The sequence below is a fragment of the Ochotona curzoniae genome, unplaced genomic scaffold (genome assembly GCF_017591425.1).
Source record: "Ochotona curzoniae isolate NIBS_2020 unplaced genomic scaffold, NIBS_Ocur_1.0 scaffold_1037, whole genome shotgun sequence".
NCBI classification, from domain to species: domain Eukaryota; kingdom Metazoa; phylum Chordata; class Mammalia; order Lagomorpha; family Ochotonidae; genus Ochotona; species Ochotona curzoniae.
In genome coordinates, this window is record NW_024467083.1 from 16,863,849 (window position 1) to 17,152,206 (window position 288,358).

General features: G+C 43.7%; 6 protein-coding genes, 1 long non-coding RNA gene and 1 pseudogene across 10 annotated transcripts; 6 read left to right on the top strand and 2 right to left on the bottom strand.

The window, feature by feature from the left end:
* The first annotated feature begins 888 nt into the window (after positions 1-888).
* FAM102B (family with sequence similarity 102 member B) lies at positions 889-66,291 on the top strand. Its single transcript, XM_040999348.1, has 11 exons — positions 889-1,121; positions 25,381-25,501; positions 32,503-32,532; positions 43,390-43,506; positions 45,850-45,896; positions 50,899-51,002; positions 57,846-57,941; positions 58,074-58,263; positions 58,360-58,487; positions 59,294-59,363; positions 62,106-66,291. Exons 1-11 carry the CDS (start codon positions 982-984, stop codon positions 62,146-62,148), a joined length of 1,086 nt encoding a protein of 361 aa, XP_040855282.1. The 5' UTR covers positions 889-981; the 3' UTR covers positions 62,149-66,291.
* A 3,395-nt stretch (positions 66,292-69,686) lies between these two features.
* On the bottom strand, positions 69,687-93,246 carry HENMT1 (HEN methyltransferase 1). The gene is made up of 8 exons (XM_040999024.1): positions 93,208-93,246; positions 92,988-92,999; positions 83,026-83,154; positions 80,958-81,070; positions 78,341-78,475; positions 73,151-73,330; positions 72,059-72,236; positions 69,687-70,464 (listed from the first exon to the last, which is right to left on the bottom strand). Exons 1-8 carry the CDS (start codon positions 93,244-93,246, stop codon positions 70,045-70,047), a joined length of 1,206 nt encoding a protein of 401 aa, XP_040854958.1. The 3' UTR covers positions 69,687-70,044.
* Positions 93,247-114,232: 20,986 nt separating this feature from the next.
* Positions 114,233-122,969, top strand: PRPF38B (pre-mRNA processing factor 38B). The gene is made up of 6 exons (XM_040998274.1): positions 114,233-114,779; positions 117,564-117,632; positions 117,881-118,032; positions 118,113-118,173; positions 120,422-120,645; positions 120,929-122,969. The coding sequence occupies exons 1-6, from the start codon at positions 114,504-114,506 to the stop codon at positions 121,785-121,787; spliced, it is 1,641 nt and encodes a 546-aa protein (XP_040854208.1). The 5' UTR covers positions 114,233-114,503; the 3' UTR covers positions 121,788-122,969.
* Positions 122,970-135,292: 12,323 nt separating this feature from the next.
* On the top strand, positions 135,293-136,454 carry LOC121168372 (annotated as a pseudogene).
* Positions 136,455-138,554: 2,100 nt separating this feature from the next.
* On the top strand, positions 138,555-168,075 carry FNDC7 (fibronectin type III domain containing 7). Its single transcript, XM_040998783.1, has 13 exons — positions 138,555-138,614; positions 139,121-139,139; positions 142,911-143,165; positions 144,174-144,434; positions 147,192-147,449; positions 152,902-153,156; positions 154,830-155,087; positions 155,467-155,721; positions 156,815-157,069; positions 160,887-161,147; positions 164,113-164,142; positions 167,094-167,166; positions 167,247-168,075. The coding sequence occupies exons 1-12, from the start codon at positions 138,555-138,557 to the stop codon at positions 167,123-167,125; spliced, it is 2,199 nt and encodes a 732-aa protein (XP_040854717.1). The 3' UTR covers positions 167,126-167,166; positions 167,247-168,075.
* A 5,579-nt stretch (positions 168,076-173,654) lies between these two features.
* Positions 173,655-236,608, top strand: STXBP3 (syntaxin binding protein 3). 4 transcript variants are annotated; one of them, XM_040999102.1, is made up of 19 exons: positions 173,655-173,764; positions 192,267-192,316; positions 193,442-193,523; positions 196,555-196,631; positions 198,726-198,804; positions 200,322-200,422; positions 202,490-202,644; positions 204,218-204,308; positions 208,314-208,438; positions 212,098-212,193; positions 212,328-212,385; positions 220,344-220,409; positions 221,779-221,859; positions 223,280-223,418; positions 223,685-223,791; positions 228,741-228,833; positions 230,488-230,573; positions 234,990-235,138; positions 235,889-236,608. In XM_040999102.1, exons 1-19 carry the CDS (start codon positions 173,716-173,718, stop codon positions 235,981-235,983), a joined length of 1,779 nt encoding a protein of 592 aa, XP_040855036.1. In that variant the 5' UTR covers positions 173,655-173,715; the 3' UTR covers positions 235,984-236,608. The 4 variants fall into 4 exon arrangements, 3 of the variants coding, with proteins under 3 accessions (XP_040855036.1, XP_040855038.1, XP_040855037.1); XR_005885749.1 differs by lacking the exon at positions 235,889-236,608 and having other exon boundaries at positions 173,663-173,764; positions 223,685-223,828; positions 234,990-235,019; XM_040999103.1 differs by lacking the exons at positions 173,655-173,764; positions 192,267-192,316 and adding an exon at positions 195,352-195,408 and having other exon boundaries at positions 193,439-193,523.
* Positions 236,609-242,774: 6,166 nt separating this feature from the next.
* Positions 242,775-278,107, bottom strand: AKNAD1 (AKNA domain containing 1). Its single transcript, XM_040999026.1, has 11 exons — positions 277,115-278,107; positions 273,914-273,952; positions 272,941-272,980; positions 272,618-272,766; positions 272,459-272,521; positions 254,397-254,491; positions 251,994-252,094; positions 248,513-248,630; positions 245,626-245,742; positions 243,857-243,986; positions 242,775-243,146 (listed from the first exon to the last, which is right to left on the bottom strand). The coding sequence occupies exons 1-11, from the start codon at positions 278,105-278,107 to the stop codon at positions 243,015-243,017; spliced, it is 1,977 nt and encodes a 658-aa protein (XP_040854960.1). The 3' UTR covers positions 242,775-243,014.
* On the top strand, positions 247,556-248,448 carry LOC121168786. Its single transcript, XR_005885750.1, has 2 exons — positions 247,556-247,594; positions 248,031-248,448. It is a non-coding gene; the product is annotated as an uncharacterized LOC121168786 (long non-coding RNA).
* Positions 278,108-288,358: the final 10,251 nt, after the last annotated feature.

Below are 288,358 nucleotides of genomic sequence, written 5' to 3' on the forward strand. Positions count from 1 at the left end.
GGCTGGAACGGAGCTGATTGAAATCCAGGAGCCAGGAGCTCCTCTGGCCCTCCCATGCGGGTGCAGGGTCCCAAGAACTCTCAATTGCCACCCTCAATTGCTTTCCCAGGCCATAATCAGGATAGGATGGCAAGGGGAGCAGCTGGGACACATAAGAGACGCCAGCTCTTGCAAGGGGGAATGATCAGCCACTTGAGCCATAGTGCAAGCCCCCAATTTTAATATTTGAAGGCTACTTAATTTCAAGCAAATCTAAGTTTTAGAATTTCTACCAAAACAGTGTCCTGAAGTTTGATTGCTCCTCCCCACCTACGATTCTCAAGGGAAACGAATCACTGGAGGGGAGAGAAAGAAAAGAGGCGGTGCAAAAACTGAAAGGAAAGGCTGAGAGGAAGCAGTAGAAGAAAGCTTTTTTTGGTTGAGTTTGTCTTTTTTTAACGTCCCCACAGGCGTGACGCGCTAACTGCCTTCGCGGGGGTAGTTTCCCCGGCCAAGCGGCTGCCCGCCCCCTATCTCCCCGCCCTCGCTGCCGCTTCCGCCCCGCGCCGCAATGCAGGCCGCGGCCGCTGGGGGCGCCCGGGGCTCCGCGGCGCTGAGGCGCTGAGGCGGCGGCCGTTCTCTGAGCTTCTCTCCGGCTCTCAGACGAACGGCAGCGGCGGCGGCGAGCGGAGCGCTGACAAGGAGCTCACCTCCCCGGGCGAGCTGCAGCACGACCGGCCCCCACGGGCGGCCGGCGTCCGCGCCGCAGCCGCCGCCTCCCTCGGGTCCGGACTGCCGCGAGAGGCAGCGGCGGCGGCGGCCTCCGGCCCGGGCTCGGGCCCGGCCGGTCCGCGGCGCCCCCCGGCCGCGCCTCCGCGCGCAGCTCGCGGCCCCGGCCATGGGGCTGGGCGGATCCGGGGCTCGGCCGAGCTGAGGCGGAGGCGCCTGCCTGCGCGCCCCTTGGGGCCACCGCCGCACCCCGCTCGCCGGCGCCTGGCTCTCATGATGATGAAGAAGAAGAAGTTTAAGTTTAAGGTGGACTTCGAGCTCGAGGAACTCTCCTCGGTGCCTTTCGTCAATGGGGTCCTCTTCTGCAAGATGCGGCTGCTGGACGGCGGCAGCTTCACGGCCGAGTCCTCCAGGTAAGGCGCCCCCCGCGCCGCGCGTCCGAGGGGGCAGCGTGTCGCGCGGTGGCCGCGCGTGCTCCGGCAGGGCTGCCCCTGTCTCCAGGGACGCGCCTGGACTCGGCCAGGAGTTATTGATCGGTGCTGTGCAGAGATTCCTCCTTCGGCCTGGGCGCCTCGCTGCGGATGGCTGCTAGCGGCCGCCGTGCCCTCCCAGGTTCTCTAGGAATGGGAGCGATGGCCAAAGGGAAGAGGAGGCTTCTGTGTTCTCTAAAGACGTTGGAGAAATGCAACGACCGGGCTGAGCTGCTATTACAAACAACAACGAAAAATAACTCCCGCTGCCAGAGCCTGGGCTGAGCCTAACTGCCTGCTTCTCCGTTGTCCATTAGGCGGGAACGTGGGCACCCCTTCCGAGGCCGGGCTTGACTTGAGTCAAGTGTTCCTGGCAGGCGAGGCAAGTCTTTGCTTCATCCCAGAACTGTGCATCCTCCTGGAGTTAGCCGTCTTAGCAGTTGGCCACTAGTGTGGTTCCCAAAGGGCATTCCAGAGCCCTGGCCACTCCAGGTGGGCACCATGAACAGGGGACAGAAAGAGCCGGTGTGGCCGCGTCCATTGAGTAACTTGAGGGCTAGACGCGGGTTGACGGATTTTCTGCAAGTTTTTCTTTGCAAGAAAATTTTGACTTTTTTTTTTTAAACGTGACCTTTAGAGTTCCCGAGGCCAAGGATAATTAATAGTCAGTGGTTGTCCAGCCTTCAAATATACTGGTCTGTTTTTTGCCCTAAAAGACTTCTGACTTTATTTGTCATCTTATTAATAATGTATAGGAAATAATGTCAATGAGCTGTGGAATTGGGGCCAGAAAAATGTCGACTGTAGCAATATCGAAGCCTGCAGATGCCAGAAAATAGCTGGTTGGCCAAACCAAAGGAGAGATGAAACACTATTGATCCTCAGAATTAAGCAGTAGTCCTCTGAGGATAGCTTTTGTCATTGAACTATGATGACAAATTTATGCCTCTTCGGTTAATTAATTATACTACAGGCATTTGTTAATGTAAGCTAGAAAGATGCCAGTGCTTAACGCTGTTGCAAGGCCCGAGGCAATCGACCAGTGTCTTGCAGGGGCAGGTGACAGCCTCCTCCTGGGTCCTTGAGGTGATTTCCCTGCAACCCCTTGGACAGTTAGCGCCAGTCTTCCCCGGCCAGTGCTGACACCTGGTGGTTGGGACACTCCTCCAATACCTCCTTTTACCTCCTGCCCAAAACTGATTTGGCATTATTTCTCACAAGTCAGTTTGTCCTAGATGCAATCATTTTTTCACCAAATACATGTGTCTTGGCTGTTAAAGAATACTATGTGATTTCATCCTCACTGCAAGTTGGTAGAGAGAGGATTCCCATTTAGTGAACAAATAAACCGAAGCTCAGGTGGCATACCTAACTTTCAGAGGTTCTCGTAGCTGCTAAGTGCAATGCCAAGATTCTGGAACAGGTTTGTCCAAACTCAGAAGGGGGGATGTCAGGAAAAGGGGGAGGATATGTGTGTTTTGAAAAAGAATTTCTGAGCAGAAAGCTTTCTGATAGTTTTAATGAGCAAGGAGTGTGATATGTACTTTGCAAGAGTTGAAAATGAAAAAGAAAATCAACTATGCTGGGTTAAACCCTGCCCCTTTGTCTTCCAACCAAAATCTGATTTTAGTCCATATAATTAGGGTTAAGAATAATTCTCTTCTAACCAAACAGTTGAAGAAGCCATACTGTTAGAGGGAAATGCTTTTTAGCAAGGGGCCTCTCATGTTGGTGGAGATTGTTAGTGTAAAGCTGAGAGTGAGGGTTTGGAACAAAGCGGTTGAAGCCTAAATCCCAGGCCCATGGGAGTGAGCTTCTGCAAACCCCCTCTGTAAAATGAAAACTGCCACTGACGTGGAGTCGCTGTGACGATTTGGTCACATGCTGGGCCTTAAACACCTGTCAGCACTCTGGCACCCAACGTTCAGACAAGCAACTCATCCCAGAAGGTCTGTTTCCTTTAGATGTTATGTTAATTCCTTTAGCCTGACGACTGCAGAAAGGCTGGTTGGAGAAAGATAACCTTATTTTACAAGGAAAACCAGAAAACCCAAAACATCTAAAATAAGTAAATCATTTCAGAATTGCATAACTTTTGGTTAGTAGTTGCCATTCCAGGCAGAGTGTGCCTAATTAAATGCAAGATTTTCTTTTTAAAAAATTATGTATGAACCTTATAGTTCACCTATAGTTCACTCTGCCGTTTCGCCCATAAAAATCATCAGTGAATTGCATAGAAAAGAATTCATATAGCGAACCCATGACTGATGTCCTTAGAAAGGCCTGCTAACAGGGGTATGCTTGGCTGATCTGGAAACTTGAAATAGTTCCCTATGTGTCCTAAAACTACCTAAATGGTAAGAGTGGCTCACTGTGCCTGTTCTATATAATGTTTCTTATGCTAAACACGTAAGAGGCTAGAGTTTTAGTCCATGGTAGACAAGGGATACCTCAGTGATCAACTCTAATAAGGAACCCTGAACAGCAAGTCTCTAATGAGTTCCCCTGTAATCAGCACAAATTTTTGTAATTTAGTTATTAGGGAAATTGTGTGTGCTGGATCTGTTTTGTGTCCTTTTGCCCTAATAAATCTAAGCCATGATTAAACCATGGATATGTTGAGTCTTCAGCATCCTCCTAATGAATTACCAAACACAAAGGTGTGGTCTTAGGGAACACATGCTTGAGTCTATGTATAACAGTATTAATTTTGCTAGGAGTCTTTGAGGTACATAGAAACTTACAAATGTATGAGTATATATATAATTGTTATTTTATATATGTTCACATATAAAAACAAATATGTTTTGTAAACACATGTATGTATGTATTTGAGAAAATTTTAAAGAAGTCTGTGGGAAGTGTAATGAAGAGATAATGTCCATTTTTCATGAATATTTAAAGAGGTTCACACACACATTTATGTTGGGTTGTATAAAACCTAAACATGCAGTCATTCCATGTTCACCAGATATTAGTTGAACATTTACCAGACTGCCTGTTGAACTGTGAGAAGGATCACCAATACAAGTGTCCACAAGGAAATTAACCCTACATGATGAACTTAGATTTGAGATATACTCATCTAACTTCTGGACAGTATGACTTAATGTTTATTCAGTGGGTCAGACTATGAGTGTTGGTGATATTCTTGAAAGAAGAGTTTATTTGCATCTGTATTGGTTGTTAAAACCATAACAGCATTTCAGTTGAGTGTGCTGGAGGAAGGCCTTGCCTTGGCAAGGAGACTTGGGGGGACAGACTTGAGTAAGTCCTTGTTAACAAAATGGGGCTAGGCCAGCCCATTGCAGAGACTGAGATTAGAACCAGATTTTGAATGCCGTTAGGAAGAGTTTGCTTTCTGCTGCATGTAGAAAAAAATTCCATCCAAGTTCATGAGCGGAGTTGTAATGTGATTGAAGTGGTATTTAAGCTATCTGGAAGGCTAATGCTGTTGGGACTCAAGTGGGGGAAAAATTAGAGCTAGGGAAGCAAAATAGAAGGTTATTAAGATAACCAAGACAGGAGCTGAAGAGAACCTGTAATGCAAGTGGTTAAAAAATGGTAATGCCAAGACAGATGGCTTTGATTCCATAACAGAAGTAGAAGAGTAAAAAAAAAAATCCCTTTTGTTTTATTTGAGGGGGGATATTATATCTATTAATGGAGGGGATATATAACACATATAACATGTTACACATAACACACTACAGTTAAGGTGACAGTGAGCCTAATGAAAAAATTATTCAGTGAATTTTGGGGATTTCTTACGTTCCAACGTATTGAAACCTTGCAAGGTTGCATACTCAAGTGCACTTTTAGAATTGCTTTATACTATTTTGTGCTTTAAAGATGATTGGTGAAAATTAATGTTGAAAGTATCCAGTTCTCCCTTGGAAGATTTGTTCAGGAAAGATTTAGAAAAATATTAAAACTAAGTTTTTATCTGTAATAAATGTTATTAAAGTAGTCAGGATAAGTAGTCAGATTTTTTACATATGTAGTTAAAATATTTGGAAAATATATTGTACAATAATAGTGGTCTAATCAACTGAAGACAATTTGCTGGCTAATCAAATATTTTGGAGATCTTTAAAAAAGACAGGATATTGCATTGTTTCTTTTTAGGGTTCTTCCTTTGTCGATAGTATTTAAATTACTTTTAAAATTTATTAAGAATGTCAGAACAAGTTCAGTTCTGGTTTACTTAAAGAATTCATAAGATTTTTTCTATGTTTTTAGAATTCCAGTTTGCCTTATTTGGTTCATCTTTCTCTCTCTCTTTTTTTTGTACTGATAGCTAAATATTTCTGCAAGTTTCACATGGGTTTGTAGCAAAAACACATGTGAATTCAGGGAGTGTCCGGGAAGCTTCAGCACATCTGTGTATCAGATCTCTTTGTAAACTAGCTGGGAGGATTTTTTTTCTCATTTTTGGCTATAGTTCATCTTTTTGTTTTCAAGATTTTGATTCATGTTTTCATTGTGTAATCTTTTTAGTCATTTTTTTTCCTTACTGCAAAGGTAGCATAGTTCCATGGGGGAAAACCTAGAAAAGCAAAAAAAAAAAAAAAAAAAAGTAAAAATTGAACATTTACGAGAGTTATTAGCTCTCACTAACATGTTGATATATTTTAGTGCAGGAACCGTTACAGATCCACTCACTCCCATTCTCCTTCACACCGTTATCACATCTCTTTTTAACCAAAGTGAGATCATATTGTATACGATGCTTTGTAAACTTAGCATATTTTACCATATTATTAAATATTCAATTATAAGATTATTTAGTATAATTCTATTATCCGATTATGAAATTCCATGATTTATTGAACCAAATCTCTTTTTAACTAGTGTTGCCTTTTTGTAAATATTTTTGTAAGCTATAGTAAGCATCTTTATAGCCAAATTTGGGGCGCATCCAGTATTTAGAGTTGACATTTAGAAATGGATTTATTGAGTCACAGTGCTTTTGCTGTGTTTTAACAACTTGTCCTTCTCCGTATTAAGCTGATTTTATAAGATCAATTAATGGTAACAGCAAATATCAGAAGTAGCCAGAATTTATAAAATGCTGTCTGAACGTGTGGCGCCAAACTCATTATTGGCTGAAGCTAGCAATCCATGTCCATGTCTGGGTGTATGTCTAAAGGGCTGATACCAGTATGTTGAAGAGGCACCTGAACTCTCGTGTTTTATTGCAGGATTATTCACAAGAGCCAAAATGTGTGTTTAAAAGACAAATGGATAAAGAAAATGTGGTCTATCCAATGTAATACTGCCCAGCCTTTAAAAATAATGTCCTAGTACTGTTTGACTTTTGCTACAACTTGGATGAGCCCATAAGGGACATTGTGCTAAATGAAGTAAGCCAGGCACAGAACAAAGTACTGCATAATGCTGCATGTATATGTGGCTTCATATATGTAGAAAGCAGAATGATGGCTTCCAGGGGTACAGACAGAGCGGGGAGATGGGCTACTGTTGCTCAAAGACAAAGTGTTGGTTAACAGGATGAATAAGTTCCAGAGACCTGTTGTGGAGTATAGTGCCATAGTTAATATAGCATTTACCTGGACTTTGCTAAGCGAGTAGGTTGTAAATGCTCTGAGAAAAAATGATAAGCATTTTGAGTTGATGAATATAGCATTTCACAGCATGCATATATATCAAAACATCACATTTGTATACTGTAAATGCCAACTACACTGTAAGTAATGTATATAAAAATAATTCTTTATGCCCTAACTAGAAATGGTGTCATCAGTTCACATTATTCTGATAGTGGTAATAATAATAGCTGACATTGGCTAAGCACTTTCCCAATGCACCAGGAGCTTTCCTCAGCCTCTACAATTAATCTTCAACAGAATCCTCTGAGGGAAATACTATTACTATATTGTGATCATTACCTTTACAATGATTACTAATACTGTTTATTGTATACCTGAGGAAACAAGCTCAAAGCAATACTGAGGATTACTTGGCTACTAAGTGGCAGTGCTGGAGGCATGCTGGCTTTAAGGACCTTTTTAAATTTTTAAAAGAGTGTTTCTTTTCTCAAGACGCAGGGAGATAGTGAGAACTCTCATCTGCTATTCTCTTCCCAAATGCCTACAACAACTGGGGTTAGGTCAGGGCCCCAACCAGGAACTGGGAGCTAGTTCGAGGCTACCCTGTCACTGCTAGGAACCCAGCCCCTTGAGCCTTCACAGTGCTTCCCAGGGTCTGCATCGGCGGGAAGCTGGGGTTGGGGACCTGAGCCAGGAATCAAACCCAGGCACTTGGATGTGGGATGTGGGCATCTTTTACTTTATTTTATAAGATTTACTTTATTTATTTGAAGGGTAGAATTAAAGAGAGGAAGAGACAGAGATCTTCCATTCACTGGCTCAGGCCCCAAAAGGCTGCAGTGACTAGGGCTGGGCCTGGTGGAAGCCAAGAGGCAGGAGCGCTGCCTAGTCTCCCTCACAGGTGTAAGGGCACAAGCACTTGTGTGGTCCCTGCTGCTTTTCCAGTGGGTTATTAGGAAGTTAGATCTTCAGAAGTGGAGCCCTGGGATTTGATTGGGTATCCACATGGAATGCTGGGATCACAGATGGAAGTTTAACTTGCCATGCCATAGCACCAGACCCTGGTATGTGGACATCTTAACCATTAAGTTAAATGCCTGCCTCCAAAGACCATTATTAATCATTAAACTCAGATTTTATATAGTATGATTTCTCATTTTTATGCATTACAAAATTATGTTAAATAATTATATATGCATATAAGTATTACTTTTTTTGAGTATCAGTCTTGGAAAAACCAGTTGTAGTTTTTGACACTGCTAGATATATTAAAACTAACCCCTTTAGCTTTGCCTCAAGGTAGTTTTACCTGAAAGATAAGAGAGTGGTCTTTGTGTAAATACTACCACTCCTCTCCAAAAATATACCTTTACATTATTCAGCCCAAAACTTCAGTCTCATTACTGGTTTTTGAGGGATAGTATCCAAAGAAGATTTGGAGGTTCTGAGGAAGTTTTGAGTTACGTTGGTAATGAGAGTCTAGGGTAAATCTAAGAGAAGAGATTTGTATCAGTGTTTGGCACAGTGATTAAGTTGTGTTTGGTACTCCTGCATCATGTCCCATATCATCTGCTGCTTCCCAGGGTGCACGTTAACTGGAAGCTGGATTACAAGTGGCATCAAACAGCATGGTGATTGAGGACGCTGTGGGTGTCGTGGAGCATTACTGCTGCTGTGTTTTGTAGAGTTGCTTCCACTCTTTAGTCTGGGAATGGGGAAGTAACATGCTGACTTAGGGCTGGAAGTGCAGTCTCCTCTGACACAGACCTTAGCATTCTCAATAGCAACCATGAAAGGTGAAGAAAGGGCAGGAAGTTAAAAAGGGCCAAAAAGCTTCCATAGGGAAATGGAGGGGAAGCTGACCAAGGACAAGTCTAAAAGACCCCACTGAAATTTACTTATTCATTGGTGAAATAGAGAAGAAAATAATTCCCTTCCACTGGTTCAAGTGACCTGCAGCCATCCAGGTAGGGACAAATGCCAAAGCCAGGAAATCGATTACCTGAGCCATCACCTCTGTTTCTCAGAGTCCGTGGTAGCATGAAGCTGTGTCAGGAACGGAGCTGGGGACTCCCACAGGGACATGGGCATCCCAGCTAGGTCTGAGGCACTAGCAAAATTGCTGCTCCTCCAGCTGAACTTTTAAATCTTGAGAGTCAGTGATTTTAATATGCATATTCATATATCTTTCTCCCAGAGTACTTGTAAGTCAGATATATGAGAAAATGGGTGATAGTAATTGCTTCAGGTTTAAAAGTTTATAGGTAGGTAGAAAGGCTATGGAGGCAAAGAAACCAAGAGAGTTGATAAGAAAGGAATTTAAGGAATCCTGCTTTTGTAAAGAAATGTAAGGAAGGAAACCAGGCCAGAAAGATCACTCAGGAAAATATGGAATAGCTGGAGGATGCAGGCCACAGAGATGGCAGAGGAAGATATGTATAGAAGAAATGGAGCTGTGAAGAACTTGGATAGGGGTGGGAGTTGTGCTCACAGATTGTGACATGAAGGCTTAAGATTACTACAGCAATCTAGAGTTGACAAGAGCCAGAGAATGAGGGCTGCTGCAGTGGTATAAAGACAGAGATAGGACAAAGAGTGCTAAGTTATTTGCACAGTATTAAAATAGCCAGTATACTCTGGTTTCTCTTCAGATCGTATAAATCTTTTGCCTTAAAATAGCCAGTATGACTGCAGGTGTTGGCGTGAAGCGAGAAAAATTACAAAACAGGTACTGCACTGTGACATCAACTAGGAGACAGGCAGATATCACATGATTCAAGCCTTGAAGCTGTAAGCTTTGAAGTGGAGGAGTTATAGCATTTAAGTAGCGCTGATGGTGTTAGGAAAGTGCTGAAGCTGTGAAAGGAGGGGTGCAGAATAAACATCACCCACTGTCAAGTGATGCAATCCAAGCAGCGTCCTCACAAGAGAGCTGGTTTTCAGTTAGTGCACTGTTCCACCATGAGGTGGAGAACGCATGAGAGTTTGTGTAACCCTGGAACAGAGGTTTTAGGTCATTTTATGGTTTGGGTTGGAAAAGAGAACACCCACAGGAGAATGAATCAGAGTCAGGAAGAATAGAAGCACAGGACAGAGTAGACGGGCTTAGAGAGAATAGGTGACCAGGACTTGCATTTTACTCTTTTCCTGTCCGTTATAGGAATGAAAGGTGGTGCTAGGGCTGGCAAACCTTAAGAGGACCCTCAGGGATGTCGTATCCAAGGCCTGGGTGATACAGGCCTGTCCAGTTACTACTTAAAGGAGTGTAACAATGAAGTCATGTCAGGTCTTACCATTCACTTTGTGGAAGGTCTTGCTGCCTTCTGTGACCTGTGTCTCTTGTCTTACACTCTACCTACAATCTTTTTTTTTTCTTAAAGATTTGTTTATTTTTCATTACAAAGTCAGATATACAGAGAGGAAGATCTTCCATCCAATGATTCACTCCCCAAGTGAGCACAACGGCCGGTTCTGTGCCGATCTGGAGCCAGGAGCCAGGAACTTCCTCCAGGTCTCCCACGTGGGTGCACGGTCCCAAGGTTTTGGGCCAACCTTGACTGGTTTCCCTGGCCACAAGCAGGGAACAGGGTGGGAAGTGGAGGTGATGGGATTAGAACCGGCGCCTATATGGGATCCTGGCACGTTCAAGGCAAGGACTTTAGCTGCTAGGCCACCACTCCGGGCTGTCTACCTACAATCTTAAAGTTCATGCTCTGTTTAACTTGCATTTGAGAGCATGAAACAGCCCTTCTCCTGTTCTTTCCGTTTCCCTGAATATTTGATTTCATCCCCTCTGATATCCAGGGGGTGGGCATCGGACACAGCAGTTGCCGCTTGGAACACCTGCACCACGTGGTGGAGTGCTGGTCCTGCTTTGCTTTTGACCCAGCTTCCTGCAGATGTGCCTTCTGAAAGGCAGCAGAGTATGGCTGTACTCACCCAGGGAGCCTGGATGGAGGTGTGGCTCCTGCTTCAGTCTCGCCCAGCCTTCTCATTCATTTTCCATCTTTCTCCCCCTTTCCTTTCCACCCTCCCCAGATAAAGTAAAAATACTGCAAGTTAACATTAAAAAACAATATTTAACTATAAAGATTTTCTGTTGTATATTTTGCCACCATTTAAAAATATGAATATTCTGCCTCCTACAAAGTTTTTATTAGGTTAAATTAATTATGTTAAATATTTGAATATGGTAATGTATTTAAGTAAATTAGTCATAGTAAAAGAAAGATTTCTCCGTGTTAAATTTCCTGATTTGGAAACATACCATGAATCTTTAAAAAAAATATTTTTAAAAAACACTTGTTTTTGTAAGTGTTACAAAGAGAAGGAAAGAGGAAGGAAACAATGTTGCACCTGCTGGTTTGCTCCCCGGGTAGCCATCTTCTGCGCTCTCTCAAACCATTGCCAGAGAGCTGGATTAGAAGTGGCGCAGTCAGTTCACAAAATAACACACCTATGATGTGCTGGCATCACAGATGTTGGCTTAGCCCACTACAGTGCAACGCCAGCCTCGTGAGTTTTCTGTAACAGCAGTGCTGAGTCTATTAAGTTTTTCTATTGCTAATATGACTTAATAAAATATAGACTTACAAATTCATACAGTAATTATTCTGTGTAAGTTTAGTTAAAGCCCCTTTGTCATAGGACAACTCTTTAGTAACTCATTCATTGGAAGGAATGACCAAACTATTTGTTTCAAAGAGGCTGCACTGGAAAATGGATGCCTGGTTGAAGATTCACTGTTGCTGCAACACTCTTTAAAATTGTTTTTAACATTAAACACAAAGCAAATGTTGTTAGAATTAAAATATATAACATTCTGTAACTTACTGGGTAAGTCCTGCTCACATGACACAACTTGTTTTTTTAATTGGAAAAGCCAATTAATGGAGAAAAGGACAGACAGAGAAGAAAAGATCTTTCAACAGTGGTTCACTCCCCCCAAATGGCAACACTGGCTAGGAACTTGAGTTGATCTGAAGTCAGTAGCCTCTTCCGAGTCTCCCATGCAGGTACAGGGTCCCAAGGACTTGGACAATCCACCGCTGCTTTCCCAGGCCACAAGTAAGGAGCTGGATGGGAAGTGGAGCAGCCAGGACACAAACTGACACCCATTGGAAGGCTGGCACTTGCTAGTGGAGGATTAGCCTATTGAGTTGTGGCACCAGCTCCACATGCCACAGCTCCTAAGGAATGTTCCCTAGTTTCTCAGCCAGAGTTAGTAGTTCTCTTCTGCCTTTGAACTTGAAGAGATTAATAAGATTGAGTCATAAAGGGGATTCAGTTACCACATTACTTAGCAGTTCCCTTCCTAGGTATGTATCCAAGATAAAAAATACGGTGTTCACGCAAAAACCTGCACACAAATTTTAATAGCAACATTCATCATTTATGGTAGCCAAAAAATTGAAACATATCCAATTTTCATGAACTGATGAGTGGATAAGTAATGTGATTCATCTCTAGAATGGAGTATTATTTGGCAATGAAGTTTGGCCCGGTGCGATAGCCTAGTGGCTAAAGTCCTCGTCTTGCACACCCGGGATCCCATATGGGTGCCGGTTCTAATCCTGGCAGTTCCACTTCCCATCCAGCTCCCTGCTTGTGGCCTGGGAAACCAGTGGAGGATGGCTCAAAGCTTTGGGAACCTGCACCCACGGGGGAGACCAGGAAGAAGCTCCTGGCTCCTGGCTTCAGATTGGCTCAGCTCCAGCTGAATCATCAGACGGAAGATCTTCCTTTCTGTCTCTCTTCCTCTCTGTATATCTGTCTTACACATAAAAATAAATAAATCTTAAAAAAAAAAGATGAAGTTCTTGTGCATTGATGGAATCTGGAAACATCATGCTACAAAGCAAGACACAAAAGATCATGAGTTGTATAGAACAATTTATATAAAATGTTTGTGATAAGCAAAATCTAGAGAGAAAGTAGGTTGGTTTTTACTAGAATGTCTGCTAATGGTTATGGAGTTTCTTTCAGAGGTGATGGAAATGTTTTAAAATTGATTTTAGTAGATGTTTCACACCCTGAATATGATGTGGGAAACAAATGGATTGAATTAGAGACTTTAATTGGGTGAATTGTATGATATGCAAATTACATCTCAATAAATTTTATTCAAGTATTTTCTGTAAAAAAAGAATATTAAGCCAATCTAATTTTTTAGACGTTTTTATTTTAAAATACCTGTTGGGAGTCATACTGTATTGTAGATACTATTTTAGGCATTAATTATTTCTGTTATTTTGTTAAATTCAGTTTTTCACATTAGGAGATTATTTTTATTAATATTCATTTCTATGGCCATATAGTGGGTGCAAATTTTAGTTGTGTGACCTAAATTTTATTCACCTACTATAATCTGTGTGGTGGCTATTTATATTAAGTCCAATTTTCAGGACCAGATTTTACATACCTAAATTCTGTTAAAAATTCTTAATTCACAAGGCAATTTATAGCTAAGATCAAACATTGTCCAGTGTCATTTTAGCCAGTTATTGTCAATAATGTTCATTATGGTTCTAAGAAAAACCTGCACAGTTCCTGTCTTTCTTAGCTAATCCAAGAGAGGATTTTGAGCTTTGCCCTCTAAGGCTTAGGGAGCAAAGATCTGCAGGAGCGAGTTGTTCTGCAGATAGACAGTGTTGGCCAGGGAGGGAGCACACATGTTGAACGGCTGTGTTGAAGCCGCGCCGGAAGTGTGCACTGAGGACCAAACTTCGGCAGACCTTGGATGCTGCAGCGTGAACATTGCATTTCATTCTATAGACCAGGTTGTTGTGGCCATTTGGGGAGTGCACTTGCAGATGTACTGTTCTTGGTGTCTCTGTTGCTCTGCCTATCAAATTAAATAGTTAGTTAGCTCAATTAATACCAAATCACCTCAGAAAATTTGAAAAATAATAAAAAATTAAAAAGAAAATGTTACCCATGAAAGATAACTACTGTTAGTGTTTTGGGATATAGTTTTCCATTTTGTTTTTGTGTACAATTGAAACCATATAACATACACATTTTTTTCTCTTGCTTTCTACCATGAACATTGTGATAATAGCAATTTCCATGTCATTAAAAAGCTGTGTACTCATATTAAGTTCCATATAGGGAATGTTCTTCCATCAACTAAGTAACAATTGTGTTTGGATTATTTCTGTTGTTTTCTATGTATTCCTTTTATTTCTGATAGTGAGTTCCTTAGCGTGAACATTTGAATGTAGAGGTGACAAGCAAGGGATGCAATGATGTGTCGCAGGTGGCTGAGAGATTGTGTCTGAAGCAGAGTAGAAAGTCAGGATTGAAGACCATGATTTTTAAAGCAATCCACATGTCCTGGGAAATGAAGTCCAGCATAGTGTGTAGAATAAAGCACAAAGATCAGAAAACAAAACCTTGACAGAAACAGACCTACTTAAGAGTAATTAGACTGAAATTTTGGAGAGAAATGCATGTCACAGAAGATAACCAAGGAAAGATCTGGGGGAGAGGTTGTTCAGCTCTGCCATAGTGTAGACAGATGGGGGGCTGCGAGGAATTCTATCAGAATTGTAGGAGTGGAAACTAGATTTGAGGAAATGAGAGTATGAGCAGGTGACGAGGCATCAACCATAATTGTTCCTTGGGAGATAGGTTAAAAAAGGAAAGTGTAACTAAAAGGAAGAAAACAGCGCACAGTTTATCTCCTGTATTGTTGGGATACAAATGTGAACGTGATTATAAGTTAGGGCAAAGGAATAGCATAAAATAGGGGTGCAAACATTTAAAACAAATTGATGAATGAAAATCATACCTGCTGTCTTTTTAAACAGTAGTTAATCAATTTGAGAAATAGACCAAAAGTGTCCCCATCTGCTGTTTCACTCCCAGATGTCTGCAATAGACAGACGTGGGCCAGGACCCCAAATGCAAGCCAAGAACTCGATACCGCCCTTGCATGCGGAGAGCAGGAATCCAAGTACTGGAGTCACCACTGCTGCCTCCCAGGCAGGTCTGCATTGGCAGGCAGTTGGAGTCAGGAGCTGGAGCTGGGAATCCAACCTCTGCCCTCCAATATGGGATGTGGGGGGAATTAGCCACTAAAGTAGATGCCCACTCCCCTATCTACTCTCTGAAAATTTTATTTCTACCTTAAAAACCTGATTGCAGCAAGGTGGAGGAATCCACCATGGATGGTGGGTTGTGGGAGGGCTGGGGGAAATCCCAACACCTATAAAACTGTTTCACATAATACAATGTTACTAACAATTAAAAAAGAAAAAACCTGATTGCGGGGTAGATGTACAGCATAGAGATTAAACACTTCTAGAGACAGTCAAGTCCCATGTAAGAATGACTGGGTTAGAATCCCATCCCCACTCTCCTTGAAGCTTTCTGCCAGTGCGCACCCTGGAGGCAGTAGGTGATGGCTCAAATATTTGGATTCCTGCCGCCCTTAGTTAGTTCCAGGCTTCTGGCTTCAGCCTGGCCCAGGCCCTGTTGCAGACATTCAGAAAGTTAAGCCACCTGTGGCTCACTTTCTGCCTATCAGAGGGGAAAAAAAACCCAACAAACTTGTTTACTGGTTTCAATAGAGATTCTCAAACTTTCTGCTAATCAAATGCTGTTTTTGAGCATTGTGGATTAGAAACTGGCTTACACTCAAGATTTATTTTATCGTAACGAAATGAGGAACTACCCATAATATTGATTTTGGTTTTTGTGTGTTTGCTTTGACTCATGTGAGTGAGTCATCACTAGCATACCATTAGAATGAACTCACTTAGTGACGTTTTCTTTCTAGTTAAACTTTTATGTTTCCTTCTTCATAGACCGCAACCACGTTTCAAACGCAGTTCCTGGGATATCTATAGTGTTGATGTCTAAACATACAGTTACTAAGACTTTACCCCTTTGAGGTTTTAGGGTCCTGTGACAAGTTTTGTTTTTTAAAATATTACCTTTGGGGCCTGGTGCAGTAGCCTAGTGGCTAAAAGCCTTGGCTTCCACACTGGAATCCCATATGGGCAGTGGTTCTAATCCCAGTGGCCCTGCTTCTCATCTAGCTCCCTGCTTGTGGCAGTTGAGGACAGCCCAAAGCCATGGGATCCTGTACCTGCATGAGAGGCCCAGAAGAGGTTCTGGGCTCCTGGCTTCAGATTGGTGCAGCTTTGGTTGTTGCAGCCACTTGGGGAGTAAATCAATGGACAGAAGATCTTTTTCTCTGTCTCTCCTTCTCTCTGTATATCTAACTTTCCAATAAAAATAAAATAAATCTTTAAAAACATATATCACCTCTGGTATCCCTTCCAGAAAATGGTCATTTCTTATGATCAGGGTATGACTTGCAGAAAACTTTCAAGGGTCTTACTTGGATTCCTGTGGATTTCATTGCTTTTATGAACAAAGCAGAAACAGTTTTAGAAGTAACAGCCCCAGGAAAGCAGTTGAGAAAGATCATTTAGTTCTTACAAAAGAAGGTAATTGTTCCAAAATTTTGCTTTAGGCTAAATAAATTACCTTTTTATTAGCAACTATAAATTACCTATTAATAAAAAGATAAATTAATCATCAATTTTATAAACAAATAATGTGTTTCTTAATTATATACAGTTGAAAACTATAAACTTTCTTATACCAATAAAGTGCCAGCCTTTCCAAAGCAAGCAGGGACTCAGCAACAGTTGTAATATTAACGTTTGACTTTTCCTCATCTGATAAACAGCTGTGACTTAAAACTGAAAAGCAGGTGTTTGGCCCATCAGTTAAGATGCTCCCATTCCGTATCAGACTGCCTAAATTCAATCCGTGACTCCAGCCCCTGACTCCAACTTTCTGCCGGTATAGACCCTGAGATGCAAGCAGTGATGACTCCCATTTCCGGGTTTCCAGTTCCCAGTCTCATCCTTGGCCATTGTGGGCATCTTGGTGAACTATCTTAGCCTCTCACTTAAATATATTTTGAAAATTAAATTAATTTGGAGTGCCTTCGGAGGCTAAGTACTCTGAGGTCACCCACTCCCACTTGAATCTCCCACATGGGATAGAAGAAGTCCAAATCCCTCCTCACAGAGCACAATGTCACTGGAACAACAGCCAGGAGCCCTGCGTGGTCTACAGAAACAGAAGAACAATAAACTCCCTCCAAAACCAGGGAGAGGAGCTTTCTCTGGACCTTACTTAGTTCCAATACTGGATCCCCACCCTCTCTTGCAATGACCATCAGGGTTGCCCTGGAGCCTCCCCAAAACAAAACAAAACAACAAAAAATTAGAATAGACAGAGAACAACAAGGAAAGCTTAGAACTAGACAGGAAACAATCAGCGGGTACTCACACATACCTTACTGGATAGGACATGAAAATAAACTACTCCTAACTAGGGTATGGAGGATCTCTCTGCACACCCCTCCCCACAGTGTTCTATGCCTCAACGGGTGTCACATGCCTTGCTAAAGGTATAAGCTAGTTTAGACTATCCTAAAATCTGCCAAGTTAAGTAAAAATTATGCTTCAACACAACAAACTGCCTAATACTACAATGAAAATAGACATGAGACAGCTGAATAGTATCCTATAGCCAATATAAGGTAGATAGAAGCCAGTTGTATACAAACTATAATTGAAATGTTAATGAAGTAGTCACAGGATGTGGTTAAGAACTCACATTGTCTAACATGTCAGTCACTCAATACAATGCTAATTAACCCCATAATGTTGGAAACTGTTATTGATGTTATGTTATGGCTTTTAGTTGGTTGGAATGATATTCTGCCAGCTGTGTCTTCAGACCAGAGTTGGTCTCCCCAAGAAACTGTTGAATTCAGCTGGGCAATAAGATACTGGACTCTATGCATGGCACATGCTTGCAATGAAAGAAACAAGATTGGATTTGAACTGTAATACTGCAATAAGGTGGAGCAATCCACCATGGGGGGAGGGAGAGGAGAGGGGATGGGGGAACATCAGAGCCTATGAAACGTTGTTATAAAATGAAATGCAATTTAAAAAAAGAAAATTAATTCAAGAGCTGTTTTTGCTAAGGTAACTACTTGCTAGAGCTGCCACATGTCTACTGGCACTACATTGCCTTAAAAGAAATGCCACTGCAGCATTCAGAATAATTAAGAAGCCATTTTAAGTGTGTATTGTGGGGTGAATGTTTGGTGCAGCAGTTAAGATAGCCCCTGGGATGCCCACACCCTGTATGTGAGTTCAAGTCTTGGTTCCACCCCCAATTCTAACTTCCTGTTGTTCCCAAGCCCTGGGAAGTAGCAGGTGATGGCTCAAGAACTTAGATCACTGCCACGTGAGTGGAAGGCCCTGCTGGAGTTCCAGGCTCCTGGCTTCAACCTGGCTCAAGCCTGGCTCTATTGTCTCTTTGCCTTTCAAGCAAAATTAAAACAAGTAATAAATGTAAAACAATTTAAACTATATTGATTGCAAGATTTCCAACTCAGCTACCCTACTCCCTCTGGGAGGACTGATGTCATACAGGCAAAATAAACAATGTGATGCATAAACACAAAGTTTATTTATGCTGATTGTGGTCCATATCAGCAGGAAATACCATAGCAGTCCTGTGCTGCTGAAGAAATATCCCAGCAAGAAGGCTCAATGTAATCTTTGTATATACAGTCTTCTGTGCAAACTCATCCTTTTGCTGCTGCGTGGACACCTTCCAGTCTCATCCTCAGATAGTCCTTCCAAGTGGAACTAGCTAGTCTTGGTGTGCCTTTGAGTAGAATTCACTCAATCTGGATGAATTTGTGTGGCATTGTTATATCATTATTGGAAGAATGACCAAGATAGCTAGAGCCAAAATTTCACAGTAGCTTGTAATACTTAGGTACTCTTTTGTCTTAAATAACAGGGTCATTGGCTCATTTTACTTCTGATCTCAAGAATGTAAATATCCCATGATATTTCCCTTTATCTTATTGGGATTTGCATGTACTTTTGATTGTACGAAGTATTATCATTGTAGCAGAAAAACAGTTTTTCCGTTTGGTTAATCGTGCTTGGAGGGGCTACCATTTTGGCTGCCACCTGTCATGCTGGCATCCCATGCTGGCATCCTGTCCCAGCTACTGCACTTCAAATCCAGCTCTGTGCTGATGGCTCAGGTGTCTGGACTCCAGTTTCCCATGTGGAAACCTGGGTGAAGCTCACATCAGTAGCAGTGTTCTTGGGATCAAGTCCTATGTCCACATCCTGTCTAGCTTTCCACTGATTTGCCTGGAGGCAGCAGATGATAATAAAAGTATCTGAGCTTCTGCTGCACCCTCACCCGGGCCTGGGTAGGTTCCTGGCTCCTGCTGTCAGCATGGTCCAGCCCTGGCTGTTGTAGCCAAAGGGGAAGTAAACCAGGGATACATGAGTTCTTTCTCTGACTGTTTCCCTCTCTCTGTCAGTGCGACTTTTAAACAAATAAATAGGTCTTTAAAAAAAAAATAGAGGAGTACTTTTATAATATGCAGCAAAATTTCATTAAACTTCTATTTCCCTTGCTCTCAGTATCTTCTGTTTTCAGGCAGTTATACTAGATGTGAGTGTGCAAGATCTCAGGAATTTATAGGAACAAGACAACCATTTCACCCGGGGATTTAGAAACCACTTTGGAGTGAAGTCTTGAATTATGTAATTTTGTAGTTCACGCAGTACTTTGTGTATGTATACTATTATATATATATATATATATACACACATTCTGTTTAATTTTTTTTAGGTTCTAATTTCAAAAATTATTTTTGTTTTATTGGAAAGGCAGATTTACACAGAGAAGGAAAGGCAGAGAGAAAGAGCTTCCATCCACTGGTTCACTTCCCAAATGGCCACAGTGGCCAAAGCTGAGCCGATCTTAAAGCCAGGAGCTGGGAGCTTCTTCTTGGTCTTCTATATGGGTAGAGGGGTTCATGATCTCAAGCGATCCTCTGCTATTTTCCCAGACCACAAGCAGGAAATTAGATGGAAAGTAGAACAGCCAGGATATGAGATCCTGATGTTTACAAGGGAAGGATTGGCCAATTGACCCATTGCTTCAGGCCTAACAGTTTTTGTTTTTGTTTTTAATTTAGGAGAGCTACAGAGAGGGAGAGAAAAGTGACGGGTCCTCCATCTACTGGTTTACCCCCTGAATGCCTGCAACAGCCAAGGCTAGGTCACTCTAGAGCCAGAAACCAGATGGGTGGCAGAAACCCAAGTAATTTAACCATTACCTACTGCTCCCCAGAGTTTTCATTATACGAAATTGGATTGTGAGCAGAGCAGAGACTCAAACCAAGGTGTTCCAGGATAGGATGCAAATGTCCTAAGCGACATCTTAATCTTTGTATCGTAGTACCTGCCTCAGTTTTATTTCTAATTGCCAAATAATTGCACGTATCTATAGAATTTGTTCCAAAAGATGTATGCATAGTACAATTATAAAATCAGAATAACCAGCATACACATCCTCTCAAATGTTTATTTCTTTGTGTTGAAAACACAGTTCTTTTTGGAGACGAGCATACAACATCTCTTGGGATCCTGTATCCTGTATCAGGATGTCTGGGTTTGTGTTCTAGCTCTGCAAGGCCCAGATTGAGTTCTGGGTTCCTGGCTTGAGCCTGGCCTAATTCCACTTGGTGCTGGCTTTTGGGGAGTGATTCAGTTGTTAACAGCTGTCTCTCTTTCTCTCTGTATCTTTAAAATAATATTACAAAATATCTTAGCTGTTTCAAAGAATTCATTAATTATATATTGGTTCTGTGCTGTGCCGTAGAGCACCACAAGTTATTCCTATCTGTAGCTGTGTAATTTTGAACCTATTGCCAATGTCTCCCCTGTTCCTAGATAGGTCTTCCCACTGAAGCACCCTGTTTTTATTCTCTATTCCCATGTGTAAGTAAGGCTACAGGTATTTGTGTCTCTGTGCCTGGCTTATTTCACTTGCTGTATTGCCGTCTAGATCATCTGTGTTGTTGCAAATGGCAGCTTCTGTTTTTGTGGGTATACACCATGTTTCGTTAGGCCCATCATCTGTTGTTGGAACTTGGGCTGTGCTGTGAGAACAGTTCTCAACAGTGGACATTTGCAGACACATCTTCCTGCATTATAGCTCATTTTTGTCATTTTCTGTCATGATGAAAGAAGCACCTGTTTTTGTGGCCAGACCAGTCCTTGCCCCCCTTTCCCTCCTACTCACACCTTAGTCTGGACCCTTTCCTGTCTGGCATTTTCTGGGACAGATTTCCTCTGGCACCTCTCAGATCTTCAGTTTCCCGCCCTCCACCCCACTTTTCATTTTTTTTTTTTCCTGTCAGCACTAAAGCATGCTTGAGTCTTGGGTGTTAAAATGAAACCCTCCATTTACCCAACATGCCCCTCTAACTGCCACCCAGTATTCTCTAGTTAATTACTAAAACCCTGAACGGGTAGTCTGGGTTCTATATTTCCATTTCCCATTGTAATTCAGCTTCCATCCCACCTTTCCACCAACACTACACTTGCTGGTATTATCCCTGATTTCTTTGTTGCTAAATCCAATAGATTCTTGGCAGTCTTTATCTTATCTGGCCTCTGCCATGTTTGATATTGTTGAACAATTCTTAAGTCTGTCCCCTTGGTTTCCATAACATCGCTTTTCCCTCTGTTGACATTTTAGTCTCTTGCCAACCCCCTTTCTTCTCTGATACTCTTGAGTGTTAGTGTGTCCTGGAGTTCCAAACCCCACTCTCTTCCCTTCCTCCTCCACTAACTTCCCAGGAATGACTTTATCCACTCCTAAGCCTTCCCTGATTACATGCATGTCCTTATGCTTCCTTCACAGTCTAGGTCTGTGTCTGCTTACTGCACATTTCTAAATTAACGATTCTTAGGATCCTCAGCCTCAAAATTGGGCTTTCATTTTCCTCACATCTTAACACCTTAGCAAAATGAATGAATGAATAAGTAAAATAGTCTCCTTGTGCTCAGCTTTTCTCAGTGAATTAGTATCCATCCATTTATTCCAGCAAGAAATATCTCCAGAGAGATTCATTATCCTTAGTGTTATAACTAGAAAGCCACAACTTTGTAGATCTAATTAATTTATTCTCAGAGTCTTGAGAAAACGTTATATGAAAGGCAGAGTTACAGAGAGCCATCATCCATCCACTTGTTCGCTTCACAAATGACGATAACAGCCAGAGCTGGGCCAATCCGAAGCTAGGAGCCAGGAGCTTCTCCCAGGTCTCCCAGCAAGGTACAGGGGCCCAAGGAATTGAATAATCTTCTGCTTTCCCAGGCGTTAATCAGGAAGCTGGATGGGAAGTGGGGGCAGCTGGGACACAAACCGGCACCCAGGTGGGGTTCCAACACATGCAAAGTGAGAACTTTTAGCTACTGAAATAACAACTTTGAGATAATTGGAAATCAGGCGCTGTTCTGAACACTGAGAGTAATACTTTATTTTTCCCCAAAATCGCATAAGAGGTAGGTGCTGTGACCATGTTCCTCCATTCTCACCACAGAGGAGGAAATGAAAATACAGAGAGGTTGAGGAGAGAAAGATGACCATTAGTAGGTGCTAAGCAGGCTTTGAACCCAAAAGGACAGTACTGCAGTACTGTCTGACAAATAGCTTATGTACCTCATAATAGGTTTCTTTCACTATTTTTAAAAAGTTAAAAATGCTTTGAATTACCAACACATGATGTAGTTTTAAATATGTGCCTTGAGTATACAAATGTGTTTTCTTCTGAGAATAAATCACAAAAAATGGAGTCATAATTTCTATTTCTATTTTAAAAAGCGATCTAGATTTTCTTTGACTCTTTCGAAGCATAAACAGTGGCCATAGCAACATCATCGCCTTGTGAGCTCTCTGCTTATTTTATGTCACATTCCGCAGCTTTATCCTTTTGTCTTAAAAATACTTGGCTTTCTACAATATCAACACAAATCATATTCTGTTGCTGTTTCTTAAAAGTGCTTGAGCAACTGGATAAAATTCATAGGAAATTAATGACTCATATATCGGAAAGCATTTACTAATGTGACTTTTGTCCCAGTTGCCAAGTAGTCTGAGTTTGTTTCCATGGTAACTCATAAGTATAGCAAAACTGTCATAAATTAACTCACTTTTTTCATGTTTAGTTTGCACAGTTTTCTCACAGGTGTATGTGTGTGTGTGTGTGTATGCACCTTAGAGTAACACAAAAAATTCTGAATTAATTGCTTTAAGCACATAAACACAGAAAGGAGCTAGAGAGTAGATGCATCGGCTTCACTGTCCTGTCCTCTCTCCTCCTAGTGTTTGAACTTGTAGCCCTTTGGGGGTAGAGAACAAGAGATGGATGGTGCTGTCCATAAAGCCTGGCTTCCTGGGCCAGGAAGGAGGGTGGAGTTGGTATAGAATGATATTCTGACTTCTGAGAGTGCTTTTTGGTTCCACGTATGTTCTTGTATGGTAGATGTCATTTCCATGTAGTTATTTTATCTCTCTCGGAATTATTTTCACCCTCCAGCACAGACTATTTCGTTGAAGTCTATTGCTGTATTCATCCTAGCCTCTGCCTTTGCTGTGAGGTCTCCTGAGGCATTAGCAGTTGAGGAGGAGCTTTGTATCTGCAGAGGGTGGTTGTCACCTCAGGTTTCTGTGGTAGGTTGAACTGGTAGAAATTTTTCATTGGGAATTACCAACATCCATCTCATCAGATCTTTTCTTTGAAACTGTCTGGATTCCCCCAGAGAACATTGTACTCACATGTTCATAAACATAATGCTGATTGTAGGAGAGGAAAAGGAGGCTGAAGACACAGCCTTCATCTTGCACTCCTCCCGTTGTTATGCCTTCGAGCTGTTGTTTTTAACCTGTGCCCTCAAATTGCACAGTCAGAAGTCCCTGTTTTCCTTGTCAGGATATTTCCTCAGTCCTCTGAACGAGTCGAGTCGTAGGGAAGAGCTGATTGCTATCAAGTTAATGGAGCAGTTTCCAGTCAGTCCCCCTGCATTTGTCCCCACTTTATTCTATTTCAAGAGCAATTTAGGATTGCTCCTCCCAGCTTTCAGCATTGCCAGTCTAAGATGTGGATTTCTTCAATAGGCTAAATCACTTTCCATTTTTCTGGTTCTGACCTCTTTTCTGTCTACTCTCTGGTTCTGTCTAATGAGATAATGACTTTTGTTTTCTTAATGTAATGAATTTTGGTCGGAGGCGGGGGACAGAGAACATTACATGTGATCAAACCTTGTCACCTTTAACTAGAATTTCTCATGTGATTTTATAAGAAACATAAAATAGCAATTTTTGAAGTGTTATTTTGGCTTTCTGATGGTATGTCAGGCGCTCTGGTGACAGAAACAGTCAGTGCCTTGAGGCTCAGAATATATCTCAAGTACATCTGCATTACATGGGTTTTCAGAGAGTTCCCGAAGCTGTGACTTACGTCTTCAGCAAATCTCCAGACCAGAAGATGTTGGCAGGGAAGCATCTATAAAAATAATCCTGATTTTTTTGCTTGCTTATTGTCGCATTAGCTTTTGTAATTTAAAAAAAAAAAACTTACTTTTGAGTATATGTAAGCACATACTTGACTTTTAAATAATGTATGTTAAGATTTATTTAACTTCCCTCCTTGGACTTCCTTTTGCTTCTCTATAAAGGGAGGAAGATGCCGGCTACATCCTTGGGCGGGGCTGAGATTAAGAAGCACATGGAAAACTCTCAATAAATGGTAGTTTCTGATACCATTATCACTGACGTAAAATTACAGTAGCTCACCTAACAGTAAATATTTGTTTATACTTAAATAAGTATTTGTATTTCTGTTCCTTGTGCTAACAATGACCATGCGTGTGCAAGGTTAGGAATTGTGTCCCTTTCTTCCTATTTTAAAATATATGTAAGATAGATGTACATTATGTACATCTATGTGCATTATGTATTGTGTGCGTTATGTACATTGTATATTGAGCAAGGCCTCAACTACATAAATAGTGGAATATCAGTTTTATTGGTTGAATTCATAAATTTAATTGGTTTTTCAAATTTGTATCCACCTAGTGCATGATTAATGTGAGGAGTGACTCAAACATCAGTCCCAAAGATTGATAAGACCCAGCACCGTTTTAAATACACCTGCTTCCGTTAGGTTTCAGTTTCCTTAAGGTTTGCTTTTGTAAGTTTAGCTTTCTTTAGACAAAAATTTTCTTCTCTGCCAATCTGCTGTAACCTTCTAACCTGTTCTCCATCAATCCGCTGTAACCTCATGGACTCTACCTGACGGCCCTATCCACCAGTCCCTCACAGCCCATATCCCTGGTATCAACCCTCCAGTCCCTCCCAGCCCCATATTGTCAGTACCCACCCCCTTGCCAGAAAAGCATACTCCAGCATACATGCTCTCTGTGCCCTCTCTTCCCACTGCCACCTTCCTCTGTACCGAATAAAGACCTCCCATGTGACTCGTGGCATCTAGCATTTTGGGTTTGTGGTGAAAATTCCTAACAGTTAAAACCTTCCAGAGATTTTTCAGATCACAGATGTTAGGAATTTGTTTGTTTCCTTTTCTTAATTACATATGCCAGCTTTTAATGCCATTTTTACATTTTAAGTTACTGGAAATGTATGTTTGCTTTTAACCTATGATTTGTTATATGTAATTAATTGACTCTTTTTCTCCTCTTTAGGGAAGTGGTACAAGCAAACTGTGTTCGCTGGCGAAAGAAATTCTCATTTATGTGCAAAATGAGTGCAAGTGCCACCACAGGCATCCTAGATCCTTGTGTCTACAGAGTGTCTGTGAGGAAGGTAGGAAAATAGCTTATGACTTCTCTTCCAGAAATCACCACTTTATTTAGTTCTGTTTTATCTTTATTTTTAGAACTGTTATATAAAATTTAACTTCACACTTACAACAAAAATTAAAATAATAATGGCAGATATGCTAAAAAATAGAAATTAAAATATTATTCAAGGGGCCTAGCGCAATGGCTCAGTGGCTAAATCCTCACCTTGCATGTGCCAGGATCCTGTGAGATACCAGTTTATGTCCTGGATGCTCTACTTCCCATCCAGCCTCCTGCTTGTGGCCTGGGAAAACAGTAGAAGATGGTCCTAAGCCTTGGGACCAGCAGCTGCATGGGAGACCTGGAAGAAGCTCCTGGCTCCTGGCTTTGGACCAGCTCAGCTCTGGCCGTTATGGCACCTTAGGCAGTGAACCAGCATATGGAATATCTTTCTGTATATATACATCTCCTTTTCCCTGTGAATATGCCTTTCCAAGAAAAATAAATAAATCTTTAAATATATATTAATGCAAATATGTATATATATGTTTTTATATATGTATGTGTTACTCAAGGAACTTCCTCTCACTATCACTGAACTTAAACATATTAACATCATTTGTATCTGTTTGGGGACTCTATGACTGTATCCTTTCATGAATTAAATTTCTACTTTTGGTTAGACACAGTTCTGAATCCATGTATATTATGTCTAATAACAACCCTAACATTAGGTGCTACTTAAAAAACAACAACAACAACAAAAACACAAATAAATAGTCACGTTGGGACTCAAATACAAATCTTTAGATTGCAAGTCCTTGCTTTTTTTTTTTAAAGATTTATTTTATTTTTATTGGAAAGTCAGATATATAGAGAGGAAGAGAGACAGAGAGGAAGATCTTCCATCCACTGATTCACTCCCGAAGTGGCTGCAACAGTCCAAGCTGCACTTATCCAAAGCCAGGAGCCAGAAGCCTCTTCTAGGTCTCCCATGCAGGTGCACGGTCCCAAGGTTTTGGGCCATCCTTGACTGCTTTCTCAGACCACAAGCAGGGAGCTGGATGGGAAGTGGAGCTGCCAGGATTAGAACCGGTGCCCGTATGGGATCCCAGCACATTCAAGGTGAGGACTTTAGCCACTAGGCTACCTTGCTGTGCCCAAAGTATGCTGTTTTCCTTCCTCTCTACCTTGGCTGTTGCTGCTTCCCTTGAAACCATTGCTAAATGGAATTTTAATCATCATTTTGAAAGTCATTCTTTATATTTCAAAAATAATAATAATAAAATGTATTACTGGTTCAGAGGAAAGCATAACTGCAAAATAAAGTAAAAAATCTCCTTTTGATCATAACAAACAAGAACTAGTAGTTCTATTCAAGATGAAATGTATTCATTTGAAATAAACCAATTTCTCAAATTAAATGGCTTTGTATATTATTGGTTAGGGCATATATGATAACTGCTAAAACAGAGACCCAAATGGACAATGACTGAAGCAATATACATGTTAATGTCTCTCTAGAGTAACAGCAAAATGATCCAGGACTGTTGAATAGTCCTTCTTCTGCGATGGATATGGTAGCCATTATTCAAGAGACCTGCTCCAGTCTTACTATCTCCCAACCATTCAGACTGGAGAAATAGCCACATAAGAGCAAATGCATTCTTTTTTATGAGTCAAAAACGGTATATGACAGTTTTGCACGTATGTCATTAGTTAGAACTTAGCCACATGGCCACACCACGCTGGAAAGAACATAGTGAATGCCATCTTTGCTGGACGACTAATAGGTTCTAACATTAAAGAAAGAAAAAATGAGTATTGGTGAACCAATAGTGGTTTCTACTGTGCTTGACTAAAGAAGAATGTGCACTGATCTTACCCTGTCTCATCCTTTCTAAAGCACATTAAACATGAGAAGCCATTTTTTAATATAAATTAGCAAGCTCAACTATATATTTTCAGCCTCAACATATATATATCTATTTTTTTTTCTAAGCAAAATCATGTGCTTAGGGAAAATACCCACAAGTAATACCAAAATAACACCGAAAGACTAATTTCCGCAGTATAAAAAGAACGTCTTCAAAGAAATCAATACAAACATGAAAACCCTTTTAAAAAATAGGCAAGGTCTGTTTTCTGTGCTCTGTTCTCTGCCACTCTCTTTTGGACACACTGGCACACAGCAGGACTTCCAATTCCTGTGCTAGGAGAACCTTGCCATGCCTGGCATGGAGGCGTTGGACCAGGCCAAGGGAAAAAAGCAAGGAGCCTAGACGGTGATAAATCCTGTTTGAGAAAAGGCCTAAAAACTTTGGAATTGGACAGGACGTCCAGACCAAGAGGGACCTCATCCATTTTGTCAGATGATCCTGTTGCTTCTCACTGCAGAGGGCCTGCTTGCACAAGTGGATGAAGGTGACCCAGTTTATCCTGGTCCTGGATCGCCAGACAGCTACTGAGCTGCTGAAACTGACTTACAGATACAGGCCAGAGATGAAACAAGAGCAGATGCAGAGGCTTGTTGCCCCTGACCAAGAAGAAGGCTGCTAGCCAAAGGGACTGCCCCTCAGGAGACTGCCTTTCCTCTTAGCAGTCATCAGCACTGTCACTGCTTTGGTGGAGAATAGAAAGGCTCAGCTAATGATTGTAGTTGATGGGGATTCTGCCAGTTCGGTTTTCTTTTTGCTCACCCTGTATCAAAAGATGGGGGTCCCTTAATCGCAGCATCAGGTGAGACGCCAGGTCTACAGGAAAACCTTCAGCACACTCACCTTGATGTAAGTAAACTTGGAAGACAGAGGACCCTAGCTGGCTGGTGGAAGCGATCAGGACCAACTACAACAACAACATATGGATTCACCACCACTGGGGAGGCAAAAGTCTGGATCCCAATTCTATGGTCCTTATTGCCAAGCTAGAAAAAGCCAAGGCTAAAGAACTTGCCACAAAGCTGGAGTAAATGTGATTGAGTCCTTGTACATAATAAATTTTTTACTCTGAAAAAAAATAAAAGAAAGAAGAAAATAGACAAGGAACACAGAATATTACACAAAAAAGAAAGTATAAGTAGGGTCTGGCATAGTGGCCTAGCAGCTAATCATCGGTCTGTAGCACTGGCATTCCATATGGGCACTGGTTCAAGTCCCAGCTGCTCCACTTCCAATTCCTTGTTCCTTGATAATGGCCTGGGAAAGTAGTGGAGGATAGACCAAGTCCCTGGGGCCTTGCACCCACATGGGAGACCCCAAGGAAGCTGCTGGCACTTAGCTTCAGACCAGTCCAGCTCTGGCTTTTGAACCATGTGGGGAGTAAATCAGCATATGGACAATTTCGCTCTGTCTGTCCCCTTCCTCCCTGCCCCCCATAACTCTTACTTTCAAAGAAAATATGTAAGTCATTTTTTAACAAAAGCAGAAATAGCTTTTAAGCATATAAAAATAATCTCATGAATATGCATTAAAATTACAGAAGATAGCAATTTCTTTTACCTGTAAGTTTGACAAAGATCAAATGGTTTGATGTAATATTCTGTTACCAAGGACACAGGGAAATAGTCAACCAGTCAGTAAATATGTGAGTGCCTATGGTGTAAAATGCCAGACACCGGTCAGGCGTTGGGAGGACAGAAGGTAGCTGGAATGAGTTTCTGCGCTTAAGGACTTAAGGGTCTGGTTGAAGGTACTCGAGAGAAATATGCACTTCTCCTAGCTTCCAGTAGCCTCAGGCATCCTTTGACTTGCAGTTATACCACTCCAGTTACACAGCTGTCTTCTCTTTTTGAACTGTCGCATCATCTTCCCTCTGTTCACCTTTGTCTCTGTCCAGATTTCGCCTTTTCATAAGGACACCAATTGTGTTTGATTAGAATCTTATTTAACCTCTAAAGACCTATACACTGGAGGTTAGGACTTCAGCGTATAATTTGAGGGGAAGGAAGATACAATTCAATCCATAAGAAGCCTGAAGAGCGTAATAAAATCTGGATTTTTATTCTTCTGTGATTGAAGGACTAACTTATTGTGTACCACCCTCCTCTCTAAGAATAGTTTAAAAAGATAGACAAACTATCAGGAAAGCTACTTGAATGCAGAAGCCACCAAGGTCTTAAGGACCTGAGGGACCTAGAATCCATAAAGGTGCGCATAAAGAGATGAGCCTGGTATTTGGAATTGCTTTTTTCCTCAAAACAATCGTTGGCTTGTGAGGAATGGCTGAGTGGCAGTGAAGCTAAATTGAAATTACTGAATTAAAGATACAAATGTGGACCACCAAGGAAACGGGGTGTTGGCAGCAAATAGCACACACTTTTACTAGACACTCCATAGGAGTGTCTAGGAGGAATGTGGTTCATGTACAGCAACATATACCTAAACTGAACTCTAGCTTCCTGTCAGCTCAGTCACTTCTTGAGTGAGACTTACCTGCCTCAACCTCACTACCTGCCAGATACAAATAAATATATATCTTCTCTGTCAGAAACATCACTGTGAACCTCAAGTTTTGGCTCCAGTTTTCACACACAATTCCTACGAGACATGACTGCATGATCAAAAATCAAAAAGGAAAATAGATGATAAATCCAGACTCATGGAACAGATTTTAGAAAGATCAAAGATAAATTTTCACAATAACCCAGTTAGATTAATGAGCTGGAGGAAAATTTCATCAAAGAACTGGAATCTGAAGGAAAAAAAAATAAATTCTAGAACTGAAAAAAATACATTTCCTGAAATTTAAAATGGCAAGTGGGTGAAAAACCTTAACACATGAATTTACTAACAGGCTTACCACAACTGAAAGAACTTTGATAATTTGAAAAAAACAGATGGGAGAAAATACTAAGATTAAATCATGGAGAAAAAGAATGGAATGTACAGAAAAGAAGCGTAAGATATGTGGAAACACAGTATGAAGATCTAACTATGTAATTGGGGACCACAGAAGGAGAAAAGAGATTGTGGCTGAGATTCTTTCAAGGATGAAGTTCAAAAGTACTGTGATGTTTAAATGACCAATGACCAGCCCGACTACAGCATGGGAAACACAAAAAGTAGAAGCTGTTGGTGATGAGAGTGGACATCCCAGATCCAGTCAGGTTTTGAAAGCCTTGGTAAAGAGTTCATGTGTTATTCTAAGTATAAATGAGAGTCCATTGTACAAAGAACTGTGGAGGCCAACCACTTGCATGGTTAAAGTTTGGGAGGAGAAATTCTTAAGTTTTGGCATGGAATTCTAACACACAAAAGGGCATTGTTTTGGACATCCAATGCCCTGAGGAGTCTGTTTCTGTAGAGAGAGCAAAATGAGTAATTAGAGTTCAACTAGCATTCGTGTCTCCAGATGTTGAATAAAGGAGTAGACCCAGCAAAGGAGGGAAATGAGCAAGATGAGCAGCTTGCTAGGTAGGAATAAAACCAGGCAGTTGTGGCCCCAAAAGGTTAGAGAATGAAGTAATATCTTCCTTTTCTTAAAGCCAAAGGCTGTCTCCTTCCTACTGACTTCTCTGCAGCATTTGACAGAAAGAAGTGGAACAGCCAAAAGACCGTACTCTGTCCATGTGTTATGGTGCCACACAGGCTTAGGATTAGCCAGCTATGTTACCGTACTGGCTAAATTCACTATTCCTTTTTTAAGATTTACTTTTTTTATTGGAAAGTCAGATTTACAGAGAAAAGGAGAGACATCCAATGGTTCACTCCCCAGGTGGCTGCAACAGCGGAGCTGAGCCAATCTGAAGCCAGGAGCTAGGAGCTTCTTCCAGGTCTCCCACGTGGTTGCAAGGTCCCAAGTCTTTGGGCCGTCCTCCACTGGTTTCCTAGGCCACACGCAGGGAATTGGATGGGAATGAAGTTACCAGGACACAAACCAGCACCCATATGGGATCCTGGCATGTGCAAGGCAAGGACTTTAGCCACTAGGCTACCTCGCTGGGCCCATAAATTCACTATTCTAAAGATGGAAGTTGTAAGTAAAACACCTATCTGATTATGGGAAAAAGACAACTCCAGGCGTATTTTTAAAAGTGAGAAGAGTGAGTAGGGGGTTGGGATGCAGGACATTAAGCCATGGTTTGGGATGCCCACATCCCGTATCTGAGTACTTGGGATCAAGTCATGCCTCCATTTCCCATCATGTTCCTGCTAATTTGCCTGGAAGCAGCAAGTATGACGCAAGCACCTGACCGTCACTCCAGTGGAGAACTGAGTGGACTCCTGGCTTCCAGTGTCAGCAAGATCCAATCCTGGCTGTTGCAGCCATTTGGAGGAAAACCAGTAGATGGAAGATCTGTCTCTGTGTCTGCCTCTCTTGCCCTGCCTTTCAAATGAACAAAATAAATAAATAGACGTTTTTGCAAAGTTGGTGCAGGGAAGGAAATTTGACTCTAATAATAACACCAAACACACACTGAATGCCTGTGCTGAGCATTCTGAATGTTTTGTGCTTTGTTGTCTGTGAAGTTCTAAATCCAGAACTGGCCAACTAGTGCAAAGTTGTGCAAAATTTAAATTCAACATTAAAGTCATCTGTTACTATTTTTTCACTGTTGCCAGTCTTGTGCGCAATGAATAAGAGAGTTTATACTATACTCCTTGAGTGCTTGTATATGCGTAAAATATCTTGGGTATGATTGGTAAGAACTGATAAATGGGAGATGTTTCAGCTGTTGCCAAAACCCTTCTGTAGTGTGTTAGTGCACTTTACCAAGCAAGGAAGAAATCTGGTGACTCAGGTCATTGTAATAATCCCAAGATACTTTTTAGTGATTTCTTCTTCAGCAAATAAATAAGGTATTAGCTTGTCTTCTCATTGCTTCTGTTAGATTTAAATTACACATCACAAGAATTTCTGGTTATTTGGAGGCTATTGGGAAGTCCAAAGAGAGGGATTTAGGATCATCAGAATTTTACTGGCTTTGAAACTTGCCACTGTGTTCATGTCAGCTTTAGAATTAGTTGATACATTTAATTTTAAACCTTTAAATGATGTCCTTACACCGTTTTCTTTCTTTGGCAGGAATTAAAAGGTGGAAAAGCATATGCAAAGGTAAGTGGCCTGATTCTTTTGGAACTTGTTGTATCACTGACTGTTACTTATAGACTTAAAAATAGAATAATTTACACTTCTAGTTGTTGTTAAATCTTTTAAATACAACAGCGTGAAATCTGAACAGTTTGAATTCAGTAAATGATAGGTATAGTCACAGTAACCCTAAAGAACCTGAGCTCTGGTTTACATCACTTGGCAGGCACTGATCGTTTAAACAGTCCCTCTTGGGGAGAATCCCAGTCTGCCTCTCCCTGATCTAGAAGGACCCTTCTGTGCTCTTAGTACTGTGTTATCTTTTGCTACTTTTACTGGCTATGTGAACTTACTAATAAATATCCTCACCTTTGCAGAGAAGGATTTCATAAGAGTACAGAAAGAGCATTCTTGACCTGAAAAGCAAAAATCCAAAATGTCCAAAATCTATGTATGTTAAAAAGCATATAGCCCATTGTGTCCAGGCAGTGTCTCATGCAGTTAGCAGCCAAGCCCAACCCTGCTTTGCATTTTCTTTTTTAAGCCTTGACTTGTTTGTTTTACTTTTTAATATAAACAGAACAGATTTCATGTATGATACAGTTCTAAAAAGATAACTGTTTTTACCTCTGTCAGTCCCTCTCCTTCCTTTCTTTTTTTAAAAAAAAATTAATTCTTACAAGGACAAATTTTTAATCCACTCCATAAACATAGGCTTAATTCACCACTAACCATAATATTCAACAAGTGGAAAGTAGGAAGACCACAGTTCCACAGGAATATGAACAAGGGCTAAAATTGATAATCTTATCACAAGATGTCCAAGTCATTCCTATACAATTTATGCTATTCTACATTAACTGCCACATACCAGAGAAGATATATGGCATTTGTCTGAGACTAGACTATTTCACTAAGCATAATGGTTTGCAGTTGGAAGCATAATGGTTTTATTGGAAAATACAGAATTTCATCCTTATCACTGATTAGTATTCCATGGTGTACAAAATTTTTTTTATTCAGTTTTTTGTTGGTGGGCATCTGAGTTGATCCCATATCTTAGATATTGGGATTTGAACCACCGTAAATGTGGGAGTACAGATAATTATCTCATATGCTGATTTTAATTCATTTGGATATTCCCAGGAGTGGGATGGTTGGGTCATATGGTAGATCTATTTTCAGATCTCTGAGAAATCTCCATGCTGTCTTCCATAGCGATTACACTAATTTTCATTCTCACCAACAAAGGATGAGGCTATCTATTATTTTCTTTTTTTTTATATCTATTATTTTCTGATTCTTGTATGTTAGTTATTCTAACTGTGGTGAAGTAAAACCTCACTGTGGTTTTCATTTGCATTTCCCTGTTGGTTAGTGAACCTGATTATTTCTTTATGGCTGTTGGCCATTTGTATTCCCTCTTTTGAAAATTGCCTATCCATGTCCTTTGCCTATTGCCTATCTGAGCTGTTTTGTTGTTGAGTTTCTTGAGTTCATTAGATCCTGATTGTTATCCTTTATCGCTTGCACGGTTTGCAAATGTTTTCTCCACTCTGTTGGTTGCCTCATCAATTTGTTGAATATTTCTTTGGCAGTGCAGAAGCTTCTTTGCTTAATGTAATCCCACTTATTCATTTTTGCTTTTATTAGCTGTGCTTCTTTTCCAATAACTCTTTTCTGACGCCAGTGTCTTGCAGAGTATCCCTAGTGTTTTCCTCTAGTAACTGGATGGTATCAGGTCGTAAATTTAAATCATTGCTCCACTATGAGCTGATTGTTGAATACGGTGTAAGGTAGAGGTCTTGTTTCATACTTCTGCATGCATAGATCCAATTTTCCCAACAACATTTGTTGAAGAAACCTTTTTCTAAGGACTGATTTTTGCCTTGTCAAAGATTAGTTATAGAGGCAGGTTATTTCTGGGCTTTCTATTCTTTTTCTATAATGTATACATGTCTATTTTTATGCCAGTATCAGGCTATTTTGATTATAACTGTCCTGTAGTATGTCTTGAAATGTGATACTGTGATGCCTCCAGCATTGCTTTTGTTATGTAACATTGCCGTAACAGAGTCTGACGCAGTGGCCTAGCAGGTGGATCCTCGACTTGCATCTGCCAGGATCCTGTGTGGGCACCAGTTCATGTCCTGGTGGCTATACTTACCGTCGCTCCCTGCTTGTGGCCTGGGGTTGGGGGCAAGGCAGTGGAGGATGACCCAGGGACTTGGGAGACCGTGGGAGAGGCTGCTGGCTCCGGAGAGACTCATCTCCAGCCCTTGGGCCACTTGGATCTTTCTGTATCTTCTTCTGTCTGTGTGTCTGCCTTTCTAATTTAAAAAATATATATGTATGTCTTTTTTTTTAATTGTTGGACCTGGCACAGTAGCCTAGAGGCTAACATCCTCGCCTTACATGCTCCAGGGTCCCAAATGGGTTCCTGTCCCAACGGCCCTACTTCCCATCCAGTTTCCTGCTTGTGGCCTGGGAAAGCAGTCAAGCCCAGCCCAAAGCCTTGGGATCCTGCACCTGCATGGGAGACCCAGAAGAAGTTCCTGACTCCCAATCGGTTCAGCTCTGGCCATTGCGGCCACTTGGGGAGTGAATCATTGGATGGAAGATCTTTGTCTCTCCTCCTCTGTGTATATCTGACTTTCCGATAAAAAAACAAACATGACCCATGCTATAGCCTAGTGGCTGGGGTCCTCACCTTGAGTTCGTCAGGATCCAATGTGGGTGCCAATTCTAATACCAGCAGCCCTACTTCCCATTCAGCTCCCTTCTTGTGGCTTGGGAAAGGAGTTGAGGATGGTCCAAAGCCTTGGGACCCTGCACCTGCTTGGGAGACCTAGAAGAAGCTCCGGGCTCCTGGCTTCAGATCAGCTCAGCTCCAGCCATTGCAACCACTTGAGGAGTCAATCAATGGACAATTTTTCTGTCTCTCCTCCTCTCTGTATATCTGACTTTCCAATAAACATAAAATAAGTCTTGAAAAAAATTTTTAAATTGTTTTAGCAAACCAAGACTCATCATTTTTTCTAGATCTGAAAATGTCCTTGAAATGTTGATTGGGATTGCATTAAGTTTGTAAATTGCTCCAGGTAGTAAGAATATTTGATTTTATAAATTCTACTAATCCACAGACATGGTCAATTTTTCTACTTTCTTGTGTTCTCTTTCTGTATTTTGTAATTTTCATTGTAAAGATCTTTTATATCCTTGGTTAAATTGAATGTGGAAAATTTCAATAATTTCTTGCCTTCTGAGAACAGATGAGATCAGGCACATTCAGGCTGTTATGGCTGTGGACCAGTATCCAAAACTTTTTGAGTGCTGAGAGTATACCATAAACAGAAAATTCTCATTATGGGTTTCATTCAAATTACAGGCGTAAAAAGGGGGCACTTGGCCTTCCAGTTAATATGCTGGTTGGAATGCCCACAGTCCCTATTGGCATGCCTGCATTTAGTTCATAGACTCAGCCCCTGATGCCATCTTCCTCCTGGTGTGGACCCCAGGGAGAAAAGTTGGGGCAAGCAGCAGGCGTGGCTTGTATAGTTGACTGTTTGGGAGAGCTGGGTGGAGTTCCTTGCTCACAGCTTCAGACCAGCCCAGTCCCAGTCATTGCTTGCATTCGCAGGAGAATCTGGCAGGCGGAACATGCAATGTACATGCACATGCTCACTTGCTCTCTTCCTCTTAACCTTACCCTTCCCTCCCTCCATTTTGTCTTTCCTGTCATTTTCATTCTCTCTCAACCTCTCAAATATGTTTCTTTCTTTCTTTCTTCTCTTTTCTTTCTTAATTAATTAGTTAATTAATTAATTAAAATAGGGAGCCAGCATTGTGGCCCTGAGGGTTAACTCTGAAATTCGTTATGAGCATCAGTTGTAGTCCTAGCAGCTCCATTTCTCATCCAGCTCCCTGTTCATGTGCCAGGGAAAAGAGCAAAAAAATGGCCTCAGTGCTTGGACCCCTCTCACCAGTGTAGAAGACCAGGATGGGGTTCCAGACTCCTAGTTCCAGCTTGGCTGAAACCCGGCTGTTGTAGACATTTGAGAGGTCATCTTATGAACAGAAGAACTCTTTCTCTCTTTGTCTCATTGCTTTTCAAGTACAATAAAAAATAAGTAAATAAAAAAAGTTTGTTTAAAACCACAATTACACAACGCTGTGTACTCAGCACCCTTTTAGCCTTCTTCAGCTATAGTATAACTTTTCACTGCTGCCCAGATGCCTCCATGCAGGTATTCAGAGAAAAGAGTAACAAAATGGCACATGTACAGGCTGGCAGTGGCAGATGCCCCCTTGTGCCTTGCCTGAGACCCAGGCCTACATGCTTTATTCACTGTGTTTTGTTTTTTGCTTATTCTCTGTTCTGTGATCCAAACATATTGCTGAAAATATCAAAAGGACCTGTTGATATCCCTACGTGTAAAAAAAACACTGGTTAAAAAAGAGAGAAAGAGTTTATCTGTAGCACAAATCAAGCTGTTGGGGAAACTGTACAGTGACGTAACAGTGACGCATCTTGTGGCAGAAAGCCATTCCTCTACTTGCAGCGTCAGAAAGGTTCAAATCCTAACTGCTCCATTCCAGTCTAAGTCCCTACTAAAGGCCTGAGAAAGCAGCCGGGGAGGGTGGGGGGGCCTGCACCCATGTGGGAGATGAGGAAGCAGCTCCTGGCTCCTGCCTTCAAATCAGCTCAGCTCTTGTTACTGCAGCCATTTGGAGAGTGAACCAGGGAATGAAAGATTTTTTTCTTCCTCTCCCTCCCCTCTGCTTTCCCTCTCCTTTCCCTCTCCTTCCCCTCCTCTTCTCCTTCTATGTAACTCTGCCTTTCCAATAAAAATAGATAAATCTTTTTTAAAAAGAAGAATGAAACATCTTATAGAAGAGTATCGTGTGGAAATCACTACCATGTATGATCAAAAGAAACAGGAAAAACTGCTGATGAAGTTTTATGCTGAAGTTGATGAGTAGGAGTAGATTTAAAAAAAAACTATAAAGCTAAAAATTAAGATCTTGATCATTATTAAAAAATGGATTTGTCAGCGTTATAATGAATACCTACTTGACAATATGCTGATCATGAAACAGACACAGATCTGTCACTGTAGTGAAGGGAGTGTGTATGTTCAACAGGCAGGTTACAGAATGTTATAAAGGACAAGGCATGACGTTTCAAAGGCTATTGGTGCTAAGTGTGTCCTGGTAGTGGAGCAGCAGAAAGGTTCATTGAGCAATTTGCTGAGATCATCACTGATGAAAATCTGACACCAGGACAAGTCCGTAATGTTGATGAAGCACTTTTTTGTCTTATTGCCCCCAGAAAAACACTGACTAACAGCTGATGTCACAACCTCTACAGGAATTCAGAATACAAAGAACTAAGTAACCATGCTGGGGTGTGCAAATGCAGCAGGCTTAAGTGTAAACTTGCTGCCATAGGCAAAAGTTTGCTTCCTCTCTTTAAAAGAATGAATTTCTTACTAATGCATGATTGTGGTTTTTAAAGAGAATGGATCCTTAGGAATGCCCTTTCTGCTAGGTTTCACGAGCGTTTTGTATCAGTGTCTTGTGTTCATTGCAGGGAAGCTAAACTGGATGATCCTGTAAGATTTAGTTATACCTTCACAACTGTTCTGCTCATCTTCCAACTGAAATTGTCATCAAAAATAATATTAAGGGCAAATATTGACACAATATTAAGATTGCTCTTGGGATACCAACAGCTTATTGAGGACTGTCTGATCTGGAGTCCTGGCTCTGCTTCCAACTCCAGCTTCCCACTGATGCATAACCTGTAGCTGGGTCCCTGATACCCATGTGGGAAACATGGATTGGGCTCCAGGCTGTCACTTCAGTCCTAGCCCATCCCTAGCTGTTGTAGTTATCTGGAGAGTAAACTGGTAGATGGGAGATTCATTTTCTCTCTCCACTTTTCAAATTAAATAAATTTTAAAATAGGGATGACTCCTATTTCCAACACTTAAATATATATAGACACTTTCTAGGATAGCATACTAGAAATATTAAACAGAAATGTAGATGTGGAAGGCTTTTAAAGGGAGCTTAGCGTTAAGGATGCCATATATTCTGGTGTCAGTCCTTGTAACTAATGACACAGTTGCGCGTGCCTAGTACAACCTCTGGCCTGCAGTTATGTACAGTGATGGTGATGAACAGGGTAATGGTTTTGAAGGATTCTCTGTGACAAGTGAGAATAAAATGATGCCTGACCTCCTTACATACAGAAAATATGCATCTTCATAGTCTGTTAGTAAGCTAAAACAAGTGGCTATCATAGGTTTTAGCACTGATACACTGGTAATTAGTCTGTACTGTTCATTATTAGCCAATGATGAAGTAGCCTAAATGGTTCTGAATCAAGGTATTGTTGAAGCTGATGATAATAGCAGAACAAATGCCTATAGGCAATATAGTGAAAGTGGTGGCAGGCTTTTTGAAGAACTGGAGCTACATGCATTTGCGGAGCCAGAAATTATGTCGGTTGATAAATTCAGACTCCCTCCAGCAGGGTGAGTCATCCCTAGGGAACGCACTTTCCAGTCCCTCAGCTGTTCCGATGTTTCTTCTCACATACAGAAAAGTAAATATTCATACAATGCATAATAACTGGTTAATCAAAACACAGCATCGTAGGTGGGTACTGAAAGCCTACTTGTTGCTGGGGATGCTGCTGTGCTACTCAATTACCCTGAATAAATTATTATTTTCTCTATATTAATGGGATATCGTATTTTCACTCTTAAATATTTATTCATAAAGAAAGATAAGGGAATGATTTCTGGGGCCCAGTGTTAAACTACCATCTATGAAAGCAGCATCCCATTATCCCATTTGTGCCATTGTAAGTCCTGGTTATTCCACTTCTGATCCAGCTGCATTCTGAAGTGCCCAGGAAAGAGCAGAATGTAGCCCAAGTACTCTCTTGTCATTCACGTGGGAGTTAGCAGATGCAAGATCCCATCTCTCCCCCGCTGTCTCTCTCCCTGTCTGTTTGTCTCTATCAGTCTCTGTCTATTGCTCTCTGTCTTGCTCTTTCTCTGTAACTCTACCTTTCAAATAAATCAATATTTTAAAAAGTGATTGTTTATCAGTAGAAGTAAGCTCAAGGTCAGGAATGATAGTGATTTGAAACAACCACTGATGGTCCATATGATTGCCTGAGATACAGACTCCTTCACTTTCTGGTGGCTCAATGCGCATAAATCTTGCTTCATATGCAAAATTATTTCAAATTTATTAAATAACCCTCAGGTCATGAATATAAGGTATACAAGAAACTAATTTCTTTTTTAGATTTGGATCCAGCCCCTAATATAACTATGTGTGTGCAAATATTCCAAAATACCAAAACATCTCTAGTCTTAAGCATTTTGATAAGGGATATTCAGCCTGTGCTACCGGAAACCCGTATACTCCTATTTCCAGTTTCTGTGAATTGTGTCTCCATCAGTCAGGTCACCTGAGCTGAGAGCCTGGACGTTAGACAGTAATTTTAACCCCTAGATCTGCCTATCTCCCTTAAATCTAGTTGATTGCTGTGTCAGGATGTTCTTGGTCGCAAGTTACAAAAAGTTTTCCTCAAACAGGTTTTTCTTTAGTCTCACAAAATAAGTGAATGTAAGATAGAACTGCTACGAGATTAGTAACTCACTGAATAGTTAATCCTTTCGGGGGCAACATGGCTAAAAGAACCTTCCATACTGCCTCTCCCTGCATAATGGTGGGAAAAAAAAAACTGAAAGTCAGCCAGTATGCCAACTGATCTTGCTTCTCCTGCAGCTAAACCTAGACAAAGAGACAAGCTGTGGCCTCTGTCGCTGGAATTCCTGCATGAAAGCAGTGGTTCAAGGTACCTGAGCCTGTAACACCTCACCGCTTTTACAGTGAAGTCAGCCTTTGGAATTGAAAGACCTGTAGAAGCTTTACCATTTGAGATATTTGCCCATAATTAATGAACTAATGTATAGAACAAAACAACCACCACAGAAGAATCTATATACTTCTCTTTTACTATTCTTCCATTCTTTGTGATAACTTTGTCCTTGACTTGCTCCCCTTGTTAACAACAAGGTTCTCACTTTTAAGTTTTCCTCAATATGTTCACATATGACAAACCCTAGCTGCCTCTCCATGCTCCATATATTACTTTTTCAAAACATTTAGTGAGAAAAAAAACCTTTGCCTACTCCTACCCTAGTTGTGGACAATCAGAATGGCTTGCCGTGATTAGCACAGACAGAACACAATTTTTAAAGTATGAGTTGGAGATTGGGCTGCCTTCCTTGAACACCTTGAAAGGACAAAGGAGACTAGACAGCTGGATTAAGTCAGGGCTTTGCTAACAAGGAACAGCAGAAGATTGAATGTTCAGCAGATGAGGGTCTGCTTTGGGTGACAAATTCTCATAAAAATTTCTTAAAACTATGCCTCTCTCCCTTCCCCAGGGCCTCTAGTTCATGCCTTCATTATTTCTTATGGACAGCTGTAGTCTTCTATTTAGAATCTTTTCTCATCTTCTCCTGTCCTCTGTATTACTACCAAAGTAACCTTTCAGAAATTAAGATATGACCATATTATCTTCCTGCTTTTCATTCTCCAGAAGCAATTCATTGCCTTTAAAGGAAAATGAAAATCTCATAGCCTAGCATTCAAGACCCACTTTGGTTTGTAGGTCAGCTCTGCTATGTCATCTGCTGTGTCCCTTGCTCGCTCTCTGGCTCTCATCCTTACACTACAGGCCCACTGCCTGCATCAACTTCCTGAAGTAACTCGTGCTATTTTGGCCTCTTTGCCTTGTGACTTGTTTTCCCTGCCATGCATATATTTCTGCCTCCTCTTGTCCCATCAGCTCATGTATCATTAATCTCAGGTTAGTTATTTCTGAGAGCTGAGCTTTTCTCTTAGATCGATGACTTTTCTGTTATAGCAATTATCACACTGTATCATAGGGATTTTTTTTCTGTCTTTCTTTATTAAACCTTGAGAGTAAGAATGGATCTTCATTTTCAGTGCCTAAGATCACCTGGAATCTAGGTGCTGAAGATTATTTTTTGAATTAATAAGTGCCACAGATACAGCCAGTATGTATGTATACATGACATTTTTCTGAGTCAGTTATGTCAGTAAATGCCAATGACAGATTCATAAGGAACATAAGGTACCTCACTGGGAATCTAAACAAAACCTTGAAGGAAAACCAATGTCTTGTTCTCACCTTTCTCCTTGTTTAGAACAGTGCCTGGTGCATTCAGGACCCACCTTGACCCTTGAAAGAGGTGATAAGCCAGAGTATCTGTGTGGAAATCGAGATGTTAATTGTAGCTTGAGGTTGTGTGTGTCTGCCTTACCTGAATTTGAGGCTTCAACTACTCCTAAGTTCTTATTCTTCGTACCTTTTTGCACCAGTTAAGAGCTATTAGAATCTTGCTTCGGTCTGTAGTTAAAATCCTCATCTTTGATGCCATTATTTGTTTTTTTTTTTTCTCCCCAACAACTGATTTTATGTAAATGAAAAGCAGCTAGTCAGAGAGAGACAAACCTTCATCTGCTGGTTCACTCTCAAGAGCCAGGGACTCTGGCAGGCCAAACCAGGAGCCTGGAACTCCATCCTGGTCTCCCATGTGGACAGCAGGAATCTGGACACTTGAGCCCTCTTGTATTGAGCCCAGGTGTATTAGCAAGGAGCTAGATGGGAAGTGGAGCAGCTAGGACTCAAAGCAGCACCTTTAAAGGATGCTGACATCTCAAGTGGCAGCTTGATTCACTGTTCTACACACCCAGCCCCTTTAATGTCATTTATTTATGTCTACTATGTGTTTTAAACTTTAAATCAAGCAACCTAAAAATCACAGAAGTGTTAAAATGTGTAATATTTTTATTATATATTCACAGAGATGTACTTAATTAATCTCACACTCTTCATTTGTTATTGTCATCAATAAAAAACTATGTATTCTTACTTATGTGGAGTAGACTTAGTTCATCCCCAAAATATGTTGTAATGAGGTTGATTTGTTGTGCCACTTGGAAATGGGAAACAATTGAGAACATTAAAGTAAACATTGAAACATCAAAGGAAAATGGTAGGGTAACTTTTGGTAGCTACAGAAAATGAGAACCAAATAGTAATGTGGATAGTAATGTGGAGGAATAGGTTTGAGCTGAACTGCTGGGTAACTGCAGAAGGGGTTGGTATGGGAAAGGGCTGTGAGAAAGGGAGAAAGTGGGTTGTATAAAGGGAGATTCAGCTCAAGGATGATCAGCAAGGCAAACGTGTGGAAGGCAGTGCTGGCAAAGAGGCTTGTAGTAAATAAAGTATGTGAGTCACTTAGATCATTCTGGTTCTTACACGAAGAGTGGGAACTCAAGAACCTGAAACTCCCTGAAGTTCTCTGCAGTTCCAGATGGTTAGTTCAACATAGAACATGAACTGGAATAGACAGAATCTGACATTTTTCCTTTTATTTGTGCAAATGATAGTGATGGATTTGCTAATGTTTCCATATTGTGGGGTAAGTACTACTGGTACTCATAATGATTTTGAATTGAATCATATTATTTTTATTCTAGCAGTAATATATTTTAATGTATATAGAAAGAATGTGTTCGGCACATCAAATCTGTGACATAAAAATCTGCTTGCTTTAAGAATAGAATTTGTATTATATTTATGTGAAAATTGAACCAATCTAAAAATCATATAAAGCAGATGAAGTAGACTAGTATTAAAATGGCAAAAACTCCATACACTTGAACTTGTCTAAGGCATATGCTGAATGTTTATTTTAAGGAGAATCTGATAGACACCTGCTAGATATTCTATTAATATAATTCTCTTTCTTTTCATAGCTGGGCTTTGCAGATCTAAACCTGGCAGAGTTTGCTGGATCAGGAAATACCACCCGTCGCTGTTTATTGGAAGGCTATGATACCAAAAATACAAGACAGGATAACTCCATTCTTAAAGTAAGCACATTTCAAGATCTGCTTTGCAACAAATGAGAGTTGCTGCCTTCAAATAAGCATGGGTGGGGTAGACATTTAGCCTTACAGGTAAGACACCTGTATACTATATTGGAGTGTGAGTGCCTGGAGTTGATTCCTGGCTACAACTGCTGACTCCAGCTTTCTACTAATGCATACACAGAGAAGGCAGCCGTGATGGGTCAAACGGTTGGGTTTCTGCTACCAAACTGGGAGGCCTGGACTGAGCTCCTGGCTCCTGGCTTCAGCCTGGTCCAGCCCCAGCTATTTCAACCATTTGAGGAGTGAACCAGCAGATGGAAGAACTCTCTTTCTCTCTCTCTCTCTCTCTCTCTCTATATATATATATATATATATATATATATATTCCACTCCTTCTCTGTCACTCTCTTTAAAATAAATAAATATCCTTTTTAAAAAAATAAGAAATAGGGGCTGATACATTGTTCTGGCATATTGGGTTAAGCTGCCTGTGACTCTGACATTCCATAGCATAGCACTGGTTCTGGTCCTGACTGCTCCACTTCTGATCCATCTCCCTGTTAAAGTGCCTAGGAAAGCAGCAGAAGATGGCCCAAATACTGGGGCCCCTGCCATCAATGCAAAAGACCTAAGGTTCCTGGTTCCTGGATTTGGCTTGGCCTAGTGCTGGCCATTGCAGCCATTTCAGGGATAAACCAGTAGATAAAGAGTGATTCATTCTCTCCTTCTCTTTCTCTGTCTTTATCTACCTGTTTCACTTTCTCCCTCCTACACTCTCTCCCTCTTTCTGCATATCTCTCTAAGTCTTTTACAAGTAAATAAAGGTTAAAAATTAGGTTAAAAACTAATGAGATCTAAAACTATGAATTTTAATTTTTGAGACAGGCAGCACTCCAGTACTCTGGTTCACACCCCAAATGCCTACACCGGCCAGAACTGGGCTAAGCCAACAGCAGGAGCCAGGCACTCAATCTAGGTTTCAAGTGACAGGACCCAGCTGCTTGTTTCCTCCCAGGCACTATGTTGGTAGGAAGCTGGAATTGAGAGCCAGAGGTGGGTATTAAACCTGGGTCATCTGCTCTGGGGCATGTTTGCTAATTGCAAATCCCCCCTAAACCATGATTCTTAGTAATCCAAAAAAAGTTCATAAATAAATATCCCATTTCTTTATTCTGCTTCCTTACACAGTTTCTGAAAAGCTTTGAGTTCTCTCTCCATCTGCTTTCTAACATATTGGAAGCCAAATGTAGGGGGTCTATGAAAGAAGAGATAAGGAAGCTAGCAGGGTATGTTGGCATTCAAAGGGGAAAGAAGATCTTACAGTGGTTTATTAAAAAGTGGTCAACAAGTAAGGAATGCATTTCAAAAAGCGTTTGGGAGGCTTTAAACAGAGGCTAGAAGCTTTCTCTTCTTAGAAACCACCAGTAGGCGCCCCTTGAAACATGCATGTGGCAGGTTATAGGCAGGCGATCAGACACTCATGCTTGGGAGTAAAGGCAAATGAACTGAATTAGCACAGCTACCTACCCACAGGCAGCTGAGGTGAATCATTTGCTCTTTGATTCCATCTTTTCCAATCTGGCTTTTACAACTGTAAGGTTTTTACTTTCAAAAAATATTTTTACCATATACTTATGCATAATTTAACAATAAGGATGCATTCTTTTTAATATATAAATATATTATATATTATATGTTTATAATATATATATATATAAAATTATCTATTTGCTTATTTCAAAGAGTTACAGGAAGAAAGGGAGAAATCTTCCATTTGCTGGTCTACTGCTTGATGACCCAATGGCCAGGACAGTACCAGGCTGGAGCCAGGGGCAACATCCAAGACTCCCACTTGAGCAACAGGGTCCCAAACATGGATCATTAACCACTGCTTTCCCAGGCCATTTGTGGGGAGCTAGATTGGAGGTGAAGCAGCTGGGACTCAAACCAGCACACATGTAGGATATAGGGATTGCAGGTGGCAGCTTTGCCCACCATGCTATGATGCTTCCTTGAGGAAACATTCCTGAAAACACGCTGTTAGGTGCTTTTGTCATTGTGACACAAATTGAGATGGCTATAGAGTCACCAGACAGTTGTCTTATAGGAGCACCATCCTGTATGCAGTCTGTCACTAACAGAGACAGTATTATGCAACACAAGACTGTGTAACTAAAGGAAGGAATTCTTTAACATTGGGCATAATCCAATTCAGCAATCATTTTATTTAATGCTTTCTAAATAGAAATATCACAATATGTATTATGTAAGCATAGATCAGCAGAACATGGCTTCTGCTTTTAAGAAATTTCATATAATCATATTTCTTATTTTTGTGTTTAGGTTTTAATAAGTATGCAGCTGATGTCTGGTGATCCATGTTTTAAAACGTAAGTTGATGCCCAAGAATTGGATTATTTATCTGAAACTATAATGTAGATTTGTTTTTTAAATGTTTTGCAGTACTATTTCATGATGTTTGTGGGTGAATACCAGTGAAGGGTTAGTTTCTTTACTGGAAGACCGACCTGTCCTACATTTAAGTTACTTTTACCTTTTACTAAATGAGTCCTCCACACTATAAATTATTTAAGCCATCTTCAGGTTTGGGTGAAATCATACAAACTGAAAATTTGTATTTGACTTCTGTGAATGTATTCCTTTCTTCAACAAATACCTATTAGGGTTCTATTTTAGTTACTAGAGAAATAGCAATGGACAAAACGTATCCTTGCCATCTGGGAGCTTGTATCTTAAGAAAATGTAAGAGGAAAATAAGCAAGTGAATATATAATAATATTTATGTGGTACTGATGGTGCCAGCCTTGTGGCACAGTGACTTAAACTGCTGCTTGTGAAGTTAGCATCTCATATGAGCACTAATTTGAGTTCTGACTGCTGTTCTTCTGATCCAGCTCCCTGCTGAAATGCCTGGAAAAGGAACGGAAGGTGGCTGAAGTGTTTGGGCCCCTGCTACTCACACGAGAGACTCTGATGGAGTCCCAGGCTCTTGGCTTCAGCCTAACCCAGCCCTAGCTGTTGTGGCCATTTGCAGAGTGAACCAGTGGATGAATTTTTTTCCCCTTTTATGTCTCTCCCTCTCTCAGTCTCCAACTCTCCCTTTCAAGTAAATAAATCTAAATATAGTGATAAATGCTGTAGAAAAAAATAAGAGATGGTAGCAGGGCCATGATGGAGAGAAATATTGCAGCTTTGTGTCCAGTAGTCAGGGATGACCATGACAAGATGATATTTGGGTAGAGACCCAAGGAGGTGGGAAGCAGGCCGTACAGTTATATGGGGAAAGAGCATTCAAAGTAAAGGGGAAAGGACGAGAGGGGAGTGTTCGTGGTATGTTCAAGTTAACTGCCAGGAGATCGACATGTTTAGCAGCAGAATGAGTGAAAAAGAGGATAATACAAGATGAGGCCAGATAGTCTTGTAAACCATTAGCATAATAACTTCCACTTAAAGTCCCAGTGAGACAAAAGTTAATGTAGGTCTTCAACAGAGGAGTAAAATTACCCCGTTTAGGGTTGCAAAATAGGAAGTAGACGATCTGAGAGATCAACAAAGGGAACGAGGACAGAAATAGGTAGGTGAGACTTTCAGAAACCCAAGATTTGGGCCTGGGAAACTGGAAGAATGGTGTTTGTCTTACATGAGACAGATTGCAAGAGGAACAAGCTGAGAGCTTGGGTCGCAAACATGTGGCATTTGAGACCCCAGTTATCACCCAGCTGGGTGTTACCAAGTGGGCTAAGGGAATTTTGGAAAATATTAGCAACTTTGAGTATAAACAAGTCATATAAAGAACTTTGCTAAATATGTATTAAAAGGAATAGAAGGGCCCACCTTATAGCCCAGTTGCTAACTCCTCACCCTACATCTGCCAGTTCATTTTTCAGCTGCTCTACTTCCCATCCAGCTCCCTACTTGTGGCCTGGGAAAGCAGTAAAGGGTGGCCCAAAGCCTTGGAACCCTGCACCCACATGGGAGACCTGGAAGAAGCTCTTAGTTCCCAGCTTTGAATCAGCTCAATTTGGGGAGAAGTAAACAAGTGGATGGAAAATATCTCTCTCTGTTATCTCCTATGTATATCTGTCTTTCCAATAAAAATAATCAAATAAAATGAGTGTAAATATGAGGTCCTCAATAAAGAAAGGATATTGAGTAGAGCAGGTTTAGTTTATTGTTAAGATGGGACAGAGACTCTCATACTTGCTTACTGAGGGGCAGAAGGAAAGCAGGGATAATTGCTCTCCTTTATTTAGCCAGTAGTGGCTCTGGTGAGGGCCCTTGTTAGGATGCCAGCGTGCTCTGTCAGAGTGCCTGAGTCTGGTTCCCAATTCCAGCTACTTGCCAGTATAGACCCTGGGAAGTAGCAAGTGCAATGACTTGTAGAGTGTTTTCTGCTACCTACGTGTAGTACAGATACTGGATTCGAACTCGCAGTTTCAGAGCAGCCTGGTCCTAGCCCTCTGGGCATTTCAGGGATAGCAGTGCTGTCTTGCTTGCTCTTCCATTTGCTCTCAGTCTCTCCCCCTCTTGGATGTTCTCTCTCTCTCTCTTCTGTTTCTGCTTTTTGAATTATAAAGGAGGGCGAGTTTTTTAAGTTATTGATTTGAAAGAGCTACAGAGAGAGGCGAGACAGAGATTGACTGTCTTCTAGCTCACTCCCCAGCTGGCTGAAGCAGTCAGGACTAGACCAGGCCAAAACCAGGAGCTTCTTCCAGGTCTCCTCTGTGCGCAGCAAGGGCCCCAGTATTTGGTCATCATCGACTACTTTTCCCAGACCGTTAGCCAGGAGCTGGATCAAAGGCTGAATATGAACTGGTGTCACTGTAGAATGTTACCTCTCAGGAAGTGGCTTTACCCTCTCTGCCCTACAACGCTGGCCCCAGAGAGAATATTTAGTCACAAAATCCTAGGCTGAAATGTATTAAGAATTCCAGTCTGTAAGATTTTTTTCCTGTTGAGTACTAAACCATACCTAAGGAATCTTGATGAAGCCAATTTTAAAACTTTTGGTGTAGGGACAAATGTTTGGCACAGTCATTAAGATGCCACCTGGGGAAGCTAATGTTGAAGCACAACAGGGTAAGCTGCTCCCATCCCATGTTGGAGCAGTACTGGCATTCTATATTGAAGTGCTGCAGAAAACAGACACATTCACAGGGAACTAAATCAGAAGTAGAGCAGCTGTAGTCCATTTTAATGGAGATCCAGATGGAGTTCCAGGTTTCTGCCTGAGCCAGCCTTGGCTATTGCAACCATCTGAGGAGTGGGCCAGCAGATGGAAGATCTCTGTGTGTCTTTCTCTTACAATCTGATTTTCAAATACACAGGTACATAGGTAGGTAGATCACTAACCCCCTTTCCCCCCCAAAAAGTGCCACTTTGGACTCCTGTATCCCATACTGGAGTCCCAGCTTACTGCTAATGCGCACCAGGAAGAGGCAACAGATGTGACTTGAACACTTGAGTCCCTGCCACCCATATTGAGTTCCTGGCCCTTACTTTAGCTTGGACAAGCTCTGGCCATTACCACTTTCCACTTGATAGTGAACAAGGCTGTCAAATGGAAGGCGGTAATGCCTAGTGAAGAGCAACAGGGAGAAGAGGAGGACCTAGGGAGTTCTGGAAGACTGGAAAGTGGACCTGAGAGGTAGAAGGATGGAGGCACTGTGACCAGGCAAACGACCTGGCATTAAAAAGGTAAGGATTGGAGTCAGTGTTGTGGCACAGCCTGTTAAACCACCGCTTACTTTGCCCACTTAAGTGTGTGTGTTTTTACATTCAAGGAATGACAGAAGGGTTTTACATAAAGTAATAGGCACTGAGGCATACTTCAGAGAGACAGTGATGGGACCATGCTAAGGCACAGCTTATACTGCTCTCATGCCATGTTGAAGTACCAGTTCAAGCCTGACCACCCCACTTCTCATCCAGCTCCCTGCTAATGCACTGGAAAAGCAGCAGAAGATGGTCTAGGTGCTTGGGCCCCTGCCACACCTGTGGGAGACCCACATTCTCCTGGCTGCTGCCTGACCCATCCCTGACTATAGTTGCTACTTAAGGAGAGTGAACTAGTAAATGGACAAAAATCTCTCGTGCTCTCTTTCTCTCTAATTCTTGCTCTTTCTGTCTCTGCCTTTCAAATAAATAAAATATTTTAAAAGAGAGATGTCATTACATCAAAGTTTAAAAGCCTCTGTAGGGCCCGGCGCAGTGGCGCAAGTGGTTAAAGGTCCTCGCCTTACACGCCCGGGATCCCATATGGGCGCCGGTTCTAATCCCGGCAGCCCCACTTCCCTTCCAGCTCCCTGCTTGTGGCCCGGGAAAGCAGTCGAGGATGGCCCAAAGCTTTGGGAACCTGCACCCGCGTGGGAGACCCAGAAGAGGCTCCTGGCTTCGGGTCAGGGCATAGTATCGGCCCGTTGTGCTCACTTGGGGAGTGAATCATCGGACGGAAGATCTTCCTCTCTGTCTCTCCTCTCTGTATATCCGCCTTTCCAATAAAAAAATAATAAAAATAAATCTTTAATTAAAAAAAAAAGCCTCTGTAGCATGCTATGACTTGGGCAGGTCAGAGGAGAAATGTAGAGGACAGCTTAAGGAGTTAGTGAGTGTGGAGAGCAAATGATAAATAGGAAAAAATTTTAAAAGAAAACCAATGAGATTTGAAATTTGTCAGTAGGAGGATGCAAACAGAAAGCTGACAGATTTGCCCCTCCTGGCTTCCCAGCTTCCACATGGAATAGGAGCTTTGGTTTGACCAGTGAAAAACAGATCTATCACCTACTCCCACAGAATCCAGCCGAAAAAGCAAAGCTGAACAAATGAAACTGGAGATTTTCCCAAGGGGAGGTGAGCTCCTTACAGAGAAGGTATAAGATAAAACCATATGTTTAGTGGAGCCAACAAGCGAGCTTAGTCTCGAGCATGAGGCGTGCTGTTGTCCCAGTCTCAGAGACAAAGAGTGTGAAGCCTGCTGCCCCACTCCAGGGAGGCCTCATGCCTGTTCTGCACTGTTACAAGTTCTGAAAAGATTCTTATGTATCTTTTGTTAATTTTATTACTTTTATTTGAGAGGGAGATGGAAACATTTGGGAGAGATCTTCCGCGTGCTATTTCACTCCTTAATGCCTGCATTAGCAATAGCTGAGCCAGCCTAAAGCCAGGAGCCCAGACCTCAATCTGGGGCTCCCGTGTCGGTGGCAGGGATGCAAGTATTTGATTTTTATAACTTCCACTTCAAAAGGATAACATTCTCAGGCAGCATTGTGGTGAGATTATGTCCTGGCTGTATAACTGATCTGCACCAGTATTTTAAACTTTTCAAACTCACCGATTACTGAAATTTTGATCTTCAGTAATGTGTATTTACAGACCTCCATCTACATCAACATCTATACCAATTGCTGGTGAGCCTGAGTTTCTGCAAGAAGATAGGAAAGGTGGAGAGACCCTGAAAGTCCATCTTGGAATTGCAGGTATGGCTGTACAACTCACTGTGTTTTGTTTTGTTTTTTGTTTGTTTATTTGTTGGTTTATCTTATCAGAAACAGTACTACTTGCTGTCCTGGAAGATTCCCAAAACTCTTCCAGTCATATGACTTAACATGGGCCAATGAAAACCAGTGGAGTTTTAATCATGCAATTCTTGGTTAAGGCAATGATTTATTTTGTCTAAGACGTTGTGCTTAGGAACTGGTATTATGGCATAGTAAGTAAAGCCACCATCTCTGACACTAGTACTCCATGCGGGTGCTGATTCATATCCTGGCTGCTTCACTTCTGATCCAGCTCCCTGCTGGAGAAATGGAAAAGCAATATAAGATGGCCCCTTGAGCCCCTCCCTGCACACACATGGAAAACTTGCGTAAAGCTCCTGGCTCCTGGTTTCAGCCTGGCTCAGCCCTGGCTGTTGCAGCCATTTCGGAAGTAAACCAACACATGCAAGATACCTCTGTTGCTCACCCCACACTGCCTCTCCTCCTCTTCATTTCTCCCTCTTTCTCTACAACTCTGACTTTCAAATAAATCTTAAAAAAAATGTTGTGCTCTGACACATTGAAAGCTAAATGTTGCAATGATACCCTGCCTAATTACATACATTTAGTCCCCAGAAATACAACAAAATACTGCAGGATTTTCCCCATTCCACAGGTCCAACAGCTTGCAGCAGTCACCTCTCAGGTGTTACTTCTCTTCCAGGAATCACATTTCCCTTTCGGTGGTCCTCAGGCCTGTGTCTATCAGATTGTTATTTAAAACACAGACTGCTGATGACAACAGCCAAGAGGTTTGATTCGGTGGGTCTGAGTTGGGGCCTGACATTTTGCATCACCAATGGTTCCCAGGTGATACTGGTACTGTTGGTCACTAGATCACACCTTGAGATCCACTTCTGCAGACATGCTTCCAGCAACAGTCAAAATCTGCTCCAGGAGTCAAAATTAGGACACAAGGGGCGGGCACTGGCACAGAGATTAGGATCCCACCTAGGTAACCTGCATCTTGTACCAGATTTTCCAGGTTTGAATCCCAGCTCTACTTTCAATCAGCTGATACACACGTGGGAGGCAGCAGGTGATGGCTCAAGTACTTGGGCGCCTGCCACCCACCTGGGAGACCCTGGTTGAGTTCTGGGCTCCTGACTTCAGCTCAGCTGTTGCAAAAGTAAAAGATGAGTAAAGCAAAAGATGAAATCGCTCTCTGTCTCTTTAGCTCTTTGTCTTTACAATAAAAATAATATTGAATGTTTTTAAAAGCAGAATAGAGAAAAAGTCAAGTTGGCTGAGGCAAAACACTTAGAGACTCACGTTACATGAACAGGATATATTTGACAGAATGGAAAGAAAGGTGACGTAACATGGTGAAAGTTTCATCACCTTAGCAGTGACTGTGAAGTTTCCTGCTTTAGGATCTGTGAATCGTTTATACTTTCAACCTTTCCGTTCTCTCCATTCTTTCAACATTAAATTATTCTGAATTTTTTTCCAGTATTAAAAAAATAAATAAAAGCAAAAGCTTATTAGCGTCTCTATCTTTCTGTTCTTCCCTAGGCTCCAGTAGGCTCGTATGCTCTCTCTCTCTCCCACCTCTCCCTCTGCATATGTATCTGGTGGAGCGAGAGAGAGAGGTCACAAATGGTACATGTATCACACACTTTTTATGGCCAAACTTCTGAGAAGAATATACAGTCCAGTTGCACTTAAACGCCTTTGCCATCTGATTTCTGTCCTCTCCTCCCCGCTCCCCACCATGGTGATATCTCATGATCATCCAGTCCTGGGGACATTTTCCTGTCCTCATCTGACTTGGATACTTTTTCTTTCCTGAAGCTTTTTCTTCCCTAGGCTCCCCCCTGTCTAACCTTTCCTTTTCTAGCTCCATCTCTTCCTCCTCTCGACTTCCTCTTTGGAACACAGGATTTGGTCCCATCTACTCACTTTCCTGGGCAGTGTCATCTGTACCCTTGGATTTAACTACCAGTGAGTGTAAATTCACAAGTTTGTGTTGCCTCAGTTCCTCCCCACTGAATTGCAGGTACATGTCTGTGAAGGCTTTTTGCAGAATCCATGCCACATGTTACATGGAAATTTGCTTTTCTTTCTTCCCCTCCACATTAAGTTCTTTATTATCAAATCTGTTTGTCTTTGTACCCCCAACATAATGAGATTCAGTAAATTCTGACTCCTTTTTACTTTTTTTTTTTTTTAGTTTAAGTATGAGTTTCTTAAAAGGGATAACCAAGTTTGTCCAAAGGAGTATGAGCACTGAGGTAGAGGGGGAAAGTTTATCACAAAAATGCCACTAAACATGTAGTTGGTACCATTTCTATTTGTTTGTTTGAAATAGAAGGAATTTCTGTTCTCTGGCTTAATCCACAAATACCTGTGTTTGGCCAAAGCAACAATACTCATGCTGGCCAAAGCCCTGAGTCAAGAGCTCAGTCTACCCACTTGCACCATCAACAGGAAGCTGGCATCAGGAGCTGGGCACCAAGTCAGGCCCTCTGATACGGGACGGACACAGGCATCCCAGCCAGTGTCCTGGTTGGCATTTACCCATAAATTAAGAGGTCTGGTGGACTTCCGGAGCACCTGTCCAGGCTGTGTGTCTCCGTAAGTGAAGAACTCTCCCTGTTGAGGGTAGAAGATTCCCCCTCCTTTCAGAATCTTTTTTTTTTTTCCCAAATGTCTTTCAAAAGTAGATTCTGTCAGAGCCTCTTGCTGATCTCAAGGTGTTAGCTGGTCACTCTTGGTAGTTGAGTGGGAACAAACCCTTAGAATACTTATAGGAACATGGGAGTACTTAAACCTTGTTAGAGGCCTGAGACTTCCTTTGTCCCTTGGAGCTAGGATTGGTAGGAATGTTACCAAGGAGGAGAATGTCCCAAGCCCAAATCCTCTCTGTGTGAGAGTTTACCAGTTAAGAAGAAATGCCGGTTTAATTCCCTCTGAGGAAACCATTCAGATTCCCCCTTCACCCTGTTAAGTTTCTCCTGTTCTGTTTAAGTCTAGGCAGATTGCAGCTTGCTCAAGGGCCCCATAATCCTACCAGTTTCTCATGTCAGGATGTATTCTGGTCTGGATTTTCAATAAATTTTATAAGAATTGGCTCAAGCAAACCGTGGGAGCTAGCAGCCTGGAACATTTTGTAGGCCTGGTAACAGGATGAAAACTGGGTGAAAGTTGGTGAAGCAGAGCCTCAAATCTGCAGAGGCATAACGGGTGGTGGATTTCCCTAACTTTGTCATCCAAATTCAAACAGGATGCCCAGACACCTTCCTCCAACTGAAATCCAATGAGTGGTAGATGGACATCTCATATGTCAAATTCCACATCTTTAGCCCAAGACCTCCTAACTCTTCCTCCCATTTTTCCATCAATATTTTTGGTTGATCACATATTGAAATATATTTGTAATAGAAATTATATGATTACAGTTCCACCTCTTTATTTTCTGTAATGTGATTACTAGAAAATTTATTGAAGTTACACAGTGTGACTGGTTGGGCGTTGTTGATGCCTACCACAATTTCTATCTTAGTTTTCCTGCCACAAACTTGTCAGTAGCTGAGTGCTGTCACTGTGCCTGTGACACCTCTCTCACACTGCTGGATTTTTACAGAAACCTTCCTTCACCCCTTGGGTAGCCTGTTGCTAAAGTGATCTTTCCGAAATAAATTTGGTATGTCACACCCTTACATAAACCCATTGAACATTTCCTTCCTTAGATTTACAGAAGTTTCTTTGTCAGCAGTCATCTGCCCATCTCAGGGTTTTTATTTAATTATTTGAAAGGCAGAGCAACACAGAGAGAAAGAAACAAGACAGAAAAAAAAATCTTCACTTTCTTGTTCACGCTGCAAATGCCTGCAGCAGCAGAGACTGGACCAGGCCAACACCAGAGCCTGAAACTTAATCTGAGTGGATGGTTCAGGTGATATCTGCCTCTCAGGTGCACTGGCAGGAAGCTGGATCAGAGGAAGAGGCTGCCCTCAATCCCAGACACTGCAGTCCGGAATGTGAGCATACCAAGCTATGTTTACCCAAATGTGCCACAATGCCCCTGCCGCCCAATGCTTATATTTTAGTACTTGCTATATTGTATTCTGTCTATTTACTTCTACCCATGAACTCTAAGCATATGTGTTTTCTTATTTATTTTGTACCCCCTATACTTGTGCTGTGTTAGGCAATTGGAGTGAAAGCTTAATAAATATTTATTGAATAAATGAACTTTGAAAATGAAAGATAAAGGAATGAGTTAAGATCTGAACCAAACCCAGGAGTAAAGAGTTAAGTCTGCGTATTTCTTGATATGAACCAATTCTTTGACTTTTGGGAGGTGCTAACCTTTGGATTTAAGACCAGATGCTTGGGATACTTAGGATCTTTCCAAAAATGAGGAACCTTGCAGAAGGACCAAGTTGCCCCAATACCTTACTTGTTTGGCATGATTTGTTGTTCAGCTGCAATCATTATTATTTCTAGAACTGCTGCTATAATAGTGCATTACTCAGTTGCTTTCTGTTTGCTTCTGTGTTTAAAGGGGTTTTAGTTTCAAGATATTTCACTGGTCACAGCTCTGTATTTACATGTGACTACAACTAAAACATGCAGTAGATCAGGGGACTACTAGAAATACCTTTGACACTAATTTTTGGTTCATATACTTTGAGATGGAATAGTAGAAATTTTCTTAAAAACTTTTATTCTCCGAGCTGTATTCCAGGCTGGGTTGATTTTAGACGCAGATATTGCCCTAATTGTAGAGTGCTATTCGCAATACCAACATTAAATAAAAAGGGCTGGCACTGTGACACGGTGCTTTAAGCTGCTGCCTGCAACAACAGCATCCCATATGAGCTCCAGTTCCAGTCCTGATTGCTCCACTTCAGATCCAGCACCCTGCTCATACTCCTGGGCAAACAGTGGGAGATGGCCCAAGTGCTTGGACCCCTGCCATTTTATGCAGGAGAAACAATGGGGTTCCATGCTCCCAACTCAGTCTGGCCTACCCCATTATTGAGGCCATTTGGGGAGTCAAACAGGAAGTGGAAGACACCTGAACTGCCTTCCAAATAAATAAACATTTTTTAAAAATTAAAGTTAAAAAATACTCTTTGGTTTATTGCTTGTGATACATTTTTGAGAAGGCAAGAATTCCTCAAGAGCCATACTAAAATCTGGCAATTTTTTATTTCATAAAAATGGAATTTTTAAAGATTTATTTATTTTTATTGGGAAGTCAGATATACAGAGAGGAAGAGAGACAGAAAGATCTTCCATCCGATGATTCACTCCCTAAGTGGCCACAATGGTCGGAGCTCTGCCAACCCAAAGCCAGGATCCCAGTCTCTTTCAGGTCTCCTATGCAGGTCCTAAGTCTTTGGGCCGTCCTTAACTGCTTTCTCTGGCCACAAACTGGGAGTTGAATGGGAAGCAGGGCCACCAAGAATAGAACCTGCACCCACATGGGACCCCAGCGCGTGCAAGGCAAGGACTTTGGCCACTAGGCTACTGTGCCAGGCCCAAAAATCATCATTTTTAAGAATGTGTTTCGGGCCCGGCGCGGTGGTCGCAAGTGGTTAAAGGTCCTCGCCTTGCACGCCCGGGATCCCATATGGGCGCCGGTTCTAATCCCGGCAGCCCCGCTTCCCTTCCAGCTCCCTGCCTGTAGCCTGGGAAAGCAGTCGAGGACGGCCCAAAGCTTTGGTAACCTGCACCCACATGGGAGACCCGGAAGAGGCTCCTGGCTTCGGATCGGCATAGTATCGGCCTGTTGTGCTCACTTGGGGAGTGAATCATCGGAAGGAAGATCTTTCTCTCTGTCTCTCCTCTCTGTATATCCGCCTTTCCAATGAAAAAATAATAAAAATAAATCTTTAAAAAAATAAAAAAAAAAAGAATGTGTTTCATGGGCCCGGCGCAGTGGCACAAGTGGTTAAGGTCCTGGCCTTGCACGCCCGGGATCCCATATGGGCGCCGGTTCTAATCCCGGCAGCCCCGCTTCCCTTCCAGCTCCCTGCCTGTGGGCTGGGAAAGCAGTTGAGGACGGCCCAAAGCTTTGGGACCCTGCACCCGCGTGGGAGACCCAGAAGAGGCTCCTGGCTTCGGATCGGCATAGCATCGGCCCGTTGTGCTCACTTGGGGAGTGAATCATCAGACGGAAGATCTTCCTCTCTGTCTCTCCTCTCTGTATATCCGCCTTTCCAATAAAAACAAATAAATAAAAAAATAAATCTTTAAAAAAAGAATGTGTTTCATTAATTTGAAAGACGGAGTTACAGAGAGAGGGAGAGACAGAGATCCAAACCCATTGGTTCACTCCCCAAATGTCTGTGAAAGCCAGGCCTGGGCCAGGCCAAAACCAGGAGCTTCATCCACAAGGACTGTTTCCGTCTTCCACTCCTCCTCTCAGGAAGCTGTCCGGGAGGTGGATCAGAAATGTAGCAGTTGGGACTTAAACCAGTGTTCCTAAGGGATGCCAACTGCTATAATGAATTTATTACTAAATTTAAAAATAATCTATACAAGACTGATTCATCTGTATTTAAAAAAAGACAACACAAAAACTAGTGATTGTAAGGGAAAAGCAGTGTTAATGTTAAGGAAAGTGCAGTTCCTCAGTGAGCAAAAGTGTTTAGAAGCACTATGCATTTTTTTCAGTATGGTTGTTTCCCTTGTACTAAAGAGCTGTTACTTTTTATCTCATTCTTCTTGAAAATGAATGTCTCAGTTCACAAAGTCTGCAGATTAGAATACAGAAAGACCATTAACTTGTTGGCAATCATTGTAACGTCATGGTCTGGCATATTACAGATCTTTCAGCAAAGAGTACCTCTGTTCCAGATGAACTCGGTGCCTGTGGACATTCTAGAACATCAAGCTATGCAAGCCAGCAGTCAAAAGTATCAGGTAGAGACTAACAGGGAAATTTAATTGTTGATTGTTTCAAAGGGACTAGAAATTGCTATGATATAGGAGAAAGATGTTAAATTGCCAGAAATTTGATTTTATTTTTATACCCAAAGTGGTTTTCTCTTACAGGTTATAGTTCATGTCACTCCCGGTCATCCAGTTTCTCTGAGCTGTGCCACAGAAGAAATACCTCAGTAGGAAGTACATCAACAGGAATTGAAAGTATTCTAGAACCATGTGATGAGATTGAGCAAAAAGTAACTGAACCCCATCTTGAGACAGCTGATAAAGAAGATGTGGCTGCAGAAAAATTTTCGAGGTACTCTTTTAGTTTAAAGGATAAATTTAAATTACACACATCCTTTGTTTACATAACGTAATAAAAAAGGAGGAAAAATTTAATTCTCCCCCAAAGATGCCCAATGAAACAAGATTCTGTGGAATCTCAACTGAAGCGAGTTGATGACACCAGAGTGGATGCTGATGATATTGTAGAGAAAATACTCCAAAGCCAAGACTTCACGCTGGACTCCAGTGCAGAAGGTGTGTAGCTCACCGTTCAGTGAACAGTTCTACAATACAGGTGTGAATTATCCAGGTGGGAAGGTGTATAGCTATCTCACCATTCAGTAAACAGTACTGTAATGCAAGTGTGACCAGTCCAGGTGGTCAGCAGTAAAAAGAGGCAGTGCACCATAATACTCACTGCTGCTTATTTATAAAATCCTTGCAAGTCTCCTCCATGCCCCCCCACCAAAAAAAAGATTGAAAAATCTCCAGAGAACTTACAGCTTGTTTATTTCTGGGAATAAATATTCCACTTGGAAAAACAGCAAGCTTTAGTTAAAAAAAGATGCGTTGTAAAGAGGCTTTGAGTGGTCTTTAATAGTGGCTCACTGTCTGCTTTATCTGCATCTGTTGTGAACACTGTAAGCCATCGGGATAATTTGGAAGGCAAGGGTAGTAGTTTTGAAACAATGGTAACAAACAGAACCCCTCACATGCCCTCTTTAGCTTCTTCCCCAAAACTAAACATTTATATGCCACCCATTTGAAAGGTGTAATTACTCTTTCTAAAGTAAACATAGTATAGTTAACAATGGACTTTGTCTCATTATGTAACTTGTTATAAGGAGAAATAATTAAAGGAAGAGCTATCTTTATTCCTGCATTTAAAATGAACTTTCAGGGAGTTGAAATAACTGCTCTAAAACATGTATAGAATTTTAATCTTTTAAGTATTTCTTTAACAAGTTGGAATGTAAAAAAAATGAATTATTACAATGAATGTTATTTCACCAAATTCTGATAATGGTACTTAGAACAGGCATTTTGATTGTGTGTTGCAGAAGAAGGACTGAGGTTGTTTGTGGGTCCCGGGGGAAGAACAACCTTTGGCAGTCATCATCTTCCAAATAGGTATGTAATCCAGTCATCATCTTAAGGAGTATGTACTGACTCTCAAAAAATGCCCCTGTGAATGACAATTGCGATGTTTTCAGTAGACAGGTGCTAGAGAGTATAAACACTAGAAATTACTAGAGAAGAACTGTAGCTCAGTTTCCCTTATTCTGGCTATATATCTTTTTCAATTTTTATTTAAAGATTTATTTATTTTTATTTGGAAGGCACATATTACAGAAAGAGAAGATAGAAGTAGAGCTAGAGATAGAGGTCTTTCCATTCACTGGTTCACTCCCCAAATGGCTGCAACAGCCAGAGCCAGGCCAGTCCAAAACTAGGAGCCAAGAGCTTCTTCTGGATCTCCCACATTAGGCCAGGGGATCCAAGGACTTGAGCCGTCCTCTGTTGCTTTCCCAGGCCATTATCAGAGAGTTGGATCAGAATTGGAGCAGCCAGATCACAAACTGGCATCCAAATGGGATTCTGGTACTGCAGACAGAGGATTAGCCTGTTTTGCCGCTTTGCCTGCCCCTGAAAGTATTGTAATCAACTTCTTTGATAAGCAACGAATAAAAAGTGAGGCAGAAAGCCATAGAGAGACAGAAAGAGCAAGTTCCCATCTCCCAGTTCATGACTCAGATTCCTGTGATGGCCAAACCTGAGCGAGGGCCAAAGCCTGACACCAGGAAACCCAATCCAGGTCTCCTCCGTGAGTGACAGTCACCCAGTCACTGCAGGCATCACACTGCCTCCCAGGATCTGCCCTGACAGACAGGAGCCACAGGTGAACACTGAACCCAGACATTTTGAGGTGCGGTGCAAACACCTGCCCAGGCTTTCTATCTTTGCATTATATTTTTGCAAGTTAATTTGTTAATTTCCTTATATGTATTCTTCGAATATATCAGTAAAGAGACAGTTGGAGCATTAATTTGCAAAATAAAAATTTAATTTAGGGCCCGGCGCGGTGGCGCAAGTGGTTAAAGGTCCTCGCCTTGCACGCCCGGGATCCCATATGGGCGCCAGTTCTAATCCCGGCAGCCCCGCTTCCCTTCCAGCTCCCTGCCTGTGGCCTGGGAAAGCAGTCGAGGACGGCCCAAAGCTTTGGGAACCTGCACCCACGTGGGAGACCCAGAAGAGGCTCCTGGCTTCGGATCGGCATAGTATCGGCCCGTTGCGCTCACTTGGGGAGTGAATCATCGGACGGAAGATCTTCCTCTCTGTCTCTCCTCTCTGTATATCCGCCTTTCCAATGAAAAAATAATAAAAATAAATCTTTAAAAAAAAATTTAATTTAGAACAAAGTTCTTAGTCTTTAGAAGAGCAAAACAGTGTTACGTTTTGAGTCACGTACCTGTTGTTAGCAGTTAGGCGACCTCTCAGCAAGATAAGCTGATGCCAAACTGTCTTGCACGCTCCTTCCCCCACTGCATACAGCTTAACATACACACCGAGGAAAGTTCTGAAAACCCAGCATCATTTGGGCACTCACTGAGAATTTGCTCACAATGCTTGCAAATCTTAATTCTCTTAGTAGACTCCAGAATTCATTAATAGAAGTCAGTTGGTTCAGGCATATTAGGGTAAAGGCTAAACTGCTTTAGCAGAAATAGAAGGGCCGGGCTGAAGAGAAAGCTGTGCCCCCAAAGCCTAGTCCCTGGCTCAGGGACTCTCCACTTGGTTACTTTATGTCCTGATAGCCCGTGCCCTCAAAGCTGGTTTGCTCCCAGTCCACACCAAGCAGCTTCCCTTTAAGCAAGCGGGGTAGAAGTTGGCACATCTCTTCTGTTCATGTGACATAGGAGAAAGAGTACAGGTTTGGTCACATCTACAGAGGCTGTTTAAAAAGTTTGTCAAAAACACATAACTTGAATACACTATGTATATATTTCAAAAAAAATTTTTTTGCATCAAAACTAACTTACCTTTTAATTCCATTTTCCATTATCTTCAAAGTATGGGAGGTTAGGAAATACAGCTCTAGCCTAACAGCCTGTACCCATATACAACCATGAAGGAGAGAACAGATTTAAAGGGACAACTGACGGTCAGCCTCACCAAACTGGTGAAGAATTCAAGGTCCTTCAAAGGCCACGTTCTCTCTGAACCTGCATTACACAGGAATAATTTACAGTGCTGACCACATATGGACACTTGAAGGCAATGTGAAGGCATCACAGGCACCACTTGGGACGCCCTTGGCCCATTTCAGAGTGCTTGAGTTAAAATCCTGGGTCCTCTCCTGCTCCCAGCTTCCTGCTAATGACATCCAGTAAGGCACAGGTGGTGCTTCAAGTACTTGGGTTCCTCCAGACCCTGATCAAGTTCCTGCTTCCTGGTACAGCCCTGGCTACTGTTTGGGGAGTGTATCAGAATAGGACATCCTCTCTCTTCTCTCTCTTTTCTCTGCCTTTTAAATAAATAAATAATCTTTTAAAAGATAACAACAGAACTGAAGAATATTATCATATACTTGGTGCAAGGCCTCATGCACTCCCAGTACCTATACAAGGGAACTTCAGGACAAAGAAGAAAAAAAAATGTTCCTAGAAAATAAAATAAAGCAGTACATTTATTTTGGTGAACAATTTTTTTGAAATTTGTGCATAAGAGTAATCTTCAGATAGTTCATGGAAAAAAACGCATGTTATGAAAAAAAAAAAAACATGTACTATGAAAAAAACAGTGTGTTGCTGCTTAGAACCATTCCAACGCTGCAGCTCAAAGTGGTGACGTCTTTCCCTCCTGCTGTTTCAGGGTAGGATCTGGTGCGTATGAACAAGTCGTGATCAAACGCTAGAAGCCACCCTGATCAACAGAAGCTTCCCACTTGTCCACTGCATGTGGACAGTTGCTGTGTCCAGGCATTTTCTTCAAGCACTTCAGAGAAAATGAAGCTGTGTCCATGAAGCCAAGGCCGATTTCTCCTTCCACGGCACCCACCAGCCATGCTCCCCCTCCCACGGGAAGGGAGCATGGGATGTGAGGCTCCAGGCAAGGTGCGCAGGCGCACCAGGTTCCTGTGGTCCCACATGTGCTGCCTGGAAGCCTTTTTCTTCGAGCTCTACCCAGTGAGGAATTCAGCACTTGTCTATGACAGAGGTGCTCAACACATGTGGGCTCCATGTTTTTATTTCAGTTTGACATTTGAGGGGCAATAGAAATTGTAATTTGAACCCAATGAATTTTTGTCGAGATAGTTGTATTCTCCTGTTAAGGAAATCCTCTGTATTATACTACCTACAGTAATGTACTAAGTTTATTTTAACTCATTTTGATGCAAAAATTGATAAATATGTCAGTGTTCATATTTTGGGGAAGTGTTATACTAAAGTCTAAACATGCAAAATGCTTAATAATCATTCTAAATATAGCTGTCATAAATCAAAATGACAGTTTAAGTTGGAGACAAGCTAATGAGTGTAAAGCAATTACTATGCAGTGTATGCTGTTGCTTCTTGTTAACGTTAGGCGAGCTGCAGATCCCCCCAACAGCACGGCTTTTGTAAGAGAGTCGAAACAAGTTTACTAGTCAATGTTAAGCTACCATAAGGCATTCAAACAGAAGAGCTATTTTAAATAACTGAACATTAAGATCTGCAGGCTTCAAACATCAGAATTCTGAATAAGAGGGAAATTGTGATATGATCTAAAACTGAGCAGCTTTCTTTAAATTCAGCCCTTTCTGAAAAATGAAAATTATTTTGACACAGGAGGGGGACAAGACAGGCCACAGCTGCTTGGCACTGCTGGCACAGGGCAGAAGTGACCACTTAAGTTCCATGTGATTAGATATCACTTGCATGTTTCTTACTGCATAGTATAACTGATACTGCTTTTTGAGGAAAGAACAAAATACAACAGAGCTTCTAAAATCAACATGTGGTTCAGATTCAGTTTAATTGGACAGCAGATAGGCCTTAGGAGATTTTCTGATCTTATAACAGTTTCCATGTGGAAAGACCTAACATTTCCTTAGAAATCAGTCATCAGAGAAACGTAGAGGCTGTAAAACTAATAATTCACAGTCTTCACTTCCAAAATCAAGCCCAGGAACAATATTAATTCAGAGTGGGATTCCTTTGGTCAAGGTATTTTCATGTTGGCAAGATAAGAAAAAATTATATTATTTTTAATATTCAAATATATAGAGGTTTAGAATTTTTTGAATAGTTCATGTTAGGACTTTTTTTTTTAACTATTTCAAGGATTGAATATTCCACATTGACCAAATACTATTTTTACAAGTAGATTCTGAAGTTTCTGAAAAGATGATACACCCTGTTTTGAAATATTTTGAATGTTAAAAGAAAGTCTGGGTTGTTATACTAATTATTTTTAAAACTTATTTTGAAGAAAAACATTGACCTGAACATTTTAGTCTAACCAAGGAAAAATGGCAAAGACTTGCTGTTTTCAAATTAATTTCATTATATATTATGCATTTATTATATATTATGGAAAGTCAAAGAAAGTTTTAATAGAGAAATGCAGATAGTGTTTAAAGGAAATATTTATTATTGACTTTTTAAAGGCATATATTTTTCTATTTTCAAAATTTTAGTTTCTAGGCTCTATTTTTATTGGCACTTCTACAAATGCCCTTATTGTTTTAAAAATGATAAAACTCAATTATAAATGGGGCTCACTGGGGGCGTTTGTCTGAAATAGAAAAGGTGCTGTGGTCAGACAGGACATTTGTCTGCTCGTCTACTCATCCTTGGCTAACCTTGGCCTGGTGGGAGACAGACTGTCATTGTTCAGAATGGTACAGAATTCTGCAAATGTGTAGAGACTCTGAAAAGCATAAACATCACGACTCTACCAATTTAGCAGCTACTAGCTAAACTGACTTATGTTGTGGTAAATATGAAAATATAGATTAGGGGGAAAATAATTAGTGGCAGCTGGGATTCACCCTGTCCCATCTCCATCAACCTATTTGGCCCTCAGATTTCAGCACAACCACTTCAGTGTGTGTGCTGACAGCTGCCCACAGGTCTGCCTTATTCTCTGCTTTTTCTCTTCATAGAGCCTACACTGTTAGTATTTTAACCACATAGCTATTGAAGAAACTATCAGATACCAAGCCCACTTCGTTTCTGTTTTGAGTTTATAAAATTGGATTGAAAAAGGAGATTCTTAATCATTTGCCTTTCAAACTCAGGTTTACAATCACCTAGCCTAGGAGAATTTGCAGATGTGCAGATCTTTTGCTAGTTCTGTCTTAGAGAAAAAGGCTCATTGTATTGCAGAGCTTTATATCTGATGAGAAAAACTGAGTCTTAAATATCTTGCTGGGGAGGAGGCACAGGCCAGCAGAGAGACCTGCTCCCTGGGACTTCAGCTGGCAGCTGAGACCAGGTGGGATGTGAAGGGGACATGCATGGCACAGAAGGTCCCAGACCAAGAGTTTACATCTTAATGACTGATTCCTCTTGGTGAGATTTTTTTTTTAAGTTTTCTGTATACCAATGAATATTTATGCTTATGATTAGGAAAGTCTTGACCAAGAATCCCAAACTCACCATTCTGTTCCTGGACTAAAACTGTCAGAACAGGGGCAGGCGTAACAGTGCAGTGGACCAGGCCACTGTTTAGGGTGTTTCATCCAGTATTGGAATGCCAGTTCGGGTCCTTTCACTGTGCTTCCCATCCTGCTTCCTGCTGAAGGGGCCTGGGAGGGCAGCAGGTACTTGGTATCCTGCTGCCCACGTGGGAGACACAGGTAGATCTCTGGGCTCCTGGTTTCAGCCCTGCCCAGCCTTGGCTATTGTAGGCTTTTGTGGAGTGAACCAGCAGATGGAAGAGCTCATTTCCTTTCATATAAAAAAATATTTTAAAAAATCAGAATAATATCCAAACCAGAACCTTCTGTATTTGCCTTGTTATACAAAGCTGTGGGCCACAGAGGTGAACCACTTGTGGCCCATTCGTTCCTGGAAAGAAAAGATCTCTGACCACCAAACATTCAGATTCTAGAGCAGTAAGTTTTAATAAAGCATGCAGAAGTAATTTTAGGTTTTCTAATTTCCTGCTGACTAAACCACACTGCGGAAGCTCAAGCTGACAGCATTATTAATTATCTTATTGAAACACTCCAAAGTGTCAAGCTTCCTACTTTGTGTCACACTGCTCCAAGTGACAGACAGGGCTCTTAGGTATGGCAAGTTGTATTTTGTTTTCTTATCATTCTTAACCTTGAGCAGCTCAGGAATTGTGCCTGCTCAGTTCTCTTGTTCTGATGGTACAGCCTGTGAATATAACCAAGTAGTAAAGACGGAATCGTGTTATGCCACTACTCATGTGTTGGCTTAGGTACTATGCATCATGTTCATAGCTGAGATGCTCAAGAACATGAAGTCTACAATATACAGGATCGAATATACCTATTAACTCAGTCTAAGACTGCTCTGGAAAGCAACAGCCTTATTCCCTTGTGTATGTGATTCTCATAATGATGTGTAAACACTATATTCTAGTTGGTTCCAGGGATGGTCTGTGTAGTTACTCCCCCTTACACCAAGCTGACAAACTTTAGTTTACATCACATATTCCCATTTTCAGATGTTCATGTTTACCTTATGTACATATAACAAAGCTTTCTCCTGACCAAAAGCCACCTGGAAAAGATATTTAGGGTATTTACAATTGATTTTTTTAAACACCTCTTATTGTAAGGATCACCTTCCTCTTGTATGTCTATTTGATCCTTTGGAAGTTGATTCAATGTGTAGTTAATTATGCAGATGTTTATGTAAGATTTTATTGAAGTGATTCCATGAGTATTGTTAATACTTGGAGAATGACCTTCATATTTATGTATTTCTGTTTCAAATGTACAATAATAAATCCTGGAATTTTTTTTACAAAAAAATTTTAATTTGTAAAGTGTTTGTAATAAAGATAAATTTACATATGTTCAATAAAAAACATGTTAAAAGATTATTCCTAATATGTTCTTAAACTATCGATTACAGGTAGGCTTTTGGTGTTGCAGGTAAGTCAGCACTTGGGACCCCTGAGCCCCACATCAGAGGACGTGGTTGGAGCCCCGGCTCCTTTGTTTCCAATCCAGCTCCCTGCTAAAGATACCCTGGAAGGAAGCAGGCAGGCAGTGACTTAAGTACTTGGGTTCCTGTCACACACGAGACTCAAAACTGGATTCTGAGCTCTTGGCTTCTCTTGCAGGCATTTGTGGGGATGAACCAGGGATGTCTTTCCATTCTCTCTCTCCCTCCCTCCCTTCCACACACACACCTCTTGTCTCAAGCTTCAAATAAGAAATTTTAAAAGCAATCTGTGTCAGAAAATTGTGTTAAGATAGGGAAGCAGAAGTGAAGAGTCCAACAGAACTTTCCCTGAAGATTTCATTTCATTAAGTTCCAGGTCACGAAGTACAGTCACACACGTCCCTGGCCGACTTTGTGAACCCCTGGGCAGAGCCTTGTGGACACAGGCTCTGAAATGAGACCAGTTCAAATCTGCATACAAACTCCCCTCTGAACCTGTTTGCTAATCTGGGATGGAGATTATACCACCACCACCATTGGGTTGTGACAGAAAACAAACACTAATGTTAGAGTGTTCCTGAGCAGGCACTCAGTATTTCATCAAGCCAAAATATGCCTTTGTGTAACATCTACACATATAGGAGAGCTTCAGAAAGGAAATAAAAGATAACTATTTTGATGAAAAAGATTTGAAGTCCATACATACAATGGGGTCTTCAAAAAGATCATAGAAAGGTGTGCTCTCAAGAAAAAACTATGGGGTGACTGGCAGAGTGGTTAAGATGCCACTCAAGGTGCCCACATCTCTTATCAAATGCCGTCACTCCACTGTCAATCCCAGCTTCCTGCTAGTGCATACCCCAGGTGGCAGGTGCTGATCCACGTACTTGTGTCCTTCCACAACGGGAGACACTGAGCTCCTGTCTCCTGACTTAATAGCTGGACCAGCCCTAGCTGCTGTGGACATCGTGGGAGTGAGCCAGCAGACAGATGATATCTGTGTCTACGTACCGTGTCACTGCCTTCCAAATGTTTTTAATTAAAAAAAAAAATTCTTTGGCCCAGCAGCATCAGTACAGTGGATCAGACACCATTTGGGACACCCACATTCCATACCAGGGTGCCAATTCAAATCCAGATTGCTATACAACTTCGTACCAATGTGCCTGGGACTCAAGCACATGGGTCCATGCCACCCAAGTGAGAGGCTAGGATGGATTCCTCACTTCAGCCTTGCCCAGACCTGGCTGTTAAGACAGTTGAGGGGTAAAGATCCTCTCTGCCTATCATCTGTCTTCATTATCTGTCATCTATCTGTACCTTCCAAATAAAAATTATAAAATACTTAAAATTAACACAGAATGGGCTAGGACTGTGCTGTAGTGAGTTGAACTACTGCCTGCAATGCCTGCATCCCATATGAGCACCAGTTCAAGTCCCAGCTGCTCCACTTAAAATCCACTTTCCTGTAATGTGCCTGGGAAAGCAGCAAAGAACAGTCCAACTGTTCAGGCCCTTGCACCCTCATGGGAACCCCACAAGCTCCTGACTTTGGACCAGCCCAGCTCCAGCTTTTGCTACTATCTGGGGAGTAAACTAATGAATGGAAGATCCCTACCTTTCCTTCTCTAACTCTACCTTTCAATAAATCTTTAAAAAATAATAATAACTGTAGGAACAAGTATGTAGCGCAGTAGGCACTAGTTGGAGCCCTGGCTTACCCTGATGCACGCCAGTGCCAAACCATGCAAGGGATGTACTAAGGAGCTGCCAGAGGCCTTCTTGTACGGATTTAGACTCAGTTTCTGTACAATTACAGCTCACCTACATATAGAGGGCTCCTCAGCCATTTAAGAAGCTGACTTCACTACTAGATCTTTAGACCAAGTGAGTCCAATTGTTTCAAGTGTGGCCACCTTATGGCATTGCACTTGAGTGATTCAGGTCCAATCTACTCCTAAGCAATCCTGTGTCTACACCTCTTCCACATCTATCCCATGGAAATAAGACCAAAGAAAACATTTTTTAAAATAAATGCTTAAATAAAATATTTTAAAACATTACTTATTTTGCCTAAATATGGTGAAACAGTTTCCTTGTGTGTGGTCTCATATGTTCCCATAAGACTCTTCAGAGGAAAGCACAGGATGGGCAACTTGACAGAACAGGCTGGATGAAGATGTGACTGGGAGAAACCAGGACCATGGAATGAAAGTCATGAGTCAGTGGGGTGCGGGTGAGGAGCAGACCCAGCGAAGTGTTTCCAAGAAAGAAAATTATGACAGCTGGATTTGCCAACGCCAGCCTGAGTCACGGCATGCAGGCTGAACTGTCATCATAAATAAATCATCACAGCAATGTGGGTGAGATATGTGTGCAGGCCACCTGCCAGGAACAGGAAGAACCCGACAGATCAATAGGCCAGAGAAAGGGAGTGTTCATTTCCAAGATAGAATGTTTATAACTGGGATGTTAATTACTTTAAAAACCTGTACAAGGAAATCAGCAGTGTCACAGCAAGTCAAGCCACCACTTAAGACAGTAGCACTCCACACTGGAGTACAGATTCAAGGCCCGGCTGCCCCACATCAGATCCAGCTACCTGCTAATGTGCCTGGGAAGTCAGCAGAAGAGGCCCAAGAACTTGACTCTACAACCAGAGTGGAAGTTCCAGATGGAGATTCTGGCTCTTGCTTTAGCCAGGCCCAGATAATGCTGCTGTGGCCATTTGAGTGTTCCATTTGGAACACTCGCTGTTTCTCTCTCTCTCTCTCTCTCTCTCTCTCTCTCTCTCTCTCTCTCTCTCTCTCCATCCCTCCCTCCTTCCCTCCCTAATAAATAAGTCTAAAAGAAAAAGCCTATATTTAACATCTATACATTTTTTAGGACTTCAGCTCCTCCTGATGTATTTGCTGGAGCTCAACAAGAGCCCTCTTTGCCACCTTTTCCAGTATCGCCACAGACGTGTCTCCAGCAAGCAACCATGCCAGCATCCCATAAGAGCACTGGTTAAAGGATGAAAGGTCTCTCTCCCTACCTCTTCCTTTCAAATAAATAAACCATTGTTTCCTCCACCATTTGCCAAATACCTTCCTCCCAGCATCACTATGACCCCAATGCCATCCAGAAAGCTCCTAGAAAACAGAGCGTCCAGGGTGATTACAGGGGAGAAACTGTTTGTGTTTCAAACACCTTCATTCCTTTCCTGTATGATGTCTTATGCTAAGTATTTTTAGATGGCAATGTGGTCCAAAGGACAGAGGGACTTATGAAGACTTGGGGGAACTCTTAACTCCTGGGGAAAGAATTTTGAAGAGAATATATCTTTCTTTTAAAAAGTTTAATGTCACATATAACATATTCCAACATAAAAATATATGGGTAAGTTAAAAAAAAAAAAACAACATACTGCAACTTCCAATTTCTTCATTCCTGAGAAAACAAAATTTCTGAATTCAAAGGAAAACCTACCACCATCTTTAGCTAAACCCTAATATCCTCCTTATGTAAGGGGAGCCTGGCTCTGTGTCAGAGTTACCATCCACTGGCTTAGGACATGACTTTGGGGGTATAACTTTTAGGGAAAAAAAAAAGGTCACTTGAATTATGACTACACAGCAAGTTATAAATTTAAACAAGCCTAACTATTACCAAAACCCTGAATTTCAGGAAATAAGGGTGGCTCAAAAATCAAACAGATAATCATAATAATCGTGCAGGTCAACCACCACAGCAGATGCATCGCTGCTCAGACACACGCAGTCATCAATGAGTGACCGCATCATGTCCTCACTGGGGCATATGCGGCACAATTTGGGATAAGCCATGAGTCTCTGCAGGGGCACCAAAAACTTTGTTCCCAAAACAAAGGGCTTGGGGGAATTCTCTATCCTGGCTTTTTCAGCTTCTGTGAAGACTGGCCCAAAGGCTGGGAAGTCACTGTCCACCTCAGGGGGCTTGACGCCCAACATCCTCTCCTCCTCCTCCTTCAGCTTCCGCAGATGCTTCAGCCGCAAGCTCTCCACCTGCCGGGACACCTCATTCACGAGCACAAGTCTGAGGAACCGTTCCTGCTGCAGGCTTGGATAGGAAGCTGTGAAAACCTGAGGGGAGGAAGGCTCTGAGAATGGAGGGGAAATCATAAGAACCCCCTGTAACTCTGCTACATAACAACTAACCGTATGGGGCAGACACCTGGCATAGCACTTAGGACTGCATTCAGTACTCATGCCTTCCACATCCCAGTTCGCAAGAACCAGCTCAGCTCCTGTTTCCAGCTACTTGCTCATACAATACTGGGAGGGTGGGGGGTCGGGGGAAGCCGCAGGTGACAGCACAAGAAGTTGGGTCCCCATCACTCACACAGGAAAAACCAGATGAAATTCCCTGCCTCCAACTTCAGCCTGAGCTGTGGGTGGGTATTTGGAGAGTGAACCAGCAAATGGAAGTGCTCTCTCACTCACTTGCTCACTCACTCTCTCTCTGTTGTTCTGTTTTTCAAGTAGTTAAACATACAACAAGCATGTTTTAGAATTATAACATGGATAGGTCAAATGATACTAGCTAAAAATGCCTCAACTATCACGAGTATCAGGGCCCGGCACTGTGGTACGGCAAGCTCAGCTGCAATAAGTGCGAGTTTTAGTTCCAGCTGCTCCACTTTAATCCGTCTCCCTGCTAAATGTGCTTGGGAAAGTAGCATCAGATGTACAAGTGCTTGGTTCCCTGGCATCCATGCAGGAGACCCAGGAGGAGTTCCAACCTGGCTCAGACCCAGCTGTTGTGGCCCTATGGGGATTGAACCAGCAAATGGAAGATCTCTCTCTCTAACTCTGCCTTTCAAATAAATTCAGCTTTTAAAAAAATGAGTATTGGGCCCGGCACGGTGGCGCAGTGGTTAAGGTCCTCGCCTTGCACGCCCGGGATCCCATATGGGCACCGGTTCTATCCCGGCAGCCCCGCTTCCCTTCCAGCTCCCTGCCTGTGGCCCGGGAGAGCAGTTGAGGACAGCCCAAAGCTTTGGGACCCTGTACCCGCGTGGGAGACCCGAAAGAGGCTCCTGGCTTCGAATCAGGGCATAGCATCGGCCGTTGTGCTCATTTGGGGAGTGAATCATGGGACGGAAGATCTTCCTCTCTGTCTCTCCTCTTTGTATATCCGCCTTTCCAATAATAAAAATAAATCTTTAAAAAAAAATGAGTATCCATCTGCAGACAAAAGCAATTATCTGATCTGTTTTCTAATACTAATGGTCAAGATCTTCCAACCAGGTTCCCAACAAGTCAGACTAACTCAGATTTCCTAGTTGGTATTACAGGAAAAGGATGGGTGGAGGATGGCTTACTTAACGGGGAAATTGTGCTTCTTCATCCCATGTCATTAAGGCATTAGGGCCCCTGAACTCAGTTCTAACAGTTGTTTCCAGAGCCAAGCTGGAGCGGAATTGCTGCCTGTGGCCTCTGCTGTGCATAATCCTAACCCATTACACAGGCTACACGTGACGGCCCTCCCGCCCTCTGGTTCACCTGCTGGCTGTGAGAGTGGCTCCAGGTCAGACAGTCACAAGCCCACCTGAAGTGGGTGTAGGGTGGGTGGGATCCCAAAGGATTCCCCTGGGGCAAGCCTCGGGTAAAGGTGTTTCTCCCTGGTGGGGGAGGGGGTGAGGGGAGGGCCACTTGCCCAGAGGAGAATACTCACAGCTTTGTAAGCCCGCTCCTGGCACTGCTCCGAAACACTCGCCTCAGTCACCTTGCCTTCATTTTTCCGGAAGATGCCTATCTGGGTACAGTACCCCACACTCTCGGCTCCAGCAGGCGGTTCCCCAACACCGGTGAACTCCACGGAGTAACCATAGTGACTCGCCGCATACAAAGCCCTGCAAACCCAGAGCAGTTGGAGAGAGCAGCCTGTCAGCACTGCAGGAAAAGGTGAAAAGCGAACCCAATTGTGGCAATCTTACAAATTCCTACACCACCACCGGATGTCACAACACGAGGGTTCGCACGTTCTTCATGTGACACAGCAGCAGCTGCCGCATGTCAGTCTCTAGGAACCACTATGTGGAGGACACAAGGAGAATTAGGGGCTCAGAGTGCAGGGGTACACAAGGAGATCAGCAATTACAATGAGTTTGCAACTGTGTCAAAAAATGCACAGACCCCCAGGAGCTCCCTCTGAGCAGGAGCATGAATGCCAGGCACCCTCCAGTCAATTCATCATTTCCAAATCAACCCAGGCTGCCACCATCCTGCCCGGGAAGGGCCGTGGGCCCACACACCCCTTGCACATGTGCCATGCAGCAGGCTAGAGCAAAGGCTGGAATCAATGGGCAAGGGAGGGCGGGGGAGGATGCTGATGTTGCTGGGCCACAGGCACCCCTGGAACTCTGGGACTTCCCATTTGGTTGCCAACTCCTGTCCCAGCTGCTCTAGCTCCCATTCACCTCCCTGAAAGTGCTTTGGGAAAAGCAGTGGAAGATGGCTCAAATGCCTGGGCCTGTGCCACCTGCAAGGGAGACCCAGATAATAGTTACTGGTTCCTGGCTTTGACCTGACCCAGCCTGTACATTGTGGCCATCTGGGGAGTGAACCAGCACATGGAAGACCTCTCTTTGTCTCTCTTTCTCTCCCTGTTTACCTTTCATGTACATGAACAAACTGTTTAAAAACAACTTGGGTACATTCACGAGTCCTATCAACATTTACTTCTATGAAGTTTAAGTTTCAGAAGGATCCATTCCACCATCTGGGAAAAAAAAAAAAACAACAACAAAAACATGTCTGAACTTACCAGGTCTGAAACTGCATTCTGTTCCACTCAAACTTATGGTCTGAATCTCTTAGGGTCTCTGTTGGAAACAAGGGGTTGAACTCCGAGTTCGGGGTGCTGATGACAACCATGGCCGGAGACATGTAGCCAAACACCACTTCAGGAAATCTGGCCAAATCACCAGAATCCAAATGTTCTATCCTGCCGGGGGTAGTGAAGAAGACATCATTACATTTAACCCCAATTATAGTTATTTTCCTAACTGACTTAGCAAAACAATGTCCCTCCACCCTCTTAATGGTAATTTCTTCCTTCTTTGGAAAAGTTACTAGAGCTCAGAGGCCCTAAAAACAAGCATGCAAACATTCCAGTCCTCTCCTACCCGCCCTCATGTCACCTCACCTCAGCCCCCTAGTTCTGTCCAGGGTGCTCACTTAACCAACTAGGGTGCTTGCCGTGCTCTGCAGGCTCTTTAGGTTTGAATTTGCCCCATCCCAATGCAGCATACCCATAAGCACAGAACATCACTTCTCCAGTATTCTTGTTAGAAATGCAGGCCCCAAGCCTAACCACAAGGAGAAACAAGCCCAGCCTGGAGGGCTCTCTATGAAGTAACTGGCACATATTCCTCAGAAACATCAAGGGCAAATACGAACTCAGAGGCTGAGCAGACCAATTCCCGAGAGCACGGGAGCAGACCGACCTGACTCCGGTACTGTCCAGTGGGCGCTGGGTGACCCTGGCCTAGCTGAGATTGCAGCCAAATGTAACAGGAGCTATAAAAAGAGATTACTAGAACAATTGATGCATTTTCAGTACGGTCCACAGAACTGTATCAATTAACATTTCCTCAGGCAGATGTCTGGCCTAGCGGTGAAGGCTTGGAGTGGAGCGGGGACACATATCACACATGCCAGTCTGGGATTCAAGGCCTGACTCCATTCCCAGCTTCCTGCTGGTAACACCCTGAAAAGCAGATGATGGCTCAAGCAGTTGGGTCCCTGTGGTCCATGTGAGAGACCTGGGTTAAGTTCCAGACTCCTGGTTTCCTCCTGGCCCAGCCTTTACTTGTGTGGACATTTGGCGAGCAAACCAGTAGTTACAAGACCTCTCTTTGCCTCTCCCCCCACCCAGTTTATTTCTTTTTTTTATTTCATGATGTAGTTATTATGGCTGTGTAAGAGTCTTTTTTCTTTAATATATGTATATATTAAATATATAATATTATGTATAATATTATATATTATATATTACATATATTAAATATGTATATTAAAGAAAAAATACATATATATACCCATGGGGTTGACACGGTGGTACAGCAAGCTAATTTTCCACCTGCAGGATGCTGATCCCAGATGGATGCCAGTTCATGCACCTGAAGTTTCACTTCTTATCAAACTCCCTGCTTGTGGCCTGGGAAAGCAACGAAGGATGGCCCAAAGCCTTGGGACCCTGCACTCACATGGGAGACCCAGAGGAAGCTGGGGCCTTTTGGAGGATGAAGCAGCAGATGCAAGTGCTCTTGCTCTCACTCTGTTCCATTCCTGCAACTTCTGTACAACAATCCAACATTACTCAAAAGTTCCAAGTTTCACTGACATTCTACCTGTGTCAGTGCACCCTAAGGAAACCGCACATGGGCACAGCTTCACAAGCAAACCAACGGTCTTGAAAACATGAGGGAATTAATGCCCCCATCCCGGCTGCAATGACACACCTCACCACCACACAAGAGGGCCTCTAGGTCAACAGGATGGTGACAGGGAGACCACCACAGATAGCCTGATGACTGTCACACTATCTTCTGGGTCCCCACGCTACCAGCTCTGGCTGTCTTGAGTCACCTTGTTCCATCTGGCTTCTGTGCCAACACTACCTATCAAAGTAAGTTATCAGAGTCTGACATGTGGCTATGTGGGAAACTACTGCCTTACCCCATGCCAGGAAACAAGAAAAACTGAAAATCGCCAACACTGATCTCAAGATACTATGAAAAAATTGAAGTAAAATTCAAGTGCCAATATGAGAAAAACATGGAATATTTAAAAAGCAAAACATACACTGAAACCCTTAAACCCATGACCCTGGCCAGTATGGTAGCACAGCACCTTAAGCCTCCACTGGCAATGCTTGCATCCAATGAGCCCCAGTTCAAATTCCAGCTGCTCCACTTTCTAATCCAGTTCCTTGCTAATGTGCCTGGGAAAAGCATAAGTTGGCCCAAGGCCTTGGGACCCTGTACCTATGTGAAAAACCCAGAAGAAGCTCCAGGCTCCTGGCTTCAGCCTGGCCTAGTCTCAACCATAACAGCCACTTGGGGGGGAGTGAACCATCAGCTGGAAGATCTCTTAATCTCCCTCACTCGCTCTCTTTCTCCAACCCTAGAGCTGTCACAGACTAGAACACTAAAACAGAATGACCACACAATTCAGTGATTGTATTTTTGGGCTCATTCATAACATTGATCACAACAGCCCAAGGATGGAAGCAACCTAGTGTCCCATCAACAGGTGTAAACCTACACAAGCTGGCAGGATCACACACAGCTTTATCAGGAAATTCTAACATGTGCCAGCACAGGAGGAAGCCTGAAGGTGTTATACAAAGTTGAATAAGCCAGTCAGAAAAGGGAAAAGAATGCCTGACCACTCAAAGAGGGAGTGTAGGCTATGAAGGGGCAGGACCTGGGAGTTACTAATGGTTTCAAGAGTGCAAGATATGACCTATAGGCAAACTTTATTATTTTTAAGATTTATTTATTTTATTGGAAAGGCAGAATCAGACTTACAGAAAGAAGGTGAGATAGAAAGATCTTCCATCCACTGGTTCACTCCCCAAATGGCTGCAGTGGCCAGAGCTAAGCTGATATAAAGCCAGGAGCCAGAAGCTTCCTCTGAGTCTCCCATGTGAGTGCAAGGTCCCATGACTTTGGGCCATCCTCCCCTGCTTTCCCAGGACACAAGCAGGGAGCTGAATGGAAAGTAGAGCAGTGGGTACATGAACTGGCACCCACATGGGATCTTGGCACTTGCAAGGTAAGGATTTACCCACTGAGCCATTGCGCCAGGCCCACAGACAGTTTTGATGACAGCACAACAATACCACTGAATTGCACAACTTAAAATGGTTGACAGTAAATTTCATCACATGCATTTTAGCACAATAAAAAGTACACATAAAGTGGTGGGCGTCTGGCTCAGCAGTTAAAACATCCCTGGGAGTGCCCGTGTCCCACCAGCTCAGGCTCAGCTCCCAACCTCAGCTTCTTACTAACATGTACCTCAAGAGGCAGTGGCTGGGCTCCTGGCACCCACAATGGGGACCTGAATTAAGTTCCCAGCTTCACCATGGCCCCAACCTAGCCATTATAGACATTTGAGGAGCAAACCAGTGGGAGAACTCTCTGCCTCAAATTCTTACTACCAACTGCTATTCTGGCTTTATCATAATACTGCTCGTTGGTTCTGCAATTGTGTTTCCTATACAGAATGCCCAGTATAGATACCCACGATGCACCAAGCAACAGATGATGCAGAGAAACACAATGCAAACTCCCTCCTTTAGAAAAACAGCACACACAATTAAAATATGCAAATCAGCCTGAACATACATGGCAAACAAATCCCGAGCAAGCTGCTCCCTGCTCCCCACCCAGCTACCCAAAGGTCATTGAGAAAATCACATCCTGGGTTTGCCAGCACCCTCTTTCACAGGAAGCACTTTCTCTAAGAAATGATTGATCCCAGTAGAAGAGGAACCCTAGAACTTCTAGTTGCCAGAAAAGAAGAGCTCAGAAAATTGACAGATAAGACTGACCCAAAAGTCAGCCTGATGGCACCCCCTGCTGGTCTACCCGGGGACATCCAAGTAAGAAAATATATGCAGAAAAAAAAAAAGACAAAAATATAGGGATTCCTAAATTCATGGTAATGTCAATTAAAAAGGGGTGGGGGATTGAAGAAGCAGGGTTCTTGCTTATGGTAAAATGCTGAGAGCTAACTGGTAAATTCACTGCAATCTGAAAAAAATGTCACTAATGTAATGATGGCTGGTTGGGACAAGAACCACTTAGGAAGCTAAACCTGGGAGCAGGTACAGATGGATGGCAGGAGCTGGCTGGGTGAGCTCTGCATGACTTCCCAGGACACTCACCAGCTGGGAGGAAAACTAAGAGTAACTCTACAGTGGAACAATACCCTGACAGGGAGAGTAAGACAAACCAAGTGAGAACAGGCACATGCGAGCCTCAGTCAGGCACCTCCAGACCTCAGCCTACCCTAACCCGATCTGGTGAGGGGGAAAAACTGGAGGGAGACCCTGGAAGCAGAGGCTGCATGTACACAAATGATCAAGTCAGAGGAACATCAACAAAAAGGTGAAGCGGAATGAATGGAAAACAGGCATCCTTGACAGCACAGTTAAAGTTCCTAAAAAAAAAGTATTCCCAATGGATGACAGATGTTCTTGAAGTACCAACCAAGACCTGACTATCTAGAATTCCAAGATTACTAAGTGTAGTTCTTTCAGGTCTTTCAAATAAACAGCCTCAGACATTGATGAGACCCCCACCGCCACTTCAGTTACTTGTTTCCCATGGGCTTCTGCTCCCTCCAGTTTCCCTTTTGGCTCTCCTTAGGCTTTCAGTCTCCTTAAGTTTCAGTTTTGGCTTCAGGCTCTTTAGTTCCATACCCAATTTTGTTCCAACAGCCCCATCCATTAATCACATGCTGCCGTGTATCCCTGCCCCCCCCCCAGTGCTGTAACTACCAATCCCCATGGACCCTGTACTCCTAATACCCACCCCTTGCTATGAAAGTACATTCCCTCCCTTCCTCTCCCAGCTCTCCGCTCTCCCAGCTCTTGGATTTCAGCTCTTCCAGCTCCGGGTACTAGGCTCTCAGTCCTTGGCTCTCCCCTCTTGGTCTTCAGTTCTCCCCATTCCTGGTTCTTGGTTGTCCCACTGGCCTCACTCGGAGCCCCTCCTGTCACTGTGGCAGGAGACCTCCCTGCCTTCTCTATCTTCCCAAAGCCATCTTCCTCTACCCTGCTATCTCTCGCTTCCCCACAGTCAACTCTTCCACTGGAATAAGCCCTTCCCTGTGGTCGCCTCTCACGCTGAAATAAAGACCTCCTGTGTGACTCGCCATGTCTGGTGCCTAGTGTCTTTTTCCCACCAGGTAACATAGTATGAGCCCGTTTAAAACTTACAGCTCAATGCATGTTATCAAATCGAAGCCAAGCAAACGAGAGTCTCTCTCCACTGCGGAGCCATGGTACAGCGTGATGGTCAAATCCAGATCCCGTGGCTTTAGGAAGTCGCCCAGAAAGGGAGACAGCTGATCCCTGCAAGAGAGACCAGGTGAACCTGATGCCTGCTGTAGATCCAGCTCTTCTGATGACTCCCTCCTCCCTACATGCCTGCAAGCTGGACATGGCCTGTTTTCTTTGTTCTGAATTACCTGAAGTCAGCACTGTAGCACAGTGGGCTAAGCTGCCACCCATGACACTGGCATCCCATACAAGCACTGTGTCCAGTCCAAGCTGCTCCACTTTCCATTCAGCTTGCTGCTCAGACAGGGAAGGCAAGGAAAGACAGCCAAGTACTTGTGCCCCTGACACCCACGAAAGAGACCCAGGTTGACTTCCAGGCTGCTGGTTTCAACCTGGCTCAGTTCCAGCCATTGCTGCTGTTTGAAAAGTGACCCGGTAGATTGAAAAATAAAACACTGTCTTTCAAATAAATAAGTAAACCTTTAATGAAACAAACAGCCTTTCATGGGGCAGTGTCCTCTCACAATGGGACATTAGTTGCCAAGCAGTGCTTGATACTGTTCTTTGTTTCAAAGATACTTAAAACAACAAGGCCAATATCAGGGTGCCAGTTAAGCTGCCACCTGAACAGCGGTATTCCATGAGTATCACTTCCAGTCCAGGCTGCTCCACTTACTTTTGTTGTTGTTGTTCGTTTTATTTTTTGCTTTCTATTGGAAAGGCAGATTTACAGAGAAGAGAGACAGAAAGTCTTCCATCTGCTGGTCTACTCCCCAAATAACAGAGATGGCCGGAGCTGAGCCAGTCTAAAGCCGGGAGCCAAGAAGCCCCAGCCAGGTTTCCCTTGTGGGTATAGGGTCCCAAGGGTTTGGGCCATCCTCTCCTGCTTTCTCAGTCCACCAGCAGAGAGCTGGATATGAAGTGGAGCAGCTGGGACAAGAACCCTTGGCCACATGGGAATCTGCTGCTTGGAAGGAAGGATTACCAAACTGAGCCATCACACTGGGCTCCTGGATTGCTCTATTTATAATCCAGCCCCATGTTAAGAAGCCTGAGAAATTAGCAGAAGATGGCCCAAGTTCTTTGGTCCAGAATTGAGTTTCTGGCACCAGGCTCTTGGCTCTGGCCTGGCCCAACTCGGGCTGTTGTAGTGATTTGGTGGGAGTTAACCAGCAAGCAGAAGATCTCTCTCTCTGTGTATCTACCTTTCTAATAAAAAAAAAAATTTTTAAGAGTCAAAAAGCATTTACAAAAGTCAAAGGTGGACCAGGCCAAAACCAGGAATGCAGATGCCTCTGGATCCTCATTACTGGCCAGGGCAAGTACCAAGGTCATCTTCCATGCCTTCCCAATACATTAACAGGAGGCTGAACAGGGAGCATAGCATCCCCAACCCAAACCTGGCACTGTAACACTAGATGTCAATATTGCTTGCTTAACCCACAGCACCGCAACACCAGTCCCAACATACTTTTGGCTTTTCCTGCTTGTTTTTTTAGCTTTTCATCCATCTCCGTAACAGGCACATACACGTAAGTGCATATGTACATTTGGATGACAGGAGAAACACCTGGTTTGAGATGCCAGAGGCCAACAGCATTTGTCCAGTGTTCTGAACCTTTGAAATCCTCTGCTCTAAATCATTTTCCCTAGCATTCATAAGACTTGACCTCCCAAAACTGAACTCTCAATGCCTTGGAATGATTTCTCTGAAACTTCACATGTATAAGTAGAGAGGCATAAAATATAGGCCTTGCATAAGATATACACCCAATTATGGTCATGGCCAAGACTCATTCAGTGAGCTGGAGCCTCCCCAGGAGTCCTCCTGTCTTTCTTTCTTTCTTTAAATTGGTAAAGCAGATTCACAGAGAGAAGGAAAGACAAAGAAAAATATCCTCCATCCACTGGTTAATTCCTCAGATCATCACAACAGCCATAGCTGAGCCAATCTGAAGCCAGGAGCCTCTTCCAGATCTCCCACATGGGTGCAGGGTCCCAAGGCTTGGGGCCATCCTCCACGGCTTTCCCAGGCCAAAAGCAGGGATACAACAGCCGAGACACAAACTGGTGCATCATATGGGATGCTGGCCCTTTGAGGTAAAGGATTAACATGTGAGCCAATAGCCCCGTCCTTTTATCTTCTAACAAGCTCTACCAAACTGGCACTTTGTCCGAGTAGAAATGGTGCCAATAGATTCAAATGAAGGCATCATTCTCCCTGAAATGAAGTCCCCAATCCCCGGCTATATCACAATGTGATGAGGAGCAACAATGGAAACTGGCCATGTGCACAAAGGGCACCCTCCATGGGTTGCCATGGACCTACCCTCACTCCCATGGGCACAAAGCCCAGGAGACTTCCACCAGGAGAGACAAAGAGTGTTGATCTGCTCAAAATGATGTAGCCCCATAACCTAACTACCGTCCCCTTGGCACACAAGAAGGGCCTGGACGTTTCTTGCATGTCAACATTACCACACAGGAGCCTGTGCTTCCACCATATGTACACCTCTGGAGACAGGCCTCTCAAGACCCCCGCCCTGCGCCTTACCCTCTCCACCGCAATTTATCCTCGTCAATGTCTACGCCGACGAGCTCCTCGATGCATGGGTAGACTTTCAGCAGCCTTATGAGCGAAGTATCACCACAGCCTAGGTCTGCAACCTGCAGGATGAGACATAGTGCTTTTTTTAAAAGGCACTGGGAACCACAGAGGTGGGATCAAAAGCTTTGTCTTGGGGGCAGGGGGATCACCTAGCAATAACAGAGCCACCAGAAGGAATTAGCTTTCTGGTGGAATCATCTAAACAGACAGCAAATTTCCACTTTCACAGGCCTATGGGCAGAGAAGTATTTCTAAGTAATATAGGCCAACAGTAAGAGCTGCTCCCTGTTCCAGAGTCATTGCTGCCATGCGCATTTCAGAGAAACAGCCAGCTATACAGCCCAGGTTTCTCATTCAGAATTACAAGCTGGACCCTTCAAGATGGTCAGCTTCAGACTTCAGCAAAAAAAAGCTTTCTAACACTTTGTTTCCATTTTGTTTATTTCCCACACAGAGAAGACCAGCACTGCTTAAGGGATGCAACCATTCCACCAAACTGTATGAAATTCCATATTGAACTTCAAGCTGCCCAAAAGGCAATACTAGATGCTTCCCCTGAATGCACATATCTGGATGGCTAAAGACTTTTTTAAAAAAAATAAATAAGTAAATAATTGTACATCTTAGGTGCAAGTACAAAACCCTCACACAGAATGAAAACTCTCAGAGGAAATTCAGTCCTCAGCATCAAGCAAAAATTCAAAATCCAGATAGTCACCTTACCAGAACCTAGGACACACTAGAACATCACATCCACCAGTATGGTGACCAGCAAGGTACATTTCTTGTGTGAAATGACTTCCTACTGAAGTTAGCTGAAAAGGCCCATTATCTAACATCCAAAGACCCACACTGCCCATCTGCCCAATGTTCTGACTGTTCTAGAAATGTGAAGCCTACATCTAACTATGAATTTGCACCCGGTGCCACAGAATGTTCCCTGAGCACTTCACTCCTGGCAAACGGCCACAGGAAGTCAGTTACCTGTGCTTTCAGTGCCAGGAACAGAATCACTGGAAGAAAAACCCTCCCCCATAAGAGTTACAGTAGGGACCAGCGCTGTGGCAAAACATGTTAAACAGCTGCCTACAAAATCTTTAAAAAAAAAAAAAAAAAAAACAGCTGCCTGCAGCCCTGGCATCCCATATGGACACAAGTTCAAGTCCTGGCTGTTCCACGTCCATATAGCTCCCTGCTTATGGCCTGGGAAAGCAGTAGAAGATGGTTAAAATGCTTGGGCATGTGCACCCACCCATGTGAGAGATCCTAGGTTCAGATTAGCCCAATTCTGGTTCACCAGGAACTCGTAGCAGACATTAGTAGAGTGAACCAGTGCATGGAAAATCGAGCTCTCGTTCTATTTCTGTAACTCCGCCTTTAAAACAACTATCCAGGGCCTGGCGGCATGGCCTAGTGGCTAAAGTCCTCTCCTTGAATGTGCCGGGCTCCCATATGGTTCCCGGTTCTAATCCCAGCACCTCCACTTCCCATCCAGCTCCCTGCTCGTGGCCTGGGAAAGCAGTTGAGGACGGCCCAAAGCTCTGGGACCCTGTACCCGTGTGGGATACCCGGAAGAGGTTCCTGGATCCTGGCTTTGGATAGGCATAGCATCAGCCATTGCGCTCACTTGGGGAGTGAATCATCGAACGGAAGATCTTCCTCTCTGTCTCTCCTCCTCTCTGTATATCTGACTTTCTAATAGATAAATAAATTTTTTTAAAAATTTAAAAAAACAACTCTCCATTGTCACTGATCCATGAGACCAAGATGTCCTTGAGCATATTTCTGAGGCTGGCCTTCAGGATAAATTCTCCCAACCTTTACTCTCCTACTTCTTAGTATGCTTTCTAGAAATTAAAAAAGCACATTTTTTCTCAACTCTTGAAGACACCTGTGGATTTTGCTGTCACATCAACATCCCTGTACTACAACAAGTGTCTTCTTACACGAGTACCAAACTGACAAAATATTCAGAAAAGGCGACCTTAAAACCTCAGTGCTTGGAAACACCTACCTTCTTGGGTTCATGCTGATCCACTATATCTTTAACAAACTGGTACCTCTGTCTGTACAATGGTGGTTTAAACTTTATGAACTTCTCCTTGGGTGCCTCTCCAGAATTACCATCAATCACATCAGTGCACTGAAAAACATAACCCCCCACAACAAGTTAGGAATCTACATCATGATGACTTCAGATACTCCATGGGGTAGAGGGGGTGGATTTTTATTTCCTCAGGTAATGAAGTCCAGATTCAGGTTCTTCCCCAGTTGCACTCGCTACATTTCAAGGGCCCACCTGCTTAGAAGTGGCCTCCTAGCCTTAGATGCTGTGTGTGCGGCTCCAAACCATCCACAGCCTCACCTGGAAATGTCACAGAAACCAAAATGGTACTGCCGTCTGTAAAACGGAGGCTTAAACTATACAACCTTCTCCTTGGGTAAGTCATCCCAGACTGGCTCAGTCAGAATTGTGACATTTCATCATCAAACTCCCAGAGGATGCATACTCATACCTACATGAACACTGGGAAAATCCTTAACAATTGCTACATTGGGGTACTCAAGATGGTAGAATAGGGTGAGGACACATTTAAATAGACAGAGAAACATTAGCCGAGGTGAAATAGAGACAGAGCACATTACAGGAAATAGGAGAGGACAGACAAATGGGATAGGGGCACCTAGAGACTGATGGACATGGGAAAGCAGCGGAGACAACAGTGTGATGTTGCAGTGTCCAGATACCCCTTTCAGTGATCCGAAAAGTACCAGTGGCCGGAACTCCACAGCAACCAGCAACCAGACAGGAAGCAGAGTTTACCAGGAACTCAGGAGGAGAACACAAAGAACTGCCTGTCCTGCTGGTTTGTTTGATTTGACCTGGAGCAGAGACACAGCAGCAGATCCCAAACACACAGTACAGGAACAGGGTGGATGTTACAGTCCAGGCCCCCCAGCAGAACTGAATTCGGTGCCATCTTGTGTAGAAAGGCAAAAGTGATGGGACAGGACAGCACATGCACTAAGCTGGGAGTGAACTCATTTCTGGCTCAGTGCATCGCACTCACCTGGCATCATACAGGTTCTACCCAAAATAGGCCTGGGGCTACCAGGCCAGCAGATCAAAAATTCCATGAGTGGCATGACTGGCAACATTTTGTGCAGTGTGGCAAAGGATTTGAGACTGCAGTGAGCTGCACATGTGCCAAGTTGAGGGCAGACTCACTGAGCTCAATGCACTGCACTAGTCCCACATCGAAAATAACACTGACTTTGGCATCTTACAACTCACAATAGGTCCATGTGGCCCTCAGACTTAATGGCCAACAGGTTCTGGCAAGATCAGTACCACCAACAACCTAGCTATTTAGGACACCTGCTGTCTCCCTAATCCTGGGAACTGCTCAAACAGGAAGGGGGAGAAACATTGCACAGACCCCGGTGCAAGAACAGCACCACGGGATCACAGGAGGTAGAGTGCTGAGCCAGGAGTTGGGGTTACAGAGACCATAATAAAAGTCTAACATTAGAATCCAGACCTGAAACTCACTGGAGGGAGTGGCACAAGTGACTGCAAACAAAGAGCTGTGTACTAACTGTAATAAGTAAAATCAAACTGTAGATCTGTGGGTGACTCAGCTTAGAAACCTGCCCTGAAGAGAAGAATCCACTAACCAGAAGCACAACAAACAAGAGTAAAAGAAGAGACAGAGGCAAAATGAATATTACTGTGGACATAGACAAAGGAACAAAAGCCTTTGCCAACCAGAGTTAACTTAAGGAAGACATTGAGAAAATGGGGGAATACAGAATTCAGAACTCAGTTATAAAGCTTCTTATAAATGAGCAGCACATTCAAAAGTTCAAGCAATTTAACAAATATGCCACACATGGAATATCAACACTGAAACAAAATCAAGCAAATGAAGGACGCAATAGAGCAAATTAGAAATTCAGTGGCAAGTCTCTATAACAGAATGAATGAGTCAGAAGAAAGAATCTCAGAATTGGAAGATGTTTTTTGTCACCATGGGGAAGCAATCAAAAAGTTGGAAGCAGAGCTACGTCAAGATAAATGAAGTATTCAAAAATTTAAAAACACTATTAAAAGGGCAAATATTAAGAGTTACGTGAGTTCCAGAAGGTCCAGAAAGAGAAATTGAGTTTAAAAGTTTATTTAATGCTTTGGACCATGCTCACTGCTTTCCCAAGCCACAAGCAAGGAGCTGGATGGAAAGCTGGGACATGAACCGGCACCCACGTGGGATCCCAGCACAAGCAAGGTGAGAAGTTCAGCCACTAGGCAGGTCCTGGATTTGGAAAATCTTAGCTTCCACCATTGTGGGCACTGGGGAGTGAATCAGTGCACAAAAATCTCTCCCCTCCTCTCTGTATGTTTGACTTTCCAATAAAAAATAGATCTTTTAAAAAATGTATTTGATGAAATAATAAACAAAAATTTCCCTAATCTGGAGAAATATTGGGAAACAACATCCAGAAGGGCTACAGAACACCCAACAGTCTTGATAAAGAGTGATCTTCATCACAACACATGATAATCAAGCTCTCTTCAATGAAACCTAAGATCCTTAAATGTGCACGTGAAAAAAATCAATTGACATATGGAGGAATGGCAATTAAATTCACAGCTGACCTCTCCCAGGAAACTACAGGCAAGAAGAGAATGGAGGGACATATTCCAGATTCTAAAAGAAAAAAGTTGTCAACCCAGAATAACGTACCCAGCAAAAATTTCCTTTGTCTTTGAAAATGAAATAAAATTCTTCCACAGTAAAAAAAAAAAAAAGCTCAAGGGATACACCTCTTCCAGACCTGCCCTACAATGATACTTAAAGATGTTCTCTAGACAGAGAAAAGAAATAGCACCCACCAAAATAAGGCAAATGTGAAGAACATCCCAATAAAATAACAACAGAAGACTAAATCAATGAATAACCTATTGCTAAAAATGACAGGACCAAATTACCACCTGTTTATATTCACCCTGAATGTTAATGGCTTAAACTCAATCAAATGTCACAGATTAGTACACTGGATTAAAAACACAAACTCCACCTATTTGTTGCCCACAGGAGATATATTTCACCAACAAAGAATAGCAGAAACTATATTTCATGGATTTTTATGTTTTTGTTTTTAATTTCATTTCTTCAGTACTTTTCTCATTAAATTCTTCACTGACTTATAGATCATACAGGAGTAGCATGATTTTCTTCAAGAAGGTTCTTGATTTTCTTTTTCATTCTTCAATTTCATTCAGTAGTATGTTATTTAACTTCATGGCATTGTAAATTTCTGTTTTTCTTGCTGTTGTTGATTTTGTTTTGTGGCTTTTCATTTAAGGAGACGTATAGTAACTGTGTAAAGGAGACTATCATATCCAGATGTGAGGGTACAATGAAGTATGCATCTCTACTTCCAGATCAAAGGGGACTCCCAACTATATCTTAACAATAGGATGCTGGACTGTCTGCCATTTTCCATGCCTGCAATGATGGACGTATGACTGTTTATGAAGAACCATACTATTATTGTAATAATACAGGGGAAATCAGTGGGTATGGGGAGAGGACTTAAGGAGGGGGTCAGGGAAATCCCAGGGACTATGGAACTGTATCATAACAATGATGATAAAGAATGGGGGGAAAAAAAGATTGCTACTCTAACTATTGATTAAAGACTTTTTACTTTACCACGTGCAGGTATTTCATCCTCATTTTGGCTGACAGCCCGGGCAACATTAGGGGCTGAGACGTGAAGCATCGGTCTGTGCCCCCCACCCGATTCCCAGGGCAGGTGGCCTTAACTCCTGAAAAGCAGCCGGCAGTTAACAAGAACCGCATTACCTGTACACTTGCCTGTTCCATCTTCTTTCCAAGATTTCTTGAGGCCAAAACGCAAGTGGACCCTTTGCGCAGACTGGGCAGGCAAAGATTCCACTGTAAATACAAGAGGGCCATTTCTAAAGAGAGCCAGGAGAAGCAGCCGCCAGGGGTGGGGCGCAGGGAGGGGCACTCTCTCCCTTCCTTTCCCATCCTGCCACTCAGGAAGAAGACAACAGCACACGGGCTGTGGAGGCCCACCTCACCACGTCACGCTCGGCTCCGCATCGCGAAGCCCACCCTTCCCTTCTACCCATTCCATTTCACACAAACAGCCTTAGGAATTCTGCCGATTTCCTTCGTTAGTCTCAATCTCCGCTAGACTGTTTCTCATCGTTACCTATCGTTAAAATGGAACTTGGAGGTGGGAGAGAGGGGACGTTCCCTTCCGATTTGGTAATGTCACGACGCTGCAACAACGCTCCTATCCAACTTTAGCCCTCGAGTGCACATGGTCTCCATCAACTACAACTTCACCTGACATTTGGCCGACAGGTCCATCCCACTATTTTCAAGGAACTCTCCTACTACGTAAACCCTGCTCCCGCGAGCCCACCCGCCCACCTCCTCGAGCAACAGGGTGGCTTCTCACCGCCGACGCCGGGGCCGACGCCGCCCGAGCTGCGAAGCCGCGCACCGCGGACACGGCGGAGGCGCCCGAGGGACCGCCGGGTTCAACTCCAGGCCCCGCCCCAGGCGCCCCGGCCGCGCGCAGACTCACAAGCTGGCGTTACGCGCCCGCCGCCCTTCCGGGGCCCGCCACGCGTGCGCCTCGTGGGCCGGCTGTGGCGACCGGGCCGGCCACGCGTGCGCCTCGTGGGCCGGCTGTGGCGACCGGGCCGGCCACGCGTGCGCCTCGTGGGCCGGCTGGCGACCGGGCCGGCCACGCGTGCGCCTCGTGGGCCGGCTGTGGCAACCGGGCCCTTGCAGCCCCGCCGTGCGCCCGCGGCGGCTCCCCGGCGCCCCGGCTCCAGGCCGTCGGTTTTGCGCCTCCTAACGGCCAGCGGGGCGCATGCTCCCGAAGCCATTGTCTAGGTCTTCCCGGGATCCACGACAGATGCGGCGGCGCCACTCGGCGGGCTCGCGCTGCCGCCACCCGCCCGGCCCGGCTACTGTTGAGCCGGGGCGGCGCCGCGCTGAGGTGGGCTGAGGCTTGGGAACGGTCAGGGCTGGGTGGACAGCGGCCCGAGGAGACCGCGGCGCGAGCGCACCCAGCCACCTCTGCCGGAGCAGGCCTGGAAGGGCCGCAGGCTGCAAGTTGGCGCAGTAACACCTGAAGGCATAAGAAGACACACGATTTCTCAGCTCCAGCCCACCTCCCCAAGTACTTCTTTTTTTTTTGTTTTGTTTTTACAAACTAGAAGCTCCATGAACTTGCTGGTCATCTTTGAGCACAGAGCCATGGTAATCATCTCTGTACGGTAACCATTTTAGTATATATCCAGCTGAAGAGGGTGCCAAAATTAGCATGACTTTAAAAGTCATCAGCTGGTATTGATGACTGAGTTAACAGGCTAGTAGTAATAGAAGAGATGTGGTGGAAAACTGGATTTGACAAGCACAGAACACCTGGGGAGAGCATTTGGTAACAGTTTTAAGGATGCACAGGCTGTTATAGCTTGTTTTTAACACTATAGGAATCTCATGGGGAAGGTGTATAACTCAATAAACTTGATAGATGCGATTTTAATGTCACGTCGCAGTCTTAAGAGGTTTCTTTTCGCCTGGGGAAGTTGCAGTTTTAACTGCTTAAAGACCGATTTGAACTAGAGCCTTGTCGAGGCAGCGATGGACTTGGTGCACGGAGCCGATAATAACATGCGTGGACCCTGACTGATGGTCAAAGCCAAAGTTCATTAGTGGCCTCAGACTTTATACACTGAGGGTTATGTGGGATAAGGGAGGAAGTATTGAGCTCATCAACAAAGCTCAGTAACAGTTTCTATGCTTTTGTTTGGAACTCATTTTGTCTTGTGTATTCCACCAAGTGTTCTCACACACATACTGTCCATTCAACTGTTCTTATACAAATGATATCCAATCAGGTATACAAAAGGTGGCCATTCGGTTGTTCTCGTGCAAGTATTATCCAAGCAACTGTAATCCTGTGCTCGCTGACCCTCTAGGGTCACAATGTCCTCCTACAGAGCCTTAATAATCAATTCACTACTGGTCATCACTCAGAATGGACAGTAGGAACCCAAACAAATCTGTACATCCGAGTTCACAGCTGCATTGTTCACAATAGCCAAACTTGGGTCAGCCCTTTAAATGCCCAGCAATAGATGGATTTTTCTATGGATTTTTTAAAGTAACTTCTCCATTATGCAGCCTGTATCCAAGTGCGTGGCTCAAATGTTGGCTGCTCTGCTTCTCATCCAGCTTTCTGCCCACCTGGGAGGCAGCACATGAGGTCCCAGATGCTCAGCTTCCTGCCACCCAGCTAGGAGTTCCAGATGGAGTTCCTGACTCTTGGATGCAGCCAACCCCACCCAGGCATTCACATGCAGCAGAAGGAAGATCACTCCCTCTTTCAGTCTCTAAAAGGAGTAAAATTCTAATACTTGTACAACATAGATGGATCTATATGACATTATGTTAAGCGACATAACCAGCAGCAATATTACATGATTCTGCTTATAGAAGTATCTTATAGAAGTATCTAAAACAGTCAAATTCATAGACAAGATGGTGGCTTTTAAAAACTGGGAGAAGGAGGAAATAGGGAGTTATTGTTTCTGGGGGCAGTATTTTAGCATGGGGTGTTGACAAAGATCCCCTTCAATGACCATGTGGTGGGTGTCCTTAATGCCACTGACCAGGACATTAAAAAATTGCTTCAATGGTAAGGGTTGTGTATATCAACCGTAATTTCAAATTATTCAAGGGACTGTCCAACATTCACAAAAGATCTATTCTGAATTCTCAGATCAGGAGTTTTTGCCTTACCTGCCAGTTGAGTCCTTTATTGACCCAAAGTCCTCCTTTCCAGATGTGTCCATTTCAACCTTCTCCTGGCCTCTGCTCAGAGCCTGCAAGTCCTCCCTTCCTCTGTCTGCTCCCCCTATTTGGACACTTAGCCGCCCTCCAACCCATCAGGCCACTAGCTGCATCTGCTCCTCCCCCACAGGCTTGGCCTCAGCTTTTATCTTCTCATAACATCACAACAAAACTTCCCCAACTAGCTTAAGGTCCCAGTGTCACACAGGATGGGTTTGACGTCAAATAGACCTTAACTGATCTTCCTATCATTCCTTAACTTTGGGTAATTGACCTAACATCTCTGTTGGGTTTTATTTTGTTTTTGTTCATTTGAGTAATGAAAATTAAGTGGTTCCTGGCTTCCTCATGACCCAGCCCTGGCCACTGGAGCCATTTGCAGAATGAATCTGGGAATGATAGATATGTCTCTGTGTGTGTGTGTGTGTGTGAGTGCATATTCAAATAATTCAAAAATTTTTTACAAAAAGATAGTGCTGGGATCAGTGCAGAGGTGCAGCATTCTAATCCTGTACCATGTGGTACTGGCATCCCATTATGGACAGTGGTTTGTGTCCCAGCTGCACTTCTGGTCCAGAAGTAACCTGGGAGGGCAGATTGGTCCAAGTCTTTGGGACCCTGCACCCACATGGGAGGCCTGGAAGAGGCTTCTGGCTCCCAGCTTGGGATCACCTCAGCTGTGCCTGTTGGAAGCATTTGGGGCGTGAACTAGTGAATGGAGGATCACCATCTGTCTGTCCCTCTCTATAAGATCTGCCTTTCAAATAAAAATAAATTTTCAAGAAAAAGATTGAAAAGATAATTCGGACTTTCCAAAAACTTGTTGAAATGCCCTCGTATTTAGTAACTCTTGCATCCCACTATATGAAGATACAGTTGCAGAGGACCTGAGAAAATGGGTTTTGTGAAGGAAAGTGATGTCATTGCTAGTCCTTGTAATCATGGTTTTTCTGTGCTGTGGTAGCTGATCTAGGTAGTGAGGATTCTGTGCAGTTTAGCCAAAGTTTTATATGTTTTCTGTTGAGTCTTGACTGGAATGATCATTCAATTGACCAATCAAAACATCCCTTTCCCCCGATCACAAGAACCACCCATTTTTACATTCTAAAAAACTCCAATCAGCCTACAAAATTGCTACAAAATTCTTCGTGGACCTCTCTTGTGATGCTAAGAGAGTCATTTGTTTTTGTTTTGACTTCTCTGCACTCTTTTGAATGACCCACCTTACCCACTCTTGGTGCTCCTATTTTCGTGGACATAAGACATAAACTCAGCAGAGAAAAATAATCATGACAACCACCGACTCCTGGAACAGTGAGATAAAGGGACATTCTCTAGTGTTTGTTTACTTAAAAATGTATTCAGTCAAGTTGTTAGTGACAAGCAACAAATTTTACCTTGTTGGTTTAGGCAGAAAGGATATTGAACTCTAGCCTGCTCTCCCAGAGGAGAAAAGGAATTCTATTCTTGCAGGAAGCCACAAAACAGATTCAGTCACTCAAGGGATTCTTGGCCCAGTTGAAGCTCAGAACTGATGGCGGAAGCTCAGCCATAGCTGTGCCTGCCAAAAGGTTAATTCCTGATTGTGGGGCCACTTTCACACATAGTTTCCTTGTAAATCAAACTCTTTGACCCTGGTTATTTCCACTATGTTATTTCCACCCTCCAGAGTTTTTAGGTGTAAAATATTTTAGGGTATGGAGTAGGAGGGCTATTGTAGAGGAGCAAATATCCTCATACAGGAAATCACCAGCATATAGGCAGTAAAAGGCCCAGCCTGGGTGGATGAGGGACATCCTGAAGAAAGAAGGCATCTGGAAGGGGGAAATGGCTGATGCAATCAGGTCAGTAGACTACAATGCCCAGAAGCCCCTGCATAACCCAGAAGTGATGTATGGCCCTGACCAGGGCAGAGGGAACCTATCAGTACTCATATTACCATGTTAGGAAAAGTTCTTTCCCCTGCTAGGCCCCACCCCACTTCCTGTTTTGACCTAGGTATAAAAGTAGAAACTCACAACCTTCCACCCCAGGTGCAACTTTTCTGGCCTGCTGTCATTGGGCTTGTGAATCTTGCCTGGGAGTGCTCCCAATAAAGCTTGCTTTGAGCCGAACTTCCATTTACTGCGGGTTCTCTAAATTTGGATTCAACTTAGACATTTCAGGGAGGGCATTCAAAACTACAAATGATAAGATTTTTTACCTCAGAAAAGTATACCATTATGCCCCAGGCCACAAAAACCCCTAGAAGAGTCAAAAAGAATTAGATTATAGTCAAAAATTCCACAACTAAGGCTGACATTGGGCAGAGTTGGTTAGATCACCGCTTGCAACTACAGTATCACATATTACAGTGATGATGTCAGTCCCAGCTGCCCTGCTTCCACCTTCCAGCTAATGAGCTGTGTCCTTGGGCCCTCATCATCGACATAGGAGACCTGGATGGAGTTCCTGGTTCCTGGCTTCTGCTTGATCCAGTCCCAGCCTTTTGAGGAGTGCCCAATGGATAGAAGATCTCTCCCTTTTTCTCTCTGTTGCTCTGCCTTTCAAATAAGTAACTAAATCCTTTTTTTTTTAATTCCATAGTCAAGACCGGCACCAGAGCATAATAGGATAAACTCTGTCTGTGGTGCCAGCATCCTATATGGGCACTGGTTCAAGTCCCACTTGTTCCACTTCAGACCCAGCTCCCTGCTAATAGGACACAGTGGGAGAAGAGCCCAAGCCTTGGCTTCATATCAGCCCAGCTCCAGTTGATGAGGCCATGTGGGGAGTGAATCAGTGAATTGAAAATAGCTCGCTCTCTCTCTCTCTCTTTCTCTCTCTCTCTCTCTTGGTACTCCCATGGATCCCAGTCTTCCAGGCCTATGCAAGAGGTCATGAGGGCATAGCACACTGCACCTCCAGGAAACCAGCAAGGAGCTTGGCAAACTGAGACCCCATTTGACCTGATGGCAGACAGATGGCCCAGGAACCAACATACAGATCCAGTTTTTCTCTGCTTAGAAGCCCCCACTTTGCAGTAGTCTCATGAAGGAACCAATTAGGGGCCCCTGTGGTCAGGTCAGGCTTGCAGATTGCTCTCCTCAGCAAGGATTGTATCTAAAACTAAGCTTTAGGTTGATTAGTGGATGGGGGGAATTAAAGTTACTGTTACTAATGCTCTGGGTTCCTGTTAATCGCCCATATATAAGCTTCACTATTACACTCAATGGGCAGACCAGTTGGGGACGACCATCCTGGTCATCTCCTTTCTCTAGTGGTCTTCTGCTGGGCCTCCATTGCCTTACCTCGAGACCTTTCAGGAGGATTGCAGAAAGCAGCTTCATCTCTCCCTTTCTCTGGCCCTCCTTCTCTTTCTGTACCTCTGTCTTTCAAATAAAAATAAGTCTCAAAAGCAAATCCCATAATTATAGAATAATTGATATTATTGTCAAACAACTACTAAACAACAACACCATAGTGTCAAATATTTTATAGATAATAGTTATTTCATCTTCCAAAGAACCTGCCAGCTGAGCATCACTGATTCCATTTTGCACATGGAATTGGATATTTACAGATACTCCAAGTCATGGGTTCTGAATACAGCAGAGGTAGATGGAGTGCCCTGGTGAGTTTGCTTCCCCCTGCCCTGGAGAGTGCTCCCTTGCTGAGAAAATGTTTTGCTAAGGCTGAGTCTTCAGACTACCAACTACAACTGTTAGGGCTATGCCAGGTTTCAGCCAGGAGCCTGGAACTCAGTTCAGGTCTCCCATGCAGGGCACAGGGGACAAAGCACTTTGGCCACCATCTGCCTCCAAATGGGCTCTCAAGCAGGAATCTGGATCTGAAGCAGGCTTAGCCAGGACTCATACCGGGTACTCCGATGTGGGAGGTGGGTATCCCAAATGGCAAATTGCTACGTCACGACACCTGTCCCACTTCTGCTCATTTTACCTTTGTTCTCCCTGCTTATAAATCTCTTTAAACCAAGAGTGAGTGGAAAATAAACCAAGGAGTATTTCTGGCCCCTCAGAAAGCTGAACTTATCCCATTGTATACTTACAGGGGGCTTTGGCTGTAATGCTACCTGACAGTATCAGGGCACTGGGCCATAGTGACTGTGGGCCACACGATTTCTGACCTCAGAGAAGGAAGCTGCCCTTCCCCCTAAAACAGGTCCTGAAGCCCACTTTAGTCATCCCAGATTTCAAGCACTAAGCAGGGCCTGAATCCACAATAAATGCTAACTCAGACAGAGAGATAAACATATCATCTTTTGGGGCTGGCATTGTGGTACAGTGAGTTAAGATGCCACTTGCGATGCCAGCCTTTCATATGGTACCAGTCCCCATTTTCCAGCCCCAGCTGCTTTACTTCCGATCCAGTTCCCTCCTGTGTGCTTTGGAAAGAGTGGAAATGGCTCAAACACTTGTCCATCTGGAGCAATACTTATGTGTCTGCTTTGTTTCTAATTTTGAAAATTGTTTTCAACACTTCCAATCCATTTTTATCAATAACAAAGTTTTTCTTTTTAAGATTTATTTTACTTGTTTGAAAGGCAGAGTTACAGGCTGGTGTGATAGCCTAACGGCTAACGTTCTTGCCTTGCATGCGCCGGGATCCCATATACAGTTTGTGTCCCAGCAGCCCTGCTTCCTATCCAGATCCCTGCTTGTGGCCTAGGAAAACAGTAGAGGACAGTCAGAAGCCTTGGCACCCTGCGCCTGCATGGGAGACCCAGAGGAGGCTTCTGACTCCTGGCTTCAGATCAGCTCAGCTCAGGCAACTGCAGCCACTTGGAGAGTGGACCAGCAGATGAAAGCTCTTTCTCTCTGTAAATCTTTCAATAAAAATAAATAAATCTGAAAAATCCTTATCAAGAATGTATCTTAAAAAGAAAAAGAAACGCAGAGTTACTGTGAGCAGTGGAGGAGAAAGAGAGACAGTGAGTGAAAGAGCAAGAGTGAAAAGACAGAAATTACCCAATCCCTTGTTGATTTCCCAGATGGCTACAACGACCGGGACTAGACTAGGCTGAAGCCAGGAGTCTGGAACTCAGTCCAGAGACCCAAGTGGCAGAGACCCAAGTACTTAAGTCAACATCACTGCCCCCAAAAGTGTGCATTAACAAGAAGCTAGAATGAAGAGGGGGAAGCCAGGCCTCAATCTGGGAACTTGGTTATGGGACGTAGGCATCCCAGTGGCTTCATTGTTGTGCCAAATGTCCACAACAGCAGCCCAAGTTTATGATGATGAGATCACACCTTTTTTGTCCAATCAAATGTCTGCCTGGATATTCGTTCTTCATCAAAGAACTGGAGCACAAAGGATACTGAAAACAGTGTTTTTGGCAAGCTCAGCACTGAATCTAAAAGAAGCCTCAAAAGCAGGCTAAGGAGGCTGGCACCATGCCATAGTACACTGAGCCTCTGCCTGTGGCACCGCATCCTACATGGGCACTGGTTTCTGTTCGGCTGCTGCATTTCCCATCCAGTTCCCTGCTCGTAGCCTGGAAAAGCAGCAGAGGACGGCTCAAATCCTTGGAACCCGGCACCTATGTGTGAGACCTGGAAGAAGCTCCTGGTTCCTAGTTTTGGACTGGCTCAGCAACACCTGTTACAGCCAACTGAAGAGCTGACAGGTAGAAGATCAATCTCTTTTCTCTCTGTAACTCTGAATAAATAAATCTTTAAAAAAAAAAAAAGGCAGGCTCAGAAATCAAGGTCCCTTTAATCTCTTATTGTTTCTGTCAACCCAAAGACAGGCAGAAAGTTCTTTCTGGAATTTTCTTACTTGCGTTAAGACCCAATTGCAAAAAGCAACATAATCCTTCCCTTTCATCCATATGCTGCAATCTCCTTTTCTACCTCAGAAATGAATCAGAGCCATGTACTTGCATGTGGACTTGCCTTCCTTGTGAGGTGCCTATCTTGGGCTCATTCAAATTTCAACGAGAGCTGGTTTGGAAGTGGAACATCCAAGACTCTAACTGGCACCCATTTAGGATGTTAGTACCACAGGCACAGGTTTAGCATGATATACCATGGTGACAATCCTAGGATTTCAAAGAGAACCACTTTGAAAACTGATTTCTGTCTCCAGAACCATTTATTTTGCACAGTGATCCTTCCCTGAGAAATTGCCAAGGTGGCCCGTTCTCTCATGCTTTATAGAAACTGGGAGATGCATGCTTCTAAGCTGTGCTGGGTGGTTGCATTAGATGATAGTCTCCATGCACATAACAAATGTGTTTTTGCTCAAATGTTTAAGTCTGTGTCACTTTATCCTAGTGAACTTCTACCTCTGCAGGGCCTTTTCCCTTCAGTCTTCCCATCTGAAGGTTCCTATGTCATATAAAACTTCAAGGGAATATGTTAAACTTTTCTCTTGTTAGTATGTCTTGTCATAGGAGTGAGATTTAGAAAATTACTTCCTCTGTGTGTCCCTCTTTTACTCTGTTATTTTACCTTTCAAATAAATAAAACAAATCTAGAAAAAAAAAATGAAGAGCCAGTCCAACGACTCAATGGGCCAATCCTTACCTGCAAGTGCCAGCATGCCATATGGGCACCAGTTTGTGCCCCAGATGCTCCATTTTCTTTCCAGTTCCATGCTATGGCATAAGAAAGCTGGAAAGCAGGGACTGAGAGTGGCCCAATGTTTTGGGACCCTGCACCTGAGGAAGAGACGCCAAGGGGCCTTCTGGCTCCTGGCTTCAGGTCAGCTCAGCTCTAGCTGGGGAGTGAACTGGAGGATGGAAGAGTTTTATGTCTCTCATTCTCTCTGAATCTACATTTGAAATAAAAATAAATAAATCCTTTTTTTAAAAAAAAGTGAAATTTACCAAGATTTAATTTGGAGCTCAATATTCAAAATATCTCATGTATTCTTCCATGAGGAGAATACAGATACAAATTATGCTGCTGCTTTTGACTCTGGCATTCAATATCAGAGCATTGGTGCTTCACTTCTGATCCAGCTCCCTGCTGATGGCCTGGGAAAGCATGGAAGATGGCCCAAGCCTTTAAGTCTCTGCCACCCATACAGGAGTCCAAATGGAGTTCTGGGTTTTGGCTTCAGTCAAATGGAAAATCTCTGTCTCTCCTTCTGTCACTCTACCTTTTAAAAATAAAATAAATCTTTAAAAAATACTGGGCCCGGTGGCATGGCCTAACAGCTAAACCTCACCTTGAACGTGTCGGGATCCCATATGCGCACCGGTTCTAATCCCAGCACCTCCACTTCCCATCCACCTCTCTGCTTGTGGCCTGGGAAAGCAGTCGAGGACAGCCTAATACTTTGGGACCCTGCACCCACATGGGAGACCCGGAAGAGGTTCCTGGTTCCCGGCTTCAGATTGGCGCAGTACCATCCGTTGTGGCTCACTTGGGGAGTGAATCATTGGACGGAAGATCTTCCTCTCTGTCTCTCCTCCTCTCTGTATATCTGACTTTGTAATAAAATAAATAAATCTTTTAAAAAAATATGCATATGGATGCTGTTGTTGGTATCCTGTTCTATATAATCTGTTACATCTGCTAGGATATAGAGTTAAGGCCTGTTTTCTTATTTTGTTCAGTTTCATTGTTTTGTCTGTTATTGATGGGGTACTTTGGTGCCAGTTATCATGGTGGAATTTCCTGTATCTTTACAGGTCAGTTTCCACTTCAGCTGTGAGTACTGTGGTGGGTCTACATCTCCTCCCCGTATAGCACATCTGATCATGACTTATTATAGTGAAAGGATGCCAAGCACAGTCACCAAAGCATTAAAAGCATGAGGTAAAATTTTTGGTGCACCAAACACAGCCATCTAAAAGTTCTTTCCCAGTGGAGTCCCACAGAATGAGCTCAATTCCTCCAGTAATGAGTAGCAAAAACTCCCGTGAAATATTGCCAACCACAGATGCCCATGAAGAGTCATTGCCAAGATTTTTTTTCTACTGGGAATTGATCATATAGGCACCTCCTTACTGGCATTTATCTAAATTCTAGGTTCCCAGAATAAAAGCAGTTGTCCATCATGAGCCATTTTATTTGTACAAGTAGTTTTAGGCATACCATTGTATAATAAGAAATTTAAATTTAATCTCAGTTTCCCAGGAGGTAAACTCCAAATCTTTGGGATCTCTTGAGTGATGGAATTATCTTTGCTATTTACAGTAAGACCCAATAGTTTATGCCACAAAAGTGACTCATGGTTTGTGCAAAGGTAGCCTACCTAGCTAAGGGTGAAACAGACCCCACCTAAAGTCTGTCCTCATGGTTAGAGGGCTGGAATTATAAGCCTGACTTCTTAGAAGAAGGAGGGGCATGAAAGATTGTGTTTTATCCCTTGGACAATGATTCAATCAATTGGGCCTACATAAAACACACTCACACACACCCCTCTAGGAACTCCAAATTCAAGTGAGTGTCCCTTGTTAGTAATCAGACATTGAAGTGCTGGGGAAGGGGTAACCTATCCTCAGGACATGGAAGCCTCAAATTTGAGATATTCTAGGTTTTGCTCTTGATCCATCTGACTGACTCTGATTGTGTCCTTCATAAATAATTATAAGTGGAAATTGTTCTGAGTTTTGATTCATTTTAGCAGACAGCCAAACTTGAGTGCATAGTGAGAACCCCAACGTTCTAACTAATGGGTCAGCAAAGCAAATAGTCATATGGTGCTGCAAAGTTTGGCCAGGAGAATTGTTCAACCTGTTCTGCTTTCCATCCTCTCATGAGGCACTTGACCTCTTCTGCTGGCCTAGATGGTCAGCTGTCATGTTCTGCATGTGTGTCTTGGTATGCTGTCCACTGCACAAGCATCAGCAACTGAGGAGACCCAGCACCGACACATACATTCCAAGGTCAAACCACATATGTTGTGATTCTCCTTGTGGTCAGGTTTTAAGTCCAGCAATCTAGTTTGGGATTCCCCTAAGAAGCTTTGCCTGGGATAACCTCAGACTTGATTGTTGCCGTGTGCCAGCCAACGCAGGGCTAGGTTCAGTCTGTCACCTGCACAGGCAACACACATACTGATGGATGAAGCTGTCTGGCTGGTTCTACCCTGAGCCCTATATCTCACATGTGCCAATGGGTGCTGAGGCCTAATCCAGCCCAGCCTGCCACAGGCCCTCTCACGGACATAGCAGTGGGTGTTGCAGTCTAGTTGGGGCGGCCCCCAATAACCCTCATCAAACCCTCCCCATTAGACCCAGTTTTTGCACATGCTGGCATGTGCTGAAGCATAGCCCAGTCTGTCCTGCATTCCACCCAACTCTCATGCACACCCATGGGTACTGCAGCTTAGCTCTGCTGGACCTGCCCCCAAACCCAGCCCCCATGTATGCCAGTGGGTGCTGCCACCTTGTCCAGCCTCGGTTCTCATGCTCATCAGCAGGAGCTGCAGCCTAGCAGGGGAGTGCTCATAGTTTCCCAGCCAGGCCCACTCTCAACCCTGGATCTTTCAATTGCCAAGGGGTACTGCTGTCCAGATTGACATGACTTATACACAGCCCAATAATTGCCAACTGGTGCCAGGGCCTAGCCTAGTCAGCCTGCATCAATATTGGCTCACATGCATACCAACAGGTATAGCAGTCTAGCCCAGCCTGGCCTGGTCCCAGATGGAACCCACATGCCAGTTGACAGGTGCTGCAACATTGTCTGGACCAACCCACCCCAATCCAAGCTACCCTTACCAGTAAAAACAGCAGCCCAGCAGAGGAATCCCCAAGTTTCCTCTTCCAGGCCTGCTCCTAGCCCCACTCCCAGCCTCCAGTCCTGGGTATGCTAGTGGGTGCTGTGACCCAGATGGGCATGCCACACCCCCAGGTTCAACATTTGCTGGCTAGTATTGCAACTAATTCAGGCCAGCCTGGCCTTCACACAACTCCAGTTCTTATGTGAACTGGCATTTATTGTAACCCAACCTGGCCTGGGCTGCACCCTGTCCTGGTTCTCATGCTAGCATGTGCTGCAGACTGGCTCACCCTGGCCTGTCCCTAGACCCAGCTTACATGTATGCTTATGGGTGCTGCAGCTCTGCCTGGCCTGGCTTTCTCCCAGCCCTGGTTCTTGTGCTCACCAGTAAGAATCATGGCCTAGCAGGGGAGCCCCCCAGGTTCTCCTACCAGGCCTACTCCCAGCCCCAGACCTCCCATGTATTAGTGGGTATACATCCTAGTCCAACTGGCCTGCACCCATTTGGCCCTTGCTAGAAAGTGCTACAGCCTAGCCCAGCCTGTCCTACCCTCAGACCCAGCTTTCATGTGAACCAGCAGGTGCCACAGCCTAGCGCAGCTGTCCCACACCCATTTTGACTCTTGCATGCACCAGCAGATACTCAGGCATAGCCCAGTTTGGACCATTCAAGACCTGGCTCTCATGTAAACCAGCAAGCACTGCATCCTAGCCTAGCCCAGCCCAGCCCATACCTATTCCGGTTCTTGTGAGCAGCAACAAGTACTCTGGTGTAGCCCAGCCTGGCCCACCCCTCACACACAATGATTGATGCTGCATGTTGCTCAGCCTGATTTGCTCCCATCTCTAACTCTTAGGCTCATCAGTGGGAGCTACAGCCTAGCAGGGAAATTCCCCAAGTTCCCCTACCAGGCCCATTCTCAGCCCTGAATCTTATGCATGCTGCGGAGTGACTCTGAATCCTATTTAGGATTTTCCCCTAACTCTATGAAGTCTATGTTAATATGGGATAATCAGCATCACAGCTACAGTGCAGTGGGCCATTCAGTTTCTTTCCTTTTTTTTTTTAAAGGTTTATTTATTTGAAAGGCAAAGTTAGAAAGGGGCGTGGGAGGGAAGACAGAGGGAGAGGTCTTTCATCCGTTGGTTCACTCCTCCAATGCCCACAACTGCAGAAGCTCGGCCCATCCAAGGCTAGGAGTCAAGAGCTTCTTCTGGGACTCCTGTGGGGGTGCATGGGTCAAGGGACTCGAGTCATCCTCTGCTGCTTTTCAAGGCCATAAGCTGTATCAGAAGTGGAGGAAAACCAAGACTAGAATTAATACTCATATGAGATGCTGGTCTGTCAGGCAGAGGCTTAACATACCATGTCACAATCACAACCCTGTGAGGCATTCTTACAGCTTATTCCCCTTTCTGGAATTCACATTCCCAGACACTTGGTCAATTTAGACCTGCCATGTTAACTCTCTTCTGCACAAGTCTGTGTTGTTCCCCCTCCCCTTGCCCTTTTAAGACCTATTTAATAACTTGAAATACAGAGACGCACATACACCCATAGAGGCAGAGACAGATCTGCTAGGTGAGAAGGCAGACATCAGCCTGTGTGTGTGAGAAGGGCCAAAAGGAAGCAAGAGGCTTGTGCAATTGAATGAGGGAAGAAACGTAAGGAATGCTGAAGCATGCCTTTGAAGCAGTTCAGCGTTTACACAACAGAAGTCCTGCGCCGGGGTTGTTGGCCACATGAAATGGCAGAGGGACTAGGTCCAATAACACTGCTCTGGTAATGATTCCAGTCCAAAAACCTGCCCGCCCAGCAACATCCTGGAAAAAGAAGAAAGCAGCGGGAGCAAAAGAGGTGAACCACTACCCATAAAAACACCAGCCTGTAGGCAGGTTGGCCATCCACCACAGAACACTGTGCTCTGTCCATGCCAAACTCCACCTGGCTGAGGCTCTGTGCCCCCTTCCCACCACACAGCTCAGCCTCACTCTCCATCACTCCTGTTCCCGGCAGCCCCACCTGAAAGCTCAAGTCCTGTGACATTTCAATTGGGGTGTACCTCAAGCACTACTTTCTCTTGCTATAAAAAAGGCAACCTCAGCCTGGTGGGGGCAGCTCTCCCCACAAAGCTGCCCACCCTCGTGGCTGAGTGTGTACCATGCCTTCACCTTTCAGTAACACCTGCTTTTCTGCTCGCCTCCATCTACATCTCTTAGCTGTGTTCTTACACATGAGAATACAAGAACCTGAACTAGGTCTCTCTGGGGGTCAGTCTGAGCCCAGCAAAGGCTCTCAACCCCTACAACATAATTTGGGGGCCTCAATCCCCATATGGGTCAGCATCATGGCACAGCAGGTAAGACAACTGCTTGCAAGGCTGGCACTCCCAGATGGAACTCCAGGCTCCTAGCTTCAGCCTGGTCCACCCCTCGGGCCACTGAAATCATTTGGTGAGTGAAGCAGCCAATGAAACATCTCGCCGTTGTGCTCTTTCTCTCTCGTTCTCTCATGCACTCTCACTCTTTCCCTATCACTCTGCCTTTCAATAAATAAGCAAATCTTTGAAAAGAAGTAATACTTCATTGGAACTATGCACTTCATAAGATGACAAACTTTGGCAATCAGCTCATATTTTTTATCAATATTAATAATTTTTAAAATTAAAAGGACACAGGTTTAGCATCTTGTAAATATATATGCATCTGTAAGATTTGTCATAGTAGAACCTGATTCTTTCCACTAAGGACGAGCTGTGTGCTGCTGACTCTAGCTACCCAAGTTACAACCGAAGCAGAAGCTAGCAAACAAAAAGGTATGCTTGGCACAGCTCCTTCAAAGCAGGCCGTCCATGGCCAGTCATGGCAAAGTACCCCAGAGGCAACTGGCTACCAAGCTCTCACCAGAGTGTGCCCTTCTGGTTACAGACTTGTACTGAGGCATCTTGGGAAATCAGATATTATCAAGTCCACTGAACTCATTCTCAATTTTATGGGTTTATTTTCATTTTAATTTAAAAGCAAACAGAAATCTTTTTTTTTTCTGCTGATTCATTTCCCATTTTCCCCAACAGCCAGGGCTGAGCAAGGTCAAAGCCAGAAATACAGGTTGGCCATGCAGATGGTAGGGATGAACAACTCAAGCTGTGACGTGTTTGCCTCCTGAGGTCTACCCAGACAGCAAATCAGAATGGGGAGCAGAGCCATGCCTCAAACCAGGCTTTCCAGCATGCACTGCAGGCATCCTAAGCACTCTTAACCTGTCGCACAAAGGCTTACTTCTGCAAGGGCTTTTCGTCCATTCATACACATATGGATCATATCAAATTAAGCCCCCAGAATGCTTGATGTTTGTGCTTGAGAGCCCACCCACTGGGTGTTGTAGCACAGTGAGTTAAGCTGCCCCTTGCTATGCTGGCAGCCCATCAGCAAAGCAAGGACTCGAGTCCTGCTGCTCAGCTTTCAGTCCAGTTCCCTGCAAATGTGCCCACAAGAGCAGCAGGTAATAGTTCCAGTGCTTGAACCCCTGCAATTCACATGAGAGCCCTGCATAGAGTTCCTAACTCCTGGCTTCAACCTGGCACAGTCCTACTTGTTGTGCCCATTGGAGAGTGAACACAGTAGATGGAACAGATGGAAGATTCTGTCTCTCTTCCTCCTCCCCTCCCTCCCTCCCTGACTTTCAAATAAATATATAAATCAATCTTTAAAGGAAAGAACCATCTTACCTGGAAAGCAGTAGGGGATGATGGCTGGGCCTCGTCCAACCGTGGCAGGTGGGGAAAATGAGGAGTGAATCAGTAGGAAAAAACACCCTCTGCCACACACATGGGATGCCTGGATTGAGTTCTGGGCTCCTGTGGCTCAGCCCTGGCTGCTGTTGGCATAGGGTAGTGAACCAATAATGGAAGAACTGTCTCTCTCCTTTTTTTTTTAAGGCAAAATAAAAAGAAACAAACAAATAAATAAACTTTTTAAAAAGAACCCACTATAATAGGAAACATTTCAGTCTCAAAAAAAATTTTTTTTCTCTTCTTCATGTTAGTGTTCTCAACATTAGATAGTTTTCCCATGGAATCAAAAAATAACTATGTGATTGCCGGCTGAAGTACAGGACAGAGGTCAGGGATTGTTGCTTTTTCCGTTTTCCTTAGTGTGAGAACTTTTCACAGAAACATGAGAATGTAAAGCATTAAGGCAAGTCAAAATGTTTCAGTTAACAAGTTTCAGTTGTTCAATTTTACAGCCATTTCAATTAAGCCTGTTAAGTTTTTCTGGACAATGCCAACACTTAGATTTTTTAAAACAGATTTATTAATTTTTATTGGAAAGTCAGATATACAGAGAGGAGGAGATACAGAGGAAGATCTTCTGTCCGATGATTCACTCCCCAAGCAGCCGCAATGGTCTGAGTCGAGCCAATCCAAAACCATGAGCCCTGAGCCTCTTCTGGGTCTCCCACCCAGGTGCAGGGTCCCAAGGTTTTGGGCCATCTTCTACTGCTTTCCCAGGCCGCAAGCAGGGAGCTGGATGGGAAGTGGGTCCACCGGGATTAGGACCAATGCCCATATAGGATCCTAGCGTGTGCAAAGCGAGGACTTTAGTCACTAAGCTACCATGCTGGGCCCTGAATTTATTAAAAAAAAAAAAAAAATTCTTACTGACAGCAACTAAATGGTGCTTATTGCATTTTTTAAATCAATGTTAAGACACTAGCAGATCTCTTATTTGCTACACTTTTTTGAGTAGTCCCAAATGCAATTACATATTGTTAATGTCATCTGTCTTCTACATTTGATGTTAACCAAAAGGCTGAGTTAGAAAGAGAATCTTTCAGCTAATGGTTCAAGACCCAAATGACCATAGCAGCTGGGGCTAGGCCAGGCTGAAGCTAAGAGCCTGGAACGCATCCATGTGGGAGCCAGGGCCCAGGCATCCAGCCATCACCCACTGCTTTTCCAGGCACATTGGCAGGGAGCTGGATCAGAAGTGGCACAGCTATATTCAAACTACCATTCCTATAGGATGCTGGCAGGCTTTTAACAAAGGCAGCAGCTTAATCTCTAAACCACAGTGCCATCCCCTATAACCGTTTTTAGGATTTTAGCACAGCAGGTTAAATCATTGCCCATCCTGGAATGCTGGTGTCAGTCTCATCTACTCTGCTTCTGCCTGAGCTTCCTGCCAATGCACCTGGCAGATGATGGCTCAAGCACTTGGGCTCCTACTACCCACGGGAGAGACCATAATGGAAATTTCTACTTCTGGCTTCAGCTTGACTCAGCCCTGCTTGCTATATACATTTGGGGAATGAACCAGCAGACAGAAGATTTCTCTCTCTGACTCATTCTCTGCCCGTCAAATACATAAATATTTTAAAACAAATAACGTCTAATGATCTCTCAGTGGACAGTTTGATTAGGGTCTTCTCCTAGTATGTGGAAAACAGTACATGGAAAATCACCTGGTCTGCTAAGGAAATTTTACCTTGTACACAGAGAAATTCACTTTCTGAACACCAATGCCAACCATTATTTTAAAATGGCACTTTGTCTCTTTTAGAGTTGTTTTTCGTTTGTTTGTTTATTTGTTTGCTTGCTTTGCTTTAGGTCAATGTACTGGCTACCTTTCTTTTGCACAATGGGAGAAAAGATCCACTGTAGGAGAGAAGGTGGCAGGGACAGAGAACTAGTATAACCCCATCTATTTTATATGCATTGGAATTTATTTATTTAATTTGTTATTATTGTTCATTTGTTTTAATTTTTGAATTGTGTTGTAATGACTGAATTCCTGAATTCAATTCCTTTGTTTTTGTTGCAACATAACAGAAGAGGTGATTTATAACGCATGTATAACACTTGTCCACAACTGAGGACAGAACTAGTCTGGAATGTGGCAGGTGGAGAGTAAAGAACCTACAGGGCCTGTCGGGTAAGCATGAGGTGAGTCTTGGAAGTGCTCTTGGTGATGAAAGTTCTAGAGCGACAGAGAGGCAGACCCTAGAAGCAGCATGTACCCAACAATGTTCCCCAGCCCATGGGGTCTCTGTCATTCCTTACTCTGCTCCTTTGGCCTCTGTGAGGGCATGAACTAGCAGTTTACTTAAACCTCTGCATTGTCTTTCTCCCTTTGTACTTTGGCCTGAACATTCACTTCTTCTTTCACTCGGCTCTCATACTGACAGGTTTTGAAGAAGATGGTTCTAAGGCTCAAGGAGGCAGTGTGGGTTGGACATAGACATAGAATTGAGAATCAGGAAAATGGAAAGTGACCCCCCACCTAAAATGGTCTGAATTTCCATGTATCCAAGTAATCCTGTCATATTTATGAGCTCTATAAGGGAATTATTTTTTAAAATCATTTCTTTTAATTTTAAAGGCAAAGCCATATGTATAGTGGGGGAAACAAACAGAAAAGAGCCTTCCAGCCACTGGTTCACTCCTCCAAATGACCACAACAGCCAGCTCTGTACCAGGCTACAGTGGAATCAGGAACTCCGTCCTGGTCTCCCACAGGGGTGACAGAGACTTGGACTTCCTCCACTGCCATCCTTGGCATGTTAGCAGGAAGCTCGATCTGAAGTGGAACAATCAGGAGTAGAACCCACACTCGATTTGGAACGTCAGAATTGCAAGTGGCAGCTAAACCAGTCTCTCTTTAAGAGGTTTCTAGATGGCAAAATTGATTACTCTGTCTTTCTATAGTGCATTGACTTGAGAATCTAATCTTTTCACCACCTCGTGGTTCCTGCTCACTTTGGGCATGAAACTGGTGAGCCTCTTGAATGCCTCCTCTAACCTGCTTCATTCTACGTTTCCCCATCCAGATTCCTTTGAGGATTTGAAAGATCTACCCTTCTATTCCGAGGGAGCCATGCCACAGGTCATACCGATGAGCATGTGAATCTGTGCCACCTGTAGTCTCTCTGTGTGTGGCCAAAGATCCAGGATCACTGAGTATACATCGAGCTCACATAGAGTGGCTCTATCAACATCACTGTGAAAGAACAAGGCTGTTTCTCCTTAAAAATAAAAAAGAAATAAAAAATACTTGAAAAGCAAAGTTACAGAGAGAGGAGAGGAGAGACAGAGAGAGATCCTCCTTCTGCTGGATAACTTCAGATGGCCACAATGGCTGGGGCCAGGGCCAAGTGAGGCCATTTCACACAGAAGGGGGATGGGTGAGCAAAGGCCACACTTGTGAGGACTTTGTCTTACAGCAGAAGCGATCAGCAAGTGAAGGAAAGTAACTTGGAATCTATTGCCTAATCTCATCTGGACATTAAATGAGAATCACCCAGGCAGCACAGGACTCTGCCTCTGACCAGACACACCAAGGACTGTTTTATAAAAGACCAGAATAGTTATTCCCCTTATGTGATTTTCCCAAAGGTTTCAGCTACAACCCCTAAATGGTCCTTGTCCCTTGTCAACAGCTTGAAATGAATCTGGTATCAACAAATAGATGACCCATCTGTCGAGCAGATCACTCCCATCTGTAGCCCTGGCCACGCTGCTTGGTTGGCCACCACACAAAAATGCTGCCGGCTAAACATTGTGTCAGAATTTAGACTCCTCGTGGGAATTCAAGCTGTTAGAAAGAAAACAAGGCTTCTATAACATTTTCAAGGTGAATTTAGTCTGTGATAAAATTGCCAACTGCTATTTAGAAAACTGGAATGGCAATCATTTACGCCCCACCTTGTGCAAAGCCTTGTTCTAAGTGCTTACACATGCAGGTCTGTCAAGTAATTGGATCTTCAAGAAAACCCTATGACATAGGTAATGCTACCATCCCCATTATAACAGATGAGAGCACTGCAGCAGAGAAAAGCTGAAGTAATGCGTTCAAAAATTAAAAAGGTGGGAGAGAGTTAAAATTCAGATGATCTCAAAAGTCTGTGCCAGAGGCAGTGGCTGTGGCCCAGCAGGTTAAGCCCCATTCCATCTGCCATTCAGATAAAAATAGACAAACAGCTTAAATTTTTTTTAAAGAGTTGGAGTCCTTAAAAACTGTGTTAGCTTATGGTCCTGAGTTTTGCCTACCAACACAACTCTGTAAAATGAATGGGGGTGGATTTTTTTCAGATAACTAAGAGCTATCCATTTTAAATCTCAGATAACTTCTAGTGATTTTTTTTTTTTTTGGTAAATTTTTCTAAAATAATCCCGTAGCACATTAAAATGACCTGAATTTAAATTCTTCAGGTTTAAATATTTATTTATTTGAAAGGTAGAATAAAAGTGAGAGAGAAAGAAAGGAAGAAAGAGACAGAAATTTTCCACTTGCCATTTTACTCCCCAAATGGTTACAAAGGCCAGTTTGGCACTAAACCAAATCCAGGAATCTGTAACTTCATATGGCTCTCCCACTTGAGTGGCAAGCATTTGAGTCATCTTCCACAGCTCAGACACATTGACAAGAAGCTGGATCTGAGGCAAAGTGGTCAGAACTCATACTGGCATTCTAACAAGGATGCCAACAATGCAAGCAGCAGCTTAACTTGCTATGCCACCATACTACCTGTTATGTTATTTTCTGTGTCATGGCATCAGTGGACTTCTTGGTCTGTTCTCATATTTGTTGAAAATTTTCATTTTTTAAAAAAAAACTGCATTGGCACCAGTGTTCAGGAAAGAACAAGGGAAAGAAAGATCTTCCATCTACTGATTCACTCCCCTAACACCTGCAACAAGAGACAGGAGTGGCTTAAGCCAACGTCAGGAGTTGGGAACTCTACCTGGGTCTTCCAAATGGGCAGCAGGGGTCCAAGTACTGAGTTATCACCTGCTGCCTTCCCAGGCCCATTAGCAGGAAGCTAGATGAGAAGCTGAGGAGCCAAGATTCAAATGACTGCTCCAATATGGGATGCAGAGTCCAAAGCAATAGTGTATCCACTGCATCACAAGGTTGGCCCCTGGAGCCAATATTTTTTAATGTTATTTATCCTCTTTACTTGAGAGGTAAGGAGAGAGAACGCTCTCAACTGATGGTTCACTCTTCATGGCTGGGTTGAGCTGGGAGGCAGCAACTCATGTAGGTGTTCCAAGTGGGTGGCAGAAACTCAATTGCTTGAGTCATCACCCTTTCTGCCCAGTGTCTGCCTTAGTGGGAAGCTGCAGCCAGTGACTGGAGCCAGAAATTGAACACAGGTACTCTAATGTGGGTGGCAGGCAAATTCGCCTCTGGCTAAACACCTGCCCCCTTACTAAAGACTTCAGTCAATCTTATTCTGCAGACAAACAGAACCAGTAACTCATTGATTTGTTAACTCAATAAAGAATATTTACTTATCTCCTATGACATGCTAATTACAGCTTGCCTGTTGCTAGGGATGATGGATGGAAAGGCAACTCCAACTACCCCACTCTGGTGGCTGACAAACAAATGGGACGGTTAGCTGTATTATTCTGCCAACATGCATTTCTAGAACTGTATTGGTTTAGTATTTTTAGATTTATTTATTTATTAGACAGGCAGAGTGAAAGAGAGAAAAAGGAAGGGACAGAAAAAGGGATTTTAAATTGGCTGGTTCACTTTCCAAGCAGCCCACTGCTTTCACAGATGTATTCAAAGGGACCAAATCAGAACGAGTATTCTGCTATGGCATGCTGGTGTCACAATGGTAACCAAACCTACTGTGCCAGAACACTGGTCCCTAATATAATCTCCGAAAAAACCTTACATGCTGTAATAGTGACAACCTGATCCAAACATAGCTGTTCTTTCATGCCTCCAACTAGATAGGTCTAGTCCTTGGAAATTCATTACATTTAATTGCCTGATTAACATACAACAATTCTTTTACATTTAAAAGATGACTGGTTTGAGAGGAAGAAAAGTAATGGCTGAGATTGGGCTGCTAAAGCTGGAGCCAGAAGCTCAATCCAAGCTTCCCACGAGTGTCAGGAACTTATTCAGGAACTGGAGCCATCATTGCTGCTTCTGACGCTACTTTAACAGAAAACTAGAATCTAGCTGGAGCTTGAAAGTGCTTGAAAAGGTGTTCAACATCATTAGTGGTAGAAAAATATAAATTAAAATTACAACAAAGGACAGCTGTTAAGTACAGATTGTAAGCTACTATTTGGGATGCCCTCACCCCTTATCAACATGTCTTGGAATTGATTACAGCTTCCTGTGCATTTGAACCCTAGGAGATTGCAGGTGATGGCTCAAGTGTTTGGGTCTTAAGCGCTAACCAGCCCTGGCTATTGTGGGCGTTTGGGGAGTAAACCAACAGACGAAGATCCATGTATGTCTATCTCTCCCTCTACTTTATATGTAACAAAAAAAATCTTGTATAATTGTGTTTCTTAAAATCACAGCAACATGTCACACCAATTTAGAATGACTTAAAGCTAAACAAAAACTCTTTATACATGCTATGACAAGGAGATGAAGCAACTCGAACTCTCAAACACTACTGATAGAATGTGAAATGGTACAACCATGTGGGAAAATTTGGCCATGTCAAAGGAAGTTATCAATATTCTTTTGATCCCTGGCTATCAGAGGATTAATAGCCATAACAAACATCACAGTGACTATCTCTATGAAGTTCATGACCACTAGCTACTTCAGAGGAAACAACTGATTATCAACGTCTTTTACCCTGGAAGGCAGCAGCACCTAAAACAGAAATTAACCAAAATGTACAAGACCATACCAGATATTGTTGTATTTTGATTCAGAACCAATTTTTGTGGTGGAAAGATAACCAGCTTTTGTGTCATTTATGATTCCTTGGATTATCCAAGAAAAACAAAATCAAGATATGGCCTGTAACACCTCAAGAAAACAGTGAAAAGCCAAGAACAGACTACAGGAAGTTAGCCAACACCAGTGCCGGCTAAAAAACAGAAGTAAAGATTGTTCAATACACATAGACCCAATTTCTCAAGCACCATTTGTTGAAAAAGCTGCTCTTTCTCTTTGGATTGATTTTGGTTAACTTGTCAAAAGACAGTTGGCTATAGCTTTAGGAGTTGATTCCTAGTATTTCCATTCTGTTTCATTAATCCCCATGTTTGTTTTACACCAGTACCAGGCTATTCTAATTACAAATTTCTTTAGCATGTCTTGAAGCCTGGTATTATGATACCTGCAGCTTTGCTGTAGTTGTTTAAGATTGCTTTATCTATCTGGGGTCTCTTATGTTTCCATATGGTTTTTAGCATCATTTTTAAAAAAAGATTTATTTATTTTTATTGCAAAGCCAGATATACAGAGAGGAGAAGAGACAGAGAGGAAGATCTTCCATCTGATGATTCATTCCCCAAGTGACCGCTACAGCCAATCTGAATGCAGGAGCCCAGAACTTCCTCCAGGTCTCCCACATGGATGCAGGGTCCCAGTGCTTTGGGACGTCCTCGACTGCTTTCCCAGGCCACAAGCAGGGAGCTGGATGGGAAGTGGAGCTGCCAGGATTAGGACCAGCACCCATATAGGATCCCGGTACATTCAAGGTGAGGACTTTAGCCACTAGGCCACGCTGCCGGGCCCTAGCATCATGTTTTGAAGACCTGAAACAACTTTTTCTTCAGTGATTGAACAGAGTTTTACAAGAAGATTCATAAACTGTACAAACATCTTTAATTAAAGAAAAGTGAGACATGCACCTCCTATATGACCCATTCACTCTACATACTTAATCAGGAGAGACAAACTTACACAAAGAATAGCACACAAATGTTCTCAACAGCTTTATTTATAAGAGTCAATTTTGTTGTATTGATTGGGGTGATTCCTTAATGACTGCAGTTATGTATGCCACAACTGAGCAAACTGAAGTTTATGGCTTCACATATGTACAAATGTAGTGTTTTCATTATGCTTGAATAAAGTGGTTTTTTGTTGTCTGGTTTTTTGTTTTTGTTTTTTTTTTTTAACCGAGGACAATAGTAGTATCTTGAGGCTGTTCTATAGACCCATTGAATACATTAAACAATACCCAGTTCCCTGAGTTTCATAATCCTAGACCTAGATACCAAATTGCAGTCTCTATTGAGTTCTCCACTTACAGTCAAGTGGTAAAGAATGTTCAAGACTACATAATAAGAGTATGTATATGGGCTGGCCTTGTAGCATAGCAAACTAAGCCACTGCCTGTTATGCCAGCATCCCATATGGGTGCTGGTTGAAGTCTCAGTCACTCCACTTTCAAACCAGATCCCTGCACTAAAACAACTGGAAAAACAACAGAACATATAGCCCAAGTGCTTGGACAGCTGCACCCAAAGGGACACTTGACGATGTTCCTGGCTTCAGCCTAGCTCAACTCCATTCACTGGAGCCATTTGCAGAGTGGTCAACAGATAGAAGCACTGTCCTTATAATATATGTATATATAATAAAGTTCATAGCATGTGGCAAATAAAATATCATTATGTAAACTCAATAAACTATTATATATTATATAGATATCCATGGGCTGATGAAGTAGCACACCTGGTTAGGCTGTCACTTGCTAAACCAGCATCCCCTATCTGAGTGCTAACTAGAATCCCTGCTGGAGAGCAAAGGCAGATGGCCCAAGTATTTGGGTCCCTATGCCCAATTTGGGAGACCCAGAAGGAGTTCCTGCCTCCTGGGCTTTGGCCGGGCCCAGGTGTGGCTGTTGCAGCCATTAAGGAGTGAACCACTGGATAGAAGATCTATCACTCCCCTTTTCTGTCACTTTGCTTTTCAAATAAACTTTTTTTTGTTAAAGAAAAACACAAAAAAGGAGAATCAAGATGGTGGAATAGGGTGAGGACAGAGAAACATTAGCCAGGGTGAAGCAGAGAGGGCACATTACAGGAAATAAGAGAAGACAGATTGATGGCAGAGGGGCACCTGGAGACTAATGGGGCACAGGAAAGGAGTGGAAACAATGGCAAGGTATTGCAGTGACCAGATATCCCAGCAGCATTGAACCAGTGGCGATTTGAACTATACCAGTGGCCAGAACTCCACCACCAACCAGCAACCAGATGGGAAGGGAAGTTTACCAAGAACTCAGGAGAACACAAAGAACTGCCTGTCCTGCTGGTTTGTTTGATTTGACCAGGAGCAGAGACACAGCAGCAGATCTCAAACACGCACTACAGGAACAGGGTGGATGTTACAGTCCAACTCCCCAGACAAGCAGAATGGGGCGCCATCTTGCGTAGGAAGGCAAAGTGAACTCATTTCGACTCAGTGAATTGCAACATGGCATCCTAGGTAAACCCAAAATAGGCCTGGGTAGCCCCTAAACATAACAGCCAGCAGATCAAGAACTCCAGCAGTGGCACATCAGATGCCATTCTGTAGTGAGGCAAAGGATTTGAGACTGCAGGGACAACAGTGAACTGCACATGTGCTAAGCTGAGAGCAACTCAATGAGCTCAATGCACTGCACTAGTCCCATATCAAAAATAATACCGACTTTGACACTCACAACTCAAAATGGTTCTGGCAAGATCAGTACCACCAACAACCTAGCTATTTAGGACACCTGCTGTCTCCCTAATCCTGGGAACTGCTCAAACAGGAAGGGGGAGAAACATTGCACAGACCCCGGTGCAAGAACAGCACCACGGGATCACAGGAGGTAGAGTGCTGAGCCAGGAGTTGGGGTTACAGAGACCATAATAAAAGTCTAACATTAGAATCCAGACCTGAAACTCACTGGAGGGAGTAAACAAATTGTTAACACTTGGATGTACCAGTTGTCTAATTCCTAATGGTTTTTATCTTCCCATGGCAGACATTTCCCACTCCACACTTTCACCTGCAGATCTACAAGCTCTGGTCCAAGGCCACATTTGCCCTCTAATAAAACTAGTGTTTGCTGCTTCTATTCCTGTCCAGGCTGTTTTCTGCCACATAATCGCCCAACCTCACGCCCCTGAGGGAAAACTTTAGCATCCTCTGCAATGCTTTCTCCAGGATTCAACACCATGCAGCTTCACTGCAGCGTTTCTGGCAACTTTTCGAGAGCTGAGGTCGATGCTGACTCATTTTTTAACACCTATTTTCCACCTCTCCCTCTTTCTCTTCACTGCACCTAAGCCAATGTTTACCACTCAGATTGATCGGAAGAACCGGAGGGGGAAAGGGCACCTGACCAGCTGCTGAGACATTGTTAGGTGCTACACCGGCGTAGTTCTTTCAATGCCCACAACAGCTCTTAAGATGTTATCCTAATCTTACAGTTACCTAAATTCGGGATCAAATAACATTTAGATTTCCAGTCAGACACTCCAAGGCGGCCAGGGGCAGCGGGACTCGAACCGAGTCACAGGGAGTGTGGTCCCTGACCGACATCCCTTTCGGGAAATCTAAAAACGAGGAAATGGAGTCCAAAAGTTACGAATGCGCAAAATAGTGTTCTGCTTGTACGAGAAACCAAACACGGACGCGTACAGAACGGGCCCGCGCTGCCCTCCCCGCCCTCCCCGAGTCCCTCACGACCCGAGGTGCAGCCTTGAGAGCCCAAGGCGCGGACGGCCACCGTAGGGACTCCCGCCGGCCGGGAACGTGCGGAACGGAAAGGCGGGCGCTCCGGCCCACTTGGGCACCTCAGATTGGCTGCCGGCCCCGTTGGGCACGCCGGGGCGTGCGACGTCACATCCGCCTTGGCCGCCATCTTGTTCCCAGGGGCAGTTGGCGGAAGAGATCGCGCTCCCCGGGCCGCCGGCTCGGTTTGTGCTGGAGTTTTCGCGGCCAGTTTCGGGGCGTCCGCTGTCGCCCGAGGTCCGTTCTTCGGGGTCCCAGCTGCCCTCCCTCCTCCGGCGGGGGCACAGCGAGGCGCTTCCCCCTTCCCCCGCCCTCCCGGCGGCGCTCCATGGAGTAGGGTCCCGGACCGTTGTCCCGAAGAGAGAGATCGCGCTGGGTCCCCTCCCCCTCCCGCCTCCCTCCCTCCTTCCTGCCGCCGCAACATGGCTAACAACAGCCCCGCGCTGACAGGCAATTCGCAGCCGCAGCACCAGGCGGCGGCGGCCGCGGCCCAGCAGCAGCAACAGCAGCAGGGCGGCGGCGGCACCAAGCCGGCCATCTCGGGCAAGCAGGGCAACGTGCTGCCGCTCTGGGGCAACGAGAAGACCATGAACCTCAACCCCATGATCCTCACCAACATCCTGTCGTCGCCTTACTTCAAAGTACAGCTCTACGAGCTCAAGACCTACCACGAGGTGGTGGACGAGATCTACTTTAAGGTACGAAGCGGTTCTAGGCCTTGGGCTTGGGGGTGGGGGGTGAAAAGAGTTCGCCAGAAGACTGGGGGGGGGGGCGGTCGGGAGGCCACGGGCAGAGGCGGCCCCCCGAGACCCGAGGGTTTGTGGGTGGGTGGACGGGGAGGGGGGTCGGACCGGGGCCGCCCGCTGCGTTTCCTTTGCAGATTTTTTTTCCGTTTTTGGAGGGCACGGAGAGCCCGCTGCTATTTGCTCTTCATCCTTCTCTAAACTCTAGCCCGCCACCTCCCCACCCCCCTCCAGGGAGTTGGGCAGGGAGGGGTGTGGGGGAGAGGAGACGAGGGTAACCGAAGTCTGTGCAGTTTACAGCGGTTTTTTTTTTTTTTCTTTGAGAACGATTCCTTTTGACGTGCATCTGCCGAGCGCCAGCCTTGGTGCTTGCTTTTCGCGCTCCCCCCGGGCCAGGGCGTGCTCATGAGTGTTGGCCTCATGTGCAGACTGGGAAATGGTCAGTGCCGTGTGCGTGTCGGGGTGGGGTGGGGAGGGCCGAGGGCGGAGAGGAGCCAGTGCAAGGAGGTGCAGAGAAGGCCTGGACATGTCCCCAGCAGGAAGTTAGGAGGAAGAGGTCTCAGCCACCAGTGCGTTGGGCTGACTTAGACGTCTCCGGGCCCTGGGCTTCTGCGGCAGGGTCGGTGCTGGGGAGCTCCCCTGGCGCCTCCTCACTGCACTCTTGTCTCAGTTCTTGTTTCGTTAGCAGGATTGACTCAGTCTTGCAGCGAGGCTCGGAGCAGCCCAGGGTCGCAGGTAGAGGTATGCACTATTAATCATGCTCAATCGCCATAAATGCATTTCCCTGGTTACGATGAACGACTAATGAGATTTTTGGGGTTTTTGTTTTTGTTTTTGAGTTTTTTCCCCCCGGTTTTTGGCCATTGGTTTCGGTCTTTTATTCACCAACTAGATAGGTTTTCTACGCTTTCCTGGCAAATTTTGTCGTTTTGAAGATATCTTCCAGGCCTCTGAAGGTTAATTTACGTTTTGAAGATAATTAGTAGTAGTTTTAAGTTAGGGCATCCCAGGATACAATCCGTTTTGTCTATACTGACACGGAAAAACTTGAGATAGACTGCCTCCCGGTATTTTCTGTCATCTCTTTATATGGGTAGAATTATGAACAAAAGCACAGTACTTGGCTGTTCTCTTCACCCCCAGTTAAGTGATGAGATTATCTTTTCTGGAGGCGAGGCTCTTGTAGAAAATATCTTGGAGACAACTTAACTTTGGGACTATATGAAGTGCACAAATACATATGTATGCACATGTATGTGGTATTCTCTTACAGAATCTGTAGGCAGTCTAATTGTAGTCCATGATCCATGGTTTTTATTTTTTAAGCTTTTAAAAGGTAAGACTTCGAGCATGGTTCAGTGTGGTGGATAGTATTTAACCCTTAGCTTTCCGCAGTAAACTTGCAACACCTGAAATTGGGCTTCCAGCTCTTCTCAGCGAGCTGTTTTATGACAATGTTAGATGTTATTGTAGGAGAGGAAAGGTTTGTTTTCAAGTTCCAAATGTTATGTTTATGTTTAGAAACAGTCTGATCCTTCCAGGAATTATATTAAATTCAGATGTAAAACTAAAAACCTAGGTGTTACTACTATTGTGTTTGGATCAGTTAATCATTAAAATCTGTAGGCTTCAGGTTTTGCAGTTTGTTTTGTACCCGCTCCTTCCTTGGGCTAGCCCTAAGGAATTGAGAAGCGAATTTTATGTGGAAAGCTAGAGAATGGAAACATTAGAGTACTACCAGAGTCCTGGAGCCAAATACTGTAGCACTCAAATTTAAGTGCATATTTTTTGGCCTAAAGCCACTGAATGGACTGCGAAGTGTTGCCATGTGTTGGTGGAAATATGGTTTTAGCTGTAGTAGAGTGAAATGAATGGAAGAACAGGTCATTTTCAAGTTGATGAAAGGTGAATACGAAAGACCCTAATGGGGCTCTTTGTTAGTAAAAATACTATTTTTAGTTAAGGAATTGTTTTTATAAGGAGTTCCTCGTAGTAGGATAATTTTTTCACTGATTAGACTTGGCATATATTAATGACTATTTACATTCAGCTTTTGACAGTTGATATTCTGAGTAAAAATTAGGTAAGTTCAAGTAATTAGGTTGAAAATAAATTACAGCAAGAAAGATCTTTGTAGTGTGGCCTTTGTAATTTCACCTTTAATCAGAAATTAGCCTGATCCTTGTGGGAAAAGGATGCTGAAGTGAAAGACACATAATTTTATATCAAATAACTTTTTCTAGCAAACTTCCTTCTGGATCATTTTCCTTTATAATGCAAATTTGGGGATATAAAATTATAAGAAAACTTGGTTGTTTGTAAAACTTTCTAACTAAAATCTTATCTCAGTACTTTTAAGTTTCAGGTGGAGAGTAAATTATTTTAGAATAAAGATTTGTGTTTTTAAAGCAACTTATAAGATGCAGAGTTGAAATATTGTTACATAATGATGTGTGAGTCTAGAAATTGCCTGACTTTGGGTAACTGTGAGCTCTTTGTAAGCTGGTGTGATAGGACTTCTGTTCTACTAATCTGTTAACAGTTGTTAAACCCTAGTGTCTCTTTTGATACTGTTTAGATGTCTAAGCAGTTTTTCCAAAAATGACTTACTTATTTAATGTGAGTAAACATAACATAAATTGGAAGAGCTGCTCTATTGTGGACTTGGGTTTAATTTTATCAGAGCCTTAAAAAATCTGAAGCATGAATGTTTGTTGTGCTCCTCTTTTCTATTTTCAGGTCACACATGTTGAACCATGGGAGAAAGGAAGCAGGAAAACAGCCGGCCAGACTGGGATGTGCGGAGGGGTAAGTAGAAGTACGTGCATTTTTTTCAGTTTTTCTGTGATTCTTAAATAAGTTTATATTTACAAAATGATTGGTCAGACATTTAGATGAAAAGTGAGAAGGATTAGGAAAAAGGGTTACTTTATTATGTTCCATAGTTAGTACTGGATTATGGCTTGATATTGATAGCTAACAGGATTAACCGACTAGTTGGTATTAAATATATATTCATTGTTTTGCTGCTTGTTCTTAATTCTGTTTCCCTGAAGGTTCGAGGTGTTGGAACAGGAGGAATAGTTTCTACAGCATTTTGTCTATTATACAAATTATTTACGTTGAAGTTGACTCGCAAGCAAGTGATGGGTCTAATAACACACACAGATTCACCATATATTAGAGCCCTTGGCTTTATGTATATAAGGTAAGCATACATTTATCTGGTTGTCTAATAAATATTTGATTTTAATTGATATACACTTAACAAATCTTATGTAATTCTAGGTATACACAGCCACCTACAGATCTATGGGACTGGTTTGAATCCTTTCTTGATGATGAAGAGGTATGTCAGCAAGGGTAATGATACATTTCTTGTGATTACTTCTTATTTTTAATACCCTTTATTAGAGATTCAGTGTCTGCCATACTTTTCTGTGGTTGAGTTTGTTTCAGTTAGATACTTTTAGAAATGCTATTGATACTAAGATGTGGTTTTTATAGATGTTAGGTTAAATTTTCTTACACAATTTAACTGCTTCAATGTATTCTAGTAGCTATTGAAAGTTTTCCTAATTATGTTCTGAATGTTGTATTAATCCTGACTTAATACTGCTGATGGTAACATTTTAAAGATTGATTTATTATTTTTTTTGAAAGGAAGAGTTACATAGAGAAACAAGGATCTTCCATCTGCTGGTTCACTCCCCAGGTGGCTACAACTGCCAAAGCTGAGCCAGTCCGGAGCCAGGAGCCCCCTCTGAGTCTCGCACGAGGGTACAGGGTCCTAAGGCTTTGGGCCATCCCTCACTGCTTTCCCAGGCCATAACCAGGGAGCTGAGTGGGAAGTAGACCAACTGAGACACAAACTGGTACCCATAGGGAATGCTGATATTGCAAGGCAGAGGCTTAGCTAGTTGAGCTGCCACACTGGCCCCCACTTATATAAAGTGACTTTTGAGGGTGAGGCATTGTTGAGGTTAATGTGGAGACAAATAGAATACTAGCTGTAGCTTTTTTCCCCCTTCTGCATCTCTTCAGTTCTTCACACTGACCTGTGGATACATGTACTCCTACCTGAACAGAAGTGTGGAACTGAACATTGGTGTGACTTGAGTAGCCAGTCCAGGTGATCTATTTTAAGTGGCAAAATTAAGTACTTTTTTTTTAGTTTTATTTCTATGACCTCCGTACCCTATACGTATTTTTGAAATGTCTTTAAAAATTCTAAGTGTATTTTGCCATCCTGTTCCAGTTAAGTATGTTTGATAAAGAATAATTGCTTCAGGAAACTTGCCTAGGTCAGATTTACATCCTATTTGTTCTAATTTGCTTAGGGAAGACTAGGATTTCAAACTGGGCTTGATAGCAGGCTATATAGTTCATATGTCAAGTCTCACCATTACTTTATATTTTAAGACTAATAAAGCCAACTTTGAATACTGTATTTTGGTAGTCTAACACAGTTAAAAGGATTTGTTGAATTAAAGGACATTTTTAGTATAAACTGGTGTGTTACTGCACACACATCTGGAGAACTCTTAGTGGACAGTTTTGATTTTATTCTGTTGACTGAGTTGTGTTGTAACGTGAGGAACAAGGGGTATTAGAGAAGATAATCACAAACTTTAAAGAGTTTTTTTCTTTTCAGAAGAGACTTGTTTTATTTTTAGTACCGAATCCCTTCTCCCATCTTAGAAAGTGTAGTTCCTCTTCATAATTGGTGTTTTACTAGGTTTGTTTCTGAATGATTTTATTTAATGTTTTTAATTGTTTGCAAACTTGAGATCCTTTATAAGCTAACTTATTGTTTTCTTCCTTAGATATCTGCAGCGATTATATTTGGAAATACTGTTTATCTGAACACTTAAATGTGTGTGAGTGCAAGCAGTTTTACCTTTAGCTGTTGTTTTCCTGTTTAGATAACAAATCTCACTTTCCTTGTGTGCTTGCACTATAGGTTTGGGACTGACAATAGCTGACTAACATGTCCTGAGCTGTGAGAGGGCATAGCAAGAAGGCCTTCATGCGGTAATGACCCTTTTCAGAGACAATGGTCATCATGGATTATGCGTTTCCAATTATTTGTTCATTTATTTATTTTCTACATAACTAAATTAGAAACCTCACTGCTTCATGGCAGTTGGTTTGCTATTGCTTCCAATTTTAATAGGGCTTCATTTTATATTACAGCTGTTAACAGATACCCTTTAGACAGGAGATTATAGTCGTTCATGTGCAGCTAGGTCATAGAGTTAGGTATGATGTGTGCAGATATGTTCACGAACACATGCTTAATGATGTGGATTGTAAATAAAGTCAGTTGTTCCACACAGTTAGTCATGTAAGGGGCTTTTCATGTCTTAAGTGAGTGGGATCAGTTCCCTTACGGCCAAAAGGCTATACCTGCATGCACACACTAAGCCCAGATATTTCTCTGTATCATTCATTACCAGATTAGGATACAGAATTTTGAAATTCTGTTAGAATTCTTTTGTACTTGAGATTCTAAAGATGGTAATGTTTTTATAATATTCATATAGATGCCAAAATACTTTTTTTTTGACGGCTAGGATATCGTTTGTGTTTCGTAGGACCTAGATGTGAAGGCTGGTGGAGGCTGTGTAATGACCATTGGAGAAATGCTGCGGTCTTTTCTTACAAAACTGGAGTGGTTTTCTACCTTGTTTCCAAGAATTCCAGTTCCAGTTCAGAAAAATATTGATCAACAGATTAAAACTCGACCTAGAAAAATCAAGAAAGATGGGAAGGAAGGGACTGAGGAAATAGACAGACATGTTGAACGCAGACGTTCAAGGTAGCTCATGTTATTTTTTAATATGCTTTCTTACAGAGTTTGTGGTTACTGGAAGTTAATGGCAAGTTCTTGGGAAATATTGTTTATACTGTTGATTTTGTTAGTTTGCCAACTTTACCCTCAAAAGATCATTTTCTTTCATGGTGTTTTCGACAAAATTATACGTCTGTAAATGAAAAATCATGTACGTAAGCTGGAGACCTGAGTAATACTGATAAATTTTTACAGTGAGATTTTTACTTTGGACTTTATTCATTGAAGTTCCTTTTCTCTTCTGTTACAGGTCTCCAAGGAGATCACTGACTCCACGGAGGTCTCCAAGAAGATCAAGAAGTAGGAGTCATCATCGAGAGGCCCATGGGTCTTCTAGCTTTGATAGAGAATTAGAAAGAGAAAAAGAACGGCAGCGTCTAGAGCGTGAAGCCAAAGAAAGGGAAAAAGAAAGGCGAAGATCCCGAAGTATTGATCGGGGGTTAGACCGCAGACGGAGCAGGAGTAGAGACAGACATAGAAGCCGTAGTCGAAGTCGTGATAGGAAAGGAGATAGAAGGGACAGGGATCGGGAAAGAGAGAAAGAAAATGAGAGAGGTAGAAGACGAGATCGAGACTATGATAAGGAAAGAGGAGCCGACCGAGAAAAGGAAAGGGAACGGTCGAGAGAACGGTCCAAGGAGCAGAGAAGCAGGGGTGAGGTGGAAGAGAAGAAACATAAAGAAGACAAAGACGAGAGGCGGCACAGAGATGACAAAAAAGATTCGAAGAAAGAGAAAAAGCACAGTAGAAGTAGAAGTAGGGAAAGGAAACACAGAAGCAGGAGTAGAAGTAGAAATGCAGGGAAACGAAGTAGAAGCAGGAGCAAGGAAAAATCAAGTAAACATAAAAATGAAAGTAAAGAAAAATCAAATAAACGAAGTAGAAGCGGCAGTCAAGGAAGAACTGACAGTGTTGAAAAATCAAAGAAACGGGAACATAGCCCCAGCAAAGAAAAATCTAGAAAGCGTAGCAGAAGCAAAGAACGTTCCCACAAACGAGATTACGGTGATAGTAAGGACCAGTCAGACAAACAGGATCGTGGAAGGAGCCAAAGTATAGAACGGGAGAGCCAAGAAAAGCAACAGAAGAACAAAGATGAGACTGTGTGAAAAAAAATTTCGAAGTGGATCACATTGAATCCTTTAAATGTTTGGTTAAATCTTTTTTTTCCTCCCGAATGTTCAGATCGTGCAGTAGTTATGCACTCTTTCAAGCTCCCCGTAGGCTGCATTTTCATTTCCTCTTTTGTGTAGGGAAGTGCCTTTGTAATCCCATTTATTGCATTGATGTCCACCCAGTTGTTCAGTTTGATACATAATGCACAGATCGTTCTTTCATTTTTGTTTGTTTTTAAAAATGTACAGTCTGTACATATGTCCTAAAAATGTTTTAATTCCATTGGCATGGTTGCCACATTGGTTAAATTTGTATAAGGCAATAAACTGCCACTAATTCTATTTTTGTTTTCTAGGTGTGGGATTATGGTTTGTGTACTGAAGTTTAGCATGGCTGTGCTTTTCATAATAGAATGCTAAAGACTTTGAAAATGGAAGTCTTGGATGTTTATTGTAGGAGAATTCAGTGCTTTCAATGTACGTGAAAGCAGCAGCTGTAGGATTAACATTCTTGTCCAATGTATATTATCTTGAAAGGCTCTTGTTAATGTTATACTTAATATTCTCCACAGTTACCCTAGAGAGAATTTATGAGAAGTTAGTTTCTGATGCAGCGGTTTAAATTAGGCTGTGATTTGATCAGAAGTCCTTTTAGCATTCTACCTCAAAGGGACGCTGTTAGTATGCCTAAAGTTTTTCGCTTAGTTTTCCTTTTTTTTATTTTAAGAAATACATGACATGTACTCTTTTTTTCCCCTTGAATTCTTCCTCAGATTTTTTAAATACTATATTAAAGGAAAAAAAATTAATGTCTAAAGCCTAGCATTCTTGCAGCTTCCCGATACTAATATGTGATTGGGAGAAGGTGGGGCACATGAACAGAGAAACAGACCCAAGCCTCAAGCTTCCAGAGCATTTTTATAAATGGAAAATACTTAAATTATGAAACAGCTTGATATATAGTGTCCTTTTTTAAAATTTGAAACTTTTTTTATTAATTATGAAGATTGCTGTTTGCGTTTTTAAATTTAATGTAGAACAGAGGAGTATTAAAAGTAATGCTGCAGTGCATTATTTAAGACTATCAGCAGATTATTTGATAGATTGTTCTTATGGCCTGTATTCTGATTATAGAGAACCATCATGAGTGTGGAATAAATACTGGATTAAATCCTTTATCCTGGGTGTTGACTTTTCCCCCATGTGTTCTCATTTTTAACATGTATATTTATTGCGGATGATGATAAAGTGTTAATAGAGCTGCACTTTATGTAGAGGGATAACTTGACACCCTAGACAACAGATGAATTTTAAAGAAATGTGTGATAGGTGATTCTTAATAGGATCCTACTGATAGTTCTTTGTGGATGTTGTATGTGTCACTGTAGTGAGTGTGTGCTTTAATTTCTTCCACTTCAAAGGTGCTTACAATTTCACTTGGAGTGTACACTGATACTTAAACAAACTTTGGACTCCAAGGAAAATAGTTGATCCATTTTTTCCTTGGAACAGAGGTAGGAACAGCATGGCAGGTTGTATGGATGCAGTGATGTTCCTGGTGTACAAACACGGTCTCTGGTTGAATTGGCCAGCTGAGGATGGTACTGGGCACCCACATGGCAGAAGCCCAGGCAGATCAAATCAGACCACTGTCAGGAGTCTCAAACATGGGCCTAGCATTTATTTGTACCTAACCCCGCTTCAGAAAAGTACCATTAAATGCAGAAATTCATCTATAGAAATGCTACGCATTTTCCTTAAGAGTAGATTTCCATCTTTAATAGAGCATCAAATAAATTGTCTATAAGTAGCTAGGAATAGGGAAAACCTATTTCTTAGTGCTAAAGCATACTGGAATTAGGGTGTAATTCCTTTGGATATAATTCCACTAGAAATGTTAGTACAGTGGTGTGTTTTAGATAAATTATTTCAGATAGAGTTGAAAACATTTTTAAGTTTGCTTACAGTTGACATGAGAATAATACTAGTGCCAAACACCTGAATGGTTTTTATTTGGAGAATGGTTTCCTGGAAAGAAAGTGGCAATGAAAGATAACTCAGGGTTAGTTTTTCCAATGTGAAACATTTGAAGAACTTTTCATAAAAATGTAACCAGCAACCTCCATGTGGTTTTTGTACTCAAATGATTTCACCTTTCCATGTATTGATACCTTTGCACTTGTTTTTTAATGTTTAATTTGCAATTGAGTTCTATAGATGGGCTAGTGTGTCCGTTTTTTTAAGATGTTAATATAAAATGTCCATTTGAATGCTGCTTGATTTTTAGTAGTCTGTGCCTTAGTTCCCCTAAGACAGTTTACACCTTTGAGTTCTGGCTCCCTTTTCAGGAGTTGGTTGAAAACTACAAATTTTGTCTAGAAAAAATAAAAACGTATAATATGTGTACCATTTCAAAGGGACTCCTAAGCTGGCTAAGGACTTTGGTGCTCCTTAGGGTTCCCAAAGGCCGAGCTCAAATACACAGTCTTTGGGAGTGAGCAGCAGGTAGGCCAGAAGCCTGAGTTCTCAGAGCACCTCAATGGCAGTAGGTGTTATTTTTATCTAGAAGACAATTTCCTACTCCAATTAGAGTTGTCCTCTGGAAATATAATTTCTCATTGGCAGTTGGTAAAATTGTCAAGTGACGTCACTGTAGACTAAAGCACTGGCTAGACTAGTTCATGATAGTGATGTTGGCCACCTGCAGAGCATGAAAATATTTGATCTTATAAATACTGAATGGAATGGGTAAATTATGGGATCCAGGAGCTCCTTGAATGGGGGAAGGAAATTATTGCTCAGAGTAAAAAGTCTCCCATCACAAGAATTGGTACAAAACACATTTCATGCTGGGTGCATAGTCTATTAGGAAATAAGACCATGAATATAGTCCATTGGAAATACTAGAATTGAGGCTTGCTTAATCTAATATTACACAGAAGTGATTTCAGGTCTTGGAAGAAGCACCTTTTCAGCTCATTGCAATAATCGAGATACACGAAGTTAAGCAGTGGGACTTACAGGTATTCATGCAATATGTGAGCCTTGAAACTGTCACAATGTGTGTAGAAAGTCACTTCAAGAAGGTCCTCATGAGGACTGCACATATGAGCGAGTATACCACATTTGGGTCTTTCTGGTTCTGGCCGTTCTGAAGTTGAATTGTTTTCTTTAGGTCAGTGGGATTAGTCAGACAGGCCCATGAGTGACATTTCAACATCCCAAGTGATTCGAGTGGAAACAGTTTGTGAGGCCTGCCTTGTGGCACAGTGAGCTCAATTACTGCTTGTGATGATGTTGCTGGCTTGAGCCCTTGTCCGTTTCCAATCTAGCTTCCTGCTGATATAGCTAGAAAAACAGATACTCTGAGTACATAGAACCAATTTCCATGTGGGAGGTGTGGAGGAGTTAACATCTAGCCTCAAGCCCAGCCTGGTTGGTGGGCATTTGAGGACCTTCACAAACCTCATTGGTTTAGCCACTGGAAGACAAGTCCCCTGGTCCTCTAAAACATTTTGAAGGCAGTGGTGTCCTGAGTATCCCAAAAAGCAACATGCTGGATTTGTCCCAAGCAGCATTTTTGTTTTTTTAAGAATTATTTTTATTGCAAAGTTAGATATACAAAGAGGAGGAGAGACAGAGGAAGATCTGTCCATCCAATGATTGACTCCCCAAGTGACCACAATGGCCAGTGCTGGGTCTATCTGAAATCAAGATCCCGAAGTCTCTTATGGGTCTCCCATGCGAGTGCAGGGTCCCTAGGCTTTGGGCCGTCCTCAACTGCTTTCCCAGACCACAAGCAGGGAGCTGGATGGGAAGTGAAGCTGCCAGGATTAGAACTGGCTGCTAGGCTACTGCACCAGTCCCCCAAGTAGCATCTTGAACTGTTGCATTCAGCTTCACCTTTTAACTACTTTTTCATTCTAGACTTTCCTTTGTTTTCAGACACGTGACTATTTACTAAATTGGTCCTAATTTTTTTTAGTTATTCTGTTTGCACACTTAGGTTTGAATTCAGGCCTTAGAACTGTTTCCCCTCTGAATTATGTTGGCTTCTGTCTTCTCGATACCTCAATTTGTGAGCATCCATTACTCTGCAAAATCTTATTTCTGAAAAGAGGATTTCAGGTAGTTGCACATTTCGTCATCAAAGCTTTGAGGTGAATTCACATAACAAAAACAGCTGTTTTGTGTGCCTTGTCTCCTATTGGGTCTGTTCAGTAATATTACCTGTTTTGACAATTAAGTTGGCATTAATTACATAGCTAATGTAATTCTCTTAAGATCATTTAAGATGATCTTAACTCATTTAAGATTAGCTTCCTGAACCTGCTAGCTCTTAGAAAGAACATGCTATGAGATTATACTCTGCTGTTGCTGAGATCATTCACAAACCTTTAAGGCTGCTGAGATATTCTTAGTTTTCATTATTTGTAAATCCAAGAGCTCCCATCCACTGGTTCACTCCCCAAATTTCTGCAATGGCCAGGATCAGATTGCCAAAGCCAGGACCAGGAACAATCTGACTACTACATGAAATGCAAACCCAATCGCTTGAACTCTCATTACTGCCTTTCAGAGTTTGCATCACCAGAAATCTGTAGTGAGGAGCCAAGGATTGATATTAAGGACCCAGTGGCGTGGCCTAGTGGCTAAAGTCCTCGCCTTGAATGTGCCAGGATCCCAAATGGGCGCCGGTTCTAATCCCAGCACCTCCACTTCCCATCCAGCTCCCTGCCTGTGGCCTGGGAAAGAAGTTGAGGACGGCCCAAAGCCTTGGGACCCTGCACCCGCATGGGAGACCTGGAGGAAGTTCCTGAATCCTGGCTTCGGATCGGCATAGCACTGGCTGTTGCTGCCACTTGGAGAGTGAATCATTGGACAGAAGATCTTCCTCTCTGTCTCTCCTCCTCTTTGTATATCTGACTTTGTGATAAAAAATAAAGAAAGAAGAATCCAAGCATGGATATTAAGCTCAGATAGTCTGATGTGGGACATGGATGTCATTACTGGCATCATAACTAGCAGACAGATATACTCACCTTTCCTCCTTTAATTAAAAAGATTTGTTTCAAAGTGGCAAAGAGATCTTCCATCATATTCACTCCCCAAATGGTTACAATGGCCAGAACTGGATCAGGCCACAACCAGGAACCTCAGAGTCCATCGGTTCTCCCACTTGGGTTCCAGGGATATGCTCTCCTGCTTTTCTAGGCACTTCAGTAGAAAGCTGAATAGGAATTGGAGCAGCTAGCACTTGAACCAGCACCCATTGGGATGATTGACCTAAGCAGTAGCACCATGGTGCCAGATCCTAATATTTTAATAATAAGAGTTCACCAGCCCAGGATATGCCACCCTGGCCCCGGATTTGGGGGATAGGCACTGCTGACTGCCCTGGGAAGGGGTCTGGGGACATAATGGAGTGGGAGCAACTGAAGGCATGTTGGACAAGGAATGATGCCTTCTATGGTCTTCCACAGACTGGGCTACGGTACTCACAGGTGGGTGAGAAAACTGACACATAGTGGTTTGGAACGGGGGCGGGGAGAAGTGAGGGCATGTCTCAGGCCAAGGCACCCGCCCAGGTAGCAAACCTGGACAAGGCTAAGTAGCATTGCCTGTGCCCACTGGCGCATGTGGAAACTGCATATGGGGGCATGCCTGGCTGGACATGGCTGCAGTACCTTCCCATGAGTGTTGGAGCAAATGGTGGGCCACATTAAGCTGGCCTACAGGTACCTGCTGCCATCTGGGGCAGATTCTGTAAGGGAATTAGGGGTTCCACTTTGTGGGACTGCAGCAACCTCAGTTTATATGGAGAGCTGGGGATGGTGACCAGCCCAGCCAGGCTGGACTGCGGAACTCACCTGACACTCGTGGGAGCTGGGGCTGGGGCTGGGGAGAAGACCAGGTTGGGTAGACTGCAGTACCCACCAGCACATTCAAGGGTCAGGATTGAGGGTAGACTGTGCGAACCAGGGACACTGCCCCCGCTAGCATGCATGAGATACGGAACTGGAAACAAACCTGGTAGAAGAAGTTGGGAAACTCCCCTACTATTCCAGGGCTCCTGCAGGGCACAGGAGCCAGAACTGGGGTGAGCCGGGTCAGGCAAGGCTGCAGCATTCTTCAGCATTTGTGTGGTCTAGTTCTGGGGATAAGCCAGATTGGGCCAGGCTTTAGCACCTGCTAACACGCAGCAGAGCTCGGAAGGAGTGTGGGCCACACCCAGCTGAATTAGGCTGCAGTACCCACCAGCAAGTACAAGATCCTGGGCTGAGAATAGGCTTAGTAAAGGAACTTTAGGGACTCTGCTGCTGGGCTGAGCTCCCACTGGTAAATGCAAGAGCCAGGGCTAATGGACAGACCAGGCTGAGTAAAGCTGCAACACCCATCAGCATGTGTGGGCTGGGCCTGGGGGCAGGCCAAACTGGGTTAAGCTCCAGAACTTACTGGTGCTTGTGAGCGCCAGAATGGGTATGGGACAGGGTGGGGTCGGCCATGACACCCACTGGGTCCCAATGAGAGCCATGTCTGGAAGTGGACCAGGTTGGGCTAGGCTATAGCACCTTTCAGTGAGAGCTAGAATGACTGTGGGCCAATTAGGCTAGGCCACAATACCTACTGGTGAGAGCCAGGATTGGGGGCCAAACATGTTAGTCTAGGGAGCAGCACCCAATAGCACACACAAGTTCCTGGACTGAGGTGGACCTAGCAGGAGAACATGGGGACCTCCCCTGCTAGGCATAGCCCCCACTAGTGAGTGTGAGAACCAGGGCTGGGAGCAGGCTAGACCAGTCTGGGCTATAGTACCCATTGGCACATGTGTGAGCTGAGTCTGGAGGCAGGCTTGGCAAGATCAGGTCAAGCACACACTGACATGAGTTAGAGTCAGGACAGGGTGCAGGCCAGGCCAGGTTGGACTGTATCACCCACCAATTCACATGAAGGTTAGGGTGGGCTAGGCTTCAGCCACTAGTTGAGAGCTGGGACTGGAGGCTAAGCTGGGCTCTAGCTGACAAATGGCAAGCCTGGGAGTGGGCATCTCAGACTGAGCCGCAGAACCTGCTGGCAGAAGCAAGACCTGGGGTTGGGAGCAAGGCTGGTAGGGCAATTTCAGGGACTCCTTTGCTGGGCTGTTGTTTCCACTGGTAAACAGAGCTGGAGATGGGCTGGTCTGGGGGTGGTCCAGTCTCAGCTAGGTTGCTGCTGCACCCACTGGCACCCATGGGAGCCAGAATGCCAAGTGTGACACTGGGTTTGAGTCATACCTCCTTACAGGTGCAAGATGCAGGGCTGGGAATTTGCCTGGCAGGGGAACTGTGGGCACTCCCCTGATAGGTTGTCCCTATCACTAGTGAGCAAAAGAACCAGGGTTGGGGGATGATCAGGCTGGACAAGGCACATGGCACCTGTGTATATGTAAGGGCTATGTCTGGGAGTGGAGCAGGCTGAGCTAAACCTCGGCACCCATGAATGTTCACAAGAGTTGGATGGGGTGTGGGCTGGGCTAGGACACAGCAGAGACTGGCATGTGCAAAAACTGGGGCTTGTAGGAGGCCTGGTGGGAGTTGTTGGGAATTGCCCCAACTAGGCTGTAGCACCTACTGGTACACATGATGACTGGATCTGTGGCGGTCTGGTCACAGCACCATTGGTTATTGTGAAATATGGTTCTGAGAGAACTGATCAAGCAGCAACCACCAGTATATGTATTGACTGGTGCAGGTGACAAAACACACCTAGCCCTGCACTGGCTGACACGCACAAGAATCAAATCTGAGGTCACCCCAGGCGAGGTTTCTTTGGGTTTCCCCAACTAGAACACTGATTCAAACCACAGCCACAGGAAAAATCACAGGATGTATGGTCTGACATTGGAGTGCATGTATCAGGACTGGGAATCCTCATTGCTGACGCCTGTGCAGTGGATAACATGCCCAGCTGTACATGGGGGACATGACAGTCAGTTCTCTTGGGCAACAAGGGGCGTCAACTGCCTCTTTGGAGGATGGGAAGCAAAACATGTTGGACAATTCACCTGGTCAAGTTTTGCAACAAGTGTTTGAGTCTATGGATGCACAAAGATGGATTTGGTCAGTCAAGAGACCTTGAAAAAAATGTCTTAACCTTGGAGCAATGAAACTGACAACTTCTCAGAGCTATCAAAAACACTCAAGTAACGCCCTCAGAACGTCGGTCCCCACTTTGGATCTCTAGGACATCATCAAAGAACCATTCCTCCTCCCCAGGTGCTGATGTAGTTCAGCAGCAAAGAGCAGCCCCACCCAACTCCCCCTGCAGATAGAGTAGAAACCTTCTACCTTCTTCCATATCTGATCCTCTCCACCCTAATCAGCCAAATATGTATGCATTCTTCTCAACTATGTAAACAATATTAAAAAGAAAATTTAAAAATAAAGAAAATTTAAAATATATAATAGGAGTTCAATACCTTTTTTGTATCATTATTGATTATTCTAATATACATTGAGCAGTCTTTCCAATTTTCAGGTCTCCAATTTCTTTTTTAAGTAAGCTTTTCAAAAGATGTTTCTATTTGACTAACAGAGTTACAGAAAGAAAGCTTTGTCTGCTTGTTCATTCCCCTTAAAGTCTCAACACCTAGGCTGGGCCAAGCTGAAGGAAGGAGCCAGGAAGTTAAACCATGTGAGTCCCCAGGTGGATGACAGGGCCTAAGTACTTGACCTATCTCCACCTGCTTTCTCAGTGCATTTGCAGGGAGCCAGATTGGAAACAAAATAGCTCAGAATGTCAATCAGCACTGCATATGGGATGCCAGCCTTGCAAGCAGCTGCTTAACCCAATGCACTACAACACCAGCCCCCATACCTCCAGCTTCTTGACCTTCTGACATCCAATGGTGTTTTCCTCTACTTGATCTTAGCTGCTGGTTCCAATGGTTCCTGGTTCCATAGGACTGGCCATTATCAATAACTGAAACTTGGAGCAAACATTTTCACTTAAAAAAAAAAAACAAGAAGAGAAATCTGAAACAGCTTCCAGTGTACACCTCCCATTCTCGTCACCAATCCTGACATTTCCCTCTTACTCCCTCAAATATTGTCTCCAGCAATTGACTCACTGTGCCAGATCCTCAAGTCCATTGCTCATGCCAGTAGTTCACTCTCCATTGGAGCCTCCTTGCCTTCACTGCTGTGAGCTGTTGCAATCCTGACTTGGTTTCCAGTGGCTAACATTATAAAATCACATTCCTGCAATCAGCTTCAGCTTCTGCTATCTCTATCATATTTGTCTAATAATACCTCCAGCCCAAGCCAACTACACCCTTTGGTTTACCTCTGTTCCAGCAAACAAGGGACTGAACGTGACTGCACAAAATACAATTGTGCTAACTGGACTCTATGATAAAATCATCTTTTCATTCCGATTTTTATAAATTTTTAAACTTTTAGTTTATTTAAATTTTTTTGAGAGAGTTCTCTTATTGGCTGATTTACTCCCCCACAAAATGCCCTACAATATCCAGGGTTGGACCAGGCAAAAATGTGAGGAGCCAGGAGTTCAACCTGGATCCCCTGCATGGGTGGCAGGGACCCAAGCTACCACTTCTTGTCTCCCAGAATGTACATTAAAAGGAAGTTGGAATTGGGAACACTCAGGACTCGAACCCAGCCACTCTAAGAAAGGATGCAGACATGCCAAGCTTTGTCTTAACCACTGTGCTAAATGCCCACCCTCCCTCTGACTGAATCTTTCAATTCATGATCATAAACTCAACAGTGATCTGTTGAAGGTCCAGCAAAGAGACCTTTGGTGAGACTACCATTGAGCATGGGCTTCTCTTCTTCAGAATATAGGGTGAACACTGAGCATGGAGCCACTCCAGGAATCTGTGCTTTCTGCTTTCTGAGCTCTGGGCCCATGGGAATTAGCTGGTGTGTGCTTCCTTAGATCTTGTACTTTTAGGTGTCTCTCCTTGCTTCCCACCCTCACTCGTTCCTGGTGCGAGCTGCCGTGCACCACCCAGCTCTCCTCTCCAAGGTTGTTCTGAATTCAGGCAAGGAGCACTGGTAATCCTTCATCTACTAGTTATCCAATGTGGCTGTCACCAGAGGATGCCCAACGCTGAGATTCCTTTAGGGATGTGAGCCAAGAACACTAGGAGATGGGTACTCCTATTCTTTTAACCAAACCTTCTCAACACTCAGCATCTTTGTCCCTGTTTCCTTTTACTAACAAGGTTTTTTTTTTTTTTTCCTAGATTTCCAAGGACTCCCTCCTTGCTTTTTCTGAAGCCAGAGCTTGAGCACTTGACTTCCAGAGAGGGTGTCCCTGACTTACCTGTAAGTGTGCACCCTCTGTTCCTGAATATTCTATTTGGTTATTCTGTTCCATGTTTTTTCATTAGCATTTAGCATGCCATGCTTTGTGACGGTAATGGCTGAAGTTTTTGTTTGCTAAAGTGCATGCCCTGTGGATGTGGGGCTCTGGTTTGTGTTTGTGTACCCTGGGTTCAGAGCTATTTCTGGCATACAGTACATACTCAGTATATGTTTGCTGAATACACAAGCTAAAATGTCATGGCTTCATGGCAGTCAGCTCATAGCAGGCACACTGCAACTTTAGGGTTAGACTGATATTTTGAAAATAGCTTTATTTAGGTATAACTGACATACAATGCATTGCATGTAGTTAAGGCATAAACTCATAGGCTTTGACATTTGTTTACACTCCTGAAACCATTACCATATTTCTTTTTTTTTAATAATAATTGTTTTTATTTTGTCAATCTTTACATAGTTAATTTGGGCAAAAAGGGTCAAGGGCTACAGGAAAGTGGGTAAGACTATTATTTCCATATTTTTCCTTCATATATCTGAGGTAGAGGGGGATATTGAGGGAGAAGCCCCACCCGGTTTCCCACCCACCCCAAGTCCCGCATGTGGGGCATGCTCCGAGATGCTTGTTGAAGTGGTTGCAATAGGTCACCAGTTTTGAAATTGCTGCCAATCTTGCCTCTCCAAACACGATGAGGTTGTTGAAAAATCCATTAATTGACATTGTCCATCATAGCGTCTCTATTTGCCCGGTATTTTGTTGCCAACCTATAGCTAAGGTGGTTGATTAACTTGTTCCATCTTCTGTCCCTTCATGGTTTGGGTTCTGAGTCTGGCATTATTGGGGAGATCACCAAAGAAACTTCGTCTGAGGTGTTCCCAGGCCAGATACTCGTATGCACCAGCAAGCACAGGGCCCAGCACAGTCCATCACCTGGTCAGCTGGTAGTTGCAATTGCTGGGTTGGTTCTGTTTTCAGCCCTGCCTTCTACTGGAACCAATAGGTGTTGCAGTCCAGCCTGGTTCTGCACAGCACATACTCGGTCTTCACCGAAACCAGTGGGAGCTGCATCCTGATGAGAGCGGCCCACAATAACCCCCACCAGGCCAACCCCCTACCCTGGTTTGCCAATATGTGTGGCAGACCAGTCCAATCTGTCCCACATCCCCCTGGCTCTTGTACATGGCAAATGGCATTGAAGCTTGGATCCATCTAACCAGCTCAACAGTCAAGCCTTCACGGGTGTGGTTGAGTGCCTCTCTGTCTAGCTACCCCAGCCCCCATCCTAGTTCTCATGCCCTCCCGTGGGAGTGGTAACCCAAGAGGGGGGAACCCACTATTTCCCTCCCAGGTCTCTCACTCCCGGATTGTGCACTTTCCAGGTGGTTCTGCAGTTTAACTTGACAGGATTAAGCCCAGCGCCAGTTTCTGACAGCTGATGCTACGGCTATGCCCAAACAGCCCTCTTCCATTCTAATTGTAGGTTGCACCCATAGGAACAATACACCCATCCTGGCTTTTCCCTGATCTAGTCCACATGAGGCACACAAGTGTTGTAGCCCTGCTTAGTCTGGTCTGCCCCCATCCCAGTTCATGCTCTCCAGCGGGAGTAGCTGTCCAGCAGGGGAACCACCCCTTATTCCCCCGCTGGCTCTGTCTCCTCCCTTCCTGTATCTCACGTGTGCTGGATGGGCACTGCAGTCACATCCGGCACAGTCAACCTCATCCTGGCATTTGTAGTGCGGACTGGTTTTTATCGCAACCAAACCTGGCTCGACCCTTACTCTGTTCTGGTGCTCGGATTTGCCAGTGATGACATTAACTGATTAACCTGGTCTGCCCCCAATCCATGCCTAATGTATGCCAGTGGGAAACTTCTTGTGGCCTGCTCTGGGCTGTTTCCATTCATGCTTTTTGCGCTTACCCATGGGGTCTGTGTCCTGCCAGAGGAGTTGCCCAGGCTCCTCCATCAGAACCTCTCCCAGTGCCGGATTTTGCGCATGCCAGTGGGTCCATGAGCCAGCCCTACTCAGTTCCTAGCTTTCGACCCAAGCTGGTTCTTGTTGTTGGATATTTCAGCCCAGCCATGGCTTGTCCAGTCCATTCCCACATATGGCGCACACATGGTTCAGTAGGGGTTGCGACCTAGCCTAGTCCGTCCCACGTCTATCCTGGTCCTCCAGGAGCACCAGACAGTGCTGGGGTCTGGTCCAGCCTGGTGCGTCCAGTCCCAGTCCACACTTGTGCCAAGGGGGATTTCTCTGTTACCTGATCAGAACGCAGCCCCCATTCCAGCCCATGTGCTCCTTGGCGGCAGCCTTAATCCAGTTAGTGTGTCTACTGGACAAGACCTGTGCCAAAGCTTTAGCATAAACTGGTATTTGGTGGTCAGCATTGCTAAGTGGTAACACATTCTTTAAAGGAAGAGTAACTGTCATTGGGAAACTTTAGGATGTATTCACCTTGCAGAAACACATCGGGTTCAACGTGGAGCCACATAAGCAGCAATTCAAACCACCAAAATCCCAGAGCTCCCCTGCCAGGTGGCCAGCAGGCAAAGCCTGGCACCAAATGGCGCCCCGGCAGGCCCGAGCCCAGCTCACCATGTGCCCATGATGACGGGCATATGGGATCCGGGCATGAGAAACCCTGTCCCAGGACCCACCTGCTGCCGAGAGGCGACGGGAAGTGTAACCTCCCAGGCCCAAGGTCGCGCCCCACCCCAATCCCGTCTGCTGCCCAATGAGAGCAGCGGATGGGCCTGCCTAACCTGGCTCCAGAGACCTCCCCCCTGGGTCGGTGTACTCATTCCGAAGGAAGGAAGCCGCCTTGGAACCCCGGCAGGCAGGCCCAAGCCCGGTTCACCATGTGCCCATGATGGCGGGCGTATGGGATCCGGGCATGAGATGCCCTGTCTTGGGACCTACCCGCTGCCGAGACCGTTACCACATTTCATATGATGAATATGATCTTCATCCCCAAGTGTTTCCTCTTGCAATTTTATAATGCCTTTCCTGTTCACAGACTATTATTGATTTGTTTTCAGTTTTTAAAATAGTCTGCATTTTGTAGTCTTTTATACAGTTGAATAGAATTATCTGTAGTTTTTTAAAAACTGAATTCGAGCTCCGGGCCTGCATCTGAGTGTCCACTGCCGCGGGCTCACTCTAACGTCTGAGTATTTCAGAGATCTACCTGCAGCCATGAGTAGCAACGAGTGCTTCAAGTGCGGGCGATCTGGCCACTGGGCCCAGGAATGCGCTACTGGAGGAGGCCGTGGTCATGGGATGAGAAGCCGTGGCAGAGGTTTCCAGTTTGTTTCCTTGTCTCTTCCAGACATCTGTTACCGCTGTGGTGAGTCTGGCCACCTTGCCAAGGATTGTGATCTTCAGGAGGATGCCTGCTATAACTGCGGTAAAGGTGGCCACACTGTCAAGGACTGCAAAGAGCCCGAGAGAGCGGGAGCAGTGTTGCTACAACTGCGGCAAACCAGGCCACCTGGCTCGTGACTGTGACCACGCCGATGAGCAGAAGTGCTATTCATGTGGAGAATTTGGACACATTCAGAAAGATTGCACCAAGGTGAAGTGCTATAGGTGTGGTGACACTGGCCATGTAGCTATCAACTGCAGCAAGACCAGTGAAGTCAACTGTTACTGCTGCGGCAGGTCGGGGCACCTTGCACGGGAATGCACGGTGGAAGCCACAACCTAATTAATTTCCTTTGTCGCCCCTGCTTTTTCTGATTGATGGTTGTATTATTTTCTCTGAATCCTCTTCACTGGCCAAAGGTTGGCAGATAGAGGCTCCTCCCAGGCCAGTGAGCTTTACTTGCCGTGTAAAAGGAGGAAAGGGATGGAAAACGACTTCCTGTATGTAACTACAAAAAAGTTTATGTTTAGTTTGGTAGAGGTGTTATGTATAAAGTTTTGCTAAAGAACCCCCTTTCCGCGCCACTGGTGAATAGGGACTGACGAATGGAAAGAGTGGAGTCTGACCATTACGCCCATGCTGGGCTTCCCAGGTAGGAGGTAAAACCAATTTTGGAAGTGCTTATGAACTTCCATAAATAACTTTAATTTTAGCATAATGATGGCCTTGGACTGTTTGATCTCAGTAGCTATTTAATAACATCAAGTAACATCTGTATCAGGCCCTCATAGAACATACAGTTGAGTGGGAATAAGCAAAATAAATTACAAACATGCGTGTTGGTGGCTATGTCAGAGAAATCGAGATCAAAGCCTAAACCACTTCATCACAGAGTTGATGCTGCACATACAGATGGTGATGGCACAGGTATCGGTCACATGTTTGCAAAGACTTCTAAAACCCGGAGTAAACATCGATGCCCAGGGTTGGCATAACTTGGAGCTATTCAGGAATTGCAGAGAAATGTGTTTTCACAGAAATCAAGATGTTATTTTTGTATACTATATCGCTTAGACAACTGTGTTTCATTCGCTGTAATCAGTTCTTAAAAGTCAGATGGAAAAAGCAACTGAAGTCCTAGAAAATAGAAATGTAATTTTAAGCTGTTCCAATAAAGCTGGAGGAGGAAGGAAAAAAAAAAACCCTGACTTCGGGTGCCAGCACAATGGCACAGCAAGCTACTCCTCAGCCCTGTGATGCCAGCATCCCATACTGGGGCTGGTTTGTGTCCTGGGTACTCCAATTCCAATCCAGCTCCCTGCTTATACCTAGGAAGGCAGCAGAGAATGGACCAAATATTTGGGACCCTGCACTCATGTGGGAGACCTGGAAGATGCTCCTGGTGCCCAAGCTTGGGTCAGCTCAGCTCTGGCCATTGTAGCCATTTGGAAAGTGAATAAGCAGTTAGAAACCACCCCCATCCTCCTCTATTTCTCTCTGTATAAAATCTGCTTTGCAAATAAGGACAGATAATTGTTTTTAAAAACCTGGCTTCATTCAATGTAATTATTTTGAAAACTATCCATGTTATTGTGTGTAAGAGTTCATTATTTTCTTTTCACTGAAAAGTATACCATTTATGTATGATTGGCCTTGGCCAGAGGACATAGATTGGTTTACAACCTGAGGATTTGTAAAACTGATGTTACAATGAAGTGTTTGAGTTATGTAATAATTATGTATTTGACTTCTTAAGAAACAACCACATTGTTTTCCAAGGTGGCTGCCATTCACCATTCCCACCAATTAGTAGAGTTCCAGTTGTTCCACATCCTTTCCAATGATTGGTGTACAGTCTTTCTAATTTACATATCTAGTAAAAATGTCACAGTATCTCATTGGGTACCTTGGCCCAGGCGGGGCAACCTCGAATAACTCCTACCAGGCCCATCTCCAGCCCTGGTTTTGTACATGCTGACACATGCTGCTGCCTAGCCCAGTCCAGCCTGAATTCGTCCCAGCTCTCATGCACACCAATGGGTACTGAAGATTAGTTCAGCCCAACCCACCCTTAGACCTGGCTCATACATATGCCAGTGGGTGCTGCCACCTTATCCGGTCTGGCCCACCCCCATCCCTAGATTTTGTACTCACCAGTAGGAGCTGCAGCTTCACAGGGAAGTGCCCACAGTTCCCCAGCCAGGTTCCTCCCAACCCTGGATCTTGTAGGGAGTACTGCGGTTCAGTCTGATATGACTCATACCCAGTCCTGGCACCAGCCAGTGGGTATGGCTGCTATCTCTCCCTCTCTTTCTCTCTGTGACTCTGACTTTCAAATAAGTGAAATAAAAGCTTAAAAAAAAGAATTAAATATCACAGTGCTTAGATTAAATTCTCATTGTTATTTAGAGCCTGAACCAGTAAGATGGTTGTAGAAATAAATGATACCAGAACAGTGAGTGTTACTGTGAATGGAAGAACATGATGTGCGCATCAGGGATCTCTCACTGTTTTCCCTCAATGCAAGAATGTATTCTGCCCTTTTGTCTTAGATATGAAGCTTTGTAACAAATGGCTCCTGACACTGGGATTGGTTACTGTGTATTGAAAGCCAGGTGGCAATTAGGAAAGTAACAAAGATTGGAGGAAAAAAATAAAACATAAAAATCTCTGGGTTTAAAATTATTATTCCATCATATCAACAATATGTCATGCAGATTTGTAAAATCTTTGCTTTGGAAAAAAATTGCTTTAAAAAGAAAAGGAGAGAGTGTTCTACTTACCACCTTGAGTTCAAGGTTACAATCCTAGCTTTCTGGCTAGCCTGGCATGGCTGTCTCCAGCTCCTTTTTGTTGTTGCTATTCCAACTTTGCAATACCTGCCATTCTCCAAGTGCCCCAAGTTGCAGGCAAGCTCCACACTGAAGGGGAGGAGCTACTTGTCAGGGTCTGTTCCCAACGTCACAGCCTCACATCTCAGAGACTAACAGCGCTGTCCTCCTGGGCACCACAGAGGACTCCGACCACTGTGCTTCGTGCCATGTGAATGCTATAACCTACAAGATGACTGGCGGATCCAAGTGTATGTGTTTGATTGGCTTTAGTCTTATCTGTCTTAAAATGGTGAGTTCATCATTCCAACTACCTTGTGACCGTTTGGGGCATAAAGACACATTTACTAGCTTTCCTTTTTGTGGAGAGGGACAACTTGGAAGAAAGGAGAAATCAAAATAGTTTAGGATCATAGTAAGATTGTATATGTTTGTGCATTTGAAATTTAATACACTGAGCAAGAGAAGAAAAACAAGATTTTCATTATATTTTAAGAACAAAGGCTCATGAAAAATCTCTCAGCAGCTACTGACATTGCTCAATAGGCAGATTCAAAAGAAAAAATGAAATCGTAATGTGATCTGCCTCCTGCCTTCCAATTCTATTTTGGATTGTTTTGTGGTAGATTTGAGTGTTGCGAAATGATTTGTGCAGATACATTCTCATGTGGATTGAAAGATGGCTCCATTGTGTATAAAATGTTATGATTAATTTACTGATGCTCTGATTTAATGTTACGCATTTCCCCAAATGATATTTTTCTGGATGGCTCTAATGTTCTCAACTTTCCTTTTCAGGTCACTTCAGCAAAAACAGGTAAACTTTCCTGATCTGCAAGCTTTCGCTCCTCATATTTGAGTTGAATTTCCATTGTTAATTCACAGGTTGCCTGAGATAGAAAGGCTATGCTGCGGAGAGGTGGGAGAACATGTTGTGAGCACTCCCATTGGGTGCTGAGCGCTTAGCAGGTGCTGGGAAGATGGCACCTAGTAAGACAAATAAACACGTCATTTTGTTCACTGATGTATTGCCCAAATGCTAACAATGGTTAGAGATGGGCCAGGCTGTAGCTAGGAGGCAGGGACTCCATGGTGGGCTTCCACCGAGGTGGCAGGAGTCCAAGTAATTTGGATCATCCCCTGCTGCCTTCCAGGCTCATTAGTAGGAAGCTGTATTGAAAGTAGGGACAGAATTCAATTCCAAACACTTGGATATGAAGTATAGCATCCTGGATTTACCATGCCAAGCCACAAAGCCTGCCCCCAGTTGCCTTCAGAATTGGCCAGGAAATTGTGGGAAGAATGTCTTGGCCCTCTATAAAATAATCTTTTCCTAAGTGACATTTGGGTAGACAAAATCTAGCGCTGCTGTCTTGGACAAGTTCTCAGCCTGCCAAGGACACACTGCACCCCCAGAGGGCTCCTCTCAGCCCCCACAGCATGTACACTGTTCTAGAGAACTGGGGTCAGGCGGAGAGAGTGTCGGTGTGAATGGACTCCCGGGTTTTTAATAGCTGGGGCACATTTTATTGACATTGTGTAGAAGTGTGTTTTGATCTTGGGGCTCTGGCATTGACTTGTTTTTCTGGGGCTAGCCTCTGGGGCCCCATGGACTGATTTGGATTTCTCTGAGTTGAGAGTTTGCACAGATGCTGAGAATCAAAGGGCTTCTTTTTTGAGAGATCAGAGCAGTTGGTTACACAGATGGGGAATGAGGTTTTTTTCCTTTTATCACTGCAGTGAAGTGGACTAAACTTGGAAGCAGGAAACGTGAGGAGCTGTTGCTCCTGTATGGAGTCTAACACTGGTCACTCATAAGGGGACTGGCTTTCTAGACAGGTGCTGGCAGAGTCCTCCCTAGAGCTTAGCAAGAAACAGAAAATCCAACTTTCCTGCTGCATGCCCCAGACTCCCCAGCATCTTACTATTACTAGCATCCTCCGTGGCAGGGCCATCCCAGCTAGCTTCTACTGACCCCACCCACTCTGCCCCTACCACACATACACACACGTATGTTTTCAAAGTGCATATACTATTTCACTTAATATTCACAGCAATCTGAAAAATACAGGTATTTTACCTTTCAAAGTAAATCCCTAGGCTGTGGGCATTACTAATATACCATATTTTTTTAAGATTTATTTTATTTGTTTGAAAGACAGAGAGAGAGAGAGAGAGAGAGAAATATGGAGAAAGCACAAAAAGATATTCCATTTGCTGGTTCACTTCCCAGATGGCCACAAAGGCCAGGATTGGGCCAGGCTGAAGCTAGGAGCTTCAGCCAGGTCTCCCACATTGGTGACAGGCCCCAAGCACTTGAATCATCTTCCTCTGATTTCCCCAGGCCATCAGCAAGGAGCTGGATCCCAAGTGGAGCATCCAGGACTCAAGTCACTGCCCATTTGGTGCTGCAGGCAGTGGCTCTCCCTTCTATACCACAGTACAAGCCCCAACACAGCACATTTCTTGAGGCAGAAGACCAAGTCCAAGAGAAACTAAATGAGTTACACATGTTCATACACAAAAGTGAAAGGCAGATCCAGGGCCAAAACATAGAGCTCTCAAATCCAAATCCTCTGCTATTTTTCTACCATACAGTTAAGTTTCACAAGTGTATCGTTTCTCTTTGTTGTTCTCTTCCAGGCAAATGAGGCTTTCTAGCCTGGGTTAATGGGGCTAATTTTTTCTTTAACATATTGTTCACTTATTTGCCTCTACTTGGAGGAAAAAACAAAAAAACAAAAACAGAGTGACAGAGAGAAAGAGACACAAAGAGAGATTCCATCCATTGATTCACTTCCCAAATGCCTGCAGCAGAGAGGGACTGGGCCAGGCTGAAGCCAGAGCCAGGAACTCAGTTCAGGTCTCCCAGATAGGTGGCAGGGTCACTGGGAACTGGATCGAAAATGGAACAACTAGGACTTGGAACAAGCATTCCAATATTTGATGCAGATGTCCCAGGTGGTGATTTAACCCACTGAGCCACAGCACCCTTCCAGGTTGGTTTTGTGGACTCTTCAGACCCTGTGACTGGCCTGTGGGGAGAAGGTCCTTTAAGACCACTGCCTAATGACCCATCAAGCTTCTTCATCTGGGACTGATATGACTATCATTGTCCCATGATGTTATTCCATTCCAGCGAACAGGACCAGCTGATCGAGGCAAGAAGATAGACTGGAAGAACAGGGGACAGAGTTGAGAAGCACCAGGCAATGAGAGGAAGGAAGGCATATCGAGCACAAACAAGGAGGGAGCAGAAGGAAGAGGGACATGTGGGCAGGTTGCAATGGAGGCCTTGCAAGGCTCTCCAGTCTGCAGGGGTCTAGGGATGGAAATCTCCCTGCAGACCCTGCTTCCCTCAGCCAGTGCCTTTCAAGCCAACAACCTCCCTCCACCTTGCCATGTATAACTGTCCTCATTTTCTTTCGACAGCAAATGAAACAAGCCTGGGTAGTGTTCAAAGAATGTCTGGCCAGCGCACAGTGAAGACTTTGTTCATTTTTGCGGCATGTTGCTCTCTGAGCTGCTGCCAGGTGCAGCTCCTTGCACCCTGGGGATAGAAAGAGAAGGTTCTCTGTGTCGGGTCCACAGGGATGCGGTTGAGGCAGAGGGAAGGGGGAGTGTCTACTGGCAGATCACACCTTGGTAGCTACCCATTTTCACTGTTTGCCCTGTGGGTTTTGCCTGTTGGTTTTGCTCTTTTGTTTCTGAATTTGACATAGAAGGATCTTAATCGGAAAATGTAATAAATTAAACATAAAAGACCAAGTACCAGTTTCAGACTTAGAACTCAGCTGCATTTATCAATCTCATTTCCACATGGACGTTTCTGTGTCTGTGGATTTGTGTAAGACAGTAAGACAGGACTGCCAGGCTGTCTCCCTAAGTGTAGGGACGCTTTGTGTAAATTGGTAATGTCGTCATCCAATCCCACTGGCAAATCACACCCGAGGCTTCATGAGGAGGCACCCCAGCATCTGATTCTTACTACTGAGACAGATGGTTGGTAGGGAAAGGAAGAATAAGGTTTGTTTGTATTAAATAGAAGAATCTGGAAAGTATTCCGATCTGATAATAGGAAAGAGCCATCGAGTAACTGCACCAAGGCTGGATCCCCCTCCCTCCTTCCCTGAATTTGATGAAGGGTCCTCTGCGGAAGGTACAGAATGTTTTGGGCAGAGGCAAGGATGGAACAAGTCTAGCTGGAACCAGGAAGGCATAGGTGTGACAGGGAAGGGAGACCAATGGCAGAGCAGAAATCAGACTGGAATAGAAGGCTCTGGAATAGAATCCCTCAACTGTTCCTACACCCTCCGTCCCCAGGCTGCTTCCCACAGTCACTTCCCACTCCTCTAGAAGTGCAAAACGTGAAAAGTATTCCCAAGCAACTTAGGAAGATCTTTGGGAAATGAGCAGCCGGAGCCTTCTGGCTGTCGAGGGGCACTTGGCCTCTCTCTTTCTTGGTTTTCCCTTGAACTGAAAACAAAGGGCGAAGCTGTGTGTGGAGGTCAGTGCCAGGATGCTTGAATCTGAAGCTGCGGTCCTAGCAGGTCTCTCAGCTGTCGCATGGTGGCCATCTGTCTTTCAGCTCCTGCAATACCCACAATCGATCAGGCCTACTCAAAAATCAGCAACAGTATCACCGTAGAATGGGCCATGGTCCCTGGCGCTACCAGTTACCTGCTCACAGCCAAAGATGGGGACACGGTCATTGAAACTATGGTGGCCACTCCCCCTGGCACTGTGACAGGCCTGAAGGCTGCAACGTTGTACCAGATCACCATCAGATCCATCAGTGCTGCGGGGAGAAGCCAGGCATCGCCTCCGGCACAGGCCAAGACAGGTAGCTGGAAGTTCGTTCCCTCTGAGAGTTGTCTTGCAACCTGGAGCTATCGCACCAGCGCTGCAGATGCATCCTGTGATTAAGTGTTCCTGCAGGCCTATGATTTAGGCCCCACACATGAAAGCCACCAAATAATGTTTTGGGGAACTCAGATAGCTATAGGAGATGCTTTATCTTCGAAAATAATACCTGCTCTTGTGCTCTTTTCAAAACATCCCTGTTTCTAGTTTTAAGCTTTTATTATTATTCCTTAGTTTTATTTGCTTTAACTTAGTTATTGGAAAGGCAGAGTGATGGAGAGACAAAGATCTGCTGGTTCAGTCCCCGCAAATGCCTGTAGCAGCGGGGCTGGGATGAGTGACAGGAACCCAAGGGGCTCCGGACCATCGTCTGCTGCCTCCAAGGCACATTAGCAGCAAGCTGGAGCAGAAGCAGAGGCCGGGCTTAATCCCAGGCACTCCAATACATGGCACAGGCAGCCCAAGCAGCAGCTTAACCCACTGCACCATAACTTGTGTGATGCATCCCCCACTTCTAAATCTCTGGAAAAGGGATAACACGTTGTAACTATCCACATAAAGAACACATGGACAGGAGTTGCTGCATGCTAGCCGCGTAGTATATGTTAACAAAGAAAAACATTTGGAATTCACCTTTTTGCTTGATAAAGTTGTACCTGCTCAATAGAGTTATGTATATGTCAAAGTACTATCAGTCATCAATTCCCCGTTTGTTTGTGTTCTGATTACAGCAATGTTTTATCTGATTTCTGACTACCAACTGAACAAGTGCCTAAGATTTAATTTCTGTTCCCCATTCCTCAGCCAAGACATTTATGAGTAATGAATATTTAAATAGCAGTTATCTAATGGAGCTCTGCCACAAATCCTTTTAAAAAGTAGACAATCATTTTGTAGTATGAGCAGTCAACCTCAATTAACTTATCCCTGAATTATATCCTCTATTGAATTTCAGTGGCACAAACATGTATGTTCTTGTCTGTTGCAGTGTTGGCAGCACCCATTCTAGAAGTCAGTTCTCCAAGTCCAGACTCTATTCTCGTACAGTGGGAAGCTGTCTGTATGGCGATCGGATTCTCTGTGTCCGTCATGCAGGCCAACGGCTTGGGAAGAATATGGAAAGAGAATACCACCAACACCTCACTGACCTTCAGTGGGTTAGATGCCGGCACCCTCTACACTGTAAAGGCATATGCGTGGAACTCCAATGGAGTCCCTGGGGATGACTCCACCTGCAATCAGAGGACGAGTAAGGATATCTGGCTCAGTGTGATTCATGACAGGGGCTGTGTATGGCGGCCATCTAGGGCAGTGTTAAGTGATAGGTACAGACTGGCTGGCCACAGCTGTCTGAATTTATTAGGAAGTTATTTATAGAGCTTGACTCTTCCTCCTCCATAGTTTGAACACCAAAATGCGTGTAAAGAAATACTGCCCAGAGCATGGCAGCTCCCTCTGTGACACATCACTCCACATCAACATAGACAGCACAACACCACCAACAAGGGGGTGGTTCTCCTTAGCTTGTCCAGCCCACCCAGACCTGACACCATGGTAGGCGTTAAATGAGTTCTCTCTCTCTCTCTCTCTCTCTCTTTGTGTGTCTGCTTCTCAAATAAATAAATCACTTATAAACAGATGTTTTATCTACTTGAAAAGCAGGGTGTTAAAAACAGTGGGAGAGACAGAAAGAATGTTTATCTACTGATTCACTCCCCGCAAATAGCTACAATGCCTAGGGCTGTTCCGGGCCAAAGCCAGGAACCACATGGATGGCAAAGGTCCTAAAACTTGGGTAAATTTCCAGTTCTTGCTTTTCCAGGTGCATTAGCAGGGAGCAGGATAGGAAATAGTTCAGCTGGGACTTGAATCAGCACTCATCTTGGATGCCAGCATTGCAAGGAGGCAGCATAAGTGGCTATGCCATAATGCGATCGTCTAAGTAATTTTTTTTCTTAAAGTCTTAGAGTTTGGATTTAGTTTCTGCATAAGTTTGTTAGGGTTGCTTTAACAAAGGGCTGTAAACTGGATGACTTAAATAATAGATATTTATCAGTTCTGGAGGGTTAGGATATCTAAAATCAAAATGTTGCCAATCCTGGTTCCTTCTAGGTGCTGTGAGAAAGGGTCTGTTGCAAGTCTTTCTTGTTGGCTTGTACATGGTCGTCTACGTGCACATGGTATTGTCCTTGTGTACTATGTCTGTGTTCAAATTTCATCTTTTTTCCTCATTTTTAAAAATGTATTTGAAAGGCAGAGACCCAGCATGAGCAGGACAGATGAAGAGAGAAAGATATCTTCCATCTGCTGGCTTACTCCCAAAAATCCTGCAGTGTTCAGGGCTGGATTAGGCTGGAGTCAGATACCCACAATTCAGTCTGTGTCTCCCACATGGGTGACAAGAACCCAAGTACTTGAGCCATTACTTACTGCCTCCTAGCGTGTGCATTAGCAGGAAGTTGGAATCCAGAGCCAAACTGAACTTGAGCCTGATGTGGAATTTGAGCATCCCAAGCAATGGTTTAACCACTCCACCAAAGGCTCACCCCCAAATTTCTTCTTTTTATAGGCATATCAGTCATAGATTCAGAGTCTACCTTCAATGTGTTATGATCCCATTTTAAGATAAGATCGTGTTCTAAGGTCGCAAGGATTAGGACTCCAACATATAAATTCAATTCCCAACAGCTTCCCCCTGCTTCACCTGCCTTCCCTCATTCTTTCATGCCTCATGTGGGACAAGCAGATGGCCCTGAAACATGGAAGGCCACACCAGCCAGCCGTGGGTGTCACAGCAGCTTAGAGTAGTACACTTGTCCCTGTAGACAAACTGACCATGCAACAGGGGAAGGGAGCTGCTCAGATAGCCCACAGAAGGGGGACACAGCCAGTGCGAGCTTTGCAGAGTGGGTCTCTGCAAAGGATGTTAGTCTCTGCTCACAGGCTGTCTGAGCAATCTTCCATGGCCTGCCCAGTGCTCTTTATTACAGCACTGATGCCAAGGGACAATTGAGGCCAATCTACAGGAGAACTCTGAATACAGAGGGCATAATTATAAAAATGTGGGGAAGGGGTAATGATGTGCCACATTAAGCTGCTGCCTGCAACATCAGCTTTCTGCTTTGCTTCGATCTACCTTCCTGTTGATGAACATGAGAAGGCAGGGAGAGATGGCCAGAGTACCTTGGTCCCCTATCACCCACGTGGAGATCAAAATGAGTTCCTGGCTCCTGGATTTGACCTGAGCCACATGTGGTTGCTGTGGTCAGTAGCATATGGTCAGTAGATGGAAGATTGATATTTCTCTCTCTCTCCCTCTCACCCAATCTGTTGCTTTATCCTTCAAATAAATAAGTGAATCTTAACAACAGCAATAAAAAAGAATGCAGGGAAAGTGTTTTTTGGAGATACTAAAAGAAGATCACCTTAAAGTATGATCACCACACTTGATACTTTCCTTTGATCTAGACTAAAAGGGAAATCTGTTCCTCTATAAACAATTATTACCTGAATTTAAAAACATATATACTGGTGCCAAAAATAAGTGGAGGAGTTTAGATTCACCCATTAGTAATAATTTATTTAGCACCTCATTCAAGAGTAACACAGCCACATGACCTCCACATTTGGGATTGTGAGTCTTTTAGTCAGCTGTTAAAATAGCATATTAATTTATTCAAAACACGTTTTTAGCACCTACATATGTTAGACACTAATGTTACTACATTCATGTGACAGATGAGAAAAAAGGTTAAATGATGTGGCCAAGGTCACATATCTTGTAACAATATATGTAACCTATGTAACACAACGATGAGTTTGCATTGTCCACGGCAGATGAATCAGCGCTGCTCAGCTGCCTGCAGTACAGCTTCCTGCTTTCAGCACCTGCCATTCTCTACCCATGCGCACTGGATCCTCTGAGCTCTGCAGTATGGTCAGGCCAGATCTCACCTGGCCTCCTCCTGAGGCTGCTAAACATCTTGTTTGTTTCTCAAAAACGCAGGTCCCCGTGCGCCCAACAACATCCAAGTCTCCTTTGACGGTGGGACCCTGCAGGCGGCTGTGTCGTGGGCCCCTGCAGAAGGCGCATCCAACTACACTGTGATGGCGCTGAGTGGCTCCTCCCAGCTGAGCTGCAGCACGACCTCCAGTTCCTGCACCGTCTCTTCGCTCCAGTGTGGAACCGAGTACCAGATCTCAGTCTCAGCAAGCAATGATGCTGGATCTAGCAAATCGCCTTCTGCAGTGACCCTCAGGACTGGTATGTAAATGGCTGCGAGATCCCTGGAGGGTGGGCAGGCACCTGCGAGTGCCATCCTGGAGGTGGGAAATCCCCTGCAATGTTCCAGAACACTTCAGAAGGAGTGCAAATGGAAGCCTTGAACAAGACATTCCGATTAGCCTGAAGAATATTAGTGAAAGCTGATACTACACGGGGAGAAAGCACTTCTTTGAAAGTAAACAAGCCTGACTCCCCTTCCAGATGTCTTATTATTTTTTTTTCTTTTTCATTTACAATATTATAAAAAAAAAAAAAGCTAAGACTCAATCTGAGTTGCACAATTCTCACTGGGCAGTGCCCTGACTGACTCTGCCTTCATCATGTTTCATGACATAGGCATGGTAGGAGCTTTTTTTTTTTTTTTAAATAGTTATTTATTTATATTAGAAAGTCAGATTTTCAGAGAGAAGGAGGGACAGAGAAAAACATCTTCCATCCAATGGTTCACTCCCCAAGTGGCCACCACAGTTGGAACTGAGCTGATCTGAAGCCAGAAGCCAGGAACTTCCTCCACATTTCCCACATGGGTACAGGGTCTCAAGGCTTTGGACCGTCCTCCACTGCTTTCCCAGGCCACAGGCAGGGAGCTGGATGGGGAGTGGAGAAGCTGGTACATGAACCAGTGCTCATATGGGATCTTAGTGCGTCCAAGGCAAGGACTTTAGCCATGAGGCTGCTACTGTGCCAGGCCTGGGAGCTTTTTTTTTTTTTTTCAAGATAAAGATAGGATACTTCTAGTTCTGAATGTGTGCAGATATTTTTTGATTTTTCATTTTGTAAAACAAGTTAATTACAGTGCCAGTGCTGTGGCATAGTGGCCTAAGCTTCCATCTGTAGGGATCAGCATCCCACATGGTCACTGGTTCAAGTCACAGCTACTCCACTCACCACCCAGCACACTGCAGATGCTCCTGTGAAAGCAGCCCATGAGGTTCAAGTCTTTGGGCTCCTGAACACACACGGGAGAGTCTGTAGAAGCTCCTGGTTCTGGGGCTTTGACCTGGCAAAACCCTAGCTACTGTGGCCATCTGGGGAGTGCACCGCAAATGGAAGACCCCACTCACTGTGTTTCCTTTTCTCTGTCTCTCTATAACTTCACCTTCTAGATAAATAAATATGTATTTTAAAATTTTTTTTTTACCTGAAAGGTGGATTTTGCAGAGACAGAAAAAGGTAAAGTCTTCCATCTGATGGTTCACTCCCCAAGTGGCTTCAATAGCCAGAGCTAAGCTGATCTGAAGCCAAGTGCCAAGAGTTTCCTCTGGGTCTCCCCATGGGTGCAGGATCCCAAAGACTTGGGCTACTTTCTGCTGCTTTCTCAGGCCACAAACAGAGAGCTGGATGGGAAGGGTAGCAGGTGGCCCACGCACTAGTGCCCATGTAGGATTCCAGTGCCACTGGGCAGAAGATTAGCCTGATGCACCATCTTGTCAACCCCAATAAATATCTTTAAAGATGTATCTTTTTCAGCATTCAAAAGTGAGTATATCTAATCATACTCAGCTTATAACACAGCAAATATGTGAAAAATAATAATTCCTTCTACAGCATGTCCAATGAACTAGCAACAAAGTTGGTTGCGTGCAGGTCAGGAAACTTCACCTGGAAGGATTAGAACTGGGGACCCCATGATCATCTGGCATCCGCTCGATGTTGTATCTGTGGTTGGAGAGTACATGATAGGAACTCCAGGGATTTGGGATTCTTTGTTTAAGGTCCCTGTCAACTGTGGCCACGATGTAACACTTGTGCTGAGTCACTCTCTGTACTAAGCAGTCACCCACATGGGTTCCTTTGTGTGAACATGGTAAGCGTTCAAATCTTGGATCCTTGGCAATCCTTAGTGCCACTCGATACTTCTGCCCCAATTTTTCAATTTCTGCCATGACACAATCATTTATACAAGGGATATCATGCTGCCGCTGCAGTCTTTGTTTCTCCTGGAATCACCCTAAATATCTTTAAAAATTTAAAGAAAAAGACCAAACTATTGACTTATTTATTTGTCTAAAAAGCTGAGCAACACAAAGAGAAGGGTTGCTTTCCCAAAAGTCCCAATGGCCAGGACTACTCCAGGCCAAACTGAAGAGCGCAGAGCTCTGCTTCTCCCAAGCTGGTGGCAGCAGATCAAAACCTTGGCCCTTGCACACTCATTAACAGAAAGCTGGATCAGAAACAGAACTACTGGTACCCTGGAGAGAGATTCTGCTGTCGTAAGTGGCAGCCTAACTGTATGTGCCATGATACTGGTTCCTGATTACTGTAATTTAATGTGGGTATTACATTAGCAGAGTTTTTAGGACAAGACGACTGAGAGTGAGGAAAGTGAAGAGAAACATTTCAAAAGTATAGCAGTTCTGAGTTAGTCGTTTCAGACAGGAGAGAGCCATCCAGCATTTTTCAGGCTTGGGTACACATTAAGAACATCTGGAGAGTTTTTATACAATCCCAATACCCAAGTCCCACCTAAGACCAACAAAATCGTAATCATTAGAAAAAGGGTTTGGATGCGATCAGTTTGTAAAAGCTCCCTAGTTCCCAAGGTCATGGGAAGGACCTTGACTTCTCAATAAAAGGGCTGCATTTAGAAGGTGTGATGTGGAGCCTGGTGTGATAGCCTAGTGGCTAAATCCTCACTTTGCATGCATCAGGATCCCGTATGGGCAGCCAGTTCATGTTCTGGCTGCTCCACTTCTCACTCAGCTCCCTACTTGTGGCCTGGGAAAGCAGTAGAAAACGCTGGGACTCTGTACCTACATGGGAGACCAAGAAGAGGCTCCTGGCTTCAGATCGGCTCAGCTCCAGCCGTTGCTGCTACCTAATGAGTGAATCAGTGGAAAAAAAAGATCTTTCTCTCCGTATCTTTTTGCTCTTTGTATATTCCTTTCCAATAAAAATAAATAAATAAGATACTAAGTGTTCTTCTAGGCCCAGAAATGTGCAGTATATCTTAGAATATGTCCATTAGTGATGATTAAACTTTTTAAAGCTTATGGTTGGGGCCTGGTGTTGTGACATAGTGGATAAAGTCTTCATCTGCAATACCAGCATCCTATATTGCAAATCCCAGCTGCTCTGCTTCTGAGTCAGTGCCTGGGAAAGCAGTGGGAGAGGGGCCAAGTGCTTGGGCCCCTGCCACCTCTGTGGGCCACCTGGAAGAAGCACCTGGCTCCTGGCTCCGCTTTGGCCTAGTTCTGATAGTTGCAGTCATTTGGGATGCGAAGCAGTGTATAAAAGATCTAGCTCTCTCTCTCTCTCTCTCTCCAGGCTCTGTCTTTCAAGTATATTTAAAAAAATTTTTTTGAAAGTTTATGATTTCAGTGAATGAACTTCTTTTCTTCAGAAGACTTCATTCCATGCTGATATTGGATAAGTGAAGCGTTGCCTTAAAACTGGGAAACAGGGACCAGCACCATGGTGTAGTGGGCATGCCTGCGGCATGGCACCCCGTCTGGATGCTGATCCTAGTGTCCGCTGCTCCATGTCTGTTCCAGCTCCCTGATTATGGCCTGGAAAGGCAGCCGAGGATAGCTCAGGTCCTTGGACTCCTGTACTCACATGGGGGACCCAGAAGAGTTTCCTGGCTTTGGTTCATCTCACTTCCTACTGTTGTGGCCATTTGGGGAGTGAACCAGAGGATGGAAGATCCTTTTCCCTGAAGCTCTGCATCTCTAATAAAAATAAAATTAAATCATCTTAAAAGCACAGACACACTCAGAAACAGGGAAATAGACAGGATTAACCAAGGTACATCATGCCTATTTCTGGCACCATCTAGCATGCAATTGAGATTAATTTTGAGATATGTGAGAACTCCTCCTTAGGTGGCACTGAGCTGTGTATACTACCTGTCTTGTCCTTGCCCATAGCATCTTATGTCTTGCTGTTTGGCTTGGCCACTTCTGGATGGATGCAATGGGCATGAGAACATAGTTTGCTGCCCAATGTGCAGGAGGCGGCCATCACGAGACTTTCCATGAAGCTCTGTTTCACTATTCCATTGAGGCCAGACTAGCTTCATCTCTGGATGCAATCAAACTTTTAAAAAAATACTCTAGGGCTTGGTGTGGTGGCCTAACGGCTAAAGGTCCTCGTCTTGAACACACCAGGATCCCATATGGGTGCCGGTTCTAATCCTGACAGCCCTACTTCCTATCCAGCTCCCTGCTTGTGGCCTGGGAAAGCAGTCAAGGATGGCCCAAAGCCTAGGGACCCTGCACCCACGTGGGAGACCTGGAAGAGCTCCTGGCTCTGGCTTTGGATTGGCACAGCACCGGCCGTTGCAGTGACTTGGGGAGCGAATCATCAGACAGAAGATTTTCTCTGTCTCTCCTCCTTTCTGTATATCTGCTTTTCCAATAAAAATAAACTTTTTTAAATAAAAAAGATGAAATTAAAAAAAAATACTCTAGCAATGAAAATACCATATCTTAAAATGATTGCGCAATTGTGAGGGCCTATTTTTTTCTTTTCTTTTTTAAAAAGATATATTTATTTGGCAGGTTGAGTGACTAAGAGAGAAGGAGAGACAGAGCAAGGTCTGTCCACTGGTTTGCTCCCCAGATGGCAGGACTGAGGCTGGGCTAAGCAGAAGCCAGATGTCTGGAAATTCATTCTGGTTTCCCATATATGGGTGTCAAGGGCCAGAGTATCAAGCCATCCTCTGCTTGCTTTCTATCTTTCTTTCTTTCTTTCTTTCTTTCTTTCTTTCTTTCTTTCTTTCTTTCTTTCTTTCTTTCTTTCTTAGGATTTATTTATTTTATTGGTCAGGCAGACGTACAGAGAAGAGAGACAGAGGGAAAGATCTTCCATCTGGTGATTCGCTCCCCAAGTGACTGCAATGGCAGGTGCTGCGCCAATCTGAAGCCAGGAGCTCTTCCGGGTCTCCCACGTGGGTGCAGGGTCCCAAGGCTTTGGGCCATCCTCGACTGCTTTCCCCAGGCCACAAGCAGGGAGCTGGATGGGATTAGAACCGGCACCCATATGGATCCCAGCGTGTTCAATGCTATCATGCCGGGCCCATCCTCTGCTGCTCTCAGGCATTTGCCGAGAGCTGCATTGGAAGCAGAGTAGCTGGGACTCAAACTGTTGCTCCAATATGGAACGACAGCATCACAGTCAGTTTATCTTCCTGAGCCATAACATTAGCCCCTTGGCCCCGTATTTTTAACAACATTTCAAATAACAAGAAACTTTAGCCTGGTCGTATGGTATTTTTTTTTTTGCTAGGGATTTGAACTCCATAGCCTTGCCTTTGATTTAATGCGAAACAGTGAAATGCTTCTGGCATATCACCTTGCATGTTATACACTCAATTCCATCCACTAGAAAGGTCAGAGTTGCCTGCTTGAGTTATCTTGAAATCCTGCGAAGATGCAGACAGGGTTTGCAGCAAGCATCTCCCAGCTGTTTATGACTGATTGTTTCCTAGTTGCTTGTGCACCTGGAAGAGTCATGATTCATGAAGACCCCCCTGGCCATCTCTCTGTGGCATGGTCAAACGTCAGTTTGGGTGATTACTACGTGGTCTTTGTGAAGAGTGATGATGGTTTGGAAGTACACTGCAACACTTCCCTCACCCAGTGCAATTTCGTATCTGAGTGTGGCTTCACTTACTTCATCAGTGTTTTCGCTTACAACAAGGCAGGGCAGAGTCCTCTGGGAGACGTATTCAATTACACCACAGGTAAGTAACATGTGATGGGAGTTTTGGGTTCGCTGAGGTCAGCAGTAGAATGCATCACCCTGGACTTGCCAGCTGGAGGTCAGGGTCAGGGCCAAGGGCTACCTCACATTCTTTCTGTTCAAGGAAATTTTGGTTTCACACATCAAAGCTTAGCAAAGTTTAGAAGTGAAAAGAAGGGTGGGAACAGAGTTTGCTCAATAATGTTCTGAAAAAATTGAACCCCAAATGAAAATCTAGCAGCTACTCAAGGCCGGCTGCAGAAGGGATTGCAGTCTCTCCGGTTGAATTACCTTTTCCCCAAGAGCAAGGCACAGTGATGCCTTGGAGAAGGCACTTGGGCTTAAGTCCTAAGTCGACAACTGACCAGCTCATGTGGTGGGGATGGTGGTATCCACTTGGGACAAATAATAAGAACATAAATGTGAGTGGGTCTTTGTAAATGACAAAGCACAGTGCAAATATTTTTATTAATATTGTTATTGCTTCTGTTAATGATTATTTTTCTCTGCTAGGTTTGGATCTTGGACTAAACAAGGACTATCTCTCTTTTTTTGAAGATTTATTTATTTTATTTGAAATGTGGAATTTCAAGGAGAGCAAGAGAGACAGAGAAGGAGAGAAACAGAGATTTTCTATCTATTGGTTCACTCCCTAAAAGGTCCCAACGGCCAGAGCTGAGTTGATCCAAAGCTAGAGGCCAGGAGTGAGGAGCTTCTTCCAAATTTCCCTTGTGGAAGCAGGGGCCCATCTTTTACTTTGCTAGGCCATAAATGGAGAGCTGGATTGGAAGTAGAGTAGCTGTGACAGAAACCAGCACCCATATGTGATGCTGGCGCCATAGGTGGAAGCTTAGCATATTGAACCAATATGCTAGCACCAGAATTATGTCTTCTTGACTTCCTTATCACCAGTTCTTATAGTGTGATCAGCATACAGGAGATGCATGATTTTTGAAGACTGCATGGAAAGACTTAAAAATAATTAACTATAGTTACAAATAAGACTATTTTGTATGTAAAAGTATCAGACGGATATTATACTATGTTTTGCTAGGATAAAGGATTCAAATAATTGGTATCTTGGAAGTTGAAGTAAGAGATTATCATGAAGTTCTTAAGAACATAGGAAGATCTTCCAGAGGCATGGACTTGAATCTTTAAGATTGGATGGAATCTAGGTGTAACAGGAGTATCCCCAGAAAGGCTCCAAACTGAGTTATATTTTAGTCAGCGGTGCTCTTGAGAAGGTCTGTCCTAATGTAATGTAACCGGGACATCTGCACCTGCCCCCAGCCCTGGCTTTCTCCATTTTGGTGTGTTGAAAGAGTTGTCAGCACTTGAGTAGTTAGGCAAGCATGACATCAAGAAAGAAGAGCAGAGAGGCTTTCCAGCAGAAGGACAGCGACTGTCAAGGAATACAGAAGTGAGGGTTTCCTGTGGAATGTCACAGGGTAGCTGGTGGAAGGTACAGCTGAACATTACAGTTTGTGATGACATTGAATAGCATGCTGAAGGTCTATGCTCTCTGCAAGAGAGATCGGAACAGGACAGACCTGTAAGAGGTTGTGACAACAGTTAAGGAGGGTAGTAGCAGAGCAGTTGGACATAATGAGGCCACCTCTGGCAGCCTGGCCCCTCTTCTAACCTCCATTCCATCCCCACTTCTGCCTTCAGCTCCCTGTTGTCCTAGTGACATCAATCCGGTGATGGTGTCCAGTGACAGAGTAGAAATCGTCTGGTCTCCTGTCCGTGGTGCCGAACTCTATGAAACCAAGGCTGTGGATGGGTACAATACAGTTGAGTGCAACGACACTGTTCCTGCCTGCACACTGTCAGCTCTAGAGTGTGACACCAAGTACAACATCACAGTGTATTCGTTCAGCGAAGTCCGGGGCAGCAATATGTCATGCACATCCCAGCCTGTAACTACAGGTACCTATCGCTTTATTTTCCATATCTGAAGGACTCACCCTGGCTAAATGCTTCAAGATAGGCATTCAACAAGATCTAGGAAAACGTGAACTCATTAAGCACTCTTTGGGGGCCCTGCTGTGTCAAAGACATGCAGAGGAGAGATGGAAGAGGAAAGGGAAAGGCAGGGAACAAAGGGAAAAACCATGGAGAATGCGAGATTTCCCAGTGGTTTTCCTCAGCCACTCAGCTCCTCCTGTGTTTAGCCAGATGCATAGTCTAGTTTAAAGTGATGATGATCTCATTTGGTGGGGGATGTGGGAGAAGGCAATTTAGACCAAACAGCACATGTGATATTTCTGACTCACATATTTCAGCTAATAATCTAAAAATCTCTTAGCTCCTTGCAGCCCTGAAATTAAAAATGTCTCAAAGGACATATTCTCTGTGGTTAACGTGCACTGGCAATCTGCAAATGATGGTGCTGTTTACACTGTGACCGCCCAAGGGGAGAAAGGGCTGTATTGGTGCAGCAGTACAGGATGGTCCTGCGCCTTGGGCAGCTTGCCCTGCGGCTCACTGTTTTCCGTGACAGCTGTGGCAGAAACACCAGCAGGACGGAGCGCGCCCAGCTACAGTGTGGCCCTGGAAACATGTACGTAGCACCGGCAACCTGTGTGGACTTCAGAGGGGAGTTTGGGAATGGCTTCCAGATATGAGCTTTCTTATTTCATCTACCCCAAGTCAGATGGAAATACATTCAATTCAGTGGCCTTGCAAAGAGTCTAGTCTTAGAAAACAAAAATTTCAATAATTTACAGCAGTTTCTGTGCCAATTTCATGAGAAGACTCTGGAATATTCCTGCACGAGCATCAAAGAAAGGATATGAGTACATGGGCTCTGCAAAAACATTTGCTGGAATTCATGTTCCAATCTATAAAAGCATCCAGCAAGTAACCAAATGAGCTAGCTTGCTATTCATTTTGGGTTCAGGATTTTCATATTTAAAAAATGCTGTCTGAATTTTATTTTTCTAATTGGCAATTGTTCTCTTAGAGTGAATACAAACATTAAGTTAATGCTGCCAGGTGCTTAGCACAGTGCCTCATGCACATGAAGAAGGAGTCTTACAGCAGAAAGCTGTTACTGCTTCATAGCACAGCAGGTGAACACAATTTTGCAAACTGCTGAAATCCTTTGCATCTTGTTGTACCTGGCATATCAATATAGATGGCACTTTGAGCTGTAAAAGTTGAAACCTTAAAAGCAGCAGAATAGAAACAATACCATATGCTAAAGCAATTCCAGGTGTTCTGAATCCTGTACAATGGGTTCCTGAAAAATTAACTGTGGTCCTTTGCATCAATGATGTACCATGAAATGCGTAAGAAAGGCACAACACATTTCATTGCAAATGCTATGCAATGTTATAATGAGAGATGAATGCAACCCTTGCTTTGAAATTTACAGTTGGAATTGTTCAAAGTGAGAGATGTTTTTATTGTCAAAAGAAAAAATTGGAGAAACCTAGCATTTCTCATGGACTGTAAAATGCACCACGTTCTTAGGGAAAGCTCCCAGAGGATACACACAGTGGAGCAGAGGGAGGGAACCCAGGGAAACACTTGATCAAAAGCAAAACATTCAGAAACTTAGGACATTACCTGTAACACAGGCAAAATACTCTTCTTGGTCATTTTTCACATTCTGTGAAAATGCATCCCTGATTCCTTTTCTCTTTCTCCAGTGCCATGCTGTCCAGTTGGTCTGACAGTCACTCAGGTCACCCAATCAGTAATTAATGTGAGCTGGACTATTGGGATGGTGGCGCAAACCTATGTGACAGTTCTCGAGTCACACACCGGACAGTCTAAGTGTCGCACCCATCAGAACCACTGCCTCCTGGGATGCATTGCATGTGGAATCAATTACACAGTGACATTAAAAGCAATCAGTGCCTCTGGATTGACTGCGGACTGTGCCTTCCAAAGTTACTCCTCTAGTAAGTGAATCCTAATTCTGCAGTGCCAGAGGCCTTGCCTATTACCGATCCAAGCATAAGCCCTTCTTTTTCTGTTAAAAAGATGCTGCATTTGCACCTTCCTTGCATTAAACATTCAGATCAGTTCATAACATTCTCACAGTTTCTCTCCCGTGGCTTACAGGGGCTTCCTTTGGTAGCTGGTGAATTATTGTCCTTGGTAATAGGTTCAGTTATGAGTTTTCCAAAGGGCTGATTCATCTTCATATGACATGACTGCCAGCAGCACAGAGTAACAGCCTAGCGGGGTGTTGAGAAAACATTCCATCACACACTCTATCTGGGTTGCTTTGTCTCCCTTCTCATTGTTACTGTGTTTCTCCCCGCCTCTTCTAAGCCACTGCAGCTCGTTCCTTCCTGGTCTCTTATTTCAGCAGAGCAAAGCAGGTGTCTACTGACAGTGCTGCTCCTTGTTCTTCACAAAGACAAACCATCCGGGAACAGCAGAGAAAAAAACAAAAGCAGTGCAGTAAGATTCCTCTCCATTGCTCTCATCCACTAAAGTGGCTACTTGGAGCACCATCTTGAAAAAAACCTCCTGAGGATGCCTTCCAGGCTTGAGCAAAAGAGTACAGTGCTGTTAGTGACCTCTGCTCAGTCGCTATCAACTCCTGAGCTGGAGAGCTGAAATATCATTGTGGCATACTAGAGGTGGTTGTCTCCAGCTGGCATTCTAAATGAGACATGGCTTCTTATAAGCTTTGTTGTATCTTCTCTGTCTCCACATTGGTAAGGAAAAAAAAGGAACATGAGTGCTTTCCTAGAGGTGGGTATTTAATCTAGTTGCCAGTTAGAATGCCACTGTCCCACCTCAAAGTACTTGCTGTGGTTCCTGGCTGTTGACTCTAGAGGCCTGCTAATGCAGACGCAGAGAGGTGGTGCTAATGGTTCAAGTAAATACATTCCTGACACCTGCAAGGGAGACCCAGGTTCAATTCCTGGATCCTAATTTTAGCACCAAGCCAGCCCCAGCCATTAAAGGCATGTAGAGAGTGATCTAGCAAATGGGAGCTTTCTCTATGCCTCTCAAGTAAATAAGCAAAGTTTTAAAAAAAATCTTCCTAGCTCATCCCTAAAAGTTATTTTGAGACTCAGAAGAAATCATAATGTGAAATCATGTATTATCTACTATACATTTAACAGTTGGTTTATGCTTTTCTTTTTGTCCATTACTTTCCATTAGACTTGCTGCTAGTATTCTCAATTTACCAGCCAGTTCTGATAATATGGCCTATCACATATCTCAAAAACTGAAAAGTTTAGTTTTTTTTTTTTTAAGATTTTTTTATTATTATTATTTATTTATTGGAAAGGCGGATATACAGAGAGGAGAGACAGAGAGGAAGATCTTCCGTCCGATGATTCACTCCCCAAGTGAGCACAACGGCCGATACTATGCCGATCCGAAGCCAGGAGCCTCTTCCGGGTCTCCCACGCGGGTGCAGGGTCCCAAAGCTTTGGGCCATCCTCGACTGCTTTCCCAGGCCACAGGCAGGGAGCTGGAAGGGAAGCGGGCCTGCCGGGACAGAACCGGTGCCCATATGGGATCCCGGGGTGTGCAAGGCGAGGACCTTAACCACTGCGCCACCGCGCTGGGCCCAGTTTAGTTTTTTTTTAAGTCATCAATTACTAAGAGCCTGATGGACCTGGCACTTTAGCCTAGTGGCTAAAGTCCTCGCCTTGAACACCCAGGATCCCATGTGGGTGCCAGTTCTATCCCAGCTGCTCTGCTTCCTTCCAGTTGCCTGCCTGTGACCTGAGAAAGTAGTCCGAGGATGGCCCAAGGACTTGGGGACCTGCACCCAAGTGGGAGACCTGGAAGAGTCTCCTGGCTCCTAGCTCCTGGCTTCAGATCAGCCCAGCTCTGGCTGTTGTGACTACTTTGGGAGTGAACCAGTGGATGGAAGATCTTTCTCTCTGTCTCGCCTTCACTCTGAAAATCTTACTTTCCAATAAAAATAAACAAATACTTAAAAAAAACCCAAGAGCCTGATAACAAAAAGTAAAGGCTTATTTGCTTATTTTTACTGGAATGCAAAGGAAAAACTCCTATCTTCTAATTCACTTCCCCAATGCTTGCAACAGTAGGGCTAAGCCAGGCTAAGCTGAGGTGTCATCAACTCACACTAGGGCTCCAGTAGGGAAGGCAGAGACCCAAGCACCTGAGCCATCACCTGGTGCTTCCCAAGGTGTACATCAACAAAGAGCTGACATTGGAAGTAGATTGAGACTTCAACACAGTTACTCCGGTATGGGCTCCCAGTGCCCCAACTGGTGTCCTAATTGCTGTGCCAAACAGCCACCCATCAAGGTTTTTTTTTTTAAGATTATATAATAACTTGCTCATTTTAGTCACTGAGGAATCCTGTTTAAGTGCCCCTGTTTGACACCTAGTATGTAGTATTGCTCAAGGTATTTAGAAATGAACCAAAAGCACCTAATCAAGTAGCACTGATGAAATGCATACCAGAGCGTGGTCATCAGCCTGTGTAAGCAACTGCTGTCAAGGCACTTGGTTATTTTTAAAATTATTATTTTATTTTTATAATCTTTACATAGTTGCTTAGGGCACACAGGGCCAAGGGCTACAGGAAAGTGAGTTAGACCATTGTTTCCACATTTTTTTTTTCTGTATCTGGGGTAATGAGGGAGATAATGGGCGAAGCCCTATCCAGCCTCCCATCCATCCCAGGGTCCCTGACGTGGGACGTGCTGCAGGGGCACTGCTAAAGTCGTTTTGATAGTTCCACAGTTCTGAATTGCTACCTATCTCGCCATTCCAAGCACAATGAAATCTCTCCAGAATCCACTGGCTGACATAGTCCATCTTAGAGTCTCCATTTGCCCAGATTTTTCACTGCCAACACATGGCTGTTGTGCCACATCCTCCATGTGCATCTGGATATGCTGTCCACTGCTCTGTCTGAACCTCTGAGGAGGCTCAGCTTTGATACACGCACTCCATGGTCAGACCATGGAACCTGCACCTCTCTTCATGGTGGGGGTTCTGCGATCAGCAGTTCAGTTGGTGGGATCTGCAAAGAATTTTCATCTGAGGTGATCATTTTTATTAAAGCTAACTGCAATCAATTCTATTCAAGCTTCATTCCACTGAAATAAAATGAAACTAGGGCATTATGAAGTTCCTTACAAGAATGTTATATGCTTGAGTCATATACTGTGCAGTAGACATCTGTCAGGTGTAGAATTTTCTAAAAATTTTTAAAATTATTTTTCACTTATTTGAAAGGCAGAGAGAGAGCGTGTGTGTATGTTCTCAGCCTCTGTTTCATTGTCCAAAGGCCAGCAACAGCTCTGAGAGGGGGCCTGGAGTTGCCAGTCAGGAGCTCAATCCAACTCTTCCAAGGTGGCAAGGAACCCAATCCCTGGGAACCTCACAGCTGTCTCCTCTGGTCTGAGTGGGCAGGAAGCTGGAGCCAGGAGCCAGACCAAGCATTAAATCCAGCCATTCTGATGCGGCACACAGGGATCTTAACCGTTAGGCTAAACTCTCTCCAAGTGTGGGCATTTTGGACTCCTTATAGCTTTACGTGGAAACTCACAGCCAACACTGCCCTCTCTCAGGTTTCTGATTATATCATTGAGCACAAAAAACAACAACAACAACAACAACAAAAAACCCTTGAATCCTCTTCAAATCTTGCTCTTATTGAATCAGTCATGAATCATATTGTGTTGCATAGTCTCTACACAGTGAAAGAGGTCATGTTTGTGTGATGGTGGGGTGAGTGATTTTGTGTTGTTTTGGCTCCCACAGATGCTTGCTGCCCTTTGGGGGTGAAATTATACAGGCTGGGCCCTAACGGCATCCGGATCTACTGGCAAGCCTCCAGGGGCTCTGCCAACTACAGCACAGATCTCTACGGCTCCAAAGGCATTTTTACGTGCGCCCCGAGTGCTGGCCTCAGTTTCTGTGATGTCACTGAGCTCCCCTGTGGGGACGTGTACACTGTCATGGTCTCACCGGTTGCTGAGACAGGACTAAAGCTAACTTTCTGTCCAAAGAAAATATATTCAGGTAAAGCAAGCTGTGAATCTTTATTTCCAGCCTTCAACTCAGACCTGTGAATTGAGATCCAGCACAATCACACTTCTTTGCTAGACAGGAAAGCCAAAGAGGGTGTTAAGATACCCACCCGCTCTGGAATTGCAGTACGCTCTCAAGACTTAATTTGGAGACATTCTCCTTTCTCTTCCTTCGCTGTCCCTTCAGAAAAAGAAGCAGGTGGTTGCTGCTGAGCTAGTAGAGCAAATGTATCCATCTTTAAGAATTTATTTGTGGAGCAGGCACAATGGCTCAAATGGCTAGCACCAGGATCCCATATGGGTGCCAGTTCTAATCCTGGCAGCTCTACTTCCCATCCAGCTTCCTGCTTGTGACCTGGGAAAGTAGTAGAGGACGGCCCAAAGCCTAGGGGCCCTGCACCCACGTGGGAGACCCGGAAGAGCTCCTGGCTCCTGGCTTCGGATTGGCTCAGCTCCAGTCGTTGCAGCTCACTTGGGGAGTGAACCATCGGACAGAAGATCTTCCTCTCTGTCTGTCCTCCTCTCTGTATATCTGCCTTTCCAGTAAAAATAAATAAATCTTTAAAAAGGGTTGGTTTGAGAGACAGATGGACAGCACCTATCCACTTGCTCAAGCCCCATATGCATGCATGCAGTGGTTGAGCCTGGTCTGAGCTGAAGCCAGAAACCAGGAATTCAGTTCAATTAGCAGGACCCCATTTCTGTGAACCATCAGCAGCTGCCTGCCAGGGTCCACAGGAGCACAGAGCTGCAGACAGGAGCTGGAGCCAGGGATTGAACCCAAGTACCCTGACATGGGACACAGGTATCTTAATCAAGTAAGCTGAAGGTCCAACACTATTTTTTTTAAATGTATTTATTTATTTGAGAGACCAAGAGACTGAGAGCTCCCATGCACTAATTCATTCCCCAAATATCTATCATGCCCGGGGCTAGGCCAAAGCAAAGCTGGGAGCTGGGAATATAATCCAAGTAGAACAAATTTAAAATGGCTTTCCACTTTTAAGATTTGGAGGTGGAATTTTACGATAGTATTGGAGGTAATGCTATATACCCTGGCACTCTGGAACTTTTATTTGCACAAACTGTAAAGTAGGAGGATTGGGGGCAGGGAGAAATGAAGTTATAAATGAGAACTGAGGCTTGGAAATTCAAGTGGATGGACAGCTTGGGATCACAGCACGTGGCTGTTGGCAAAGCACCTCATAGAGCTGGTAGAAAAACACGGGCAGTTCTCTTGCTCTGTGTTCCAGCACTTTCTGCTACCTTGCCCAGGGCATAGTCATGCATTTTTCTTGCATTTCTTTTTTTTTTCTAAGATTTATTTTTATTATTTTTTTATTGGAAAGGCGGATGTACAGAGAGGAGAGACACAGAGGAAGATCTTCCGTCCGATGATTCACTCCCCAAGTGAGCGCAACGGGTCGATACTATGCCGATCCGAAGCTAGGAGCCTCTTCCGGGTCTCCCACGCAGGTGCAGGTTCCCAAAGCTTTGGGCCATCCTCGACTGCTTTCCCGGGCCACAGGCAGGGAGCTGGAAGGGAAGCGGGGCTGCCGGGATTAGAACCGGCACCCATATGGGATCCCGGGCGTGCAAGGCGAGGACCTTTAACCACTTGCGCCACCGTGCCGGGCCCTTTTTCTTGCATTTCTAAAAAAAAGGAAAGCGATAATGAAGCCCTAGAACTTTGCAGGTAGATACAGGGAGAAGAGTAAATATTGACTCACAAACCTTTACTGATAGCCAGAGTAAGTCATATGTGGATGGTAGGGGTTTGAGATGGCCCTCGCCGATGGAACAAGGCCAGCTCCTCCTGAGGGTGTGTTTTCACTGTCATGTGCCAGTTGCTGATTTTTTTCACTAACTTGTCCACAGGACAGGCCACCCCAAAGCATAGCACTATGGGAAGGGACAGGAATTTATTTTGAGACTGAGGATGACATTTAAGACAAGGAATCTATAGCTCAGTAGGAGCACAGCACCATTTTACAAGTATGAAGTGTTTTCAAATTTAGTTTCTCACTGAATACTCAAAATAAAGCTATGAGGTGGGTTCAACAGGTTATTTATTTCAAAGGGAGAATGACATACAGAGAGAGAAAGAAAAAAAGAGAGAGAATCTGTTTGCTGCTCACTCCCAAGGACTCTGCCAGGTTCAACCCAGGCATCAGGAACTCCATCTGAGTTTCCCACATGAATAGCAAGGACCCAAGCACTTCAGCCGTATTCGGCTGCCTTCCCATGCACATAAGCAGGAAGATAGATTGAAAACAGAGCAGCTAGGACTCAAACATCAATACAGGATGGCAGCATTGCAAGTGGCATCTGAACCCGTTGAGCTATAATGCCAGCCTCAGTTCAACAGATTTCTACCTCCAGGAAGCTGAAAAGCAGAGGCTCTCACATCTCTGTCTAAACTCATTCACTTCTCCTAACCTCTGAATCTATTCTCCCTCTGCTCACGGCATTTTATACTCCTTGCTCTGCTGTCTCTGATCAGGTGCACTGGCTAAAGACCCTGGAGCCACCTTCCCTCTCCCTTACCCTACAGCTCCAAGCAATCTCCGACTCCCGTCTTCACCTCCCCAGTGGCTCCTAAGTCCGACCTCTCTTCACTCCCACAGCTGATTTTTCTGCTTCAGGCCTTTGTCACCTCCTTCCTAGACTACTGCACCGTCCTGCCTCCACACTGTCACTGCAGTTGTACCTCCAAAAGCTGATCTGATCCTGTCACTTTCCTGCTTCAACACCTTCAAACAGTTTTTCCATTGTCCCGTGAAAGCCAATCCTCTGAACAGAGTCCCTCATCATCCCTCCTGTCAGTCTATCCACCTTTCCACCATCCGGCACTACAATACGGGTCACCAGCATCTCTAGCAGTGGTGTGACCTGCTGTGTTATGACACCTGTCCCAATAATATGTTTTCAATGCCTATTTGTTTCATTTATTACAGTAACCTGCTCCGGAAGTACACTTGGAATGGGTGAGTCATTTTTGTTTCCTCGTGGATAAAATAGGAGGGAATTTTTGTTGTTGTACTCTGGGAATAATTTAATAAAATCAGGACCTAGGACTGACACTTCAGGTGGTCAGAAAGGCATGTGCTATCTTTCATGTGAGGGATTCCAGCTATCCATCCCCAGGACTGGCTCCCCTAATAGAGTGCCTCCCTTTAGATTCCGCCTGTTGAGATAAATTCATTTGGATTTTAAAGTCTTTTCCATGTTGTAAATTCCTGCAGAAAATGTAAATTTATTTAAGAGGCAGCTGCTTAATTTCTCCTTCAGGATGTGGTTCCCAGTCCTGCCGTCTATTAGAATCATTTGGAGAGAGCCTGGCATGATGCCTTAGTAGTTGAATCCTCACCTTGCAACCACAAAGATCCCTCGTGGGTGCCTGTTTGTGTCCCAGCTGCTCCACTTCCCTTCTAGCTCCACTCACAACCCTAGTTAGACTTGGCTGCATGAAGCCTTCCTGCCAGTACACTCCTCCAAGAAACCTTCCAGCAGAGACCAGCTTCTCTGCAACACCTCCCTCTACTGGCAGATCCTATGCCTGCAGCCCGCGCCACTGCAGGATTATTCAAGCTCCTACCTATTTAGCTCTTCCAGAAGAATTTCCACACAAAGCATTGAGCTGAGCAAAGATTTATTTCAGTTGGAAACATCCTGCTGCAACAGTCAGGCGGACAGGTTTCAAGAGAGGAGAAACCCCAGGCATTTGTATTTTAACCTTAATTCTCATAATACCCCTAACTTATTGGTTCTCTAAGTTGGTCCTAGGCCAATAACATCAACATCATCCAGGAGCCTTTCAAAAATGAATTTCTGGAGCTCCACCACAGACCTACCAAATCACAAAAGTTTTAAAACAGATTTATCTATTTTTATTTGAAAGGCAGATTTACAAAGAGAGAGAGAGAGAGAGATCTTCCACCTTCTGGTTCACCTCGCAAATGACCCCAATGGCCAGAGCTGAGCCAATCTGAAGCTGGGAGAAAAGGAGCCCTTGGATGTAGGGGCCCAAGAACCTGAGCCATCCACCACTGCCTTCCCAGTCCACAGGCAGGGAGTTAGATTAGAAGTGGAGCAACCAGGTCTAGAAGCCTATATGAGATGCCAGCACCACAGGCGGAGGATCATCCTGTTGAGTCACTGCATTGGTCCCCGAATCATGAATTCTCTACTTGGGGTCAATCCGTATTTTTAAAACATTCAATCTGTGTAATTATTTCTTTGAAAGTAAATAAAAACAGGAGAGTGGAAGAGAGAGATTCTCTATCTATTAATTCATGCCACCAAAGGCCCACAGCATCTGCAGCTGGGTCAGTCTGAAGCCAGGAGCCAGGAACTCCATCCACATGCACCATGTGGTTGGTAGAAGCCCGTGTACCTGAGCCATCATCTGCTGTGTCTAAGGTGCACTAGCAATTGGATTGGAAGTTGGATGGCAAGCAGAGCCAGGGCTCCATCGCAGGCACTTGGATGTGACAGGCACACATCCCGTAATGTGGTTTCACCTGTTGGACCCCAAAGCCTGTATCCACTCATCATCTTTCCACCAAGTCCTCCACGTGATAATGATATACACACAAGTTGGAGAACCACGGACCTAATTCCACAAAGCTGTATTGATGCTGGAAATTTGCTGCAGGGAGGGAGGGAGAGGAAAGCAATCTCTCAAAGACAGCAGGGCTCTAACAGGAGGCAAAATTGGGTGGGGGAGGGTTGTGCCTGACATCACCGCACAAGGGCAGGTTTCAGTGTGGCCTGCACACCCTGGGGTGCTCTGGGGAAGTTTGCTCTTGGCTGCTGCCTCAGCAATGGAACAGGCGGAAGGGCTCCCTGGGAAGAGTGCTGGCACTGCCTGAGTAGCAAAGTAAGCAGGCCTGGGAGGGAGAAGCTCCTGGTCCCACGTCAGGACAGTGAGCTCAAAGAGACTCTCTGGGAAAATTCATTTGAAGAATTAAGAAAGAGATCACTTCGGGGGGGGGGGCGGTATTAGCTTGAAAAGTTCTCTCTTTGAATCAATCAAATTTTCCTTATTTTTAAAAAAGATTTATTTTTCTTGGAAAGGCAGATGTATAGAAAGAAGGAGAGACAGAGAGAAAGATCTTCCATCCACTGGTTCATCCCCCAATTGGCCACAATGGCCAGAGCTGAGTTGATTCAAAGCCAGGAGCCAGAAGTCAGGAGCTGCTTTCTGGTCTCCCATGTGGGTGCAGGGTCCCAAGGCTTTGGGCCATCCTTCACTGCTTACCCAGGCCACAAGCAGGGAGCTGGATGGGAAGTGGAGCAGCCCAGACACAAACCAGAGCCCACATGGGATCCTAGCACGTGCAAGATGAGGATTTAGCCACTAGGCTATCGCACTGGGCCTCTAAGCAGCTACTTTATTTCTTCCTTTCTTTTCTTTCTTTTTCTTTCTTCCTTTTTTCTTTTTTCTTCCTTCCTTCTTTCTTTTTCTTTTTTAGCAGTTTCTTAATTGCTAGTCAACACCCTCTGAAAAATTTGTGCTTTTTAGTTTTAAGAAGCTGTCGGGCCCAGCGGCATGGCCTAGTGGCTAAAGTCCTCGCCTTGAACGCGCCGGGATCCCATATGGGAACCGGTTCTAATCCCGGCAGCTCCACTTCCCATCCAGCTCCCTGCTTGTGGCCTGGGAAAGCAGTCGAGGACGGCCCAAAGCTTTGGGACCCTGCACCCATGTGGGAGACCCAGAAGAAGTTCCTGGATCCTGGCTTCGGATTGGTATAGCATCAACCATTGCAGTCACTTGCGGAGTGAATCATTGGACGGAAGATCTTCCTCCCTGTCTGTCCTCCTCTTGGTATATCTGACTTTCCAATAAATAAATAAATCTTAAAAAAAAAAAAAGAAGAAGCTGTGAGCATGTTTAATGCATCCTGCTTCCTCTTCCCTTTCTTGCCCTTACCAGTGATTTACAGAGGGAAGAGAAATGCAGATTGACATGCGAGCCCCAGGAATCGCCAAAGCAGAGATGTCACCAGGTGAGTAACTCACGGGGACTTTGTGTAATTTCACAGTCAAGTTTGTCGTCTTCATTTACACAATTCTTATTTCTTTTCAGAGTCATCTCAATGGTTAGTGATTAGAGTGAAAAGAGACCTACTAAAATACAAAATGCCTCTAGGATAGGAAAAGCTTCTTTGGCCAGTGGAAGACCAATTTCTACTCCATGGCCCAGGTCAGGTGTGTCCTCCTCCACTCAGCAGTTCCAGGTCGGCAGCTGGGAGGATCCCATACAGTCATGGAGCCACAACCTCCTCCAGCAGGGCCAACATAGGCCAATATGAAAGGTCTTCTCTGCAGGAATTTTGTCTGAAATGTCACATCTAGACACACCACAGATGGGAGCAACGTGCGTTTCAGCGGTGTTTCATGGACACCAGCCCTCTCCAGGCAGCCTGCTCGCCACTCGGGCTGGCAGCATTCACTGCTGGCAAAGACAAGCCACCTTTCAACAGAGATGATGCTTCACCCAATACGGCACTGCATCAGCACTCAAGAACATCGGTTGGGAAAAAGGAGCTGGCAAGCAACCCATGATCACAAACACCCTTGTCACCAAGCCAGGGTGGATGCTGAGCAGGTGGCAGGGTTTGCTGAGTCAGAGCATCAGTTGAGAAGAGGCATCTGCAGGAGTGTGTGCAGGTGAAACAGGAGTTGCTGCTGCTCTTGCTAGAAGCCTTGTCATCTTTGAGCATGCAAAGACAGTGCATGCAGGGGCAACCAAGGGCAGAGCTGCAAACTGGCAGAAGGATGAGCATGCTGCTTTGGATGGAGGATCATCCATCTTGTTGGCTCTGTTCCCCACTCAGTCACTGCTTCTTCCATCGTTGGAGAGACAAGATGACGATATACAGAAAGATCTGTTGTATCTAGGAATATGTATGTCCTGCCAATGCCAAGAGTGTAATAAACAATAATGTGCGTAGGATTTGTGTATTCCACACACATAAATCCAGCTGGTGGTTACTTCCCCCAAGCATGGCCATGAAGCAAGAAGTCTGGGTTGAGAGCTATTTCCAGAAGAAACTAGAGTGTGGTGTTAGGTTTGAGGAGAGCATAGGTGGAAAGATAAGCTTCCCTTCTCTGTCTTGTTTTCCTTCTGGGGTAACCGAGCAACACATACTCCAAAAGGGGATATAGCTTTCTTTGGGAGCCTGATCAAAGAGAGGTGTCACCAGAGCATCTACACTGGAAAAGCAGAAGGACCAGAGACATGGGGCTCTAGAAAGGCTCAGGAGGCACAATCAGGGCAGGGGGCAGGGTTGCATCAGCAGGTGCCTAGAATGGAAGTTAGAGGTGGGACTCGAACCCAGGTACACAGATTGAGGATACAAGCATCTTTACTGCTGCTGCAAATGTCAGCCTCCTGTGAGTGAGCAGGGGTTGGGCTGGTGAATCAGCACCACTCAGGGTGCTGTAGATCTCAGGCTTCTGCCTTGGAGAGTTGACGTCAGTGGCTTTCACTCCAGGTGGGAATACGTACTTTTAACAAGTTCACACACAGGTGATTCTGACACATGGCAGGTTAGGGAACCTGAAAGGATTTGCTTTGGTGATCTCAGAAGCAGAATTTTAGCAGTTGGAGACCAGAAAGTATTGTCATGATAGGCATGGGGGTGCAGTGGGTTAAGGATCTGCTTGGGATACCAGGGCATCAGAGTGCCTGGGATTGAGTCCGACTTCTGCTTCTGATCCAGCTTTCTGCTGATACACTGGGACATACCAAATGATGACCTAAGTATTTGGGATCCTGTCACCCATGTGGGAAACCTGAATGGAGTTTTTGGCTCCTGACTTTGTCCTGGCCTAAACCAGGCTATTTCTGGCATTTGGGAGTGGGTCAGCAAATAGAAGATCTCTCTCTCTCTCTTTCTCTCTCTCATTCTGCCTTTCAAATAAATAAACAAATGTTAAATTCTCAACAAGCAGGAGAAGATGTAACCCTATAGTCTGCAAGGAAAGATTGGTGAGATCTGGAGAGTTCCTGGGGGGGCCCATGCCTTGGGAGGGTGACTGTCCCACTACAGAACTGGGACAACATTCTGGGTGGTATCCCAGGTCCCCTGGAAGACTCTGTGCTGAACCTAGGTGCCAGCAAGTGTGCCCTGCAAATAGAGTGTGTCTGGGGTTGACAAGGACAGACAGGTGAGAGGCCAAGTGGCTTGGGAGGCCAGAGGAGTGGGGCCTATTCAGCCACACTCTGCAAATCCCATGGCCCAGAAAGAAAAACGGCCACCTGCTGGGCTAGGTGTCTAGGGCTGAGCTGTTCTGTTCAGAATTCCATAGTAGAGGACTTGTGCAATAGCTCAATGGCTAAGTCCTCACCTTGCCAGCACCAGCATCCCGTATGAAGTCAGGTTGTGTCCCAGCTGCTTCCACTATCCATCTGGGCTCACTGCTTGTGGCCTGGGAAAGCAGTAGAGGACAGGTCAGAGCCTTGAAACCCTCTACTTGTGTGGGAGGCCCTGAAGAAGCTCCTGGCTCCTGGCTTCTGGCTTCAGATCAGCTCAGCTCTGTCCATTGTAGCCATTTGGGGAGTGAACCAGTTTATAGAAGATCTTTTGCTTTGTCTCTTCTTCTCCCCACAAATCAGATCTGCCTTTCCAATAAATATAAATGTTTTTTAAAAAATAATTTCAGTATGGGCCCGGCGCGATGGCACAGTGGTTAAGGTCCTCCCCTTGCACGCCCGGGATCCCATATGGGCACTGGTTCTAATCCCAGCAGCCCTGCTTCCCATCCAGCTCCCTGCCTGTGGCCTGGGAAAGCAGTCGAGGACGGCCCAAAGCTTTGGGACCCTGCACCTGCGTGGGAGACCTGGAAAAGGTTCCTGGCTTTGGATGGGCTCAGCTCCAGCTGTTGCAGCAGCCTGGGGAGTGAATCATTGGACAGAAGATCTTCCTCTCTGTCTCTCCTCTCTGTATATCCGCCTTTCCAATAAAAATAAAATAAATCTTTAAAAAATAATAATTTCAGTAAACATGTGACTCACACAGGGTAAAGATGAAATCAGTCTGGTTGCTAGCCCAAGCTTTTTGCATGTTCTTGGCTATTTGTTTATTTATTTGAGAGGCAGGGAGAGAAATCTCCCATCCACTGGTTTGCTCCCCAGAAATGTCCAACAGCCAGGACCTAGCTGGGCCAAGAGCCTGGTTCCTGGGAACAGGGGACTCACTCCTGAGGCAGAGACTCAATGACTTGAGCCGTTACTGCAGCCTTTCAGGGTCTGCGTCAGCAGGAAGCTCCCGCCCAGGCGCCAGAGCTGGGAACTGATCACAGGTATTCCAACATGCGACACAGGCACCTGAGCTGCTGGGCCAGTTGCCAAATCCCAAGCCAAACCAGTTTATTGGAAGTGTATGTACCACATACTACATGTTCTTAAGAGTTTTCAATCCACTTACTTCATTGTTATAGCATTCCTAAAGCTAAGCGGTGATATTACCCTCCTTCACACAGATGAGGGGAAAGAGCCCCTGACAGATCAAATTACTCACTTCCACCCAAACAGTTGACTGGTTTGAAACTTCCAAAAGTGAAGTAAGTAAGTAGCATTGATTAGACCTGCTGGTCTATGCTATCCTTTTTGGAAAACATCACTTGCTATCATCATGATTAAGTCATCAATTATTAGCGAACAAGACCTAGGAATAGGGGCTGGTGTCACAGCTCAACTGCTGCCTAATCCTTCATCTGCCAGTGCCAGCATCCTTTATGGGCACCAGTTCATATCCCAGCTGCTCCACTTCCTATCCAGCTCCCTGTTTGTTGCCTGGAAAGCAGTAGAAGATGGCCCAAAGTGTGGGAGACCTGAAGGAAATTCCTGGCTTCAGGTCATCTCAGCTCAGTCTGTTGTGGCCATTTGGTGAACAAATCAGCGGATGGAAGATCTTGCTCTCTGTCTCTCCTTCTCTTTATAAATCTGCCTTGCCATAAAAATAAGCAAATCTTTTTTTAAAATCTAGAAATAAGACAGCAAGCAAGCAATTTGCTGTAACGCATGTACTTGCACATTCACCATTTCATTGTTTTGACTCTATCTGCTCTGCGAACCATACAAAGCAACTTTTCATCTCTGGTCAGTGTTGGTGGATCTGGTCCTTCATTCTGCTACGTCACGTTCAGGGAATTCAAGTTCATTTTCCTGTTTGCTTAGGCAAGCAAAGTAGAGTGGACTTAGACAAACAGGTTAGTTAAAATCAGGGATGCATTGCAGGAGGGACAAGATGGTACCGAGGACAGAGTAATGGTCTTGGAGCCAGATGCAACTAGAGCTTAGCTCATTTTGAGATTTTTATATAATTTTCATTTTTATTAATTATATATTTGAAAGACAAAACATCAGAGAGATGCGGGGAAAGGGAGAGAGAAAGCGTCCATTCATCGGTTTGCGTCCCAAATAACCCTCATAGCCAGGCCTGGATCAGGCTGACATCAGCAGCCAGAATCTCCCTTCTGGCTTCCCACATGAGAACCCGAGAACTTGAGGCATCTTCTGTTACCTGCTCAGGTGCATTAGCAGGAAGCTACATTAGAAGCAGATAGCCAGTACTCGCACTGGCATCGCAAGCCATGACTGAACCTGCTGTTCACAATGCTGGTCCCGAGATTTTATATAGTTTAGCTTCTTTTAGCCTCCATTTTCTCATCTGTGAAATGGCAACAAGGATTGCTATCTCACCTGCTTGCTGTGGTATTTCTGATATAGACTCATATTCAGCCCCCAGGTGCGAGGGAACTGAGGTGTTTAAAGCCACACCTCCAGTAAGAGGCAAAGCCAGAATTTGTAGCACACAGATCTGTGTCTGGGCACAGTTACAGCCCCGCATGGCCCACTATTCCACAGTCCACTCTGCAAACTGGCCTTCAGGGACATGAGCCACGACTGACCCTCCCGTGCCTGGCCTCCTACCTCCCTGCTTGTTCCTTCCCCGAAACCTCCCTGTCCTCCACACAGACACTTCACCCACTTCACTTTTCTCTCTTGAGCTGGCCCTCCCAGTGTATATGGGGTGGAGGAAGGATGGGAAGGAGCTCCACTTCGGAAGGGGGAGCCGCCATGATCACTGTATTTTTCTATCACTGTATATAAACAGCACCTGATTGTAAAAGTGGACAGAGAAAGGGAAATGATGCATACATTTGTTCGGAATTCCAGGCAACTGAATCTATTGAGAGCAAACTTCCAACAGAAAGACTCTTAATGGAATAGGTAGTATCTGAGCCCGTTTTACACTTGTCTTTCTTTTCCATTCCCATTTCTCTCCTAAAAATGGCAGGATGTCCCACAGACTGCTGCTCCACCTCACTGTGCATCCTTGGCAAGGCACACCTTGGCCAAGCCTCAGTTTCCCTGTCTGTAAGGGTTGCTCTGAGAATAGATGAAGTTGTCCACTTGCATGTTGTTGGCAGCAGTAGTAACTGTCTCCACCATATCAGAGTCCTTCCAGAAAAGCCTTCTTTTTCTTTCTTTTTTTTTTTTAAAGATTTATTTATTTTTATGGAAAAGGGAGATTTAGAAGAGACAGAGAAAAAAAGATCTTCCACGCACTAGTTCACTCTCCAGGTGGTAATGATGGCCAGAGCTGAGCTCATCCAAGCCAACAGCCAAGAGCCACTTCTGGATCTCACATGAGTACAGCGTGCCAAGGCTGTGGGGCCGTCCTCTACTGCTTTCCCAGGCTGTAAGAAGGAGCTGGTTGGGAAGTGGAGCACCTGGAACACGAAACGGCCCCCATATGGGATGTCAGAGCTTCCAGGGCGAAGATTAGCCAACTAAGCCACAGCACCAGCCCACAGAAAACCATTCATTCTGCCAGTGTACACGGTGGTTATGTCACATGGCATTCTGCTACCAAACTGACATGACTCATGCTTTATGGCTTTGACTTCAGGTCCCCAAAGAGCATTCTTGACAAACAGATCTTTGCCTCGACTTCCAGGGCTCAAATCAGCTTTCAACAGTCGTTTTGGATCCTACAGCACTGGCAGCCCCTCCCACACATTCGCTGCACAAACTTGTTGAACGGGTGACCATAATCTTATGAGTTCGTTTTTGGTATGCCGTATCATTAAGGTATTAATTTTTTCAATCAACTTTTGACTGCTTACACCATTTTTTTTATAAAGGAAGAAAATAAACTTCGGGGGAGGAAACAAATTTTCCATTCGGTGGTTGAGCTGGCTCACGAGTGATGTCCATTATGAACTGTTTCTCCAGAGCTAAGGCTTCTTTTCATAAGGCGACAAGCTTCTCCCTACCCGTGTGGAAATTCGGAACTTCACGGATGCTGGGAGCTCAGGTCGGCACTTTTGGCTTTCCAGCTTGCCAAAAAGACCCGCCAGTGACAGCAGTTTTCCGCCAGAGGGCGCCAGCCTGGCCCGTGGCGGGCCCGCCCGCACTGCGCAGCCTCCGTCCAGGGGTGGGCGGGGTTTCCGTGGCGGGGGCGGGGTCGGCCCGGGTGCCGCCTTCACGGGCCAAGTGCGTTGCGAGTGGGAGGCCGCGGCTGCTGCACAGCTTCGAGAAGATGGCGCCGCTGGTGTCGGAACGGGGTCTGAAGAGCGTCGTGTGGCAGAGTGAGTGCGGCGCGGTGGTGGCCGAGAGAGGGAAGGCCTAGGAAGCAGGCCGACGCGCCGGGCCTTGCTTTTCCGCCCAGGCCCGGCAGTCTCTCGGGCAGCCGCCGCGGGCACTTGTTGCTCTGGGAACTTCCTCCTACTTTTCCTTCCCAGCGCTGTTTCTTGCCAGCTCCAGGCATGGGCGGGGTGCGACGGGACGCTCGGCCTTCTTGCTGGCACCGGGCACCTCCCGGGCTCTGGCTGGGGGGGAGGTCCCCGAATCCCTGCACCTCTCGGGCTTTGCTGTGGGGGTCCCCGAATTTCCGGACAGCTCCCGGGCTCTGCTGTGGGGCTCCCCGAATTCCCGGACACCTCCCGGGCTCTGCTGTGGGGCTCCCCGAATTCCCGGACACCTCCCGGGCTCTGGCTGTGGAGGTCCCCGAATTCCCTGACACCTCCCGGGCTCTGGCTGTGGGGGGGTCCCCGAATTCCCGGACAGCTCCCGGGCTCTGCTGTGGGGCTCCCCGAATTCCCTGACACCTCCCGGGCTCTGGCTGTGGGGGTCCCCGAATTCCCGGACACCTCCCGGGCTCTGCTGTGGGGCTCCCCGAATTCCCGGACACCTCCCGGGCTCTGGCTGTGGGGGGCTCCCCGAATTCCCGGACACCTCCCGGGCTCTGCTGTGGGGCTCCCCGAATTCCCTGACACCTCCCGGGCTCTGGCTGTGGGGGTCCCCGAATTCCCGGACACCTCCCGGGCTCTGCTGTGGGGCTCCCCGAATTCCCTGACACCTCCCGGGCTCTGGCTGTGGGGGTCCCCGAATTCCCGGACACCTCCCGGGCTCTGCTGTGGGGCTCCCCGAATTCCCTGACACCTCCCGGGCTCTGCTGTGGGGGTCTCCGAGGCCCCTGCCGGGGTGATGACCCCGGGCTCTGCTGTGGGGCTCCCCGAATTCCCGGACACCTCCCGAGCTCTGCTGTGGGGCTCCCCGAATTCCCGGACACCTCCCGGGCTCTGGTTGTGGCGATCCCCGAAGCCCCTGCCGGGGTGATGCTCCCCGGGCTCTGGCTTTCCCTTCCTTGGTCCCTGCGCTTCTCCCTGGCTAGGCACCCCACGTCTCTTGACCGGCTCCAGCCACCAGTCGGAGATGCCTCTTTCCCTGTCTTCAGGACACAATCTGAGCTGTGTGTCCTCTGCCTCTTCCCGAGCACCGGAGTGTCCAGAGATCGCTTGTTTGAATCAGGATCCAGCAGGGTTTTTACAAGCGTCCACCCTTTAGCAACCAACCCCTGAGTTAAGGCCGTGGTGCAGGCCTCCCGAGGAGCTGGCTTTCTAAGCGGTTCTTGAGCTTGGCTTGGGGGGGGGGGGAGTTTGTCTGAGTGGTGTCAGCTCGCTGTCCCCTGCCCTTCGCGGGCCACTCCCTGTTGTGGGGGCTGTAGGACTTGTTGCTTAGTGATGTCCTGTCAGAGTCGCAGGTTGTGGCAGGGCAGAGGGAATGACAGCATTCACTGTGGACAACATGGACCTGCATGGTTTGGCGTCACCTCGTTCAGAAGTTAATTATGGTCTGATAGTGGCCCTGGAGTAACATCTAATTACTGACTCTGGCCTGTTGAACAAAAAGCAGAGAAGATCGCATTAACAGAGTTCTGGGGATTCTGGATCCTGATCAGTAACTGGGATCGCAGGATGTGTGTGAACAAATGAAAAGATAACCAATGGGAAATAGATGTTCTCCTTAAAGATTGGTTAATGTTAAGTGGAGTGTTGAGCCTAGAGGCTAAGATGCCAGCAGAGCCACCCACGGCCTGCATCGCTGTGCCTGGGTTGGATTCCTAACTCCTGACTGGAGCTTTCTGCTAATGGAGGCCCTGGGAGGCCACAGGTGATGGCTCGTGGGTGGGTTCCTGCCTCTGACCAGGTGATGGGGTTGAGGTCTCAGCTCTCAGCTGTGGCTTGCCAGCATTTGGTGGTGTGAATTAGAGGTGAGTGTGCTCTCTCTCCCTCACTCTCAGATATAAAAAAGTGAAAATTTAACAAATTGAAGATGTTTGAAATCACAGTGGTGTTTACCATTTATAGGAAAATAGGTAACATTGTATAAAATCCAAATTTAGCATGGTGCCGAAAAAAGCTAATGATAATAATGCAATCATTTTAGTAACATGGAAATGAGGCATGACGGAGAGTATAGAGATAAGGAAATGTTCTTCCTGTGCTGTCTTTTCTGTGGTACCACCAGGCCTCAGGGCCAGTGTCAGGGTGCCAGTCAAGCTGCCACCCGAACACTGCTGTTACATATGAGTGCCACTTCCAGTGCCATATCCAGTCCAGCCCCATGCTCAGAAGACTTGGAAAGCAGCAGAGTCTGGCTCTGGGGCTTGGGTCCCTGCGTCCACGTGGGAGGTGAGGAAGAAGCTCAGGAGTTGGCTTGAATCAATCCCTGCTGTTGGCATCCACTTGGGAAGTGAACTAGCAAAGAAAGACTTCTTTCTCTATCTCTCCCCCGGCTGTAACTTTTGAATAAATAAAATCTTTATAAAATCCTATAGATGAATTTCAAGAATTTTTTGCACTAGAGTGCACCTATCCTTTAACTCTGTTTTCCCATGAGATTTTTGAAGTACCCTTCTGTCTGTTGAGAAGAGGGGGCTTCTGAATTTTGTTAGCAAAAGGAAAAAGTCGAAGTGTTTGAGGAATTTTCTGTGAGACAGGAGAACTATTCACTGGGAAACAAGGTTTGCTAGGTTGGCTTGAAGATAACATAGGTAGGTGAGACTAGAAAGCTAAATAACTTAAGAATATTTGATTTACCTAGAAATCACACGGGGTAGAAGGAAACAAATACTTCCAAAAAAAAAAGTTTGTTTGAAAGGCAGGATTAGAGACAGAGGGAGAGACAAAGATCAGTAAAATAATGTGGCTTACTGGCCACATTAGTCAGGACTGGGCCAGGCTAGGGCCTGGAGCCTGGAACCTCAGTCTAGTCTCATGTGGATAACTGGGGACCAGACACTTGGGCCATCTTCTGCTGCTTTCCAGGCCTGTTAGCAGGGAGCCAGATCAGAAATCAATCAGCTAGGTCTCCAACCAGTGCTCCTATGGGATGCTAGAATGGCAGTTGGTGGCTTAAACCACTGTGCCCAATGCCAGCTCTAGAATGAATATTTTTAAAGCATTTTCTCAGTGCCAGGCACTTGTATTAGATATTTCAAATTCCATGAGAATGTCCATTGTATAAATTTTAAAACTGATAGCAGCATTTTTCATAGTAGTCCAAAGTAGAAATAAATGTCCTTGAACTGATAAGTGGCTAAAGACAATAAGAAGGAACAAGAAGACCCTGATGCAGTCTGTAACACAGGTGACTCTTGAAAGCACTCGCTAAATCAGAGCCAGTCACCCAGCATTGCATACGTTCATAAGGCACTTCCAGAATAGGTAAATCTAAGGAGGAGGGAAGCAGAGAGGCATTGTCTGTGTCTTGAGAAACCGGGAGACTTGAGGAGTAGGGAAATTGAACGAATTGGGTGTCTTTAGGAGTAGTAAGAGTGTTCTCAAAATGATTGGGGTGACGTGATGAATGCTCCCTGACCGATCTGAGTGTCCAGGTTATTTCTTTTCTCTATTTAGCCCATCCAGTAAAACAGCTGCCAGAATAACTTTCTTGTGATGGTTCTGGCCTGTGATCATGTGGTTGGTTCTCTTGCTAAAGAACTGGCAAGATTCTTGGTTGCCTGACTTTATTTCAAGTACTTAGTTTGCTTTGGAAGACAGTTCTATAACTGGCCTTGGCCTACCCGGCTATTCTTACCTATAATCTTGATTTTCAGTCTAGTCTATACTATTTACTGGCCTTGAAATCTTCTAGCCAGGCTTCGGGTTTCAGCTCAAATGGAATGCTATCTCCAAGGTGGCTTCTCGTTGTCACCCAGTTGCTTAAGTTTCTGTAGCATTTAGTTTACCTTTTGAATGCGCCTTCTCTCTATTGCCTTTTAGGACTCTTTTGATAAAATTCTTGAAGATAGGCCCACTGTTGTATCTTGTTGAGCTTTAATTTCCTGACAGTCAGAATGTGCTGGATAGCAGTGCTCATTAAAAATAAATCACTTAGTTTTGTAATGTTTTCCTATTTCTTACTACTTAAAGCCCCCATCCTATTTATATTATAAGTACTATTGAATACCTATGGCAATACAGCAACAGAAGGCAAATTCTCAATCCCTTTCAGACTTACATTCAAGTTGGAAGTAAATAGAAAATAAACAAGTAAACAGTCAACATTATTTCTGTTTGTGATATAGGAAAGAAAGCCGCTTGAGATGGGTTCTCTGAGTAAGTGACATTTGAGTTAAGACATAATACATGAGAAACCAGCCTCTAGCACTACCTTAAAATCCCTTCAGGGACAGGTGTGAAGGCACAAAGGCTCTATCTGGTTCAGTTCTGGCTAGTTTGGATCCAGGTCCCTGCCACGGAGGCACCTAAGAAAGCAAAAGATGATGGTTGAAGTAGTTGGGTTCCTGCCACATGTCTCAGACCAGCTGGGAGTTCCAGGCTCCTAACTTTCCAGTTGTTACAGATATCTGGGAGTGAACTACTGGGTAAAAGATCTCACTCTCAGGCCTGGTGCAGTGGCCTAGTGGCAAATCCTTGCTTACAACCTCTGAGATCCCATATGGACACCAATTTGTATCCTGGCTACTCTACTTTCCACCCAGCTCTCTGCTTATGGCCTGGGAAAGCAGTCGAGGACAGCTCATAGCCTTGGTTGGGACTCTACACCCTCATGGGAGACCTGGAAGAAGCTCTGGGTTCCTGGCTTCAGGTCAGCTCAGTTCCAGGCGTTTTGGCCACTTATGGAGCGAACCAGTGGATGGAAGACTTTTGTCTCTCCTTCTTTCTGTAAATCTGTGTTTCCAATAAAAATAAGTATATATATTTTTTAAAGTAAAAATTTGGAGTTTATTTTAAAAATAAGCACACAGCAAAATAACAGTAATTAAAACAATTGCAAAGGAAGTCTAAACTACCAATCCTTTTTTCTTTTTTGTGACCTTATTCAGTAATGTCTTCACTTTTGCCTATAGACAGTAGTCTGATGGAATATCAATAAATCACATCTGCTGTATATCCTTTTAAAGATTTCTTTGAAAGAGTGTCAGAGAGATGGAGGGACAGAGAATTCTTCCTCCTTCAGTTTACTCCTCGAAGACCTCAACAGCCAGGGCTGGACCAGACTGGAGCCTGGAATTCTGCCCAGGTCTCCAACATGAGTGGCAGAGGCCCAGGCCCTTGGATCAGAGGCATTCTGATGTGAGATGCTGGTAATGCAAGCGGTGACTTAACCTGTTACACTACAGTGTTGGCTCCTGTTGAATATTTTACAGGAAACCACGGAAAAAACCCACCCAAATCACAAATGATTCTGATTTAGTCAGATACTGGATTTTTAAAAAGATTTTAATCAGCTTGGATTTGTTTGAGACAGTTCTTTGCTTCCTTAATCATAATTCTTTTCCCCTTTTTGCTTTTTCTCTGTGCCTTTTATTACTATAATACTTGAAAAATTCACAGGGAGGAGCAAACGTTTAACCTAGCAGATAAAGTTGTCTGCATCGTGCATTGAAGTGCCTCAGTTCATCTCCTGGCTCTTATATTGATTCCACCTGCTAGTGCAGTCCAGTGCTCGAGTCGGTGGGTTCCTTCTAACCCCATGGAAGACCTAGGTTTGTGTTCCTGACTCCTGGCTGTATTCCCAGTCACAGGGTGCTCTGGCCCATGTGAGCTTTTAGGGAATGAACCAGTGGGTGAATGTTTTCCCTTTATTCTCTGTTTGCTGTCCTGCAGCGATGGACTTGGTTCACAAAGCAGATAATAACACGTGTGGACTACTGACTGATGGTCAGTAGTCAAAGTTTATAACAGCATCAGACTTTTAAAAGAAGATTGTCAAGTAAGCATCCAGGGAGTGGGGCTTGGACCATTTACATTTCAACAGCAAGGGATAGTCTCCCCATACACAACTTGTTCCTCTAGCAGGTCCTTTATCTAAACCTGTGAGCAAGGTATATTCATTTTCTTCCTGGGCCTTTCAGAGGAGATTCAGATGCCTCTGTCTCCCTCACTAGCAAAGATTCTGAATGCCCTTCTACACTTCTCAAAAAAAAAATCATGGAGAAATAGAATTTAAAAATGTTTATTTGGATACAAAAAGTTTTGAAATTCAAAAGTGCATGAGAGATGTATATTATGAGAATTATACCCATATTATGTGTATGGGTTTTCTGATATATTCTTGTAGATTCAGATGTGTTTTTATTATTTGCCATTCTGTGACTTTGTTTTTAATTTTTGAATTAATACTTGCTTTTTCTTCAAGCAACTGATATTGACTCAACATTTTCCATGCTCCGTCAGAAATCTTGATATCTAACTCTTTAAGTTACTTTTTAAGTTTATTTATTTATTTTATTGGAAAGGCAGTTCTATAAGAGAGAGACAAAGAGAAAGATTGTCTGTCCACTGGCTCACTTCCCAAATGACCATAGTGGCCAGAGCTAAGCCCATCTGAAGCCAGGAGCCAGAAGATTTTTCCAGGTCTCCCATGTGGGTATGAATGACCTCAGAATCCCAGTTAGCCTAAATGACTACATGTGCTTTAGCTTAGGTGACTCCAAATCACTCTAATCTGCAGTTGCACAAGTGCTGAGTCACAATGACAAGACATTCCTCAAGGCAAGGAGATAAGACTCTGTAAATGAGGGAGTGATGACTGACCAATAGTGTGTCTTATAGATCAGATCCTATGCAAATGAAGCGTAACAATACTAACCCCTTGATTGGCTGTTTGTATACTCTAGCCCTTTGATTAGTTGTTTAACTTATAAAAACCCTGTGATTTTGTGGCTTGGGGTCTTCTCTTCTCTGAGGACCTGAGCATGCTCGAATAAACCGCTCCTGTGTGTTTGCATTGAAGGTTAAAGGTTGACTTCTGGTGGTTTATTTGGGGAAACCCAGAACAGCGACTGTGAGGACGGTATCGGAGACACCAGCAACTTTGCTGGCTGCAGAGCTGTAATGGCTGCCTGCCGTTGCTGGGTGCAGACCTGAAACACTGACTGGGCATGGTGGCTGATGTGCCCGGCTGGCCAACTGCACAGCGGCTCTCAGCATCTGAGGCCCTGACTCGCTGTCTTGGCACCGAGCCAGGTATAAACAGGTGCAGGGTCTCAAAGCATTCGATCAGCCTCCACTGTTTTCCCATGCTATAAGCAGAGAGCTAGATGGGAAGTGGAACAACTGGGACAACACTAGCCAGTGCCCATATGGGATGCTGGTGCTTACAGTAGAGGATTAGCCAATTGAGCCATTTTCCTGGCCTCTTAAGTTACTTTTCAAATTTTTCTTGAGGTGTTTAAAAAAAAAAAAAGAAAAAGAGAACTAATAGTAGAACAACCTAAAATAAAGCTTCCCTGCCAGTCCTTAGCAGTCCTCTTCCCGACAAGGCCTCTTAGCTTTCTTGTAAATATGTTTTCAATTTTTTGTGTAGATACAGATGTGCACAGAAACATGTATTTTTTTTTCTTTTACATCTATTTTATTCTGTTATCTTGTTATTGTGTGAAATTGAAACAGTTTTTGGATATTCAACTGAAATCACTGTTGAATGTCTGCCATCTTCTTTGACCTCCTGGAATTAACAATCCAGTGGAAGAAGAAAGGTGCATTTATACCAAGAACTACATGGGTAGTATGAAAACATTTAATTGGGAAAGAGAGGAGAAATGAATGATTCCCTCTCTGGGAATAGAAAAAAAATTCCAGAAGGAGATAGCGTCTAAAGATGATCTTAAAGGATACTAGGACTGGTGGGGCCTGGGTCAGCTGGTCTAGGCCCTTTGACCTGCCTGTGCAGTGGTGCTGGATCCCTGAGCCCCAGGGTTCCGGAAGGGCCTGGGTCTCCTGGCCTTTGTCCCTGGGCCTGCCTGGGCATGGTGGGTGCTGAGTCTGTGAGCCTCAGGGGTGGGGTGTCCAATGGGGCTTGAGTTGTCTGGCCCAGGTCCTTGGGCCTGCCTGGGCAGTAGGTACTGGGTCTGTGAGCCCCAAGGATGGGGGTTCTGGAGTGGCCTGGGTTGCCTGGCCCAAGTCGTTGGGCTCACCTGTGCAGTGGGTGCTGGGTCTGAGAGCCCAAGGGGTGGGAGGTCTGGAGGGGCCTGGGTCTCCTGGCCTTTGTCCCTGGGCCTGCCTGCATGGTGGGTGCTGAGTCTGTGAGCCTCAGGAATGGGGTATCCGGTGAGGCCTGAGTTGTCTGGCCTGGGTCCTTGGGCCCACCTGTGCAGTCAGTATTGGATCCATGAGCTCTAAGAGTTGGGGTTCCAGAAAGGCCTGGGTCACCTGGCCTGCATTCAAGAGCCCCAGGGATGTGGTCTGGTGGGATCCAGGTCGTGTAGCCCGGGTTCATGAGCCCACCTGCATGGTGAGTTTTGGGTTCCATGAGCCCCTGGGGTTGGGGGTGTTCCAGCAGGGCCCGAGTCTCCTGGCTCGGGTCCCTGGGCCCACCTGCACAATGGATGCTGGATCTATGAGTGCCAGGGGTAGGGGGTCCAGTGGGCCTTGGGTCACCTGGCCCAGATCCTTGGGTAGCCTGGCCCAGGTCCTTGGGCCACCTGTATGGTGGCTGTCAAGTCCATGAGCCCCAGGGTTGGAATTCTGGCCGGGTCCGGGTTCATGGATCCACCTGTGAGAACTGTTCCTCCTCAGTGTAAAGGATGGAGTGCTGGGGAGAAGACCATGGTGCACACAGAGGATATAGCAACCCATTGGGCCCTGAAGAAGACATCTGGTACCATAGCAGAAAATGGGGAACAGAACATATAGACAATTACCCCAGCCAAAGGATGACGGCAAATATTGGGGCAAATAGAGACTCTAAGGTTGACTGGATCAGCCAGTGGACATTGAAAGAGATTCCTCATCCATAGATTGTGGAGATCAACAGCATTTCAGAACTATTGCATCCACCTGTGCAGAACCCTTGGCGCATCAGCCACATTGGGACCCTGGGTTGATATTGGGTGGCCATTCCCTATCCTCGGGTACTGGGATGGTTGGGAGACTGGGTATGGCTTCTCCCCTTGTCTCTCCCCACTCACCCACCCCCCAGAAATGGAAAGAAGAAATACTTAGTTTGGAAACAGTGATCACACTCACTTCTCCCTAACCCTGGATCCTTCCCACCCTGATCAAATATGTAAACATCATCTGAAATCATTTTTTAAAAAGAGTGGGGAAAAAAAGATACTAGGACTTTGACTTCAGAGGGTTCTCTGAGCTGTACCTTCAGGGTGCCTGCACATGTGATTGCCTGCAAAGAAGTAAACAATTGCTTTTGAGTGAGTGTGGCACATTTGTAGAGCAAAAGGCCAGATTGAGACATTGTTAAGGCAGTGGGGCACCATTGAAGAGTTCCTCCTTCCTTCTCACATAGTAGTCACCAGCATTTTGGGCACTGTAATATTAAGCAGTACCAAAAGGAAAGTGTTTTTCTTGTTCTTAGTTTGAAGGGAAATGACTAAGATTCGAGTGAAATGATAGTATAAAGGACATTAATACTAAGAATACAGCTGGATAAATGTTTTGCTGTGACTTAGCACCCTGATCAAGATTGGAAAGTTTTCAAACACTGCATGATCCTAGCCCAAACCCCACCCATGATAACCAATATTCAGATGATTTTATAGTGGTGACCTTTTACCTTTACATCCTTATGTTTATGATCCTTTATTGTAAAACATTTCATTAAAGAAACAAATGCAGGATCTATTAAATTTCTACCTAGAAATAATTGCTTTATATTTGATTTTAAGTTGGCTTTTAGGAGTCTTCAGTTTTTGTATATTTTGTTTCACTCCAAATACCTGCAGTAGCCAGTGTTGAGACAGGTTAAAACCAAGAACTGGGAATTCCTTGCAAGTTTCCCATGTGGTGTCAGGGACCCAGCTGTCTGAGCTATCACCTGCTATCTCGCAGAGTGCACATTAGGCGGAAACTGCGATCTGGAGCGGAGTGGGAATTTGAACACAGGTTTTCTAATACTAGGAAGCCTAGGGGAAAAATATGAATTATTATAATCCATCTTTTTTTTTACCATCACAAACATTTATTTAGGAAAAATTTGATATGAAAATGTGTGTGGCTCTAATTTGGAAAGGCTCTAATTTCTAACATGGTGCTGTTTCCTCGTTGTACCACCATTCCAGTATGTTTCTGTTGGCCACTCTGCAAGATTCATAAAGACATGAAATCCCCGAGCTAGTTCTTGAACATGTTTGTCACCATCGAATTTCCCTGACAACTTGTTGTTTTTAGTTTGGGCAGGTCAGATAACCTTTTATCATCTTTTGAGAAGGTTATAGACATAATCTTTAAAAAAAATTTTTTTTGAGACATAATCTGTTGATGCCAGCAATGTTACTGTGGGAATTTCTGCTTCAGAAATAAAGTAGTAAATAAATGATGTGTGTGTATGTGTTTCTAAATCCTGTTACAATAGTATAATGACAAAACTAGGAGATAATACCCTTTCATTTGGAGAATATTTACAGAAACTATGTAATGTGTTTGTTTATATGGAGGATCCATCATGTATTTTAGTGAGAAAAGCAAGTGACAAAGTAATATGTATATGTAGATTGCTTTTTTGTTGATTTAAAAAAAAATTATTTGAAAGGGGCTGGCATTCAACTGGTTAATCCTCTACCTCCAAGTAGCACATCCCATATGGGTGCCAGTTTGTGTCCTAGTGGCTCCACTTCCCATCCAGCTTCCTGTTTGTGGCCTGGGAAAGCAGTCGAAGACGGCCCAAAGCCTAGGGACCCTGTGCTCACATGAGAGACCCAGAAGAAGCTCCAGGATCCTGGCTTGAAATTGGCTCAGCTCTGGCCATTGTGGCAATTTGGGGAGTGAACCAATGGATGAAAGATCTTTCTCTCTGTCTCTTCTTCTGTCTGTAAATCTACATTTCCAGTGAAAATAAATAAATCTTTAAGAAATGATTTATCTGATAGGCAGAGTGACAGTGAAGAAGAAGCAGAAAGAAGATCTTCCATCTTCTGGCTCACTCCCCCAAATGCTTGCACCATACAGGGCTGGGCCAGACTAATTCCAGAAACCAAGAACTCCCTCTTGGTCTCCCACATAGGTGGTAGAAACCCAAATAATTCAGCTGTGGTCCCCAGCTCCAGGTGTGTTAGCAGGAACCTGGAGGGGAAGCTGAGTAGCCAGGACTCAATTGGCACTCCAGTATGGAATGTAGGTACTTCCACTGGTGATTAAACCACAATACCTGCCCTTGATTATTTGTTTGTTTATTTGAAAAAGTGAAAGAAGGGAGAGAGATCGAGAGAGAGAAAGAGAGATCTTTCACTTGCTGGTTCACTCACCTGATGGCTTCAATGGAAGAAGCCAGCAGCTTCTCCCAAGTCTCCCATGTAGATGCAAAAGCCTAAGGACTTGGACCATCTTCTATTGCTTTCCCAGACCACAAGCAAGCAGTTGGATTAGAAGTGGAGTAGCCTGGACAGGAACCAATGTCTATATGGGATGTTAGTCTTACAGGTGGCAACTTTATCTGCAACACCACAAATACCATCTCCTGTCCTTGATTGCTTAAAAGGAAGACAAGACACCTCATGGAAATCAGCAGATTATGCTTTTGAAATATAATGTTGATAGCTAATAGAGAGAATGGGTGATTTCTGTGATTGTTTTTGAGAGAGGTGAACTGTAGGTCAAAATAGGGCAGAAAAAGTGCATGAGAATAGGAGAGATTTAAGGAGTAGAAACAAAAGGCTGTATTAGAGGAAAGACATCCTTCCCTGGAGCCTCAGGAGTAGCGCTCCGGCTAGGCTACAGCTCCCACTGGTTTATGTGAGGGCTGGGCAGAACCAGGCTGGACTGCAACACTCATTGGTTCCAGAGAAAGACAGGGATGGAAACAGAACCAACCCAGCAACTGCAGCCACCAGCTGATCAGGGTGATGGACTGTACTGGGCCCTGTGCTTGCTAGCACATACAAGAATCTGGTCTGGGAACACCTCAGACAATGTTTCTTTGGGGATCCCCCCAATCGAGCTTTCGGACTCAGAATGCTAACCATCAAACTACAGAGGACAGAACAAGTCAATCAGTCACCTCAGCTATATATTGGCAATGAAAATACTGGGCAAACGGAGATGCTATGGTGGACTATGTCAGTCAGTGGAATCTGCAACAAATGCATCGTGCTTGGAGTGGTGAGAGTGGCAGCAATTCAGAACTGTTGAACTATCAAAACCACTTGGGCAAGACCCTCGGAGCATGCCCCACATCTGGGACCTGGGATGGGTGGGAGACTGGGTGGGGCTTCTCCCTTAAAATCTCCTTTTACATCAGATATATTAAGGAAACAATACGGAACTATTTGTCTTACCCATCTTCCTGTAGTGCTTGAACCTTTCTACCCTAATTATGTCAAGATTGTCAAAAATAATTTTTTAAAAAGGTGGGGTGGGACAAGATTTGGAAGGAAAAAATAGAGCTGAAACAATGACTTAGGCTGGCCTGATGACTCAATGTTTAAATCCTCACCTTGCAGTTGCCAGGATCCTGTATGGGCATCAGTTCATGTTCCAGCTGTTCCACCGCCTTCCAGCTCCCTGCTTGTGGCCTGGGAAAGCAGTAGAGGACGATCAAAAGCCTTGGGACCCTGCACCTACGTGGGAGACCCATCTGAGGCTTCTGGCTTCTGATTTCAGATCGGTTTAGCTCTGGCCATTGCAGCCACTTGGGGAGTGAACCAGTGATGGAAGATCTTTCTCTTTGTCCATTTGTCTGTAAATCTGATCTGCCTTTCCAATAAAAATAAATACATCTTAAAAAAACAAACACACACCAGTGAGTTGTCCAATATGCAACTGAAGAGGTATAAATCTCTCCAGTTCTTTATTGAGGTTATCTTTTATTACTGGTCATATTTTACTCTTTTTTCTTTGTTTATTATTTCCATAGCATTATGGGTTTTTTTTAATTATTTCCTTAAAAACTCTTATTCATGTGACAATTATTTAGGCTAGTAATTAGAATACCAATTAAGACACCTGTGTCTGACATAGGAGTACCTGGGTTTAATACCAACCTCTGGCTCCTGACTCCAGCTTCCTGTAAATGCACATTAGGAGGTAGTGGAGACGGCCTACAGGTTGGATTCTTGCCATCATGTTGCAGATCTCAATTGATTTTTTATGCTCTGGGCTTTGACTTGGCCCAGCTCCAACCATTGAGGAAATTTGGAAAGTGAATCAGTAGATGAGATCTCTATCTCTCAAATAAATAAGTGAATTTTAAAAAAAAACTTAATGCTATGTGCAGATTATTTCCTCTTTTCTAGACAAATGAGTTTCTGTCGCATTGTCAGGATTGTTGATAATTTGTCAATTAAGATAGTTTTGCAAATACACCTCAGCATTGCTCATGCTGAGCACCTCTGTTAATTCTACTCCCATTTCCCTCTCCAGTGTTTTCACTTCCACTTCAACATTTCCTTTTTAAATATATTTGCTTTTGTAATTCAAAGAAACAAAATGTACAAAGATAAAATAATTGATATTCCTAGGCAGGGCATTATGTATATAACATTTGGACTAAGGTATTTATTATTTATACCTAATGCCTAAACTTAGTTCAATTTAGGTATTAGGTAGAAGGCATTCAGTGAAGAATTCTGAGTTGTAGAGATCAGAATTTTGTGGGAAAGAGTGAATATTTATGGGAATCTTGAGGTGAGTATTAATAAAGACAAAGCATTGTACTTCACGAATGTGACTCTGGCAGTGATGTGAAAGATTGCATGTAAAGGAGGAAATAGTTACCTAAGGTTATATTATTAAGAAATAACAGCAAATCTTATGAAAATGTAGCACAGGGAATTTATAATCTCAATTTAAGGCATGTACTTTGTAAGTGAATGAAATCAAAGGAGAGCTAGATTTGTAAGATTATTGAAAATGGAAAAAACTTACTGAAAGATGAAATTTTGATAATGGACATGATCTCAAAGGCAGCATGTAGAACAGAGCTGTAAGTGTGTTGTGGCATGGAAGTGTCGCTTGGGATGCCTGCATTCCATAGAGGAGAGCTGCTTTGAGTCCCAGGTACTCTGCTTCCAGGCCAGCTCCCTGCTGATGCACTTACACAGCAGCAGATGATGGCTCAATGACTGAGTCCCTGCCACCTGGGGGAAAGATTTCTGTATAGAGTTCCCAGACTCCTTCCCCCACCCTCACATCACTTTGCCATTCAAATAATCTATGTTTCTTAAATGAAAAGACAACTAGAATGAAAATAAGAGAATTGATCCTTGCAGTATATCAATGTTTAGGATGTTTTAGAAACATTACAGGCCAAATGATTTTTTATTAGTATTTAGTAGAGACCCTTTTTTAGTACTCTAATATTGACCCGATTTCCTCTGTTCTACTCTACACATACCTTATCACTATTCATGAACGCTCCTAATACCTGTCCACAAAACTGGCTTGGTCTTTTATCATTTAAGGCACTAAAACTGAAACTATCTAGGTGTCTTCAGTTCCCAAGACAATACTATGCAGTAGAAATGTAATGCAAGAGGTCCGTGTTACAGCGGGCTGAGCTGTAGCCTGCACTGCTGGCAGTCCATGTGAGTGCCAGAGTTCTGGCTGCTTCACTTCAGTCGAGTTCACTGCTAGTGTGTCTGGGAAAGCAGTGTGGGAATGGTCTAAGTGCCTAGGTCCCTGCCAATTATGCAGAAACCCTAGACAGAATTGACTTGTTGCAGCCATTTGGGGAGTGAACCAGCAGATGGAAGATCTAGCTCTCTTCCTCTGCCTCCCTTGCTATCACTCTGCCTTTCAAATAAATAAACTGAATTATTGAAAAAAGAATAAAGTATAATGCAAACTAGACATGTAGCTTTTAACTATGTTTTCTAGTATCTACATTAAAAATTAACAATAGATGAAATTAATTTCATTAATATGTTCCATTTAATCCAGTATATCAAAAATTTTGTCATTTAAGTATGTAATAGATTCATAACACATTTTACACTTCTTTGCTACTGAGTCTTTAAAGTTTGGTGTATATTTCTGTAATTGTAGAACATCTCATGTCTTAAGAGGAATTTGATAAAAATAAGCAAAATAGCTTCAGCTTTCTGCATGCTTGAGGTAAAAGAAATGCTGTTCATTTAATGACAGAAATAACATTTTGTTTTTGTGCGCTACCTGAGAAGCTCCTTTGTTTGTGTCTGTAGTATATCAGGAACCCGTGCTGTCGGGGTAAATTACAGATACACTAAAGGTTTTAACAATAGTTCTCCTAATATTGTAATCCTCCTGGCAAATAACAGAAACTTATGTTACGTTCCTTAACATTTCCATATCTTCCCAGTTGCAATGAAATTGTTGATTTTTTTTAAAGATTAATTTATTTGTATTGGAAAGGCGGATGCACAGAGAGAAGGAGAGACTGAAAGTTCCTCCATCTGCTTGTGGAGCTGCAACAGCTAGAGCTGATCTGATCTGAAGCCAGGAGCCACTTCCAGGTCTTCCACATGGGGTGCAGGGTCCCAAGGCTTTGGACCATCCTCTACTTCTTTCCCAGGCCACAGTAGGGAGCTGGATAAGAAGTGAAACAAGCAGGGCACGAACCAGCACCAATATGGGATCCTTACTTGCAAGGGGAGGATTTAGCCAATTAAGCCATCGTGCCGGGCCCAGATAGTACAATTCTTGTGATGAGTGTTAGTCCATGAACTGCTGTGGATCTCTTCCCCAGAATAATCAGTTCTCTTGCTTCCATCTGGTACCCTTCAGTTTGTTTCCGTTCTGGTGCACATGCTCTCACTTCCGATGTATTGGTTGGGTCCCAGGTCCCTTACACTTTTGTGTGACTTGGCTAGAAAGTAAAGGTTCCTACAACTCCCTTCCCTTTCATGTTTAATAAATTAATAGACTGGCTCAAAACATTCCATAAAACAATATTTACTGTCCCAGTTTGCTCTAAAGGAAACAAATGAACAGCCAGATGAAAAGTTAACATGAGCTAGGCTGATGTCTCGAGCCTCAGACCCAATTTGAGTCTCCCCTGTGTGTGTCGTGGGACCCAAGTATTTGAGCCATCATCTGCTGCCTTCCACAGTCCATTTTAGCAGGAAGCTGGCTTGGAAACAAAATATTCAAAACTCAAACCATTTACCCAAAATGGGAAGCATATGCCCCAGGTGACATTTTAAGCACTGTGCCAAATGCTTGCCTCCTTTAAATCTTAACATTAGGAATTTCACTAGAAAAAAAAGATATTAGGATAAAAGGGAAAAATTTTTAGGAAGCAGTTTGCAAACTGGGTAGGTATAATCTTGGGTTTAAAATGAAGTTGTAGGGGCCTCATGTGGTAGCCTAGTGGCTAAAGTCCATGTCTTGTGCACACCGGGATCTCATATGGGTTCTAATCCCAGCGGACTTGCTTCCCATCTTGCTCTCTGCCTGTGGCCTGGGAAAACAGTCAAGGACGGCCCAGAGGCTTGGGACCCTACACCCATGTGGGAGACCCAGAAGAGACTCCTGGCTCCTGGCTTTGGATTGGAGCAACTCCGACCATTGCAGCAACTAGGGGAGTGAGTCAGTGGACGGAAGATCTTCCTCTCTGTCTCTTCCTGTTTTTATATCTTTCTAATAAAATAAATCTTTGTTTAAAAATGAAGTTGTAGGAGTTAGTACTGTGTTGTAGTGAGTTAAGCTGCTGCCTACAGTGCCCGTATCCAATATGGGTGGGTGCCGTTCAAGACCTGGTTACTTTTAGCAACATTTTTTATAGATGTTAATTTAAGTGTGCATACATACAAGAAACAAAGAGAGCTTGTTTTCTAAAAGGAGTTCCAGCCCAGATTCCTACTCAAATCTGCTTTGTAAATGAGGGACAGAAGCTTTGCTGGGAAAGTGCTAAGCCTGAGTTTTAAAGCTTGACTGCTGGTGTTAGTTAATTTGCCAGGTCTGGTCTTGAAAGGGAACTTTTCAGAGGCGGTTTGTCTTGACACTTGAAACAAGAACATGCTCAGGCAAAAGCCACAAAATTTTTTTCAGGAACATGGAACATAGCACAATGTGTATGTTACCTCTAGTCGGCAGTTACTTAAGTCCATTTTGAATTTTCAGCTCATTTTGCTACTCACGGACCAATTTAAAGATTTAATATTTTAAGATTTATTTATTTGAAAGCATTGGGGGAAGGGAGAAACAAAGAGAAAAGAGAGATTTTTTCCATTTGCTGCTTCATTCCCCAAATGGTTGCAATGACCAGAGCTGGCCCAGGCCACACCAAGAGCTTTGTCTGTCTCCCATGTTGGGGGAGGGCCCAAGCACTTGGGCCATCCTCCACTGCTTTGCCAGGGGCATCAGCAGGGTTCCGGGGTAGAAGCAGAGAAGCTGAAACTCCAACTGATGCTCATATAGGATGCTGCCACTTCTGGACCCAGAGGATTCAACTTTTCCCAGAATTCACATTGTTTATTAGAGATTTACTTTTTTCCTATAATAAGTAAATCTCTAATAAACAATCAGAAAAATACTTTCAGCAACATTTTTATCTATGTTAATTTAAGCGTATTTTTTATAATAAGCTTATCTCAAAAGTTTTTAAAAACTTTTTAAAAGGATTTATTTATTTGAAAGGTAGAATTTGTATAGAGGAAGGGTGTTTTATCTTCTGGTTCACTCCCCAGATGGCTGCTGGGCCAGGCCAAAAGCAAGGAGCCAGGAGCATCTGGATCCACCATGTGGGTGCAGGGGCCCAAGTGCTTGAGCCATCCTCTACTGCTCTCCCAGATACAATAGAAGTGGCTCAGAAGTGGCTCAGCCTGCTTCAGACCAGTGCCCGTGCAGGATGCCAGCACTGCAGACAGCAACTTAATGTGCTGTTCCACAGTGCCAGTCTAAAAAGTTTTAAAGTATAATATAGTTTGTGGACTGGTGTTGTGGCATAGTGTGGAAAAATGCTACCTGCAGTGCTGGCATCCCATATGGATACCAATTTGAAACTAGTTGCTCTACTTCTGATCCAATTCCCTGCTAACAGCCTGGGAAAGCAATAGCAGTTGATCCAAGTCCTGTCACCCACGAGGGAAACCTAGAAGAAGCTCCTCTCAGTCCTGCTGTTCCACCCATTTGGGGAGTGAGAGATCTCTGTCTCTCCCTCTCTATAATTCTTTCAAATAAATAAATCTTATATATATACACAAATATATAATAATTATGTACCATATAGGTTAGATATTAGAATTGGATTTTTACTTAAGACTTACCATTTGTGCGTGTGTATGCTTTTTAACAAAATTTCAGATTGTGGTTTTTCCTCAGCTATTTTGGACCTTCTGAGTGGTTACTCTTATATTTCTTACTATTGACTTAAATTCATTAACAGTTCTTTTTTTTTTTCTTTTAACAGAAATTAAAACAACAGTGTTTGATGACTGCAAGAAAGAAGGCGAATGGAAGGTAGACTGTGTACTTTGCGCTCATACTGGGAACTTCATTATGTTGTACCTCTGTTTGTCAGTCTAGAGTTTACAAGCACACTGCCTGCCTTCAAATCCAAGCTTCACCGTTTGATGGCTGTGGCTCCATGGGCAAGCCACTTGACCTTTCTCTGTCTCTGTGTCTTATTTGTAAAATGGAAATTGTAATACCATATTTAGTAGTTGTAAATATCAAGTTGAATTAATCCATATGCTTGGAGTAATATTCTACAAATAGCACCTATAATTTAAAAAAAATTTGATGTTAAGCAAAGATCATTTAAAATGAACAAGCTCTCTGCTTCAAAACAAGGCAGGACTGGAGACAAGGTGGGATAGGGTTGGCTCTTCTACCTACTGGCTCAACCCTCTAGGGCCTGGCAGACTCCAGGAGCCAGAAAACTCCACAGTAGAAGAGCCCACTGTTGTGCTGTCATCTGCTATTTTCTTAGGCACATCAACTTGATTGGAAGTGGAGGAGCTGGGACTTGAACCAGCACTTCAGTATGAACAATGTAGGCAACTCACTGTATACCAAAAGGCCCACCTCCCAAATTTAAATATTGTGTTTGTTTATTTATATGTAATAGTATACACTGAAAAATAAATCCGATTGTGCAAATTAAAAGTTGAGGTCATTTTCCGATGTTCTATTTTTATTTTTATGTAAAAATTTTGAGTTGGCTTAATGAATAAAATTCTTTTTTTTTCTTTTCAAATATTATTTTTATTAGCAAGTCAGATATACAGAGAGGAGGAGAGACAGAGAGGAAGATCTTGTGTCTGCTGGTTCACTCCTCAAGTGGCTGCAACGGCTGGAGCTAAGCCAGTTCAAAGCCAGGAGTCAGGATCCTTTTCTGGGTCTCCCATGTAGGTGCAGGGTCCAGAGGCTTTGGGCTGTGCTTGACTGCTTTCCCAGGCTACAAGCAGGGAGTTGGATGGGAAGCAGGGCTGCTGGGATTAGAACCAGTGCCCATATGGGATCCCTAAGCATGCAAGGCAAGGACTTTAGCCACTCAGTTACCATGCAGGATAAAATTCTGTATTTTGCAAATTTTGAACAATCAGATATTAATGTTATTTCTTAATTTCTATTTGTTTTAAGATAATGCTTTTGGATGAATTTACTACTAAGCTTTTGGCATCATGTTGCAAAATGACAGATCTTCTAGAAGAGGGTATAACTGGTAAGTGTTACTAGTTTTCATCACGAAAACTTTTTTATTGTTCTGGACAAGTTTGAGGTATTATAGTGGGTTATTGTGTTTCTGAGGATTTTATACTTGTTTTATAGTTGTAACAGACTTGACATTTTTCGTAAATCTTCAGCATACCCTGTTAAAACCAGCATAACCTCTGAAGTTTGTATTTTTTTCTCTCAACGTAGACAGAATTAACTGTCCCTAACCAAGGCTTAACAAATTGCCTTGTTAGGTTTGTTCTTTAATATTTTTTCTGTTGCATATTTAACCGTTTTAATGGTTTCTTTTAGTGTTTTCATGTTATAATTTTCAGATACTTCTTCAAATGGAATTTATGATTTGTCACAAAATATGCTTTAATATGTTGTTATGAATGTATAATGTTGACTTTACAAATTTCTCCTTATCACTTATATTACAAATTTAAATCCATTTTAGCATGATATTTTAAAGTACTTACTGATTCTAATTTTAAAAATCTTAATGCCACAAGCATTAAGGATTGTGTTCATGAGGTATTATTAGTCTGTATTACCTTTTAGGGAAAGTAACAATACCTTACAGCATTCACAATCATGTTACCATCTTTAGCTCATTATTTCTTAACTCTTTTATTGAAATTTGATCTTCATTAACAGTCCTGTAAAGATAGATCTTCAATATTCTTCATTTGTAATGAGGAAACTGAAATTCTGAGTCAAATATGATTGTTAAAATATTTTATATCCTAGTGCCATAAGAACCCTCTATCATTCTTACCTTCAGTGATTCAGAGTACACTGAGAATTCTCAAGAAAAACTGACCATATAATTTACCCTGCATTATTAGTTACTTATTCAGAGTATGGTCCTTTGAACCACCATAGACAAAGCTCTAAAGGAGAGTTAGATCAAAGGTTTGATTTTTCTACAACTGGATAAGTGGAGCATTAATTAAGTCCCTTCGGTTTTTTTAAGTTCCCAGTGGATCAGTGCAGAGTGAAACCAGGCAAAGAGCCATTTGATTGCGTATAGGAAAGCACTGTGACACACCACAGCCCTCATCTGCTCCAGGAAGATGCTGCTGCAGTGGGTACAGCGGGGTCCACTTGATGTGTTCAGTGTTGTTAGGTGGTCAAGGAAAGGATTCTGTGCCCAGTACGTTTGCAAGAAGTATTAAGTAAAGCTGGGCAGGTTTCTTTAGGGCTTCTCAGAGTCTTTTGGGTACCAGTTTCTATGTGGATCCCTTGGGTATGGAATTCAGTTTTCTAAACTTACTTGACTCCAGAAAGCTGGTTTTGAGAAACATTTAGGGCTGTATGTCATGGAAAGTTCTTGATATCTTCCAGAGTCACCTGGGTTTACTCTTGTATGAGTCATAGTCATACCTGTTCACTTGAACATATCGCTGTCCTTTGAAGTGCCATGTTAGCTTTCCTGAGAATTGCTGTGGGATTTGGCCTTAATATGCTTACACATCAGACTGTGTGTTATCATTCAAGTCATTTGTGAAAGTATTCAATTGTGTCTTGTATTTAGAAAAATATATAGGTGGGGGAAAATGCCACTTTGGTATTTTGTATGTTACTGGAAAATAAAGTCAAGTGGAATTGTTTTTTTAAAATAGACTGAGATTATTGGTATCACTGTGGAAGACTATTCTTCCTTTTTTTAATCTTTTAGTAGATATATACTTTCCAATAAATTGGAGATGTGGCAGTTTGTGCTATTGATAACCAGAGTTTAGAATATTTTTGGTCTATATTCATATCAATGTGTTTTAATAATACTGTTTATCAAACATAATCATCCATGTAATATTATATTATTAAAGGACACTTCATTTTGACTACTAAAAAATGGTCATGGATTAAACCTTAATGTTCTAAAGGTAAGGTTATAATTGTTAGGGATTTAGATTTAAAAACTCAGTTTGTTTCCTGAAATTTTATTTAAAATCTTATTAAAAAGTAGCCAGGGTAAACATGTATGTTACTAGACAACATAAAAATGAAGTCATCTCTCTTTTTTTTAAATGTATTTTTTAAATTTATTTTGTAATTTGGAAGGCAGTTATAGAGAAAGGACAGACAATGATCTTCCATCCTCTCGTTCATGCCCCAAATGGCCTCTGTGGCCAGAATCAAGCTGGTCCAAAGCTGGAAACCAGGATTTGTTCTGGGCCTTCCATGTGAGGAAACGACGTGGTAGTGGGATAATTTTCTGCTGCTTTCTCAGGCCATTAGCAGGAAGCTGCATTGGAAGTAGAGCAGCCAGGACTCAAACTGGACTGCTTATAGGATTTTGGCTCCACAGGTGGAGGCTTTACTTGCTATAACACACTGCTGGCCCCTGAAGTCATCCTCGTTTTATAGTAATTTTATAAACACGTTAATTTAAGTAGCAAATTGAATTCTGGTAATACTTTATTGAAAATATATGAATATTAATGTGTGGTTGTAAAAGAATAAACATTTTTGGCAATTTATTTGAAGTATAGCAGCTACAAACTTGATCTCAGATCTGAGTTGGAAATTTACCTAGTCTGTTTTCTGGGTGTAACTGGGCATGTTACTTAACTCCTTTAAGCCTCAATTTCCCCTTTGAAAAATGTTGGTAGGATTACTATGAGGGTTTTTTATGTAACTTAGCCAGGTAGTTCCTGTGCCACATTTGCTATTACTATAGCAGAATGTTTTTAAAAAGAAGGACATACCTTAAATTGTATTTTATTTTCTTTCTTTCTTTTTTTTTTAATTGCATGGTGATTGGATATGCTGGTAAACCGACCTACATCTGAAATTAACTACTTCATCTTTTTTTTGTGAGGACAATTTGGTCCAGGGGTTAGCCTCATCAGGGAAGGTATATTTTCAGATTTTTTTTTTAATCAAATGAAAATTAAGGAAATGTTAAGCCTAATGTGTATATAAATAGTTTTCTATTGTTACACATAGAAAGCACAATAATGTTTGTTTAAAATTACATCAAGTATATGCATATTTGGTTATACAAAATGACATTTTTCTTTTGTTAGTTGTGGAGAATATTTATAAGAACCGAGAACCTGTCAGACAAATGAAAGCTCTTTATTTTATCTCCCCAACGTCAAAGGTGAGTGTTTTGAGATTTTAAACAAGTAAATTCTTCATTATTTCTACAGTTATTATAGTTTGCTGATAGAAAATTCAAAAGTAATAACATATCTTTTATTGGAGACATATTGTGATTAATCAGTTTGCTAGGAGATTCCTTCCATTATAAGATTATTCTATTTGCCTTTTTAAATGAAAACTTGTAAGTTAAAGAATTCTTTTCTGCCCTTTTTATGAAAGGAGAATTTAATTGTAAAACAAAATCATACTTTCTTTACATACTTTATTACTCATGCCAATCCTATTGAATCCAAGTTATTGGTGGAATAAAATTGGTATATTAATGAAGTAGCCTTGGACTTACCCTTTATCTTAGTGACTTTACTATATCATGCATGTGTAAATGCATAGATATATAAACTGATGTGTGTGTATATGTATGTATATTATCAAAGGAATTTCTCCAGTTTATAGTATAACTCTGTAATTTAATTTACACTTTAGATCAGATTTCTAGAGTCAAATAAAATAGATCATACAATATCTGAGAATGAATTTTCCAATGTTACTCTACTTATTCCCACTTACATGTTAATATTGTAATTAAAATTAGAAATTTCACTTCTAACTAGCAGCCAATAGTAACAACAACAAAAACCACTAAAACCAACGTAGTATTTGGTAATAGTATTTGGTAATAGTATTTACCTACTGATTGCTCATGTAAAGAGAGGGCTTTAATGATTTTTTAAATCTTACCAGTAATTTAATTCTGTAAGAAAATTCATGGTAAATTAAAAGCAAATTAAAAGCACTAATGTTCACTCAGCAAATTGACAGAGGAATTTTTAAATTTTAACATTTGCATGTGTCATAAGGTAGGCATTCTAGATACTAGTGAGTAATGGATCAAGAAGTTAGTGGGAATATGGATTAATAGAGCCTTTTTGTACAGTAACTTACCATTCTTTATCAGAAGCCTCAAATGTTTTGTATTTTGGAGTTTATTGTAAGGAAATAATAAAATAAATGATCAAAATTTAAGCAATAGATCCACTGAATTCTAAGCATTAATAGATAATGACATGAAAGACCACCTGGCTATTAAAAATAAAGTTTCTAGGAATTTTTCATAACATAGATAAATGTTCCATTTTGATGTTAGGTGACATAAACAGGCAGAGTACAAAATGGTATCCATATATTCAATAAAAGAGCAAAGGACTAAGAGAAGATGATTCCTGCATGTGATCACATTTGAATGAATACAATCACACACCTAGAGGAACAGAGTTACTAAAAGAACAAGGGTGACCGCCTGAAGAGAATAGTGCACATAAAGGTAGTTTAAAATAGCACAAAAAAACCTTTCTGAAATGCAAAAGTGTGATTTATCAGACAGATAATGGAAGGAGAGAATAAGCACTATTAGTGGCCTAGACATCCACAAGGAGTGAGGGACTGGTAGGACATGCAAATCATGAGGGAAAGGAGATTTGTAGGATAGATCCAGGGGAGCTAACAGAAATATACTGAGTTCAAGAATGGAAAAACAGGAACAAGCAGAGGAGCAGTAATTCTTTGTTCTTCATTTTTGTGTCCAGTGAACCCCACCGCCCCTGCCTGTCTCCCCGCAGTAAGCCACACCCTGCTTACTGTATTCCGCACTGTTCTTCCTCCTTGCAGTCAGCTAACAGGCTCTGCACTTGGACTGTAACCCTTGACAGCTTCAGCACCTTGCACACTGCCTCTCTCCAGTCATAAGTCATGGTGGTTTCATTATCCATGTACTTAGATGACCCTTCTAGTTTGTTTGCTTCTCAGTTCCTTGATCTCTTATCTTCCAAAAGTTTATGTTTCAACTTCTCCAGATATTTTTTCATAGCGAGTAATAGGAATTTGTTTATGTCACCTTCCTGCTTATTACCTTTTTACATAATATGCTATTAGCAATCACTGGCTAGTTAGCATAGCATCTTTAAAAGCAATTTATAGGTTAAAATTTTAGGCAGTAAGGTTTTATTTTATTAAAATAATAAAATCTTATTTTGAAAATCTAGCACATTTAAATTAGTATTTAATAGGATGTATATTAACATCTAAACTTTTTAAGTCTGTAGATTGTTTCCTACGTGATTTTGCAAGTAAATCAGAAAGTAAATATAAAGCAGCATATCTATACTTCACTGATTGTAAGTATCTTTTTTGAAATTATTTCCTCATTGTTTAAAATTCTTTAAATTTTAAACAATCTACTCTTATAATACTCTTCTAGTTCTTGTGATTTTCTCCCTATCATTTATTGCAGTTAGGCTAGAAAAAAATCTAAACTGAAAGGATTTTATTGCTCGTAATTCCTGTTACAGTGATAGAAAATTAAGGAAACCCCTCCCAACTAGTATAAAAAGACAGATATCAGAGCCAGTTATTACATGTGGCATATGGGTGTCTTAGCCTCTAGTCCAAGTACATATCCTAGGAAAATTATTTTTAATACGCTTCAATTAGGGATTTGGTTATATTAAAAAGAAAAATCAAGGGCCTGGAACAGTAGCTAATGGCTAAAGTCCTTGCCTTGCAAGCACCGGATTCCATATGGGCAGTGGTTCTTGTCCCGCAACCCACTTCCCATCAAGCTTGCTACTGGTGGCATGAGAAAGCAGTAGAGGATGGCCCAAAGTCTTGAGACCCTGCACCCACATGGGAGACCTGAAAGAAGCTCCTGGCTTCAGATTGGTGGCCACGTGGGGAATAAACCAGTGGATGGAAGAACTTCCTCTCTGAGTTTCTTCCTCTGTATATTTGACTTTCCAATAAAAAATAATGAATAAAATATTTTTTAAAAATCAAGAGCCTTTGGGAAGACAGTGAAGAAAATATCCATCTGGCAAATGATAAGGGGGAAAACCTATATACCATATTTTCAGATAGAAAACAGCTATATTAAAGAATTGGAGAAATATAGTGATTTATGTAATTTTATGTTATATTATACTTAACTATACTTCAAAATAAAAATACCGCTTTCAGTAATGTGGATTTCTAAGACATCCTGAAGCACAATAGTTTATTAAATATGAAACTAGGCATTCCTAATGATGTTAGTTCTATAAGAAGTTTAGTTGTTCCGTTAGAAAGTCTGTAAAGAAATGTATGTTGGTTTTAATGGCTGTAAATGGGCAAAATGAAATTTCTGTGTTACCCTTTGAATTGCCTATATGTATAACTCTCCTCATAGGAAATTACATTGTGAGAGCCACAATACACACGTACATGCATACACACACATAAATATATATATGACTGAAATATTATTTGGGCCAGCATTGTGATGAATAAAGTCACAGCCTACTGCCTGCATCCCATTCCACATGGGTATGGGTTCAATTACTGGCTGCTCCACTTCTGATCCAGTTCCCTGCTAATGTACCTTTGACTAACCCAAGTGGTGGGATCGTATGCTGTACCCATGATACCTAGACGAAACTCAAAGCTTGTGGTTCCTGGCTTCATACCAGGCCAGCTGTGGCAATTGCAACCATTTGGAGAGTGAATCAGCAGGTGAAAAATCTTTGTCTCTGTAACTCTGTCTTTAAATAATATTCAGAGGGGAAAAAAAGGAAAGAAAAATATTCTTGGGTGTTGGAATGATTTACTCAAAAGGGATTAAAAAATTAGATGAAGTTACATGTTTTTGTTTCCTTCCTAGTTTGTCCTGATAGTCTTTTTAACAAAATTAAGGCTTCTTGCTCTAAGTCAATAAGAAGATGTAAAGAAATAAATATTTCCTTCATCCCACATGAATCCCAGGTACTTTTTAATTTTACTTTTAATTTTAATTCATAATGGATTCCAGAATTTGGTTTCATGAGCCTATTGGTTAATAAAATATATTCTTGGATTGTCTTATATATGTATTTGGTGAATTTTGAACCTAATCCATGAATAAACATTCCCCATGATGAAAAAAGGAATATAAGTAATAAATTGGAATATGATACTAATTATGAAAAGTAACATTTAAATTTTTCATCTGCCAGCAGTGTTAGGGGAATCAAGATGGTGGTGTAGGGTGCAGACATATTCAGGATGATTCAGAGTCATTAGACAGGGTGAAGCATAGGGAACAGGTTACAGAAAAAGATAGGGGTATCCCAGACTCTACAGAATTATAAAATTCAAAATTTAAAATAAAAATTAAAAAATTTGTTTTTCATCTGCCTTCAAGACCAGTATATGTTAAATTATGGCAGTACTAGATTTAAAAAATCAAATATTTTTAGCATAATCTTTATTAGATTAATTTTATAATCATTTATGATATTAAAGCAAATATTAATAGATCTATGTAATATTACAGAACGTATCATTTTGAAAAACACTATCAGTTAGGAATAGGTCCATCTGTATGTAACAGAAAACTAAATTTTCAATGGCTTAAACAACATGGCAACTTACTTTTTGCTAATCACAAAATCATAAAATAGGCTGAGACTTTGATGTTGCACTGCACAATTATTTTGGCATGAACCTTATGATCCAAGATATTTATGGAATTATTACATGCTCTTTTTAAAAATGAGAGAACAAGAATTAAATAAGTTACATCTTGTTAATTAAAATGTGATATGACTATATTCAGGTACACAGAAAACTGTGAAATGTAGTGTGTTACCATATGTGGAATATAATTAGTGAAATTAATTATAATTTCAGTTGATTAGGAGGCATCTTGCAGACTGCCACAGGGGAGAGAGAGACTGTTATGGGAAGATTGGGAAAATGTTTGAAGAATGGATAGGCCTTTATAAGGTGGTAGTGAAGAAAGGATAAACATGCTACAAGGTGTGAATAATCTGAATGCAAAAATACAGAAGCAGAAAAATGCTGGGGAGTGGCAGGAATCCAGGTTCTAAGGGATGAGGTGGGATATAAGATTGTGCTTAACTGGGTTGGAACAATTATAGGTGGCTCAGCGTCCCACCAAGATAGTGGAAGAAAATGAGTTGTTGCAGAAAAATGTGGCACTTTCTTAAAGCCTTAAGGAAAAGTATATCCCAGAAGTCAGGGTTATTGGAGAGAGATTGGTAAAGAGATCTGATCGTGCTTTAAAGGCTGAGCATTTAGCACATGGAAAAGTTACATGGTTAAAAAGAAGTTTGGCTCGGTCCTTGTGATTCCATGAGTCGAAGGAGTTAAAGAGACATATCTCCCTTCCATGTAGTTTAAGTAGCTATCACTGGTTATGGCCTGGGGAAGGATGGCCCAAAGCCTTGGAACCCTGTACCCATGTGGGAGACCCAGAAGAAGCTCCTGTCTCATGGCTTCAGATCAGCTCAGTTCTTGCCGTTGCAGCCATTTGGGGAGTGAACTGGAGAGTGGAAGATCTCTGTCTCTTCTTCTTTCTGTGTAACTGCCTTTCCAATAAAAATTATTTTTAAAAAGTCAATGTTTCTCATATTATTCATGGTGATTTGACTAGGGCTTTGCTCTGTATTCTTTATAAAGCTTAAAATTTTTGAACTTTGGTATATAGGTCAATTGTGGCTTATTTTGTTTCTTTGTGCCAGATATTATCTTTCTATTTTGGTGTTACTACTTAATTCCTTCTTTCATTGCACAAACTGTGAAAAGCAAACACTACAATCTGTATGAAATAAGAATTGAAGGACAGAGGTAGACTAATCCAAAAAGGAGGATAAAAGAAAGAATGAAATCACGACAAAGGAGAAAATGAGATTTTATTAAGGTTTTCTGTTCAGGGACCATTGTAGTTGGTGCAGTTATTTTTTCCTTTAATATCTTGAAAAATAGCTGCATTTCTATTGGTATGTATTTTTAAGTCATCTCTAAACTGACTTTTTTGGCCTAACTTAGGTGTACACTCTTGACGTACCAGATGCATTCTATTACTGTTATAGTCCAGACCCTGGAAATGCCAGTGGGAAGGATGCCATCATGGAGGCAATGGCTGAGCAGATAGTTACAGTGTGTGCCACCTTAGATGAAAACCCTGGAGTCAGGTATAAAAGGTAAGGCACAACGGTGTCTGTGTGTGTCATGAGGCAATGCTTATATATATTGATTTGTAAAACTTATTTTCCTTCTATCATGATTATACTTTATGTATAGGAGGTTTAAAGTGTAAGGCCTAATTTTCCAATTAACTGTTAGCCTCTGTTACTGAATTTCAGAACTTAAAATTGGTATAATTTATATAGTTTTACATTGATTTGAATACTGCTTAGAGGAAATGTTTTTGTTGTCATGTAAGGAATATAGTCCTTCTGTTTAATGCTTATCATTTAATTTCTGTCAAATGCAAATAGCCATGTTTTCAGGATACCTATCACAGTATTTAAGTATCTATAATGCCTGTGACTGGACAATTCATTCCAAAGTGGATACATCCTTCTAGCCCCACTTAGGTCAGAAGTTACAGCATCTTGAGGGACTCTGCCCACAATGATCTCTTCCCATGTGGATAGCAGGGCCCCAATCACTTAAGCCATCACCTGCTGCCCCCTGACGTTACAGTAGCAGGAAACTGGAGTGACAGCAGAGCTTGGATTCATTTCTAGGCTCTCCACTGTGGGCTGGAGATATTCCAACTGGCAGCTTAGCAACTGTGCAAACACCTGCCCCTATTTATTTTTGAATATGAAACCTAAGTGTTCCTTAATATTTTGAAGTCTTCACACTGAGATCCCCCACTTCAGGGTTAGTGTACTGGTTGAATAGTCTGCAACTATTTGTGTGTGTGTGTGTGTGTATGGATTTTGAAATTGTTCTAATGGTACTAACTGTAAAGTTACAATTTAGAATACCATGTTAATCATTTTAGAAGACAGTAATGTATGAGATTTGGGGGCAGACTGTTGGAAAGTTAACTATGTTAGATCATGTATGAAGAAATCTCAGGTGCTTGTGGGAGGAATAATTGCTCAACGGTTCTGGAGAGCAAGTTAGTAACATCTGTTAAAGTTGAAAATGTGTGTGCCCTATGAGTTAGCCATTATGCTGTTATATGCAGTACACCTAGAGAAGCATACACATGGAAATATATGTACAGGCATGTTTGTTTCGTTGTTATCATAGTACTATTAAATTGAAATGACAGAAATATCCCCCTTAGGATGATGAATATACAGAATCTAGTATTACTCACATGATAGAATGCTGCTTTGGAGAAAAAAGTAGTCTAATGTAGGATTAGTAGTCTAATGTAGAGCTCACATATGTCAGCACGGTGACTAGAGGAGTGCATATGATGCTCATGAGAGTGGGTGCCTTGGGGACAGAAATAGGGGCAAGAGGATTTGGATTTGGAAGGAATCGTGGGAACTGCAACTTCATATGCAATATTTTTATTCTTTTGCATTAAAAAACTGAAGGACAAATAAGATTTATGTTTGTAAATTCCAAATATGTTGATCTTAACATTATAGTTAATGTTTTATTATCTGAAATTTTCCATGTTTATAAAAGCTTTCACTTGATAAACACTTTGTAAATATATGGTTTAATTTTAAAATTAAACTTTATGGTATTATAAAGTGTGTCATGAAATAAAAATATTTGTTTGAACTGTGTTTCCATTTCTAGTAAACCTCTAGATAATGCCAGTAAGCTTGCACAGCTTGTTGAAAAAAAACTTGAAGACTACTACAAGATTGATGAAAAGAGCCTAATAAAGGTAACGTATAAAAGGCCAACAGTAGATCTGCATGAAATCTCTCTTATTTCTTTATAAGCCAGAGAAACTTGTTTCTTTATTTTCTGTATTGGTTTGGGAACCATTACATAGATCTAAAATATTGATTAAGAATAATTATATAGTTCAGAGTGGTTCTCAGATGATAGGGTTATTAAGTCAGCACTGTGCCCAAATCCTGTTTCTTCCATTTAATTCGTAATTATACAAATTAGATTACTTCTCTGTACCCTGGTTACCTAAGGTTACCTGGTTACCTGAGAACAGTAAAAGAATACTATTTTATAAGTTCGGAGGTTAAAGAGTTAATACGTATAAAATCATTAGAATAATGCTTGCTAGTGAGTAAACAATAAATGTAGTAATTCTTACTGTTATTGTCTTTGTGACCTAAAATAAGTAAGATAAAAATGCTTGTTCAGTTGGTATGAGGAAGAGGTGAAGTAATGGTTAAGTTTTTGACACAGGTAGGAGTTGAGTAGGTGGTACCTGTTGTCATCCTCTGATGAAGATAATATGATGTAATCAGATGCCTAGGCAGGACCTCGGGAATACCAACATTTGAGGTGTGCTTTGGAAATTGAAGAGCCTGAGAAATCAAGAGGAGAGAACTGTCAGTAGTCTAGAGAGGTTGTGAGCCAGCAAACCACCAATAACAATGTTACATAGAAGTGGAATGATAGAAGACTATGTTGATTATAATGAGAACATAGGCTGGGGCTTCTCCAGTTTGAACTGGGGAAAAAGGTCCATGAGTTTGAAGAATGAATGTAGCATGATGCAAGAGAGGGTTTATTTTAGGGATAACAGTATTATTTTGGCAGAGCAAAATGCATGATTAAATAACTTGGCTGTAATGGAGTATCCTAAGTTTGGTTATTATGTTAATTACTTTTTAAAGTTACCAGTCTTCATTCAGTAGTTTAGTGAAAACATTGTTCTGGTTGTAGTTATAAACGTAGAATGGTTTAGTACACCTTGTAAGTGGTGAATGTTGAGTGGTGGAAGAGATATACGATGATTACTTTTGCAAATATCTCTTTAGTCCTTCACAATTTCAATGGAGAAAAGGCAAAATCCATAGATTGACTTTTATGTTCTTCTAATGCCAGATACCTTTCTCTCATTGGAAGATCTGATAAAGATTCACCTTGTAATTGAGGTCCTTCCTGGCTCCTGAGGGCCAGTGACATTCCCTCTCACATATCATCACAACCCCTGACCCTGATACTTCTTTTAAAAAAAAATTTACTTATTTTTACTTGAAAGGCAAATTTACAGAATGAAAAACAGAGAAAAATCTTCCATCTACTTGTTCACTTCCCAAAAGGCTGCAGTGACCCCAACTGAGCCATCTAAAGCCAGGAGCCAGGAGCCTCCTCCAGGTCTCCAAAGCAGGTACAAAATCCCAAGGACTTGGGCCATCCTCCACTGCTGTGCCAGGCCATAAGCAGGAAGTGGAGCAGCTGAGCCATGAATCAGCACCCATGTGGAATGCTGGCGCTTGCAGCTGAGCCATTGCGTCAGGCCCCTAGTCAGTTTTTAAGGCTTGGCTCACATATTGGGAGCTTACTGAATACCAGGCACTATGTTAAATATCTTGTAATATTATTTTGTTTAATCTTTACATCAATTGTAAGGGAAGCGTTTTTTGATTATATTCTGCTTCACAGAGAGAATACTAACATGTAAATGAGTTAAACAGTTTGTCCAAGATTATACAACAAAAGACTAGTAAAGACAACAATCTGCCTGATTTCAAGGCTGAGCTTCTATTATTTCATATGGCATAATATATCTAATGGGTGAATGGAAAATTTAAAACTACTTTTAAATGTAGTCTGTGTAATGTACTTTTGCCTCCTTTATGTAAATAAGTAGGAAATATTATTGACTGAGTTATAATTGCCTCTCATTGTTTTTAATAATTGCTAAATTTGTTTTTCATTTTTTAAATGAAGTATAAAAGATACTGATGTTAAAAGTACATTTTCTCAGGCCCAGCGCATTGGCGCAAGTGGTTAAGGTCCTTGCCTTGCACGCCCGGGATCCCATATGGGCACCGGTTCTAATCCCCGGCAGCTCCGCTTCCCTTCCAGCTCCCTGCCTGTGGCCCGGGAAAGCAGTCGAGGATGGCCCAAAGCTTTGGGACCCTGCACCCACATGGGAGACCCAGAAGAGGCTCCTGGCTTCGGATCGGCATAGCATCGGCCGTTGCGCTCACTTGGGGAGTGAATCATCAGACGGAAGATCTTCCTCTCTGTCTCTCCTCCTCTCTGTATATCTGCCTTTCCAATGAAAATAAATCTTTTTTTAAAAAAAAGTACATTTTCTCAGCACTAATATTTACTGTTGAGCAATTAATAGCATTTGAGAATTAGTGATAACAAAAGCTTTCACTGTGTTTTATCATCTTAGTTGGCATCAATATAATCTTAAACATACTCACCACTTTAAATTTTATTTTAAATTTGTGTTCATTTATTTGTTTGAAAGACAGACAGAACTCCCATCCACTGATTCACTCTCCAAATAAATGTAGTTATGGGGTCTGAGTCAGACTGAAGCCAGGGGCCTGGAGTTCAATCCATGGGGGTAGAAGAGACCATTCTGCTCAGGCCATCCCAGCTTCCTCCCAGGGACTACATTGGAAGGAAGCTGAGTTCTTGATTCTCAAGTGGATACTGAACTGAGGCTTCTATATGGAACATAGGCATCCTAACCTGCATCCTAATGGACAGGCTAAACACCTACCCCAGCAAAATCTTTTTTTTAAAGATTTATTTTTTTTATTTTTTTTTTTTATTGGAAAGGCGGATATACAGAGAGGAGAGACAGAGAGGAAGATCTTCCGTCTGATGATTCACTCCCCAAGTGAGCGCAACGGGTCGATACTATGCCGGTCCAAAGCCAGGAGCCTCTTCCGGGTCTCCCACGCGGGTGCAGGGTCCCAAAGCTTTGGGCCGTCCTCGAATGCTTTTCCGGGCCACAGGCAGGGAGCTGGAAGGGAAGCGGGGCTGCCGGGATAGAACTGGTGCCCATATGGGATCCTGGGCGTGCAAGGCGAGGACCTTTAACCACTTGCGCCAATGCGCCGGGCCCGCAAAATCTGCTTAAATAGCAAAATGGTGAAGAGTCCAGGCATGGGAGTGAAGACAACCTTAGATATCAGTTCTACCACTTCCTCCAAGCTGTTTAATTTAGGCATTTCCATTAATTTCATGCTTTCATGCTCTCCTTATCAGGTACAGTAATCTGTTTCTTACAGGGTTGTTATAAGAACCCTGAATTAATACATGTAGTAGTGAAATTGTGTATAGTTTGGCTTAGGAACATGTCTAACACAGAGAATTCAAGTAGTATCCAGTATTTATAACTTATGCCACTTTTAGGGTCTGTGAAGCTGAACTCATTTATGAAGATAGATTTCAGTGCCAAGTTTCATTTTTTTCCTAAGATTTATTTTTATTGGAAAGCCATCTACACAGAGAAGGAGATAGAGAAAGAAAGATCTCTGCTGATTCACTCCCCAAGTGGCTGCAATGGCCAGAGCTAAGACAATCTGAAGCCAGTAGCCAGGAGCTTTTTCTGGGTCTCCCATGCTGGTGCAGGGTCCCAAGGCTTTGGGCCATGCTCCACTGTTTTCCCAAGCCACAAGCAGGAATCTGGGTGGGAAATGGAGCAACCAGGACATGAACCAGCTCCCCGGCGGTTGTAAGCCAAGGATTAGTTAGTTAGCCACTAGGCTATCAGGCTAGGCCGCAAGTGTCAATTTTGAATTGTAGAGCATTATATTAAATATAGCCTGTTAGAGAAATTTTTGAAGTACTTAATAATTTAACATTTTTCAAGGGGAGAAGGGATAGAACTTGTGAAAAGTCTGTGTTTTTGTGGTTTGGGTTTTTGTTTTTGTTTTTAAGCTATTTTAAAATATCCTCACACAAAGAAATTGAAATTTTCTTAGATGAATTTATCTTGTTATTGCAGGGTAAAACTCATTCCCAGCTCTTAATAATTGATCGTGGCTTTGATCCTGTGTCTACTGTTCTGCATGAACTGACCTTTCAGGCAATGGCATATGACCTACTACCAATTGAGAATGATACATACAAGCAAGTATAACGTGGAGGGAGGGCATAGATAAACAGGATAGAGTATGGGTGTTTGATGATGCATGTGGCCATCATAAATCTGAAAGGCCTGTAACCTTTTTATTCAGAGACTTTCTCCTCTTTTAGAAAATATGATCTTGTAAGTTAATGGGTAATTTGATTGCTCAGGGGCTTTTCTTTGATACGGATGCTTCTTTAATCTTTAACAAAGCAACACTTAAACAGTTACAATTTGGACTTTGTTTTCTTTTTTAAGATTTTTTTTCTTTAATTTGAAAAGCACAGTCATAGAGAGAAAGAGAGATAGATCTTCCATCTTCTGATTCACTTCCCGAATGTCTGCAGTGACCACAATAACCAGACAAATAGCAAGACAAGCCAGAGCTCCCAGCTGGAGCCAGGAGCTTTCTCTAAGTCTCTGACATGGATGCAAGACCCAAGCAGTTGGGTCATCTTCCACTGCTTTCCTAGGCATATTAACAGAGAGCTGGATTACAAAGTAGCTTGAACTGGTGCCTGTAAGGGATGCCAGCATTGCAGGAATGCGGACAGCTTTACCCACTATGTCACAACTCTGTCCATAGACTTTGTTAAGAGTAAATATCAGGGTTCTGGTGCAATGGCTCAATGGCTATATCCTTGTCTTGCACACACCAGGATCCCATATGGGTGCCAGTAGGTGTGCTTGCTGCTCCACTTCCCATCGAGCTCCCTGCTTGTGGCCTGAAGCAGATGGCCCAGAGCCTTGGGATCCTGAACTTGCCTGGGAGACCCAGAAGAAGCTCCTGGCTTCGGATCAGCTTCATTCTGGCTTTTGTGGCCATCTGGGTAGTGAACCAGAGGATGGAAGATCTTTCTGTCTCTCCTTTTCACAAATATGGTTTGTCTTTCTAATAAAAATAAATCTTTTTTTAAAAAGTAAATATCAGGCCCACTGTTATGTTTATAAAAGTGAAAAACATACTCAAAATGATTAGCTATGATTATTCTGAATTATAAAACCTAAAATATATTTGTCTTATCAGTATAATGTATTTAAATGTATTTAGTATTAGAATGCTAGAAAATTATTAAGATGGCTGTTGAGAATAGGTATAGTTTTACCATTTTGCTACTTAACATTGGCTTAACCTTGACCAAAATACAATTACATTAAAAATTGTCAAATAAAGCTTAAATAAATGAAATAGACTTCCTATCAAGTGACCATTTTACTAAAGCTATATATATCATTTATGCAGGTGTGTATGTGTATACACAAATATAATATAAATATATACATATTTGATGGCCTCTAAGTGCAAATTAACATTTTCTAGCTGGAACTTATTGAGTACAGTATAAAAATGAAAACTCACTTTTCTGAAACTTTAATAGCTTTTATATTTTAAAAACATGCCAATATTAGTGATAACAAGGATACTTTGTATTTTTCTAAAACTAAGTATTGTTAAAATGATTTTGTAGTTTCTATTGCATTTTTATTTATATTTTGCTCAAGTTTCTAGTTTCTGAGTTTTCACTTATTTGTATTACTATTTGGTAACAAATCAGCATAGCTCTTTTTCTAATGTAAAAATTGGAACAGTTTACTTGAAATTTGCCATAGTGATATTATTTACTTCATTCTCCTTTAGGTCTCTAAACTTACATACTCATTTTTAAAATATGTGTCTCCCTAGGTTTGATAGCACCCAAAGTATAATTTGAAAGGCAGATTTACAGAGAGACAGGCAGAGATCTTCCATCTGCTGATTCAGCTTCCCCAAGTAGCCATAAATAGGCAAGGCTGTGGCCGGAACCAGGCCCAGATGGTTCAGTCTGAAGCCAGGAGCCCAGAACTCCATCTGAGTCTTCAGCATGAGTGGCAGGAACCCCATACTTAGGGTGTTGTCTGCTGCTTTGCCAAGTGGATTAGCAGGGAGCTGAATCAGAAGTGAAATAGCCAGGACATGTGCTCATACTTGTACCCAGCCCCCAAAGTGCTGTTTTAGGTGATCAAAGGACTTCTACCTATAATGTAGCCATGTGGTTAAACACATCCTTTCTATCTTTGTGCATGTGTAATTAAAAGTACATCGTTTTGAGCTAGGCTTTTGACCTAGCGTTTAGGACAACTTGGAATATCTTGATTCAAGCAGATCTCCCAAATTCAGCTTCCTGCAAATGCACATCCTGATGGGTAGCAAATGATGATTTGGGAAGTTGGAAACCTACTACCCATTTGAGAAGCATGGATTTGTTTAAAGTAAATTGTTCTAATAATGAGCACACAGGTGGATAGATTAACAAGTGGTACCTGTAATCTGGGGGCCACAGAAATTGTTTTCATACAGTAGAGGTCTACATGCATTGTCTGCTTTCTGGAGCTAGGAGGGTTCAGTGCAGTCCTTCCTCATTTTGGCTCAGGAAACTGAGAGTACCAAGGAAGACTGACTATTCAGTAGTTCACAGAGAGAAGGAGTATCTACCTAAAAAGGGAAAGGAGAAATAACATTTGGGGAACATTCAGGAAGCCTGTTTTAATTAGTTTCATGAATACTTGAATTGCTGTTCGCTATTACAGTTGTCATTAGAATTGTCAGGTTTTTATGACTGCGTTGGTTTTTTTCCCATTTACATTTCTGTTATTTAAGGGAGATATAGGGTTGAAAAAGATTGAAGAAACAGATAATACCTGTTTATAAGTTTTACAACAACTGAGATACTCTGAATGTCTAACAGGTTGTATTGGGGAGATGCTTCTATTCTTACTAGTTGTTTGGTAATAAGAGTTGTGGCTTACCAGCACATCAAAAAGATTTGAGAGCTAGAGAAAGAGAGCTCTCATCTGCTAATCAGCTTTCCTGATGCTTGCAGCAGCCAGGGCTGAGCTGGAGCGAGGTGCTATACTTCATGGTGTCAGGAACCATCATTATCCCATAATCTTCATTGAAAGGAGTTGGAGCCAGAAATTGAAGCCAGGCACTCTATTGTGGGATGCAGACGTCTTAGCCACTGGGCTTGACATCTGCTCTCAAAATAGTGTTTTAAGCAGTTAGAACACAAATTGTTAGTATATTCAGTCTGCTTTTAGAAGTTGATTCTAAGACATTGAATTTTTGCTTCAAAAAAAACCATTTTGCTAAGCTATAACAAGTAAATCTAACATTTGAAAAAAGTGTCTTGCTTTGCATATATCTTTGCTTTTGGGTTTTGTTTTGTTTTTTGTTCATTTGTGTGTGTGTGTGTATGTGTGTTATTATTTGGAACACAAAGTAACTGGAGGTAGTGGAGGTGGGGCAGGGATGGGAGGTGGAAGTTGAGATTGGAAGATTCTAAATGGCCACAACTGAGCCAGACTGGTGCTAGGAACCAGGAGCCCCCTCTATGTTGGTGGCAGGGTGGGTGGCAGGAGCCCAAGTATTTGGAACATCTCCCTCTGCCTTCTCAGGTGTATGAACAGGGAGCTGGATCAGAGGCTGGGCAACCAGCAACCCAAACCACTACTCCAATTTGGGATGCTTGTTCTGCTCCAACACTGGCCCCGGCATGTAAAGATTTCCCCCTAAATAATGGAGTACATAGACTGGTTCTTGAGCTATGTCTTACAATTGTTTGTAAAAATTATTCTTTTAAGGGAAAAAATCCAAAAGTTGCATGCTTCTGTCTCCTTGTAGATATAAAACAGATGGAAAAGAAAAGGAAGCAATCCTTGAAGAAGAAGATGACCTCTGGGTCAGCATTCGACATCGGCATATCGCAGTTGTGTTAGAGTAGGTGGAGCCCATTTTAATTTATTCTATATTTTTTAAGGGCTAAATATGTGATAGTAGATTTTGAAACCTTAAACTAGTTCTATAATGAATAATGCCTTAGAAATTAAAAGAATTCTCTCACAATTTTACAGAGAAATTCCCAAACTTATGAAGGAAATTTCATCAACAAAGAAAGCAACAGAAGGAAAGGTAAGAGTTTGTATAAAATTTTATTTTATGTAGCTTTCCATTTTGCAAAAGTTCTGGTAATATACATAGTAAGGGAGAAAAATGAACTCCCATGTAACCATTTGTCTGGTTTCAGCAGTTAGCACCATTTTGCCTGTCTTGTTGCTTCACTAAATTTTATTTTTAAATGGCCATTTAATCAGTTTTATCAATACACTGTTGAGGTTTTTATGTTGAAGTGTAATTTTTTAAGTGTACAAATCTTAAGTATTTGCAGGGTAACTTTATTATGTGAACTACCACCTACAATCAAGATATAGAACAATTTATTCCAGAAAATTTTCTCCTCTTTCCCAATCAATAGTATCCTGCCAAAGGGAAGCTCTTTTATCACCATAGATGAGGGGTTTTTTCGTTGTTGTTGTTGGTTGGTTGGTTTGGTTTGGTTTGGTTTTTGGCTTTTTTTTTTAAGATTTATTTATTTTTATTGGAAAGGTAGATCAGATTTACAGAGAGAGAGACAGAGAAAGAGAAAGAAAAGAAAAGGGAAGGGAGGGAAGAAAAAAGAAGAAAAGAAAGATCTTTCTTCCTGTGGTTGACTTCCCAGATGATCGCAACAAGAGCTAAATTATCCAAAGCCAGGAGTTCCTTCTGAGTCTCCCGTATGGGTTCAGGGTCCTAAAGATTTGAGCCATCCTCCACTGCTATCCCAGACTGTAAGCAGGGAGCTAGATGGGAAGTGGAGCAGCTGGGACATGAACTGGTGCCCACATGGGATCCTGACACTTGTAAGGTGAGGATTTAACTTTTGGGCTATTGCAGTGGGCCCTATATATTAGTTTTGGCTGTTCTTGAACTTCTTAGAAATGGAACCATAGGGAGAACCAAGATTGTGGAGTAGGGTAAGGACACATTTAAACAGACAGAGAAACATTAGCCAGTGTGAAGCAGAGAGGGCACATTCCAGAAAATAGCAGAAGACAGAACAACAGCAGAGGGTTACCTGGAGACTGACAGACACAGGAAAGCAGCAGACACAATGGTCTGGTGTTGCAGTGACTGATACCCCAGCAGCATTCAGCAAATGGCGATTTGAACTCCACCAACAGCCAGAACTCCACCAACAACCAGGTGGAAAAGGAGGTTTATTGGGAGCTCAGGTGGTGAACCCAGACAAAGAACTGCTCATCCTGCTGGTCTGTTTGATTTGACTAGGAGCAGTGACAGAGCGGCAGGTCCCAGACAGGCAGTGCAGGAACAGGGTAGATTTCACAACCCAGCCCACCCCTTAGAACCATATAGGGTGCCATTTTGTTTAAGGAGGCAAGGGCTATGAGACAGGACTGCACATGCACTGAGCTGGGAGTGAACTCACCTGGCTCAGCAAACTGCAATAACGTGGCATCCCACAGGTTCCACCCAAGATGGATCCTAGTAGCCCTCAGACCAGATGGATAGTAGATCAAGAACTCTAGTAGTGGCACATTAGGCGCCATTATGTACAGTGTGGGACAACAGTGAGCTGAGCATGGCTGAGCTCGAGGAGAACTCATTGAGCTCAGCGCATTGCACTGGTCCCAAAGGAAAATAATACCGACTAAGGCATGGTATAGATCAAAATAGGTCCATGTGGCCCTCAGACCTAATGACCAACAGGTTGCATCAAGATCATCACCACCACCACCCTAGCTATATAGGACACCTGGTGTCTCCCTAATCCTCAGATCTGCTCCAACCGTAAGTGGGAGAAAGGTTGTACAGACAACAGTGCGACCTCAGCATGATATCACAGGAGGTAGAGACCGGTGAGCCAAGAGCTGGGGCTATGGAGACCATGGTGGAAACCTAACATAAGAACCCAGACCTGGAACTCGCCGGAGGGAGTGGCACAAGTGACTGCAAACAAAGAACCATGTACCAACTACAGTAAGTAAAATTGAACTGTAGACCTGTGGGTGACAGAGTTTAGAAACCTGCCCCAAGGAGATTCTGCTAACCAGAAGTACAGTGACCAAGAGCAAAAGAAGAGACAGAAGCACAATGAATATTACTGAATACTTCCCTGCAAAGGAACAAAACCCTATGCCAACCTCAGAATTTACTGAGGAAGACATTGAGAAAATGGAGGGTACAGAATTCAGAACACTCGTAAAACTTATCAACGACGAGAAGCACGTAAAGCAGACATTCGAGGAATTTAAGGAATATGTCACACTGGAAATGAATCAAATGAAAGCTGATATAACAGAAATGAAGAATACAGCAGAGCAAATTAAAAGTACAGTCGAGAGTCTCCAAAATAGAATGAATGAGGCAGAAGAAAGAATCTCAAAATTAGAAGATATTTCCAGTCACCAGGGGGAAGCAAAAAGCACAGGGCTGGATAAGGCTAAAACAAGTATTCAAGAATTGAAAGACACTACTAAAAGGCCAAATATAAGAGTTATAGGAATCCCAGAAGGTGCAGAAAGAGAAGCTGGGTTTAAAAATGTATTTAATGAAATGATAAGCGACATTTTCCCTAATCTAGAGAAAGAATTGGGAAACAAGATCCAGGAGACACACAGAACTCCCAACAGGCTTGACCAAAAGCGATCTTCATCACGGCACATGATAACCAAGTTCTCTTCAATTGAACATAAGGAAAAGATCCTTAAATGTGCACGTGAAAAAAATCAACTTCATATAAAGGAATGCCAATTAAACTCACAGCAAACCTCTCACAGGAAACTATACAGGCCAGAACAGAATGGAGTGACATATTCTAGATTCTAAAAGCAAAACATTGTCAGCCCAGGATAACATTCCCAGAAAAACTTTCCTTTGTCTTTGAAAATGAGATAAAATTCTTCCACAGTCAAGAAAAATTAAAAGAATATGCCTTGTGCCCAGCGCAATAGCATAGTGGTTAAAGTCCTTGCCTTGCATGCACCAGGATCCCATATGGTCACTGGTTCTAATCCCCACTTCCTAATCAGCTCCCTGCTTGTGGCCTGGGAAAGCAGTCGAGGACGGCCCAAAGCTTTGGGACCCTGCACCCACGTAGGAGACCCAGAAGAGCTCCAGGCTCCTGGCTTCAGATTGGCTCAGCTCCAGCCATTGTGGTCATTTGGAGAGTGAACCATCGGACGGCAGATCTTCCTCTCTGTCCTTCCTCTGTATATCTGCCTTTCCAATAGAAATAAATAAATCTTAAAAAAAAAAAAAAGAAAAGAAAGAATTGCCTCTTCCAAACCTGCCCTACAAATGATACTTAAAGATGTTCTCTTGACAGAGAAGAGGACTAGCACCCACCAAAACCAAAGGAAAACGTGAAGAACATCCCAGTGAAATAACAGAAGACTAAATCAATGAACAACCCATTGCTAAAATGATAGGACCAAATTACACCCATTCATATTAACCCTGAATGTAAATGGCTTAAACTCATCAATCAAACATCATGGATTAGTAGCCTGGATTAAAAAACAAAACCCATCTGTTTGTTGCCTTCAGGAGACACATTTCACCAACACAGATCAGCAGAAACTATATCTTACGGATTTTTATGTTTTTGTTAATTTCATCTCTTTAAATTATTCTGATTAAGTTCTTCAATGACTCATAGATCATACAGTAACATTTTTTCAAGAAGGTTCTTGATTTTTTCATTTCTTCAGTGACGCATTAGTCATTCAGTAGCATGTTATTTAACTTCATAGTATTGTTAATTTCTCGTTTTTCTTCCTGTTGTTGATTTTGTTTTGTGTCTTTTCATTTAAGGGGATGTGTAGTAATGGAGACTATCATATCTAACAGCATGTTATTTAACTTCATGGCATTGTAAATTTTTGTTTTTATTCCTGTTGATTTTGTATTATGGCTTTTCATTTAAGGGAATGTATAGTAACTGTGTAGACTGTCATAGCCAGATGTAAGGATACAATGCAGTATGCATCTCTACTTCCAAACAGATGGACTTCCAATGAAACTGTTTACTATATCTTGACAATAGGATGCTGGACTCTCTGCCATTGTCCATGCCTGCAATGACTGTGCATGAAGAACTATACTATAGTAATGAAGTAATGATATAGAGGAACTCAGTGAGGGGGGAGGGAATTGGTGAGGGGATAAGGGAAATCCCAGGGTCTTGGGAACTGTGTGATAAAATGATAATAATTAAAAGTAAAACTTTAAAAAAATGAAACCATATTTATGTGATCTTTACTGTTTGACTTTTTTCAATTACACATATATTGTTAAAAATGTATTTACTTCAAAGAGAGTAACAGAGAGAAGGAAAAGACACAGGGAAAAGATGCCATCTCCATTTGGGAAGTGCTGGTTCACTTCCCAAATGGCCACAATAGCTGGAGCTGGTCTAGTTCCAGGAGTTTCTTCTAGGTTTCCTACATGGGTGCAAAGGCACAAACATTTGGGCCATCCTCTACTGCTTCTCAGGCCAGTTATTAGCAGGAAGCTAGATCAGAAGTGGAGCAGCTGGGAATTGAGCTGGCATACATCTGGCATGCTAGTGCCACAGGTGGTAGTGGCTTTAACTGACACCTCACAGTGCCAACTTCTCAGTTATATTTTTGAGACTTGTCATTTTACGTATTTCAGGAGTTCATTATTTTCCATTTGTATGTAGTAGTAATACCATTTTATATACAAATATTTTTCATTTAACAATAGGAGTCCATTTTGAGAAATCTCTCATTAAAATATCTTATTTGTTTGAAAGGCAGTGAGAGACAGAGTAAAAGAAAACAGAAGGAAATCTCGTGGCACCAGTTCACTTTCCAAATGCATGCAACATCCAGGTCTAGGCCAGGCCAGAGTCAGGATTCAGGATTCAGGATTGCAGTCCTGGTTCCCAGCAGGGTAGCAGGGACCCTAATGCTTGTGACATCTCTGGCTGCTTCCAGGGTGCATGTTAACAGGAAGCTGGGATCAGAAGCAGCCAGGGCTACTGAACCTAGGCACTGATACAGAAAGTGGGGGTCCTAAGCTCTGTCTTAACTGGGGCACCAAATACTCACCCCTTTATGGTCAGTATGCTTTGAAAATTATGGAGAGTGATATATTAAAATCTGTGATTATGAATGAAGTAATTAGTTTTTCTCAAGTTTTTTGACTCGTTGAAGCTTAAGTCATTATACATTTAAGATAATTATCTTTCTGTTGAATTTATCCTTCTATTATAAAATACCTGTTTTCATCATTTGCAAGATTTCTTGCCTCACAGGCTGTTATCTGATATTACTTTCTTCTGGTTATTGTTTGCATAGTATACAATTTCTTTTAAATAGGATTTATATAGTTTGTAAATATAATTCATGTGATTATTGATATAGGTAAGAATATATCTAGTGTCTTATTTGTTTTCTGCTAATTTCTATTTTTTTCTTTTTCATCTCCTTAATTGGATCTTCTTTATTTTTGCATACTTCTTCCTCCTTTAGTAGTTGTACTATATTTACTAATAGTCTTTATCACATTCCACCTTAACAGTATACATTTGCCATGCTCCAAATAATTCAGAAAACTTAGGGTAATTCGGTTCCATTTATCTCTTTTTGTCCTATTAGTTCATGTGTTAAAAACTCATGTTTCTATTTGGAATATTCAGTAAAGTTTTTTTACCCATGTATTTATTCAGTCAGGTACTGCTTATTCATTTTCGCTTTTTGTTTTACCCACATAGATTGAAGTTAATTCAATCAACTTTGTTTGACGAGTTTTTCAAGGATATTTTTGCTGGATTTAAAATTCAAGATGGACAGTATTTACTTTTTCTCTCACCAGTTTAAATATTTCAATATATTACCTCTGACTAACCGTAATTTCTAGTGAAATTAGCTGTGTTGTATTATTGTTTTCTTGAAGAAAAACTGTCTTATTGATAAAATACCTTTGACTTTTAGCAATTGGCTGTGATATTCCTTAATATGATGTGGCTTTCTTGATATTTATTTTCTCTGTGATTTGCTCAGCTTCTTGGATCACTGGAGATAATTTTTAAGCTTTATTTTTATTGGAAAGGCAGATGTACAGAGAGAGACACACACACAGGGGGAAAGATCCTTCATCTGTTGGTTCACTCCTCAAGTGGCCACCATGGCCAAAGCTGAGTCAATCCAAAGTCAGTAGCCAGGAGCCCCTTCCAGGTCTCCCCTGGTGTTTAGGGTCCCAAGGACTTGGACCATCCCCATTGCTTTCACAGGCCATACACAGGGAGCTGGATTGGAAGTGGAGCAGCCAGATCTTGAACTGGTGTCCATATGGGATGTCAGCATCACAAGCAGAGGCTTAGCTGGCTACACCATAACGCCAGCCCCATATCTGCAAAATTTTTGACCAGTATTTCCTCACGTCTTTATTTCATTCTCTCTTCTCCTTTTGGGAGCCAGTCACATGAGTTTTAAACCCTTCACCATATTCTGTGTCTTTTTCTTTATTTTGTTTTGTTGCCCCATTTCACCTGTTAAAGATGAATATTTTCCATCAGCCTGACTTTGAATCCCCTACTTCTGTCTTGTTGAGTCTAGTCTCCTGTGAAACTCATTTATTGTATTCTTTTAAAAATTGAAATGCAAAGTGAAATACAGTTATTACAGAAGTTATATATACTGTATATTAGTCTGTAGTTCTATCACCAATGTATATTTTCCTATTACCATCATCACATTCAAGAAATAGAACAGCTCTGTCACCCTCCAAAATGTTCTTGTGTCCCTTTGCAAACTCTCAGTCCACCCTCTCCCCTGTAAACCACTGATCTGTTCTCTGCCTCTTTGATTTTGACTTTCCTAGAATGTCACATAAATAAGATAATACAACTTTTTATTTTGCATAATGAATTTAAGATTCATCTGTGTAATTTCATTACTTTTTATTGCTAAGTAGCAATATAATATTGTGTGGCCATACCATCTATGGCTTATTTGTTCATTAGTTTCAGAACATTAACATTTTTGTTGGTAATTATGAGTGAAGTCACTGAAAACATTCAGACTTTCCCTGTCAGACACTCTGATCTGCGAGCAGACTTTCTTGTTGCTCCCTTGGGTAAATAGTTAAGCGTGAGATTTCTTGAACATATACTTGATAAACGTAAGATTTAAACCTATAAGAAGCCTCCAAATGTCTCCAAAGTGGCTATCCCATTTTGCAGTACCACCAGCAATATATGAAAATTATTTGCTATGTTTTTTTATTCAAAGTCTTCCATTTAGTTCTGAGACATTTAAATTTTAAAAAGTCAGTCTTCATTCTCCATGAATCCTCCATCTTTTTTTTCATGTAGTCCATCTTTTTCTATTTTCTTTAGTGTAAGCATTGGAGGTCTTCAGAAAGTTCATGGAAAATGGGTACCATGAAAAAACTATACATATATTTCAGAATTTATTGGCACAAAATCATTTATACTGTAATTCTATTTTTTCATAAACATTTTAAAGAACATTCATATATTACTTTAACATTCTTTCCTTAGGTCTGCTTTTCTTTCTTTCTTTTTTTTTTTTTAAGATTTATTTTTATTATTTTTTTTTATTGGAAAGGCAGATATACAGAGAGGAGAGACAGAGAGGAAGATCTTCTGTCCAATGATTCACTCCCCAAGTGAGCGCAACGGCCGATGCTATGCCGATCCGAAGCCAGGAGCCTCTTCCGGGTCTCCCACATGGGTGCAGGTTCCCAAAGCTTTGGGCCGTCCTCGACTGCTTTCCCAGGCCACAGGCAGGGAGCTGGAAGGGAAGCGGGGCTGCCGGGATAGAACCAGCACCCATATGGGATCCCGGGCGTGCAAGGCGAGGACCTTAACCACTGCGCCACCACGCCGAGCCCCTTTCTTTCTTTCTTTCCTTTCTTTTTCACTGCTTTACCAGTCGAGAAAATTTAATTAGATTTAACAGTACCTAAAAATTCCAGGATTTAAAATTTGTGAAATAGAAAAATGGAATCAAGCCTAAAATATGTTTAATTCTTTCTAGACATCACTTAGTGCTCTCACCCAACTGATGAAAAAGATGCCCCATTTCCGTAAGCAGATTACTAAGGTAAGCAACTGCTGGAAAGAAATATCTTTCTTCTTTCAGCTTATTGGTCTTTCCAATCCTCTAGTCAAATTCAGCAGTGAGTTTCATGGAACATACGATCTTACTTGTGCTCTAAAACCTTTCTCTAGGTTTGACAAATATCCTACGTAAGAGTCCCTGTGTACCTTCTCTATATAATCATCTTTTAAAAGGAAAGAATTATTTTGTTTATTTAAAAGACAGACTTTCCACCACCTGGTTTCATCCTCATGTGATTGCAATGTGTATTGGATCAGGCCGAAGCCAAAAGCCCAAAACTGTCTCCAGGTCTCCCTCATGGTTGACGGGGCTTGGACCGTATTCCATTGCTTGTTCAGGCACAGGAGCAGGGGGCAGGATCAAAGGCAGAGTAGCCAGGATTAAAGCCAGGGTTCCAATATTGGATGCCAGCATTGAAGGCAATGCACCTCTGTACCACAACGCCAGCCCCTACATGTATTAGCTTGACTTATTCAAATCCAGCTTAAACTTTTTGTATCTTTTCCAAACAAATATCTTTAGCATTTATTTGCTTCAAAATGAAATTCAACCTTAGATTGGCTAGTAGTTTTACTCTACATGTTTCTTTAAATCAATAATTGTATACTAAGTGTTGTATATTTAAGAGCATCTAAGCAATGTGGTCAGGTAAATTTTTATTGCTGTTCCAGGCCTTCTTATGGATCACTGTCAGAATAATCATGATGCTTTTTTAAGATTTATTTATTTTTGTTTGAAAGGTAGAGAGACAAAAAGAGTGACAGAAATAGGCAGAGAGAGAATTTCTGTTACTTCATTCCCTGAATGCCTACAACAGTCAAGGCTGGGCCAGACTGAAACCAAGAGGCTGGATCTCAGGTTGGGTCTCCCATGTTGAGGACGACCTAAGTACTTGAACAAGCCGTTGCCTGCTGCTTCCCCAGGGTATGCACTAGCAGGAAACTTGCATCAGAAATGGAGCCGAAACTGAAGCCTGGAAAGTCCCACATGGGGTGCAGGCATCTCGAGTCATGTCTTAATTCCACCAATAGCCTCCCCTATACTTCACTCCTTTTTATGCTGTCCCTGGCCAAGAACCATAATGTAAATTGAAACTCTTATTTTTTTCCTTACCTTATTTTTCATTATGTGCAAACAAATTCAACATTTCCATTTGATTTTAACTAATTGTTCATTGCCATCATTACATTAATTGTCATTTCCATTCTAGAACTGTTTTTTCCCCATCCTCATGTTGTCTTTTTTTTTTCACCTAAGCCCATCCTTTCCTTTAGAAAATTGTCGGAAGTTCAATACTGCAAGTTGCACAAGTAGTTAAAATCTTTTTAAAAATTGTTTTTTTTTTTTCCAGCAAGTTGTTCATCTTAATCTAGCAGAAGATTGCATGAGTAAGTTCAAACTGAACATAGAAAAGCTCTGCAAAACTGAACAGGTATGTGTAGAGTCAAAACCGCCTGTTTTGTTCACAGATTTCTGGAATAGACTTTGCAATGAACGCTAATTCAGCAGTTCCTTTCTGAGTAGGAGGCTCTTGGATGAATTCCTGCTGAAACAGTGTTTAGTATATCATTTCCTACCAGCGCTAAAAAGCTCCCTGCAAGCAGTCCTTCCTAATCTGTGTTATACATTTCTGATCGAAGGGAGTGATTTGAGTTTTTGTAGGATATTTCAGCATCGCATTGTGGGCAGGCGCTTCTCACTAATACAGCACATTGTAGAACCCTCCATAAGGTACAGTTTACTTGTTCTAAGAGGCTTTTTGAAAGTACCTTGATTATTTAGGTTATTGCCCTGTATCAAAGTGGAGAACAAGCTGCATGTAAATTTTAAATATTTTTGTGGCCATATTACAGAGGTAAAAAGAAGAATGTACATTTAATTTTACTCCACTATTTGACTTAACTGACATGTCCCAAATACCATTATTTCAACATATAGTGAACATAAAAATTATTGAGCTATTACATTCTTTTTCTTTTTTAATTTAATTTTATTTTTATTGGAAAGTCAAATACACAGAGAGGAGGAGAAACAGAAAGGAAGATCTTCCATCCGATGATTTACTCCCTAAGCAGCTGCCACACCCAACGTTGCACCAATCTGAAGCCAGGAACCCAGGGCCTCTTCTTGGTCTTCCCTGCGGGTATAGAGTCTCAAAACTCTGGGCCGTCCTCAACTGTTTTCCCAGGCCAACAGGGAGCTGAATGGGAAGCAGGGCAACCGGGATTAGAACTAGCACTCAAATGGGATCCCGGTGCATACAAGGCAGGGACCTTAGCCACTAGGCTACCACACGGGCCTGTATGCTTTATTCTTAAAGAATTCATCACAATGTGGTGTTGTGCTCCTTTAGTACATCTGATTTCAGGTCAAGCATGTTTCACAGGGCACAGTACTCAACTGTGGCTAGTGGCCGCCATACTGGATAGCAAGTTTAGATGAAAGGCTTCCTTCCTTTGGTTGTTGTTGTTTTCTTATTTGAGAGGAAGAAAAGAGAGAGGAAGAAAGAGAACCCGTATCCCCTGGATCATTTCCAATCACTTGAACCATCCCCACAGCCTCCCAGGGTCTGGGTCAACGGGAAGCTGGAATCAGGAGTTAGGGCCATATACTGAACCCCGACACTATAATACAGCACACACCCACCTTAACTTCAGGCTAAATGCCTGCCCCTTCTCATTTTTTCACCATTTACATTTTGTGCAACAAATAGTTTGTAAGCAATAAACACGTTTTCCTCTGAAATGTCATCAGTGTTCGTTAAAATTGCCAAGACATACTAATGGTAGGCAATTTTGATGAAAAACTGAATTTGTTTTGTAAGCCACTGACTACATTTTATTTTCATTAAGGACCTGGCACTTGGAACTGATGCAGAAGGGCAGAAGGTGAAGGATTCTATGCGAGTACTCCTCCCAGTTCTACTCAACAAAAATCATGATAACTGTGATAAAATCAGAGCAATCCTACTTTATATCTTCAGTATTAATGGTAATGGAGATTTTATTTATTTTCATGAATGCACCAAAACATCCAGCTTGAATCTCATTTTTATACCTGGTTTACTGTTAATCATAAGAGAATATTTGGAAAATCCAAGTGACTAACATTAGTAAAAATATATAAGAGAGAAAACATGAAATTGAGACGCGATTGAAGGGAATATAATGGGATAGCTACTTATTTAAAAACTTTTATTCATGAGTACTACCTAAAACCTAGAAGTGATTAAACAGTTGTATTTTTACTTGTCCAAGGCACTACGGAAGAAAATTTGGACAGGTTGATCCAGAATGTAAAGATAGAAAATGAGAGTGACATGATCCGTAATTGGAGCTACCTTGGTGTTCCCATTGTTCCCCAAGTAAGAAATCTTATCTTCTGTGTCTACTTACAGATAGGTATGTGTGGTTAGTTCCACTGAGCAGTGCTTTTTAATGTGGGAATCCAGATGGATAGTCTTTTTAACTTCATGCTATAGACTTTTATTGCTGAGTGATTAAGTTTTGTCTATTCAATGTGTGAGTAATTTGGGCAAGTACAGTTTTCTGATGAATTTGTGTTTTATTTGTGCTTCTGTGATAATATCCTACGTAAGACATTTCTCTGTGATTAATTTATAGCAAATGTCATATTTCAGTCACATATGTAACCTTTATAATACAGCACAAAATAACTTTTTATAAAAGATTTAGTCTCAAAGTCAAATTTTGAAGAACTCCAATAAACCTCACTTTTTCTATAGAATTTTATACTTAAGAATTTAATTTACTTATTATTTGAGAGACAGAGCACCCATCTGTTGGTCGATTCCCCACATGCCACAGTGGCTAGGGCTAGGCCAGGCCACACCCAGAAGCTTCCAACTTAATTCAGATCTCCATCATGGATGGCAAAGACCCCATTACGGAAGTAGGGTATAACTACTTACATACCTTAGTGTTCGTTAAGTAGGAAGCTGAAATTGAGAATAGAGCCCCAGCCTGAACCCAAGCTATCCAATATAAGATTGCATCTCTTTTAAGGTTTATTTTGTGTATTTTAATTATTTTTTTTTTAATTTTTAAAACTATTTACTTTTATTTTTGTTGATGTTAACATAGTTGATCAGGGTTGAAATGGTAAAGGTTTATTGAAAAGTGAGTGAGACCATTGTTTCCAAATTTTTCTTTTTCTTCTTCCCGTATCTGGGAAAAGGAGGGAGATAAGGGGAGAAGCTACTCCCATCCTCCCACCTGGGGACAGGGACTGGCCACCCAATGTCATCCAAGGGTTCCCAGTGTAGAGCATGCTCCGAGGGTTCTGCTCAGGTGGCTTCAGTAGTTCTGAAATGCCACCAGTCTCACCAATCCAATGATGAGGAAATCCTTCCAAGGTCCATTGGCTGACATAGTCTACCTTAGAGTCTCCATTAACCCAGATATTTGCTGTCAGTGCTTGGCTGGGGTAGATGTCCAATTTGTTCTGCCTTCCTTCATCTGCTGTGGTACCAGATGTCCTCTGCAGGCCCCAGTGGACTGCCGTATCCTCCATGTATATCTGGGAATGCAGTCCACTGATCCATCTTTTCCACAGAGGAGGCCCAGTTCCAATACATGCACTTCAGAGTCAGTCCACAGATCCTGCAGTTCTCCTAATGGTTGGAGTTCTGAGTCCAGAAGATCAGTTGGAGAGATCCCAAAAAAAACCTCATCTGAGGTGATCCCACACCTGACTTTTATGAGTGCTTGCCAGTACAGGTCTGGCTCAGTCGGTTACCCACATCAGCCAACGCACACACTAGTGGTTGCAATTGCTAGGTCAGTTCTGTCTCCAGCCCCATCTCTTAGGCAAGCCAGTGAATGCTGCAGCCCAGCCCAACCCAGCCCACTACACACTCGACCCTCAAGTACACCAGTGGGAACTATAACCTAGTCAGAGCGACCCCTAAACTCTCACCAGGCCCACCCTAATCCCTGGTTTCTGTGCTTGCTAATATGTGCAGCAGACTGGTCCAATCTGTCCCATATCCCATTCAGCTCTCATACACATCAATGGGCATTGAAGCCTAATTCAACCCAACTGACCCCACTATCCAGCCCACACTCACTGCCTGTCTAGCCAGACCTACCCAGCCCTGATTCTCATGATCACCAAAAGGAGTTGCAGCCCATCAGAGAGGTGCCCAGAGTTTCCCTACTTGGCCCACTCTTAGTCCTGAATCTTGCTGTCTAGGTTGTTCTGCAGTCTAGCTTGATAGGATTTTCCTCCAGTCTCGGTATTTGCCAGCTGATGCTACAGCAAAGCCCAACCAGCATGTACTTTTTATGGGTCATGCATGTAGCAGTGGATACTGTTGCTTAGCCCAAACTGGTTCTTCCCCAACCCAGTTCACATGCAGGCCAACAGGTATTATATTCCTGCCCAGTTACCAGTGGAAGCAGAGGCCCAGCAGGAGAGGCCACGCTGCCCTCCTACCAAGCTCGCACCCCTCTCCCTGGGATTCACATGTACAGATGGGTACTGCGGTCCAGTCTGGCATGGCCTGCCTCACCTCAGCATTTGCCAGTGAATGCTGAAGGCTGGTTGGCCTAGTCTTCACCCAGTTTCAGTTCAAGCTGGTGGGTGCTACAGCCAAACCCTGCCTGAACAGCCCTCATTCCCAACTCTAGCTGGTATTGTAGCCCAACCCAGCCTGTCTTATACCCCATCCTGGTTCTCACATCTGCCTGTAGGTGTTATAAACTGTCCCAACCTGGCCTGCCCCCAGATCAGACCTACATGTATGCTGGCAGGTGCTTTAACCTAGTCTGGTCTAGGCTGCTCCCTGCCTTGGTTCTTGCACTCACCTGCAAGGGTTGCATCATGACAGAATTCCTCAAGCTCCTCTACCAGGTCTCCCCCAAGTGGCAGATCTTGTGCACACTGGTGGGTCCTTGGCACAGACCGACTTAGTCCATCTCCTTCCTGTCCTGACAGAAACAATGGCCTTGCCCATCTAGCTCAGATCCATTCCAGTTCTTACTATTGGGTATTACAACCCAGCCACACCTGGTCCATGCCCAGACACAGTTCTCACTTTGTTCATCGGGAGCTGAGACCTAGCCCAACCTGTCCTACACCCACCCCAGCTCTCATGAGCACCTAGCCCAGACTGGTGCACCCCAGACCCAGTCCCCACTCATGCCAAGGGACAATGAAGTCATGGCCAGCCCAGATTACTGCCACCATTCCAGCTCTTGCGCTTACCAGTTTGGAACCACAACCCCACTGGGCTGTCCCCTTATCTCGCCAACCAGGCCTTTTTCCTAGCTACAGATCTTGCATGTGCCAGTGGCAGCTCTGACCCAGCTCAGAATAGTCCATCCTTCATTTTGGCCTTTGCTGCAGCCTGACATGTCCTGGCCTGCTCCTAGTCCCAACTCTTGCTGGAGAGTACTAAAGCCTAGCCCTGCCCAATCTGCCCAATCCTTGGCTCTAATGTAAACCAGTAGGTGTGATATAGCCCAGCCCAGCATGGCCCACACTCCATCATGGCTCTTGCACATGCCAGTGGGCTGAGATTTGACCCAACCCCCTCAGAACCAACCCACACACTTGCCGACAGTTGGAACTACCCTACCTGGCCTGACCAACTTCCAGGCCTAAATCACATGCTTCCCAGAGGAGTTTCCAAGTTCCTCCACCAGGTCCACCCCAAGACCCAGCTCTCATACATACCAGTGAGTGCTAGGCCCTTACCCGGCAGACCTGCCCCCAGACCTGATTCTCTTGCATGCTGGTTAGTGTCAAGGCCCAGCCTAACATCTCCCCATCACCTATTCTCTCACTGGTGGCTACTGTGAGCTAGCCCTGCCAGGTAGGCCCCAGCCCTAGCATTAGCGTGCACTAGTGAGTGGTGGTTGGCAGTGGTCAATGCTAACTAGCCCAACTCAGGTCTTTCATGTGGGCTGGTACATTGGTTTGAGTCAAAGGTCTTCCAATTCCCTCCTCTCTTACCTGCTAGTACAATGGCCTTGTCCTCGTGTGTAACATTCTCCCTTGGCGGTCCTCCCTCCCACACATCCCCTTACCTCCTTCCCAGGAGATCTGTCCTCCATCATCTGCTATGGTATCAGATGTCCTCTACAGTCCCCATTGGACTGTCGTATTCTCTATGTGCATCTGGGTATGCCATCCACTGCTACTCATCTAAGCCACAGAGGACACTCAGATCTGCAAGAACAGTAGCCTTATCAATGCAAGTCCCTCAGAGGTCATTCCTCACCTGGGTGTGACCCTCCAGGTCTCCTCACACCCCCTACCTCTGCCATTCACCAGACCCCTTGCAAGCCCATATAACCAAGTCCCCACAAGCTCACTGCTGGGCGGCCTCTAGGCTTCACCTAACCCAAACCACACCCAGCCCCTTCCAGGGATCACCTGCCTATTTTTTTTTTAAGATTTGCTTTTTTTTATTATTGGAAAGTAAGAACTACAAAGAGGATCTTCTGTCTGCTGGCTCACTCCCTAAGTGGCCACAATGACCAAAGCAAAGCCAATCCAAAGCCAGGAGCCAGAGCCAGGAGCTTCCTCTGGATCCCCCACATGGATGCAGGGCCACAGGGCACCAGGCCATCCTCAACTGCTTTCCCCGGCCACAACAGAGAGCTGGATGGAAAGTGGAGTGATGAGACACAAACAGGTGGCCATATGGGATCCTGACATGTGCAAGGCGAGGACTTTAGCCAATAGGCTACCACCCCAAAATTTATTTTATTTTTATTTGAAATGCAAAGTTACAGAACAGAGAGACACAGAGAGATCTTTCTTCCACTGTTTCACTCCCCAAATTGCCATAATGGTCAGAGCTGAGCTGATCTGAAGCCAGGAGCCAGGAACTCCTGATTCTTCCACATAGGTGCTGGTGCCAAAGGCCTTGCAGCATCTTCTGCTGCTTTCCCAGGGCACAAGCAGGGAACTGGATCAGAACTGGAATAGCTGTGACACAAAGCAGTGCCCATCTGGATGTCAGCATCCAGGCAGAGGCTGAGCCTGCTACCCCACAGCACCAACCCCAAGATGACATCTTAGCTGTGAGGCCAGTAACCTGCCCCTTAGAATACTTTTATTTGATTTTCTGATCCTGCTATAAAATTTTACATTACAGATCAGCACACTAGTCAGTGAGGTTACGTGGCCTATTCGTAGTTTTATAAATAGGCATTTTCATCCTTACTTTTAAGTCAAATACAGTATAGTAATCGCTTATAGACAGATAATTTTGTGTGGGAGTGCATAAAAGAGTGGCGTTGCTAAATAAAATTACTGACTTTTACTTTTTTCTCTAATAAGTCTCAGCAAAGCAAACCAGTAAGAAAGGATCGGTCTTCAGAGGAAACTTTTCAACTCTCTCGATGGACACCCTTTATCAAAGATATTATGGAGGTAAAATCATTAGTTTTTTTTACTTATACCTGAGTGCCTTTTCTAGAGTATTCCTTACTTTTTGTACATGTGTTTATCCTCCAAGTCTTAGCATACCTCTTGGGCATAAATTTTCTGCAATACTTTGGCTTTTTTTTTTTTTTTGTAAGAGGCAGAGTTACAGGGAGGAGAGATAGAGTAAGATCTTTCATCTGCTGGTTCAAAGCCAAAAAAGAGCTCTGAAGAAGGCAGCTTGTTCTTGTCTTCTATGATATGTTTATTTTTATTGGAAAGGTAGATTTAGAGAGAGCAACAGAGAGATCTTCCATCCACTGGTTTACTCCTCAAATGGTTGCAATGGCCAGAGCCAAGCCAGTCCCAAAGCCAGGAGCCAGGAATTTGTTCCGGTTCTCCCACATGGATGCAAGGGTCCAAGCACCAAGGCCATCTTCTGCTGCTTTCCCCGGGCCATCAAAAGGAAGCTGGATTAGAAGTGGAGCAACTAAGACACAAACTGGTGCCCATATGGGATGCTCACAGCACAAGCAAAAGTTTAGCCTATTATGCCTCAACATTGGCTTTCTCTCTCTTGAACTTTTTATGGAGGATTTGCACATCAAGTTCATACTTAGATCAGTGGAAATGTTGAAACACTGTTTCATCCTTTCTTTGAGTGTTATGAAAAATACCCTTGGACTACTGAGTACTTTGTGCTGTTTGTGCTTAGTTGTTCATACCATTTGTGTTCCCATGCTGTAAAGCATTGATCTTCACACTTTTTTTTTTTAAGATGTATGTATTTATTTGAAAGGCAGAGGAACAGAAAGAGGGAAAGAAAGAGAGGGTTTCTCCATCTGCAGATTCATGCAACAGCCATGTTTGGCCAGGCTAATGCCAGGAGCCAAAAAAATCCACCCTGTCTCCCAGATGGGTGGCCGAGACCCAAATACTTATGCAGACCATCCTCCTCTGCCTTCCCAGGCTCATTACCAGGAAGCTGGGTGGGGAGTCAAGAAGGCAGGATGTGTGCCTGAACACTGATATGGGACACATGCATCACAAGCAGCAACCCCCTCACTCTCCCGCATACTGGCCTCTCCAAACTTTTTGATCAGAGACACTTAACCAAAAATTTGTGAGCAGGAACCCGTGTATTTGTAAATTATTTATTACTATAGTAATAAGATAAGTAACCATACGCAGAAGTAAAACTGGAAAATTTTGGCCTTGAAAAAGGAAAAATTTTTTAAATAAGATGAAAATGAAAATTTGCCGTGTTCCACTGGATTGTCTTAAGGACCCCATAGGCAAGTTGCACACAGTGTTAGAGCCACGACTGTGGAGGGCAAAGCCTTGGAGGTTTGGCAGCACTGGCATGGTTGTTAGGAATCCCTAGCAATCTGGAGCTACAGGCTTTGGTAAGGACCTAAGCTCCTTCATCCCTCCAAGTGCAAAAAGGTTAAGTCCATAATAAATACTGGTTTAACAAATGAGTGAATGATTGCATTCATTTTTTAAGCAAATAAGATTTGTATTTCAGAGAAACGCTAATTTATTGTTTGCATGTCCTGCATGTTCACTAATTATAAATATAGTTTTGACCTTTGTGAAAAACAAGCGAAAGTCCTGGAATTGTTAACATTTTCTTGATGGTGTTCACTGTTTTCTTTCTTAGGATGCCATCGATAATAGATTAGACTCAAAAGAGTGGCCATACTGCTCCCAGTGTCCAGCAGTGTGGAATGGCTCGGGAGCTGTAAGGTAAAATTTATAAATAAAAGCCAGTGAAAATGTCTAGTGTGATACTGGGACTAATACTCAAAAATAGTGTACAAGTACTTATATTTGGGAACCATCTTATGTATGTGAAGCATAGAGTCACATAAAGTATTCCTTTTTTTTTTTTTTTTCTTTTTCATTTTATTTTTGACCTTTACATCATTGACTAGGTTGCACGCCTATAAGGACCACTGGTCAGGGTGAGGAGGGTCGAAGCATTAGGGGGACAAATGCTTCAAATTTTCTTCCCTTTTCTCCTATATTGGGATTTGGGGGAGGGAGGCTGAGAAAGGGACCACTCCCAGCTGGCAGACTACTTCAGCATCCACTTGATGTCATTTTAGAAATCCCTGATATGGAGAAGAATCTTCCAAAGGTATTGCTGCAATGGCTTTGATAGTTCTGACACATTGTTGATTTCATTGCTCTAAGGTTGGGAAAATTTTTCCAAGCTCCATTGGCTGACAAAGTCCATCTTAATCCACTCACCCAGATACTTGCTGCCAAAGTTTGGCCAGGAGAGTTGTTCAACCTAATGACATGGTGCCTGATGTCCTCTGCGAGCCTTAATGGCTGGCTGTCATGTGCCTTATATGCATCCAGGCATGCCATCCACTATATACATATCAGCAATTGAGAAGGCCCTGTCCTCTTCCATGCATTCCAAGGCCCGACCACAAATCCTATGATTTTCCCTGTGGCCGGGGTTTTGAGTCCAGTGGTCCAGTTGGGGGTCCCCCAAGAAGCCTCACCTGGGATGACCCCAGTCCTGACTCTTACATGTGCCAGTGAATGCAGGATCCAGTTCAGTCTGTCACCCTCATCAGCTTACGTACACATAGGTAACTGCAGTTACCTGATCAGTTCTGTCCCTAGCCCCATGTGCTGTGCAAATTGACAGGTACTGTAGCCCAGCTCAACCCAGCCCACCACAAACCCAAACATTTCACACACTAGGCAGAACTGCAGTCTAGTTTGGGCAACCCCCAACGATCCCCACCAGGCCTGCCCCCAGCCCTGAGTTCTACATGTGCCAGTATGTGCAACAGACTAGTCCAGTCTGTCCCACATACCATCTGGCTCTAGTATATACCTGTAGGTACTGTGGCTTAGCTCAGTGCACCCCACCCCATGATCCAGTTCACACATATGCCAACCAGTGCTTCACCCTTGTCCAGCCTGGTCTATCCCCAGCCCTGGATGTCATGCTCACCAGCAGGAGATGCAGTCCAGCAGAGGAGTGCCCACAGTTTCCCTAGTAGGCACACTAACAGTGTTAGATATTGGGGTACTGCAGTCCAGTCTGACATGACTTATACTCAGTCCCAGCCTTTGCCATTGGCTGCTGTGGCAAAGCCCAGACAGTTGGTACTTTTCCTGGCTCTTGCATGTGCAATAGCCTGGCCTAGCCCAACCCTCCCCCAAACCCAACTCACATGCAGGCTGACAGTTGTTGCAGCCCTGCCCAGCCTAGTCCACTCCCAGTCCCAGCTCTCACACTCACCAATAGGAGCAATGGCCCAGCAGGGGAGCCCCTCAACTAGGCTTGCTCCCAGCCTGTGGTCTTGCTCCCATCACCCAGCTCTTGCTCAAACTAGTGGGTATTACAGTCTCACAGGAGTAAGCCCACAAATTTCACCATTGAATCTGTCCCCAAACTCAATTCTCTTGCATACCAGTTAGTATCATGGCCCAGCCTAACATGGCCCACTGCTGCTCACTCACTGGCAGTTACTGTGACCTTGTCCTGCCACGCAGGCCCCCCAGCCCTAGCTTTCATGTATTCAGGGGGCTGTGATCAGTGCCAACTAGCCCAGAGGCACATCAGCAGGACACTAGGTCAGAAATGGAGGTGTGGGACTTGATTCAAGCACTCTTAATATGGAATCAAGGCATCCCAGTGGCTGTTAATCATGTGCCACAACACCTGCCCCTGATAGATTTTTTGATGATAAAATATTTGGGTTGTATAAGAGAAAATATAGATGGATAATGGGTATATTTGATGCCCAGTTTAACATGTGATTTAAGTTCCTGTATATCATTATAATTTGATTGATCTCCATTTCTTTCCTATCCTGAATTTGTGGTTATTACTCAATTGCCCTTTTTTACTTTTTCCTACAAATATTTGTATTCCTAAGCAATATCTTGTTGTGTTTTATGGGATTATTTCTTGGTCTTTGGCTTTTAACTGTGTCTGGGCGTAACTCTGTTTGTGTTTATTCTGCCTGGGATTTATTGAGTTTCTTGAATCTTCATGTTAATAATGTTCAGATTATTTCTTTTTTAAAAAAAGATTTATTTTGATTGGAAAGGCAGATTTACAGAGAGGAAGAGAGGCAAGGAGAAAGATCTTCCATCCACAAGTCCACTCCCTAAATGGTGGCAAAGGCCAGAACTGAACCAATCCAAAGCCAGGAGCCAGAGGCTTCTTCTGGGTCTCCCACAATGGAATAGGTTCTGCTGCTTTCCCAGGCCATAAGCAAGGAGCTGAATGGGAAGTGGAGCAGCCAGTACACCAACTGGGGCCAATATGGGATGCTGATGCTTATAGAAGGAGGATTAGCCAGTTGAACCATTGGCCTGTGCCAGTGCCCTTTCCAGAGTATTTCTTCAGAAATTTTCCTGCCCTCTTCTTCCAAATGTGTCTTTTACATACATTATATGGCTTAATAGTATTCTATGCATACTTTTCTTCCATTTTTTTTCCCTCCGTTCTTCAGCTTTGATAATGTTTGTATTCGGGTTCACCGATTCTTCTGACATGTCAATTCTGCCATCAAGCCTGTCTAGTGAATTTTTCATTTTGGTTATTTTTCAAGTTGAAAATTTCTATTTGGTTCTTTTAGTTTCCATTTTCCTGTTAAGATTCTGTTTGTTAACCTATTGTTGGAACATATTTTTCTTTTAATTTTTTGGATTATTACAACTTTTTTAAAAGATTATTTATTTATTTGAAAGATACCATTACAGATAGAGGGGAGAGACAGAAAGAGAAGGATCTTGCACCTGCTGGTTCACTCCTCCAATGGGCCAGGTGGAAGAACAGGGTCTGGAAAATTATCTGTCTTTCCAATGTGGATGGCAGGGGCCCAAGAACTTGGACTGTTTTCTGCTGTTTTCCCAGGCACAAGAGCAGAGAGCTGGATAGAAGTTAGAGCAGCAGAACTCAGATGGGCAGTGTACTGCGAAGTGCCAGCATCACAGGCAGCTTAACTTGCTGTGCCACAATCCTAGCCCCAGTGCCTCTTGATCCCTTTTCCTACGTTTTTTCATTTCTTCTATGTTTTAGTGTGTTTCATTCTGAAAATTAATTTTTTAAGTATTTATTTTTATTGGAAAGTCAGATATACAGAGAGAAGGAAAGACAGAGAGGAAGATCTTCCATCCGTTGATACACTCCCCAAATGGCCACAACAGTCAGAGCTGAGACAATCTGAAGTCAGGAGCCTGGAGGCTCTTCCGGGTCTCCCACATGGGTGTAGGGTCCCAAGACTTTGAGCCGTGCTCGACTGCTTTCTCAGGCCACATGCAGGGAGCTGGATGGGAAGCAGGACTTCCAGGATTAAAACAGGTTCCCATTTGGGATCCCAGCGCATGCAAGACAAGGTAGCTGCTAAGCTACCACACTGGGCCCTAATTCTAAAAATTATTTTTCAGATAAATTTCAGTGTAATTCCTTTTTTAAAAAATATTTGCAATTTTTAAGTGACTTTTTCATTTTTCCATTTTATAAGTCCTACTTATTTGTTTTTCAGATATGTTTGAATCACATCATTTTATGAGTAGTACCATCTCCTTTGCTTTTGCTTTCTTACCTAGTTCTCTCAAAATAGTGGGGTTTTTTTTTAATTTACTTTAGTTATTTGAAATACAGAAAAAAAGAGAAGTGTGCCATCCACTGGTTTACTCTGCAATGCCTACAGTAGCTAGTTAGGCAGGCAAAACAAACACAGAACTCCTCCATGTCTCCCACATGCAAGGCAGCAGCCTTCCAGACTGTGCATTAGCAGGAGGCTGGATCAGAGGCAGAGCTGGGATTTGAACCCAAACACTCCTCTGCGGGGAGCAGATATCCCAACTGACAAACTAACAAACGGAACAAATACAGTTAGAAGAAACTAGAGAACATTGATTCACTCCCAATGTGCCTGCAACAGGCAAGATTGAGCCAGCCAACTGCAGGAGCTGGGAACTTGTGTGGGTGGCAGGAACCCAAGAACCTGAGCTGTCACCCGCCTCCTCCAAGAGTGCATTAGCAGGAAGCTAATCAAGAACGGAGCTGGGACTTGAACCCAGGCACTCCAAGATACGATACAAGCATCTGAAGCCAGTTCTGGAATAAAACCACCACAGTGATGTTTTTAACATGCTGTTCTGTTTTTGACTCTTTAGTGCACGCCAGAAACCCAGAACTAATTATTTAGAAGACAAGAAAAGTGGTTCAAAGCTAATTATATTTGTCATTGGAGGAATTACGTACTCCGAAATGCGTTGTGCTTATGAAGTTTCTCAGGCTCATAAATCATGTGAAGTTATTATTGGTAAGACTCTTGTGACTCTTCTGTTTTTTAAAGCAGACTCTAAATGCAAAATGTACATGTGAAAGTGTATGTTGTGGTACACATTTAAGAGTAATTTGTTATTCAAAAACATTTTCGGCCAATAGAATGTCTTATCTAATATGCTGAATTTGTTTGCTAGTTGATTTCTTTGATAATTGTATTTTTAAAGTCTGATTTGAGGGAATGAACTTTTTCACTGTAAAAACAATTTGCCTCTTATATTAAGAAACCTGAGCAGTATATCAATTCAGTCTCCTCATTCAAAATTGTAAAGTTGAAATAAAAACTCTTAAATTGCTTTAGGTTTACATCTAGAGTTTATATGGAATGGAGTTGTAGGAAATTCAGTCAAAACCTCTCTCCTGACACGGGAGAGGCAGGACCTGTATGTAAAGCCTGGATCTCACCCCGATCGGGCCTCTGTCCCTGAGTGACAGCCGCTCTGTTCTCTTAGGAGGGGGAAGAAGGGTTCAGTTTTGTTCCTCATTGTGCCAGTAGAGACAACAGGACAGTAGGAACAGGCTTGTTTCTGAAAGGTTGCTGGACATGCAGCAGTGATGAAGGATTGAAATGTTGCTGACTAGGCAGATTGGAAGCCTGTGCTGCACATTTGGGTTAAATTACACCACGCTACTGCATTTTGCATACATGGAGAACAAGACAATATATTAAGCCAAGGAAAATCAACTGAACCTTCCGACTAATGAAAATGTTTCTTTTCCCTACCAGGTTCCACACATATTTTGACACCCAGAAAGCTGTTGGATGATATCAAGATGCTGAATAAACCCAAGGATAAACTCTCCTTTGTTAAGGATGAGTAGCATTTTGCCTGGTTAGATTCTTCTCAATATCTTCAACTAAAACAGATCAAGGAAACCACTGTCATGTAATTTAAACACTGTAAATATTTTATAGAATAATGACTTTTCAAATATATTTCATAACAGACTTTATGATTCTATATTACTGGATTTGCCATTTTTAATAATTTAAATATTGTTACTGCTTTGTAGATAATGAGAAAAAATGTTAAAATGCTTTCTAAAGAGAATTTTTTTTTACCTTTGGAGCAAATATATTACAATTGTGGGTAATTATTCACAGCTACATATGTACATACTAATTGCTCATTAAACACTTACCTACAAATTTCATGCCCAACTACAGCTTCTTGGAAAAGAATGATTTTTAAATGAGATTATAAAAGTAAAACTGTAAATGTGTATGTATGATAGAACTGTTTCCTTATAGTTTTTCTTTAACCTGAAATTCATAATTTCTTTTACATATATGTAAAATAATCATTAAGACAATGATTTCACAGTATACACCATATTTCTCAATATTTCTAAACACAATTTTAATATAATTTTGAAAATCATGTATGTTTAAATTGGAAAACCAAAACTAACCATGAACATTCTGAAAGAAAATAAACATATAGTTATAAAAATTATCTTTGTCATTTCTGACAGTGAGGAAGAAGTTGGGAAGTTTAAAACTTAGAAGTTAACATTTGTAAAGCTGAGACTGGCAGAGGCAAGGCACCTGCTTCTTGGAAGCCTGCATCCTCTGTTGGATTTCCTGGCTTGGATTCTAGCTCCACCCCCAGCTTCAGCTTCCCTCTGTTGTCACCTGGAAGACACAGTGATGCCTCAAGTGGTTGGGTCCTGCCACCCATGCGGAAACCTCTAAAGTGAATGCCAGGTTTCTAGCTTCAGTTTAGCCCCAGCCTGGTTCTTTAAATCATTTCAGGAATGGACTAGTGGATGAAATTTCTGCATGCCTTGAAATAAACTTAGAAAAGAAAAATGTTCCATGATATTCCCAGATTAACCCCTAAAAACTTTTTAAAAAATAATCCTGTATCTGTGAAGGTTAGGTAATACAAGGATATATCAGCAAATTTGTATTATACAATGAATATCTTCATTTCAGAATTTTTGCATGGCCTCATAGAAATCTGCCACATGACTGGGTTATTTTATAAATCTGTCATGTTCAGAGTTTTCTCTTACAAATAATGCTGCATTATTTATTATATACATTAACGCATTTACACAAATTTTTTTATAAAGTAAATTATTAGCATTCTAGTGGTCAGAGAATTTGCATTTTTAAAATACTGATGGAAGTCATACCACTTTTTTTAAAAAAGGTTTATTTTTATTGGAAAGGCGGATATACAGAGAGGAGGAGAGACAGAAAAGATCTTCCATCCAATGTTTCACTCCCCAAGCGGCCAAAACGGCCAGAGCTGAGCCAATCCAGAGCCAGGAGCTCTTCTGGATCTCCCACACAGGTGTGCAGGGTCCCAAGGCTTTGGGCCATCCTCAATTGCTTTCCCAGGCCGCAAGCAGAGAACTGGATGGGAACTGGGGCTGCTGGGATTAGAACTGGTGCCCATATGGGATCCTGGCGCATTCAAGGCGAGGACCTTAATCACTACACCATTGCACCAGGCCCCACTTTTAATTTTTAAGTAGTTTGTTTATCATTTTGGGGACAGGATTGTGATTCAGTAGGTTAAGCTGCCACATGAGATGCTGCCGTCCTAAGGTGACATGCTTGTGCAAGTCCTTGCTGCTCTACTTCTAATCCAGCTTCCTGCTAATGTCCCCAGGAAGGCAGTAGGTGGTACTCTAGCATTGGATCCCTGCCACTCATGTGGGAGACCCAGATAGAGTGCCTGGCTCTTCAGCATGGTTATAGCCATTTAGGGAGTGAACTAACATGTGAAAGATGGAAGATGGTTTAATCCAACCACACCCCCACTTACCTCTCTCCCATCCTCCCTCACTCCTCTCTGTGTTACTCTGCCTTTCAAATATGTAAATCTTTTGAAAATCCATCACTTTTCCTTTTTAGCCTCTGAATTTCATACACAGAAATATCTTTCATACTCCAAGTCTACAAATTCGACCATGGTTTTTTCCAGAACATTGTTGATTGATTTGCTTTATTTCTTTCCTAAGTAACCCTTTCATCCATCTAAAACTGATTTTAGTATAAGGATGTATGCTAGCTATCATCTGTTAGCACTTGCCATGGTATACCATGACTCCAATCCCTTGCCACAGAGAATAAAAAGCTAGAAATGAGATTGTGTAGGCTCATTCGGTAAATATGGCTCAGTAGAGTTTATATTCTGCTGATGACACACACTTGGTCAAGATTTAAAAAGCAGAAAGGAGGTAGAGACCATTGACTGTGCCAGAGGACAAACAGGCCCTGACAGAAGCTGTTTGTGGCAACCAGCCTGCAGGTTGGAGCACTTGCTTTGCACCTGCTAGTATGAAGCCGTGCTGCAGCGGGACAGTGCCAGTTTGCTGTCCTGGGGCCGCAGGTGATCATGTGACTGATTTTGCAGCTTCCGTTCAGACTTCGTTTTCCATGATTTGATTCTCTGTATTCTCTTCTGCTTGGAAATCTAGAGGAATTTGTTTCCTGACACAGCGTGCAACAGTTATCCAGTCCACGCTTTGTATCAGTCAAGATGCTACTGCACGGTTTTATCGGCTAATTCCTTCCCCAGAAAGTCTAAATACCACCAGTGCCATTGACTGACTTCTGGATTTCTTTAACGTATCCATAGTTTACAGTTGTTTCCTGCCAGTTCCTGTTCTGTTTTACTGTTGACCAAATGTAATCCCTAGCTCCACCCACACCTAGATTACTATTAATCTGCAGAAACTTCCTGGCTATTCCATTTTCTAAGTCTTACTTTAGTATGATTTTGTAAAGTTCTCCCACAAAAAAAAAATTATTTTGGTATTTTAATTGGGTTTGCATTACATTTTCAGGTGAGTTTATTTTATCTATATAGGTGTCATGTGTTATCAAATTAATCTTTTTTTCTGATTCCATTGTGCATTGGGTCTTTCTAAGTTATATAGAAAAAAATCAGTAATTTTTATATATTATTTTAATATATTTTTTATATTTTATGTATTTGTTATATATATATATATATGCCACTTTCCTAAGGACTGGTAATAATTTACCATTCTCTAATGTGCCAAACACTTTTAAAGATTTTATATTAACTCATCTAATCTGTGACAATACATACTGTTATCATCTCTGGCTTAAAGCTGACAGCATGGAGGTGAGGAGTGGTTCGTGTAACTCAGCATGCATGTGTGGGTGGAGAGGAAAGGCTTGGCGTTAGTTGTCATTTTTTCACATCAAGCATAAAACTCCCTTCCAGTGAGAAACAATTTGAGGGTCTGCATTATCAGCTTTTTGGACCTAGGCAGCTCTGTGCAGGGTTGGGATGTGCGAGGGATTAGACACTCAGACAAAGCCAGCATCCTGTGGCCATCTGAACTGCGAGCATGATGATAGCACACACTGGCCAGCTCGGTCAGGCCCGCAGCCTTCAGGAACCGTTTTGCCCTTTCATGCTGATGGTGGGTTCTTTTGAGTTCCTTTATTTCTCGCGTACTATCAGTGTGGAATTAGACCTTTACTAAAGGTCCTGTTGAATTGAAAGACAGGGGAGGGAGTACTCTAGTAGGTTTCTTTCCAACAGTGTCAGCACTGAGAGGTTCTAAAATCCAGATATTGAAAAAAAAAAACACCTTCTGTTGCTTTAATAAACCAATCATGACCTCTGAAGCAGTTTTGCTTCCTAATAAAATGTGCTTGGTTTATAAAGTATAATAGGTTCACATAGTTCAGCCATATTAGCAAAGGATAAATAAGAAAAATATCTTCATTAGCCCTGTTCCCAGGACCTTGGCCTCACTTACCTGATTGTCACAGAATAGTGTACAAGGACACAAAATTCTCCCCAAAGTCACTGCCCTGCGTCTGTGTTTCCAGGATTAGCCGTGATGCACAGATCCTCATAAGGATCCCCAATCATCAAGACTTGTGAAATTAACATCTAGAATGTGGCTTAAAAAGGGAGAGATGAGCCATATTTTTAAAACAAACAAGCAACAGAAATGCCCTTTGTAACCTCTGTAGAAACGGGATCGCCATCACAAGTTCCCATAAGGGTTAATTGGCAGGGTGAGGTATAATCATTAAGGTTGTTCCTATCTAAGGCTCCCTGAACTTCTTAAAATTGTAATCAGAGTCATGCATATGCATGCAGCATTCTCATGCGAGGGTAGGGCTCAAAGAGAGGAGACTCTGTAGTCTCATTAGGTTCCCAGAGGGACGAATCCAAAAACAATTAAGGACTAATGAGTGACTCAGCCAAGCCAGAGAAGTGTGTGATCTTACCTTGGGGCTAGGAGAATGACACGCAGCTTGCAAAACAGACCAGATTGGATGAAATGTACATATATGATTAAGCTAGAAGCTTCTTGGACCTATCAAGATAACCAAATTTCCAGAAATCAAGTTTCACAATCCAACTGGCTTTCCTTGTTTCTTCAGAATTGAGCACGCCCGGCACTGTGCAGAGGAGGTCAGAGGAAAGCAGAGACAAGGAACAAAGACCGACTGGCGAAGCCAGAGTTGCTCTCCTTGGATGGGGTAAAGCTGAAGGACTCTATCAGCTGCCCACTGTGGCCAGGCCTCTTTGGATGATGAGTTACTGTGAACCCCTGGGTTGTTTTGTCTTTTACAATTGGTGAGGTGGCCTGCAGCCCAAGTGACTCCACTCTGGCATGGTCTGGGCTAGTGGGGCTACTGCAGGAGCTCAGGACAGAGTAATGACATCCACAACTGTTAAGGCTGCCTTTCCTCACAACACTGTTCCCCGTCTGCCTTGTAAGGTCACAGTCCCGGGTAAAGGTAGTCACAAAGTCAGAGGGGTCTTCTGCTTTATACCTTCCAAGGAGCCCTGACTAAACCACTGCCCCAGTCCCAAAGTTAAACACAGCCCATTCTCAGGCCAGCACCATGGTGTACTAAGCTAGGCTTCTGCCTGCAGTGTCGCATCCCATGGGTACCAGTTTGAGTCCCAGCTGCTTCATTTCCTGTCTAACTCTGCAAATATACCTAGAAAAGCATCGGAGAATGGTTCAACTTCTTGGGAACCTGCACCCACCTGAGAGAGCCAGAAAAAGCTGCTGGCTCCTGGTTTCAGATCCACTCAGCTCTGGACTTTGTGGCCATTTGGGAAATGAACCAGCAAATGGAAAACTGTGACTCCAAAGCTCTCCATCATGCTAGGTGAGTGGCACAGCCATGTCCGCTGGCACAGACATCTAAAGCCTCCTCACTAATGAGCAGGCTGCCCAGGGGTGGGAAAGGGAAAGCAGGGGCAGAACCCTGCAGTGAATGGGATCTGTGCCTCAGGGAAGGTGACACAGAGGCTCTCCCCAAGGTCCGGAAGAAGCAGATCCAGGCAGGTTCTGGCATTCCGTGTGGAACATCACAAAGATTCTCGATCATTAGGTAACATTTTTAATTAACTGAATTCTTTTTCAAAATTCTTGACTCATCCTTGCATATTTCTAACTTTAAGAGAATTTTAAACATCTATTTTTCTATTGGAAAGTCAGATATACAGAGAGGAGGAAAGACAGAGAGGGAAATCTTCCCTCCGATAATTCACTCCGCAAGTCACCACCATGGCTGGTGCTGTGCCGAGCCAAAACCAGGAGCCTCGAACTTCCTCCAGGTCTCCCATGTGGGTGCAGGGTCCCAAGGCTTTGGATCGTCCTTGGCAGTTTTCCCAGGTCAGAAGCAGGGAGCTGGATGGGAAGCGGGGCTGCCAGGATTAGAACCATCATCCATATGGAATCCTGGTGCATTCAGGGTGAGGGCTTTAGCTGCTAGGTTACCACACCAAGCCGAAGAAATCTTTGAATACAAGTAATTCTGATCAATACCCAAATCATCCAGTATAGTAAGAATTTAATATATACTACAGCAAATAATGGAAAGAGAAAAGTCCTTCCTCTCCCAAAACTATCATTTTCAAGTTTCTGGAAGTCCTCTTAGGATTTTTGTCGTTCCAGAAAATTTACATGCCTTTAAAAAACGCAAATGAGGCCCCACTGTGCATGAGCCTCCAGTAGGGCTTCTTGTGCCTACCCACCCTCTTCTCAGTGGCTGTGGAATACTACTGCTGTTATTTGTGAATGGTTTCCCCAAATATTTAGAAAACTTAAACCCTAGGGCATTGTCCCCAGTGCACTTCCTACACCTCGCACACCCTGCAAGTTGTCCACGTGCACTATAAAGCCAGTCCCCAGTAGGGGCGCTATTGGTCAAAACTGTCAGGATTTCTTAGCTACACCCAACCTGCCATCTTGGGACTTTCCACTGATGGGCCAGCAAGATCAACTGCAGAATTTCGAAATTTTCCGAGGTTAGCAATGCGCAGTAGGACCCAGTCTCACAGTGCCAGCAGTGAGCGGCACCAACACTGTGAGGTTGGGCGGGCCCTGTGTAGCAAACACACTTCCCACTTAGGCTATTTCCAACCTGGAGTGAATCCATCAAGAAGTGATTCCTTGTCAGTCAGGGTGTCTGGACTATCTAGCATTCCTCTAAAAAAGCTGGCGCAGATACCTCCCTCCACCAGCAGGGCGTGAGTGCACCTATTGAACCCCACCCTCAGTGACATGGTGTTTTTTTTTTTTCCCAAGACTTTCACTTTTTCCACACGAATAGGTAAAAGTAAATGTTAGCGTGCCAGTTTGAGTTCTTTAATGTAAGTTAGGACATAGGTTTATTTTAAAATAAATACTTGATTTTAAGAGGTCTTTTCCCCATCCCCATCCCCCAGTAAGCATTTTATGTTGCTATTCCTTAGGTTTTGGATGTCTTCTGTCAAGCAGCATCTTCCTAAACTGTGTAATAAATAAAATATGGGGGTGGGGGTTGGTAGGTCGGGTTGTCTGGCAATTTGTTTTTCTCTAAGCCTCCGTTGGCTTGGGCTGAGCTAGTACTTCAGCCGATTTCTCCATTTCTCTGCTTTGGCAAGATCTTCTGCAATTGTTCTAATCATTTGATCGGTAGTTTTTTTCAAAATGCTTGCTGTCTTTAGAGCGTGATCCAAAGCTGAGTTTAAAATCTATAGAAGAAAAGTCCACACATTTCAGTTACATAAATCTACCACTACTTCTCTTCACCGAGTTCCCTCATTATTAAACACTGCCAGGTGGAACTGGTGAAGTGTTGTGTTTCCCACAGTTTATTTTGTTGTTCAGGTCTGGTTGCCTAGGAAACTAGACTGCGATGGAATATATCCGTGAGAGAAGGGAACAGAAAAAAGGGGGGAGCACAACACGTTGCTGATGAGCATGAGTCAGAGGATGAGGTCAGCAACCTGCTGGGCAGTTTGCCAGCTGCAGAGAAAGAAAAGAAAGGGAAAAGCTCTTAGGTGGCCGTAACCATGGGAACCCAGGGATGAGTGCACGGGCAGGCATGTGTCCACATGTTTGAAAGTGGCCTGGGTGATTGGAGCTAATGAGGAAAACAGGAAACTGCCCTCACGCCCGTCTCTGGAGCAGGTGCCCATGTGCCAAGCCTGGGCTGGGGAATCCTGGAGCTGACGCCCCACCTACCCAATACTGGCTGCAGGAAATGTCCCGTGGAGTTCGGGAATCATTGAAAGCAGGTGGTAGCTAAGTCATGCCTTTTGGATGTGGCTGACACAAATTTGTTTTTCAGCCTTTTCTGTTTCCCCTGCACCTGAGACGTCTTAAGCATCTTCTTCTGGGCTCATCAAGCCCCAACTTGGGAGCTGCAAGGACCCTGGAGGTTCTCCCCCAACACGCTCACCTTGGATTCCGTGTCTTTGGCGGTACTGAGATCACACAGGGATTTGCTCCCTGATATCTTGCAGGACTGGACGGGGCGTAAGGGAGAGGCGGGGTTTGGGCTGGAGGCCGAAAGGGGCTGCAGATTTTTTCTGGAAGGCAAAAGCACATGGATCCTGAGTGGTGCCCCAGCTGGCACCAGCTAGGTACTAGTTCCCAGTGTGTGTACTGTGGCTGGGGGTGCTCTTAGTTGGAGAGGGCTTAGCTGGAAACCCTGTTACTGTGACCTTGAGGGCATCTCTTCCTGGGCTTTGTCCCCAGTTCCTTTGGTACAGAAAGGGGAGAAGCTCCAATGTGAGTTTTATTCAGTTTCCATTTTTTTGAGACCACCCATCTACCCTGTATATTTATAGACAAATTATGCACAAAACTGCCAGTTGCCGACAACATTGGGTCAAGTTTGTGCTAGCACCAGTGAACATTTGCTGCCAAGAGGTGCCAGCAATAGGAAAAATAAATAAATAGCAGCAGTACTCCTTTAAGGGAACAGGCTCCTATAGACCACTACACTGAAATTATTCTCTCTGTAGCAGTTGTACACTAGTTTGTCCTGCAGGCTGGCTTATCACATGGGCTCCATACTCCAGGCAAGTCCGCATCATGTGCAAATACTGAGGCAGAACTCTGGGAAGTGAGTGGCAACGCCAGAGTGAGAAGGGCAGGTCTCTGGCATCCCCCCACCACCTTTCTGTAGCCAGCCACCACTTGGCACAGCAGCATCAACAGCCACCGCTAGCTGAGCGCAGAACACATGAGCTGACTACCATCCCGAGTGCTTTCCATGCCTTCACTCAGTCCTCAGTGAGTCTGGCATTAGCATTCCTGATTTACATGCAAGGAGTGGAGCCATAGAGAGGGTCAATAGCCTGCCCAAGGACACAGATCCAAGGTGTGCACTCCAGAGGTCACAGCTGCTGGATTCAGAGAGCAGGTCTGATTACAGATCCTGACCTGTAGCTGTTTAGCCACGCCATTGGCTCTGCCTATTAAACAGTCCCATGACACACAGACTTCTCTCTTTCCAGCTCAGCAGCCAAGTCTCCCTGGTCACACCTGGATTATTACACTAGCCTCCTTACTTGGCTTCAATGCACCATCTGGGATTCCTTGAATCCATGCTACCTCTCTCAGTAGCTAGAGTGATCTTGTAAAATACTTAACTTTGTTTTCTGCAAATTCATGGATGACTTCGTTTCCTATGATTCCCAAGAGTTTCATCCTGTTTCCTGGATCTAACATACTCCTGTATCATGTGGTCTTGCCTACCCCGCCAGCCTCACCTTGCCAGGCACATCTTACCCCTGCCCGTCTCTGCCCACGTCCCAGTCCCCGTTCCGGTCCCTGCCCCTGCCCCGATCCCCATTCCTGTCCCTGTCCTTGCCCCTGCCTCCTCTGGGCTCCAGCCACACTGGCCCAGGGCCTTCCCATGCCGGAGCACTCCTAAGCAGGTGCATTCTTCCCTCCTCTCTCCGTGAGCCCTTGTGGTTCACTCATTCATCCTCACTCATGGGAGCTTAGCCCTTGAACCTCCAAGTGAGGTCGGCCTCCCCATGCGTCCCTTCCCCACCCCAGATTCTTGGCTCTCACAGTCTGGATCCCTGAGGGCAAGGACGGCTACTGAGGCTACTGACGTGGTCCTCTTCCTTCTCGTGTCCTCATTAGCATATCCCTGAACCCAACCAGTGGGGGCTGATTCCATTAGGAGCAGAAAATGGTTTAGAGAATACTCACTTCCCAGGTGTGGGTGCCTGTTCATTGGGAATGGATTTAGGATTCACTTTCTGGGAACAGATCCATTTTGATTTTGAGCAAGCTGAAAAAAGTTTGGTATGATTAACCTCAGAACATCTGCAATGAGTACCAGCAAGCACATGGCTGTGCTTTTCAGCATGAATCAGTTGACAAAATGTTCAAAGACACATAAGAAAGAGAACACAGAAAGTAACTTTCTATTACATATTTCTGAATTTAGAAAAAGAGATTCAGCTTTAAATATATATATATGTATATATATATATATATATATATTTTTTTTTTATTGGAAAGGCAGAGATATAGAAACCAAAGGAGAGACAGAGAATCAGAGAAAGATCTTCCATCTGCTAGTTCACTCCCCAAATAGCGGCAGTGGTTGGGGCTGTGCCAGGCCAAACCCAGCAGCTTCTTCTGGGTCTCTCATGCAGATGAAGTGTCCAAGGCTTTGAGCCATCCTCTGCTGCTTTCTCAGGCCACAGGTGGAGAGCTGGATGGGAAGTGGAATAGTCGGGATACAAACCAATGCTCTTAAGGGATGCTAGCACCGTAGTTAGAGAATTAACCTGATACAGCAGCCCTGAGAATCAACCTCTAAGAGGAGTTTAGGTGCTCCTTGGGTGCTCGCTGTGTGACCTGGGCATGCTGTCTAATTTCTCTGAGCTTGAGTATTTCACCTAGCAATTGGAGGGAAAACAGCTTCCAAGAAGCTGGGCCGAGTGTATTCCTGAAACCCCTGCCAGCTTCAGGAGCAGGAATTCCAAGAGTCCGCAACTAACAGTTTAGTTACTGAGATAGGAAATAAAGACTCAGAAGAGAGGCAAGGGGCGCCTAGGAAGAAAAGCAGATAGGCAGGAAGGCGAGAGAACCGAGGCACAGCCCACAACGCAGCCTTCTGTCTCACTCAGGCCTCTCCCCACATCCTGCTCTCTTCATCCTCTTCTGTTCCCCCGCCAAGGCTCCTACCCCACTCCCTGGCATCCAGAAGCTGGCTTCACTGCCCCACAGGCGGACCCTGCCAGGGGTCCTGGAGGAGACTGTCCCCCAGGCACAGAAAGCAGGACAGGAGCCAGGGGGTGCACATTCAGTTCTGCCACCACCACCTTGAGGCACAATGAGTTCAGTTGCATCTTCAGGTCTACAATTCTGGGACCAAATGCACCATCTCCCCATCCACAGCTATGGCTCCAGCGTGTGAAGCAGCAGTCCCCTGCTTGCTCCCATCGGCTCTGGCCACCGGAGGGCTCCTTTGTAACACTGAGGAGACGCTCCACTTGTGTTGGCCAGTGGCGTTCAAGATCACGTTTCACATGACTCAGCTGGCAGTCCTCAGCTGTATACTAGAGGAAGAGGTCACACCAGATGCTGACCCAAGGCCATAGCAAGGAAACCTGCCCTGGGGCTTCCGGTCGTCTTAGAGACTGTCCATTTAAAAGAGTCTCTAATCAGAGGAGTGGGCAGCCGAGGCCAACCTTCTCCCTGGTGCCCAGCTTAGAGAGGGAGAGGAAGCGCTCGGAAGGCCCCCAGCGGAGAGCCAGGGAGACTGCTGAGGGTCCAGCAATAACTGCTGCCTCCCCCTTCCTGTTCCTGTGGCACACACTATCTTGTGTTCAGTACTTCACACATTTTGCCTTTGCTCTTTCTTATTTGGATGTAAGTTCCTGTACTCAAATGATCAGAAACTCCTTGGGAACCAGAAGCCATGCCTTAGCCATCTATAAATAAATGATGGTCAGAACCTGTGTTGTGATGTCTTTTGGACGTTCATGTCCCGGCTGCTCCACTTCTGATCCAGCTCCCTACTAATGTGCCTGGGAAAGCAGCAGAAGATGGCCCATGTGCTTGGGCCCCTACATCTCCATGGAAACCCGGATGGAGCTCCTGGCTTCTGCCCTCAGCCTGGCAGAGCCCCAGCCACTGCAAACATCTGGGGAACGAACCAGTGGATGTAAGTAAGATCGATCTCTCAATGTCTCTCACTCTCTCGTTCTGTTTTATTAATAATGAAGTTTTGATTTTTTTTTCACAAAGCAAAATTCTGCTTTAGTTATTGGGAATCAGATGTCTCAAGTCCATTTCTCTGCATCTGATGCTGAGGAAGGACATACTGAAAGTTTTCATCACCCTTGAGCCTAACAACGGGGGCACTTACTGAGGCCGTCATTTATTCAACAAGCATAACTTGTCTCCAGCTTGCCCTGGTGTGGCCCCAAGGGACTCCCTAAGACCTTCATCCCTGGGATCTCACAGTCCCTCCTGCCACCCAGATGGAGGGATGAGGAAATGTCCTGAGATGAATGCAGGAGACCTGGGAAGCAGTCAGGGAGGGCAGAACTTCCCCCACGGAAGTGGGGACCTCCGTCCCATGTGCCTTCTACCCCTAGGGAGACTGGGGCTGAGCCAGATGGGATCCAGCAGGAGATGGACTTACGTGATGAAGAACGGGGCTGGAATAGCATGCTCCCTTCACTCTGATTCAGGTAGCTCTGCCCTGGGCTGTTGTATCTGTAAAGAAATTCTAAGGAGAGAAGATCATAGAACATGCTGGTGAGTGCTGGGAGCCACACGGCTGCCCACACACAGGCCCACCCAAGGTCTCACCTTTAGGTGGTCGCTTAGGACCCTGAGTGCTGCCGCCATCCTCACATCTGGTGCTCTGCGGTCCAGCATAAGAATCAGAACAGAAGCTGGGACCTGTAACAGACCCACCCCACCCCAACCCCAACCGAGCCCAAGTTATACAGAGCAAGTGGGAGCTTCTTGGTTAGTCACAAAACTGGATGTGGAGAACAGTGTTCTAATGGTGCTAGGTGGATAGATATCAGGCTCTAGAAGACCAGCTTGGGAAGTGGTACCCAGCACATACAGGTCCTTGGTGGTCTGCCTGGTGGCAGATCTGTGACTGGCCCACTGACTTATGAGAGCAGCTTGTACTGGTAGCTGTTCTTGCTTGAGCACATCTACATTCTTGCTGTGGCTAAGAGCTTATGGTTCACCATGCAGGCAATTGAAAACCTGGTTTTCCTCCATGCAACCTTCATAAGCCCCCCTGGGAATACCCGAGTCACCACGTTGGCCTCACGGCCTCTGAGAGGCTGGCAGCATTAGAGTGTGGATGCAGAGGTGGGTCTCAGGCCTGCTGGGCAGGACCTCAGACTGCAGAAAGCCAGAGCATAGGAGCAGGAGATGGGGCAGGCCAGTGTGGAAGCTGGGACCACGACCAGAGTGAGGCTGCAGGCTGAGGTGAGGCTCCTATTGGCTCCAAGGGTCACCGGTGTGACCATAAACATGGGTACATTCTCCTGGAAAGGTGAGTGTGAGCTGGAGGTAGTGATTCATTTCTTTTTTTGTTTGTTTGTTTTTAAGATTTATTTTTATTGGAAAATCAGATATAAAGAGGAGAGACAGAAAGGAAGATCTTCAGTTCACTGATTCACTCCCCAAGTGGCCACAACAGCCAGAGCTGAGCCAATCCACAGCTAAGAGCCAGGAGCCAGGAAGTTTCTTTCTGGGTCTCCCACACAAGTGCAGGGTCCCAAGGCTTTGGGCCGTCCTCGACTGCTTTCCCAGGCCACAAGCAGGGAGCTGGATAGGAAGTGGGGCCGCTGGCATTAGAACCATATAGAATCCTGGTGTATGCAAAGCGAGGACTTTAGCCACTAGGCTACCATGCCGGGCCCATGACTCATTTCTAACACATAGCAGAAAGGATGGTGAATGACTCCCAAAACTAGCCCATAAAAGACATGGAAGCTGGACCAGTGGGGGAGCATGGCAAGCTAATCCTCCCTCTGCAGTGCCAGTATCCCATATATGGATGCCAGTTTGTGTCCCTGCTGCTCTACTTCCAATCCAATTGACAGCTTGTGGCCTTGGAAATCAGCAGGAGAGGCCCAAAGCCTTGGACATGCACCACATGGGAGACCCAGAAGAAGCTCCTGGCTCTTGGTTTTAGGCCAGCCCACCTCTGCTCTGGCCATTGCGGCCATCGGAGACTGAACCAGTAGATGGAGGATCTTTCTATCTCTCCCTGTCTCTCTCTGTAACCCTGACTTTCTAGTAAAAAATGAACAAATCTTTAAAAAAAATACAAATGCACCAATTTTAAAAAAGGAAAGACATGGAAGCTTCCATCTTGTGCTCACTCTATCCCTCCCTCTCTCCTTCTTTCTCTTGGAGCACCGGCTCTGCTATGTCAGAATGCTGAGCAAGCAGCCCACTTGACAAGGAGCTGAGCCCACTTGCCAGTGGCTGTGGGAACGAATCCCACTGCAAGCAGATCCTCCAGCTCCACTCTAACTTGGAGCTCCCCACAGTCCTGGTGAGCATCCTGAAGGCGGCCTCAGAAGAGATCCCAGGCTGGAAGCGCCCAGTGCCCAGGCTCCTGGCCCACAGAATCAGAGAGAAACCATGTTCATCACGTTGGAGCTGTGAGTTCCAGAAGGTTTCATTTCTCCCCTCCCCACCCCCTACCCCACCCCACAATAGACAACTAATCCATGGCAAGTCACTTCATTTCTCAGAACCTTCATTTCCTTATCATTAGGTAAGGACAATTAATTTCTTTCTTATAGGGGTGTTAGATAAGTTAAGTGATACACACTATGTGAATAGTTCTCTCTTTTTTAACCCTTATATTTATTTGAAAGGCAGAATTACAGAGCTCCTAGCTTTAGACCAGCCCAGCTCTGGCCATCGCAGCCATTTCCAAGCAGCCATTTCCAAATAGCCCAAATGGCTGCGATGGCCAGAGCAGGGCTGGTCTAAAGCCAGGAGCCAGGAGCTTCTTCTACAACTCCCATGTGTCTACAAGGTCCCAAACACCTGGGCCATCCTCTGATGGTTTCCCGAGCACATTAACAGAGAGCTAGATGGAAAGTGGAGCAGCCGAGATTCAAACTGGTATCTCTATGGGATGCCAGTGCTGTGGGTGCTGGCTTTACCCACTAGGTCACAACACTGGTCTCAGTTATCTAACTTTTTATTTCAGATCCCTCTTGCTCTCTTACAACAAGGTCTCTCCAGTGCTCTTGGCTATGTGGTTTTCATCTACCTATGTGTTACACACCATTTTCTATGGCTGAGGGCCATTTGGGCCCCTCCTCTGCCTTTCAAATAAAAAAATAAGAATCTTTCAAAAATGGTAACAAATCCATTTTATACTAACAAAATAACATGTTTCTAATGAAGACTATAATTTCTAAAGCAAGAAAAAAAAAGTAGTGAAGAGAGTGACACTGCATATGCTTGGGCAAAAATCTCAAATGTGGCTGAACAAGGTCGCTGGATTCTGTAACTGCATCTCCACCAGTGCGCTGCAGGGGGGCCCCTCGTGCAAACACCCATCTGGAGAAGGAGGGCTGTCAGAGCACCCCAGGGGTCTCTGGTAAGCCTAGTATTATGATGACGACTTGCAGCTGCTATCTGTCCAGCAGCCAGCTAACACTACAGGTGACTTAATGGAATGCCCAGTGGGAGCCGGCTTCAGGTGACAGGCGGCGTGAGGGGCAGCAGGCTGCCGGCTCTGGGCCTCACCGATCAGCTGGGGATGGGGCTCTGTGCTGGCAGGGCAGCTGAGGAACTGCCTGCGAAAACAGCCCCCTGACCCCACTTCCTCTTCCCCCAGGACAGTTCTGTCAGGAGCTTTTCTCTGCTCAAACTTCTTCTACATTTTAAAAATTATTTTTAATTTAACAGATTTCTTTATGTATTTGAAAGGCAGAGTTAGAGAGAGATCATTCACCTTTTGGTTCGCTCCCCACATGGCTGCAGAGGCCATGGCTGGGCCAGGCCAACACCAAGAGCCAGGAGCTTCATCTGGGTCTCCCATGGGGGTGCAGGGCCCAGCACAAGGGCCGTCCTCTGCTGCTTTCCCAGGTGCATTAGCAGACAGCTGGATCGGAAGTGGAGCAGCCAGGACTAGAACTGGAGTCCATGTGGGATGCTACCATTGCAGGTAGTGGCTTAACATCTTTTGCCAGCCCCTGCTTAAGCTTATCACTGAAAGTCCCTGAATTCCATACACTGGTGCTTTGAGGGCCTCCTCCCATGTCCTTCTTCTGTGACACACCAAGAGAGAAGTTCACAACCCCGATGGAGCAGCAGATAACCCCTGGCTGCTGGATGAGCCATGTTGGAAGGATGCAGACCAAAAGACCTGAGGAATTGCCAGGGTCCCAGATAGTTGGTACACTCAGCCAGGAACAGGTGTTGGCACTTCACGACACTTGACCTCATCTTATTGCATCTACTCAATAAAATCAAAAGGCTATGCAGTTCCCAGCGTAAGGTCAGGCTTTTAGTGGGCTGCTGGCCCAAGCACCCACAGTCTAGTACCCTCCACTCACTGAGGGCCGAGTCCCGACGCAGCAGGACCTTCTTGCAATCATCAGCAGCAGGTCCTCCACAGCTGATCCTTCTGTGGCTTTTCTTCTCCATCTTTTGCTTCCTACAAGAGGTAGAGATGGTCCCACGAACTTTCAGTACATTTCAAATCAAGTTATGGAATGCATTGGTGCACTGAATGGTTAAATGTCTGTGTCAGTGCTTTAAAGGAGGTGGAAGGCCAAGCTGCCTGCCTGGTTGGGGGCTTCCCCATAAAAAGGGGCACCAGCCCAATTTTGCTTGATAGGAACTTACTTACAAAACAAAATAATGTTGGATTCCACAGAGGATAATTTCTAATAATCAGAATGTACTCAAATTAGAAATGTATGGAATTCTCAACGTTTGGACCGTCCCCATACTCATGCCTCAGAATCTGTCCTGATCACATCAAGAAACCTCATTACCCATCAGTACAGGGGTCTCTTGGCTTCGGCTCTAGACTGGGGTGCCGCCGTGAATGCGGTGTAAAGAGCTTGTGGAGTTAGTAGCTGAATCCGGCCACCAGGGGGCATCAGAAGAAGCCACTGCACTTGGCATTGGTGGGGAGACTTCCTGTGCCTGTGGCTGCAGTCTCTTGGTCTCATAGGGATCCTAACTCCTTCCAAGGAACTCTCACTCACACAGTTCCTGAGCTCGTGCCCAGCCTCTGGGATACACCAAGAGCCCCCGGGGGAAAGCTGCTCATTCTTAGAGCCGATGGCCTGGTGCCCCAGACAGCCTGGCACGAACCAGCTGGAGGCATTGCCTAGCGATCGCACGCCTGCCCGGCCTCGCCCAGGCCTGCTGCTGGTGAACACAGGACAGCGCCTGAGCTTTCAGGGGTGGAGGGGGATGCTTAGGAGCCAGACCCCTTCCCGGTGGTGAAACAGCATGCTTTCCCCCTGAGTCACACAGTTCCTCACACCTCATTTTCTGTCTCCACCCTCCGCCACTGGGGCAAGTGAGCATCTGCTGGGCAGCAAGGGGAAGGCGGCTCCCTACAGCAAGCGGGGCCAGCAACACGGAGCCAGGCTTTTCCTGCACTAAAGGGACAACCCAGGGAAGATCCTGCAGAGAGGACACTTCTCCACGCCATAGGTTAGCTACAGAGCTTTGCCTCCGAAATGTCACACACGGATCAGCAGTTTACAATATTTACATACACATACATATAAAATGTTACATGTAATTACGTGTTATGTATATTATAAACATTGTAATTCTATATGCTACATATATTATGAATGTATAACATGTATGTGTATTATATAGATATATGGTGTTATATATAATTAGTACAGTATTAATATAAATATAATATAGTATTATACAATATAAAATATTATATATTTTTATATGTAAATATAGTATTAGCATAAAATATATAAATGTTCTATATTATCAATACATTCTAGTAGTACTATACTAATATTATATAATGCCACATATTAGTATTATAGATATTATTTGCCTACACAAACATCACAGCTTGCAAATATCCTGAAAACCCCAAGAAGTGATTTGCATCAGGAGAAATCTACTCCAATGGGGAGAAATGCAGTCCACCCTTCAGTACCTAATTCCCCAAGAATTCCATTCCCGGGCCAGACTTCCCCCTGCCCTCCTGTCAGACCTGATCTGACACTCAGGGGCGCTTTCTTTGCTGCGTGGTCCTTCATCAAAGAACACATTCAGCCGGTAACACCGGTCCCCATGCGGGGACTTAACGTGGTTTCGTCGGCAAGGGGATGGAAATGAGCATTCAGTAACAATGTTTAATCAAAATGTTCTCTAAACGCCAAGATGTTTTTATTATGCTTAATGAGACCTCAAACCTCAAACGCCTCCATGTTGGAGATTCTAATTCGCTCAGAGAAGCACCTGCTTAGTGCCTCCGATTTTAGAGATGAACAGAACTTGTGATGGGCGGGGTGGTTGCAGGAATGGTCCCCGCCAGATGACACGGGCATTTTTAGCACAAACTCCACACGGTTTCTTTTTTTAGGCGTGGAGGGATGGTAGGACACTGAGAAAGAGTACCTGCCCACGGACTGGATGCCTTCTAACCAGAAGCTTCCGCCCTTCCCACTCGGACACCTGCTTCTGTCAGAGCCCGTTATGTACAAACAACAGTGGGCGTGCTGGGCAGTGCGCTCCTCCCTGTGCCATAACTTTCTGAAGCTCCGGCCCCAGTCCACAGTGAGCAGGGCAGGTGGCGCGGCCTGGGCAGACTTCAGGGGAGAGCAGAGAGGGTGGGAGCAGCAGCTCAGCCCTGGTGCGGGTGGGTGGTGCCCATAGTCACGGTAGGGATCATGTCTGTCCAGTGTCCCTCCAACCTCCACTCCCACCCTCACCCCGGGTCTCCAGCAGCCAGGAACCCTCACCATTCCAGCAGCCGGTGGCGGCAGAAGGCGCATCTGGAGCTGAATGGCAGGATCTCTGCTCCGTCGTGCCGAGCTGAAGGGCCTCTGGGGAGCTCCTGTACAACAGAGCACACACACAGGTGGGGCTGCAATGATACAGGGCACTTCAGCCTAGCCCCACCAGGCCCCTTTCATAGCAGGGTGATCCCACTCCTGCCTCCACCGTCGCCCTCTCCGTGGAGTCTGGGCCTCCCATGGTCACTGGGTTGGAGTCAGAAAGCTTCAACCTCCCTCCCCACCACTGGTTTCTACCCTTCTCTAGGGCACACAGGGTACAATACATTCCCCTTTCTTCTTTGAGTAAATTTCTCAAACCACTTCCTGTTCCACCAGCAAACGAGCAGAGTATCAGCACAGCCACTTTTGCACATTCAACCCAGAGTTAGCGCACAGGGACTGTCCGCACCCCGTCACACCCCTGGACTCAGGGTCCACCCCACCCACAGTGTCTCTGACTCTGATCTTGGCCTGATGTGAGCAGAAGATTAATGAGCACTTCCCACCATCGCAAACAATGCCGGCACAGACACGTGGGCACGCATGCTTCTTTCATCTTTTCAATGACTTTCCCAAGAAAACATCTAGGCCAGAGGCTGCGAGCATGTCCGTGGGATGACACATGTGGCCAAGCAGCTTCCCAACCAAAGCTGCGGGGATGGCACAGTCACCTATGATGTGGACAGCTCAGGTGGGGCGGGCATTCCTTGCTTGGCATCAAGACCTAACACTTGAACTTGCTATGGTTCATTGAGAGGGCAGGCACTTGTCCTAGCTAGCATTTACAGTGAGATCTGTATTTTTCCATGATTCTTTCCTCTTTGCAGTGTTTCCCACTCGGGCCTTTTAGTTCATATCCTCTGTCCTTTCAAGGGGGCGGGTGGCAATTGCAGCACGTTCGTCTTCATTTGTGCCATGTGTTTCTCATACAGTCTATTACTTCCCACCACCCGGGCACTTGTTTCCCATGAACAGTGAGTAAGCTGAGGCTCAGAGAACGGAAGCGACAGGACAAGGCCATGAGGAGTCAATGGTGGAGCTGGGCTTGGGGCCTTCACTCATGTCTGTTCTTCACCACCATTCTGCTCCTTGGTGCCTTTGGAAGAGCACCTGGGATGACAATAGCTCAACACTCAGTCTTCATGTGCTCTACTTCTCAGTTGTCTGCCCTTAAAAAAAATTGACTGGGTTCGCATTTTGCACATAGCTAAGGAACATAGGGAAGTAAGTTGAATTTCACAAATGGCCAAGCACAGGGTAAGATAATGGGATTCCAGTTTTCACTTACCATTTTACTATCCTAAGGGTGGCCTCAAGCAGGAGACACTGGTGTTCTTTGTGTACGAAATAGGCCTAGACACTGGGACCACCTGTCCAAAGGCCAACTCACTTGAATTTCCAAAATGCACCAGTTGGACTGCTACCTGCAGCTCTTGTTTTTATCCTGAGGAAACAATTGACTATGGACAAAAGTTTGTGTATACAATAATGCTACCTGAAGCCAAAAGAACTGGAAAAAACCAAGTGTCCATTGCTAAGAGGACTATCTAAAAGAACTAGGGTACATCTTCCGTGGGATAAAATACAATGCAATCACTGCAAAGGTTTATTCTAAGTAATGAAGAGAGAGACCTGCAATATAATCTTAAGTTAAAAAACAGCAGCCTGAGGTCCAATACTGCTATGGCATAACTGATTAAACTGACACCTGCCATCCTGGCATCCTGTATGGGTACTGGTTCCAGTCCAGCTACTTCACTTGCAATCCAGCTCCCTGCTGATGACCTGGGAGAGCAGTGGAAGATGCCCCAAGTGCACAGACCTCGGCAACCCTGTGGGAGTCTGGGATGAATCTCTTAGCTTCAGCCTGGTCCAGCCCTGGCTGTTACAGTCAGCTGGAGACTGAACTAGCAGGGGCTAGATCTCTCTAACTCTGACCCTCAATTCAATAAAAATAATTTAAAAAAAAATCATAAGGGTCTGGTGTGGTAGCCTAGCAGCTAAAGTCCTCACCTTGCATGCGCCAAGATCCTATATGGGCATCGGTTCTACTCCTGGCAGTCCCACTTCCCATCCAGCTCCCTGCTTGTGGCCTGGGAAATCAGTCAAGGACGGCCCAAAGCCTTGGGTTCCTGCACCCATGTGGGAGACCCAGAGGAAACGCCTCACTCCTGGTTTTGGATCAGCGCAGCTCCAGCCATTGTGGCTGCTTGGGGAGTATATCAACGGGAAGATCTTCCTCTTTGTCTTTCCTCCTCTCTGTATATTTGACTTTACGACAAAGAAAATAAATAAACCTTTAAAAAAAAAAGGTCGTAAGATATATAGGATGATCCCATTTTTGTAAAAATCTGTGTGAAGTGGGGGGGAGGGAGACTGGGAATATAGACACTAAATGATTACAATGATTCTTCTTTTGGTGAAATTTCCTTCTGTTTCCTGATTAACAGTAAGTGTGTATTGCTTTTATAATTTTTAAAATAAAGGATTTTTTTGCCTCCTTTATTTTCCCTGTGTTTTCTCTCCTGGCAAGTTAAGCTGACAAGGTCACCCATGGCCTTGAGACTCCACACACATCTACATCAGCAGAAGGCAGGGTGTGGCCCTCCCCCAGGCGGGAGACATGGACCTTCACGTCTCTGGTCATTTGCTGCACGTAAATCTCACCTTTCAAAGTTACTCCTGTGTTAAAGGCTTTGCGGACTGTCAAACTCTGAAGCCATGCCAAGATGACATTACTGTTTACTGCTTATTTTAACACTGCCGTCATGCTAGATTCGGGGAATTTCCATGCCACTAGTTCCAATGTATTCATAACGAAATACTGGTTAGGCCATTACGACTCAAAGCATCCCAGGTCCAGAGCCACCCGGGGAACCTGGGAAATGCAGAACTGCAGGTTCGCGGGAGCTACTGAATCAGAGCCTGCATTTACCACAGTCCTCCTGGTCAAGCAGGAAAAGCCCCGCCCAAGCACAGGTGCTTTTCTCCCAGGACACTCAAGGAGCAGGAAACACCAGCAATGCTGCAGCTGTCACTATCGAACACACACCCAGAACGTCTGCTGGTCCTGGAGCCAGGTGATCTCAGTTAGGCTCACTCCCAAGTCTCCTTCCAAAGCAGGGTTCCCAGGAGCCCAGGGAGGGCTGGGACCCTGGGGTCAGGAGGCAGCCTCACTGCCATTAGATTGGCTGGCCCTAGAGTAACTGGCTACAAATGGCACCCTTGTCATATCACACACAGTGGCCCCAGCTGGTGCACAGGGTACCACTTGGGCATCTGGGGGGTCATCATAGCAGACTCACCCCCAGGGCTACAGTCTTGTGGGAGGTCACTCAGGCCCCCTGTGACATCTCCACCCTATGCTTAGGACAGCACAGCCTGCCACCCAAAGCTCATGTGCCTGGTCCCACTTCAAATATGCTCTCTCCCCTCCTATCTCTCTAGCTAGCTCCCTGGGTCCTATCCCATTACCTCCTAGTCATGACAGCTAACACCCAACTAAGGTGCTTGCTAATGAGGCAAGTCCTGCTTCCAGGAGCTTCTGTACATTAACTCATTGGAACCTGCTTGGACTGAGTCTCAGAGAAGTGGCCTGACTCCCAGATGACAGAGCCAGCACTGGGACCCAGGCTAGCTGTCTTTAGAGTCAGGTGGAATGAACAAGCAGTACTTCTTGTAGAATGCTTGGAACATTCCCTAAGCGTGTTTTCCAAAATTATTTATTTTTTGAATAAGTAAGTCCCTAATTCACTTCCCAAATGACCACCACTGCCAACCTGGCTGAAGCTGAGAGCCAGAAACAGCACAGGGCTCACTCATGAGTGGCAAGAACCCTACTACTTGAGGCTTCACTGCCAGCCGCATCCCAGGGCACACATGAGCAGGAAGCTGGAGTTGAGATTAGAGCTGGCACTCCAGCCCAGGCCCTCAGATGTGGGATCCAAATGTTTTAGCCACTGTCAACTCTGCCCTGATCGCCAGTTCCTGAAATTCTGTCAATTCCATTAGTTACGCATAAGTTTCCTTCCCAGGAATGGAAGCATCTCAGGTCATGGAATTCTCTGTCTTAATTATGTTGTAACCCCAATACCTAAAAAAGTACCTGGCTTACAGCAATACATGCTACTGAATGAACGAATGAATGAATGATGCCTACAGTAGACATCTTTGCAGGGTTCCTCATCCAAAGTTTTATAACCTTCTTATAATTTCCTAACAGGTGCTGTAACCTGCAGACCAAGTCCAGTAGGAAGAACCTGGGAGTGAGAAAGCTGCTGTATGGATGGTGAGGCCGACTCAAGGAGCATCCTCACACCACCTTGAAGTTCATTCAAGTTCAGGACAAGCAGAGCCACAAGCCTCAAGACTGCCTGGGAAGTCCTGGGATCAACTGTCAGCTCCATGGGGCCCAAGGTTCAAAGTGGGAGCACTCGCTCCACACCAGGGTGTATACAGTATGCATGGGTAGGAACCAAGGCCCCAGGACCAGGGAAACTCCATGCCCTCAGAGCCAAAGGCGGTGCCAAGATTGCTGCCAGGTGTCAAGGGGCCAGAAACGACCTGCCTCGGAAGCTGGGCCTTGAAGGAATGAGATCTTGCCAGGCAGGTGAGTGTTGTGAGGAGGCAAAGACTGGCACCAACACCATCTTTATCATCTTCTCTTGGGCTCCAACAAAAGCCTCATTCTAATTTCGATCATTAGCCCCAGGCTGTTTTCAAAAACTGTGAGAACCAGCAGAGCCAAGTTGAGGCAGTTAGCTGACTCAGGATTTTAATTTAGTCTGAAGTGGTCTGAGTAAGGAGGCCATAAAAATGAAAACTGTGGAAAGGCAGCAGTAATGGATTTAAATGGCCAATGTTGCATGTGCGCAGACTATCTCAAAGATTTCAGCTTGAAAGAAAACGCCTGAATGGGTTTCTAGCAGATAGCTATTTCACCAGCTGTGCTGCTCTGTATTTAGAAGAGATAGTACAAGATTATTAAGAAGGAAAACTATGTTTTCCAAGCACGAACCCAAAAAGTTTTGCCATCTGTTCAGAAAAAAAAAAAAGACCTCTTCAGCAGTTTATCAGTCTCGGCTGTACTGTTATATGCTAAGCTAATAAGATGTTTCAAAAACCAACTGCTTGAAATGGCTTCTAATTTTAAAAACCTGGTTCCATTTGAAATGATTCACAGAACTTTGAAAAGCTCACTTTTCACAAAATATTAAAAATAGAATTCAGGGGATCCATGCATTAGAAGTCTACCTATGCATAAACACCATTTTTTTTCCTGGCATAAATCTAGGCTGTAGGTTGCCATGTTATGTCACTGTGGGGCGGGCACGACGCAGCCGCCAAGTCATGGGGGTGACTGGAGCACTCCTGGGAGGAAAGAGCCACAGCAGCCTGGCTCTCCGAGGCCTTCCTCTGTAGTAACACCTAGCAGCCTTTCCACCATACAGCAGATTTTAGCTTCTGCTATTCTAAATAAAGATTTATTTATTTTTATTGGAAAGGCAGATTTACACAGAGGAGAGACAGAAAGAGCTTCCAACCACTGGTTCATTCTGCAATGGACCTCAAATGCCACAGCTGAGCCAATCCAAAGTCAGGAGCCAGGAGCTTCCTCCAGGTCTCCCACATATGCGGGTGCAGGGTCCCAAGACCTTGGTTGATCCTGCACTACTTTCCCAGGCCACAAACAGGGAGCTAGAAGTGAAGTGGAACTGCCGGGATTAGAACTGGTGCCCGTATGAGATCCCGGCGTTTGCAAAGGGAGGATTAGCCACTTGAGTCATGGTGCCAAGCCCTCTGCTGTTCTAAATAAATATCAATAGGCATCTTCTGGGACACAAGGGTCAGTATTCTAGTAGGATTAGCAACTCTTGAAAATAGCACTAACTGATACTGGATGCCTGCCCTCTCAGGCCTCCTGTTTATGACTGCATTTGGAAAGCCAATGTGCTAATTCTCACTGGCTGTTCCTGGACTATGGACATAGGGGTAAATCATTTATGCCGTCCAGGCTGCCAAGGTCTCAACTGTAAGCTACAGTAATACATACATACTCGTTTATCTGAATCTGATCATTTCAAGGTTGCTTACATTCTAGCAATGTAATTGTGCTACACTTGATCTTAGCCAAAAGATCTACAAGTGATTATTTCTGTGACTGTGTTATGCCATTAAAAGGAAGATACAAAGAATATCAAAATGATTTAATTAACAAGCATGTGACAGATATATGTATATAGATATAATATTCAACAAAGAGAATTCATTTTCTTCAAATCCATTATATTTACAAGAATGTGTCTTGTATTATTCCAGAAGAAAACTGTTGACACATTATTATTTTTTTAATGTATTTTTACTTATGTGAAAGACAGAAGAGAGAGAGAGAGGAAGACACAGAGCGAGCTTCATCTGCCGGTTCAGTGGCCACAACAGCAGGTCTGTAAGAGGCTACAGGCAGGATCTTCATCCAGATCTCTCATGCAGGCTGCAGGAACTCAGGTACGTGGGACATAACCTACTAGATGCCTCTCAGGATACATTAGTAGGAAACCAGATTAGAAGGGGAACAACTAGAACTCAAACCAGCACTCAGGTAAGAGATACCAGCATTGCAAGAGGCAGCTTCACCTCCTGTACCACACACCAGCCCCACAACAAATCCTCAAGCATTAGAAATCTTACCGTCCATATTCTCTGGTCACTAAAAAAAAAAAAAAAAGCCCAGAACAGCCTGCCCATGTAGGGCTGGCATTTGCCTGGTGGTTGGGCTGCCACTTGGGACACTTAGATCCTACAGGAGTGTCTGGGTTCCAGTCCTGGCTCTGCTTCCAGCTCTAGCTTCCTGCAAAGGCACACCTGGGAGACAGCAGGTGATGGGCCCGGGCACCCATACAGATGATCAGGACTGAGTCCCTGGCCTTATCCTGGCCTGATCCCAGCCACTGCAGGCATCTGGGAAGTGAATCATCAGGAGAAAGATTCATTTCCTCTCTCTTTCTCTCCCTCTCTCTCCCTTTCAAATATAACAAATAAAAATTAAAATCCTATGTAAAGGGAAATTTTAACATTCATCTAAATAACTTTGAATTCATTGGAAATAACACTGGAAACTAAGGATAATTTGCAAGTGAATGATAAGCAAGAGAACAACATACAAAACCAATTTAATGCAGTTAAAGTAGTGCTCTGAGGAAATTTTATAGTCTTAAAATGAATTAAGAGAAAAATTAGAAAAATCAATAAAGTAGCTATTTGAAACAGGAAGACAGAAGAAATATAAATAAACCAAGGAAAGGAAAAGGATTCATAAAAATAAGCTGAAATAATGAGATTTGAAAGAATTGGATTAATAAACCATGTTTTCTTTGAAACTAAAAAATAAATCACTAGTAAGTTTGGGAAACATGAATATCATTAAAAATGAGAAAGGAAAATACAACCGAAAATGTTTTAAACAAGTCCATATCAACACAGTGTGCAATCTCAATGAGAGGGGCACATGTCAAGGAAAATATGTTGTAAAAATTCACTAAAAAAAAAGGTAGGAAACAGGAAAAGACCGATAAGATTAAAAGTCTGAAAGGTTGCAAAAATATCTTTCCCCTAAAAGGTAGCAAGAAGTGAGTTCAACCAAGTCTTTAACAGATATGTCTGTTGTACGTCATTCAACTTTTCCAGAAATCAGACAAGGACAAGTTTCCCAACTCATTGTAGAGTTCAACATTAGGATATTCATAGCCATACTCCCCTGCACCAATACATTAAGGCAGAAAAACACAATGAATTTCTCAATCACACTTAACTAAACATTTTACAACAGAAACTCAATCTAGAAAGCCTAAGCTAGAAGGAGACATTCTTAGAGCAGCTGATCCAGTGGAGAGCCCTGGAGGCGCTTGGGAGAATTCCCATACTCCCATGCACCTGTGCCACAGCAATGATCTGACCTTGTACTGGAACACCTTCCGGTAAAACACAGCAATAAAAGGAAATGAGGCAGATAAGAACTTGAGGGAAGACAAGATATCAGGTCTAAAGATGAAAGGGGAAAGAACCTATCATTATGTTCAGATGTTGTCATTGTCACACTAGAAAACTAAACTAACCAACTGAAAATCAACAACCCCCGGGACAGGATGACATGGGGAAGCCTACACAAAACCATTAGATATGTGACTTTCTCTATTTCCTGTCCAACAATTAGAGAATACATCCATCAACAGCAATAAGACAAGCCATAACAATCAGGAGTAAACAAAAGATGTGGAAAATTTACATGAAGACATATGCATGTTCACACAGAAATAATCATTGCAGAAACCTTAATTCCTCCCAATATAAATTCAATGTGATACAAACAAAATCCCATTTGACTAAAGAAATTTGCCTAAGGAAAGTTAATGAGCTGAATATAAAGTCAGTTAGTTTGGAAGCAGCAGTGGCATATGAGGCTAACCTTCCGCCTGTAGTGCCAGCATCCCACCTGAGTGCTAGCTCTAGTCCCAGCTACTCCACTTCTGGTCCATATCCCTGCTAATGGCCTAGGAAAGCAGTAGAGGATGGCTCCAGACTTTGGGACCCTGCAGCCATGTGGGAGACCTGGAAGGAGCTCTTGGTTTTCAGCATCAAACTGGCCTAGTTCCGGCCGTGGTGGACACTTGGGGAGTGAAGCGGCAAACAGAAGAGCCCTTTGTCTCCCCCGTGCCCTACCCCCGCCCCCCATCACTCTGACCTTCAAGTAAAATAAATAAATCTTGAAAAAAAAAAGAGTCATCCAAGGATTTTAAATAATAATTCCCTGCCTTTCAAATTAAAAATAAACAAATAAATAATTTTTAAAAAATATTTCAGGCCCAGCGCAGTGGCCTAGATGCTCAAGTCCTCACCTTGAATGCACCAGGATCCCATATGGGTGCCAGTTCTAATCCCGGCAGCTCCACTTCCCATCCAGCTCCCTGCTTGTGGCCTGGGAAAGCAGTCAAGGACGGCCCAGACGCTTGGGACCCTGCATCCGCTTGGGAGACCTGGAGGAAGCTCCTGGCTCCTGCCTCTGGATCAGCACAGCACCAGCCATTGCGGCCACTTGGGGAGTGAATCATTGAGTGGAAGATCTTCCTCTCTGTCTTTCCTCCTCTCTGTATATCTCTGACTTTCCAATAAAAATAAATTAATTTAAAAAATATTCCCCCACAAAATAGAATTCCCAAAACATAAGCCATAGGATTTAGGAATTGTGGTTAATGTAGAAATAGAAATATAGACCAATGGAATGCAATAGAATCCATCTCATCTAAACATGAATGTTTTGTATTCAATAAAAGTGGCGTTTTGAATCAGCTGAGAAACCCTGGCCTTCATTTAAGCACTAAGACTAAGACTGAAGCAAGGCCAAGGTGATAATTAAATAAAATGTAGGAAAGCAGTTCTAATCTAGCATGCAGAAGAGAATGAAGCAAGGGACAAAGCGAGACCCAAAAATCTAAGAGAAGAAATAAAACGATGGAGCAAGACCTCTAGGGGGCCTGAGGCGGTGACCCCAGGGACGTGACTGGGGTGGGCGAGGAATGAGGGAAGGGAGAAAGAAGAGAGGGAAATGTGGCAGTCTGGAGACAGAGCAAAGGCATACTTGCTTCTGTAAAGCAGAAGACCGGCGTGGATGAGGGGAGGAAGGCCTTGAGAGGCCAAACCTCATTTCTTGATCCCTTGGCTCCTGGTGCTAGCATGTGAGAGAACCAAATGACTGGTGGACTACATTCTGACAAGCAAGATGCACAAAATTTAAACAAATATTCTTGGATGTGTCTTCTAAGTAATCAATAGCAAGAGGCTCTTCATAAGAGAACAGTTGATAGAAGCAAGTTAGAGGATTAGGCAGTGACTCTGCAAGTCTGTGCCCTATGGGAAGCCATTAGCCTCTGGACTCAATACTATGAAGTGTTCCAATGCATTGGGACCCCAGGGTCATAGGAGAGCATTTGTCCCGAGGTGGCTTTCACTGAGTTTTGGGAGGGCTGGGTCCCTCCTTCATCCCAGTGTTGAAAGCTTCTCCCATATATGGGCTATAACAGCAGTTAAAACTCTTGATTTATACTGGTGACAGGCACAGTGTGGTTGTAACTAGGTTATAAATAAATAAGGCATTGCGTAAGTTTGGTCTTAATGTGCACAGAGCCTGTCTTTAAACTGACTGCCAAAACAAGAGATTCCTTGGAAAATAAATATCATTGCTCTATTAATTTTTAAACAAACAGCAGATGCCTATGGAGATCTTTTCTTCCCAGAAAGAAAAATAAGTCTTCAGGAAATATCAATATTGGAATCCCTCCTTGCTGTTTAATTTCTTGGTGTTCAAAAAAGAAGCAGACAGAGGTTTCATTCATTTTGAAAGAGTAAAAGTGCCCCTGAGGAAAAAGTTACCTAGGGATGTTAATGCTGAAAAACAAGCCATTAAAAATATCTTGGCATCAAGATTGATTCTAAATACTATGAATAGAAAGAGCTGAACAAATATTAAGCCCGCGAAATGGATTCCTCCAATTCATCCCCCACCTAAAATTACATGGAAGCGATCCTAGCCTTGAGTCCTAAGATACACCTTAAAATTATCTGGAGTGGAGAAAGAAGAGTGTAATGCCATAAAAAGGATCACTTGGAAACTGCAATGTGAGTGTGAGTCCAAGTTTCCAATGGGAATTAACTCAAGATTCCTTTGACTTGAAGTGTGTAAATGTGTTCCTTCTATTAGGATTTGTGGGTGCATCACTCCAAGATGAACCAGCTTTACAGTGATCCTCCACTGCTCACTGCCCCCTTGGGATAATCAGAGAATGGGACAGGAAAGGGGTGGGGCTAGGGAGGAAAATGATGGGAATATAACAAAGACAGGATCAGGCAGGAAACCGGAAAGCACAAAAGCTGAAATGAAAAGAAGAGGAGGGACTTGGACAGAAAGCCCTCTGCAGTCAGTATGCAAGCCTTTCTAGGGTCTCCTTGTGCTCCTCTGGAGCTCAGAAGCAATCTTCCTAACAGGCAGTGAAATACAAAAGTCCCAGGCGACCTTGCTCACTGGGTGTGCCATCTGCAGGGCCCTTCATAGCACACACAGCAGGCACCCCGTACTGCTGGTGCCAGGAAGCAGCATTTTTGCTCATTGACGACACAGTTTTCCTGATCCTACACCAACAGCTGTCCAAGCCCCCAACCAGCAGCAACCACATCAGAACCCCACCTGCAGGAGATCACCTTTGATGCCTCCATCTTACAGAGCGGCAGGCTTTAACCTGACTTTTCTGGACCAAAGTCACCAACAGTTAGGGATTTGTGCTGGGATCTTGCAGTTGCAAAGTCAGAATATTCTCCCTGGTGGCCAAAAACTCCTACTCAAGATATTCAAGTTCAAGTTCAAACACCCCTGCAGCCGTCAAGTAGCTAAGATTGTTCTCATGTAAACAAAACACACCATACAAGTGTGCCCTTAGTAGTGTCAAAACAAAGCCATCATCCTTTTCCAGTTCAATTTTAGAGCCTGACATCTAAAATCAAGGCAACTCCAGCGTCAGTAGCCACCGCTGCCACACAGCACAGAGCAGCAAGGCACAGTGACGTCCGGCTGCTCCAGCAGAAGCTACGGAGGCCACAGGCAAACCTCCCTAGTTGGACCCTCATTGTGCCACAGATAGCAGAATGAGCTTTAACTATGCTTTCCTATTATTTAATCCATACATCAATGTTACATACACTACAAAAGTTGATCTTATTGTCCCTGTTTTATACAGAAAGTCATTGGAGCTCTAGGAAAGATGTCTGAGACCACTCACATAGAGCTTGAAAACGAACTGTAGAGATCTCAAGATTTGGTTCTATGGGCTGTTGGAGGGAAGGACCAGTGGGAAGATTCAGCCAAAGCTATGAATTGCAGACATCACCATATGCAGGCTCATGCAGATACGTGTTTAAGCATGCAGGGAGGGTCCTGTCTTACGTCACTCACTCATCCCCAGTCACTAATCATTCCCTGAGCATGGTCTGGCCCAGGCCAGAAGTACAAAATACAAAAATCATGTCAGGGCTAGGCCCTGACTTGGAAATCTTACTCCACTGAGAAAATAGGCCATTATTTCAATGCATTTGCTGACTGGAATGAATGAGACTTAAGACAGATTTCAAGGATGCGGCGTGAGGCTGGGACCGGGCAGAATCCACAAGACTTGAGAAGAACAGACAAGTTGGAGAGAGATTGCCAAGATCAGGGATAAAGCACAGTGGGGCTACGGACCAGGCCCGGCAGGGTGTAAGTTCAGATGCTGTCACTGCTTAGTTGTACCATCTTAACTGATTTGCATTCTTTGTCAGCTCCTTTGTCTATAAAATTCAGATTCAAATTCAGCCCTCACCTTCTACGAAGATTAAATGAAACCATGCAATTGGACATAGTACAAATACTCCTCAACTTATGAACTTAAAAATCCAATCAACTCATCCTAAGCTGAACAAGTAAATCAAATGAATTCAATCTCCTTGACCTATAGAACCTCAGAGCTTCCTTTAGCTTTCCACACGATCAGAGTGCTAATGTGAGACCGAAGCTGAGCGAAGGCATGTAACACAAACCTCTGTTCTGGTCAAATGTCGCCTAGCTCATGTCAGTTATTGAACATGGTCTGCTCGTAGAGACCGCATTTACCTTGTGATCATGTGGCTGACCGCAAAGCGCAGACTGCTACCACTGACCAGCATTGCAAGAGTATTATATATTAGCAACCACACACACACCCAAAATATATTTTGAAGTAACATATTTGAAGTTCAGTTTGTCTGGATGACCACTACTTTCACAAGTGAAAAGAAAAAAATCACGAGTCGGGTCCGATGCAATAGCTCATTAGCTAAGTCCTCGTCTTGCACATGTTGGGATCCCATATGGGCACTGGTTTGTGCCCCAGGTGTTCCACTTCCCTTCCAGATCTCTGCTTGTGACCTGGGAAAATAGTGGAGGATTGGCCAAGGTCTTGGGGGACTCTGCACCGGCAGAGGAGACTCAAGGGAAGCTCCAGGCTCCTGGCTTTGGATCAGCTGGGGAGTGAACCGGCAGATGGAAGATCTCTTTGTCTCTTCCCTCTGTAAATCTGCCTTTTCATAAAAATAAATAAGAAGCCAGGACCTTCTTTCAGGTCCCAAGCGTCTGGACCGTCCTCGACTGCTTTCCCAGGCCACAAGCAGGGAGCTGAATGGGAAGTAGAGCAGCCAGAACATAAACTGGTGCCAATATAGGACCCCGGTGCATGCAAGGTGAGGACTTTAGCCACTAGGTTACAGCGCCGGGCCCAAAATAAAGAAATCTTAAAAAGCAAAAAAAAAAAAACCCAAAAAAAAAACCCAAAATTGAGTGGCAAATCTGGGTCTGAGTCCTGGATCCCTACGTCCGTTTCCTGCTAAGGCATACTTTTCAAGGCAGCATGTGGAGGTTCAGTATTTGGGTTGCTGCCATCCATGTGGGAGATCCAGAATGAGCTCCCAGCCCCTGGCTCCAGCTCAGCTTAGCCCTGGCTCTTCAGGCATGTGGGGAATGAATACACAGAGAGGAACTTGCTTCTCCCTCTTCCTCTCCCTCCAACTTTTATAAATTCTAAATATGACCACTGCTTTTTTGGTTTGTTTGTTTTTTGTTTTGTTTTTATTATTTTTGTAAGTTGGACCATTGTTAACCTGCAGATGATTCATACTCCATAGATGGTAGCTGCTGCTGGGGTCCGTGCAGTAGATGTGGGGGACATGAGAGGGTGAAGAGTGTTCCATTGCAGGCAGGGCCCACCCGGCGGATGTCTCTACAACCACCTGAATGCAACTCCACCTTCTTTTGCATGGACACTGGACCACCCTGTGGAAGAATTCTAATCCATCCTGGCATTTGCTACTGCGAGGTTAACCTTTTGCTCAGCCTGAGCTTGGAGGTCAGTGTCTTGCAAATGGGGCCCTTTATCATTCCTATTGTCTTGGCTGTCCCCATTGAACCTATGCTAATCAAGGGATCTAGATTTAGGCCTTCATTCTTTAGACTCCCCTTTTCTTTGTGGTACAAGATTGAGTTGTAGGATAAGAATTGTAGCAGGAAATTCTAGGTAATGTTAACAGGAACTTCTGTTGTTTCTAGGTAAAACTAATGGCAGAATTATCCTTAGAAACACCCACTTGGTCATGACGTAAAAAGTCTGAGCCAGAATTTGACTGATTTTGTATAAATAAAGTGGACAGCTTTTGTGCGTAGTCCATTATGATCATGAAATCCTAGTGGTCCGTCTCTTTCCTTCCTCTTTACGCCTCATCCACGCACCCTCCGCGAGTTCTGAACTCAGCTGGAGCTGGACTCCGGCAAGCTGCCATTATTCTTTAAAAAAAAAAAAAAAGACTTATTTATTTATTTTTATTGGAAAGTCAGATATATAGAAAGGAGGAGAGACAGAGAGGAAGATCTTCCGCTTGCTGATAGACTCCCCAAGCAGCCGCAATTGGCTGGAGCTGTGCCAATCTGAAGTTAATCTGAAGCCAGGAGCTTCTTCTGGGTCTCCTACATGGGCGCAGGGTCCCAAGTGTCTGGGCCGTACTCAACTGCTTTCCCAGGCCGCAAGCAGGGAGCTGGATGGGAAGCGGATCCAATGGAATTAGAACCGGTGCCCCTACGGGATTCTGGCACATGCAAGGCTACTGCGCTAGACCCAGCTGCCATTATTCTTATTAATACTAAACATGAGTAGACAAGAGTTTGGAAATAATTGAGATTTATATATATGAATATATATAGTCATTCATATATTCATATATTTATTCATATATATAGGAGTAAATTTTTTAAAGGAAGGCAAGTCTGATGCATGTATTTTTTGTTTCCCCCTTGATCTGTTCTGCATCTCTGCATCCCAGCCATGAGGCTGGCCTTTAACAGACTGCATCCAACTGTCCCCTTTGCTCTGGCTATCCTTGCATTCAGTCAAGAGGGTGGAATAACAGGGCAAGGATGTGAGAGAGGATGAGATAAGAGTCCTTATTTCCTTGACGTCCTCCTCTCCACATCATCACAGGTTCTCTCTGTGCTCCTCTATCAAGAGCCTCAGGGCTTGTCAGTTACTCCTACAGCCACAATTCTCTCCTCTGGCTCTAGGACCGGCTTTTCCTCTGTTCCTTCAGGCCTGAGGACAAAGCAGTGAACCCTGTTCCTTCCGTGAACTGCTTTTCTACCCGCACACTGCTGTAAAATGATGCCTGTATTCACATCTACTCAGTTCCCGGATCAAGTCAGCCATCTGATCCCTGCCAGGACCATAACTGATAGAATGAGGCTCATGGACAAAGATCGAGTTTCCAGGCTGGGATGTGGGAAGGTGGTGATCAGACCTCAAGAATGTGGAAACGCCAACAAGACCAAGTAAAGCCATCAGTGTTGGACAAGGTCAAGTTTGCAGTAATGGCAGAATAGCCCTGTAATATATACACACAATGGAGCCCGGGGGGGGGGGGGTGTCGGGGAGAGGTTGGAATCAGTGAATTGGGGATTGGTAGCATAAAAAGGGCAAATAAAATCTGAAGGGAGAATCAGGTGTTTGAACAAAATAGGATAAACAGAAAAAGAAAGACCACTACGAATTATAGTTCAGGTTTTGAAATTTAAGTTGCATTATATTTCAGGGATAAAGCTTGGATTTCTAGGTAGAAATGGGCCTCATTTAATCTTCACCATAAATTAAGGTGGCAGGCATCTACGGTTTTATAACGATCAGCAGAACAAAGATGCTGGCTCCAGAACCCACATTTCTCTGCTAGGGGTTACTGCTCAGGCCAGGGAGGTCAGTTTTAGTCCCATCTTAACTTCTCCCCAAAACAAACCAAATGGGCTTGGAACTCACAAACTACAGATTGGCACCATCAGGAGCCACCTTTACCATCTTCCAAATCCTAAGAAAGTACCCCACTTTAACATCAGAAAGAAACTTCCAGAATCGGGGTCTCTGATGGCTTTACCTCGAACCAGCTCCTTGTGATTCCCTCAGCCCTGCCAGTTTCCAAGACCCTCACTTTTTGGAGCTCCCCTTTACCATTATTTGCTCCCTAACCTTTTGACCTGGCTCCTGATCCACCACCTCATTGCAACCAATCCTTCTGACCCCTTGGTGGTCAAATGCAGTCCAAAGCACACCATGCTTTCCTTCCTTGGTTGACCCACTCCCCACTTCCTAAAGCCTCTTCTCTTGACTTCCACAGTTCTGCTTCTGCAGCCTACCTCTGACCTTCTGGATAGCCCCTCCCCAGCCTCCTCCTTAGATCTCTCTTCTTTATCCTTTGCCCAGGTCCTGCCCCTGTGGCTATTTCTGATGATTGTACCATTGGTCTGGGCAATCCCTTCCACTCCATAACCTCAACCCACAGCTAAGCCCAAATCTACCCTTTGGGACTACCTACTGAAGCCACTACCTACTGAACCCTTCCACTTGGAAGTCTTAGCTACCTCAGACTCAAGGTGAATCAAACCAAACTTGACATTTTTTCTCCTGCCTGTTTTCCATGCCCATTCTGAACTGGATCCTCCACTTCAATTGCCTGAAACTTAGCCAAGCCTTCTCCCTCCTTTATTGACCTCTTTCAATATGCTGTTACTTCCACAAGGGCTTAGAATTGTCCCCCCTTTTCTCCATGGCCAGCCTTAGTGCAGGGTCTCACAACTCAGCTTTCTGACCAATCTCTGTATTGACAGACTTCTCTTTGTGTTGCTTGCTATTGCCTGACCTTAAATCTTTCACTTTTTCCCCTGTCACTCAACCTCAAGTCTAAGCTTCCTAGCAGGACATACAGGCCTGGCATCATGTGTCCTTTGATCCTTAGCCGTCTCTGTTGCACATCACTGCATCTATCCTGGGCTCTATCTGATAAATTACAGAATTCACATAGCTTCTCCTACCAGCAGCACTTCCCTGCCCCTGCATCTGTTATTTTCTAGAACACTCTGCTGCCTCTAGTCTGCCAATCTCATCCCTATTTTTCTTCATCTGTTTAGTCAGATGTCACTTCCAGGAAGCCTTCCCAAGTGTCCCCTGACTGGCAAAGGCAAGCTCTTCTCAGCTGCCATCAGCATCATCTCTCTAACATTTCCCAAGCTCTGTTTGAATTTTCTCTTTTCCACCCTCGCACACTTCCATTATTCTTACAAGACTAAACCACTTAAAAAACAAAAACAAAAACTTGTTCATTGCCAAATCCTTAGAGTCTGGTGGCCAACATCTAGGACACACAAAGTGCTTGATTTGTGTTAGCTGAATGATGCATGAATGACTTAATTTACATAATGCATGATCAGCTGTGTCTCCTAGCATCTGGGTCCTCCTACTTCTTGTCCATACTGTTGGCAGGCTGAAACTTGCTTGTGCCTACATCAGGACTTCTGAACTTGTGCCTTGTTGTTGACCCAATCGCCCAAACTACATCTTCAATACAAGCACATTTGTGGTTTTCTTGGTCTCAGCCTTTTGCCTCCTTATTCTACTCCAGCTTCCCATGGCCATGGCTCTAATGACAAACAGACATTAATGACCAACAATACAAATACTGAACTGACTAAATGCAAAAGCAAGTAAGGACATGGAAGTAAAAGATTTTTGATCTGAAAAGTATTACTTCAAAGTTTACAAGTTTCAAAGTCACATATTGAGTTGCCAGAGACCAGTAATTTTTGCAATCTATATTCCCTGAGATTCATCAACTACAGAGAAGCTCACGCTGCCCAGTGATGATGAGCTGGCTGTGAGGAGGAACAGCCCTGAGTAGCTTCCCCTGAGAAGTGAAGAGGGCTGAATACATACAGAAGCAGAATTCCAAGTTCTTTAACCCCATAGACAGAGCTATTTTAATATTTGGCAAGATGTTCCCTGCCAGAACATTCCCATTCTCACCATGGTTCATAAAACTTGGTGCTATGATTTGTACTGATGATGCAAATGCCTTACTAAAGGATTTAAAACCTGACTAAGAGTCATTACCTCTGTTAGGTCTTGCAAATGGCAGTTAGAGTCCTGCTTTATTCTATTGGAAAATTCTTGCACCTGCAGCAAAAATGAGTAAGATTTTATTAATGGCGTGGGTGCTCATGTTTGACTTTGGTTACTTCTATGGTTTGTAACAAGCTCTAAAGGAGTTACTTTGGTCATCAGCTCATCTGTCTGTTCTTTCAAGCTCTGACACATCTGTTTTCCTTGGGATATCTTCTGAAATATGGAAGAAGAACTTGAGAGACGATCTTTCTGCCAGGTTGACGACAGCTTTAAGAGCTTTGTCTCAGATTCTGTTCCTGGATAGGGAAGGATACACTTTGGCTCCCATCCATCTCAAGTTATCACGGCTTTGTTCTTAAGCACTGAGTGGAGATCTGTGGCAGTCACCACCACTGCCATTTTAAAATCAATTTTCAAACCATTGTATATATATTTCTCAAACCAAAAAAAAGTTTTAAAGACACTGGTACCTGGGAGACGTTCCTGGCAGACAAGGACTGTAGGCTTCATCTGCATAGCAAAAGGACAAGATGACATTTAGTGCTGGTACTGACTGGGAATGCTGTCATTCACACCATGACCCCGTGTGTTGTGATTCTTGTGGAAGCAGTTCCATGCTGTCATCACAAGCCAGGGCCATGATGCCAAGGCTGAGCTCCACACTGACGTTTCTTTGCTGGGGGCCCTGGCAATTGCCTTATGGCCGTACAATTCACATTCTTTGCGATAAAAGCAGGAAAGTAACAGGGTCTTGTGGGCACTAAATGTTAGACATCCACTGCAGTATCAGACATATGGGAAGCACTCAACAACAATGCGAGGATGCTTCAAGAAGTTTGTGGAAAAACAATTTAAGTTTATTTTTGAGCAAAGAAAACATAGAAAGCCATACTTTTTTTTCATTATGCACATTTTCCATGAACTTTCTGAAGACCCCCTCATACATGTAAGGTGCTATTATTATCATACTGGATACCCCCATGTGGGATACTTGAACATGTTTTCTGGAAGCTTGAGGACAAGCATGCTGTTGGTCCTGCCACCAGCTCTGTTGATGTTGTTCTCATTAACAGTGAAGCCACAGGAGCCACACTAGGGCATGCTATACTCTCAAATGTGTGGCAAGCCGGAGACTGATTTCTACTCACCCCAGTAACTGGGCAACTGGACAAGAGTTGAAATTCAGACTGATTCAGCTTGGAGACTTTCCCGTTGTCCCTGATACATAAATCTCAAACACATTAGTGCCAGGCAGTCAAACGGTCGTAGCAGTCACAGTAGACCGTGGTCGTTAAGAATATCTCGAGGATATAATAGCCCTGAAACCTACAGGATCTGGTTCTTCAATCTGAGTTGCTGAGACTGGGGAAAAACACCTGCCTCAAACTCCCACTTCCAGAGAGAGAGAGAAACAAGCCTGATAGCCGTTCTGCTCCTACTAACCTTAGCCGCTGGAGGACTGGACCCAACACAGTTGTTCACCTGAAAGTAGAACAAGAAACACTGAGACCTCCCTATGCCACAGGGGTGTAGATTTCTCTGAGACCTAGAGAAGAACCCAGTCATGGTCATGTGGACTGCCGTCTCCCAATGCGTGTGGGATTCCTTTTTATTTTTTTTTAAGATTTATTGATTGATTTATTACAAAGTCAGATATACAGAGAAGAGGAAAAACAGAGAGAAAGATCTTCTGTCCGATGATTCACTCCCCAAGTGAGCGTAATGGCCGATGCTATGCCAGTCCGAAGCCAGGAGCCAGAAACTTCTTCCAGGTCTCCCACACAGGTGCATAGTCTCAAGGCTTTGGGCCGTCCTTGACTGTCTTCCCAGGCCACAAGCAGGGAGCTGGATAGGAAGCAGGGCCACCGGGATTAGAATTGGCGCCCATATGGGATCCCGGCACGTTCAAGGCGAGGACTTGAGCCTCTAGGCCATGCTGCCAAGCCTGTGTGTGGGATTCTATTCAAATTCCCAGAGAACTGGGGGCAGCGCTGTGGCCTAGCAGGTAAGGATGCTGTCTGTAATGCTGGCATCCCTTATGCATGATGAGACATGTCCCAGTTGCTCCACTTCCAACTCAGCTTCCTGCTAATGTGCCTGGGAAGAGAGGTAGAATATGACCCAAATGCTTGGACTCCTATACCCATATGGGAGAAAGAACAGGCAGATCAGCTGATGACCAAATTAACACCTTTGGAGCTTATTACAAACCAGTTCATAAAGCTCCTAGCTCCTGGCTCCTGGCTTTTGTCTGGCTCAGCCCTGGCCATTGTAGCCACTTGAGTGGTAAGCCAACAGATGGAAGATTTTCTTTGTCTCTTTCTCTCTTTAATTCTTTAAATATTTCATTTTATTTATTTGAAAGGCATCAATAGAGAAAGAGAAATGTTTCCTCTGCTGGTTTATCCCCTAAATGGCCACCACTGCCAGATCTAGGCCTATCCAAAGCCAGGAGCCAGGACCTTCTTCTAGGTCTCACATGGGTACAGGGGCCCAAACACTTGAGCCATACTCTGCTACTTTCCAGACACATTATCAGAAAGCTGGGTTAACACCTACAGTTGATGCCAATACCACAGGTGGCAGCTTTACCAACTATGTCACAGTACCACCCTCAGTAACAACTGAGCCTGGGCAAAGCCAAAGCCAGGAGCCTGGAACTCTGTGTCTGCCACATGGGTCAGGGGCCCAGGTGCTTGAACCATCATCTCTGCCTTCCCAGGTGCATTAGCAGGGAGTTAGATCAGAAGTGGAGTAGCCAACACTCATACGGAACGCTGACTGTGCAGGCAATGGATTAATTCATTGCACCACAGTGCTGGCCTCAATTCCCCTTACTATTAAACCTCAAATAATCAATGGGACCCTAAGCCTCAGCACGATAAAGGTAGAGGATGACCAGAATGAGGTAAGGAAGTAACAGAAGTAAAATAAATTAAATGCTAATGAAGTTTTATGATAAATGTTAACAATGTAACAAATTTGAGTCAATTTGATCTTAATTTAATTTACCATTGATAGAGGAATAATCTATGTAGCATACATAGGCCAGGTCCCTGGGGAAGGTAGAAAGACAAAGATAAGGTTGATGACTTCCTGAGTCTTCAAACTAAAGGAAGCCATGGACATCTCTAATGGATTTGTGGCAGAGTGGGTTAAGCTGCCACTTACAATGCCGGGATCCCATTTCAGTGTGCCAATTCAAGCCCCTGTTGCTCTGCTTCTGGTACAGCATTCCACTAATGTGCCTGGAAAATCGAGAGGTTGCCCCATGTCCTTGGGCCCCTGACATCCATGTGAAAGAGTGGAATAGAGCTTCTGGCTCCTGGCTTGGGCCTGAACCAGTCCCAGCCATTGCAGCCATTTAGGGAAAGATCAAGGGGAAAGAAATCTTTTCCCTTTCCCCACCTTTCTGTGTGTCATTCTTTCAAATACATAAATGAATCTTGAAAAAAAATTAGACAGCGGGCCTGGCGGCATGGCCTAGAGGCTCAAGTCCTGCCTTGAACGTGCCGGGATCCTATATGGGCGCCAGTTCTAATCCTGGTAGCTCCACTTCCCATCCAGCTCCCTGCTTGTGGCCTGGGAAGACAGTCAAGGACGGCCCAAAGCCTTGGGATTCTGTACCTGTGTGGGAGACCTGGAAGAAGTTTCTGGCTCCTGGCTTCGGACTGGCATAGCATCGGCCATTATGCTCACTTGGGGAGTGAATCATCGGACAGAAGATCTTTCTCTCTGTCCCTCCTCCTCTCTGTATATTTGACTTTCCAATGAAAATAAATAAATCTTTTTTAAAAAATTAGACAGCTATAGGTCACTATGATCCAAAACAAGCTGAGATAAACATGCTCACAAAAGTACTAAACCAAAGAAGACAGAGCAAGTGGGACTTAGGTGATCTGAAAAGTTGTGTGGCCTAAAAGGATGTGAAGGAGCTAGTGAGAATGAGCAGCTCTTTGGTGAGTAAAGCCAGGCTGCCCCTGGCGAGGTAAGAGGCCTAAAAAGAGGTGCAGGACCAGCCTGAGAACAAGTCGCAGAGGTGCAGAGTTCTGTTTAGAAGAATAAAGTGAAGTGGGGAAAAAGGAGGAAGGGAACCCAGCTTCCATATTCTTGAAGAAGATGGATTGTTTTTGGTCAGTTAATTCTCATTTGAGGACACCCATTGAGCTTCTTTTATCTATTTTTAAAGATGTATTTTATTTATTTGAAAGCAAAGTTACATAAAGAGGGGAGATCTTCCATTCACTGATGCATTCCTCAAAAGGTGACAATAGCCAGAGCTGGGACAGGCTGGAGCCAAGAGCTTGGAATCTCATCAGAATCTCCAACACGGGTAGCAGGAGCCCTAGCACCTGGGCCATCTTCTGCTACTTTCCCAAGCACATTAGCAGGAAGCAGGATTAGAAGTGGAGCAGCTGCAACTCCAACTGGTGCCCATAGGGGATGCTTGCATTGCAAATAATGACTTAACTGGCTACACCACAATGCTGGCCCCTCGTGGAGCTTTGGAGAGGTCAAGTTATTCATCCAGGGTGCCCCAGGGCCTGAACTGGAACCAACTCTCTCTCATGGAACCTCTAATAACCCACCTGCTAGGGATGAGCAGCACAGCCCTGTGTCTTTCACAGAGAGTATTCCACTTACCTGTGTTTGCTGTGAAACTTTTGTGATTTTTCTTTTCTGCTCTTGATGTTGCTTTTCAGAACAATGTGACCTAGACATGGTTTCTAAAATATCATGCATAATAGCTGGCTTATATCTCAATTTAGGAGAAAAGATGGGTTGTTTAGTTATTATCAATGATCTATTCATGGTGTTAGTTTTGGACATTTTCACTTTAGGTGCAGCCTTCCAGAAATCAGGGAACTGGCAAAGAACTTGACCTTGGCCATAGTGGAACCCACTGCCCAAAAGTGCTCTTTCAGTTTCCTGCTTTTGGGGTGCTCGCCCTTGGCAGCTTTGAAGTTTATCATTTGGACCCTCAATTTCACTGGGGAGCTTTGTGTTTTCCTGATGGTGGTTCTGTTCAGCAACCTCTGGCCTTTCTGGGTCATGGGCATTTTCCTCTGCTGTGATTCCCCTTTGGGACTTCCGGCTGCTTTCACCATCCCTTTTAAGGCTGAGTCGGTCTGTGATGGCTGGGCTTTGCTGTTTCGGGCAAGGACTCTGAATATAACCTGAAATTATATTTTCAATGATGGCTGCTTCTTCAGAGCTGTCTGAACTCCAGGTTTTTTGGGGAGCTTTATCTTCAATGCCTTGACCTCTTAGGGACCGCTCTCTGGAAAGATGATGGTGTAAAATATTAGACACATTCGTCTTTGAGGTGTCTCCTTCATTAGCTGCAACACACGGAATAATGAGGCATTGCTTCTCTTTGTCATCATTTTTGTCGACAGGATTTTCAGTGATTTTGTCTGGGGCCATGACCATAGCTCTGTTTCTGAAAGTCTCCTGTGGAGCCTTTTTCTCAGGGGCATCTCCGACTGAAAGAGTCTGATCAGCCACATTGGTATGGGCATCATTTGAAGGAACGTTACACTCATTGTGCATCTTGCTCCTGGGGAGATCTCCATCATAAGGCAAATCCTCCTGTTGCTTGTAAGTCATGTCTTCTGAAAAGTCAGCCTCGTCCATGCTCATGCAGACCGATCTCGCTTGCTCTCTGTTCCTTGGTTTTGGGGTTCTTAACTGTGATGGTGGAGCTTCTGGTTTTCATTGAGCATCTTCATTGTGTGGCCTAGTCTGCACAAAATAAGAACAGCTTCACTGTGTAACATGTGGGGATACGTGTGAAACTATGCTTATCCTGGTATCTATGCCAGGACAAAACGAATAGTTTTTATTTAGAGACATTCAATTATAGGCATGAAGGCAGCAGGCTTAACCAAGAGCTAACTCCTCCTAAATATGACAGGATGGTTAAAAACAAAAATAGAGAAGTGTTGAAAATTTTCAGAGACATTTAGTCTACAGTTCATAATTGAAGCTTTTAAAAAAAGGTTTATTTATGTAAGAAATTTATTTATATAAGAGAGAGTTCTTTCATTCACTAGTTCACAAGTGCCCACAACAGCCATGGCTAGGCAGGATAGAGCCAGGAATTGCAACCAGATCTCCTATAAGTGTAGCAGAGTCCCGAATACTTGAGCTATCACCCATTGCTTTTCCAGGTGCATTTAACAGCATATTTAAACAGAGTAGCCAGGACTCAAAGATGGAATGCCAGTGTCACAACTGACTACACTACAATGCTGAAGACCAAATCTTTTCAAACTTCCTTAGGAAATACTCCCTGCAGTTCTCCAAGGTAGGGGCTTGAGATATAAAAAAAAGAAATAATGATTCTAAGTATCATGGGGGGTAGGCATTGCCCAGCTGTAAAGACTCTTGCTGGGATGCTCTTGTTTTGGAGTGCCTGGATTCAATAGCTCTAGTTCCTCACTCCAGATGCACTGATGGCTCATCTCAGAGGTTCCTGTGACCCATGTGAGGTACTAAGCTCCTGAAATGAGCATTTGAGGAATGGACCAGTATGGGAGCACTCTCTCTCTCTCCCCTCCCCAAACCCCCTGGCCAAGTACATTAAAATAACACACCCTGGATGTCTCTTGTCCATTTATCACCAACTGGTTATAGGTCAGTGCTACAGAAAGCTATTTCAGGGCCCGGCGCGGTGGCGCAAGTGGTTAAGTCCTCGCCTTGCACGCCCGGGATCCCATATGGGCGCCGGTTCTAATCCCAGCAGCCCCGCTTCCCTTCCAGCTCCCTGCCTGTGGCCTGGGAAAGCAGTCGAGGACAGCCCAAAGCTTTGGGACCCTGCACCCGCGAGGCTCCTGGCTTCGGATTGGCATAGTATCGGCCCGTTGTGCTCACTTGGGGAGTGAATCATCGGATGGAAGATCTTCCTCTCTGTCTCTCCTCTCTGTATATCCGCCTTTCCAATGAAAAAATAATAAAAATAAATCTTTAAAAAAAAAGAAAGCTATTTCAGCTCAGACATGACCATTCTTACTCATTCCTGTGTTTCCCTTTAAAATTTCTTTTTAATTAATACATAATAATTGCACATAGTTTTAGGGCACAATGTGTTTTTATTGATACATGCACTATGATCAAGTAGGGCAAATTAGCATATCAATTACTATTTCTTTGTAGCAAAACATTCAGAGTTCTTCCTTGTACTAGCTATTTTGAAATATGTAATATGTTATTATTTACTACTATATATTAGTATATCTCCTAAAAGTAGAATACCCCTTATCCCATACCCTTCCTTCCTGGCCTCTAGTAACCACTACTTTAGTCTCAATTTCTATGGAATCAATATTACTACTTTTTTTTTTTAATTTTATTTTGAAAGAGAGAGAATGAGTGATGGTTGTTTGTGTGTGTGTGTGTGTGTGTGTGTGTGTGTGTGTGTGTTCAATCTGCTGATCACTCTACAAATGCCTACCACGCTGGGGTTGGGCCAGACCAGGGGAAGCGAGTACTTGAGCCATCCCCTGCTGCCTCCAAAGATGGCCATGAGCAGGAAGCTGCATTAGGAGCAAAACCAGGACTCAAACCCAGACACTCAGCTAGAGAACGCAGACATCCAAGTGCCGTCTAAAGCCCTGGGCCAAATGTCTGTCCTGGCTCAACATTTTAAGATTCACACAGGAATGAGATCCTATGACACTTGTCTTTAGATGCCTGGCTTTTTTCTCACTTAACCCAATATCTTACAGACCCCCCCCTTTTTTTTAATATATGTATTTTTTATTAAATACATTGCATCATGTGACACAGTTTCATAGGCTCTGGGGATCCCCAGCCCCTCCCTGTACCCTCCTCCCATGGTGGATTCCTCTACCTGTTGCTGAATTACATTTCAAATTCAGTCAAGATTCTTTCACTGCAAGAGTATACCAAGCATAGAGTCCAGCATCTTATTGTCCAGATAAATTCAACAGTTTCTTGGGGAAACCATCTCTGGACAGACCCTTTTTTTTTTCACCTGTCTTTCCAGACAGTCTGGTTCTCTGTCCCTTGTTTCGCGTTGTGTGGCCCAAAGCAGAAGAACTAATAGAAACATGCCCAAGGGACAGAGAGGCCTTCAGAGCCAATCAGGAGCCTGATGGCCTCTGGGCAGCTTGGGGTACTCCTGGGAAAGGACAGAACAAAAGCAGGTACCATTTGCCACAGGTTCATTTTTTTTCTTTCTTTTTTTTTTTTTCTAAGGTTTATTTATTTTTATTGGAAAGTCAGATTTACAGAGAGAAGGATAGAGAACAATCTTCCGTCTGCTGGATCACTCCCCAAGTAAATGGCCAGAGTCAGGAGATTCCACTGAATCTCCCACACAGGTGCAGGGTCCCAAGGCCTTAGACCATCCTCCACTGCCCTCACAGGCTAAAGCAGGAAGCTGGAAGGGAGTGGAACAGCCAGGACACAAATCGGCACCCATATGGGATTCCAGCGCGTGCAAACTAAGGACTATAGCCACTAGGCGACTGTTACTGACCCTCCATTTTCTTTTTAAAAAATAACATGCTAAATATCCATTGAGGAAACTTTTTTCTTGATCTGTGCACTTTTGAGACAACTCTTCAGAAACAGGGAACTGATCTCAAGTTTCACAGGGAGTGACTGAGTCTCCCCTTGCCAGTCTCTGAGGTTTCTATCCCAGGGTGACCACAGCCCCTGGCCAGCCTCCCTTTCCTACAATGATGGGGTTGAGTGAATGGGTCTCTGAAGTCCTCTAGCCATCCAGACTTTTATAAGTCTATGGACTTGTGATTTATTGGATAACCTCAAAAGCTAAAATAATATGTTTGACAAGGCAAAATTGAGCCAAATTCCCCAAGGAAAAGGAGCGGTTGTTAGATGTGGTGAAGACATCTGTGAAACATTGTACAAGAGGCTTGATGTTGAGATGTGTGCTGATGTCAGAAAATCCAATTTAAAAGATAACTCTGGAGGCAGTGGGGGAGGGAGTGGAGGAAGTGGGCAAGAGATCATTGCAGATTACTTTAAATCACTGACACAGGTTAACATTTACTAAAAAGTCAGGGAAGTTTTCACACAGAATCACAAACTGTTCTGATCCAAGTTGAAGAACAAGGGAAAGAATGCAAAATTATAATCCGAGTGAAAAAGTATGGGTAGAGGAGCCCAGATGTGAATTCTGGCTTCTCTATTCACTGGCTGTATGCCATCCAACGAGGTATTTATTTTTTCTGAATCTCAGCTTCGTCTTCTGAAAGACAGGCATGATTGTGCCAGGCTCACAGCTGGCTAGATGACAGCAAGAGCCAATACACAGAGAGCACTTGGCACAATTTTCATTCCAGAATAAGAATCCTAGAAATGGTAGAAAAACAAAATCGGCCCTCAGTGGGGAAAGTCTGAAGGAGCCCAGTTGCAAGAGACAGGGCCCTCTTTTCCTGTGGGGTGGTATTTAAAGGCTAAAAGAGGGAAATACGCATGCCAGATCACTTCTAAAAAAGAGCCTTAAAAGTATTTTTAAAAATCTATCCACAGGGCAGGTATCTGGTACACGGTCAGAATATGCTGGGGTTCAAGTCCTGACTCCCACACTTCCACTTCAGCTTCTTGTTAAAGCACACCCTTGGAGCTGGCAAGTGATTGCTCAAGTAACTGAGTCCTTGTCACTCACGTGGGAGGTCGGGGTACAATTTCTGGCTCTTGGCTTGAGCCACATCCATTGCAGGCATATGAAGATTGAACCAGAAGATGGAAGATTTCTTTTTTTCTCTCTTTGCCTTTCAATAAACAAATTTTTTAAAAGATTTATTTTTATTATTTTTTTTTTATTGGAAAGGCGGATATACAGAGAGGAGAGACAGAGAGGAAGATCTTCCATCCGATGATTCACTCCCCAAGTGAGCACAACGGCCGATGCTATGCCGATCCAAAGCCAGGAGCCTCTTCCAGGTCTCCCACGCGGGTGCCAAAGCCTTGGGCCGTCCTCAACTGCCTTCCTGGGCCACAGGCGGGCAGCTGGAAGGGAAGCGGGGCTGCCGGGATTAGAACCAGTGCCCATATGGGATCCCGGGCGTGCAAGGTGAGGACTTAACCACTTGCGCCACCGCGCCGGGCCCCTCAATAAACAAATTTTTAAAAACTTAAAATCTACAAATCTACTCATAAATAAGTATATTATTTAGAAATGAAACACATTACTAGATTTTAAGAAAAGCACTAATTTTTTGAAGACCTAAAAAAAACTCCTACAGAAGGTCTTCCTCTCTGTCTCTCCTCCTCTCTGTATATCTGACTTTCCAATAAAATCTTAAAAATAAAAAGCCTACAGAGAAAGAGGAAAAGCAGACAGATTCCAGTTTTGTCCCAAAGCCATCTTCTTCTTCCTCTGTGTTTGGAGAGGCTATGGCTGAGCTCTAAGTCCTTCTTATTAAGCGAGGAAAAGACCTTTTGTTGAACTAGTTTCTAAAACAGCATTCAATTCAATTGATGAGACTGTATTTTTGTTATGACACTTAAAACGAATAAGAGACAGACAGCTGAGGGACTCAGTCATTACAGTCAGGATAACAGCCTCTGTCGTGATTGTTATCATGTGTGTATACAAAATATCCGGACGACTTCTTCCAGGAAATGATCATCTACATCCTTACCATCATAATGGGCACCTTACCAGTAGCTGGAAGGAACTGGAACATCTTCCAATATCAGCACTCAGCTCAACCTTGGAATCCAGCTCATCCAATGAGATTCTGGTTAAAAGTCAACAGAACCTTTGTATAAAACCCAGTTTGACACACTGAAGTCAGGTGCATACCTTAGGGGCCATTACTGCTTATGCTCTACTGACCATTATGAACTCAACAAAAACTCACAAGTCTCCCTGGGCGTGAATACTTTGAGTCAATGAAGCCAGGACATCACAGTGGCCCAGTCATCAGGGTGGGTGCTGAGTAAAGGGAAACCAGGTGCTCACCAATGCTGACAGCCATTCCCTGTGCAATCTACCTCATTACAAAGTCTAAATGCAGTGCTGAGATGCTAATCTATGCTAATGTGCTTCTTTAAGAGAAGGAAACCATGGCTGGGATGAGAGGGAATCTGATGGGATTAAGAATGTCTTCAGACAGAAAAACCAGATTTCCTTCTTGGTAATGGGTAGAGATAATCAGCAAGTCATTGGTTCTGGCTTGTAGTTGATATTTCCTCCATTCGCCAAGCCCATCTAATGACAATACAGCTTTACCTATTACAGAACTGTTCTCATCACCATAGAAAACCATGGAGCCATCTGCCCAGGACTATCTCTGTCTCATTCCCAGTACCCTCTACTCAGTATAGACCTTTGCTAGCCAGACTAACAGGGCAGATGTGCATGATGTGGACACAAAGGGGAATCTGACTTTGTTTTTACCCCATCCTTCTTATCTCCTTCCCCTTCTGGGCTGGTGAGCACTGCCTCCTATGGCCCCGTACTTCTGGGATCAACCCTCCTGTGTAATGAGGAAGAGTTGATGCTTGGAGATAAGGGGTCAGCCATCCAAATGCTTTTTACTTCTTTACATAGTTAGTATTTAGAATATGAATGAATTACATCAGGCACCTTACATATAAGCTCCATCAATATCTTTAGAACACACAGACACACAACTCTAATTGTGTCGACAGCACAAAGCTGCAGTCAATATGAAGCAGTCAAACCATGCACAAACAGCCAAAATTCACTCACCTCTTGGGGACCTCTGGACATCCCCAGGGTGAGCAGGTGGAAGAGACTGATGATGGAGATGAGACATCTTTTCCCCTCTAAGACATCTTATTTTCCAACAGTTGAAAGCTGACTGTAAATGAATAACTGAACAGTAAGGAGCTTCCAAATCATGTGTACTGCCACTTCTGAGTACAGCTGAGCAAGCAATCAGCTTTGAAGAATATCCAGAAAGCTTCTGCTGTGATCTGAACTTTTGGGGAGGGAGGAGGGGTCTTTTAAAAGCATTAAAAAGTACTTGGTTTACCAGACTATTTAATTTCCACTCTCTCTCTCCTTCTCTGTTTCTCTCTCTGATCCCAATTTAGCAGTTTATTTTCTCAGGACATGCCTGAAGTAATAATGCTAGGTCACACCTAGGCATCAGGTGTTCGTGGGTTTTGTATCTAGTGAATGGTCCTTATAAATTAACATATTTTCACAGGTAACACTCCCCCTCTGCATGACTGCATTCAATTACATCCTGGTAACTCGATCAGCCAATGTGGACTGTCCTCAAATGTAGCACCTAGAAAAGTCACCCTATGCCATTCAGTGTGGCCTGCTCCTTTTATTGGGAGTGACAGAGGGGAGGCGCTCCTGTGGAGCAACACATCTGTCCAATAAGAACCAGGAAGCATAGTACTCAAGAGTCAGTCTTTGGAATGTAATCCCGCCCTGCATAGCCCTGAGCTGGAGGACTAGCTGCTACAAACTATCCTGCAATGATTGTAGAAGTCAAGGGGAAGATACTCTGCAACTGCAAGCAAGCCAGTAATTTAGAGGAGCTTCCACTCAGCATTTACACTCAGCTACAACTGCACCAGGAGAAAAACATGTCTCCCACACATCTCCCACCTGGATGGCAGGGTCCAAGGACCTGAGTCATTTTCCACTACCTTCCCAGGCACATTAACAGGATTTCGGAGCAAAGCAGTGCTCATATAAGTTAAGGCATCGCAGGCACAGCTTAACCTGCTACAACCCCGACTGCCAGACCTGTCTTTTTATTTTATTTTTTTAAATCTTTTTAGTTTTTTGTTATTATTATCATTTTATGATAGAGTTAAAGAGGCTTCTGGGATTTCCCTTATCCCCTCCTCAGTTTCCCCCACCCCACCTAGTTCCCCTATATCATTACTAAAGTATAATTCTTCATACACAGTCATATGTCAATCATTGTGGGCATAGACAATGGCAGACAATGGCAGGCACTGCAAGACTACTGAGCCATTGCATCAGCCCCTGAGGTGATTTTTTTTTTTTAATCCACACTTGGCAGTACTTAATACATCCTTGTGCTGCTCTAATCTCTTCACATCAATCTATTTGTATGCAAATAATGTAGAAAAGCACATATTAAAAATGGTAATGCATCCCATGAAGCATAGGAAGAAATGGGAGGGAAGGGAAAAATTCCTTCAGAAAGGATAGCCAAGGAAAGGCTTTCTGGGGACCTGTGTGGTAGGCTTGAGCCTCAAAAATGCAAAGGCAACTGTGCTGAGCTGGGACAGAGTGTGCTTGGCAGAGCTGCACTGGAGCAAAGCCTGGGGGTGGGCGAGGGGAAAGCAGCTAGCAGGATGGAGGCGGAGAAGGTTAGACAAATAGATGTGTGCCAGGCACAGGATGTGCTTTGAAGGAAAACTCAACCAAAACTGGCAATGTGCTTGAGAAGGTAGGTGAGGGGGGAATTAACCATGACTCCTTTGCTCGTGTATTTCTCTGTTCTGGAATAAAAATCACTTGCATCAATAAGCAAATGACCTTTCAGAGCCAAGGACACAAACTACCAGAAAAGGAAATTTGCATTAAACCTTTCTAATCAAAATTTAAAAATAAATAAAAGGACATTCTTTTTAAAAATTTCTGAACTTTTTTTTGTGTGCAAGTAAAAATATCTTAATGTTATTGTCCCACTAACTTCCTGAAGTGCCTTTGTCAATGGAAATAATCCTTGGTACGATGCTAGTAGGTGAGGGGGTGCTTGGAAATTCTGAACAAGGTGCAAGAAATGCCTTATTTATTTCCTTTTATTTTAGATGTCTGTATTATTATTTTTCATTTGTATGTTTCAATTTTCATTTTTAATGTTATTTACACAGTTGAGAAGGATGCATACCGATGTGGGCCTCTGATTACAGTGGGGAGATTCAGGAAAAGAGGAAGGTGGGTAGGACATACATTTCAAGTTTTTTGTTTGTTTGTTTTTTCCTATACCCACGGGGGGGGGGGCCCGCTCCTTGCTATTAAACTACATCAGCACCCAGGGCTGGGGGACAGTAATTGATGATGCTCTAGCAACCCTGATGTGGGAAAGAATGTTCCAAGGATGTTACTTGAGTGGTTTCAATAGCTCTGAGATGTTTTCACTTTTATTGCTCCAGAGTTGAGAAAATATTTCCAAGGTCTATTGGCTATCCAAGTCCACCTCAATGTGCATTCATTAACCCAGACACTTTTACAAAGTTTGGCCAGGAGAATTGCTCAACCTGTTGTTTTCCATCCTGATGAGGCAGCTGAAGTCACCTACTGGCCTAGATGAGCTGGCCATCATGTCCCCCATGTGCATCTGAACATGTTGTCCATTGCACAGGCATCAACAGCTGAAAAGGTCTAGTCCCAACATATGCACTACAAAGTTGGCCTACACATCCTGTGATTTTCCCTGTGGCCAGGATCTCAGTCCAGTGGTCTAGTTGGGATGTTCCCCAAGAAACTTCACCTGGGGCGACCTAAGACTTGACTTTTGTATATGCCAGCCAGTACGGAGTCAGTTGTGGTCTGTCACCTGCACCAGGCCAATGCACATACCAGTGGATTCAGCTGCCTGGTCAGTTCCACCCCAACTCTATACCTCACACAAACAGATGGATGCTATTGTTCAACACATACAGCTCTCTACAGACCAAATCCTCATGCACACCAGTCGGTGACAGCTAGTTGGAAGAACCCACAATTATCCCCAGCAGACCTGTCCCCAGCCAGTATCCCATCTGGCTCACATGCACACTGAGTACTGCGCCTTAGCTCAGCCCAAACAACCCCCAGACCCAGTCCTCATATATGCTGATAGGTGGCACTGCCTTGTCCAGCCTGGCTCTCCCTAAGCCTTGGTTCTTCTGCTCACCAGAGATAGATACAGCCTGGTAGGAGGATGCCCACAGTTGCCCTGCCAAGCATGGCCCCATCTCTGGATCTTGCACCCACCAGGGGATATGATGATCCAGCCTGACATGATTCACACTCAGTCCTAGCCCTTGCCAGCTGGTGCTGATACTTAGCTTGGCACCCATTCTGGCTCTCATGCACACTAATGGGAATAGCAACCTAGCCCAGCCTGGCCTGCCCCCAGTCCCAGCTCTCACACTCATCAGTGGATGCAACAGCCCAGCAAAGGAGTCCTCAGATTTCCCCTACCAGGTTTGCTCCCAGTCCCAGGTCTTTCATGTGTCAGCAGGTGCTGTGGACCAGACTTATAGCCTGTCCCGTTTCAACATTGACCAGCAGGTAGGTATTATAGCTTGGCTCAGCCTGGCCTACCCCCAGTATCAGCTCATGCTAATGAATACAACAGACTAGCCCAACCTGGCCTGCCCCAGCCCTCATGTGAACTGATGGATACTACAGTTCAACCTGGCTTGGCCTACACACTGTCCTGGCTCTCACTTATGCCAGTGTATGCCACTCATGCCACTGTCCCTACCCAGCCTGTCCCCAGACCTGGTTCACACATATGCCAATGGGTGCTTCAGCCAAGCCTGTTCTAGCCTGCTCCCAGCCCTGGCTCTATGTTCACCAGCAGGAGCTGAGGCCTAGCAGGGAAGTTCCCCAAGTTCCCTTACCTGGCTCACTCCCAGCTAAAGATGTCACATGTACTGTCAGGTGCTGTTGCCTAGAATGACATGGCTGGCCCCAGTCTTGGCACTCACTACAAGGTATTGTGGCCTAGCCTGACTGGCCCACACCCATTCTAGCTTTCACCAGTGGATGCTACAGTTTAGTCCACCCTAGCCCACCACCACACATGGCTCTCATGTGACCCAGTAAGAACACCATCTAGCCTGGCCTATCCAACACCCATTCTGGCCTTTGCAAGTGCCAATGAGTGCTGGAGCCTAGCCCAGTCAGACCACTCCCAGATGCAGCCTACACAC

Coding starts and splice junctions, on each gene's coding strand:
- FNDC7 (XM_040998783.1), top strand. CDS start 138,555: ATGACTGGCGGATCCAAGTGTATGTGTTTGATTGGCTTTAGTCTTATC. Junction 155,088..155,466: donor ATCCCAGCCTGTAACTACAG/GTACCTATCGCT, acceptor AAAATCTCTTAG/CTCCTTGCAGCCCTGAAATT. Junction 157,070..160,886: donor CTTCCAAAGTTACTCCTCTA/GTAAGTGAATCC, acceptor TGGCTCCCACAG/ATGCTTGCTGCCCTTTGGGG.
- STXBP3 (XM_040999102.1), top strand. CDS start 173,716: ATGGCGCCGCTGGTGTCGGAACGGGGTCTGAAGAGCGTCGTGTGGCAG. Junction 193,524..196,554: donor TCTAGAAGAGGGTATAACTG/GTAAGTGTTACT, acceptor TTCTTTTGTTAG/TTGTGGAGAATATTTATAAG. Junction 230,574..234,989: donor AATGGCTCGGGAGCTGTAAG/GTAAAATTTATA, acceptor TTGACTCTTTAG/TGCACGCCAGAAACCCAGAA.
- AKNAD1 (XM_040999026.1), bottom strand. CDS start 278,107: ATGGACGAGGCTGACTTTTCAGAAGACATGACTTACAAGCAACAGGAG. Junction 272,981..273,913: donor CCAGTCCTCCAGCGGCTAAG/GTTAGTAGGAGC, acceptor TTTGCTATGCAG/ATGAAGCCTACAGTCCTTGT. Junction 245,743..248,512: donor AGGCAGACCACCAAGGACCT/GTATGTGCTGGG, acceptor TACTCATTGCAG/ATGTTCTGAGGTTAATCATA.
- FAM102B (XM_040999348.1), top strand. CDS start 982: ATGATGATGAAGAAGAAGAAGTTTAAGTTTAAGGTGGACTTCGAGCTC. Junction 43,507..45,849: donor AGGATAACTCCATTCTTAAA/GTAAGCACATTT, acceptor TTTTGTGTTTAG/GTTTTAATAAGTATGCAGCT. Junction 51,003..57,845: donor AGTCCATCTTGGAATTGCAG/GTATGGCTGTAC, acceptor GGCATATTACAG/ATCTTTCAGCAAAGAGTACC.
- HENMT1 (XM_040999024.1), bottom strand. CDS start 93,246: ATGAAGCTGCTTTCTGCAATCCTCCTGAAAGGTCTCGAG. Junction 81,071..83,025: donor ATCAGCATGAACCCAAGAAG/GTAGGTGTTTCC, acceptor CTCATCCTGCAG/GTTGCAGACCTAGGCTGTGG. Junction 73,331..78,340: donor TTGATAACATGCATTGAGCT/GTAAGTTTTAAA, acceptor TACCCCCGGCAG/GATAGAACATTTGGATTCTG.
- PRPF38B (XM_040998274.1), top strand. CDS start 114,504: ATGGCTAACAACAGCCCCGCGCTGACAGGCAATTCGCAGCCGCAGCAC. Junction 117,633..117,880: donor AGACTGGGATGTGCGGAGGG/GTAAGTAGAAGT, acceptor GTTTCCCTGAAG/GTTCGAGGTGTTGGAACAGG. Junction 120,646..120,928: donor GTTGAACGCAGACGTTCAAG/GTAGCTCATGTT, acceptor CTTCTGTTACAG/GTCTCCAAGGAGATCACTGA.